General features: G+C 43.9%; 1 protein-coding gene across 1 annotated transcript; it reads right to left on the bottom strand.

The window, feature by feature from the left end:
• Positions 1-47,774: 47,774 nt before the first annotated feature.
• Positions 47,775-267,480, bottom strand: LOC140133228 (maternal DNA replication licensing factor mcm6). The gene is made up of 17 exons (XM_072153114.1): positions 267,292-267,480; positions 242,096-242,242; positions 241,304-241,414; positions 240,962-241,211; positions 206,834-206,999; positions 197,990-198,135; positions 197,771-197,921; positions 197,137-197,278; positions 131,115-131,256; positions 130,747-130,854; positions 125,683-125,838; positions 120,888-121,016; positions 103,822-103,983; positions 103,366-103,477; positions 76,751-76,915; positions 76,333-76,472; positions 47,775-47,982 (listed from the first exon to the last, which is right to left on the bottom strand). The coding sequence occupies exons 1-17, from the start codon at positions 267,396-267,398 to the stop codon at positions 47,863-47,865; spliced, it is 2,454 nt and encodes an 817-aa protein (XP_072009215.1). The 5' UTR covers positions 267,399-267,480; the 3' UTR covers positions 47,775-47,862.
• Positions 267,481-288,358: the final 20,878 nt, after the last annotated feature.

Here is a 288,358-nt window from a genome sequence, read left to right as displayed (position 1 = left end):
ATTTGCGACACATAAAAAAGTGAATTAAAAGTGATCAAATGTTTGTACAGTCTCCAAAAATTATAGCATTGAAAACATCTCATTCCGGAAAAAATTACACCTTACACAGTTCCACACATATAAGTATGGAACTGCCTGAGAATATGGCAAAAAACAAATTGTGTTTACTGCATTACATTTCAAGAAACATTTCACTATATCACAATCTATACAGGATTAATCTTTCTTCCAAGCCTTTCCACATACATTATTCGAGCTAATCACTGGAAATCCTAACAGGGTCACTCTTTTTAATCAGCCAACTGTTGATCTTCTACAAGTCGAAAAAGGGGAAAACTTTTTTTTTTTTACATAAACAGTGTTTTTTTGCTGGCGATTTTCCTACTATTCTACCAAAGAAATGATTTGATCAATTTGTGAAAGAAAACTGGTTTGATAATAAGTCAAACAAGGTTACAATAAAAAAAGATTCAAGGAGAACTTTACTTTCATCTTCCTGATAGGCCTAATATGTAATTGAAAATGAATCACTGATGAGCCCTTCTTCACCACTTTGAAGCATATAATACCCTGCTAATATTTGTTAATATCTTTCTAAATTGCAGTCATATGCCTCATGAGATACCATGCAGCATCAAGAATTTACATTTCACACAAGATACTTTCCACTTTCATGTAGATGAAGAGGCAAAATAAAACATGCAGATTAATTAATGTAATTTACTTTCAAACTGCATTAAATATCAACCACTTTCGAATCCAAATGTCATTCTTTTTTTCTTATTTTGTTTAGCTATGATACCATATGCCCATTAAGAGTAGGTGGCTAAGATTCATCCTTCGTTATATAATATGGAGCCCAGAAGGGAATGAAAATAACATTATAAATATTCAGCAATCTAAATCTAAAGCTGCCAGTTTGTTTCATTTCAATGTCATGCGTAATACATTTCATCCTCTTAACCTCATAAATACAGGAAGGAAAGGATATAATTGAAGCATGTTATATAAAATGTGGGTGATTTAACTTAAAAGTGAATATTAGTGGACTAAATCCAATATATAAAGCTGAGTATGTGTGTACGTACAACATCGCATTTATAATCACCTAATTTTGCACACCGGCTAGGTTTTGAACCAAATTTTTCACCCCGCGCTTTCCAAAATACACTTATATACAGTAGCCATTGTCTGCTGCTGCTGTGGCAGTTAGAAGCTGAGCTGTAATTGGTTGCTGTTTTGCCACAGCTCAGCTTTGATTGGTTACTATAGGCAATGAGTATAAGACAGCTTATGTGTGAGATAAGATGAATAGGGAGAGAGCCAGAGGCAAGGAGAGCGAGTGAGTGCATGCGTGAGTGCCAGGCAAGAAGAGTGAGTGAGAGTGCCAGGCAAGAAGAGTGAGTAATTGAGTGAGTGAGTGCCAGGCAAGGAGAGAGTCAGTGCAGGCAAGGAGAGAGTCAATGCCAGGCAAGGAGAGTGAGTGAGTGAGTGCCAGGCAAGGAGAGTGAGTGAGTGCCAGGCAAGAAGAGTGAGTGAGTGATAAGCGAGTGCCAGGCAAGGAGAGTGAGTGAGTGATAAGCGAGTGCCAGGCAAGGAGAGTGAGTGACAGGGAAGGCGAGAGAGAGTGACAGATAGGCAAGCAGAGTGAGTGAGTGACAAACAGGCAAGGAGAGATAGATACATAGATGATATAAAATATGCTACCCAATTCTACTTTGTTATAGCCAAGAACAGTTATTTACTATCCCAGGCAACGCCAGGATCTGCAACTAGTATGAGATAAAATTCTACTGTTTGAATCTATAGTCATGAGTACTGTACCAAATTTTGAAGGTGGTGTTATTTGCGGATTACCTTTTGCTTTATATTTCCCAACCAAGGATCTCGCTCCCATCCCTCGTCAAAGAATTTGAAACCTTTAAGATCAAATGTCAGCAAATCGAAGGCGCTGAAATGTCTCCCTACCAGCAGACAACATCCAGCTTGTAAAAGAACATTTTCCATTTCGCTGGCGCCCTATGTCAATTAAATATCTAGGAATCCAAGTCCCTACCGATGTCTAAAAAATATACTCCCTTATCGGTCACTATTAGAATGCACTCTGCAGGACTTGGCTATGTACAATCGGAAATGACTAACTTGGTTCAGGCAAATCAATTTGATAAAAATGGATATCCTGCCTCGTTTTCTCTATCCTTTTCAGGGATACCGATAACCCGGCCATCCTTGTTCTTTAAATCCATTCGGTCAGGAATCTTGCGCTTCATATGGAGCATCCAATTCCCTACGCATGATTGAATACCTGAGCATATATGAGAAACAGAACCTCTGTAGAATACAAGAGAAATTACAAAGGGACATTCAGGATATACAGAAATTCAGCCAACACCCTGAATTTTCATCGCTTGAAAATAAACTCCAAAAATACATAGATACACTCACAAGGGACATAAAGGATAAAAAACATCAAAAATACCTGCGTGACAGAAAGGACTTTGAATCAGGGCAGGTCTACCCTCAGAAAAGTAATCAAAAACGTAACAAAAGATACTCTACAAAACCAGTGTATACAGACATCTCGGAATCTGATCTCTCCAGTACAGAAGACTCTAGGTCTAACCATCCCAATCCACAGGGGGGTACAAAACGTAAAAATCTCAAGAGCCGTAAGTCACCGCATCATAAGAGAACAACGAATAACACTAGTTACTTAGACAGCCGCTCCTCAGGACCAGTATGTACAGTAGCCCACAATTCTTCCTCCACAGGACCACAACCATCTACCTCATCTTCATTCTCATCTGTAAACAACTCACTGTGTCCCCTCAACCCGATAATGACACCACTGCAGAGCACAGAACTAAGATCTACACAAGAAACACCACGTTCCACCATGACCACGATGCAATTACCTACCTTCAACACTCAAACCTCGATTATCCCACACCTTACAACCACATCCCTACCGTCACCTTTTTTAGGCACACAAGCCCTGTGTGCACCACAGAGAGATCGCGAGAAGTGGGGGCACAACATGAAATAATCCCCCCACCAATACATGATTCCACACAAAATCTAGTTATCAACCTGTCATCCAAAACACTTTCTCCACACACCTTGGCACTATTACAGAAGGGTCTCACTTTCACACCCACACCCCCCAGCGATAAGTTCTTGTGGATCAAGGACATTAATTTATTTGCACGAAAGTTGGCATTACACAAGTGGCACAAAGAGGCAGACACGGACAAAAAAAGACTTAGACAGAGGGAAACACAAGCCCTGGAAGCACTTCTCACCCTGGAAGAGGAAAACACTGTAGGCTCACTCAACATAAGAGCACCACTTACAGATATGCGACCAAAGTCTAAACATACCCCCCCTTTCTCTAAGTATAAAAATATAGAAACCTTTGTACAACTGGTTTCTAGAGACATTGAAGGATTGAAAATGGACAGGAAACACATTTTCAAGAATTTGAACACTGATGAGGTGAGGGCACTGGAGGAACTTCGAAATGACCATGATTTGACAGTGAAGCCGTCTGACAAGGGGGGCAACACAGTCGTCATGGACACCAAGGACTATATAAACATGGTCATGCGATTGTTATCGGATAGACACACCTATAAAGTCCTCCATAATGACCCCACATCAAAATATATCAGTGAATTGAATCTACTTCTCTCTGAAGCCAAAGATGCGAACCTGATTAGTGACGATGAATATAAAATTCTTTACAACAAACATCCTACCATAGCCACATTTTATGCGCTACCAAAAGTGCATAAATGTCGATCCCCTGTTCCAGGGAGACCGATTGTCTCTGGTTGCGATTGTCTCACACAATCCTGCAGCGTCTACATTGATAAGATGCTGCAGCCATTTGTTGTAGCCCTTCCCTCGTATCTACGTGATACGAAGGATATCATTGAGAAAATTCAGGAATTACCATTGACCCATACCACCATGATTGCTAGTCTAGATGTGGAGTCTTTGTATAGCAATATCGAGCACAAGCTGGGCCTGAAGGCAGTCGAACATTTTCTGACCACTAAGGCGATACAGTTCAGAGAACACAATCAGTTCATACTCCAACTGTTGTACTTCATTCTTACTCACAATTACTTCCTCTTTAATGGGTCCTTCTACCACCAAGTCAGGGGGACCGCGATGGGGGCGACTTGTGCGCCCTCATACACCAACCTCTTTCTTGGATGGTGGGAGGACACCATAGTGTTCTCCGAGGAATACACCAAGTACACCCAGTATATATCATACTGGGGCAGATTTATTGACGATATCCTTATCCTGTGGGAGGGAGGTAAGGATCTATTTAAGGAATTCGTCAACCAACTGAACTGTAATCAGATCGGGATGAAATTTACATCAGAGATCAATGAGAACGAGATCTGCTTCCTAGATCTAACAATCAGTATGGATTCACTAAGATGCCTCAAAACGGATATCTATCGGAAACCGACTTCCACCAACAGCTTTTTACAGTGGCAGAGTTGGCACCCACAACCACTCAAGTCAGGTATACCGATAGGACAATACCTGAGGGCACGAAGAAACTGTTCTGACGATGCCCTGTTTAAAAAGGAATGCGACAACCTCTACCGTAGGTTTAGGAGTCGGGGTTACCCGAAGAAATGCTTGTATAAAGCTTATGCGAGAGCCAAGAACACTGACAGAAACACACTGTTTGCCAAAAAAGACCAACAACCAACTGAACAAATTGTCAGATGCATCGGTACATATGATGCATACGCTGAGACCATTAGGAACATCATGTCTCGCTATTGGCCAATACTCACGGCTGACCCCGACCTAGCAGAAAAACTAACAGCAAAACCCACTATCACCTATCGGAGAGGCCTAAATCTACGCAATCTTTTAGTACACAGTCACTTTAGTGAATCATCTGAATCGGCCCAGAGACCAAGGAGCACTTTACAAGGTTCATATCCCTGCGGGTCCTGCTCGTTTTGCCCGTTGATGCTAAAAACGAAAACATACACTAACCCAGTAGATGGTTCTACCTACACGATTAAATACCATCTAAATTGTAAAAGCACAGCTGTGATATACGTGGCACAATGTACCTGCCCACGATGGTATGTGGGCAAGACGATCCAACAGCTCCGCAGGAGAATATCTAGTCACATCAGCTCCATCACGACAGGGAAGGATACCCCGATCTCCAGACATGTGAGACTGCATCATGAAGGAGATGCCAATGTCCTGCGTTTCTGGGCCATAGATCAGGTCCGATCGGGACCCCGACAGGGAAACATCGACCATAAGCTTCTACAGTTGGAAGCCAGATGGATCCACCGACTTAAATCCCTGAGCCCATCGGGCCTGAATGAAGGCTTTACCTTCGCAGCATTTCTCTAAGGGGCCACTTACGTGCATCTTTATCTTCTTCATTTTTTTCAAAGAAGGAAGGGAAAGGAGAGAAAAAAAAAAAAAAAAAAAAAGAATTTTTTTTTTTTTCTTTTTTTTTTTTTTTTTTTTGTCTTTATTAGAAGTGGTATTGTATACCTCATCACTTCTTAAAGGATGGATATTCATTACTTGGTGTGCCAACCAAGAATTCTATACCCATATACCCCTCCCCCTCTATGCACCACTTTACTGACCTAGGATATTATATGGGAAATGCTCAGAAGTATACCTACCTAACCTAGCGGATGGGTGCATTTTGCCTGATCTCCACCGTGGCGTTTGTGGACAGAGTGCCTGAGCGTGCGCAGTCAGCTCTATTGCTGACAGCATCTCTCCGCCGGCCGTACTCCGGAGGCAAAGTACCTGGGCATGCGCAGTCGTCTTCACCGCTGAATCAACACTGCCGAACCTGTCATGCGCACACTCGCTCGCAGGGATTGGTGAGTGTCATCGCCAGCTGTCTGAGGTAGCACCACCCCTGGCTCCGCTCCATTGGCACGGATTTCGGCTCCACCCACCTCTGTTACACTTCAATCACTTTAGAAAAGTAGGTGGCGGCGAGCAACCGCCTCACCCATAGGTCAAATACCCTCAGAGGGGAGGGGCTAAGATCTTTATATACCCGGCGAGACAGCGCCGCCGATTAGTATTAGCCCGACCCCTGATGAAGCCAGGTCACTGGCGAAACATGTCGGGGGGCTAATTTCTTTTCTTATTTTAAATTGCAGTGGTCCTATCTAGGGGTGGTACCTTGGTTTTGTAGGCTGGATAGACTTAGGGTCTTGTGGGCTGTGGATACCGCAATAGATTCCTGTATAAGTCTGGGATCTCACTGATCCCATACCACAGGAATCAACGCTTGGGTTTAAATGATAATAACCCATAGCGTTCAGGTTTGTATATCTGCCATACTAGCTATCACTACCCGAGTCCAGCCCACTCCGATGTTACTATATACACAGATCTACGATCCTATACCCTAAGGCCACCTCATTTAGGACACTTGTGCTTTTAAATCACGAATTCTGTTTTGAGCACCAAGTATCTATTCATACCCTATATTATATACTTTAGCTCATAAATAAAAGTTAAGTTTTAATCGCCACTCCTTATTGTCAGGATATGGGCTCCTTTGTGCCGCCCTAGGGCGGTTTTTGTATCTCTTTTCATATGGAGCATAGCTCGTCCCCAGATTGGATGGCGGACCCTGATCAGACAAAATCAGCGGGAGGGGCGGGTCTACCTGACTTCAAAACCTACAATCAGGGTTTCACTTTAGTGCAGTTGTTATATTGGTAATATAATTTGCATACCAAGCAATTGGTGCGATTGGAACAATATAGTTCCCCAATCCCTATGCGCGTGCTACTTTGGGTACACTTCCAACAAGTGGAGATCGAACTTCAAACCCTGTTTCTTGCTCAAACCTTGAAACTTTGGAGACTTTGTTCAGCGGAAGATCCTTTCCTGACCATTTAGCCCCCTTACATCACTATTTCATAATCCGGGCTTTCGACCGGCCTTTTCTAGAATCATGTTCCTGAGTTGCTCAAGCTATGAAGATCTACACATGCATGATATTCTAGGTGAAGCCCCAATCCCATTGCACACTGAGCTGCTAGACTTTGCTACATCTTCCAAACTTTTGTGGTTAGAAATGGCCCAGCTGGGAGCCTTTCTTAAGCAACCAGGGACAGCAGCTGCCTTCAACTCCCCACTCGGCCCCTTTGTGGCCATGTTCCGCACAGCATTCCCCTGGAACACTGCTTCTCACAGATATATGGCCTTCTCATAAAAGAAATCAGATGGTTAATCCCTGCCCTTTCTTGACAAATGGGCCAGGGACTTTAACATCTCTAGATCTCCTAGAGACTGGCATAAGGCATTCTTGTTCACACACAAACTCTCAATTGCCTGTTCTGCTCAAGAGAAACTATAAAATCCTCTTCAGAAGGTATAGGGCAGTGATGGCGAACCTATGGCATGGGTGCCAGAGGTGGCACTCAGAGCCATTTCTGTGGGCACTCAGGCCATCACCCCAGGACAGAGTTCCCCAAATAGGACCAAATCCACCAAATCTTCCTGCAGTCCCATGCAACTTAAGAGATGCTGCTCTCAGCGCTATTTTAAAGTGAGACTTTATTGGCTGTTTGGAACTGCAAGAAAAGTGAGAAGGTGTTGACAGAACTGCAATACCTTTTGAGGTCCTCATTCTGGACCCACCATTCCTCCTCTAGAGAGAGACCCTGGAGAGAAGCTACAACAAGAGTCTGAATTTGCCCTCCTTTCAATTGTATTGATGGCCTCAGGTGCTGATACGATTGAAAGATGTGGAAGAACAGGTAGCAATAAGTTACTGCTTAAAATGCCATGTTGGCACTTCACGGTAAATAAGTGGATTTTGTTTGTAGTTTGGGCACTTTGTCTCCAAAAGGTTCACCATCACTGGTATAGGGTCCCAACCCTGCTGCAATCGATCTCTCTCTCAATCTAGGGTACGTGTTGGAGATGCAGAATGGACAGAGATGACATGTTACACATTTGGTGGATGGAGCCATACCCCCTTCTATTTCAGATTGGGCCCAAGAATGGATGGACATCTATCAGATGGAAGAAATAATTTCCAATAGCCTGGGCAATACTGAGTAATTCATAAAGCTGTGGCAGCCCTGGATGATATTCCGGGAGTCCCAGAGATTCAGAGACCTCTTGAGCACAGATACTTAGACAGTAATGGATACATAGCCCCCACGTCTGACCTCATACCTTTCACTGCTCTTCCCTTCCCCCGCCTCCCTTCCACGCTGTACAGGTGTATATTGTTTTGTACCCCTCCTGTGTATTGTCCCAACTGTTTGTCTATGGGCTGGCCTTTCCCAGGTGGTTTTTCATTATGTCATTGATGAAGTAACAAGATCTAGGGAAAACGTTGGCATACCAGTCTTTCCGGGTTGCCCATTGAATGACATTTGTGCCTTTTCTCCCTGATAGGCTGGACTCAAACTGTACATGCATATGAAATATCTCATATTGCTCAAAAACCATGTGAGGCTGTAACATAATTGTTGTACAAGGTAGTGGTCTCCGTCAACCTCCCTCCCGATATTGGGGGTAACCTTGATCAGGTGGCTTTACACCTCCACCACTGATGGAATGAGAGGTATGGAGGAACATGCCTGCATGCCAGCCTTCTCCCTTCTATATCCCAAACGCATGAACTGGTCCTACTAGGTCCTTACATAAATTATGCTTACATAAATCCCTGTTGGGCAGAAAGTCCCAAGGTGCCTCTTACATGCTGTTCATGCCCCCTAGCAGGTTGGACATTGATACCATACTTATGTACAAAATATTTCTCAAAAAATATCACTCAAGGGCCAAATATTGCTATAATGGACTTGTTATACCCCTTCTTTTTCTTCCCTTATTTTCTTTCCCCTTTTACTGACATTTGATTGTTATATGTTAAGTTATGCTCTTACTGCATTTCAATAAAATGATTGAAATATAAAGTTTGACTTTTGAGTTGTGTTTATTCTTCACACAATCCCCTACCATGCTTTTTTCTTTTTTTTAAACGGGTACCGACCACAAGGTTCAAAGACTGCATGCAAAAAAGACAGATGGGCATAGGGCTCTAACAGCAAAGTAGCCTTTCACCCTTCTATCATTAACTCTTTCATTTTGGATTTTCAACAAGATCAAGGTTTTTAAACCAAAACAGACAAACAGTGGCATGTTCCCGATCTGACAGAATCTGTTGTTCTTCTAGCTTATGCGCTTTTTTTAAATGAAAAATGGGCTTTAAAAATTATGCAACTGTGCGTGAGGGGCTCCAGGCTCCATTAACACCTATGGCACCTGGAGCCACTCATGCTCATTTGCATAATTTAAAAAGCCCTTTTATCAGAAAAACTGATATAAGAATCTTAAAAAAAGAGCAGATCCTGCCAGAAGGGGCGCCCACCAGAATGTCAATGTGTTTGGAATACAATCATTGATTGGGTGATAGATTACCTTTAAACTATTGTTGATTATTACATCCAAATCCATATGCACACACTAGTATTCCCTTTTATAACCATACATCCAAGTTGTTACTAAACCTAATGTCTTGTAAAAAAAAAAATATATTTAAAAAAAAAAAAAAAAAAAAAGGAAATTAGGTCTTAGAAAAATGAGTCATGGGAGTAAACTATGTCAGCCAAAAAGCAACAATTCAGAAAAGGGTCAAAGAAGTAGTCCCTACAGTAAACTACAAAAACAATAAATGGTAAAAATAATAAAACACTAATCTAATAGTCCAGAGCCTCAATGACTACTAATAACATCCAACTGCCAGGGAACTGCTCCCTCTGAGGAAACAAAGTAGTTGGCAAACTGATCGCGAACCAACAGTCCAGGTGCTTTAGAGAATGTTGTCCAGGGGAATAGATGCTGTTGGATGTTGTCCCTCCAGTTAACCTTCTGAAGCACTATCATGGATCCCAGCGATGTTGTGAAGAATAACTCAGGCTTGCACTACCTTTTTAAAGTTGTCCGGGTCCATCTGAATAGAGCTAACAGAATCCACCACTTGCTGCTGAGAATCCAGAAGACACACTCCACATACCGTCTCGCTCAGGTGAAAATGCGCCTCCGTTCATCCAAACCACGCTGAGGGAATGGCCGCAACAGATGACGGGAGTCCAAAGCCTTCATCAGCAATAACAACAAATGGTGCAGGAGGTCCAGAAGTACCAGGTAGACATTTTGGCTCTGGCAGGGCGAGCTGGTTGCAGTGAAGCTATTCACCCATTCTGGAAGCCCTGAAGACCACTGCATCCGCAGAACTTACGTAGGCCCCAGGATCCACAATTATAAACTTGTAGTCACTGTCAGCCAAAGCCAACAAGACCACTGAAAAATATTGTTTATAATTGAAGAATTGACTTCTTCACATGTATGCGTTAACCATCCAGTGCCCTGATGCAATTTGGAAATTGTGCTGAGTCCAGGAAACCATCAGAAATCCGGATCCAGTCTTCAGCAGTTGGCACAGGCAGCACCCCAGCTCTCAGTCGCTCCTATATGACTTTGCTGGTCGCTCTCACCAATCATTGAAATGATGGAGACCCCCAGCAGGAACTCATAATGCAGTGAAGCAAACTAGTTCCCAGTGGCAAGACACCTAAAACAGACAAAAAAAAAAGGTTTAATATTTAAAGACACAGTAAAACTTAATGAAATGTATATACTTAAAAACACATACCACAGTGTCATGATGTCACAGACCACCTCATGTTGGTATCCTGAAAACGGAGCCCCGATCGCATGTCCTCCAAAAGATGGTGGACAAAAGAAGTGAAGTCACAGTCCGGACGTAGTTGTAAAACTTGTCCGGATGCTGACGCAGGTCAGCGTAGAAGTTCCTGTCAGCGTACAAGTTGGGGATGGGCAAGCTTTTGTCCCCATTTTCTCATCATTTGCCATTTGCAATACGTGCACATACGGCTGAAAAAAGTCACGTGTATACGGGCACATACGACACCGAAATACAGAACTGGAGAAATCACACGTTTGTGCGAATGCAGCCCTATTGTTCAAGAATCATGACATTTACTCAAAGATTAATTTCATTCCAACTCCTTGGGGTTTTTTTGCAAATGGGTGCTTCTGTAATCTATAGAGCATCCTCATTAACCCCTTAACGCTCTGCGCCGTAGCTCTACGGCGCAGAGGTAAAAGGGATGTATGAAGAGGGCTCACAGGCTGAGTCCTCTTCATACAGAGGTGGGGGTTTTTGCATATTGCATAAAACCCCCACCGCTAATAACCGCGGTGGGTGCATGCACCGATCGCGGCTATTAACCCCTCCGTACATTGTATACATTGTAATGTATAGTGTGCAAAAATGCCATATATTGCAATACTGTAGTATTGCAGTATATGGTAGGAGCGATCTGACCATCTAGGGTTAATGTACCCTAGATGGTCTAAAAAATAGTGAAAAAAAAAAAAAAAGTTAAAAAAATTAAAAAAATGTATAAAATATTAAAAGTTCAAATCACCCCCTTTTCCCTAGAACGGATATCAAACATAATAACCAGTAAAAATCACAAACATATTAGGTATCGCCGCGTCCCAAAATGCACGATCAAAATATAAAAACGGTTACGGCCGGCGGTGACCTCCGAGATGGGAAATGGCGCCCAAATGTCCGAAATGCGACTTTACACCTTTTTACATAACATAAAAAATGAAATAAAAAATGATCAAAATGTCGCACAGACCTCAAAATGGTAGCAATGAAAACGTCGCCTCATTTCGCAAAAAATGACTCCTAACACATCTCCGTGCGCCAAAGTATGAAAAAGTTATTAGCGTCAGAAGATGGCAAAATTTTTTTTTTCTTTTTTGTACACATTCGTTTAATTTTTGAAAATGTATTAAAACACAATAAAACCTATATAAATTTGGTATCACCGCGATAGCACCGAACCAAAGAATAAAGTAGGCGTGTTATTTGGAGCGAAGAGTGAAAGTCGTAAAAACTGAGCCCACAAGAACGTGAATTTTTCCACATTTGGAATTTTTTTTCAGCTTAGCAGTACACGGCATGTTAAAATAAATAACATTACGGGAAAGTAAAATTTGTTACGCACAAAATAAGCCCTCACACAGGTCTGTACACGTAAAAATTAAAAAGTTATGGATTTTTTTTTAAGTTGGAGAGCGAGAAATGAGCCGAAAAACCCTGCATCCTTAAGGGGTTAAAAAAAAAAATCTAGGCATTTGGAAGTTGACACAAATCTAGTTTTCAAAAGCCGGGTTTTGTTTAAATATTACATATTTTTCTACCTGTCCTTGAGTTACTTTTTCCATTGTAGTATAAAAATGAAAATGCACCTGCAGAATAATTTAGAAAGAACACAATGTACGTATGCAGGTTCAAGGTACTGGTGTGGGTTAATGCAGTTCGCTACTTGCATTCAAATATGCCTGATAAACTAATTTTCACCAAAGAACAGCAGATGTAGCCAAGCAATTTAAAATTCATCAACATTCTTTTATTCCACTTTGGTAGTTTTGTAGGTCAGACTTGCCCTAGAGACAATTTCACTGCACTAAGAGCTAGTTCAATCCCTTAACTAAACTAACATTTAAGCAATTATGCTAAAGTGCTTCCCAACAAGAGTAAAAATCGGTATTCCTACAATGTTCTGCAATAACAAAATATTAATAGCACAAAGTCCAGTGAAATTCACATGCAACATCTAATAAAGATATTTATAGAAATAAATTATAGTTAATTACAATTTTAAAAATAGTATGTGTGCAGGATTGGTGGATTGGAGGATTGGTGTTCCACAAAGACGTCATGGGGAGAGTGGATACCCAATTTAAATGCCGCCTGAAACTTTACTGAACTCAGCCAGACTAACTTGAAGGGGTATTCCCACAAAGACAGGTTTCTTATATGTACTCAGGATAACATAAAACATTCTCTTATTCACGGTTATAATAAAAATACATTTCACAGATACAAGTCCAATCTGTCTCGATCAGTCCTGGTGTACACAATTTCAGTTGCCCCTAGACATGACCCCGTAATTTCTGACTTGGGGTCAGACCGCCCTCTTGGATTTGTGTGTGACAGTGTGGAGTGGAGATGTCTTCTTGCTCTTAGCCTGTGTCCCCGCCCCCTGCACGGAGCTCACACGGATAACTTCCTGTGCATCCTGAGGGGAGAGAGGCTGCAAACTACAAGATGAAAGTGCATACACCCCTGTACCCTGATAATCTAACCACATTGTCACCCCACAGATTAGAGTATTAAACTATCTGTGCAGTCCCTGCCCTGACAAACCTCTCAGCTACTCCAGCCTTCTTCCTAGGTGACCCCTTTGAAGAAGGCTGGAGAAGCTGAAACATGCGTCGGAGCAGCCACTGCACAGATAGTTTACCTAATACTCTGATCTGACATGTTTGTTAGGATAACCCTGTATAACATTTTTACTATACATTTTTTGGCCACAAGCTTCTATTTTTTGTGTTTTTGGTTTGTCGAACTAAAGAGGGTTCACTCATCCCTATTCACAATATAAAGTCATAGCACATAAGAAACCCTACAAAAAAATTGCACTGCAGGTGCAAGGTGGTAATATAATATATACATGTGAACACCCATTCTAAAACACCAGTTGTACATCTTTTCCCTGCTTTACTTATATATAGATCACACATAATCTAATGGTAACAACCCATTGGATCAATGTGATCAGTGATCTGTATACAGAGACCTGTAGAGAAGATGCATATAGCATCTGCATGCCTTTCACTATATACATGGGCTACTTTGACAGGGGACTGAGAATTTGCCCCCTGTCACTGTAAAGGATTTGGCTGTCACATAGACAGCTCCATCCTGTTGTTGACCCTGAGTGCATACTGCCTTTGGGAGGAGCAGAGATCCTCATCGCTACAGCCCGCGGCTGCTGTACCATGTCATTTGCACCAGTCAAATGACCTTCTTTTGAAACCACAAGCTGGCCCAGTGGGGAGAGAAGAGGGCGGCTCTAAGGAAGTGGCTCAGAGTCTGGCAGCTTCAAGTGCAGGCTGCAGACTCTAATGTACTGTCCACCTTACACAACAGTGGGTAAGGAGCTTTGGTATTGGCTGTGTTGGCAATCCCACAGAGGATATTTTCCTCCTTTGCAGGATCGCGGCTAGCGATTGTACCTATTCTATTTAGAAGCGATTCAATTTAAAGTTTTCAACCTTATATTTTTTTTATCCTAGAATTTAAAATACACATTTGGCTAACTGTGAATGAAACCGTTGCTAGTGCTACGGCCAGCATGTGACTGCTGCAGTCAATAAGGGCCGAGCAGTCATATTCTTTATATAGGTTTAGCGGCTATATGCATCCTATGTATTGCACCTGGAGGCCAAACTGACACCTTGAGCTGTGTGCAGGTTTCAGTGCTGTAAATCCAAGGGGAAAAGAGCTCTATAATGTTACTAATAAGTTTCCAGGAGACAACCCAACCAATTTACCCATGGCGGCTTTGAACTCTGAAATTAACAGCTATGGAGCCTAAAGCCTCTCCAGCTCATTTGCATAATTTTTATTTATTTTTTAAAGAAATAAGGGCATAAGGAGCTAAAAGAGTCGATCCTGCCAGAGGGAGCACACCAGCATCCTTTAACCCCTTACCGACAGTAGTATTACATCACATGCCGGGTGCAGGTGCATGGAGAGGGCCCACGGGCTAAGCCCTCTCCATAGCTGGTAAGTCTTTGCTGCATATTGCAGCAGTTTTTACCCGCTGATCGCTGCCATCTTTCCGAGGATCGTCGCTCCCCGTGACGTCATCGGGGAGCGCGATCCGTTGCTATGGTAGACTCGGGTCTTCCGAAGACCAGAGGACACTTCAGATTAACCCATGCATTACAATGTGCTATCAGCACATTGTAATGTATGAGGAGTAAAATCTCCATATACTGCCATAATAGACTGCCCTAGTACCCTAGGGAGTCCGAAAAATAGTAAAAATAAAAAAGTTTAATAAAAAAAATTGTAATAAAAAAAACCTAAAAACTCAAATCACCCCCCTTTCCCTAGAACTGATATAAATATAAATAAACAGCAAAAATCATAAACATATTAGGTATCGCCGCATCCGAAAATGCCCGATCTATAAAAATATGATAACTTTTTCACTGCGTTTAACCCCGTAACGGAAAATTGCACCCAGAGTCGAAAATGGTACTTTTTGCCATTTTAAAAAAAATTTAAAATACTATAAAAGTGATCAAAATGTTGCACAGTCCTTAAAAATGATAACATTGTAAAACGTCATCAACATTTGCAAAAAATAAAAAAAATGTCCCAATGTTCCGTACACCAAAATATAAAAAAGTTGTTAGTGCCAGGAGACGGCAAAATCCTCCCCAAAATTTTTTTGTACAGGAGGTTTTAATTTTTTTTAAATGTATAAAAACATTACAAAACCTTTACAAATTTGGTATCCCCGTAATCGTACTGACCCAAAGAATAAAGTATACATGTCATTTGGGGCATACAGTGAAATCCGTAAAATCCAAGCCTACAAGAATACGGCACAAACGCGTTTTTTTACCAATTTCACTGCATTTGGAATTTTTTTCCCGCTTCCCAGTACACGGCATGGAATATTAAATACCACCATTTTGAAGTGTAATTAGTTACGCAGAAAATAAGCCATCACACAGCTCTTTACATGGAATTTTTAAGGTCTGCTGCCTTAAAAATTCAGTATTTCACAGATACAAGTCTAACCTGTCTATCAGTCCTGGTGTATACAATTCGAGTTGCCCTTAGACGCGACCCTGAAATTTCTGACTTGGGGTCGACCGCCATCTTAGACAGAAATCTCAATTTCATCCCATCCCTGCTGTGTGGCTGTAGCCACGTCCCATGCACGGAGCTCAGACACTCACTGATTCACATCCTGCCAGCACAATGAGATAAGTGATCCTGGGGAGGCATGCACATATCTGTGAGATGTAGCAGAAACCACAGTAAAGCAGTGTAATGGTCTATCAGCCTCTGTCTAATCATCTCATGCATTTCTAATCGGTCTCATCTCTCCTATGTGTCAGTGGGTTAGTTCAATGTCAGAAGCCAGATAAAAGTACACAAACACCAGTACCCTGGTAAAGTAACCACATTGTCACCCCACAGAACTAGATGGGTCATAATGTAAGAATTTTCTTTAATGGGAAAACCCCTTTAACCCCTTAGCGCTCTGCGCCGTAGCTGTACTGCGCTGAGTCCCGCGAATAGCGCTCAGCGCAGTACAGCTACTGCGCAGAGACGATGCCGGTTCAGCGCTGTATAGCAGCCGAACCGGCATCGTTAGCCGCGGGATTTCAACGGTAATCTACCGTTGACATCCCCGGCCAACACCCGCGGTCGGAGTGGGCTCCGATCGCGGGTGTTTAACCCGTTAAATGCCGCGGTCAACGCGACCGCGGCATTTAACATGCCTTCTGGGGGTCTTTACATCACAATCGGCCCCCCCGCACCGTTTTCGGGGGGGCCGATTGCTGTTTTGGCACCTCTGGGGTCCGATCGGGACCCCAGAGAAGCCTGGAGGGTTTACCTTTAAGATGGCGTCTGTGACGTCATCTTAAAGGCAAAGTGTCAGCCTATGCATCTGCATAGGCTGGCACTGATAATACCCTGCAATACATTAGTATTGCAGAGTATTATCAAGAACAAGCAATCAGATGATTGCTTGTTCATATCCCATGGTGGATCATGTAAAAAAATGTAAAAAAAAATGTTTTTCAATAAAAAATTACTTTAGAAATCACTAAAAATGCCCATAAGCCCCAAAACATATAAAGAGACATATAACACTCAAAAAAGTCTAAATCATAACACAAACCCCACATATATAGTATCACCGCGTCCGTAACAATCCGTAGAATAAAACTAAATAACTATTGAACCCATATGATGAACGCCGTAAAAAAAAACCGTTAAAAACCCGCCAAAAATTATGATTTTTACCTATTATATCCCACTAAAAATGCAATAAAAAGTGATCAACAAAACATATGTACTCCAGAATGATATTGTTGCAAAGAACAACATGTCCCGCAAAAAACAAGCCATCAACCAGCTCTGTAGCCAAAAACGTAACAATGTTATGCCACTTGGAAGCCGGCGATGCAAAAATGATAGATTTTTCCCCACATTAGGGTTTTATTTGGCAAATTTAGTAAAACATAAGAAAAAATATTCATGTCTGGTATCCCCGTAATCGTATCGACCCATAGAATAAAGATAACAGGATTATTAGGCTATACGGTGAACACAAAAAAAAAAAAAAAAGTAAAAAATCCAGTACAGAATTGATGCTTTTCTACTCATGACCTCAAAAAAAAAGTTCCAAAATTTTCAACAATAGGTGATACCAACCCCAAAATGGTAACACTGGAAAAAGCATCTCGTCCCGCAAAAAAAATGCTGTCACATGGCCCAAATAACGGAAAAGCGAAAATGTTATAGCCTTCAAAAGGGGGCAACCAGAAAACTAAAATCCTGGCAGCTGCAGGGTGCTCCTTCCCTTCTGCGCCTTGCTGTGCCCCCATAACACAAGTAATGTCCACATGTGGGGGGTCGCTGCACTCAGGAGAAATTGTAGAACAAATTTTATGGTGAGTTTTCTCTTTTTATCTTTTGGAAATGTGTAAATTTTAGGGCTAGATGAACGTATAACCGACAAAATTTGACCATTCTAAATTTCACCGCCATTTTGATTCAATTACTATGAAGATCTCAAGGGGTTAACAATCTTTGTAAATGCTGTTTCTGATAGTTTGAGGGGTGCAGATTTGAAAATGGGTTGGTTATATAGGTGGTTTTGTTGCTAAATATGTAAAATTTGATTTCAAACAGTATTTATCCCCAAAATAGTCAATTCCGAAAATACGGAAAATCGCTATTCGATTTGTAGGCCGCGTGACGTCAAAATAAATTATCCAAACATTTCAAAAATTATGAAAATGTAATGTAGACAAATGGGAAATGTTATTCTGCAAGTTATTTAGGTGTTAAATCTATCTGCCTGAAAACGCGGTGGTTTTGAATTTCGAAAATGGCAAATTTTTCTAAAAATTCATCACTTTTTTCTTTTTTTTGTAAATAAACGCAAAACGTATCAGCCAAAATTTACCACTAAAATGAAGTACAACATGTGGGGAAAAAACAATATCAGAATCGCTTTGATAAGTAACAGTGTTCAAAAGTTATAACCATATAAAGAGACGCAGGTCAAATTTCAAAAAAAAGTTGCGAGCCTTAACCTGCAAACAGGCTGCGTCCTTAAGGGGTTAAGTATATTTCACAGTTCAAGCACTTTTTGTCAAGACTAGGAGTCATCTCTTGCAAATGCTTCTGGCATCACAAATGTAGTTGTCCTGTTCCATTCGGTCTCTGAATTTGTTTTGTTTTGAGACAACAGTTCAGTTCAGACTGCTGTTGCTTTGACATTGACAGTCCTGAGAATAGTAATAATAACTTTAAGAGTACACATCATAATCCTCTAAATATATTTTTCAAAACAGTGCACATAAGGCACATTTTAAATGTATTAAGATATAATTATACTATATACACACACTGTATATATGTATTGAACTGTTGTATGATCAGTGCCAGAATTCAGATACATTTCACATATTGATCTCTTCTAGACTTTGCAGGTATAACCCAGGTGCTCCTATTAAAGCCATCATTACTACCTTACAAGATTTTATGTCATTTGTTGGGAGCACAGGTGTACACTACCACATGGACCTTTTAAAATAGACAAAAGTCTATGGAACATTTTAAATTCATAAAGGATACAGCTGATGCCAAACCTAGAAACATAACAGAACAAAAAGAAGTTGATTTACATAAAATACAATGTGAAATTAAAATGTTAAGACAGTATATTAATACAGATATAGTACCTCCAGTCCCCAGCATGCCTCCGTGCTTCCTTACCTTTTCACGCTTCTGCTTCGGATCCAACAGCCTGTGCCGCGTCCCCACCTCCTAGGGCATGCGCGTCGGCGCTCGAAGATTTAAAGGGCCTGCACACCGCTAATTGGTGCTAGCCATTTCTTGGAATTCAATAAAAGCCGGCCTCTCCCAGCATTTCCTGCCGGATCTTTGTGCTATATGCCCTTTATAGAAAGCTTGTTTTGTTGCCTAGTACCTGTGTTGATTTCCCATTGTGACCCCAGTTCCATTCCCAACGTTGATCCTGTGCTGCCTGTCCCCGACCACGATTCTGCCTCGCAACTTTGTACCAGGCCTTGGCCAGCACCGCGGGCAAAATCTTGCTTGTGGAGCGACCTGGTGGTACCCTGCCGCAGAAAGTCCATCCCGCTTTGTGGCGGCTCTGGTGAAAACCAGGTGCCACTTAGACTCTGCTCCCAGGTGTCTGCTTACGCCATCGCTTCCGGTGGTACAGAGGATCAACTACCTCAGATCCTGACAAATAGGAGAAGATTCCAACAATGACAAATGCCCCTACAAGAACAATCTAAAGCAGCAATTCAACAAATTATATACAGCAGTCAGTAAATTCTGAACAACATTGAAGAAAAAAAAACTAAACAAAATTAAGAATATAATAGATTACAAAAGAAGAATATGCTAATATCTAGAAAAATGTAAAAAATGAAAAATCAGAGTGGAAAAAATAGACCAATATAAAAATACTATAAAGAACAATGTAACAGACCAGGTTCACAACAGACAAGTTAAACAATGTATTTACCTACAGGATTTTTTTTCATTAAAAGAAGGGGTTTATAAAGGACAAAGAACACTGAGCAGCAGAATCACCACAAACACAAGACAGGACTAAGTTGGAATGTTACAGTCTTTTGATCATCACAATCACATGTTCCACATACAATCCACAGAGACTGCAAGCAATGGGACAGAGTGGAACAAGGATTGTAAGTCTGCTGCAAATACATAGTTTTGTAAAGAAATATAATTTCAGAAAAGAACTTACCCTGCTTAGTCCTTTTAGTGGAAGTACTATTATGGTATTGGTGTTGTATTTTTACAATCTGTGTTCATCATATGCAGGAGGTGAAAAACAAGGGCTTGTTCACCAATGTTAGAAGCTTTACAAACAATATGGAGGAACCAAAAGTTTTAATGTTGGAGGGAAAATATTGATATTGTGGGTATCATTGAGACATGGCTGAACAATAGCTAAGAATGAGATCTCAATATACATGGTCACTGTCTTTTTAGAGATCATAAAATTAAAAAAGGATGCAGAAGAACTGTTAAATAAAGATATGTCAAATAGTTGCAGCCTCAAAATACGGTGAAGTACTTATCATGGGGGTCTTTAACTACCCTGATATAGACTGGGGGCTGAAACTTGGAGGTCCTACAAAGTCAAAAGATTGTTGACATTAGCAAAAGACAATTATCTGTCACAACTGGCACAGGACCCAAAAAGATGGGACACTCCTGGACCCCATCCTGACCTATACACCCGAGTATAACGATCGACGGTTTGAGGTCACCTATGTAACTGTAATCCCACCATCATGAACTTTCAATTCTTCAAAATGGCTTTCAGAAGAGGGGCAACAGAAATTATGGACTTTAGAAGGGCAAATTTTCAACATCTAGGGGAGGACCTGAAGGGCATAAACTGGAACAAGGGGGCACATTTACTAAGGTCCTTGCATGTTCTTTCATGTGTAAAGTGCTTGCAAAGGTATCCAAGAAGTGTCTGCACCACATGTGAGACATGCAACAGTTTTGTGGTGCGGCTGCACTAGGCATCATGCAACACAAGGCGGTATACGGACTGTGCGCCAGATTTATCATGCAATGTCTGTTGCACACCCTATGTTAAAGGTGCACCACAGAAAAGTTGGTGTACTCTGTCGGAGCAGTGCAGGGGGCGCCAGATACATGAAGAATGAGTGCCTGAAATCCTGAATCTGGCGCACGCTGCACTACTACTGAAAATAAATGGGATGTTTTTAAAAATATTCTGAAAATGTCCTGTGAAAGACATATGCCATATGGCAGTGTTGGCGAACCTTAGAGGCTGAGTGCCCAAACTGCAACCCAAAACCCTGCTTATTTATCGCGAGGTGCTAACCAAAAAATAAAGCAGTAACTTATTGCTCCCTGTTCAAACTTTCAATATTGGCCTCCTGAGGACACCAACACAGTAGAAAGATGGAAAATTTTCATCATTTTAGCTTCTTTCCAGTTTCCATCTGTACACAGCAGGAAGAATTTTTGAGTCTTGTCTAGTGTGCTGGGGCGATGGCCTGGGTGCCGACAAAAAGGGCTCTGAGTGCCGTCTCTGGCACCCGTGCCATAGGTTCGCCACCACTGCCATATGGGAATAAGAAATATAAACAATACAAAACAAAAAAAAACAAAGTGGTTAACCAGTACTGTAAGGCGGGCAATAAGATAGATAAGGCATTTAAAACAAGGAGGCAATGAGGAGGCGTTACAAGATTAGAGAAAAAGTAAAATCCTATAAAAAAACCTAAAAAGGCAGCAAAAATTAAGACAAATTAATATCAACAAGGAAAGTAAAAATAATCCCAAATTACCTTACAAATATATACAATACACTGTTTATACTGTAGTATAAGCCAAGGCACCCAATTTTAACTAAAAAAACTGGGGAAACCTATTGATTCAAGTATAAGCCTAGGGTGGAAAATGCATTTGGCTATATACTGGCTGGAGGCTGTGACAACCAGCCCCCTATCCCCAGTATATAGTTAGCAAGCCCCTGCCCCCAGTATTTAGCCAGCCATCCCCTTGTCCTCAGTATAAAGCCAGTCAGCCCACCCTTGCCCGCTAATATTTAGCCCGACGGTCCCTGCCCCCATTATACAGCCAGCAGCCCCTTCCCCCAGTATATAGCCATTCAGCCCAAGTATATAGTCTGCAGCCCCCACTTTATAGCCATTCAACCCCGGTATATAGTCTGAAGCCCCTGCCCCCACTAAATAGCCATTCAGCCCCAGTAAATAGCATGCCAACTCCCTGGCCAAGGTATGCCCAGACAAAGAAAAAACAAAAAAACGCTCAACTTTCTGATGCCCTCCCCCTGCAGGTCTTCCGTCTCTGGAAATGCTCTGGCTTCTGTTCTGTGTCAGGGACACAGAGCCGGAGGAAGAAGACCTGCGGGAAATGACATGATCATGAATATTTTAAATCCATCAGTAAATGTCAGCTGCCTAACCCAGAATGAAATGTGGCACTGCCTTAAAACCACTAAAATAGACAAATAGCCAGGCGCAGATGGCATAATGATGACATTATGTACTGTGATAGACCATTATTTGTATAATTTAAGATTTCTTAAGAACAGTTTCTGTTCCACAGAAAGGGTCAAAAAGCAAACCTCGAAACGGCAGACCTGTGAATTTCAAATTGGTTGTTGGGAAAATATTTGAGGGGTTTGTTACAGATGATATTGTGGAGTTTCTTAATACAGACTGGGTTTATCAATCCTGTCAGACAAATCTGATTGGCTTCTATACATAGTTAAGTTATACACTAGAACTGGAGGCGGCTGTGGATGTTGTATATCTGGACTTTTAAATAAAATTTGATACCGTGCCACAAAAGGTTGGTTAATAAAATGAGTCTGCTGGGACTATGGGAAAATATGTGCATTTTGGTTAGTAAATGCCTTAGTGATAGAATATAGAGGGTCGTCATTAATGGCACTGTCACATTGGATTGAATTTACTAATGGAGTGTGTAAAGGGACGGGTAGTTCTATGAATTATTATGCAATATAACAATATCACTACCTTCCTTGTACTGTTTACAATATTCTGTATCTTATGTTTCTGTGTTGTACACTATAATTTACCACACTCAGGGTTAATACTAAAAATATTTATTAACACACATAGTATGCAATGTTAAACACAGTACCCACAAAACCCACAGAATCCACCCACAACAATGCATGTAAACACACACCCACACACATATAATAATCCTTACACCTAACTATCCCTACTATTACAGAAAATGGAGGGGAACAGGGAGATTTAGAGATCGGTTAGGGGAGGTTAACAGGAAAAGGGATACAGGTACTCAGTCAACTCTGGGAAGGCAGTATGGTGTCTTCTATGTGGTGATCCTCCTAGCTGGCAGTGAGGGCACATTCCTTCTCCCTTCCTAGCTGGTATCCAGGGAAGATTTCTTCCTTCCCTATGCTCCACACATGCCTTTATAAGCCTCTCCTTTTTATATATAGGCTGGTTGCCAGGACAAGGGGGCATCCTTTATGTCTAAAGTAGAGGTAGACACCGCTCTCTATTCCTCTGGTTCTCAACAATGCAGTAGAAGAAACATAAAAAGAAAAAAAATATGTATGTAAAATATGAATCAGTAAGTTAGATAGGATAAAAATAGTATTAAATCTGAAGGAAAACATGATGTTTTGATTCCCTGAAGGGTATGTAAGGTCACTTAATTATCCCTTTTAGACACTTCCAGAACGCACAGGCGCAGAAAGTGATTTAAAGTTGTCCACACAACTCCCGGATATGGCACAACAATAAATCCCAACCTTGAATGGCTATAAGTCCCCTTTCACTAGTCTCAATGAAACAGAGCCTTATCAATCCAATTAAGCTACCACCAGTTCTCTTTTAATAAAAGCCTGGTCCATAACGGGTTTATATGGGGGTGAGGAACCAACACAGGTTAAATTTTATATAAATTTTATATTTAATTGCCTTAAGGGCACACAAGACAAACAGTACACACAGATAAATATATATACAGTTAAAAAGGGTACAAAATACAAAGGCAGCATAATGGAACCTGATAGTCCACACCTTAAGATCTTCCTCTGCACTGGTAAATAGGTTCCCAGACAAAAGCATCAGGGGTTTTCTGATTATATTAGGGTGACACACCTCTGTCCATTCCCAGGAGGGGTCATGGGTCCCTCCTACCTGGTATTACCTCCAGAACCTTGGAGAAGTAATAGCTACTCAAGGGGAAGTCATAGGGTCAGGGTTCTGGTATCATTGGATCCGAGTGAATCCCTGGATCGCACCAATACCAAACCCGACCCATTTGCTATGTTCCCATCCCAAGATATTTATCTCTCTGGACCCAAGGGTACTAGAACCTAAATAGACATATTGATATGATACCCTGGGGATTCAGGTTCCAAAAATGTATTTGCCCATAGGCTGAGATGGACCATAACTGTCCATAATCAACGTATTGTTCTAAGAGTTTTAGAACTCATTGTCTCCTGTTTGAAAATGGGGGGAAAATCAGCTCAACATTCGGACATGCTGTGGCTGCACAATGTGTTAGTTAATAGCTACCCCCTGCACAGCCAGAGCTCTCAGCTCCATTAGGCTAATTGGAATTGGACTGGAGGTAAGTGGGGGGATTTTAGTATAAGGCCCCCTTCCCCCTGGCCATATTTATCACAAAATCCATCTACAATGCAAATATCAAAAAATTAGATGGTTAATGTCATTTAGTACCATACTAAATGTATTTGCTATTTTGAAATTGAGGCAGTTACTTTAAATATTACAATCATATAGTTACTATAAATCTTATAAAACTCAGTTATCACAGTGTTATTTATATATAGGATTCATATGAACAGATTTGTAGATAAAATTAAACTACCTAAAGTTATGCTAACATGTTCATTTTGTTATGAATTATTTACATAACAGTAACATGATCTGTTACAATGGTAGGTACCAATACATAGTCAATTTAGATTTCCAGATGTCGGGGACCTTTCCGCAGCAAAGCCTTTGACAGCTTCATGAAGTGGTTGGTTTAGTTCTGCCTTCTTTTCCCACTCCTCACTAAGACTCAATTTTTCACCGATGTCAGTGATTCTTCTAACTCCCGCCCAGATCTCCGTTGTGTTTTTCTTCCCAAATTCGTCCTTCAATTTTTTCCCATATTCTATCTTGCACTCGTGGATTTGAGTTCTGTTTGTATCGTTTTAATGGTTGTGCTGCATCTGTTGACTTGATGCATGTGATTGATGCGAGTGTTCTTTTGACAAGCTGCTGTTACACTGCTTTACCAATTGCCATATTATGATCTGACCTCCCCAGAGGTAGCCGGGTCTATATACTTCCTCTATGTTAACAAAAACAAAGTCAAGGGTTTTATCTCTAGTGGCAGTTTTCACATACTGGTGGAATTCAGGCAGGATATTTTTGGAGGATTTTTACTGTTTACGAATGGTTGCTACTAGAGATGAGCGAGCACTAAAATGCTCGGGTACTCGTTATTCGAGACAAACTTTTCCCGATGCTCGAGTGCTCGTCTCGAATAACGAGCCCCATTGAAGTCAATGGGAGACTCGAGCATTTTTCAAGGGGACCAAGGCTCTGCACAGGGAAGCTTGGCCAAACACCTGGAAACCTCAGAAAAGGATGGAAACACCACGGAAATGGACAGGAAACAGCAGGGGCAGCATGCATGGATGCCTCTGAGGCTGCTTAAACGCACCATTATGCCAAAATTATGGGCAACAGCATGGCCATGACAGAGTGACAGAATGAAGCTAGATAGCATCTAAAACATCCAATAATTGACCCTGACACTATAGGGGACGGCATGCAGAGGCAGCGGCAGGCTAGAGAGTGTCTTGGCAACATACCCCAAATGGACTCAGGCTTCAAACCAATGGGTGGCAGAGAGGAACCAAAGGAGGTGAGCAAGAAGCGCTCAAATAATATCGGTAAATGATAAAAGTTTGCCAGTATATTTTGTGGATTACACAGCAGGGTGGCGACAAAGTTAACAAGTTTGATGTGGAAGCCATGAAAACAACCCAAAATTCTGCCTGACACAGCTCGTTTGATAAGGGGACCATGTATGGAGGCAGTGAACTAGTAGTAGATTAAAGGTGCTGCAGTTAAAACTATGTTAGTTGGATCTTGGGATGGAGCTGGCGCTCCGCTGCCAGGCGAGCTTTCGCCAATCCAAGCCCCTGTCTCTAGGCTACTCCCCAAACAGCACTTCTAAGAACCTTTTGTATAAGATCAAGTGTAGTAGCGTTCTTATAAGTTTAGGATATGGCGGGTGAGGGGAATGTAAACAGATGCGCAAGAAGCGCTGAAATAATATCGGTACATGATAAAAGTTTGCCAGTATATTTTGTGGATTACACAGCAGAGTGCCGACAAAGTTAACAAGTTTGTTGTGGAAGCCATGAAAACAACCCAAAATTCTGCCTGACACAGCTCGTTTGATAAGGGGACCATGTATGCCTACAGTTCATGCCAGTCGCTGCACTGGCTGCCAGTTTCCTTTCGAATACAGTTTAAAATAATAACCCTCATCCATAAAGCTCTGTATAATGCTGCACCCCCCTACCTCTCCTCTCTTATCTCAGTCTATCGCCCAACCCGTGCTCTTAGATCCGCCAGTGATCTTAAATTAACCTCTACCCTAGTGCGGACCTCCCACTCGCGTCTCCAAGACTTATCTAGAGCTGCACCAATTCTATGGAATGCTCTGCCCCGGACTATCAGACTAATACCTAACCTCCAAAGTTTCAAACGTGCTCTTAAAACCCATTTCTTTAGGCAAGCCTATAACACTCATTAACTGCATGAAGTTTTAACTCTTCTACTAACCCGTCCTGTGTCGTCCTCCCATCTGTTATCCAGCAACCAACAGGCACCAGACTTCTCTGCAGTCCCATTCACCCTGGACGTGGTATATAAGATGACGGCTGAGTGGTTCAAGCGACAGCAATTCCATTTATTATATTTTGTTCTATTCCCTAAGAAGAATGGCTTGACCATTAAATATTCTTTTACCTCGTGTTACCCCATCATCTTCATAAACCGTAAGCTCTGGCGAGCAGGGACCTCACTCCTGTTGTTCCATACAAATGTTGTGCTCTGTTACATTACATTTGTATTTGTTTCCTATGATTTGTAAAGCGCTACGGAATATGATGGCACTATATAAATAAAGATTATTATTATTATTATGGAGGCAGTGAACTAGTAGTAGATTAAAGGTGCTGCAGTTAAAACTATGTTAGTTGGATCTTGGGATGGAGCTGGCGCTCCGCTTCCAGGCGAGCTTTCGCCAATCCAAGCCCCTGTCTCTAGGCTACTCCCCAAACAGCACTTCTAAGAACCTTTTGTATAAGATCAAGTGTAGTAGCGTTCTTATAAGTTTAGGATATGGCGGTCGAGGGGAATGTAAACAGATGCGCAAGAAGCGCTGAAATAATATCGGTAAATGATAAAAGTTTGCCAGTATATTTTGTGGATTACACAGCAGGGTGGCGACAAAGTTAACAAGTTTGATGTGGAATGCCCTGTAATAGCTCTTGGGCGGTGTGCCTTTTATCGCCTAGGCTCAGCAGTTTGAGCACCGCCTGCTGTCGCTTAGCGACGGCACTGCTGCTGTGCCTAGAGCTACCGACTGATGGCGCCATGCCCATGGATGGTAATTCGGAGGAGGAGGAGGTGGAGGAGGGGTGGGAGGAGGAGGAGGTATAGTAGGCCTTTGAGACCTGGACCGAGGTAGGCCCCGCAATCCTCTGCGTCGGCAGTATATGACCAGCCCCAGGGTCAGACTCGGTCCCAGCCTCCACCAAGTTAAGTGTAGTAGCGTTCTTATAAGTTTGGGATATGGCGGGTAAGGGGAATGTAAACAGATGCGCAAGAAGCGCTGAAATAATATCCCTAAATGGTAAAAGTTTGCCAGTATATTTTGTGGATAACACAGCAGGGTGGCGACAAAGTTAACAACTTTGATGTGGAATCCATGAAAACAACCCAAATTTCTGCCTGACACACCTCGTTTGATAAGGGGACGATGTATGGAGGCAGCTATATGGACGACTTTTGGAGGTAGCAATGGAGACAACGTGTGGAGGCTGCTATGGAGACAATTTAATTTGGATAGTGCCTGTATGTGGCACTCCCAAAAACTGTTTAAAACAGAGGACTGGGTAGGTGGCTGTTAAGGAGGTCGCACTGGTTTCAGACGCCATCTTGACTACTGTCCGCCATCTTAGATACAGCGGCCATGTTCCCTGACCATTGTCAAGTTAATGTCATGATTCAAACTTCATTTTATGTAACCTGTTTGCTTGCCTGTCAGCTAATACCCTTCGACATTTAATGAGAAGCCAGTCTGTCCTCGAAGCTGCATAATAATATGATTCTGGAGCCACTTATCATCTCCTTCACAGCATTAGTATAAACAATATCTGTGTACAAGGTCTCTGAGAACTGAACACAATTAATTAACTTTCTTTTCCCAGAATTTGCTGATGACCAATAGCTTTGCAGTATACTATTCACACCCCTTTGATGACTTTTCTGTCTCTTATATATTATGCATTTTTTATTATTAAAGGAGGAAGATCTTGACTAAGAGATTGACGTATGTCTTGGTCTCTATGTTCAATCAAGGGTTAATTAGGACTCACCTTACAAAAGTCAAGAGGGCTGTTGGGGCCCTGCATAAAAATCCCTAACAATATTTGGCGTCCATCTGGGTGGGTTTAGGAGTAAACAACAACAACACCGAGACAGCCTCCGTGAAGTGTCCCCGCCGGCTTGGTGAACAGAACTGACCAGAGAGCTCTCAGGGTAAGAGATTAATTTTTTATTGTCTACCTTGATATGTCACTTCTGGTTCACTGGTTGGACGGACCGGGTAAGACTGTCTCTGTGTTATGTATTTGCCACTGTTGTTCACTGTAACCTAAGCTCAGAGTTTTTGGCAAAGAACCACTTTGTAAGGTGATGGACAGAGACTAGACAGTGACGGATGGTCAGACAGTCTGTGATGTTAGCTGAAGCTGTGGGACAGGGAAGAGTAACCCTTAGGGGTCCGTAGTGCTAAAGTAGGAGAAATTCTGTTGTGATTGTCATACTGTCAATGATACAGTTTTGTCATTAAGGGTTGCCCACAGACTTTCTTTGGGAGTCTGAGCGGTCTCGTATGACTAAGAACTAGTCGAGTCTGAAGGAGAGCGACTTGGAGAGTCAGTCTGAGGACAGTGACCTGAGAGTCAGTCTAGTCAGGCAGTGATCTAGTGTAGAGTCCCTTGTGGACCTGCAGGGTCAGTCTGAGGGCAGTGACTTAGTTTAGCGCCAGTCCAGTCAGGCAGTGACTTAGTCTTGGGTCCTTTGTGGAAGACTCAGGTGTCTAGTTTCTTTGGGGTCAGTAAATCGAGGTGTCGGCATCCGTTGTGAGACCCTCTTGAGTCTGTGGGGACAGGTTCCTTTGACAGTATTGTGGTTATGGACGCTTATGATGAGTAGTGAAGAGGTATAGAGCTCAATTTGTGCACGTGCAGCGGAGACCCACTCTGATCAAGTGTGCGTTTAGCTTCATTTTGGAGTCTGAACGACTTTGTGGATGACTGTAAGAACTAGTAGTGACTTGGTAAAGAGGCAGTAAGAGAGTTGACTTGGTAAAGAGTCAAGGAGAGAGTAGTTCAGTAAAGAGAGTTGATTTGGTTAAGAGTCAATAAGGGAGACTTGGTAAAGAGTCCTCTGTGGAAGTCTGGTATCTAGTTTCTTTGGGGTCGGTCACACAAGGTGTCGGATTCGTTGTATCTGTGGGGGACAGGTTTGGCAGTGTTGCAGTTGTAGACATTTGTAATGGGAAGTAAGCAAAGTAAAGTAAGCCAAGGGTGCGGACCTAGAAAAGCTACTCAGATTGTGTCCCACATGAAGGGGTACGATGCACAGAGACAGAAGGTTGTTGAGTTAAGTAGGACTGATGGAAAAGTGCAAGTTGACATGATCGGACAAAAGGGCTGGTAGTTTTGTGTTGAAATGATAAGTAATAGTGAAGGTTTGAAGGTTTTGGGATGTGTCAGATGATCTGATGATTGTACAAGTGAGAAAACTTGATCAGATTTGCAAACAGACACTTAGAGCCTCTGACTTTGACGGACGGACGAGGACAGAGTGACAGGAATCCTTCAGAGTGCCCATTGAAGAAAGAGACAGGCGATAAGGGACATTTCAAAGTTTTTGATGTGGAAAGAAATTGAGGAAAAAAGAGATTTAATTATATTTTCCTTGGAGTGAAAAATGGCCCCTGTAATCCAGACTCCACCCCTGTATCTGGTGGTTAGAGAAGATGACACGCCCTACCATTCTTCAGTGGCGGCCATCTTAAGTCAGTTTATTTTTCAGTGGCGGCCATTTTAAGTTATATTCCCTTCAAGTCGATGAAAGTTGATTGCTGTTGGCAGCCATAAAAGCTGTTGTGGGGCTTTGTGGGATAACAGCTGACCATGCTTGGGGCGTCTGCTAGGGGTCTTGGAGTGTGGGAGGTTGTTTGAGTATTATTAAAATTTATTGATCCCGACAATTAGAGAAAATTTACTATAAAAAGTGTTACAATGTCTCCGGTACCTGCTTTCTGGCATTAAAGGGGTTAACAAAAGGGTGGGGGCTGTTGGAGCTGCGTTTTGTTTTGTGAAGACATGTACATGGCCTTGACGCTGAAGTTCTCCAAAAATCTAGGGCTCTGTCTGAGCGGTGTTATCACTTTGTGTTCTGTTCTGACCTTGACGCTACAGTAAGCTGAAGTTGTTTACAGAAGGGGGCAGATCGCTGCATTTAGACTTCTCCCTGACAATCTAAAAAAGACTTGAAGGAGTTTATTTGGTTGTGGAACAAGAATACAGTGTGATGTGATGTCCTCCTGTGTAACCCACGAACAGACTAAGCAAGAACAAGCCCCCCCACTGTATTACAGAGCCTATGACTGACTTTTGTTCCTTTTTGATTAAAAACCATCTTAAGTGTACCTGGATTTTATTGAGACGTTGGAGTCTGGCCAGAACTTTATAGGAAGCACAGAACACTGGGCTGGAGATGTGGTGGTGGAGGACTCTGACATTGACGTTCAGAGGGAATAGAGGATGTTTCACAGACCACGCCAAAGTGAGATTGACAACATCTCCGGAAGTCTCAACCGACCAACCCAAGTGGGCGTTGCGGGGAGGAGACATTACTTTAGTGAGTGGCGGAGACGGCCCCCACAGGGCAGGACAAGGGGTGGTTACGGACGGGGATGTCAGCGAGAACAGCCCCCCCAAACAGAGTTAGTGCCTTTCATTGTAGAACTGGTGTGTGACTCCCCTGCTAGCCCGATGATGATTTTAGCCCATTCCCGGTCAAGAAAAGACTCAGAAAGAACAGCCGGATACATGTAGCATGGTCCATGATCTCCAAGCTGCCAATGAGTGTACTGAAGCCCAGTGGTCCCTAGCCCAAACTGGCAGCAGGCCCCGGGAGTGACATATTATTCACTGTTGATTTGGCAAATGTTTTCCTCTCTGTGCCCCTACATGAGGATTGCCAGTACCTATCTGCCTTTAACAGTTCAGTATTCCAGTATACCTGATGTAGATTCCCACAAGGGGGTGAAACTCACCCAGCCAATACCCCACAGCCCTATAGGGAGTAGACTGGCAGACTAGCCCCTTACTGGATGTTCTCCTTTTCAGTATGCGGAAGATCTACTGTTTTTGTTTGCCAGGATGCATTTATTGACCTTATGTGTTTTCTGTTCCAGAAGGGTTGCAAAGTTTCCAAAGACAAGCTCCAGTACTACCAGGAGAAGGTGGTCTTCCTAGGCCACTGCTTCTCAGCCACAGGCAGATACCTGACAGAGGGAAGAAAGCTGGCAGTCCAGAATGTGCCCCTGCCCTGAGGCCCTAAGCCTCTTCACATGATTCTAGGACTGGCCAGCTCCTGCAGCCTGGGATAAGGTCTGCTGCCTCCAGCCCAATGCTGCCCCTTTCTGACTGAATTGCCTCTTCCCCATTTGCCCTTAGTCAGGAGGCAGTTGATGCATTCCATAGCCTTAAGCTGGCAAATCCTGTCTGCCCCGGTCCTAGGCACATGCCACGGAACCAGACCTTTTATTTTATTTTGCACGGAGTATATAAGCCACAGGTGCCCTAGCCCAGGAACGTGGTGGCCTCCCCAGTGGCCCACTATTAGGCCCGGTTAGACTCAGTCGTGAGGGGGGCCCCTCATGTGTCAGTAGCTGCAGTCAGCAATCTGCTCACCAGGGCCAGTGAGCTGATCCTAGACCCTAGATCATTCAGATGCAGTGCAAACCCCACATACCTTGCACAGTGTCCTCACCCAAGTACAGCCCAAGCATCTGAGCAAAGGCCAGACAGCTCAGACTCCAGTGTGCACTCCTGATGCCCCAGGATACACTGATAAGGTGCACAGCTCTGAATCCTTCATTCTATCGCCAGTCTTCCAGGATTCAGAGGGGGGAGAGAAGGGTGATTAACCCAGATGTTGAGTTTTTTCTCATAGATGGCTCCAGGTCTTCAGGAGAAGACAGACGGTTCTACAATGGATATACAGTGGTCAGTGGTGCACATGAGGTAGTACAAGCAGAACCACTCCCTCCACACAGATCAGCGCAGGAGGTCAAGTGATGGCACTCAGGGAAGCGCTACAGCTGGAAGGTAAAAGGGCAAATATCTATACTCAAGGTATAGTCCTGGGGTCTAAACACGACTATGAACCCTTATGGAAGGCTAGAGATTTCCTCACCTCTGCAGGGACCCCCGTTAAGCATGGCGAGCTGGTTAAAGAGCTCATGGATGCTCTCTTACTTCCACAAGAGGTGGGGATAGTAAAAGTTAAACCACACACAATTTGGTAACTCCACAAGCCAAGGGCTTGTATGTGGCTGACGGGATGCCGACGGCAGCTGCACAGATGGAACCCGGAGACTGTCCTGAAGTCTCAGCGGTGAGTTCTGAGCTAAAAGTTTGATCCACAGGTGTTCCAGTCCCTGGTGGCCCGAGTGTCATCAGAAGTGAAGGAAGAGTGGAGGAAAGCTGGAGCCCAGATGCCGATGAGACCTGGATGCTGGGAGAGGATACGCCTGCCCAGAGCCCTGCACCCGACAGTAAGTCAAGTAGCCCACGGACACACACACATATTCCAAATGGCCATGCAAGTGCACATAAACCACCAGTGGTTTGCCCGGGCATTACTACCCCTGTCACTAGAGTAGTGAAAGCCTGTATAGTCTGTGCCCGCCACAGCCAGGTAAGGTGGTAAAGACCCCACAGAAGGTGACACCCAAGCTGCTGTATCCCTTCCAGAGACTGCAGATGGATTTTATCCAGCTACCAAAAAGTGGTACGTAGGAGTACGTGCTTGTGTGCATTGATCTCTTTCCAGGGTGGCCAGAAGCTTCTCCCATGACCAAGGCTACTGCCAGAGCTGCAGCCAAGAAGTTGGTGAGTGAGATTTTTTCTGCAGGTTTGGACTTCCAGAGACCATAGAGTCCGGTCGCAGAACCCACTTCACTGGACAGGTAAAGACCTGAAACCTTGTCCCTCCTGGGTGTAGAACAGGCCCTGAACACCCCTCAGCATCCCCAAGTTAGTGGTGGGATTGAAAGACTAAACTGCACTCTTAAGTTAGAGAGCCAGGAGGCCATGGAAGAAACAGGGAAACCATGGTGCGAGGGCTTTCCTGCTGCCCACTACTCAGTTAGGACCACACCCAACAGAAAGATGGGATTGTCCCCTTTGAAGTACTTTTTGGCTGTGCACCCAGGCTAGGCCCCTACTTCCCACAGACCCTGCAGCTGATGGCAGGAAACCAGGTGGAACACGCCATACAGTTGAGCCAGGCCTTGAAAAAGGTCGGCAAAAGTGTTTCTGATTCCTTTTTCAGATCCAGACAGAGACCTCAGGACGCATAACCTGAAGCTTGGAGACAACGGGTGGTAAAGAGACCAGAGAGGGAGTCTGGAGCCTCGCTACGACGGTCCTTTCCAAGTCCTGCTGACCAGTGCCACGTCTGTGAAGCTAGAGGGAAGTCAGCACGCTTCCACGCTTTCTATTCCATGCTTACTTATTCTTCTTGCTAACTGGTCTCTTCTGACTGACTGTATGCTCAGGGACACCCCAACCATGACTATCACTGTATCTGTGGGGGTGACCAGGATGCCCCCAGGGTAGGAGACTTTACCTACGGTTGTTGCAACACGACAATGACCTTCTTTAACATTGACAGCACAGGTAACCCTGTATTAGCAGTGTCTGATGTACTGGATTTGTGGGGATAGGAGAGTCAGGTCAGGCCTAGAGGCTGGGAAGGTGAGTGTACGGTGAAAGTTTGTGTATTCCTTCCTCGTGTTCCCCAGGGATAAGATTGATCAGACACATAAGAAAAGGTAGAGAATCCCAAAGGATTCTGAAGGTCTGAGAGAGAAGCACCTAGATGACAACCTTTATATAGATACAGTGGGAGCACCAAGGGGGGTCCCAGATGAGTACAAGGCCCACAATCAGATATGGGCAGGTCTAGAGTCCATTATTCCCCAGAGAGCTATGAGCAAAGATGTTGGTTGGGTAACTGTTTTTATTGTAATCAACAGTGATTTGTGAATTATATTGGAGATGCTTCCCAGAACTGCACGGCTTTGGACATGATCCTTGCTGAGAAGGGAGGAGTCTGTAAGATGGTGGGAGTGGCTTGTTGCATGTACATCCCGGATGACATCGCCCCCTATTAATCGATTACCCATGCACTTGAAGAGATTGAAGGGCTGTCCAGGGAACCCAAGAGAAACTCTGGGGTGGACACTTTGTCCTTCATTTTGTGGTTGGGGGATTGGAAGGGTTTCCTGTAAGTGGGGGTGATATTGGGGATTGTGATTTTGCTCTTGTCACTTATTGCATGTTGTGTGGTCCCCCTCATCAAGTCCACCATGTCCCAGATGGCCGTCCAGGTGGTAAGAACCACGACAGGAGAAGTGCCCGGAGCGGAGGATGATGCTGCCTGTTTACAGACCTATGGACTATGGGGACTCAGTGATGTGATTTGAGTGTGCGGGCCTGTAACCCCTGAGTGACTGGCCTCCAGGGGATCTGGTGAAGAGTTAACAAGTCCAGCAGGTACGGGCTTAGCCTACCTGTGGGTACCTGGAGCTTGAGGAGGTCGCTCAGGATGGAGTTACAGGCCAGCAAAGCTCAAAAGGGGGGAATTGTTAAGGAGGTCGCACTGGTTTCGGACGCCATCTTGACTACTGTCCGCCATCTTAGATACAGCGGCCATGTTCCCTGACCATTGTCAAGTTAATGTCATGATTCAAACTTCATTTTATGTAACCTGTTTGCTTGCCTGTCAGCTAATACCCTTCGACATTTAATGAGAAGCCAGTCTGTCCTCGATGCTGCATAATAATATGATTCTGGAGCCACTTATCATCTCCTTCACAGCATTAGTATAAACAATATCTGTGTACAAGGTCTCTGAGAACTGAGAACAATTAATTAACTTTCTTTTCCCAGAATTTGCTGATGACCAATAGCTTTGCAGTATACTATTCACACCCCTTTGATGACTTTTCTGTCTCTTATATATTATGCATTTTTTATTATTAAAGGAGGAAGATCTTGACTAAGAGATTGACGTATGTCTTGGTCTCTATGTTCAATCAAGGGTTAATTAGGACTCACCTTACAAAAGTCAAGAGGGCTGTTGGGGCCCTGCATAAAAATCCCTAACAGTGGCCCTCCAGAAAAATTAAATGCATAAAGTACTATAGCTAGAGCCAGTGGGCCCTGTCAAAAAATAGCCAGTTTCCTCTGCTTTAGTGTACAAAGAGGAGGAGAAGGAGGAAAATGAGGAGGAGGAGTGCATAAATTATTCAGGTTGAGCTTCCTTCACCTGGTGGAGATTGGAAATTATGAGAAATCCAGGCTTTATTCATCTTAATAAGCGTCAGCCTGTCAGTCAACAGGCGTGTACGCTTATCGGTGATGATGCCACCAGCTGCACTGAAAACCCGCTCGGACAAGACGCTAGCGGCAGGGCAGGCAAGAACCTCCAAGGCGTACAGCGCCAGTTCGTGCCATGTCCAGCTTTGAAACCCAGTAGTTGTAGGGAGCTGTGTGATCATTTAGGACGATGGTATGGTCAGCTACGTACTCCCTCACCATCTTTCTGTAAAGGTCAGCCCTACTCTGCCGAGACTGGGGACAGGTGACAGTGTCTTGCTGGGGGTGACATAAAGCTGGCAAAAGCCTTGTACAGCGTACCCTTGCCAGTGCTGGACAAGCTGCCTGCTCGCCTACTCTCCCTCGCTACTTGTCCCGCAGAACTACGCACTCTGCCGCTAGCGCTGTCAGAAGGGAAATACTGTTTCAGCTTGTGCACCAGGGCCTGCTGGTATTCATGCATTCTCACACTCCTTTCCTCTCCAGGGATGAGAGTGGAAAGATTTTGCTTGTACCGTGGGTCCAGGAGAGTGAATACCCAGTGCTGGAATAAATTCTTTGAACGCGAGGGTCACGGGATAGGCAGCCTAGCATGAAATCTGCCATATGCGCCAGAGTCCCAACGCGCAAAAATTCACTCCCCTCACTGGCCTGACTGCCCATTTCCTCCTCCTCCAACTCCTTTTCTTCTGCCCATACACGCTGAACACTAAGGACTGAACAATGGTCCCCTCTTGTGTCAGGCCAAGCAGCGGGATGGTGAGGCTGATGATGGCGGCATCGCCACTGACCATCTGTGTTGACTCCTCGAAGTTACTCAGCACCTGACAGATATCAGACATCCACGTCCACTCCTCATTGTAGACTTGAGGAAGCTGACTGACCTGACTACCAGTTCTGGTGGAAGTTGACATCCGGCAGTCTACAATCGCTCTGCGCTGCTGGTAAACTCTGGATAACATGGTTAATGTTGAATTCCACCTCGTGGGCACGTCGCACAACAGTCGGTGAGCGGGCAGTTGGAGGCGGCGCTGCGCTGCCCTGAGAGTGGCAGCATCTGTGCTGGACTTCCTGAAATGCGCACAGATGCGGCGCACCTTCGTGAGCAAATCAGACAGATTGGGGTATGTCTTGAGGAAACGCTGAACTATCAGATTTAACACATGGGCCAGGCATGGCACATGTGTCAGTCTGCCGAGTTGCAGAGCCGCCACCAGGTTACGGCCGTTGTCACACACAACCATGCCTGGCTTCAGGTTCAGCGGTGCCAGCCACAGATTAGTCTGCGCCGTGATGCCCTGTAATAGTTCTTGGGCGGTGTGCCTTTTATCGCCTAGGCTCAGCAGTTTGAGCACCGCCTGCTGTCGCTTAGCGACGGCACTGCTGCTGTGCCTAGAGCTAGCGACTGATGGCGCCATGCCCACGGATGGTAGTTCGGTGGAGGAGGGGTGGGAGGAGGAGGAGGCATAGTAGGCCTGAAAGACCTGGACCGAGGTAGGCCCCGCAATCCTCGGCGTCGGCAGTATATGACCAGCCGCAGGGTCAGACTCGGTCCCAGCCTCCACCAAGTTAACCCAATGTGCCGTCAGTGATATATAGTGGCCCTGCCCGGCAGCACTTGTCCACGCGTCCGTGGTCAGGTGGACCTTGTCAGAAACGGCATTGGTCAGGGCACGGATGATGTTGTCTGACACGTGCTGGGACGGCACATCGGGAAAAGTAGTGGCGGCTGGGGACCGAATACCGAGGGGCGGCCGCCGCCATGAGGTTGCGAAAGGCCTCGGTCTCTACTAGCCTATAGGGCAGCATCTCCAGGCTAAGCAATCTGGAGATGTGGACATTAAGGGCTTGGGCGTGCGGGTGGGTTGCACTATATTTCCGTTTCCGCTCCAGCGTCTGGGGTATGGAGAGCTGAACGCTGGTGGATGCTGTGGAGGATCATGGAGGCGACGATGGGGTTTTTGTGCCAGGGTCCTGGGCAGGGGGCTGACTATCAGCTGACACAGGGGAAGGAGCAGTGGTGTGCACGGCCGGAGGTGAACGGGCTTGGTGCCACTGAGTGGGGTGTTTAGCATTCATATGCCTGCGCATACTGGTGGTAGTTAAGCTAGTAGTGGTGGAACCCCTGCTGATCCTGGTTTGGCAAAGGTTGCACACCACAGTCCGTCGGTCATCCGGTGTTTCCTTAAAGAACCTCCAGACTTCTGAAAATCTAGCCCTCGCCGCGGGAGCCCTCGCCACGGGAGCTTCACTACGCGACACATTTGGCGCTGATGCACCTGCTCTGGCCCTGCCTCTCCGTCTGGCCCCACCACTGCCTCTTCCAACCTGTTCTGGTCGAGGACTCTCCTCCGTCTCAGAAGCACTGTGTTCACCCGGCCTCTCAACCCAGCTTGGGTCTGTCACCTCATCATCCTCCGATCCCTCAGTCTGCTCCCCCCTCGGACTTCCTGCCCTGACAACAACTTCACCACTGTCTGACAACCGTGTCTCCTCATCGTCGGACACCTCTTTACACACTTCTTCCACTACGTCAAGAAGGTCATCATCACCCACAGACTGCGACTGGTGGAAAACCTGGGCATCGGAAAATTGCTCAGCAGCAACCGGACAAGTGGTTTGTGACTGTGGGAAGGGTCCAGAAAACAGTTCCTCAGAGTATGCCGGTTCAAATGCAAAATTTTCCTGGGAGAGGGCAGACTGGGGGGGAGGAGGCTGAGGTGCAGGAGCTGGAGGAGTGCCGATTTCGGTGACATGGGTGGACTGCGTGGAAGACTGACTGGTGGACAAATTGCTCGAAGCATTGTCGGCAATCCACGACATCACCTGTTCGCACTGTTCTGGCCTCAACAGTGCTCTACCACGAATCCCAGTAACTTCAGACATGAACCTAGGGAGTGTAGCTCTGCGGCGTTCCCCTGCTCCCTCATCAGCAGGTGGTGTCTCACCCCGCCCAGGACCACGGCCTCTGACCCCTGCAGTAGTTGGACGCCCACGTCCCCGTCCTCTACCCCTAGCCCTCGGGTTAAACATTTTGAAAATGAAAGTTATAACTTTAATTTTTTTTAACTTTTTTTTTGTGTTTTTTGTGTTTTTTTTTTGTTTGTGTTTTTTAGTTTTTAAAACCAAACGATGCTATCCTATTGCTATGGCTATTTTCTAGCCAAGTATGAAAGCACACTGCTATGCCAGATGAGATGACGCTGTTATTAAAAAAATAAACGTAAAATAAAAAGAAACTGGCAGGCTGTGCCTAATTGAAATCAAACCCCTAATAAATTTTCCCACTTCGGTCTTTGCGATGGATATGTGCGTCACTAAGCGCTAAACACAACGGTCGCAAGTCTCACTACAAATTCCTCACAATATGGTAGTAGATGCACTACAGCAAGGACAGCCACCAGCAGATCAACCAGAAATAAAATATATATAACGCTATTGTAGGCCTAAGTAAGCTGTTTGGATTCTCCTATGGCTATTTTCTAGCCAAGTATGAAAGCACACTGCTATGCCAGATGAGATGACGCTGAGTTATGAAAAAATAAACGTAAAATATAAAGTAAATGGCAGACTGTGCCTAATTGAAATCAAACCCCTAATAAATTTTCCCACTTTGGTGTTTGAGGTGGATATGTGTGTCACTAAGAGCTAAACACAACGGTAGCAAGTCCCCCTGCAAATTCCTCACAATATGGTACTAGCTGCAAATAAAAAAAAAAAAAAATGTATAACGTTATTGTAGCCCTAAGAAGGGCTGTTGGGTTCTTGTAGAATCACTCCTGCCTAACACTATTCTAATAGAACAGCCTAACGCTTTCCCTGACCAGCAGCAGCTCTCTCCCTAGCGGCATCCAGACAGAATGATCCGAGCAGCGCGGGCAGGGGCTAGTCTATTCCAGGGTCACCTGATCTGGCCAGCCAACCACTGCTATCGACGTGTAAGGGTACCACGTCATGCTGGGTGGAGTGCAGAGTCTCCTGGCTTGTGATTGGCTCTGTTTCTGGCCGCCAAAAAGCAAAACGGCGGGAGATGCCATTTTCTCGAGCGGGCGAAGTATTCGTCCGAGCAACGAGCAGTTTCGAGTACGCTAATGCTCGAACGGGCATCAAGCTCGGACGAGTATGTTCGCTGATCTCTAGTTGCTACGCCTCATTCTGGAGAGTGTGTGGCTCCAGCGCTATGGCTGGGTGAGCATATTGCATATATGTGAAATAGGCCTAAATAGCAGGGACGAATATCAACTCCTAGCACTTCAATGTTAGCAGAACAATTTTTTTTTTTTTTAATGGTCGTGTAAACGTTGCTCCATTTGTCTATTTTGTTATCAACAATTCCTTTGTACAACCAGGTGTCAGTAAATGCCAACAAGCTATACTTTTAGTTTTTCTATTTGCATAATGTTGTTAGTCTATCTTGTTTTATATAGTCCTGACATTCCCCACGACAAATGATGACACTGGTAGTTTGTGTGCTTCCCCCCCCCTTGTATTTTCTTCCCTGATCTCCTATCCCTTGGTTCTCCTTATGTTGTTTGGAACAAGCACCCTTATTACCAACTTTTTGTGCTGGTAAACTTTGAGTAATCAAACCCTAGAGTTTTGGAGCAGGCAGAGCCCGGTTGAATCATGCAGCCCTTTTCATCAGGTCCCGTCCCAGTTTATATCTGTGCAATCACCTGTGGACATTATTGTGTACAGTCTCTGGTGTTCTGCGGCTCAGGGCCGCTTCTGCCATGAGGCGAGGTGAAGTCCCCGCCTCAGGCGGCAAATAGCGGACCCCATTTAAAAGCTGCATTTTGCCGCTGGTAGCACAGACTTGCCAATGGCTAGCAGGTCCGTGCCACCTGTAAAATAAATTAAATCGCCGCCTTTAAGGCGGCGATGTAATTTATAGGCAGAGCGGTGCAGCACATCCCACCTGTGCGCACCCCTCTGCAGGACACAGGTCGGCGTGATGACGTCACCATGTGCTGACCCATGTCCCTTCACAGAGCGGCTGCTGGCTAGAGAAGACGAGGGAGCTGCGTGGGAGCACAGCACTGAATGGTGAGTGCAGTAGGGGGATCGCTAGAACATCCTCTCATCACTATGTGTATCCTCAGGACACAGATCGTGATGAGACCATGTCTAGTCACTGCTTTCCCCAGCAGTAGCAGTTCCCGGAGGCTGAAGGCTGAAGGACCTTTGGTGATGTCATGGTCACATGACCTGCCGGGGAAAGCAGTGACCACACAGCGAGAGCTGCATTTGTGAGGTGAGGGGGGAGACATGACAGAGGAAGGGGAGAACATGGGGGGCTGTGTGTGAGGCACATTACTTACCGGGGGGGGCTGTGTGTGAGGCACATTACTTACCGGGGGGGGCTGTGTGTGAGGCACATTACTTACCGGGGGGGCTGTGTGTGAGGCACAGTACTTACTGGGGGGGGGGCTGTGTGTGAGGCACAGTACTTACTGGGGGGGGGCTGTGTGTGAGGCACAGTACTTACTGGGGGGGGCTGTGTGTGAGGCACAGTACTTACTGGGGGGGGGCTGTGTGTGAGGCACAGTACTTACTGGGGGGGCTGTGTGTGAGGCACAGTACTTACTGGGGGGCTGTGTGTGAGGCACAGTACTTACCGGGGGGGCTGTGTGTGAGGCACAGTACTTACCGGGGGGGCTGTGTGTGAGGCACAGCACTTACCGGGGGGGGCTGTGTGTGAGGCACAGTACTTACCGGGGGGGGCTGTGTGTGAGGCACAGTACTTACCGGGGGGGGGGCTGTGTGTGAGGCACAGTACTTACCGGGGGGGGGGCTGTGTGTGAGGCACAGTACTTACCGGGGGGGGCTGTGTGTGAGGCACAGTACTTACCGGGGGGGCTGTGTGTGAGGCACAGTACTTACCGGGGGGGCCGTGTGTGAGGCACAGTACTTACCGGGGGGGCCGTGTGTGAGGCACAGTACTTACCGGGGGGGGCGTGTGTGAGGCACAGTACTTACCGCGGGGGCTGTGTGTGAGGCACAGTACTTACCGGGGGGGCTGTGTGAGGCACAGTACTTACCGGGGGGGCTGTGTGTGAGGCACAGTACTTACCGGGGGGGCTGTGTGTGAGGCTGTGTACACGGTGGGGTGTGGGGGTCACTGTTCAATATAGGGGGAACCTAAATTAGGGCACCTAATTTAATTACTATATATGCTCTAATTTGGGTGACTAAAGGATGTTGGGAATAGTTTGTTCAGTCATGTTGTGAGGATAATATATATTGGAATCACAATCTATTATACTGTAAGTGACTGTGGTATTTTTAGGGGCACCATGGGGAGTTGTGCTGCATGGAGTTGAAAACATTTCTTTGTGAATGCAGAGGAAAACTAAGGCCAGAAGAAAGCGTAAAGAAATACCCTTTCGGATGGAGTAGATGGTCACCTGTAAGGTACTAGAGGTCACTAATATCTGTGTCTAATGACTACTAGTGTGTAAGGTAGCATCACCAGGGGCACGCACGTGCACGTGTGCGGTGGGAGGGGGGGGCAGCATTTTCAAATTTCGCCTCAGGCAGCAAAAAGGCTAGAATCGGCCCTGGATAGGCTGTCCACAAAAAGAGGTAGGTGGAAAGTGGTAGTAGTGAGGGAGAGAGGTCTCTGGTGTGGCAGGTCTATACCCTGAAAAGGATTTGTGGAAGTGGTCCTGTAAGACGACCCCGTAAGGTTTACAACCTATTTGGAAGGCTTTAATTACAGTATACTGCAAAAGTAGAGATTATCTTGTGTTATTACTTTCGACTTGTGCACCATTGCTGGTGTTGCCACCTGGGTGCTGGTTTGGTGGTAAATGGTGGTGGTGGGGCTATCGATGCTGGCACAGTTTTTAGTGGTGGTGGTGGTGGTGATCATAGACACATTTGGTACAGCATAAAATGTACATGATAGTGATGAGATTACCAAGTTACATATACACAAATATACAGATTTAGTGGAGAGACTAAAATAGGGACTTGCCAATAATAGTCGGTCTGCGTTCACTGCTAGGTGAAAGCATGTGTTATTTAAAAGATAGGGGTTATACTCTCCTCCAATACCAGCTGGCAGAGTGAAATGCTGGGAGGTATGGTGCTGAGAGCTGAAAGTCTTAGAGGTGCATGCAGGTACAGAACTACAGCACTGGTTAAAATCAGGAAATCAACATGGGGAGAGAAAAAGAACTGGACCGCACATCCACACATCATACAATGATCTACTGCCGCTAGAGGTTCTTCGTTACATTTTGATCAAATTGTACAAGCCCACCAACCACTTCACAGTGACCTCTTTATTTATCAGACACTTTGGGGTACCGTATTTTCCGGGCCATTAGGCGCACCGGAATATAAGGCGCATCAGTCTGATGTGCCTTATATATGGAATTATTCCATATATAAGGCGCATCGGACTATAAGGCGCAGGGTGGCCAGGGCGTGGCGGAGTTCTGGGGGCGTGGCAGAGCGTGGCAGAGCGGAGACGGAGCGACTGGAGAGGTGAGCGGGGAAGGGGGGTCCTTTCAGGGGGGAGGATGGCAGCGGACCATACTTACATAGGTCCCCGCTACCGGAGACAGCAGATCTCCTGCGGGAACTGCAGACCGACGCGGCAGAAGTTGTTCGTGCCGCGTGGTCTGCAGTTCCCGCTGGAGATCTGCGGTCTCCGGTAGCGAGGACCTATGTAAGTAGGGTCCGCTGCCCTGCGCCATACATAGGGCGCACCGGACTATAAGGCGCACTTTGGATTTCAAGGAAATCCTAGGCTTTTATGTGCGCCTTATAGTCTGGAAAATACGGTATTTGTTTGATGGGGGTTACTTAAAGTTCTAACACTTTATGCTGTAAAGTGATATGCTTAGAAAAGGCATTGTTTTAAAAAGTCAATTTTAGTCCTAAATCGATGTCCATTCATCCTCATTCTTAAAGTCTGTATGGTATGACCAACAAAGGCTACAAAGGCAATCCACTATATATAAGACAATTGGATGAGCAAGAGTCTATTTTTAATTTGAAAAGTTTCTCCAGTACTATTAGAAGCAAATGTTTTCGTGCCATCATTGATCATTCTGCAGCACAAACATTGTTAACGCCTGCATTTCACCACCCCAGGGGAGGTCCTATGTTTGTTCTGTGTATTTTTAGATTTTAACCTGCTAGGTGCAAATCAAGTTTTTGATAGTAGTGGATCTTCTGAAGGTCATTATGGTTTGTTTCGATAGTACCCAAATGTTTTGATAGGATAAGTGGTAATGAAGTTTAGGGATTGTATTGGAGGTCGAGATATTTTTGGGGACTTCTATACTGATTTCAGGCAATCCTTACATTAGCATACTTCAGGTAAGCTTGTTTAATTTCCCTGGATATTTTTTTTCTCTTGGAATTTTTTTTCCCCAAAATTAAGGATTATTCCTTATAATCCTTAATATTCATGCAATTCGTTATAATCCAATGGAATTGACTGAAGGACACATTCTTAAGCCATTTTGGATAATGTGCACTTTTATATTCGAGAAAAATGTTGCTATCTGCTGTTTTGAAATGGGCGATCATATGTATTTTATTCTGTATATGTGTCAATTCTAGGTCCAAGACGACAATTTCTCTTTTCACAATCATTGTAAATTTAAGGCCCCAGTTGTTAGCATTTAACATTGACCAAGGTTTCTGATTCATCTGCACTCCTGCGCCATATTATGTACACTATGCCCTCACTGTTCCAGGCTCCTGGTCCCAGAGATAACGCTGATTTTTAGTATTGGCTGCTACACTTAGGACTCTTTTTAGAAATCTGCCCCAAGATTAGACAGTGCAGAGTTAGACTAGACAGTTTATTCTGCACTAGATTTATAAAAGGGTCTAATGCTGAATGATAAATTTGACTGTCTAGTTGTACCCTGTACCTCCTATTAGTCGGTTTACTTCACGACAGAAAATCAGAATACAATTCTGTTGGATCAGGAGTATTTCTGCTGCGAACCATTTTAGCACAAGACCACGCCCTTTTGTCGAACTAGTTGTAGGAGAGTCACAAAACTGTCTAAAAACCTTATAAAATGTGCTATAGACCGTTTTTTAGTACAAACTGACAGAATTCGGTCGTGGACAGATTAATAAATGTCCCCCATTTTCTTAATGCTGATAACCACCATTCTCCAGGTGAGGGTCCTGTCAACTTTAAGTATTATCTTCCTACTCACTTAAACTGAATTACACTAGGGTTGGCTTGGTTTCTTTTTGTGCCTTCCATCTTCCACTATTTTTTGTGGGGCAAACAGATTCTCCAATAGCCCCCGATCTCAGGTCTATTTGAACAATAAAGAATAGAGTAGATCCTGCAATATTCACTCTTGCCACTTGGTCTAATAGACTGATACTTTCTAATTCTTTATGGAGATCTATACAGCCCATATCATCTTTACATCAAATGGCATTTTTCATAGATGTGTTATCTTCTTATGATCCTACCTACAATATACATATTCAGTCAGTGAAACTGCAGGATATGATGATTAAATTTAGTGAAAGAAAAAATGTAGCTCTCATCTTTATAGTTAACTTATGTCAAAATCTTGATCAAAAGGTCATACATATGGCACACAAAAAGTGTATACATTTTATATTATGGAATGTGTAAAAATAAAAGCTGCCTTGTAAATAACTAAGAGTAAATTTTACTACAATGCAATTTTAGAGTTTTGTTGTTGCAAAATTGAAAGTGGGTTGTCAATCCGTATTTCATTCCTGGAATTAGAGCAACAGAAGGTTAAAGAGCTTAAAATAAGCCAGAAATAGAATGAGCTTTTCTATTAAAAAAAAACAAAAAAAAAAAACACAACAACACACACACACCACAAGGTTTCTCACTATATATAAACCTAGATATGAAGGATTTTCAATCCAAAACCATAACTTTTTCCCTTAAAATCTGGTCAGTTTATTTCTAGAGTAAACTACATTTTATTTTACTTGAATATTTTGGATAATTTTATTACAATTATTGGAACTTATTGTTAATTTCCATATGATTTTATGGTGAGAGAAGTAACTACCAATTACCAATTGGAGCTTTAAAAAAAAAAACAAACAAAAAAAAAACATAACACATCAATACACTACTATGGTGAGTTACTTTCCAGACAATCCTTACCCATTTTGTAAAATGTTTCATTAGGGTGCTGCCAAATCAGTTGGTGCGCCATTTACAGGAGCAGGGTGGCATGAAAAGCAACACATGTCTGTAAACATGCGTGAGAATGACAATGTTGAAACATTGCATGATTCTGTGAATTTAACCTACCCTTTTGCTTCACTGAACATCAAGGAGTGCTGCTGCTTCTCTTCACTGTGGGCAAAGCACACAGAATCACATATACACAAATTAATGTAAAAGACAAACATAAGGAGGAAGGTTTGCCTGGGAAATCTAATGTGTCCCCTACATAATGCTACTTTTGCTCTGTTATGTTATTTTGCAGCTGCAATACCAAACACTATTTGAAATATATGCCAGTGCAAGTTTCTTTCTCTAGATTCAAATGTGTTCCAACAAAAACCTTCACAAGCAGGTAAGAGCTCACTCAGATCATGGTTTCCTGTCCAATGCATCTGTTTGCATCAACTTGCATAAAATTTAACAAAAAAAGTATTAGACTTATTTTTCTAACTCTCGTAACTTTTTCTTAAAGAAGGAAAAAGAAGAAAAAAAAACAACAACAGTGATGTCGAAATGAGAAACAATTGAAATTACAGTAAATTACGTGTTCTTGCTTGGTAGACTTCATTAAAATCAAGCATGTATAAAGGGGCCCTTACACATATCCAGGCACAGTGGCTGTGGTAATTTTATATCTTCTATACATGCCCACCTCCCATAAGGGAAATCAACCACTGAACCACACACCTCTGGAGTGTTGTGATGTCTCCTCATTCTCCAATGCTCCCGGCATGGAAGAGGGAGGTAGCGTGCACCATTAGCAGCCCGGAGTGCTGGACATTATGAACCCGTGCTCTGTGCTGCTAATTCTAAATTTCTTAGGTTTTTGAAGTGGTTGATTTCCTTTGAATAAACTTAAAATTATGAATAAACCAGAAGGGTTCCCTCTGACCCCCTCTGCTTAGTTTAGACAAGCCGGTAGCAGCTCACCCTTCTCCTAAACTCTCAGCACTTCCCCCTCCCTTTTCTTGCTTTAATCTCTTGGTAGTAGCAGAGAAAATTTCTGCACACAGTGGGATGGGAAACCATGTAAACAGCTTGAGAAGACAGAGCACAGAAGGGCTAATGGGGAGTCCTTCAGGCTTTTTAGCATTAGTTTAAAAGTTGATTTTAGAAGGAAAAATTAATAAATACGACGATTACCACATTCATAGATCCGAGCGTAGTAATCCTCTTAGTCAAAGTGTCTATGGTAGAATATGTTAAAGGAAATCTTTTACCTATGCGTTAGTATAGCCAACCAATGGCTGCATTATCAATAAATTAGAGAAGACAGACTTTCAGGACAATGCAATCAAAGTTTTAAAATTTCAACAGCATTTCTCTTTTAGGATAGTATTGCACTCTAGTGGCCATGGTTAGCAACTGCTTACAAACACTAAAGCACTCCACAGGATATTATTGTAAGCGTAAATTGTAGAAAGTCAGCAACAACATCTTCTAAAATATTCCAACTTGCCCAAACTTGATGAAACTTCTCCGATAAATCAAATATTTAAGAAAACCCTCTTATTCAGACCAGATATCTGGGAAAATAATTTCTATTCCTCCGCAGTATGCAGTCTAAGCAGCTTGTTAATTGAGCCATCACTTTAAGGTGATCTCAATAAAAGGTTTCACTGTATTTGCTTTTTGTATATAACTGCTGAAAAAAAAAAACTAAAGAATGCTTCCCACCTTACAAATCACACTTGGATAGACTCTGCTGTGGGGTGGGGGAGTAACCACTACTTAGGTTTTCAAAAGGTGTAGAATATTAGCACCAATTATTAAAAAAACAGTGATCTAAACAATCCTTTATTTTAAATATTCATTTTACAAAATATGATAAAAATAGAATGGTATAATGTTATCATCTCAACAATAAGCTCAGTCTTCCAAAACATAATTTGGATTTACCACTAGAATATTTTGCTCTGAAGTTTCAATTCCATCTTTGTCATCTATTGATTTTAAATCCGATTTGCTGAGCTCTATCAAAATATGATCCTGTAAAAAGAGTAAATACAACTCAGAAATTGATACACAAGAGCAAACAGCCATTTATAGAGGTTTCATATTAAGTTAGGTTTAAATACTTTAACTTTTGTGTTTTTTAGCGATTAGGGAAACAAAATATGAAAGCTCTTGTTGATTTACCAATGAACATCTGCTGAATGCTCTACAATCAGCAACCTGTGACTATAGCCTTTTATCTCTGCACCTGTTTTTCAGGTCAATATCCAGACCCCTGTGCAGGAATTGCTGCAGACTCAGGACCCATGCCAACAGAGGTCTTTCATCAGTGGTCGGTGATGGAAGAGTTAAGGTAAACCCCAGAGGTTGCGATAACACCTGTACAAGTGTCTACGATGCATGTAGTCTCTAATTTACTCCCCCAAAACACACCAAGTGTATAATTATGATTGAGGATTTTCTTGTTTAGTCAATGGCTGATGGCTCCGTGCGGTGGCGGCGCTCACTGTGATCCTGATTGCACTCTATCACCAGGACATGTAATGCAGAGCCTCTCCTCCAGGCCAGCTTGCGGCTTTGATAAAAGGTCATGTGACTGGAGCCAGGGGCAGTGTGCGATCGTGTACACAAAACCATTAATCTACGTGACAGCCGATCCTTTGCGGTGACAAACGGCCAATATTATCAGTCCCCTGCCACACCTGCCCTTGTATACAGTGAGAGATATACAGGGAGGATGCGATGTGCATCCTCTCTGCATGTCTGTATACAGAGCACAGAGTGATTCAATGGACTGTTACTAGCATACTCGTCCAAGCTTGATGGTCGTTTGAGTATTAGAGTACTTGAAACGGCTCGTTGCTCGGACGAGTATTTCGCCTGCTCGAGAACTAGCTTTCACTTAAGGATCAACACAGTGGAGAACGCCGCGGAGAACACATTTCAGATGTTTCCATACATCTGCTAACTTATCAGAACAATATGTGTGAAGAACACATTGCAGATGTTTAACACGGCTCATTCTCCTTTTTGAAGTTCCACGAATATTCCATTGAATTAAAAAAAAAAAAAAACACGAAGAAACAGGACTGACTTCCTTATTTCTCAATAAAATGACACATTTTATTGGTCCCCTTGAAAAATGCTCGAGTCTCCCATTGACTTCAATTTTTCATTGAAAAAAGTTTGAATCGAGTAACGAGCACTCGAGCATTTTAGTGCTCGCTCATCTCTAGCGGTTACCATTAAATCACGGTTATCTGTGATCTATATAAAAGAAAATCGGGTAACATATATACAGTGTTCTGCTATTTTTGTTTTCATCGTCGCTCCCCATGACATCATCGGGAAGTGGCGATCAGTTGCCTCAGGTCATTGCAATGAGTACAGTGTAAAAATTTCATACACTGCAATATTACAGTTTATGGTATAAATGGTCAGAGCATCTAGGGTTAAACTACCCTAGAGGGTCTAAAAACAACAGTAAAATTCTTTTTTTTTTTTTTTTTAAAGTTGAAAAATAAAAAAAACCCCGAAAAATTAAAATCACCCCCCTAGAACTGATATATACTTAAACAGTAAAAATCAAACATGCTAGGTATTGCTGCGTCCTAAAATGCCTAAACTATTAAAATATAAAAACAGGTATACCAAGCGGTGAACTGAAAAAAGCGCACAAAATGTCCAAAATGCCACTTTTACACCATTTTACATCAAATTTTTTTTTATAAAGATTCATTGAAAGGTCGCACAGTCCTCAAAATGGTAGCAACAAAAAAAAAAAAAAAAAAAAAAAAAGAAAAGTCAGCTTAATTTGCAAAAAACGACAACACAGCTCCATACACCCACCGAAGTATGAAATAGTTATTAGCGTCAGAAGATGGCGAAATTAATTTTTGAAAATGTATTAAAACACAATAAAACCTATATAAATTTGATATTGCTGTGATCTTACTGAACCAAAGAATAAAGTAGATGTATCATTTGAAGCTCACAGTGATAGTTGGAAAAGAGCATTTGTGTGGGCTCAGTTTTTACAATTTCACCACATTTGGATTTTTTTCCAGCTTCCCAGTACATGGTATGGAACGCCACAGAAGTAAAATTTGTTACACAGAAAATAATTTCTCAGTATAAGTGGTCAGTAAAATCCCCATGTACTGTAGTGTGGCAGTATATGGTATGATCTAGGGGGTCTGGAAAAAAAAAAAAAAAAAAGAACCAAATATTCAAATAAACCCCCTCTTTAACCCCTTAGCGCTCCGCACCGTAGCTGTACTGCGCAGCTTCCCACTATTGGCGCACAGCGCAGTACAGCTACTGCGCGAGCGCATACTATTTTAGAATTGTCACCACGTCGCGAGACGTGGTGACATCGGGATGAGACTTGGGTGACAGAGGCAGGAGGAGTTCCTGTCTCCGTCACCCGACCAATCAAATCGGTCCCGCCCGCCGATCGCCGTGATTGGCCAGTCAAACCTGACTGGCCAATTACAGCGATTTTAGGCTAAAAAACGTGCTTTTAGCACTTTCTTCTTCCTCCAGCGGCACCATTTTGGTTTGGTATCGCTGGAGAGAGGAAAGAGCGTTACTGTGTGCACCAAAATACACTTTTACACTATAAATAGTGTTCTGATCCTTATCTGATCCCTATTGTTCCCTACAATTTCCCATCCCTATCTGTTTTTTCCTGTGTCCTGTGTGTTCCCTGTGTGATCGCCTTGTGTGATCCCACGTGTCTTCCGTTTTTCCCTGTCTGTCCCTTCTGAACCCAAACGCACTTTTCAGTGCGCTGTGTTAGCGTTGTTCTGCACTGGACGCACTTTTCAGTGCGCCGTGTGAATAGCGCTGCACAGAATCTTTAGCAGTCTTAGCGGTAGTTAGTTTGTCTTAGGGCAAGCTAGGTGCATTTGTAGCGCCTTTTTGCGCGGTGCACATAGGTTTTTTTTGTGTGCCATCTGTGCGGCTTGTCCGTGTAGTTTATTGCGCATGGTTTTTTGTGTGTGCCATCTGTGCGGCTTGTCCGTGTAGTTTATTGCGCATGGTTTTTTGTGTGTGCCATCTGTGCGGCTTGTCCGTGTAGTTTATTGCGTATGGTTTTTTTTGTGTGCCATCTGTGCGGCTTGTCCGTGTAGTTTATTGCGCATGGTTTTTTTTGTGTGCTATTTGTGCGGCTTGTCCGTGTAGTTTGGTGTGCAATATTTTTTTTTTTTTGTGTGCCTGCTAGACGGTTTATCCGTGTAGTTTGGTGCACATTATCTAATTTTTCTTGTTCTCTATTTTTTTTGTGTGCAATGTCTCAGAAGACGTACACCGTGTTGGAGGCATATAACATGCTTGCCTCTGACACAGAGTCAGCTAGTGGGGATGATGGTCCCTTTTACCTATCATCATCCTCCTGCTCATCTTCCAGTGACCTGGAAGGACCCCCAAGAAGGCGCCGTAGGGCGCCTGGGACTTCTGCAGGAGAAGCGCCTGGGACTTCTGCAGGAGAAGCGCCTGGGACTTCTGCAGGAGAAGCGCCTGGGACTTCTGCAGGAGAAGCGCCTGGGACTTCTGCAGGAGAAGCGCCTGGGACTTCTGCAGGAGAAGCGCCTGGGACTTCTGCAGGAGAAGCGCCTGGGACTTCTGCAGGAGAAGCGCCTGGGACTTCTGCAGGAGAAGCGCCTGGGACTTCTGCAGGAGAAGCGCCTGGGACTTCTGCAGGAGAAGCGCCTGGGACTTCTGCAGGAGAAGCGCCTGGGACTTCTGCAGGAGAAGCGCCTGGGACTTCTGCAGGAGAAGCGCCTGGGACTTCTGCAGGAGAAGCGTCTGGGGCTTCCACTGACCCCACATGGGTAGCCCCAGATAATTATACCCCTCAGGTCCCTGCCTTTTGGGCCATCCTGGCATTAACTTTGACACGACAGGGCTCAGAGCTGTAGACTTTTTTAAGTTTTTTTTTGATGAGGAGCTGCTAAATATTATTATATTTCAGACAAATCTCTACGCTGCACAACATATTGCCCAAAACCCCACGTCCTTTTATGCACAACCCTACAGGTGGACCCCTGTCACTGCAGCAGAGATGCACAAGTATTGGGGCATAATACTCCTTATGGGGATAGTAAAGAAGCCTTCAATCAGGGACTACTGGAGCACAGATATACTGTACCACACCCCCATGTTCCGCATGGCAATGAGCAGGATGCGCTTTGAAGCCATCCATAAGTTTTTGCACTACACTGACAACACACAGTGCCCACCCAGAGGTGACCCCAGTTATGATCGGTTATTTAAGGTCAGGCACATATTAGATCATTTTAGTGCCAAGTTTGCCCAGGCATATACTCCCGCCAAACATGTGAGCATAGACGAGGCCCTGGTACAATTCAAAGGGAGACTTCAATTCCGCCAGTACCTGCCCAATAAGAGGGCAAGATATGGTGTGAAAATGTATAAGCTGTGCGAAAGTTCATCAGGGTACACATACAAGTTCAGGGTATATGAAGGGAAGGACTCCACTATAGTGCCCCCAGAATGCCCCCCCTTCCTGGGTGTTACAGGGAAGATAGTGTGGGATTTAGTGCACCCACTGCTGGACCAGGGCTACCACCTCTACCTGGACAATTTCTACACCAGCACCACCCTGTTCAAGTGCCTCACTTCCAGAAATACTGCGGCATGCGGCACTGTACGCAGAAATCAGAGAGGTCTCCCTAAGTCGCTGCTTGGGCAAAAACTTAAAAGGCACGAAAGCAGGGCACTATGCAGCGACTCTGTATTGTGTGTTAAGTACAAGGACAAGAGAGAGGTCCTTGTATTAACCACAATACATGAGCACACCACCACCCCTGTCCCAGTACGAGGTGCCAGTACAGAAACCCCCAAGCCAGACTGTATTTTAGATTATAACAAATACATGGGAGGGGTGGACTTGTCTGACCAGGTGCTTCAGCCGTACAATGCCATGCGGAAGTCGAGGGTGTGGTACAAGAAGCTGGCCGTGCACATCATGCAGATGGCATTGTATAATGCTTATGTGCTGCATCGATATGCCGGCCAGAGGGGAACTTTCCTGGAATTTCAAGAGATGGTAATAAAGTACTTTCTTTTTGGAGACCAGGAAGGGGGGAGTGCTAGCACATCTGGAAGTGAGGCCCCATCACGTATTGTACCAGGGCAGCACTTTCCAGTAGTAGTTCCCCAAACAGCCAGCAAGGGAAGGTCACAAAAGAGGTGCAGGGAGTGCTCCAAAAATGGCATTCGGAAGGACACCATTCATCACTGTGAGACATTCCCAGAAAAACCAGGGTTATGTATGAAAGATTGCTTCCGAATTTATCATACATCCCTGGATTTTTAGAGTACCCTGTTGTTACCCTGACGCACAGCTTATACATCATGCCGCACCTTCCCTTCTAAGCCCTGCCATGTGCCCAGCCTGTAGATTACTGTCCCGTATGCTTTACCCGGGAAAACATGCATCATGATTTTTAGGGTGTTTGTCTCCCATGGCAGCAGCTGGGCACAAAATGACATAATAGATATTTTTTACTATGCACTATCCATTTTGCACTTTTTCAGGGGTCCACCTGTGGGGTTAAAATGCTAACTATACCCCTAGATTAATTCATGGAGGGGTGTAGTTTCCAAAATAGGGTCAGTTCTTAGGGGTTTCTACTGTACTGGCCCCTATTGGCATCTACAAATCTTTCATGATGCCAAAAAGAAAAAAAAAAAGTACAATGTCTGTGCTCCAACAAGTTATTCCCTTTTGAGCCCTGCCGTGTCACCATCCTACAGATTATTGCCTCCTATGGGGTATTGCCCTAACCGGGGTAACCCGCTGAATGATTTTTGATGTGTTTTTCCCCAGTGGCATGAGTTGGGCAAAATACTTTTGTCACTTCAATGGCATATTTGATAAATTGCAATACAATTGTTTCTCTGCACTACTCACTTTGTATTACATTTGAGCCAGCACCTTAGGGGTTAAAATGCTCATACAAGCCTACATACATTCTTTGAGGAGTGCCCTTTCCAAAATGGGTTCACTACTTGGGGGTTTCTATTGTACTGGTACCTCGGGGGTACCCCCCATTACCAATCTAGTGAAAACGAAGCTTGAAAACCTAAATTGTGCTTCTTTCTTCCTGATCCCTGCCGTGTGCCCAGCCTGTAAATTATTGGCACATGTGTGGTATTGCCGTACTCGGGACAACCCGCAGAATGATTTTTGGGGTGTTTGTCTGAAGTGGCATGGGTTGGGCACAGTATATGAGGCACTAAAATGACATTTTTGAGATAAAAACGCAATTTTTACTCTGCACCATTTACTTTGCATTCAATTTTGACCAGCGTGTCGGGGGTTAAAATGCTCACCACAACCACCGATAAATTCTTTGAGGGGTCTAGTTTCCGTAATGATATCATTTATTGGGGGTTTCTATTGCACTGGCACCTCACGGGCCCTGCCAACATGACATGGCACTCCAAATCCAAACGTGTGAAAACGGAGCTGGAAAATCAAAATTTCACTCCTTCCATTCTCATCCCTTCTGTGTGTCCATCCTGTAAATTATTGGCACATGTGTGGTATTGCCGTACTCGGGACAACCCGCAGAATGATTTTTGGGGTGTTTGTCTGAAGTGGCATGGGTTGGGCACAGTATATGAGGCACTAAAATGACATTTTTGAGATAAAAACGCAATTTTTACTCTGCACCATTTACTTTGCATTCAATTTTGACCAGCGTGTCGGGGGTTAAAATGCTCACCACAACCACCGATAAATTCTTTGAGGGGTCTAGTTTCCGAAATGGTGACATTTTGGGGGGTTTTCTATTGTACTTTTACTTCAGGGGCTCTTTAATTACACTGTGGCACCACAAAATATTTGCAGCCAAATTGGCTTTCCAAATTCCCAGTATCGCTAACTCTGTTCTGGACATCGCTGTGGCAATACCACATGTCTGGTATTGCCGTACTCGGAAGAAGCAGGGCAAGAAATTAGGAATATATATTTACCTCAAATTCCTTCTGAATGTATCCATTTTAGGGCTAAATTGGAAAGATTGAAATCCAAAATTGAAATTTCAAAATTTCCACTCCATTTTCATATGCTTCCGGAAAAATAATTAAAGGGTTAACAGACTTCAATGCTGATTTGAATAGGTTGAGATGTTAGGTTCATAAAATGGTGTTACTTGTGGGGGTATATAGTACATAAGCCTTTATAGAGCACTTCCAAACTGAATTGATCACCAAAAAGTTCGCATTTTTCAAATTTCAAGAAAATCTGAGAAGTTGCTACTAAAACTTCAAACCTTCTCACATGCATAAAAAAAATGGAAACTGAAAACAAATAATGGATATAAAAAGAAGACCAATGGCAAAAGGTTTCTATCAAAAAAAATTTGTGGTATCACTTTTTTTCTAAAAAGTATAACATTTGAAACTTTGAAAATAGTCATTTTTTTCAAATTTTTCCTAAATTTTTGAATTTTTACCCCCCAAAAAAGGAACGGATCACCAAAATGACACTACTAACATAAACTACAATGTCTCACGAGAAAACCATCTCAAAATCACACAGATATCTTAAAGCGTTGAAAAGTTATTACCACAGGAAGAGACATTGGTCAAATTTCAAAAAAAAGTTGCGAGCCTTAACCTGCAAACAGGCTGCGTCCTTAAGGGGTTAACTAGAACGAATGTAAAAACAAAACAAAATCATTGTACCCAAAGAATTACACATTTGGGCCGCACAGTGAAAGTCATAAAAACCAAGTCCACAAGAAAATGGCGCGAATGCATTTATTTACCATGTTCACTGTATTTGGAATATTTTCCCAATAGACAGCCATTTACTTTGAAAAATTTAAAAGTTAGATTTTTGGAGGTGGGGAGGGAACAATGGAAATGTAAAAACAAAAAAGGGTCTGGTCATTAAGGGATTAAAAAAGTGATTGTTACCATTAAAGAAAGCATAAGACATACACACTCTTCAAAGAAATTGGTCAGAAAAAAAAGCAGCCTGTAAAGAACGAAGAAATAAAAGCATCTTTGGGAGACAAGCACTTAGATTTACCTCAATCTTCTCAACGGAAGAAGTGGGAAAACCCAGTGCCATTGAGAAGGTTACAGAAAATCCAATTACATGAAAGAGTAATTTTCATCTTTTCCCCTCATCTTCTCAATGGCACCGCCAGGAGGAAACTACAGAATAATCATATTGTTAGGGTGGGACAAGTGCAGACCATACTTTCCTACCTAGATATGGTGGTTTACAGGAGGTGGTCTGTAATTCCTCTACCCTCCTAGCTGTGGTTATTTTCAGGAAAAAGGCTCTAGTAGAAGTTACATTTTTCAAGGGAATTTCCTCAATAGGCCCAAAGGGATGCTTTTGAAGGGCAGATAAAAGTACAGTTAAGTCCAAAGGAGGAGTTGATTAATAATCTCAACCTGAGCCCTTGATAAACCACAGACATCTGCACCTTTAACCCCTTATCGCTCTGCGCCGTACTAGTACAGCGCTGGCTCCTGCGATTAGTGCTCAGTGTAGTTCTAGTACGGAGCGAGGGCATCCGGGCTCTTCTGTGCCACCACGTCACGTGACATGGTAACATTGCGGTGGGACGCACGTGACTGAGGCAGGAGAACCTCCTGCTGATGTTACTCAACCAATCGATCAGTCCCGCCCACCAATCGCTGTGATTGGCTAGTCAATCCTGACTGGCTAATTGCAATGTTTATGGGCTTGTTTTTAGCTCCCTTCCTCCAGCGGCTCCATTTTGGTTTGGTATCGCTGGAGAGGAGCAGAGCGTTAATGTTTGCACCAAAACACTATTTTCCCATCTGATCCTTATTGTTCCCTACTAGAGATGAGCGAGCACTAAAATGCTCGGGTACTCGTTATTCGAGACGAACTTTTCCCGATGCTCGAGTGCTCGTCTCGAATAACGAGCCCCATTGAAGTCAATGGGAGACTCGAGCATTTTTCAAGGGGACCAAGGCTCTGCACAGGGAAGCTTGGCCAAACACCTGGGAACCTCAGAAAAGGATGGAAACGCCACGGAAATGGACAGGAAACAGCAGGGGCAGCATGCATGGATGCCTCTGAGGCTGCTTAATCGCACCATTATGCCAAAATTATGGGCAACAGCATGGCCATGACAGAGTGACAGAATGAAGCTAGATAGCATCTAAAACTTCCAATAATTGACCCTGACACTATAGGGGACGGCATGCAGAGGCAGCGGCAGCAGCGGCAGGCTAGAGATTGGCATGGCGACATACCCTAAATGGACTCAGGCTTCAAACCAATGGGTGGCAGAGAGGAACCAAAGGAGATGAGCAAGAAGCGCTCAAATAATATCGGTACATGATAAAAGTTTGCCAGTATATTTTGTGGATTACACAGCAGGGTGGCGACAAAGTTAACATGGAAGCCATGAAAACAACCCAAAATTCTGCCTGACACAGCTCGTTTGATAAGGGGACCATGTATGGAGGCAGTGAACTAGTAGTAGATTAAAGGTGCTGCAGTTAAAACTATGTTAGTTGGATCTTGGCATGGAGCTGGCGCTCCGCTGCCAGGCGAGCTTTCGCCAATCCAAGCCCCTGTCTCTAGGCTACTCCCCAAACAGCACTTCTAAGAACCTTTTGTATAAGATCAAGTGTAGTAGCGTTCTTATAAGTTTGGGATATGGCGGGTGAGGGGAATGTAAACAGATGCGCAAGAAGCGCATGATGCGCATGGAGCTGGCGCTCCGCTGCCAGGTGAGCTTTCGCCAATCCAAGCCCCTGTCTCTAGGCTACTCCCCAAACAGCACTTCTAAGAACCTTTTGTATAAGATCAAGTGTAGTAGCGTTCTTATAAGTTTGGGATATGGCGGGTGAGGGGAATGTAAACAGATGCGCAAGAAGCGCTGAAATAATATTGGTAAATGATAAAAGTTTGCCAGTATATTTTGTGGATTACACAGCAGGGTGGCGACAAAGTTAACAAGTTTGATGTGGAATGCCCTGTAATAGCTCTTGGGCGGTGTGCCTTTTATCGCCTAGGCTCAGCAGTTTGAGCACCGCCTGCTGTCGCTTAGCGACGGCACTGCTGCTGTGCCTAGAGCTACCGACTGATGGCGCCATGGCCACGGATGGTAATTCGGAGGAGGAGGAGGTATACTAGGCCTTTGAGACCTGGACCGAGGTAGGCCCCGCAATTCTTTGCGTCGGCAGTATATGACTAGCCCCCGGGTCAGACTCGGCCCCAGCCTGCACCAAGTTAAGTGTAGTGGCGTTCTTATAAGTTTGGGATATGGCGGGTGAGGGGAATGTAAACAGATGCGCAAAAAGCGCTGAAATAATATTGGTAAATGATAAAAGTTTGCCAGTATATTTTGTGGATAACACAGCAGGGTGGCGACAAAGTTAACAACTTTGATGTGGAATCCATGAAAACAACCCAAATTTCTGCCTGACACACCTCGTTTGATAAGGGGACGATGTATGGAGGCAGCTATATGGACGACTTTTGGAGGTAGCAATGGAGACAACGTGTGGAGGCTGCTATGGAGACAATTTAATTTGGATAGTGCCTGTATGTGGCAGTCCAAAAAAGTTTTCAAACCAGAGGAGCAGGTAGGTGGCCCTCCAGAAAAATTGAATAGATTGAGTGCCTGTATGTGGCACTCCCAAAAATTGTTTAAAACAGAGGACCGGGTCGGTGGCCCTCCAGAAAAATTAAATGCATAAAGTACTATAGCTAGAGCCAGTGGGCCCTGTCAAAAAATAGCCAGTTTCCTCTGCTTTACTCTACAAAGAGGAGGAGAAGGAGGAAAATGAGGAGGAGGAGGAGTGGATAAATTATTCAGGTTGAGCTTCCTTCACCTGGTGGAGATTGGAAATTATGAGAAATCCAGGCTTTATTCATCTTAATAAGCGTCAGCCTGTCAGCGCTGTCAGTCGACAGGCGTGTACGCTTATCGGTGATGATGCCACCAGCTGCACTGAAAACCCGCTCGGACAAGACGCTAGCGGCAGGGCAGGCAAGAACCTCCAAGGCGTACAGCGCCAGTTCGTGCCACATGTCCAGCTTTGAAACCCAGTAGTTGTAGGGAGCTGTGTGATCATTTAGGACGATGGTATGGTCACCTACGTACTCCCTCACCATCTTTCTGTAAAGATCAGCCCTACTCTGCCGAGACTGGGGACAGGTGACAGTGTCTTGCTGGGGTGACATAAAGCTGGCAAAAGCCTTGTAAAGCGTACCCTTGCCAGTGCTGGACAAGCTGCCTGCTCGCCTACTCTCCCTCGCTACTTGTCCCGCAGAACTACGCACTCTGCCGCTAGCGCTGTCAGAAGGGAAATACGGTTTCAGCTTGTGCACCAGGGCCTGCTGGTATTCATGCATTCTCACACTCCTTTCCTCTCCAGGGATGAGAGTGGAAAGATTTTGCTTGTACCGTGGGTCCAGGAGAGTGAACACCCAGTAATCGGTGCTGGAATAAATTCTTTGAACGCGAGGGTCACGGGATAGGCAGCCTAGCATGAAATCTGCCATATGCGCCAGAGTACCAACGCGTAAGAATTCACTCCCCTCACTGGCCTGACTGTCCATTTCCTCCTCCTCCAACTCCTCTTCTTCTGCCCATACACGCTGAACAGTGAAGGACTCAACAATGGTCCCCTCTTGTGTCTCGCAAACATTCTCCTCCCTCTTCCTCCTCATCCTCCTCCACCTCCACCTCCACCGATATGCGCTGAGAAACAGACCTAAGGGTGCTTTGGCTATCAACAAGGGAATCTTCTTCCCCCGTCTCTTGTGACGAGCGCAAAGCTTCCGACTTCATGCTGATCAGAGAGTTTTTCAACAGGCCAAGCAGCGGGATGGGGAGGCTGATGATGGCGGCATCGCCACTGACCATCTGTGTTGACTCCTCAAAGTTACTCAGCACCTGACAGATATCAGACATCCACGTCCACTCCTCATTGTAGACTTGAGGAAGCTGACTGACCTGACTACCAGTTCTGGTGGAAGTTGACATCTGGCAGTCTACAATCGCTCGGCGCTGCTGGTAAACTCTGGATAACATGGTCAGTGTTGAATTCCACCTCGTGGGCACGTCGCACAACAGTCGGAGAGCGGGCAGTTGGAGGCGGCGCTGTGCTGCCCTGAGAGTGGCAGCATCTGTGCTGGACTTCCTGAAATGCGCACAGATGCGGCGCACCTTCGTGAGCAAATCAGACAGATTGGGGTATGTCTTGAGGAAACGCTGAACTATCAGATTTAACACATGGGCCAGGCATGGCACATGTGTCAGTCTGCCGAGTTGCAGAGCCGCCACCAGGTTACGGCCGTTGTCACACACAACCATGCCTGGCTTCAGGTTCAGCGGTGCCAGCCACAGATCAGTCTGCGCCGTGATGCCCTGTAATAGTTCTTGGGCGGTGTGCCTTTTATCGCCTAGGCTCAGCAGTTTGAGCACTGCCTGCTGTCGCTTAGCGACGGCACTGCTGCTGTGCCTAGAGCTAGCGACTGATGGCGCCATGCCCACGGATGGTAGTTCGGTGGAGGAGGGGTGGGAGGAGGAGGAGGCATAGTAGGCCTGAAAGACCTGGACCGAGGTAGGCCCCGCAATCCTCAGCGTCGGCAGTATATGACCAGCCGCAGGGTCAGACTCGGTCCCAGCCTCCACCAAGTTAACCCAATGTGCCGTCAGCGATATATAGTGGCCCTGCCTGGCAGCACTCGTCCACGTGTCCGTGGTCAGGTGGACCTTGTCAGAAACGGCGTTGGTCAGGGCACGGATGATGTTGTCTGACACGTGCTGGTGCAGGGCTGGGACGGCACATCGGGAAAAGTAGTGGCGGCTGGGGACCGAATACCGAGGGGCGGCCGCCGCCATGAGGTTGCGAAAGGCCTCGGTCTCTACTAGCCTATAGGGCAGCATCTCCAGGCTGAGCAATCTGGAGATGTGGACATTAAGGGCTTGGGCGTGCGGGTGGGTTGCACTATATTTGCGTTTCTGCTCCAGCGTCTGGGGTATGGAGAGCTGAACGCTGATGGATGCTGTGGAGGATCGTGGAGGCGACGATGGGGTTTTTGTGCCAGGGTCCTGGGCAGGGGGCTGACTATCAGCTGAAACAGGGGAAGGAGCAGTGGTGTGCACGGCCGGAGGTGAACGGGCTTGGTGCCACTGAGTGGGGTGTTTAGCATTCATATGCCTGCGCATACTGGTGGTAGTTAAGCTAGTAGTGGTGGAACCCCTGCTGATTCTGGTTTGGCAAAGGTTGCACACCACAGTCCGTCGGTCATCCGGTGTTTCCTTAAAGAACCTCCAGACTTCTGAAAATCTAGCCCTCGCCGCGGGAGCCCTTGCCACGGGAGCTTCACTACGTGACACATTTGGCGCTGATGCACCTGCTCTGGCCCTGCCTCTCCGTCTGGCCCCACCACTGCCTCTTCCAACCTGTTCTGGTCGAGGACTCTCCTCCGTCTCAGAAGCACTGTGTTCACCCGGCCTATCAACCCAGCTTGGGTCTGTCACCTCATCATCCTCCGATCCCTCAGTCTGCTCCCCCCTCGGACTTCCTGCCCTGACAACAACTTCCCCACTGTCTGACAACCGTGTCTCCTCATCGTCGGACACCTCTTTACACACTTCTTCCACTACGTCAACAAGGTCATCATCATCCACAGACTGCGACTGGTGGAAAACCTGGGCATCGGAAAATTGCTCAGCAGCAACCGGACAAGTGGTTTGTGACTGTGGGAAGGGTCCAGAAAACAGTTCCTCAGAGTATGCCGGTTCAAATGCCAAATTTTCCTGGGAGGGGGCAGACTGGGGGGGAGGAGGCTGAGGTGCAGGAGCTGGAGGAGTGCCGATTTCGGTGACATGGGTGGACTGCGTGGAAGACTGACTGGTGGACAAATTGCTCGAAGCATTGTCGGCAATCCACGACATCACCTGTTCGCACTGTTCTGGCCTCAACAGTGCTCTACCACGAGTCCCAGTAACTTCAGACATGAACCTAGGGAGTGTAGCTCTGCGGCGTTCCCCTGCTCCCTCATAAGCAGGTGGTGTCTCACCCCGCCCAGGACCACGGCCTCTGACCCCTGCAGTAGTTGGACGCCCACGTCCCCGCCCTCATCCTCTACCCCTAACCCTCGGGTTAAACATTTTGAAAATGAGAGTTATAACTTGAATTTTTTTTTTAACTTTTTTTTTTTTTTTTTTGTGTTTTTTAGTTTTTAAAACCAAACGATGCTATCCTATTACTATGGCTATTTTCTAGCCAAGTATGAAAGCACACTGCTATGCCAGATGAGATGACGCTGAGTTATGAAAAAAATAAACGTAAAATAAAAAAGGAAATGGCAGACTGTGCCTAATTGAAATACAACCCCGGGCCCTAATAAATTTTCCCACTTCGGTCTTTGCAATGGATATGTGCGTCACTAAGCGCAAAACACAGCGGTCGCAAGTCTCACTCCAAATTGCTCACAATTTGCTAGTAGATGCACTGCAGCAAGGACAGCCACCAGCAGATCAACCAGAAATCAAATATATATAACGCTACTGTAGGCGTAAGTAAGCCGTTTGGATTCTCCTATGGCTATTTTCTAGCCAAGTATGAAAGCACACTACTATGCAAGATGAGATGACACTGAGTTATTAAAAAAATAAACGTAAAATAAAAAGAAACTGGCAGACTGTGCCTAATTGAAATCAAACCCCTAATAAATTTTCCCACTTTGGTGTTTGAGGTGGATATGTGTGTCACTAAGAGCTAAACACAACGGTAGCAAGTCCCCCTGCAAATTCCTCACAATATGGTACTAGCTGCACTACTAGTGCCAGCAAGCCCAGCCACAAGCAGATAAAAAAAAAAGTATAACGTTATTGTAGCCCTAAGAAGGGCTGTTGGGTTCTTGTTGAATCACTCCTGCCTAACACTATTCTAATAGAACACCCTAACGCTTTCCCTGACCAGCAGCAGCTCTCTCCCTAGCGGCATCCAGACACAGAATGATCCGAGCAGCGCAGGCAGGGGCTAGTCTATTCCAGGGTCACCTGATCTGGCCAGCCAACCACTGCTATCGACGTGTAAGGGTACCACGTCATGCTGGGTGGAGTGCAGAGTCTCCTGGCTTGTGATTGGCTCTGTTTCTGGCCGCCAAAAAGCAAAACGGCGGGAGCTGCCATTTTCTCGAGCGGGCGAAGTATTCATCCGAGCAACGAGCAGTTACGAGTACGCTAATGCTCGATCGTGCATCAAGCTCGGACGAGTATGTTCGCTCATCTCTATTCCCTACCGATCCCCATCTTTTTCCCCATCTGTTCCCTTGTCTTCTGTTTTTCCCCATCTCCTGTCCCTTCTGAACCTAAACACACTTTTCAGTGCGCTGTGTTAGCGTTGTTTTGCACTGGACGCACTTTTCAGTGTGCCGTGTGAATAACGCTGCACAGTATCTTTAGCAGTAGTTAGGTTGGCTTAGGGCTAGCTAGGTGCATTTGTGCAGTGCACATAGGATTTGTTTTGGTGCCGGTTCTTTTTCCGGAGTGCTGTAGGTGTACCCGTAGTTGGGTGCACTTATCTAATTTTTGTGTGTGCCATTTGTGTGGCTTGTCCGTGTGGTTTGGTGCACATTATTTCATTCTTTTTTTGGTGTGTCCCGGCTAGACGGTAGTTGGGTGCACATTTAATTTTTTCTGGTACACATTTTTTTTTTGTGTGCAATGTACACCATGTTGGAGGCATATAACGTGCTTGCCTCTGACACTTAGGTAAAAGGGGACATCATCCCCACTATCTGACTATCATCATCCAAGAGGATGACTATAGGTAAAAGGGGACATCATCCCCACTAGCTGACTCAGTGTCAGAGGCAAGCACGTTATATGCCTCCAACAAGAGCTCATCTTCCAGTGACCTGGAAGGACCCTGAGAAGGCACCGTAGGGTGCCAGGGGCTTCTGCGCCATAGGGTGCCAGGGGCTTCCACTGACCCCACATGGGTAGCCTCAGATAATTATACCCCTCAGGTCCCCGACTTTGTTGGCCAACCTGGAATTAAATTTGACTTGGCAGGGCTCAGAACTGTTGACTTTAGGGTTTTTTTTTATGAAGAGCTGTTGAATTTAATTTTAGTCCAGACCAATCTCTACGCTGCACAGCATATTGCCCAAAACCCCTCTTCATTTTATGCACAACCCTACAGGTGGACCCCTGTCACTGGATCAGAGATGGAGAAGTATTGGGGCATAATACTTCTTATGGGGATTGTAAAGAAGCCCGCAATCAGGGACTACTGGAGCACAGACATTCTCTACCACACCCAGAGGTTCCGCATGGCGATGAGCAGGATGCGCTTTGAAGCCATCCATAAGTTTTTGCACTACACTGACAACACATTGCCCACCCAGAGATCATTTATTTAAGATCAGGCCCAAATAAGATCATTTTAGTGCTGAGTTTTCCCAGGCATTTAACCCCAAACATGTGAGCATAGACTATTCCCTGGTACAATTTAAAGGGAGACTTCAATTCCGCCAGTAACTGCACAATAAGAGGGCAAGGTATGGCGTGGAGATGTATAAGCTGTGCGAAAGTCCATGAGGGTATACCTACAAGTTCAGGGTATATGAAGGGAAGGACTCCACTATAGTGCCCCCAGAATGCCCCCCTTTCTGGGTGTTACAGGGAAGATAGTGTGGGATTTGGTGCACCCACTGCTGGACCAGGGATACCACCTCTACCTGGACAGTTTCTACACCAGCACTAACTTGTTCAAGTGCCTCGCTTTCAGAAATACTGTGGCATGCGGCACTGTATGCAGAAATCAGAAAGGTCTTCTTAAGTTGCTGCTTGTCCAAAAACTTAAAAAGGCACAGTGCAGGGCACTATACAATGACTATTGTGTTTTAAGTACAAGGACAAGAGAGAGGTTCTTGTATTAGCTACAATACATGGGCGCACCACCACCCCTGTCCCAGTATGAGGTACCAGCACAGAAACCCCAAAGCTGGACTGTATTTTAGATTATAACGAGTACATGGGAGGGGTGGACTTGTCAGACCAGGTGATTCAGCCATACAACACCATGCGGAAGTCGAGGGTGTGGTATAAGACGCTGGTCGTGCACATCATGGAGATAGCACTATACAATGCTTATGTGCTACATCGATGTGCAGGCCAGAGGGGAACTTTCCTGGAATTTCAAGAGGTGGTAATAAAGTATTTTCATTTTGGAGACCAAGAAGGAGGGAGTGCCAGCACTTTCCAGGAGTAGTTCCCCAAACTGCCAAGAAGGGAAGGACACAGAGGAGGTGCAGGGTGTGCACCAAAAAAGGGATTCGGAAGGACAAAATTTATCATTGTGAGACATGCCCAGAAAAACTAGGACCATTTATGAAAGATTGCTTCCGAATTTCTCATACATCCCTGGATTTTTAGCCATGTCGTTACCCTGATATGCTATGCACAGCTTATACATCATGCCGCACCTTCCCTTCTAAGTCCTGCCATCTGCCCAGCCTGTAGATTACTGCCCTATATGAAGTATTGCTGTACCCAGGAAAACATGCATCATGATTTTTGGAGTGTTTGTCTCCCATGGCAGGAGCTAGGCACAAGATGACATAATGGATATTTTTAACTATGCACTATCCATTATGTATTTTTGGGGGTCCACATGTGGGGTTAAATTCTAACTATACCCCTAGATTAATTCATGGAGGGGGGCAGTTTACAAAATAGGGTCAGTTCTTAGGGATTTCTACTGGCATCTACAAATGCTTCATGATGCCAAAAAGAAAAAAAAAAAAAAAAAAAGAATAGTACAATGCCTGTGATCCAAATGCAAGTTATTCCCTTTTGACCCCTGCCATGTCTCCACCCTGCAGATTATTGCGACTATGGGGTATTACCCTAAACAAGGTAACCCACAGAAGTTGCTACTAAAACTTGAAACCTTCTCACATCCTAAAACAGAAAAAAGGAGAGCGCATGCGCGCGGGCTTTATGGCGGACGCTGCTCACTGAGCTCCGCAGCCTCCGATAGCCCGCGGCGTACAAGAGCCATCAGAAGCGCTGAACAGACACCGGAGGCGCCCATACTGGGGTAGGAACAGCACGGGCACACGGGCCTGGGGGAGGCAGAAAGAAGGATCAAGGAGCCGGGACAGTACCTCCGACTCCAGCACGGGAAGAGTCACAGCGTGCCCGCCGAAGCGGGAAGACAGGGCAGCCGCAGCCTCCACAGTGTGATGCAGACCAGGCAGCCTCGGCACATCAGGAGGAGGAACAACTAGCAGGGACCGGAGGAACCCCGGACCCTCAAGGTATTTTGAGTACCCCAGAATTATTCATAGCCTCCCCGGCCTCCACAACCTCCTCACTGGACCAGGCAATGGCAACAGCCATTTTTAGTCAGCAGTCCTCAGAAGCCGTGGGGGACAGTCAGCAGGCCTCAGCAGGCATGCAAGCTAATTTATATTCTGCAGACAGCGTGCTACTGGCTCATTTCTCACATATGCTACAAAGTGAACTTGCAAAAGCCTGTGTGCAAATAACTTCTGATCTTAAAGGGGATTTTCAGTCCATTGGATCCAGAATAGAGGCAATTGAAAGTAAAGTTGATGAAACTGGAACAAAAGGTGAACCAGAATAGCGATCGTATCACTGATATATATGCCCAATTGGAAGAAGCACAACTTAAAATAGAGGATCTTGAAAATAGATCTAGAAGGGGCAATTTTCGTATTAGGGGAGTCCCCGAAACCTACACAGATTCATCCAAGGTGGTCCAGGATTTATTTCAACTGCTAATTCCGGACTTAACGGACTCTTATTACGAAGTAGACAGAGCGCACAGAGCTCTGACAGCGCCAAGGGCAGATGGCCTCCCAAGAGACATTGTAGTGAAACCCCACTTTCTCAATAAAAGAAAAAGTAATGCTTGCAGCTCGAGATGTAGAATCTCTACAGTTGTATGACTCGGATATTCAAGTCTTTTCTGATATAGCACCGCACACTATCCAGAGGCGCAGATCACTTAAACCTCTGTTGAGGGTACTACAAGAAAAAGATGTGAAATATAGATGGGCATTCCCTTTTCGTTTGATCTTCCACCACCAAAATAAGTCCTATGGCTTCGCCACCTTCCCGGAAGGAGAATCCCTTTTAACAAACTTGGGCCTACTTGTGAAAGACCATCAGAAGTAATCTTCACCTTTGTCGATCGACAAAGAATCTGACCCACCTCTTCAACAGCTATGGCGGCCGAGGGCCAAGAAGAAGTGACAGTATATTATGATAAATTAGTTAAACTACTCAGTATTTAACGTGTTTTTTTTCCAAACAGGTGGTTCTGTATTGTATCAGGAAGAACCGGTAATGTTTCCGGTATTGTTTTATGGAAATAGTAATGTTTAAAATAACTTAGAGAGGTTACTACCCTACCCTTGGGGAAACAAGGGCTTTAACTTTAAGTCAAATTGATGTGTTATTTGGTGTTGAATAGAAATTTCTGCCACTGGGCATCAGAGGGTCGCATGCTCTATCTTAAGATGTCAGAAGGGACTCTAAGCTTTAAGCTGGTTCTGGGCTTTGATTCCCCTGACCTCAAAAAGTTCCAGATTTTTATTCGAAATTAAACTAATAGCCTGAAAGGGCATTTATTATTAGCAAATGCTAGCAGTGTTTGTCTTTTTCCTTTCCCTTGTTCCTTTTCTTCCTACCTCTCCCCACTACCCACAAATAGAGGGTCCCTGAGATATCTGGTTCAGCTTTATCCACCTTGAGAGGAAATGGTTAGAGAGTTATTTACTATTCATCAGATCCAAAATACATTGCGGCTAATTATCCTTTTACGTTTTTAGCATTGGCCAAGGAAAAAAAAGAGGAGTGGGAATCTTCATGTCAAAAACGGTGCCCTTTACCCATATAACGATAGCAGACTCTGAAGGTCGATATATATTGGTTGCAGGTACCATTCATGAGCAAAAGGTATCCTTTCTTAACTATTATGCCCCTAACGTAGATCAAGTGCGATTTTTCCGGGACATGTTTCAAAAACTGTAGGCTCACCTACAGGGAGCCGTGTTTGTGGGAGGAGACTCTAATTTGGCATTAGACGAAGTCCTGGATAGATCTACTCCTAGGTCTACATTTCGGGCTCCCTCTCAGCATAGCACTGACTTTGCCACCCTACTACATTCTTACAATTTAATAGACTCATGGAGATCTAGCCACCCAAACGAGCGTGACAATACGTACTTCTCGGCATCCCATGGTACCTATTCTAGAATAGACCATCTATTTCTTGGTCCTCATCTAACTCCTAAAATTAGAAAGGCAAACATCTCCCCCACAGCATGTTCTGACCACGACCCGGTGGTAGTATCAATGGACCCTATTTGGTTTAGATCTCCCCCTTTTATATGGCGGTTGAATGAATACATGTTGACTGATCCCTCCATGAGTGCTGAGTTAACAGAAGTGGTTAATACATACTTTAATGGAAAAGCAACAGACGAGACGTCCCGGGTGTCCTTTTGGGAATCTCATAAAATAGTAGTTCGAGGGAAACTAAGAGATGACTGCGAGATTTAAAAAACAAAAAGATGCCCTATTGAGAGAAAAAGAAAAAACGTATATAGATTTAATTCAAAGAAGTAAAGCGGACCCTAATACGGATATTAATAAGGAAATAGAAATAGCAAGAACTGAACTGAACCTTTGTCTTACTGCTTCAGCGGAAAGGAGCCTGAGATGGTCTCAATTTCATTTCTTTTCTCAAGGTAATAAACCAGGGACGCTCTTGGCCAGAAACCTTAACCCTATACCTCGAACATATACAGTATCGAGCCTACGCCTTGCGTCGGGAGAAATGTCCCAGCTTCCAAAAATAGTGAAAACAGAATTTGCAAAAGTTTTACTTTAAACTTTATGATAAAAGTAGAAAATGTGATGTCCTCAAAGCTGAGGAAATGTTTAGAAGTATCTTGATCCCTTCCTTGTCAGAAGCCCATAGGAATAAAAAAGATACCCCGATCACATCGCAGGAAGTGGAAGACGCAATCAAACTCAGGCCCAGATGGATTCTCGGGGTTGTATTTCAAAAAAATTGGGACAATTCTGAACCCTCACATGGGGAGATACTATAATCAATTGTTTGAAGGCCGGCTGCCGTTGCCAGAATCTTTACAAGCGACAATTTCTGTAATACGCAAACCCGACAGGGATCATTCCTTATGCCCAAATTTTAGACCCATATCATTAATTAATGTTGGTATCAAAATACTGACAAAGATTATGGCCACCAGGATTAATTCATTTATAGCACATTATATTCATTTAGACCAAGTGGGCTTTATCCCTGGGAGGCAGACTGGCGATCAAACACGTAGAATAGTCGATCTTATATCCTTGGAAAAATAATACCATGTGCCTTTCACTGGATCTACATAAGGCCTTTGATTCTATAGATTGGGACTACTTACAGTTTACGCTAGGAAAATGGGGGTTTGGCGATAAGTTTTTAGGTTTACTTGATGTCCTATATTCCTCTCCATCCGCAAGGGTCAATGTGGCGGGATATCTTTCATCTCCTTTCCCGATATTGAGAGGTACACGGCAGGGATGCCCCTTATCCCCCATACTCTTTATTCTTGCAATAGAACCTCTAGCTCTCTTGATTAGATCAAATGGGGATGTGAAGGGGATAGTGGTTGATGGTGTGTCACATAAATGTGCGCTCTTCGCAGACTATATCCTGTTGACGTTATCTTCGCCACTCACCTCTCTTCCTAACTTATTTCAGATACTAAATAAGTTCTCGGATATGTCAGGTTTGAAAGTCAATCATGATAAATCTATGGCTCTAAATATTTCTGTTCCCCCTCCAATAGCTAAATTTTTGCAGACAAATTTCAAGTTTCAATTGAGATTTGATAAGCTTCCATATTTAGGCATGTTTTTGACCACTTCAATTGATACTTTATTTTCAGCCAACTTTAAGCCACTGTTCCATATGTTGAGAAGAGACATGAATAGGTGGGCAAATTTGAATCTTTCATGGCTAGGTCGTATTTCAGCCATAAAGATGACTCTTACCGAAAATGCTTTACTGTTTTCAGATGGTCCCGATAGATATACCTATTGCTAGTCTAAAAGCATTACAAAGAGATATAAACAAGTTTATATGGGGACCAAGGAGAAGTAGAATATCGGCAAACACATTCTATACCTCCAAGACACAAGGAGGTCTAGGGGCAGTTAACATAATGAAATATTATTATGCGTCTAGATTATCTTCCTTGGTGACCTTACACAAGAAAGAAAGTTTACCTCACTGGACACAAATTGAACAGTCCGCTTGCCCGCAGTTGTTAAAAGATGCCTTACCTTGGCTGAGACCCAAGGAGAGACCTTTGATCATGAGCCCACTCCTCTCTTCTATGCTATCACTATGGGATAGAGTCAAACGTAGTTTTAGATTACAATCACCTCACAGCCCGGCTGCTAGATTATTAAATAACCCTAGATTTATCCCCGACCAACAACCCCGTCAATTCAAATGGTGGACGGATAAAGGTTTATATCGCATAGGGGACTTTTATGATAGACTAGGCCTTAGATCCCTGGAGTATTACAAGTCTAACTGACTTGCCAGAAATAGAAGTGTTTAGGTATCAACCGATACATCACTTCCTTCTGAAGCTGAAAGACTCATGTCCTGATATCACAATACACACGGTGTTTGAAGGTCTATGTTTGTCAAAAGCTGGAACTCTTCATACCCTTTCTGCCATCTATCAAATTCTTAATAACCAATCTGAGAAATTGGGATATATGTTAGCATGGGAAAAAGACTTAAATGTGACTTTTTCTCTAAGAGAGTGGCAAGACATGGCGGAAAACACGGCATTTCTATCAATATGACATTAGTAGAAGCTAACTATAAAGTACTACTCCACTGGTATATGGTCCCAGCTCGTATAGCGCAAGCAGTTCCTACCTATTCTCCATTGTGTTTTAGAGGCTGTGGTAGTAGGGGTACTCACTTTCATATATGGTGGGAATGCCCCAAAATTCTGAGATATTGGAGGAGACTTTATAATATGTTATATTCTATTACAATGATAAATCTGACATTATCCCCTAGCCAAGCATTATTGAATGAAAAAATGCCGGGAATTCCAGCTTCGGCAAGGAGGCTTATATCATTTTTTTTCTAGCAGTGAAAATTGCAATTGCTACCTCTTGGAAGAAAACCATGGTCCCCATGGACTTGATTAAACACAAACTACTGTGGACAATGGTAAATGAGAAGCTTTATTGTTCAGTACAAGACACAATGACATTATTTAATGAAACATGGCAGATGTGGATTGCATACCAATCAAGAGTTTGACCCCAATAAGGATATCTCTGTTCTCGATAGGACCCCCCTTCCCTCCCCACTTTCCCTAGTGTTCTCTCCCCTTCCCTTCTGTCTTATAATGAAAATAGCTGTTTACATAGAGTTATAATGGATCCAGCAGGTCTTTATGTTTTTACATGGCAACCTTGTGGAGGAAAAAAGAAAAAAAAGACGGGGTTGAATAGTGAGACGCGCTACATCCAAAGTGATATTAATAGTTTTATTGGAAATATGACTACACGATTCAACACCGTAATGGCGTCTTCAACAGGTCAAACGCTGCAGGCGGTCCTGCCGTTTCTGTGGCAGGATCTATGCTGCCTAGGTGTCCGAACTGCGGTGTTCAGTGCAGCAGGGAGAAGGCTGCATGCTGTCACTGGCGCGGGATGAACAGATTGATGACCTCCTGCAGTGTTTGACCTGATGAAGACGCCATTACAGTGTTGAAACGCGTAGTCATATTTCCAATAAAACGATTAATATCACTTTGGATGTAGCGCGTCTCACTATTCAACCGAGTCTTTTTTTCTTTTTTCCTCGCACACTTTATCTGGATCCATATTCCAGCTCCGGGGCCTGACGCTGCAACTCCAACCCAATACCCCCCTCCCCTATTTTTGTGCACACATCATTTGGCATCTGGCTCTAAACAAATCCCCCACAATTTTTCTTCCTCCTCACTACATGGCAACCTTGTCAGACTAGCTGTGGTGTGACTATTGAAATGTACAATGTTTGCATAAGATATCCCCCTCCCCTTCCTTTTTTAGTTTCTGTACCCCTTCCAGAAATATATGAAATTTTTTCACATTTTTCCTAGCTTACTGAATTTTTGCCCCCCCCCCCCCAAAAGAAACTGATCACCGAAATGACACTACTAACAAACTACAATGTCTAACGAGAAAACAGTCTCAAAATCACAGGGATATCATAAAGGACTGAGCCTTAACTTATAAACAGGCTGTGTCCTTAAGGGGCTCAAGTGGTGTTCTTTATGCCGCTGTCCAGGCCCCTCTAGAACTCTATTAATCCCAATATTGTGATAATTCTGGATTTCTTTCATTTTCTTTACCCAAGAAAGGCACTTCTGGTATATATCTTGGATGTCACTTTTCCCCTGCTTGACAGTAGTGCAAAGATGACAAAGCCTTTCCCACTTTTATAGTTTCCATTAATATTCAAGCCGTCAACTGTAGCTGATGAAGGGATGTATGGAGAATCAGATCCTATTAAAGAAGATTCAGCACCTCTAGAAAGATTCCAATATTCTCTTTCTGACATGATGAGCAGAAGGGAAATGCAAGATTTTCTCAACCAGAATGGGGTTATTAGGATCATAGAGGTTTTCATCTGAAGTATCTTCAGAAGAGTCTTTGGGATAAGCGAAAAAAGTGGAAAGAAAGTAAATAAGGTGCAGAGCTGAAATAGAATGGATATTTAATTCATCCCATCAAAAAATACCTTGTATAGTTTGGAACTCCTGGTACCTCCTTGTTTGTTCAGATCGGCCACCATTGTAGGATTGTTTGTCAATATATAAAAAAGGTTTGTGTTGTATCGGAGGTCTGAAGAACTTCATGGCCTCCCACATGGCTGATAGGTCTCTTGATTCAGAGATGATCCCAAATATTCTGTTTGAAAGTAGATTTGTTTTCATTGGTTGTTATAAAATTATAATCTGGTCTTCAATGAATCCCTTAAATTTTTCTTTTGAAACAACCAATTTAGTGACACTTTTCATGATCTGGTATGAAGACTGTGGTTCACTGAATAATGCAACCCAAAGAAGCTGGAATGAATGGGAATAATAGTATGTAGTATGCATCTTCCAGATCAACCATAATGTGTGCATTTTGACTCTGAAGCAGTCTTTATAGTCTCAATCTTGAATCTCTCATATATGAGAAAAAAGTTTCACTACTTTAGATTTATAATTGCAAAGCAAGAGCCATTTGGTTTACTCACTAGAAACATGGGGGAGTAGAACCCCATCTGTTGGTGATCCTGAGGTACCTGAATTAGCATGTTCTTGTTGAATAGTGATAGAATTTCTTCTTCCAGAAACAGTTCTTGATGTAGATGTAAAATACAAAAAATTATCTGTTGGGGGAGCAGACTTGCACTCTAGTCGATACCACTGGAGCTCCTCCAAGGACCCACGAGAAAGATGGTTTCTGGTTTCTAAAATGTAGCTTTCTGAGGTAATCTTTTTCTTGGAAACTTTCTCCAAAATATAACAGTTCTGAACAGAATAATCTAATCTCCTTAATAGGGAACAGCAGTTTATTCCTAGAACCTATGTCTCCAGACCAAGTCATCATCCAAACACACCTTACTCTGTTTGATATGGCAAAATATTTGATCACACATCTGCAGCGGAGTAAGCAACATAGTCCATAGCCCTTTCAAAAATTAAGGAAGCCAAAATCTCTTCTTTAGGGGATACTGAATATATTGTGTTCTTCCAATTGTACAGCTAGGTGCATGAATATGCAATACTAGGTCTGAACATGACTGTAGTCTCCCAGGATCTCCAGAAATGCATGCAACTGTGGTTCTAACCACTCTTAAGACATCATGAGGCTTTGTGTCTGACACGAAGCCTCATATATCCTGTTCCCAGCTACATCCCTCTATCTCCTGTCTCCCCCCCTCGCTTGGAATCCTGGTAGGCTTGGTGTCTAAACTCCCTTGCACTGAAAGGAGCTGGTTCCTAGGACAGGGAAAAAAAACCCCCAGAGGTATGGAAGGGGAGGGAAGCTTTTTTAAGGTTGGATCAGAGGGATTAAATAATTTCTCCCTGCATCCTGTAGTGCGATCATACCATGACTTCTGTAATGCATGACAACTGGGGCGTAGTGAAGGCCCCTAGGTCTTAAGAAATGTGTTTTATTTTAGGGAAGCAAAGCAAATTCTGAACTTATCAAACAGAGCCCCGTAGGTGGATACATTAAATAAAAACACTGGGGAAGAATATCTTCACGTTAGCAATACAGGATGAGGAACACCATAAATTACATTAAAAAATTTTTTTTAAAAATCAGCCCTTCCCCTAGTTTATTAATTTTATAAACCTGAGTAAAAAAAATTTAACTGAACTAGCAAAAGACAAGCCTTTATGTGACGGAGTTGACTGAACGTTTTGTGGGGGATTTGGCCTAGTAGAGTCTGACGTAGCTGATATTTGTGGCGCAATTTAAGACTGACACCAAAGCACAGTCCAAAACCGGTCTCGTCTGCATTTATTCAAGTAGCAGGTATTAAACAAAACCATTGACATACAGGAATCACACAAACAAAATCCTACTCATCTGAGTGCTAGCTACAGAGTTCCCCTAACTCACCATTAAAACGTAACGTCACCTGCAAGGACATCACTGTTCCAGGCATGGAAGTCAGAGCTGTAGTGCGCTCTGCCAGACTTTTTTCAGAGAGAACTCAGTCATCTCTGCTCAGCAGCTTCATGCAGCCTGATTAGGCTGCTTCCACCACTTGTGTCCAAGGTGCTGAACACCACAAAACCTGACCTCGCCTAACAGGGAGGTGGAATGGTCCCGCCCCACTACCAGCATGAAAATCCATTCCAACCTTTGACATAATAGCACATCATCGGCTGCGGGTGCATGGAGAGGGCTCATGGGCTGAGCTCTCTCCATAGCCGGTAAGTCTTTTCTGCATATCACAGCAAAGACTTACAACGGCGCCAGCAAAGCCGCCTATAGCTTCAAAACGTTGGAGATCGTTGCTCCCTGTGACGTAATGGGAGAGTAGCGATTGGTTGCCAGATCTTCTGAAGAGCCGAGTGTCTGGACTTAACCCATTCAATACTTTGTGCTAATTGCACATTGTAATGTATGAGGATGATAGCAGTAATATGGCAGTATATGGTAGGATCAATCAGACAATCAAGGGTAAGTACCCTAGTAAAAATTAAAAAAAAATATATAAAAAAGTTCAATAAAAAGTAATCAGAAGGTCATACAGCCCTAAAAATGGTAGCATTGAAAACTTCATCAAAAAGTCACAAAATGTCAGCACCCACAGCTCCATACACCAAAGTATGAAAAAGTTGTTAGCGCCAGAAATGGCATAATCTAAAAGAAAATTTTGTACAGGTTTTAATTTTTTAAATGTATTAAAACTATACAAATTTGGTATGCCCATGATCGAATCGACCGAAAGAATAAAAGGTAGACCTCTCATTTGGGATGCACAGTGAAAGCTGTAAAAACCAAGCCCACAAGAAAATGGCGCAAATGCATTTTTTTTCACCAATTTCACTGCATTTATAATTTTTTCCCAGTACACAGCATGTAAGGATAAATACCGTCACTATAAAGAGCAATTTGTTACACAGAAAACAAGCCGTTACAGAGCTCTTTATGTGTAATTAAGAGTAAAGTTCAAGTTCGCGCAGCTTTGTGAAACCCCTAAGGGAGAGGGTGCAAGGCCCGCCAAGGTCCTGGCTTGGTCCTTGCGCAGATACAAATTGGAAAAAGTGAGCAGCACTACTAAGGTGGAATTCAAAAGTTGGTGATCTTTATTGAGGCAAGTGGCTACGTTTCGGTCTTATTCAAGGCTTGAAAAAACCTTGCCACTTTTTTTTTTTCTTTTTTTTTTGATTGTGTGGAGTGAGAAATGGAAAAAAAAAAAACTTGTTCAAGCCATACTTCCCGGATTTACAGTGTTTCACAGTTTTTAAAAAGGTTGCAGAATTTTAAACACGTAGGTGGACAAAAATAACAGAACTGCTGCAACATCTTGGCTGAAAAATGTTAGTTCCCCAAGAGGTTAAATAAATGGCATGAATATAATTTCAGTGTCTTTCAGACATTGAGTTTCTGCTAGCAACTGGTACCCAATATTGAAATTCTTGGGTTGGACAACACAATTTCTAATATCTCGACACATAGAAATAAAAATACATTTACGTAAAGACATTTTTGTTTATAAACATAACCGGAACATACTTACATAATGAATTAGCCTGTGAATTACTTTTTCAATTAAACTCTTTCGCAGAATTAGTTCAGTTTCAGTTTCAATGTCACTTTCAATTTCCTTTAGATACCAATTAACCAGGTCACCTTTTGTCAGTTGGCAGTCATCTTCCGCTGTAAAAATAAACCATATAATCATATAAGAAGATGAGTCCACACACAGCTGCTGCTACCTGGCACAAAAACCATTCCAACATGCAATATTTTATTTTCATTTTACAATCTGCTATTGGAAAATGAAAGCCGAACTCTGATTAGTTGCCTTTAGCAACTAGAACAATTTTGCTCTGACACTAGTTAAATGAGGACCTTTGGTTCAATACATCTTCTACATGTAAATCTACATGTCCCCATTGTTAGATTTCCCCCATTGCCAATTAAAAAACACTTACACTCTTCCATCCTTTGCATGTAAAAAACAAGCAAGTTAGAGATTTGTTTATACTCTGAAAAAGACATTTTTAATGGAACACTTTGATCCAATTTTTCTTTTGTGTCCTCAGGTTGATTTGTTTCCATAGCTTCTTTGTTATGAACACCGAGGTTGTCGTCTTCCCCTATGGTAGATAATATTGAATAAAAGATGACAAATAAGTAATGACAAACGACTAATGAGTTGTAAAAGCTAGTTGGGCTTAGAAAGATAGTCAACCTTGGGGATGAGCTACATTACAAGAGACTTTATAACTTAAAGGGCATCTACCACCAGGATGAAGGACTGTATGCAAATTAACACCTATGGAGCCAGGAGGGCCTCAGGGACATTTGCATACAGTCCTTCAACCCGGTGGCAGATGCCCTTTAAGATCAGGTCGACTATAAATGTCAGTGAAACTATTTAGCATAAAACATTTAAGTTATTTGTGTATGAGCATATGTTACATTCTCAACACACGTAATGTGATGTGAGGAAGCAACTTTAAATCACTCCAAAAATAAATGTAACATGATGCAGAAAATAAGGTCAATTTATAGTTCAAGTTATTAAATTGTGGTGCAGTTTTTAACCAGAAAATGGGGGTTTAGAACTTAGATTATTTACCCATTTCTGATAAGCCACATCCCTTATGTAAAAAAGCACAGAAATGCTCAGTAGAGAAGGGGTAAGAAACTAATAAATTGTGTATACACAAATTGTCCATATAAATACATGGGAAGAGTAGACAGCCACTGACAAACGTCTAAAAACATTTGTGAGCATGGGCCCCAATAGTGTTCCAGATTTATTTGACTGTAATGCGGTTACCAACAATTCACTTGTCGTAAACAAAGCTTGAAGATAAGTGGAGGTTCTATTCACTTTTAGTCCATATTAAAATGATACACTATACATCAATACAATATAAAAGGAGTTAGCAAAGTCCAGTTTTGCGAGTTGCTCAAACTCTTTCAGAGCGTGAATCTCTTGCCAATTATTTAAAAGTTTAAAAATAAATTTGGCTCAATTTGTCTAGACAAACGAACAAGAAGCAATACAAATAAGAACTATACTGTATTGTATATAGCAATGTATCATTCATCTTTACTTTCAATCGAGGATTATAGGCACCTTTGATGAAAAACACCAAGAAGTGCAAAAAAAATTGTGGTTAAGTATTGGAATATACTCCTCCAAATGCAGATTTGAAAACTCTTAGGAGCTGATCACTTTCTGCAAAGGGAGAAGTTTACGGGACTGCCTAGTGAGAAGTCACTCCACAAGACCACGCAAGAAGGATAATTGGCTCACTAGGAAATCCGAGAGGGACCTCTAGATGTGGTTTATGATGACAGCGGTGTCAATAGGGTTAAACAAGCGGGATCGCAATCATCACAGTGCGGGAACTACCCGCATCCTATGACGTAGAATCACGTCTGGAAGTGTAAAGTTAATTGTTTTAACCTCCACCTCTAGAAAGTAACTAGTTTCCCACAGACTCCTATGTCCCCCAAATAATTTACTTTACCACTGTTCCAGGAGCCCAAGTACAAACAGCAGGGTTATCTGAAATTGGCCATTTCAAGATTTTTTTTTTTTTTTTTTTTTTTACAGATAACCTGCTGGACTTGATTGTTGAGTAAACAAACTTATATGCCCAGCAATTTTTAGAAACCAACCCCAATTCCTTTTATGCCAGGCCATAGAGATGGTATCCAACTACTAGAGAAGAAATTTAAAAAATTGTGGGATTGATACTGAATATGGGCCTTGCAAAACAACAAAAAAAAAATCATCTGTTGGGACTATTGGTCTAAAGATCTCTTACATCATACCCCCTTGTACTGATCAACTATTCCCAGGGCTCGCTTTGAGGCCATGCAAAAATGTCTCAATTTTTCTGACAATTCCCAATACCCCCCCTTCCCCAAAATGACCCCAGTTTTGACAGACTCTGTAAGATTCGGCCCCTGATTAAATTTAAGCCCAAAATACTCTTCCCTATACATAACAAAAAGAGATATTGCGGTGGATGAGTCCCTGATGCATTTCAGGGGGAGAGTAAAGTTTAGGCAATATTTGCCTAACAAACGTGCCAGATATGGCATAAAGATTTACAAAATGTGTGAGTCAGAAACAGGTTACACTCACACATTTCATATCTATGAGGGAAGGGACAGTCAAATTCAGCCCCCTGATTGTCCTCCATCCCTCACAATAACTGGGAAGATTGTCTGGGACCCTCCTGGATTCAGAGTTTGACCAGGGGTACCACCTGTACCTTGATAATTGGTACACAAGTGCCTTGTTTCAGTGCCTAGCGAAGAAAAAAAACCCACTGGCATATGGGACGGTGTGCAGGAATCAGAGACACCTTCCCAAAACCCTAATAGGCCAAACCCTGGAGGTTAGGGAAAGTGATGGGGCCCTCTTTAAAAAGTTTAGGGACAAAAAAAAAAAAAACAAGTGTTTATGCTATCAAGCATCCATGATGCCAGCAGCTCCCTTGTTCCTGTCCGCGGAACAGCAGCCCCTATTTCATGTCCACTATGCATTCAGCATTATAATAAATTTATGGGGAGAGTGAATCCAAATGTCATTGTGCAACTCTTAGGTGTTCTTCAAGAGAACTTGTCACCAGGAATCATACCTGGAATACCAGGAAAACAATTAAATGTCTTCTCTTTGATGACTATGACACAGATCGAGGAGAAAGTTCTACCTCTGCGACCACTGACTGTGCCCTCCACCGCAAAAAAAAAAAAAAAAAAAAAAAAAGTCACCCCCAGAAGAAATGTTTTATCTGCTTCAAAAATGGCAAATGCAAAGACACAACATATCAGTGCGACATGTCCCTCCCACCCTGGTCTTTATTTTATAAATGCAGAAGCAGTTTTTTATACAAATTTCTTTTTACCTGTTTTTTTTAATTAATTTGAATACTCTGAACCATTAATCTCCTCCACTTCCATAATTCCCATTATACCCTAGATGAATACCAAGGAAATGAAGGCCTCAGAATCCTTATAGCATTCTATTACTTCCAGGACCTGCCATGTGTCCAGGCAGTATATAAGGGCCATGTAGTTTTTTTTTTTTTTTTTTTTTTTAAATGAAAGCAGGAGAAATAACCTTATAAATGTCAGAGTCTATTTTTCCACATTTATGCAGTTGCATGAAAATTATGTCCCAACTGGACCTTTTAGATAAAAAAAAAATGTGTTTCAATATTTCAGATATTCAGCACATTTGTTCCAAAAAAACCCAAAAAACAAGAGGATACAAGCATACATACAAAACCCTTTTAAAAATATTTAGTGTCTTTGATTTACATTGGTCCTTATAGCCAGAAGTACTTCTGTTTTATAAAACTGGAACCTGCAAAACCTATAGGTAAAAGCTTCAAAATCCTTGCATTGTCCTATCACTTGCAGGCCCTGCCATAAGTCCAGTGAACATATTTAAGTCACTTTGTGGAATTTCTGAACTCCGGAGAAACAGCACTAGAAAAATGAAGCATATTTGCCTCACTTTCCTGCTCTGCATTCGAAAATTCTGTCCTATAAATGATGAATTTGTGAAAAATTTCCCAATTTTATTTTTGACACTACATTTCAACAAAAGAAACCCAGTCAAAAGGCTTGTCATAACCATCAATACATTTTTTCAGGGGTGTAGTTTTAAAAATGGTGTAATGTCTGGGGGGGGTTCACCCCTCTGGAAACCTCAGGAACTCTTAAAATGCATCCTGGCACTTGAAAAACAATTTTGCCTAATCTGCCCTCCAAAAGTTCAATGGCGTTCCTTCTATTCTTTACCCGGTTGTGGGCTCATACAGTGGTTTACATCCACATAGGGATTATTGCCATAGTAAGAAGAAACTGCACTAACAAAATCTGAGAAGTTTTTACTTTTTATCCTGTGTGAACATATGTATTTTAGGGCCAAATAATAACCATTGTAAAAATTTTAAAATTCCAAATGGAACCTCCATCTTATTCCAATTCACATGAGACACTGAAAGGGTTAAACTTATTAAAGGCTGTTTGAGGGGAGCAGTTTTAAAACTGGGATGATTTGTGGGGAGTTCCACAAAATATAATTTAAAAACCTTTTCAATATGAAATCATTGAATCTTACATTTTCTTGAAAATTTAAAAAATTTTGACCTAATGGGCAAATAAAATATTATAACATTTAAAAAACGATGCCAACATAAAAGTAGATTTATGGTAAATGTTAATTAGTAACCAATTTGGACTTGCTGTACAAGGGGAATAACAAAAAAAAAAAAAAAATTTTTTCCTAAAATGTTTCACCAAATTTCCCACTTTTAATAAATGCAAAACTTAAAACAAAATATACCACCAGCTTGAAGTACAACAAGTCACAAAAAAAACCCACACAATCTCAAAATCACCTGGGTACGATAAACCTTTCTAAATTTATAACTGCAAATAGTGACAACAGATTTTAAATATTGTGCTTGGTCCAGAAGCTATATAATGGCTTAGACACAAAGGGTTTAAGGGGTAAAAATACAAGGGCTTAGTGATTATTAACCCCTTAGTGACCACCCATACATATCTCTGTCAGTCTGGGGTCTTAGGGTAGGCTGACCGGTTTCTCCTGTGCAGAGAAGAATAGTGCCTCAGCTGTCTTAACAGTTGGGATGCTGCTCCAACAGTCCGGAACAGAACTCCATTCCGATTCGGCCGTTAACCCTTTAGATCCCACGGTCAATGTTGTGACTGCGGGATCTACGTACCTATAGAGAGAGGGGGCTCCCTCCCACTCCTCCCAGCAGCCTGCGGGTTGCTGTCTTCATTGCCGGGCAGCCAAGGACCCAATGAAGGTCCCTGGGTCTGCCATAGGCATCTGCATGCTTGGTTCAGCCTATACCTATAGTTGACCACTGGATAGAGGTGGAACTGGTTGCAAAATGTATACCTTAGTTAATACAACATAATAAACTCTAAAGTCATGTACACCACCAAAGCCTAAGAATGTTACATATAAGCCTATTTTGTCCACCCAAAGAAGGGACAGGCCCAGGATATAAAACACATAATTCTGATATATTAAAGTAGTACTTTAAATTCAACATACAAAAACCATAAAAGAAGAATTAATTGATATTAAAAGTGTACAGCCACAGATGGTGGTACGCAGACAAGGGAGCAACACCACTTAGACACAAAGGGAAAGGTCATGCATTATATATTATCTAAGACTCGGGTAAATTTGAGAGATGTGCAGATATAGACGTATTGTAGTGTTAATGCATATATAAAGTCATATTGCACTTGTGCCGAGGATTTTAAAGTAAACGGGTTTTCTTACCCATAATCAGATTGCAGGTTCCCAGGTCCAGGGTGACTCCAGCCCCGACGAGCGTTTCGGCTCAAATGTGCCTTCGTCTAGACCTATGGCTTATTTTCCGTAACAAATTGCACTTCGTAGTGACGGTATTTAATATTCCATGGCGCGTACTGGGAAGCGGGATAAAAATTCCAAATGCAGTGAAAATGGTGAAAAAAAACACATTTGCGACATTTTCTTGTGGGCTTGGATTTTACAGCTTTTACTGTGTGCCACAAATGACATGTCTACTTTATTCTTTGGGTTGCTACAATTACGTGGATACCAAATTTGTATAAGTTTTATAATGTTTTCATACATTTAAAAAAAAATTAAAACCTCCTGTACAAAACTTTTTTTTTTGATTTTGCCATCTTCTGGCGGCAATAACTTTTTCATACTTTGGTGTACGGAGCTGTGGGTGGTGTCATTTTTTGTGACTTTTGATGGCGTTTTCATTGCTATCATTTTTAGGACTGTGCAACCTTTTGATCACTTTTTATTAATTTTTTTTATATTTTCCAAAATGGCAAAAAAATGTCATTTTTGACATTGGACGCTATTTTCCGGGTTTAAACGCAGTGAAAAACCGTTTTTATATTTTGATAGATCGAACATTTTCGGGCGCTTCGATACCTAATGTGTTTATGATTTTTACTGTTTATTAATATTAATATCAGTTCTAGGGAAAGGGGGGTGATTTGAATTTTTAGTTTTTTTTATTATAATTTTTTTTTTAAAACTTTTTTTTACTTTTACTATTTTTCAGACTCCCTAGGGTACTTTAACCCTAGGTTGTCTGATCGATCCTACCATAGACTGCCATACTGCAATATGGCAGTATATGGGGATTTTACTCCTCACTCATTACAATGTGCTGATAGCACATTGTAATGAATGGGTTAAAACGAGACAGCTTCGGGCCTTCGTGAGACCCGAAGCTGTCATGGCAACGGATCACCGCTACCCATGACGTCATCGGGGAGCGAAGATCCGCGGCAAGATGGCGGCGCCCATGCGGCACCATCTTTTTGAAGCCTCCGGCTGCATTGCCACCGGCGATCGCCGTGAAAGCACCCGCCATCGGTGCTAGCACCAATCGCGGGTGTTACCGGTAAGCCTTTGCTGCAATATGCAGCAAAGACTTACCAGCTATGGAGAGGGCTCGGCTCGGGAAGGGGTTAAAATCCTCGGCACAAATGCAATATGACTTTATATATGCATTAACACTACAATATGTCTATATCGGCACATCTCTCGAATTTACCCGAGTCTTAGATAATACATAATGCATGGCTTTTCCCTCTGTGTCTAAGTGGTGTTACTCCCTTGTCTGCGTACCACCATCTGTGGCTGTACACTTTTAATTAATATCAATTAAAATTCTTTTATGTTTTTTGTATGTTGAATTTAATAAAGTACTACTTTACTATATCAGAATTATGTGTTTTATATCCTGGGCCGTCCCCTCTTTGGGTGGACAAAATAGGCTTATATGCTTGGTTCAGCTAGGAGTTGGACCGAATAAATGCCTATACATACATGGTAATTGCAGTGCATTCGTATGAACTAGTGATCACTAGTTCATATGATCGTAGTGTGAAAATAAAGTACAAGAAAAAATAAAATTCATAAAATTGAAAGCCCCTAACACAAAAACAAAACAAAAAAAATAGGTCCCAAAATGCCCAATCTATAAAAAGATATAAAAACGGTTATTCCTTGCGGTGAAAATTGTAATGGAAAAATTCGATCAAAATGTCTGAAGAATCAAAAGTTAAAAATTTAAAAGTTATTGCAGTCAGAATATGGTAAAGGTAATTTTTTTGGGGTACTTAAGTTTTTAATTTTTGGTAAAGTCTATTCACACTTAATAAAACCTTTAGAAATGAGGTAGCCCTGTGATCATACCAAACCAAAGAATATATTAGAGATGCCGTTTGGAATCTACAGAAAACAGAGCCTACCATCAAAAGGCGCAAAAGCGGCTTCTTGTCAATTTTAGCGCATTTTGAATTGTATTTCCACTGACCAGTACAAGGGATGGAATATAAAATAATGTCACTAGGAAGTACAATTTGTAATGCAGAAAATAAGCCCTCATACAGATCTGTACAAGTTATTGATTTTTGGAAGTAGGGAGCAATAAAGTAAAATGGAAAAAGCCCATCAGTACCACGATTAAAAGTTTACAAGTTCTCTGGGATAAAGGTTGTGGTACCTGAGGCCATGTTCACACGTGGCATTTTAGTTACACTTGGAAACACAGCCAAAGGCTCCACTAGTGATAACATATTTTGGTAACATTGCGTTTTCAACATGTTAACTAAACGCAAAGTAAGTGCAATCTTACCTCAACCGGCAATCACCTGGAGCCTTTGGATTTTGTTTCAAAACGCAAATAAAATGCCACGAGTGAACGTGGCCCAGGGACTACAAACATGTCACGGCACCTGAAAACTATTCTGCCCTACAAAAGGTTCAATGGCTCCTTCTCTCCCACACTTTGCCATGTGCCCTGACAGTGAGTTACATCCACATATGGGGTATCCTTTTACTTGAAAAAAAAACAATCTATTCTTAGCATTTTCTACTTTTATTCAGTTTGTATGGGTAAATTTTGCAGCTAAATGAATGTACTAATGATAAATATTAAGGAATTCTAAATCAAACCTTCAATTCAATCAATACCTGCTGTTTTGAATAGTTTGAGGGGTGAAGTTAATAGAACGGGGTGATATGTGGGGGATTTCTATTAACAGAACTTCCAAACCCCCTATAGAAATGAAAGGGTCCCGAAAATAAAGGATTCTAAAATTTTGAAAATTTTAGAGAATGCTGTTCGATTTGTGATCTATGCAGCGTTGTAATAAAACAGGACACTTCTAAAATGACGCCAACACAAAGCTGAGAAATTGTAAATGTTAGTAACCAATTTGGGTTGTAAAACTACCGTATATTCCGGCGTATAAGACGACTTTTGAGGACTGAAAAATCTTCTGTCTGGTCTGGGGTCATCTTATACGCCGGTAATGTTTCTCACCTTTCCCGCGATCCACCGAAGCTCCGCTGCTACACTCCGGCCGCCGGTGACAGCTCCGTGGGTGCCGGCGTCGCAGAGAATATGACGTCGGCACGTGGCTGACGTCATATTCTGAGCTGCCAGCGCTCAATGAGCTGTCACCGCCGGTCGGAGTGTAGCAGCGGAGCTTCGGTGGATCGTGGGAAAGGTGAGAAGCTCTAGAGAAAAATTAGAGAGGAAAGAGTGGGGGGGAACATTATTATAAATATTAAAAAAAAAAAATCCCTGGATGACAATTCAGATGTTTGGAATGTGCTGTATACTAGGGGGGACGGCAGTTTGGCTATATACAGGGGGCTGGCTGTATACTGGGGGGACTGGCTGGCAAAATACAGGGGGAGCTGGCTGTATACTGGGGGGACTGGCTGGCAATATATAGGGGGGGGCTGACTGTATACTGGGGTGGTTGTTTGGCTATATACAGAGGAGGGCTAGATATATACTGGGGGGGCTGGCAGTGGTATATGGCATAGTAGTTATATTCCTGTACATAAGGGGCAGTATTATAGTACAGTATGGTAACATTTACAGTAAAATGGACGATGGTAATGTTGTTGTATGCCTTATGTTTATGAGCGACAGTTTTCCTGCTATATACCTGCATGTCATAAGAATTTAAATTAAAAAAGGACCATGTTAAATTCAAAGCTGTTTTTTTTTTTTTTTTTTTTTAATTTTACCGGTGTTTTGTATGCGTTGGAAAAGGGGTAGTCTTATGCGGCGAATATATCTTAAACTCTATATTTTAACAGGAAAGTAGGGGGGTCATGTTATACACCAGGTCGTCTTATACGCCGGAATATACGGTAACTATCAGTTTGGTAAACATTTAGCAAAATTAGCCATTTTCAAACTTCTAAATGTTCTTCAAAGTCACCTTTTTTCATAAATGTTAAATATATCAACCAAAATAAATTTTTTTTTTTTTTTAATAATTGTATTTTTATTATTATTTTTCAAAAAAGACATAACAGGAAATTGTCAGGTACATATTATGCAGTAAAATTTTCAGGAATAATACAACCAAGTCAAGGTTTGGCCCGTAGGGTATTAACAGATTAAACTTTCCATTAGCGTACCAGGAGGCCAGGCCTGACAGTATGATGTATACATAATATTAAAACAATAAACAAGGGAGGCATCAGTATGCCTACTCGGTCCAGGGGAGTGGGGGGGGGGGGGTATAGACAAAAGACACCCAAACGTACTCACCATGACAACAATTAACACTTAGGTAAAAACAAAAGGGGGTAACCAGATCATTCTCCCTCTCCTGCCCGCTCTTCTATCCAGAAGCGATCCCATCGTTCCCAGGTTTTATCAAATAATGGGATACGATTATTCAAGGAGGCAGTCAAATATTCCATACTGCGGGTCTCCCTTACCCTAGAGAGAAGGTCCATTCAGGAAGGGGGGGCTTGCCTTTTCCAGAATTGCGCTATCAAGCACCTCGCAGCTGTGAGGATGTGCAAGCTCAGTTTAGTAGCTGTCTTCGCCATGGGCTGAGGAGAGACATTCAATAGATAAAACAGTGGAGAGAGTGGAATATCCACCGCTACGACCTCCCGAAGGAGAGTCTTCACCTCCTGCCAAAAGGGCTGCACAAGTGGACATGTCCAAAAGATGTGTTGAAGAGTTCCCCCAGCTGAGCCACATCGCCAGCATATGTCCGGCGTCTCTGGAAATAACCTGTGCAGCAAGGATGGGGTATGGTACCACTGCAACATCAGCTTGTACTGATTCTCCTTATGTGTAGCACATAAGGAGGTTTTCGCCGCCCTATGCCAGATCAATTGCCATGTGTCCTGTGTTATTGGTCCCCCCACTATGCTCTCCCACTTAGCCATGTATGGGTGTGCGATAGGCTCATCTGAGCTTGGGTGCAATAGTATCATATAGATATCTGAAATAAGGCCAGAAGTGTGGGTGGCGGTTTTACATATATGCTCAAACATGGTGGGCACAGAGACCATTTCAGTACTATCCAGGGATTGTAAGAAGTGTCTAATCCGGATAAAGTGGAGATTGGCCGTATGCGGGAGGTGAAATTTATCTTGTAAAGCGGCAAAGGGCAACATTTTCCTATCCCGGTAGTCTACGATATCTGCAAACCTAAATAATCCCTTTTCATGCCAGGGCTTGATTTCCTGTCCAACTCCAGCCTGCTGCATATATGGGGTGTGTAAGAAAGATTGCAGAGGAGAACACAGATACCAGTGGGAACCTGGCCAAACAGGCCCTCCATACTTTTATCGTGAAAGAAATTGGGCCCAGTTGAGGGTTGGGCAACGCAGGCGCCTCTTTAGGCCAGAGATCGGCGTTAGGGAGAAAAGGGGCCAACCACAGCTTCTCTATCTCCATTCACTTAGAAAATGCCAGCAAGGTGGACCATGCTGGAATACACCATAAATGCGTTGCCCAGTAGTACCTGGTTATATCTGGCACCAAAAGTCCACCCTTAAGATTTGTGGGATATTAAGTCCGTCTTAGAGATCCTGTGCCTCTTTTTTGCCCAAATAAAATGCAGTATGGATGCTTGTAGGGACTTCAAAGCACCCAGCGGCACCGGCACTGGTAGCGTTTCAAAAAGGTATAGCAGCTTAGGCAGGATGGTCATTTTAACCGCTGCTATCCTTCCAAAAAGGGAGAGGGGGAGACTATTCCAGTTATTGAGTAGAGTCCTTATTTCCCGAAAGCTACTAGGGAAGTTCTGCCCATACAGTGTATTGTATGAGGGGGTTAGGAGTATCCCTAGATACTTAATGGCATCGGCTTTCCCTTTGTATTTGAAGGTGGCTTTTAATTGGTCTACCAGTGGTTGTGCAAGGTTAAGAGGCAGGGCCTCAGTCTTTGAAGTGTTCACCTTGTATCCAGAAAGGCGGCCATACTGTTACTGCACCTGTAGATTGGGTAGAGAGGTTAGGGGCTGAGTTATAGTGAGTAGGATATCATCTGCGAATAAAGACAATTTAAATTCCTTATCTCTAACCATAATACCCCGAATATTAGGGTCCTGCCGGATGATGGAGGCCAAAGGTTCAATACAAAGTATAAACAGGAGAGGAGAGAATGGGCAGCCCTGGCGCGTACCGTTCCTTATCCGCAAAGGTGGGGAAGACGCATGTGGGAGCTTAATTTTAGCTGTGGGGTTTGAATATAACCCCCTCAAATCCTGGAGAAAGGGACCCTTTATTCCTATATGTTCCAACACCTGAAACATGAAAGGCCAGCTGAGGCGGTCAAACCCCTTTTCAGCATCTAAACTGAGGATCAGGGCCTGGTCACTTTGTTTGTTAACTACGTCTATAAGATCAATTGTTCTCCTTGTGTTGTTGCCACCTTGTCGACCTGGTACAAAGCCCACCTGGTCCTTATGGATTACCTGAGTGATCCACTGGATCAGGCGGTTGGCCAACAGTTTTGTAAATATCTTTAAGTCCGCGTTCAAAAGTGCAATCGGCCGATAGTTGGCACAATCAGTTGCATCTTTCCCAGGCTTGGGGATAAGAGTGATATAAGAGTGGGTAAAAGTGGTAGGGATAGGTTCGCCTTGCAAGAACGCATTAAACACTTTTGTCATGTAGGGCAACAACACTGGGGAGAAGGTTTGATAGTATAGATATGTTAGCCCATCTGGGCCCGGGGATTTCCCATTAGGCATCCCTTTTATCACTTCCTCTCTCTCTTCCGGCGTTAATTCTGAGCCAAGTGACTCAATAGCTTCTGAAGGGAGTCCGGGAAGTGAGCAGGAGTTCAAAAAATCTACTAGCAATGTTTTTCTAAGATCCTCATCCAAAGGTAGGGTGCTTGGTAGAGAATACAATATGGAGTAGAAATCTTGGAAGCATGAGGCGATTTCCCTTGGGTCATGAAGCATGTTTCCCCCAGAATCCCGTATAATATGGGGGGTTTGGTGGTCCCTCTTCTCGCTCAGTTGTTTCGCTAGAAGGGAATGGTGTTTGTTTGCTTGCTCGTAATATCTTTGCCTAGTAAACAGCAATAGCTTCTCTACCATTTGGGTTTGGACCTTTCGCAACTGTTCCCTAGTCTCAATTAGCTGTTGGAGTCTCCTCCTAGTTGGCTTAGCTAACAAAGCTGCCTCTTGCTTACCTATCTCCTTTCTCAATTCCTTTTCCAAGTGGGTCCTATTCCTTTTTAATCTAGTTCCCTGCTCTATGCAATGACCTCGAAAGACCGCCTTATGCGCCTCCCACATTATAGGGATAGAGGGAATGGAGTCCGCGTTTAGCTGAAAATATTCCTTTAATGCCCCATTCAGCTCTTCCTTGATCAAGGGCTTTTTAAGTAGGGATTCATTCAGGTGCCAGTGACATACCCTAGTTGTAGAGGGGCCCTCTCTAAGCTTCAAAAAACTGGTGCATGGTCTGACCACGATATGTCCCGCACCTCTGCGGCATGCATCATTCGCAAAAATTGTATGTCTCCAAACCAGTAGTCAATACGGGTATGGGTGCCATGTGGGGCAGAGTAAAAGGTAAACGAGCGGTCACCCGGGTTACCCACTCTCCATAAGTCGTACAAAGCAAATCTCCTTATGACTCTACGAAAAGCCGCTGAAATCGTGTTCTGTGATCTAGTGGTGGGGTTAGAGCCAATTGCTAGCCGGTCCATGTTTTCTGAAAAAATAACATTGAAGTCCCCTCCCATCAGTAAGGGTGCTGGTGGAAATTTAGCTAATTTATTCAGGACTTGTGTCAAAGCGAACCTGGGAAGTGGTAGGGGCGTAGATGTTGCATAAGAGTACAGGTGAGCCGAACATTTTACCCATGGGGTCTGATGTTACAGAGTCAGGCACAATGGGGTACGAGGTTGAGAACAGGATCGCCACACCCGCTTTCTTATTATCCATGGATGCCATGAAAGAAACCGGATAAAGGGGTCTAGCAAAATTAAAATTCCCTGTAGCGTCATAATGTGTCTCCTGCAAAAACACCACATCTGCCCTACTTCTCTTCAGTTCGTTAAGCGTAAGTCGCCGCTTACGAGCTGAATTAAGCCCCTTCACCTTCAATGTTAGGAGCGGAACCATGATGAGCTAACTAACTGATATCCTTGGGTAGGATGTGCTGTGCGCTCCTGCGTGATGCGCGCCCAAGTAGCCTCTAATCTGGGGGGGGGGGGGGAGGTGAGAGGGGGAGAACTGTATGCAGTTTTTGCGACCAAGCTCTGGTGTGGGGAGGAGGGAACGTATGTGGCCCAAAGGCGACAGGGACAGTAGGGATAAAGGACAAGGAGTATGACAAAAAGGGGGGGACAAGACTCGCACACAACAAGACAAACAGTCAAAAGAAAAAAACAAGAAAGTAAGAAGAAAACAAGGATAAAATCCTAATACTATAACCAGGGAAAGGAGAAACCTCCTGACCCTAGTGCGGGTCTGCTCAGCCGGTCTAGTCGGTATAGTCGGCTGACCTGAATTCACCACCTCCTTTAGAAACCCTAGGCCAGGGTCAGAGGGCGGGATCCAGAAAGACCCACCTAGTGGGGATACTGTGGCAATGGAGCCTTTTTTTAAAACAGAAAAAAAATTACTTCCAATTTAATACTACACAAGGTAGAGTACTTTTAATATATCACAATCTATCAAGAAATTAACCCCGGTGCCATAGTGCATATTACTATCTAGTTTACGAAGGAGGGGAAGGAAACCCTGAATACGTGCACACATAAGACTCCCTTCAAACAAGCAAATACAGTAACTGTAAAGGATATACATCCGGCGGGCGTTCTCCACTAATCATATGAGTCCCGGGATGGGGCTCTACTTCGTGGTCTTCACCTTTTTTGCTGCTGTTGGCTCCTATTCTGCAGCTGGCGCAACAGAGGGGGAGAACCTTCCCAATCGTCCAGTCGTGGAGTCGGGATGTTCCAGATCTCACAGAATTCCTGCAGCTCCTCAATCACAGAAAGCATTGCCGTTATTCCATCCTTAGTAGCAGACAGGGCAAAGGGAAAATTCCAGCGGTAGGAGATGTCGTTTTCACATAGAACATCCAGCAACAGTCGTAATATCCGCCTCTTCTGCAGAGTGATCCCAGAGAGATCCTGGTAGAGCTGTATGGCATCACCATTGAAGTTAAAATTCTTGTTTTTCCTCGCAGCAGACATGAGGCGTTCTTTTAACTCAAAGTCATGCACACAACAGATAACGTCCCGTGGGTTTCCTCCCGATGCCTTGGGTTTCAAAGCTCTATGAGCTCTATCAAGCTTCACCTGAGTATCCGGCTCCCCAAGTAGCGTTGAGAAAAGTGCTTGTAGTGTAGCCCGAACATCTTCCGTACCCTCCACCTCAGATATGCCTTTCACCCGAATATTGTTACGTCTTCCTCTGTTATCAAGGTCTTCCAGGTGCCTGGCCATTTCTCGTAGCGTAACAGATTGAGAATGTAAGGCATGTTGCGTTTGCGATATCTGACGCCTTGAGTCTGCCTGCTCCGCTTCTAGGTTATCAATTTTCTGCATCATACACTGAATATCACGTCGTACCTCTGAAATTTCAGATTTGAAAGTCTCTGACTTCAGTGATTAAAGACTTAAAGTCCTCCTTAGTAGGCAGGTTCTGGAGATGGGCACGCCAGTACGATTCTGATGTCGGTGGTCTCTTATCTGCTACAGTGTCCATGCTGTATTGCTCAGGTGATGATATCCACTCTGGGGAGGGCGCTGCATAGCGGGTGAAGGTGGGGGTAGCACTCAGCTCATCCTTAGGTAGCTGTGACCTGGGGATATATGGGACCCCAGGGACAAATTCCCCTGGCTGTGATAGTTGGGGGGATCTTAGGGGGAGAACCCTAGAACAGGGGTAGGGAACCTATGGCTCGGGAGCCAGATATGGCTCTTCTGTTGGCTGCATCTGGCTCTCAGACAGACATGTAATAAATAGTGATGGCTGCTGTGTGTGTCTTAGACTGATCACTGGACACAGGCAGCAATGTTACCGTTGGCTACGTCCTTTGTACGACCCAGACGCCATCGCTGCCATCATCTAAGCCTGGGTCAAAGAGAAGAGCGTGGGAGTGATGAGGAGCTGGCTGCAGGGAGCGCTGGTAAGTGAATATTCTTTTTTTTCTGTGACTATCTACTGGGGGTCATGTTCTGGGACTACCTATCTACTGGGGGTCATGTGCTGGGACTACCTATCTACTGGGGTTCATGTGCTGGGACTACCTATCTACTGGGGGTCATGTGCTGGGACTACCTATCTACTGGGGGTCATGTGCTGGGACTACCTATCTACTGGGGGTCATGTGCTGGGACTACCTATCTACTGGGGGTCATGTGCTGGGACTACCTATCTACTGGGGGTAAGTGGTTGGTGTCAGGATTTGGAGTAGTGAACCCTCTGGACCACCGCGGACAATGATGTAAGGAGACACCTGGGACCGGAATCTAAGTTGCACCCGGTCTTCACCAGAGCCTGCCGCAAAGCAGGATGTTCTTGCTACAGTGTGGTACAACCAGGTCATTCCACAGTCAAGGTGCTTCCAAGGTCGAGGCACAGGATCACTGGGCAGTCTCGTGCTCAGAACAGGCAGATCGTCAAGGCAGGCGGCAATGATGCAAGGTCGGGGCCGGAGCAAGAGATCAGAGCTGGCAGCAAAGGAGCAGAATCAGGAACAGGTCCGGGGTCACAATGGGAAGTCAACACTGTGGAAAGCTTCCTCATGGGCATGAAGCACTAAGATCCGACGGGGAATGCTGGGAGCCGCCTGTCTTCATAGGAACCGAGGAAGTGGGCAGCGCCAATCAGCGGCGCACTGAGCCTTTAAATCCGCGAGTGCCGACGTGTGCACGCTGGCCAGCCGGGACAGGGGCAAGAAAGTGGTAAGTTGAGTGAGCTCGGAAAGGGGCACCACCACGGAGAGGGGCATGGGTGTGCCTGCGATCCGAGACCTAGATAGCAGGGGCACCCGTGACACTGGGGCTACCTATCTACTGGGGAGCAAGTGCATATGGTTTGAGGTTATGATTAAGACGGTGTCCGTCGAAACGCATCAACCTATCTTCTTCCCGTGTTTTGTGACATTTTAACAATAAAGAAGGATTTGTTTTTCATCGTACTCAAGTGGTGGTCTCCGTGTTGTGCCGGTTTACTACCATTTCTCTTCCAGCAAGTGCATATGGTACGGCTCTTACAGAATAACATTTTAAAATATGTGGCGTTCATGGCTCTCTCAGCCAAAAAGGTTCCTGACCCCTGCCCTAGAACGTTGCCCCTGCCCTCCGTTTTCTTCCTGCCCCATTTCTATAGGGCTTGGCTCTTTCTCTGGGGGCTGTGGTTGGGGTGAGACGCCACTGAGTATTCTCACCAACATTGTGGCGCTGCTGGAGTCCCTGGTCTGGGTTCTGTGGGGAGGCTGCTTTAGTTTGGCGCTGCTGCGCCAAAGGGGAGCCTCGCTGTTTGCTAGGCTGAGCGCCAAGATGGCGTCCAGGCGCAGCCTGCAGTGTGGTGGCGGGATCGTGGCACCCGGCATGCGGTGCGGCGGTGGCCGGAGGACCGCGCTTACCCGCTGCTGGTTTGGGAGCCATGGTGAGCGTCTGAGTTCCGTGTCAGGGTCTTCGTCGGGCCGCCGGCTTTCCTGCTGGATCGCGCGACTGTGACTGTGGAGCTGAGGAAGCGGGTGAGTGAAGTTTCGCCCGCCCGGGCGATATTCTAGGATCCTGGGGTCTTCGTTCCCCTTCTGGGGGTCTTTTTAACTTTGGGGGCCAGGGTAGCTCCCCTCCTTCTTAGCGAAACGGGCACCGGGATTGCGGAGCTCTTCTAGCGTGTGGCCATTAGCTCCAGTGTCCAGCCACGCCCCCCCTAAAATTAAATTTTAAAGTACAAAATGTAACGGAAAAACAAACTGAAAAACACTTGGTTAGTTAAAGCCTTCGTAAGTTATAATCGGATAAAGTGATACAGGCTGGTTTTGAAAAGCAGGCGTTGGTCATCAAGGTGAAAATGAGCTTGGTCACTAAGAGGTTCAAGAGACGACTTAATCATCTGTATAACTGAATAAGAATGCGCACGCAACCATCTCCAATTTGTATAAGACTATATCTAGACCGTAGTCAATGAAGTAACTTTTAGAGAGATACAATACCATACCTTCCAACATTTGTGAAACGGAAAGAGGGACAAAATGGCTAGGCGTGCCGCGGCGATCCCCCTAAGCCACACCCTTGATAACTCCCTGGCCACGCCCCAAATTTTAACCATACTATAATAATAAAAATCATTTTCTCATTAATACATTTTTTTTAACCCGATTGAGAATTGAACCCAGAACCTGCAGAGTCCATGTGCCATAATATCACAGTGCCTCTATCCTCTGAGAAGATCTCTCTCTATATATCAGGGTATTAAGTCTGTAACAGTGTAACAGTAGCAGATAACAGTCCTTGGTTACTAAAAATCCTCAGCTAGATAATCACTAGGCTCATAGCCCAAAACTTTAAATAAAGAGCTTGTGTCTGGAGAAGCCCTAGGAAACCATATATGGACAGATGCTGATCTGTACTTGATGACTGTTACAGGGGAACATTCATAACTGGACCCTCTGCTCTATTATTATATATATTACATATAGTGTAAATGGATACAGTATATACTGATAGCAGCCACTGATATTCTGTGGTGAGATGTGTGTGTACTGAAGCCATTGGGTCATTAACATATCAAAAGGCTTTGAACAGTAAGAAGCCACCATGAACCAGGTGTGAGATTCCCTGCACACTACTGGGGTCTATCCTGAGAGGGTCTTAGGGTGGAGTTGTAAGGGGGTGGGCAGGGACTACACAAAGGGATATTTAAGGTGGAAGAAACAGAAATCAAGCTCTCTTGCTTCCTGGCCGCCCACTTGGATGAATAGCACTTACCTAAGGAACCAGGTCATATATTGTGTGTGCTTTCTGTGTATGTATATAACTTTATAAGAGTAATTATAACATAGTACTTATTATAATATAGTAGACTTTATACGTGTACCTATAGATATTCCAGGTGTTATGTGTTTTACCATATATATACATAGCTAAGTGTTTACAGTGAGTGTGTATATATTAGTGTAACTACATGTACATCCTGTACCCCATTCACACATGGATCTCTGCCCTGCACGTGTAATGGAGGAGTAGATATATAGATGCTATTGTGCATCAGTCTCTATACGTACATGTATATGGTCAGGTATTGGATGTGACTCCTGCTTCAGGGTATATCAAGGAGCGGCTGTAGTGTTAGAATATATTGTATATACATACACATTACTGTGGTCCAGAAGCGGCCAGGAAATGAGGTTTGTGTGTAGTTGTGTTCTCTATGTATCTTGTATTGTATTTTATGTAGTTACTTTGTCACATGTATGTTGTTAGTAAAGTCTTTTTGTATATAAGTTTCTGCGAGGGTTGTATGTTATTCCTGTGATATATGAAGGACTGGAGTGGGTGCTTATAGTACATAGCACAGACTAAGGGGCTGGACAGAACCACTGAAGCCTAGAGGAACTGAATAGAAACCCAATCCCAAAACCCCCCTTTATCAATGACGGTCCCTGCTCATTGCAAACTCGACACTTCTCTCAAAAGGATTCCCTGCCTGATGTCTTCTCTGGGGAACTTTGGAGATATTACCATATATGGATAGAGATCTGAACCTGATGAGGTGGTCCCTGCTCTCCACTAAACGACACTTCTCTCAAAAGGATTCCCTGCCAGATGTCTGTAGAAGCCATTCAGTACTATGAGTTCTGACTTTGAAGGTATTTACTATGCGGGCCACCGAGCCAGGACAACCCCGGCGAGTGCGGAACCTGGAGGGAATATCCGGGACAATCTGACAGCTGCCCATGAGTGTGACATCTGTGTGCGCAGGGGATGGTTCTATGCACAGATGTAGCTTGCTGACAATATAGAAAATGTAAAGACAATATGGATGGAGAACACCTAACAAAATGGATTCTGTTCTCTCACAGACAAAGTAGTGGTGATACACAATTTTAATGTTTACCTAATAAATTACCAAGTTTAAATCACTCATAATTACTCTATCTTTCACTGTATCTTTATTTCATGTTTGCAAGTTCAATAGGACGACATACAAAGTAAATACATAGTGTGAAAGGCTGGTTAATAAATCAAAATTTAGTCTGTAGAAGAGAAAGCAGGACAGGGTTATAGTAGTATAGTAGAAAAGGTTTGAAAAAGATGCAGCTCTATCAAGTCCATGAGGTCCGAGTGCTGAATGAATTCATCGCCCCCATAACAGGTGATATTTTTTTCTTAAAGGAAACCTACCACTTGTAGTGGCAGGTTTCTGATGGAAATACCGGGCACCAGCTCAGGGTGAGCTGGTGCCGGAGCTTATTTTCGTTAGTGTTTTAAACCGCGGTATCGCGGTTCAAAACACTTTTTAAACTTTATAGCCGGCGCAGGCAGGTACGCGCTCGGCGCTTACCGTGCGCGCGGCTACATAGGAAGTGAATGAGAGGCGCGCGCATGGTAAGCGCCGAACGCGTACCTGCCTGCGCCGGCTATAAAGTTTAAAAAGTGTTTTAAACCGCGATACCGCGGTTTAACACACTAACGAAAATAAGTATTCCATCAGAAACCTGCCACTACAAGTGGTAGGTTTCCTTTAAGAAAGGAATCCAGGCCTCTCGAACATGTGCAAAGTAACTGCCATTACATGCTGTCTTGGTCACACGCCTAAGTGAAAAATCTTTGGAGAGATATTCTTATTTTATTCCAAGCATGTTAAAAAAATAAACACGTCGATATTGCCATCCATAGTAGTTGATGCTTTTTGTGCCAATAAAAGAATTTCTTAGATGCCATAAGTCATGGCATTAAGGGCATCTAAAAAGTCTGTTGAAAAACCATCAGCTACTATGGATGGCAATATCGAATTGTCTGTATTTTAACATGCATTAAATACACATAATTTTAAAGTTTTTTTTATCCAAGGTCTTCCAAGTCTTCCTTCAATTTTTACATGAATGCCATAATTTGCCATATTAGTGCTATATATGTCTTGCACTGGTCAATGGATTTCCAGCCACCATTACCCCAACATCTTTCTGCTATAGCTTCACCAGTTGACGGTTTAGAACATACCGTATTTTTCAGACTATAAGGCGCGCAAAAAATCCTTTTCATTTTCTCAGAAATCAAAAAGGTGCGCCTTCTAGTCCAGTGCACCTTATATACGAACCGTACTGACAGACAACATGAACTATGCACATGTCTGCCACCTGCTGGTCATTCATCCTTATAATCAGGTGCGCCTTATACTCCGGCGCGCCTTATACTCCGAAAAATACTGCAATTGAACTTTGTTTTCATGGCTTATCATTACATTTAACCACGATAAACTTTAGTCATTTCTCAGCCCATTTCTCCTGGTTCCCCAAATCCCTCTGTAATATTACACTATCTGCCTCTGCATACCAAGTTGTGTCAATTTATTAATACAAATTTGAAATGCTTCTCTGTAAATCCTCTATGATATCATTAATAAAATATTTAAAAAGGTGGCCATGATGCTGTGGCAATCAAATGCAAAACATCAAATCTGAGAATGATATGATTAGTTATATTCTTTAAAGGGGTATTCCCAGTTCAGCAAATTACTGCTATGGTTTGTATGTTGAAACGTTATACAAGTTTCCAATATACTTAATTTATCAATTTCTCAAGTTTTTTGTAGATCTCTGCTTGCTTTCATTCCATAGGAAACTTCTGTGTTTACTTCCAGTGGATAGAAAGCTGACCATGGTCACACAGGTGCACGACTCATTAGTAACACAGAGGGTAATCAGAGCTTGTGTTGAAATGAGCTGTGCACCAGTGTGCAAATTAAACATTTGTTCAGTAAGTTGAAATGGAAAATATTAGAGGGATATTCCCACGGAAACGAGATTCTTAAATATACTCAGAATAAGAAAATAATAACGGTGAATTAGAGAATGTGTCAACAAAAATACAACTGTCTATAAGTCCTGGTCTTCTTACAATATTGGTCTTCTGACTATGATTGGGAAGAACAGATTCTTCTCATGACCATCTTCTGTCTGCATGATGCAGTGTGCTCTATCCCTCCAGCCGCTCCCCACTGCATTACAAGACCAGCTCCGATACAGACATTGGCTGCATTCACACTACAGTATGAGGGACGTATATGCGTCCCCCATACACTTCTATGGGCTCGCGCCATAACTTGCCATGTGCCAGCCGTGCTACGGTGCGGCGGGCTCATGGCAGTGTGAATGTAGCCATTCACAGACACTTCCTTCCAGCAAGCAGTGTGCAAAAACTTACTGTACAAACTACATATAAGAGAAGATCTTAATAGCAGGGAAAGGATATATAGCAGAGCTGACTATGTTGTAGCTGAGCGTCATTTTGTTTTATATCCAACTCATATCTCATCTCTGATCTGTCTCATCTCTTTCTAGATGTCGGAGAGAGAGAGTTGTAGTGGAATATTCTGGTGGAATATTGTAGTACATTCTGGTCAGGCAGGGATGTTTCTGGAATCCATATTCCAGCCATTTGGGAGGAATCTTCCAGACACTTCCATTGATAGGATAATGGAGTGAAGGAGCCATGAACACAGCTGCAGACAATGGTAAGGGGAGGTGAACAGGTGTTGTAATGTCAAGGTAACAACTGGTGTGATGTAAGAGTATTGTGTATATAAATTGTGTTGTGTCCTTAGTCTCTGTAACAGTTTCCACCCTGCTGTCACCCTGTGAACATCACAGTAATAAAACTACAACTGAGCAGCCTACTTGGATCCTTATAGTCGAACCTTGAGAATCTACAACTGTAGACATAATCCCTAGCGGGTGAGCAGGGCCGGCTCCAGGTTTTAGTGGGCCCTGGGCGACAGAACCCTAGTGGGCACTCCAGTAGTCACACTGCCCCCCCCCATCCCTGTATACACATTCCTCGCCGCCCTCCAGTAGTCACACTGCGCGCCCCCCCCATCCCTGTATACACACTGCGCGCCCCCCCCATCCCTGTATACACACTGCGCGCCCCCCCCATCCCTGTATACACACTGCGCGCGCCCCCCCATCCCTGTATACACACTGCGCGCGCCCCCCCCATCCCTGTATACACACTGCGCGCGCCCCCCCTCATCCCTGTATACACACTGCGCGCGCCCCCCCTCATCCCTGTATACACACTGCGCGCGCCCCCCATCCCTGTATACACACTGCGCGCGCCCCCCCCATCCCTGTATACACACTGCGCGCGCCCCCCCATCCCTGTATACACACTGCGCGCGCCCCCCCATCCCTGTATACACACTGCGCGCGCCCCCCCATCCCTGTATACACACTGCGCGCCCCCCCCATCCAGGGCCGGCTCCAGGTTTCAGTGGGCCCCTGGGCGATAGAGCCTCAGTGGGCCCCTTAACAGTGAACTCTACACATCCAATATATACACACAGCACATACGCACAGATATACACATGCATCCAGTATATACAACACATACGCACAAACATACAGCATATATACACACATGCATCCAGTATATACAACACATACGCACAAACATACAGCATATATACACACACATCCAGTATATACAACACATACGCACAGACATACAGCATATATACACACGCATCCAGTATATACAACACATACGAACAGACATACAGCATATATACACATGCATACAGTATATACAACACATACGCACAGATATACACACGCATCCAGTATATACAATACATAAGCACAGACATACAGCATATATACACACGCATCCAGGATATACAACACATACAGCATATATACACACGCATCCAGTATATACAATACATACGCACAGATATACAGCATATATACACACACACACACATCCAGTATAAAGAACATACACACAAATATACAGCATATATACACACCTAAGCACAAATATACAGCATATATATACACACCTAAGCACAAATATACAGCATATATACACAAAAAAACACATATACAGCACATTTACACACAAACACATATACATGCATTTACATATGTTGCAATTATACTCACCCCGGTAGGAACGTGGTGGGAAGCTCAGGAAGGAGACTGCACAGGAGAAGGTGGACAGCACGCCAGGCCGGACATGAGGCACACAGGCTGGCCAGGCACGAGTTGTGCAGGCCGGACGCAAGGTGTGCAGGCCGGGAGGACTCGGAGCGCGAAGGCCGGGCCTGACGCGAGGCGCGGCACGCGCCGCTTCACAGGAGAGGTGGGTAGCTTGGGGCAGGTCACATGTGAGGTGGGTAGGGCAGGGGGCCCGTCCCACTACCTCTCCGCCCAGCTCCTATGCGGCCTACATTCAGGGGAGGTAGTGGGACCGGCCCGCGGTAAAGTAATAGATCGTGGTGGGTGGGCCCCTCTGAAGCTCTGGGGCCCCGGCACGTGCCCGGGTCAGCCGGGTGCTGACGCCGGGCCTGCCCCCATCCCTGTATACACACTGCGCGCCCCCCCCATCCCTGTATACACACTGCGCCCCCCCCCATCCCTGTATACACACTGACCCCCATCCTGTATACACACTGACCCCCTCCCTGGCCCCTGTCATGTCTCCCCCTCACCTGATGCAGCTCTCTCCGTGTTGTTACTGCTTTCCCCGGAATGTCATGTGACCATGACATCAAAGGTCCTTCAGCCTTCAGCCTCTGGGGAAAGCAGTGACTGCAAATGCTCTCACAGATCGCGATGAGAGAGGAAAGGAATCTCCCAGGCAGCGGGGCAGATGTCCTGCTGACCCGGGGAGATCCGTGGGTCCAGGTGGGCCCCTCCAGTACCCCGGGTTTGCCGGGTCCTGGCGCCGGGCCTGCGGGTGAGCAAGACGGCACTCTTTTATTAATTTCATATATAAACCATCTCAACTCTGACATCAGATACTAGTGAATTTTCAAAAGACAAATAAAAGTACAGATATGATCTAAGCCCATTGTTGGCACTCAGCAACTCATAGCACTAGAGGGATCATGAAGTTTCTGCTTAGAGAGTCCCTATCCACATTTTACTACAGCAAGCTGCTGCCGCACTATGTCTAGACACATGCGGCGCGGCGCATCGATACCAGCAAGGAATCTGACACAGCGCGGCACTGTGTCTTGATTCACACAGAAGCATTGTGCACTCAGGCGGCCTGCAGAATATTAGCACCTGCCGCTAGATGATGCAAACGATATACCACTGTCTCCTCTTGTCCTCTTATAAAAATTATTAAGAGGACGTGACATTGGATTTCAGGAGGACTGTTCAAACTAAGGGGACCTCCTCCTGTATTACTGTCCCAGGCTTACAGTATATAGCCACGGTGACATTGATTAAGTGTGGTTTGCATTACCACATTGGAACCTCATGGTGTATGTAGACACACACGAGTCTTGTAACTTTTATTTGTTCTTATATTAAAATAACCATTTTAAAGTGATGCAACTTTTCCCTCTTCCCCAAAAACCCCCCTTCATATATACTTTAATTCTTTGGTGGTGCACATCGTGGGTGTTTGGGTAGAAGCGTGTTCACACTATACAGAGCATTCTGGAATTTGACACTGACCATCACTGAGCGATAGGAGCTAATACAGCAATAACACTGTAAAATTGTAAAGGGGTGAAAATGATCTTCTTGTGTAAGCTTCACTAGTGGATTAAAATATGAGAAGTTTTTTTCATTGGCAAACCACTTAAACTGTGGGCTGGGTAGACAACCACCATTTTTGCAACTTCAATGTTCTCAATCAAGCATAGTGGAGTTTGTGATATTTGTGCAGGGAATAATGTGTTTACAATTAGGGAGCAATTTCCTTTATCCTGAGGTCTTCAAACCATCCACTTTAAATATATGCAAGTTATTATGTCTGAGTTATTATAAACTCCCAGGATATTTTGGCCTAAAAGGGATCTATAGATGTGGAAATAAAAGGCGTATTTTTGCCATGACACCATCACATATGGCCTTACATCACTTACAGCTTTTTCACTACATAATTCATATATATTACAGGCGGTCACCTACTTAAGAACACCCAACTTTCAGATGACCCCTAGTTACAAACAGACCTCTGGATGTGGCTAATTTACAGTAGTTTAGTCCAAGCCTATAATAAACAGATGTAACCGTTATCAAAAACATCTGCAAGTAAGGTTTTGTTAATCCTGGTTTTTATGAAAATCCAACATTTAAAAAAAAACAAGTAAAGCAAAAGAAAACAAATTAAACAGATCCGTTTTAAATCCCATTGAAATCAATTTAAAATTTTTATGTCATCTGTTATCATCAACATCATTTTATGTCATCAATGTTGTACAGTGACCTGTTATTCATTTTTTTTTTTCATGGAACATGACGGAGCTTGCAGTACTTTTCTTGGCTAGAGCAGATGTCCACTTTCTGGACTCTCCTCCATCTTACCCAACCAAGCCTGAAGTTATAATCAGGGTGTAAGCAACCCTTCCTGCAAACCAGCAATCTCCTACTAGCTTTCCAGCCTGCTAAACCTGCTGTTGATGTTAGGCCATTGCCTGTCTTTGACATTCAAAGAACTATCAGTTGATTTACACAACGTGCCTCTGTGTGATCCATGGATCAGGCCGCTTCACCATCCCGGGTGCCCCATCCTACATCACCCATGGATGCCTATATACCCATCAGGGTTGCCCCAGGAAGAAACCTTTAAGCCTCTCCTTCCATTAGGTTTGCTCGCACCACCTGCTGGAGACCTGCCAGGCTGTACCTCCGGTCCCAACACCAAGCACCATGACGATAGCGATGCATAAGCCAGCCACTCCAGTACACTGGGCCCCGACTATCTACTGTCTCCCAGAGAAAAGCTAGGCCCCGGTGGGGGGATGTTGTATATGCAAGTAGCACAATAACTTCATGACTTCAGTGTCAGTGTGCAATTTAGATTCTAAGAAACTCAATGAAGGCAGTTTTTAAATGTCCAAACTTAATGGAATAAAGTTACACTTTAATCGGAGGAGTTCTGCCGTGATTTATTTTGGATTTCCTGAAGCAGCTTGGTAAGCCTCTTGAAAGCTTACACACAATGCCTCATTTACAATTTCTACTCAGAGATTCCCTTTAACCATTGATATATTAAATAAACATTACCTTCAACAATCTTCTCCTCTTCACCTGGATCAAAACTAACATCAGGTGTATCCACACGAATAATTGATTTGTTCAGCAGTCTAAAAGCTTCTTTCACATGCTTTGGTTGAACCTGAGGAGTAAAAGAAACTTTTTTGAGCAGTTAATGAAAAAAGTCATGGGCGTATTGACTTAAGGTGCATGAAACACTTCTAATTTAGCTAACATTTACGATATCGTAAATGCTGCACCATTTTCATGTGTAAAAGCTAAGAGAAGTATTAAATATTGCTGCACAAGCATTTTTGTATTTGATTGAGCTATAGCATAAACTACTTTCTCAAATGCCAATACATTTACATCTTAAATTCACCCAGTAGATCAATTGTTGATACATTTCTGAGAAATGTATTTCTTTGTAATTTTAGATTTAGCAGTAACAAATGGACAAACAAAAAAATGTAACCCCTTACATACCTCATCAGAGCAGTGCATGCGAGCCATACTTTCAGATAATCTGATCAAACTTTCAAGCTGTCTAACTGTAATACGCCATGCAGATTTTGTGACTCCACTACCATCACGCTGTCTGAGACGACGGTATTGTTCAACAATGAACTCTTCTGCTTCCTTTGTGATCTTTACATTGCAACAAAAAAATAAATTGTTCCAAAAACATTTTATTCATATAGCATATTACACAGAACTATAGAAATCAACCAAATAAATATTTGTATATATTCGTTATTACAAAAGTTTTAAGGAAGTTTTTTATTGCAAAAGTTTTCACACATTTTAAAGATTACAAATATTTTATTCACATATGGCATGCATATGTATGCCTCTGTAATTCTGTATTATGATAAATCTAAATAAAATCCATCGTGTCCAACTACCTTAAAGCTGGTTGTCCAAGAGCGTATTTTCAGACAAACTTGCGACAAACTCTTGTGGGTTATGGATTTCAGGTAATCTAGTCCACAACCAATGCTCAACTCCCTTTCTCACAAGTAAAAGCTACCCAGTTTCATGCAAAAGAAAACCATACTTTTTAGTTGAAAATCAAGGTTGTTGCTCCACCTTGTGCCGAAATGGATGACCCTCCTGTTTTAAGGTTGGCACTCACATCCAAGCGTAGTTTATGCAGTCGGCATCAATCCATTCTGTTAGATCCTGCCATAGAGCCTACGAAATGGGAGACAAGCCAATCGTGCAGATTACCAAGGTTTAAAGAAGAAAAGTATTTATTGCTGAAATGCTCAATCGTTTTGAAACGTGCATGTAATGTAAAAAATTCTAAAAGAACGCCAAAGCACCTTGCCAGGGCATTCTTTGGAACTTTTTAACATTATATGCGCATTTTAAAACCATGTTTGTGAGTATTTTGAAAAATACTTTTCTTCTTTAAACCTTGGTGTTGTGCAAAATTGGCTTGTCTCATTTTCGTAGGATCGATAGCTGGTATTGGATTGATGCCGAGAGCATAAACTATGTTTGGGAGTGACTGCCAACCTTGAAACATGAAGGGTCTTCACTTTCGGCACTTTCGGTTGACCGACATCCTTGATTTTCAACTGAAAATTATGTATTTTTTTCTTTTGCCCGAGACTGGGTAACTTAATTGTGAGAAAGGGCGTTGAGCATTAGTTGTGGACTAGATTATGTGTATTCAGCATTTGTTAGAGTGTGCTTTTCACCAATTGTTCCTCTCAGACATACTTTTACCTCCAGGAAATAAATCTATTTGTGGTTTTACTAATGGATTTCAGGGCCTATTCACGATTTTTGTCATTTTCAAGCATAATGACCATTTATTTTCAAAGCAATTGTTCATATTTATTTGTTTTGCATTGATATGTAATACAAAACTGACACAAAACTCACTGCCCCAAAAGGGTCAATATGCTGTTCTTAAAAATCATGTATAGAAAACTAAAAATAAAGAAACTGGTATGTGAATAAGCTCTTAAAATTTATCTAATTAGTAAAACAGGAATTACTTACTGGTAATGAGGTTTCCTCAGCACCACCAGAGAGGGAGCTCAGCCCCCAGGGACAGTAAATCTGAGCATGAAAGGACATGCCTCTCTCCAATCCTCAGTTGTTTACAAAGAACTGAAGGAGACCTTTAACCCCTTCCCACTCTGTGTCCGATATAGTGCAGTGACTTAGCGCTCAGGGTCCGATAAATCGGACGCAGAGCCGATGCCGGTTCAGCTCAAGATCTGAGCCGAACTGGCATTGGGAAACATGAGGTGCGGGCTGTAACATATAGCCGGCACCACAGTGTAACACCCACAGTTGGAGTGGGCTCAGAGCGTGCATGTTTAACTCGTTAAATGCTGCGGTCAGTGTGACCGCTGCATTTAACTTGGCTTTGGGGAGTCTTTTTCCCATGATCAAGCCCCCCCCCCCCCCCCGAGCAGTTTTTGGAAGGTGCCGATCATTGCTATAGCAACTCTGGGGTCCGATCCACATATATAGTATCACGCCATCCATAACAACCCCTGGAATAAAAAGAAATAATTGAACCCGCATGATGAACGCTGTTAAAAAAAAAAAAAAAATGTTATAAACCCTCCAAAAATTATGATTTTTACTTATTCAATCCCGCAAAAAATGATAGAAAAAAAAAAAAAAAGTGATCAAAAAAACATTTGTGCTCCAGAATGATACTGGTGCAAAGTACAACTAGCCCCGCAAAAAAAAAAAAAAAAAAAGGAAAAATCCAGCATGGATTTGATGCTTTTCTACTCCTGCCCTCAAAAAAAAAAAGTTCCTAAATTTTCAATAATAGGGGATACCAACCCCAAAATGGTAACACTGGAAAAAGCATCTTATCCCGCAAAAAAGCCGTCACATGGCCCAATAACGCAAAAGCTAAAATTTTATAGCCTGCAAAAGGGGCCAATGACGAAACTAAAATCCTGGCAGCTCCAGGGCGCTCCTTCCCTTCTGTGCCTTGCTGCAAGTAACGGCCACATGAGGTGTCTCTGTACTCGGGAGAAATTGTAGAACAAATTCTATGGTTGGTTCTCTCTTTATCATTTGGAAATGTGTAAATTTTAGGGCTAAATGAACGTATAACCGGCACAATTTGACCATTCTAAATTTCACCTCCATTTTGATTCAATTACTATGAAGATCTCAAGGGGTTAACAATCTTCCTAAAAGCTGTTTCTGATAGCTTGAGGGGTGCAGATTTGAAAATGAGTTGATTTTATAGGGGGTTTTGATGCTAAATATGTAAAATTTCATTCAAAACTGTTTCCCCAAAATAGTCAATTCAGAAAATCCGGAAAAGAGATATTTGATTTGTAAGCCGCGTGACGTCAAAATAAATTATCCAGACATTTAAAAAATTATGAAAACGTAAAGTAGACACATGGGAAATGTTAATCAGCAATTTAAGTGGCAAATCTATCTGCCTGAAAACGCAAGGAATTCAAATTTCAAAAATGGCTAATTTAAAAAAAAAAAAGGAATTAGTCCTTACCGGTAATTCAATTTCCATAAGTCCACCATGACGGCCCCACTGGAGGTTGCTTCCCCTTCCTCTGTAGGGACAGGAAATTGAGAGCATTAAATAGCCCCTCCCTCAACCTCCCACCAGTGTTTATCAAATAACTACACCAGTATAGGTTGCAACATAATTTTATTTTAGTATGTTAAATTTCACATACATAGGCAAAGATCCAAAAAAACTTTTATATACATGGGTGGGAAATATCAGGGCCGTCATGGTGGACTTATGGAAATTGAATTACCGGTAAGGACTAATTCCTTTATTCCATTTCGTCACCATGACGGCCCCACTGGAGACATACCAAATTTATGCCCAGTTTAGGGAGGGACTACAGCCTGAAGCACTTTTCGGACAAAAGCCAGATCTTTGGCAGCTAAGACATTTAGCCTATAGTGCTTTGCAAATGTGACATTTGTACTCCACGTAGCGGCTTTGCAGATTTCTTCAATGGATGCACCTCCTCTCTCAACCCAAGATGTAGACATGGCCCTAGTGGAATGGGCTTTGACAGAGAGAGGTAGTGGAACACCTTTGATTTTATAACATTCTTTAATGGTATCTGTAATCCAGCGTCCAATAGTGGCTTTTGAAGCTTTCTTGCCTTTATTTCTTCCTGCAAATTGAACAAATAAATTTAAATCTTTTCTCCAAGGATTGGATGCTTCGAGATATTTAAGAACAGTACGTCTTACATCCAGTAGATGCCATTTCTCTTCCACAGGAGTTTTTGGATGATGGCAAAACGTGGGTAAGATTATCTCCTGGTTCCTATGGAAATTTGAGACAATTTTTGGTAAAAAATTTCTGTCAAGTCTGAGCGTGATCCTATCTTCTGACACAGATAAATAGGGTTCACAAATGGACAAGGCCTGTAACTCGCCCAGTCTTCTAGCAGAAGTAATGGCGATTAAAAAGGCAGTTTTTTGTGTCAAAAAACGCATATGACTAGGGTCGATCGGCTCGAAGGGCCCCATAGTTAAAGCATCTAGAACTAGAGATAGATCCCACTGAGGGGATGAATCTTTAACAGTAGGACGTAAGCGTGAGCAGGCTTGAAAGAACCTCTTTACCCACCTGTGTTCTGTCAGCGCTGTATCAAAGTAGGCGCTCAAGGCCGAGACCTGGACTCTCAAGGTGCTAGGTCGTAGTCCCTTCTCTAACCCCTCCTGCAGAAAATCAAGAATCTGACAGATATTTGGGGAACCCTGGTTAGGCATATCTTTTGACCAGGAACAAAACTTTTTCCATATTTTAAAGTATATGGCATGGTTTACAGGTTTTCTACTATTCTTTAAGGTTTTTATTACCTTATATGATAAACCTTTTGATCTTAAGAAGGTGCTTTCAGGATCCAGGCTGCTAGGTTTAGGAACCCTGGGTTCTGATGAAGGACTGGTCCCTGATGTAGAAGGTCCGGCCTCCTGGGTAGGATAAACGAAAGGTCCATCGCCAACTTTTGTAGACTTGGGAACCAATTTTTCTTTGGCCAAAAGGGTGCTACTAAGATGAGCTTGGTTGGACTGACTAGTAGTTTTTGCAACACCTTGCTTATCAATGGAATCGGAGGGAAAGCATACACTAGGTCCTGGTTCCAGGTCTGTGAAAAAGCGTCTAGTCCCCAGGGGACTTCTTTTGGGTTCAAGGAAAAGAACTTTTTCACTTTGGAATTCTTTCTGGAGGCAAACAAGTCGATGTCCGGCAGTCCCCACCTTAGAACAATCTCTTGGAAGACTTCCTCGTTCAAGCTCCATTCGTGGGGAAGAATTTGGGACCGGCTGAGGTAATCTGCTACTACATTTTCTGAACCCCTCAGATGGATGGCCGAGATCGACTGGATATTTTCTTCTGCCCAGGAAAATATTTGTTGTGATATTTTCAGTAGCCTTTTTGATCTGGTACCTCCTTGTCTTCTTAGATAGGCAACCGTGGTAGTGTTGTCCGACATAATTTTCACATGGTGACCCTTCAGCTCGCTGGTACAGGATTTTAGAGTGTTCAGGACCGCTTTTAGCTCTCTCTCGTTTGAAGAGGTATGTACTGTTTCCTGGGTCCAGCAACCCTGGATATATTTGCCCGGAAGGAGAACCCCCCATCCGGAGCTGCTGGCGTCTGTTTGGATCTGGGTCAATGGCCATTGGACCCAATTTACGCCTTTCCGTAGATTCCCGGGATTTTTCCACCATCTTAGTGATTCCTTCACTTTTGAGGGGATTATCAATGGGAAATGAAGATGATGATGATTTTTGTCCCATTTTGTAAGAATCCATGACTGTAGTGTTCTTGAGTGATTTTGGCACCAGGCCACACTCTGGATGCATGATGTCATGGTCCCCAGAAGACTCATAGCTGTCCTTACTGAGACAGACTTCCTCTTCTCGAATTTCTTGACTTTCCCAAGAAGATTTTTCATCTTTTCCTGTGGAAGATACGAGGTCTGGGTTAGAGAATTTAAAGACACTCCTAAAAATTCTTTTATGTGACTCGGAATTAAGTCTGATTTGTCTAAATTTATGATCCATCCCAGAGATTGTAAAACTTCTATTGTTGTCTCCTTTTGGCTTTCTAAATGACTTACTGAATCTCCTATTATTAGGAAGTCGTCTAAGTATGGAATCACGCTGATTTCTTCCGTTCGGAGATATTTTACTGCTTCTGCCATGACCTTGGTAAAAACCCGGGGGTCTGAGGAGAGACCAAAGGGTAATGCAGTAAATTGAAAATGAAATTCTTCCCCAGAGGGAGATAATACGGCAAATCTTAAGTATTTTTGTGATTTCGTATGGATAGGTACGTGATAATAGGCATCCTTGAGATCCAAGGTACATAAACAAGCTTTGTAAGGTATCAAAGGCGTAGTGGATTTGATTGATTCCATTTTGAATTTTACATAGGTTACCCATTTGTTCAAATATTTCAAGTTTGTAATTAATCTGAAAGTCCCATTTGGTTTTTTTTTTATCAAAAACAAAGGTGAGTAATGACCCGTACCTCTTTCTTCTGGATGGACTGGGCAGATGACATTCAATTTTAGCAGGTCGGAAACTTCCTTCCAAAGGTGACATGTTAGTCTGTCCGATGGTTGCCTGGATAGGATAAACCGGTGAGGAGGAGGTGACACAAAATCTATAAAATAGCCATCTTCTATTATAGAGAGTACCCACCTGTTGGATGTTATATTTTTCCAATGGGGGAGAAAATTTTTCAATCTTCCCCCCACTCTGGCGTCATTGTTTCTTCTCTTGTTTACTTGAGGCACCAAAAAGAAAGGATTTGTTCTTTCCTCCTTTGGCTGTATTCCAGTACCCCTGTTTCCAGGTCTGCTTGCTCCTGAATCTTGGCTGTTCTTTAGTGGGGCGAAAGCTCCGAAAAACTTGCTTCTTGGGTTGTTGTTTGGCCTCTGGAAACCCCTTCTTTTTATCCGCTGCTTTAGCTAGGATTTCATCCAATTCTGGTCCAAATAAAAAATCACCCGAAAAAGGCAGGCTACACAGTTTTGCTTTTGAGCGCACGTCTCCAGACCATTGCCTTAACCAAAGGGCTCTTCTGGTCGCATTAGATAATGCAGCTTCTCTTGCTGAAAACCGGATGGTTTCTGCTGAGGCATCTGCCAGAAAGGCTGCTGCTGATCTTAATAACGGAATGGAGTCAAGCATTTCTTCTCTGGACGTGCCTTCTCTAAGATGATCCTCCAGCTGTCCTAGCCAAAAAAACAGAGTACGTGATACAGAGGTAGTGGTAATATTTGTTTTTAGGATTGCCATGGAAGCTTCCCAAGCTTTTTTGAGCAAACAATCTGATTTACGGTCCATGGCATCTTTTAGTTGGGTGGAATCTTCAAAGGGTAGATCTGTTTTTTTAACTACTTTAGCTATAGGGATGTCAACTTTAGGAACACTATCCCAGACTTTTGTTTCTTCTGGATCAAATAACATACGGTTTTTAAATTCCTTAGGCATTGTTATACGCTTCTCTGGTTCTTTCCATTCATCCTGGATAAGATCCTTCAAGTTTTCAATAATGGGAAAAACTCTAGCCTTCTTCCTTCTTAATCCACCAAATAATTCATCTACTACCGACCTTTCTTCTATGGTGTCTTCAATATTTAAGGTATCCCTTAATGCTTTTATTAGCCCATCCAAATCCTCATTAGGAAATAAATATTTGGGGTCATTTGGTATTGATTGATGCGTCACCATATCCTGTTCCTCCATGTCTAGCTCATAAGAACAAGAGGGCTGCTCGTCATCTGAATCCAAACATACAGGGTTCTGCCTGACTTTTTTATGTGGTGGGCTCTTTGATGCCCTAATTTCTTCACGCATAACAACACGCAATTCGTCCAAGAATGATGACTTTTCCTCTTTTAGCACTTTATCCAAACAATCTTTGCATAAACTTTTCTTATAATTAATATCCAATTTTGTATTACAAATGTGGCAACGTTTGGATGGTGCCTTCTTAGGTTTTTCTTTATCACACACTTTGGTTTTTTCTTTTTCTTTTACAGGGATATCCTTCTCCTGTTGTTTTTAGAAAAAGAAAAAGGAGTATTGCTTAGTAGAAGCCGACTCCCCACAGCATATAGTGCCAAAACCTATTGGCGTTCAGCTAATGTCCTACTTACAGAGCCCAGGGTTAAGGAACCGAATTCAGCCTCCTCCATGCTGGATATTCGCTGCTCCACATAGACCTCAGCAGACCTGCAGACTTGGTGGAAGCTTCTCCTTGCTTACCTTCCGGCGTCTGACGTCATCTTTAATGGCCTGTCTCCTAGGCCGAGACGCTGAGGTCTCTGACGTCACTTCCGGTTCGCGCTCCGTAACCCGGAAGTGACCATGCGCCAGAACGTGCGCGTGCGCCAGAACATGCGCCAGAACATGCGCTTTATGTGCCGGCAGCCGCGGACCCCCGAGAGGGCCGTAAAAAGCTGCCGGTACTGCCCGATGTCTCCTGCATGCCGCAGGAGATCCAATTTTGGCAATCCGGGACCTGGAGACCCCAAGTAGGACTCACGAGGAGGCCGGACGAGGGAAGCCCCGGGGAAACAAGCACCCACGAGAGGTACGAGGTTCTACCTCCCCCCCCCCCCCCCCGAGAGGAGAGAGAGGTTTACTCTCAACCTTTCCCTGTAGGGACAGGAAAAACACTGGTGGGAGGTTGAGGGAGGGGCTATTTAATGCTCTCAATTTCCTGTCCCTACAGAGGAAGGGGAAGCAACCTCCAGTGGGGCCGTCATGGTGACGAAATGGAAAATTCATCATTTTTTCTTTTTTTTGTAAATAAAGGCAAAACTTATCAGCCAAAATTGAAGTGAAGTACTAAAATGAAGTACAACATGTGAGGAAAAAAATCTCAGAATCTCAGAAAAAGTTATAACCATATAAAGCGACGCAAGTCAGAATCCAAAAAAATGGGTCTGAGCCTTAAAGTTTAACCGTCATTTCAAAAATCTTTTGGTATGTTGTAGGGCAGGTAATTTTAAGCCCTTTTGCAATTGGATTAGTTACCCGAATCTTGCTCCTTCCTCTTGTATTCTGCAGACTTCCCCTAGATGGCAGTGACTGCTCAGATAGCTGTTACTATGGACATTCCATCTTCATAAAGAAGACTATGGAACAGGAGACACGCCCCCCTCCCCTTGAAATCAGCTGATAACCTCATGTCTCACTGCCCCAGCATTCAGCCATGTGCAGGGAGAAGCCCAAACTAATGTAATAACCAAGCACCTTCATCTTCTCTCTCCTCAGCTTTTCCTACACTTGTGTTTAAACACATTATCCACACAGACAAACTGCAGCCCCTCCTCCCCCCATCACCTCACACAAGGAAGTGGCAGGAGACCATCTCCAAGTCTACAAGCTGTCCTGTCATGTGCTGTGCTGGAGTGTTACTTAGGTAGATAGATAGTAGAGATGAGCGAGCACTAAAATGCTCGGGTGCTCGTTATTCGAGACAAACTTTTCCCGATGCTCGAGTGCTCGTCTCGAATAACGAGCCCCAAAGGGGACCAAGGGTCTGCACAGGGAAGCTTGGCCAAACACCTGGAAACCTCAGAAAATGATGTAAACACCACGGAAATGGACAGGGAACAGCAGGGGTAGCATGCATGGATGCCTCTGAGGCTGCTTAATCGCACCATTATGCCAAAATTATGGGCAACAGCATGGCCATGACAGAGTGACCGAATGAGGCTAGATAGCATCTAAAACATCCAATAATTGACCCTGACACTATAAGGGACGGCATGCAGAGGCAGCAGCAGCGGCAGGCTAGAATGTCATGGCGACATACCCTAAATGGACTCAAACCAATGGGTGGCAGAGAGGAACCAAAGGAGGTGAGCAAGAAGCGCTGAAATGATTTCCTATGTCACCAAAAGGTTGACGGTATATTTAGTCGATAACACAGCATGGTGGAGACATAGTGACCAAGTTCCATAACGTATCTGGTGAAACACCCAAAAAATTAGCCTGACACAGCTCGTTTGCTAAGGGGACGACGACATGTGGAGGCAGCCATGGAGACGACTTCCATGATTAAGAGTGACAGTATGGGGCATCCATATTGCTTCTATGATTGAAACTTCAGGTCTCCAGCATGGCGGCAACAGATGGGCCGAGTTCCATTATGTATCTGGTGAAACACCTGAAAATTCTGCCCGACACAGCTCTTTTGATAAGGGGATGATGTGCTGTATATCCTCTCGTGCTCCAGCGTCTGGGGTATAGAGAGCTGAAAGTTGCGCATGGAGACATTGGTGGACACTGTGGAGGATTGTGGAGGCAAAATGGACAGGAAACAGCAGGGGCAGTATGCATGGATGCCTCTGAGGCTGCCTAATCTTGGGATGGAGCTGGCGGTCTGCTGCCAGGCGAGCTTTCACCTGTCCAAGCCCCTGTCTCTCGGCTCATCCCCACCCAAAATGGGCCTGGAGGCCAGAAGCATTTACTTTGAAAAAAATTATAATTTTCAAAGCAGGCGGGGTCGTTTGAATATTTCACCTAGGAATAATGGAATAGCATAGCGGTTCTATTTTTAATTGTTTTTTCGTAAATGGTTCCATGATTAAGAGTGACAGTATGGGGCATCCATATTGCACTGCTATAATTGCAACTTCAGGTCTCCAGCATGGCGGCGACAGATGGGCCAAGTTCCATTATGTATCTGGGGAAACACCCGAAAATTCTACCTGACACAGCTCGTTTGATAAGGGGACCATGTATGGAGGCAGTAAGGTAGTTGTAGTAGATTATAAGGTGCTGCAGTTAAAACTATGTTAGTTGGATCTTGGGATGGAGCTGGCGCTCCGCTGCCAGGCGAGCTTTCGCCTTTCCAAGCCCCTGTCTCTCGGCTCCCCCCCAAACAGCACTTCCAAGAACCTTTTGTATAAGAGCAAGTGTAGTAGTGTTCTTATAAGTTTGGGTTATGGCGGGTGAGGGGAATGTAAACAGATGTGAAAGAAGCGCTGAAATAATATTGGTAAGTGATAAAAGTTTGCCAGTATATTTTGTGGATAACACAGCAGGGTGGCGACAAAGTTAACAAGGTTGATGTGGAAGCCATGAAAACAACCCAAAATTCTGCCTGACACAGCTCGTTTGATAAGGGGACGATGTATGGAGGCAGCAATATGGACGACTTTTGGAGGCAGCTATGGAGATGATGTGTGGAGGTAGCAATGGAGACGACGTGTGGAGGTAGCAATGGAGACAATTTAATTTGGACAGTGCCTGTATATGGCAGTCCAAAAAAGTTTTCAAACCAGAGGAGCAGGTAGGTGGTCCTCCAGAAAAATTAAATAGATTGAGTGCCTGTATGTGGCAGTCCCAAAAATTGTTTAAAACAGAGGACCAGGTAGGTGGCCCAGAAAAATTAAATACATAGAGTACTATAGCTAGAGCCAGTTGGCCCTGGCAAAAAATAGCCAGTTTCCTCTGCTTTAGTGTACAAAGAGGAGGAGAAGGAGGAAAATGAGGAGGAGGAGTGCATACATTATTCAGGTTGAGCTTCCTTCACCTGGTGGGGAATGGAAATCCTGAGAAATCCAGGCTTTATTCATCTTGATAAGCGTCAGCCTGTCAGTCGACAGGCGTGTACACTTATCGGTGATGATGCCACCAGCTGCACTGAAAACCCGCTCGGACAACACGCTAGCGGCAGGGCAGGCAAGAACATCCAAGGCGTACAGCACCAGTTCGTGCCACATGTCCAGCTTTGAAACCCAGTAGTTGTAGGGAGCTGTGTGATCATTTAGGACGATGGTATGGTCAGCTACGTACTCCCTCACCATCTTTCTGTAAAGGTCAGCCCTACTCTGCCGAGACTGGGGACAGGTGAGAGTCTTGCTGGGGTGACATAAAACTGGCAAAGGCCTTGCAAAGCGTAACCCTGCCAGTGCTGGACAAGCTGCCTACTCGCCTACTGTCACTCGCTACTTGTCCCACAGAAGTACGCCCTTCTGCCACTAGCGCTGTCAGAAAGGAAATAAATACTGTTTCAGCTTGTGCACCAGGGCCTGCTGGTATTCATGCATTCTCACACTCCTTTCCTCCCTAAGGATGAGAGTGGAAAGATTTTGCTTGTACCTTGGGTCCAGGAGAGTGAAAACACAGTAATCGGTGCTGGAATAAATTATTTGAACACGAGGGTCACGGGATAGGCAGCCTAGCATGAAATCTGCCATATGCGCCAGAGTACCAACGCGCAAGAATTTACTCCCCTCACTGGCCTGACTTTCCATTTCCTCCTCCTCCAACTCCTCTTCTTCTGCCCATACACGCTGAACAGTGAAGGACTTAGCAATGCTCCCTTCTTCTATCTCGCCAATATTCTCCTCTTCCTCCTCATCCTCCTCCACCTCCTCCGATATGCGCTGAGAAACAGACTTGAGGGTGCTTTGGCTATCAACAAGGGAATCTTCTTCCCCAGTCTCTTGTGACGAGCGCAAAGCTTCCGACTTCATGCTGACCAGAGAGTTTTTCAACAGGCCAAGCAGCGGGATGGGGAGGCTGATGATGGCGGCATCGCCACTGACCATCTGTGTTGACTCCTCAAAGTTACTCAGCACCTGACAGATATCAGACATCCACGTCCACTCCTCATTGTAGACTTGAGGAAGCTGACTGACCTGACTACCAGTTCTGGTGGAAGTTGACATCTGGCAGTCTACAATCGCTCTGCGCTGCTGGTAAACTCTGGATAACATGGTTAATGTTGAATTCCACCTCGTGGGCACGTCGCACAACAGTCGGTGAGCGGGCAGTTGGAGGCGGCTCTGCGCTGCCCTGAGAGTGGCAGCATCTGTGCTGGACTTCCTGAAATGCGCACAGATGCGATGAACCTTCGTGAGCAAATCAGACAGATTGGGGTATGTCTTGAGGAAACGCTGAACTAAGAGATTTAACACATGGGCCAGGCATGGCACATGTGTCAGTCTGCCGAGTTGCAGAGCCGCCACCAGGTTACGGCCGTTGTCACACACAACCATGCCTGGCTTCAGGTTCAGCGGTGCCAGCCACAGATCAGTCTGCGCCGTGATGCCCTGTAATAGCTCTTGGGCGGTGTGCCTTTTATCGCCTAGGCTCAGCAGTTTGAGCACCTCCTGCTGTCGCTTAGCGACAGCACTGCTGCTGTGCCTAGAGCTACCGACTGATGGCGCCATGCCCACGGATGGTAATTCGGAGGAGGAGGTGGAGGAGTGGTGGGAGGAGGAGGAGGCGGCATAGTAGGCCTGAGAGACCTGGACCGAGGTAGGCCCCGAAATCCTCGGCGTCGGCAGTATATGACCAGCCCCAGGGTCAGACTCAGTCCCAGCCTCCACCAGGTTAACCCAATGAGCAGTCAGCGATATATAGTGGCCCTGCCCGGCAGCACTCGTCCACGTGTCCGTGGTCAGGTGGACCTTGTCAGAAACGGCGTTGGTCAGGGCACGGATTATGTTGTCTGACACGTGCTGGTGCAGGGATGGGACGGCACATCGGGAAAAGTAGTGGCGGCTGGGGACCGAATACCGAGGGGCGGCCGCCGCCATGAGGTTGCGAAAGGCCTCGGTCTCTACCAGCCTATAGGGCAGCATCTCCAGGCTACGTAATCTGGAGATGTGGACGTTGAGGGCTTGGGCGTGTGGGTGGGTTGCACTATACTTTCTTTTGCGCTCCAGCGTCTGGGGTATGGAGAGCTGAACGCTGCGCATGGAGACATTGGTGGATGCTGTGGAGGATCGTGGAGGCGAAGATGTGGTTTTCGCATGGGAGGTGTTTGGGCCGGGGTCCTGGACAGGGGGCTGACTAGCAGAGGCAGCAGATGACACAGGGGAAGGAGCAGTGGTGTGCCCGGCCGGAGGTTAACGGGCTTGGTGCCATTGAGTGGGGTGTTTAGCATTCAAATGCCTGCGCATACTGGTGGTGGTTAAGCTAGTAGTGGTGGAACCCCTGCTGATCCTGGTGTGGCACAGGTTGCACACCACAGTCCGTTGGTCATCCGGTGTTTCTTTAAAGAACCTCCAGACTTTTGAAAATCTAGCCCTCGCCACGGGAGCTTGACTACGTGAAACATTTGGCGCTGATGCACCAGCTCTGGCCCTGCCTCCTCGTCTGGCCCCACCACTGCCTCTTCCAACCTGTTCTCGTCGAGGACTCGCCTCCGTCTCAGAAGCACTGTGTTCACCCGGCCTATCAACCCAGCTTGGGTCTGTCACCTCATCATCCTCCGATCCCTCAGTCTGCTCCCCCCTCGGACTTCCTGCCCTGACAACAACTTCACCACTGTCTGACAACCGTGTCTCCTCATCATCTGACACCTCTTTACACACTTCTTCCACTACGTCAATGTCATCATCACCCACAGACTGCGACCGGTGGAAAACCTGGGCATCGGAAAAGAGCTTAGAAGCAACCGGACAAGTGGTTTGAGACTCTGGGAAGGGTCCAGAAAACAGTTCCGCAGAGTACGCCGGTTCAAATGCCAAATTTTCCTGGGAGGGGGCAGACTGGGGGGGAGGAGGCTGAGGAGGCGCTGATTTCGGTGACATGGGTGGACTGCGTGGAAGACTGACTGGTGGACAAATGGCTAGAAGCATTGTCCGCAATCCACGACATCACTTGTTCGCATTGTTCTGGCCTCAACAGTGCTCTACCACGAGTCCCAGTAACTTGAGACATGATGAACCTAGGGAGTGTAGCTCTGCGGCGTTCCCCTGCTCAGCAGGTGGTGTCTCACCCCGCCCAGGACCACGGCCTCTGACCCCTGCAGTAGTTGGACGCCCACGTCCACGCCCTCGTCCTCTACCCCTAGCCTTCGGGTTCAACATTTTCAAAATTAAAGTGTAAACTAAATTTTTTTTCGATTTTTTTTTTTGTTTTATTTGTGTTTTTTTTTTACCAAACGATGCTATCTTATTGCTATGGCTAGTTTCTAACCTACACTGACAGCACACAACTGGATTTTGTGCTGTGCCTGATGACTGAGTTATAAAAAAAAATAAAAAAAAAAATCGTCAGACTGTGCCTAATTCAATCAAACCCCTGATAAATTGTCCCATTTAGGTGTTTGAGATGGATATGTGTGTCACTAAGAGCTAAATAGAACGTTCCCAAGTGTCCCTGCAAATTCCTCACAATATGGTACTAGCTGCACTACTAGTGCCAGCAAGCCCAGCCACAAGCAAACAAAAAAAAATATTTATATATAACGCTATTCTAGCCCTAACAAGGGCTGTTGGGTTCTTGTGGTTTGTGGTTTGTATGGGGTTTTGGGGGCATTACTGTGGGGTGGGAGCTATCCATGAGTTAGGGAGAAGGCTATAAAAGAATTATGTGCTATTCCTGAATATGGGGACTATAAGTGAATGTCAGGGCTTGTACTAAATATGGGGGCTAATGGTGAGAGTGGGGGTTGGGGCTATTATAAATTGTGGAGGCTATTACTGAATTTGTCTGGGGCTATGAGTGAGTGGATGGTTATTACTGTGTGTGGGGACTATTAGTAAATTTAGGGGGCTAGTAGTAAGTGTGCAGGGGCCATTACAAAATATTGGGGCTATTAGTGAGTGTGGGGAGCTAATAGCAAGTGTATAGGGCTAAAAACGAGTGTGGGAGGGCTATTACTAAATGTGGGGGCTATAAGTGATGGGGCTATTACTGAATGGGTGGAGGGCTAATAGTTAGTATGGATGGCTGTTACTGAGTGTGGGGGCTTATTTCAAAATGTGGGGGCTATTAGTGAGTGGGGCTATTACTGAATTTCAGGGGCTAATACTGAGTGTGGGGCTTTTTACCAACTGTTGGGGCTATTAGTGAATGTGAGGTTAATGTAAGGTGGTAATTAGTAAATGAGAGGGGGGTTAAAAGTGAGTGTCGGGGGGAGGGGGGCTATTACTGAGCATCTTGGGATATTGTGTGGGGGGAATCTATTTCTGAGGGGCATTGTTACATGTCAGGCCACATTACTAAGTGTCAGAGCCACAAGAGAGTGGTGTGATGTAAAGTGTCATTCTCAACACTGAGTGGGGCCATAATTGGGAAATATTAACCAGAGTCTGGGGTATAATGCTCTGTGGGGGGAGATTATAAAGTGAGGGTATATGTATTGGGGCCCGTGCCCCAGATCTTTTGTGACCTTAGCAACGCCCCTGAAAGGATGTATAGTTGATGGTTAAGTTCTTCGGCACTTTTGCCGACAGCTTTTGACAGACTCATGCCTTGTCTGCCTTGTATTGCACTGGTAGATTTAGTATTTTTGATACGTTGTGCTTTCTTGAGCACCTGCACTATGTGAATAGTTTACTATCCCATAAATACTGCGACATAATGTGCGCAAATGTTTATTCATCAACTGCTCCTATGGTCATTGTCCAGGGGTGGGGTGGGGGAGAGGTTAGCTGGACTGCTGGGTCTGCGCACACACACTATCACAGGTCGTCACACTCAGGTTCCCTTCAGGGACAGGAATCCACATTGAGGCCTTGAGAGGGGTTTGCTCTGGTTTCCTGTCCCTGGGGGTGGATCTCCCGCTCTCTCAGGTGCTGCTGTTGTGGTGAAGGAGAAATAGAGTATGCAATTTATTTTCACTATTATACAAGCAGTTTTATGAATGTATATGATGTGGTTTGTTCAGTAATTGCCTCAGACGTTTGTTAAAGACTTAGGATGCTTTCACATTGGTGATTTTTTCACATCAGTGATTTCTCACTAAAACCATTTGGGCTTGTGGACACATACAGAATGTTTCTCTCTTTCTGGGGTCACTGATTTTTCACTGAAAGCTTATAGAACCATTGTTTTGAATGGGCTTTTTCACACCAGTTTTTATTTGCACGATCAGTTTAGAATTTGTGAAAAAGCCCATTGAAAACGCGTCAGCATCAGTGAAAAATCACTCAAACCAAGAGTAGAAAACCAAATCTGTATGTGTCCATAAGGCAAAATGGGTTCAGTGAAAAATCACTGATGTGAAAAAAACCCACCAATGGATGAATCAATTGTCTGCACAGTCACATTTGGCACATATCAGTCACATATGCATCCATGGTGAACAAATGCACCATGTAAAGCTGACATGGCATACATTTTTGTTTATTATAATACATTATTTGAATCAGATTTCAGGTAGCATCTCAGATTAGCAATGTGGCCATTATTGTGTCACAGTGCTTATTGTAGTTTTTATTTATTCTTGGATACATCGTTTTAGATATTATGCATTGCTTTCTCACTTCCTAAATTCACAATTGAGCAGGAAAACTTATTTTTCAAATCAATGCACTATACAAAATTAAATGGTGTCATGACAATATACAATGTATGCCTCAAAAAAGCACTATATGCTATGTTTATAAAATTACAAATCTAGAGGGAAAGATGCACAATATATGAAATAAGACCACAAATAATTTGAAGTTGTATTTGAAACTAATGTAAATGGATCAGTAATTTTAAGCAATCCAAAAGAAAAAAAAAAAGTTAAAGCTGCCAAAATGTGCAGAGGCAGACGGAAAGGTAAATAAACTCCAGAAACTCACCTTTGGCTGGAATTGACGGGCAAACAGCAGGTACCTCTGAATGTCTTCAATTGAATAAACTCTCTCTATAGACTCCTCATTTCTAGCATGTAAATCCACAATTCTTCGTGCAATTGCATAGTCAGTTACCTACAAAAAGAAAAATACCGGTAGTTACTCTTACCAGTAAGGTTTCCCATTAGAGACAACAGCATCCCAAAAAAGGACGCATCCATTCCAGGCCCAAGATGTTTACAGAGACTTTAAACCCTTCGGGACTTAGCCTATTTTGGCCTCTGGGACACGGCCCCATTTTTCAAATCTGCCCTGTCTCACTAAGTGCTTATAGCTTTGGAACACTACAATATATCCAGGGGATTTTGCAATTGTTTTCTCGTGACACATTGTACTTCAAATTACTTAAAAAATTTGGATGATATCTTTTGTATTTAGTTATAAACCCCCCCCCCCCCCCCGAAATTTGACAAAAATTTGGAAAAATTATTTTTTTCAAAGTGCTTAATTCTCTACTTTGGATTCAGATAGTCATAGCACCCAAATAAATTCATAACTTACATTTTCTAAATGTCTGCTTTATGTTGCCATGGTTTTTTTAAGATTCCACGTATTTTACTAGAATGTTATGAGGCTCAGAATTTGGGTGCCATTTTTCAAATTCTTAGGAAAATCACCAAAACATGTATTTAGATGGACCTGCTCAACTTTTAATTGACTGTGAGAGGCCTAAATAATAGACAGACTCGTATATTACCCCATTATGGGCTTTTTTTTGCCACATGAGATGCACTTTTCTGGTACATTATTTTGGGGCATCTATAGCTAATTGGTGAGATTTAATTGACTATGTTGGTGGAGGAAATGAAAATCAATTTTTTGTAAGATGTGGGTTTTTTTGGCCCGTTTACCATACCATAAAAATACTATATTTTTATTCTATTGGTTGCCACAATTACAAAGTTCTGTTGCTTGGAAGATCAATGGTCATAGGCGTTTCCACAGCCTTAATGCAGTCTGAGATGGCCAAGAACACGAAACCTACATACAGAGACCTTAGGTCGAACAAGTACCCCACAAGATGATTTAAATACCATAATTGGATATCCCCTTTGCAGGTGGCTCAGATCATCGTGACATCAATTTCGGATGCGGCCCAAAGTCATCATCGATGTGCAAAGGTCGCTGGGAAATGTAGTCCCGTTTGTGCTATGCACCTGTGCTACAGCCATAGACTGCAGGAATGGGTGGTATCTGGACCACCCAGGGAGCAGGGAGGGCCGGAGCTAACCGAGGACCAAGTCCGGTGGGGAATTTTACTTGCAGCAGACGCCCTGACCACTGGTGAATTGCAAAAATCGCCCCCCCCCCTCCTGGAGGAGAGAGGAACCTTTTTTTTTTAACCTGACCACCGTAGGGTATGTATGTGTGTATTGTGTGGGATGCCAGCATTGGTCAAACATCCCTCCTTCCCAGAAGCAAATAGCAAGATGCATGTGGGACAAGCAGAGTCACTGCACACATGTAACTCAGCCTCGCTATGTTAGAGACCCTTGATGCCCACACTAATCTCCCAGCACCTCTCCAACCACCACTCCAGCTGGCATTGCACTACAGCTACGACTAGCTTGCTACCTATATACCTGGGGGTGGGCAGGGGCTGACTGGCTATATGCCTGGGGCTGGGCAGGAGCTGACTGGCTATATACCTGGGGCTGGGCAGGGGCTGGCTGGCTATATACCTGGGGGTGGGCAGGGGCTGGCTGGCTATATACCTGGGGGTGGGCAGGGGCTGGCTGGCTATATACCTGGGGGTGGGCAGGGGCTACATTGCTGTATACTTGGGGGCATGGGCGGACAGGCTGTCTAGCTAGACACTGGGGTGGAGGCTATGACCAATGCATTTCCCACCCTAGGCTTATACTAGAGTATAGGTTTTCTGAGTTTTTGTGTGTTAAAATTGAGCACCTTGATGCAAACATTGTCCTGCACTATATTAGAAGAAATTGTGGGCTAGTTACCTACATCTTAAAATCAGTGTAAGGCCCCAAGTCAACCAGATTAGTTTGAGGTTTGTATTAAGGTTAACACATTCATACATTATGAGTTGACTATGTCTAAAGATTATACACATTTATTCTCTTCGACAAAGGAGAAAAGAGATGGAATCTCTGGGAGAAAACCTCTGTAGAAATACCTCTGAAAAGGTTATAACCCTTTACTCCACTCACCTTCCCACACCGGGTGCTCAGTAGCTGCTATTAGGTTTTGGTGTTAAAGTTCATCAATAAAATAAATAACAGCATCATCACAATTTACACAGACAAGTTCCAATATTTGCAGAAGATACTAAGCTCTGTAAAGTAATTAATACTGAGGTCGATAGTTTAGCATTACAGAGGGATTTGTGGAAGCTTCAGGAGTGGGCAGAAAAATGGTTGATGAGGTTTAATGTAGATAAATGTAAAGTTATGCACTTGGGTATAATTATATATTAAAACAGTCAATTACTCGGTAAAACTTAAGATGAAAAATACTTGGGGGGTATTGGTGGATGATAAACTTAAATTTTAGTGACCTGAGCCAGGCAGATGCTGCTAAAGCAAATAAAATCATTAGATGTATCAAGAGATGAATAGATTCTAATGAAAAGGACATAGTTTTGCCCTTCTAAAAATCACATAGTTTTGCCCTTCTAAAAATCACATAGTTTTGCCCTTCTAAAAATCACATAGTTTTGCCCTTCTAAAAATCACATAGTTTTGCCCTTCTAAAAATCACATAGTTTTGCCCTTCTAAAAATCACATAGTTTTGCCCTTCTAAAAATCACATAGTTTTGCCCTTCTAAAAATCACATAGTTTTGCCCTTCTAAAAATCACATAGTTTTGCCCTTCTAAAAATCACATAGTTTTGCCCTTCTAAAAATCACATAGTTTTGCCCTTCTAAAAATCACATAGTTTTGCCCTTCTAAAAATCACATAGTTTTGCCCTTCTAAAAATCACATAGTTTTGCCCTTCTAAAAATCACATAGTTTTGCCCTTCTAAAAATCACATAGTTTTGCCCTTCTAAAAATCACATAGTTTTGCCCTTCTAAAAATCACATAGTTTTGCCCTTCTAAAAATCACATAGTTTTGCCCTTCTAAAAATCACATAGTTTTGCCCTTCTAAAAATCACATAGTTTTGCCCTTCTAAAAATCACATAGTTTTGCCCTTCTAAAAATCACATAGTTTTGCCCTTCTAAAAATCACATAGTTTTGCCCTTCTAAAAATCACATAGTTTTGCCCTTCTAAAAATCACATAGTTTTGCCCTTCTAAAAATCACATAGTTTTGCCCTTCTAAAAATCACATAGTTTTGCCCTTCTAAAAATCACATAGTTTTGCCCTTCTAAAAATCACATAGTTTTGCCCTTCTAAAAATCACATAGTTTTGCCCTTCTAAAAATCACATAGTTTTGCCCTTCTAAAAATCACATAGTTTTGCCCTTCTAAAAATCACATAGTTTTGCCCTTCTAAAAATCACATAGTTTTGCCCTTCTAAAAATCACATAGTTTTGCCCTTCTAAAAATCACATAGTTTTGCCCTTCTAAAAATCACATAGTTTTGCCCTTCTAAAAATCACATAGTTTTGCCCTTCTAAAAATCACATAGTTTTGCCCTTCTAAAAATCACATAGTTTTGCCCTTCTAAAAATAACTGGTCAGACCACACATGGAATATTGTATGTAGGTTTGGGCACCAGTGTATATAAAAGGACATACTAGAACTGGAATGGGTACAAAGGAGAGCAACTAAGATTACTAGATGAATGGAGAGACTAGAATACAATAACAATTTACAAAATTTGGGATTATTCAGTTTAGAAAAATTATGGCTGAGGGGAGACCTCATTACAATGTACAAATACCTGAACGGACAGTACAAGGATAACACCAGAGATCTTTTTATACCTAGGCCAGTGACCAGGACAATGGGTATCCTCTACACCGAGAGGAGAGGCGATTCTACCATTGCCATAGACAGAGGTTCTTTACTGTTATGGTGAACTCTAGAGAGTTACTCTATAGAGAACAGAAATATCACTCGTTTTGGGGAAAAACATTTGTTTGAATTCTTAAAAGGTTGGCCTTGCATCTTTTTCCAGCCTTATTTACTATGATACAGTTGAACAGCATATGTCAAGGTTTGTTTTCGCAGTACGCAAACTAAACCTAAAATTTGAAGGATCAAATAATTTTTTTTTTTTGAGATTGAGCTAATTTTGAGATTATACCCTTCAGCATATTGTAATTTATCAGAGACATGATTAACATTTCCTATACAAGTGTAGTCTATAGAAATGCCTTCGATTGGATATAATTGTATTCATGCCTGTAAAATATGTTATTCATATACACTATTCAATTTCTTTTTTCTTATTGTTTTCTCTACCTCATGTTTTAGATATGAGAGGAAAGAACTTTTTTCATGATACAAACTAAAAACATACTGAAAAGTGACAGTTGGATACTTGACTTCTGTCTTTGGTGAGCAGTAAAAGCTCTCCTTATGGAGACTGACAATCAAAGCCGCAGTTCCTTCTGGAACAGCTTGGGCTTCCTGAAATCATGCTTGATTTTAAAAGGAGGCTGCCTTACAAGGTAGCTAAATAGTTTTCCTTATCCCATCCTGGAAAACATATTTGCATATTTCCCTGACAACTTTTGTGAGATACAACATGTATCCTGGTAATGGTAGTTTTTCAATATTATTTTCAACTATAACAGAATACTAAAAGATGTCAAAATTCTACCTCATTGCACTCATCCACCAGAATGAAGAAAAGGTCAAATCTGGACATTATAGGAGCTGAAAGATTTACATTGTGCTTGAGTGACTTTGATCGCTCATATCTGCCACCAACAGGATTCGCTGCTGCCAGGATGGATGTTCGGGCATTTAAAGTGGCCTTTAAAAAAAATAAAAATAAAATAAATTTGTAGTTCATTAACTTACAGTACATACTTACTAGTTTAATCAAAATACTACATAGTGTGTAGTATGAATTATTAAAAATGACAGCAGAAAATACAGTTTGAATAAAGGTAAAGAAAAATATAATGATCACATAAGAAAAGCAAGGTACATGTATATTTTCTTAAAAGCTTTGTCTACATTGGATCGACAGATATTCAAATAATACAAGAAATAGCCAAAACAGAACATTAAATGTACAGTATATGTGTTTTTCTATGTATATGAACAAACATCCTAAATCTACCTTAAAGTACCGTAGATTTGCTGCCCTCCTTGACACCAGGCCTTTCCCCAAGAGTCTCCACCTCACAGTGCGTGCAGATGCACTCACACCTGCCTGCTGCCATTCCTGTCAAGCTCTGCACTGCTGGTAGCCCGATCCCGAAGCTGGTCCTTCTTGGGCGCCCTGGAGCCTTTTTGGCAACAATGGACCCTCTCTCGTTGATGACTGAGGTGCAATCTTTCTAGCTGCGATACTCTTCCCTGTTAGGCCAGTTTTATGCAGTGGAATAATATGACTGATAATAGACACTGAATGCAACAGAGTAAAATCTATTTTTTTTCATTAAAATGGCAGAGATTTTGTTTTTAACTGGCCTGCACTGGTAACGGAACACTGTAAAACCTCTTTAAATGATGAATGGTCTCAGCAGGCACCCCATTTTATTATTCCAACCACTCAGCGCATTCAGTTAAATAGCTTTAGGCCTGTATATGTCGGCGATTTCTGTTTGCATGGCTGGCTCTGGCAGCAGAACACTGAAAATGTAAAGCATGAACAGCAGGCACTCTTCGTCAATGTGCCCCAAACAGATTTTGGCGCAATCGCACCGACTTTCATGCGACACAAATCGGGGGCATGGACATCTGACAACCCAACTGATTTGGACTAAGCGTGGGATTTCGCATTCAAAATTGTGTCGCAAGCCATGCACTTAAATGTACCGGGAAGATTAACGCCGGTGCACCTGAGCGGGGAAGTGACACATGCAGGAAATTGGACACACGATCTTAGTGAATCGCGGCAGCTCTGAATCCTCGGACAACGCACTTCGGGGATTGCGACAGGACGGGTAAGTCAATATGCCCAATGTGTAAAAAAAAAAAATTTCCCTGGCTTTAAATTGCAATCAATTTGCTCTTGCTTGCTAACCCATCTGTATGGGTTCTGATAGACACTACAATTTTAGGATGGGATACAGGTCTTCCTGAGGGTGCAGTCACACATTGCAGTTAAAACTGCACAGCTTTGAGGTGGTTTTAGGTGCAGTTTTGTCAATTTACTGTAACACCTTGCCGACCGAAGACGAACTATATCGTCCACGTGCCGCAAAGGGTGCATGGAGAGAGCTCACAAGCTGAGCTCTCTTCATACACACAGGGTAGTGGCTGTATAAATCAGCCAACACCCGCCTGTCACTGCCACAGGTTACAGATTTTTGAAGGTGGGGAGTGAAAAATTACAATGCAAAAACAAAAAGGGCCACGTCCCTAAGGGGTTAATAGGTGAAAGACAGTTAATGTCTTTCACCTGTGAAATTGACAGAACTGCATCTAAAACCCCCTCAAAGCTGCGGCGCAGTTTTAACTGCAACATGTGACTGCACCCTGATAATATACCTTCCCTACAATGACACTGACACTACCCATTTCTTCTCATAACTAGACCTAAATCTCTCCCAATAGCTGAATCCAAGCACAACTGTTATGTAGGACCAGGGCCGGCGCTAGGTAAAGTGGATAATTGCTCAGGGCCTCATGAAAGGGGAGAATCTCTTCTTTCAAATTAATTTTGAATTTTTTTTCTAGGTGCCATGGATCCAAAGATATTCAGGTTTAAAGTAAGAATATCAGGTGCCATTTTTATATATAAAAATCACTCCCAACGGCAGTTTAATAATTATCTCCATTTTCCTAATACTTTCCTACTACAAATTCATAGATTTATATAAAAAGAGGAGACTCTTCTTTCTTAGGAAAAAAGAAGTGAGGTTCTATGTGTCACAGAGCCAGAGATACAGCCCCCTGAAGTGCCCCCCCCCCTCAAGATTCTTGGCCGGCAGCTACAGGGAGAATTTGGAGGTGCTGCACCTCACAGATGGAAATATTCACTTGATATTATCCCTTCTCAAAATGGAGTAATATATAAACTAACATTTATATTTTTAACCCTTCTCTATGCAGAACTATCTAAGAACACACTTTCTCTCTTATTGCCTTTTATTTTGTGATCAATTTTTTTTTGCGAAAATTGATGAACATTCGATCCTCTTCGCCTAATGTTTATTATTAACACCGCGACCCAGAACATTTCCATAAAGTTATATGTAACACCAAACACACACATGTTCTGGAATAAAGTTTTTATTTTTCACCATCCTCCATTATTTACACCCATGTTATGACGTTCTCACTCAAATCTTATGAAGCGAGGAGGGTTCTGTTATTGTGCGGATAATACAATGGCGCACATCTAATAGTGACTTTTACTATCTCATTAGAGAGGTTTATGGATACTGTGGGGAATTTCTCAGGTAGATGCCTGGTAGTAGTAGTGCAGGAAGCAAGGACACATGCAGGGTTAAAGTCCAAATAAAGTGTTTTATTCAAACTTCAGCCTTGGTTTTGGCACATATAAAGCAACACAAAAATAAATCCTGCACGGCTAGGCACTGCCTAATACAATATCAGGTCCTAGCTATACAGGTACCAGGCTGCCTGGCACACGCTCTTGGCCAGCAGAATATCAGGAGGCACTCAGTTACCTTTGCTGTGGGAACTCACCCTTAGCCTTCTGCTCTCCAGGTAGTCACTCTCCTACTGCTTCTGGCCTGCAGACTAAATCAGGCTCTAACGAGGCCTGTGACCCGCGCCTGTGGGCTATACAAAAGCCCAGGACCGAAGCCTGGGTGGAGTAGGAGTCCCACTACCAGCCTACCCCATATTAAGCAGGCCCAGTACGGACATTACCAATGTAATGTCATGTTACATGTTAGCTCGGCCAACATGAACCAAACAGACTATTCCTGCTTACTATAAGTCTGCATTAACCCTTGGGTTACTGCAGACAAATCCAGGGCTTTTACCACCTGCATTTTATCTGCCTTTCTCACAATACATAGTTATATATTTGGGTTACCATTGTGTAAGGAGCATACAATGATAGATCTGTGTAATGCTCCATGCAATTTTCTGCAAAAATTGTTTGGTGTCCCCTGTGGCTTTAACGTTCCCTTTGCTGCATATTTTGGTGAATATACACGTGTGGGGTCTGTATGATCTCCTCACATCTTACTGTTTTAGGAAAGTATATTTTCTTTATATAAGTATTCTGGATTTGTACATATTTTAGAGAAAATTTTGAATGTTAATTGCCAAATGCATCGCCTGGTTGTCTGCTTGAAAATTATAAAAGTTTTATGGTGCCTTTTCTGTTTATTCTGTTTTATTGCTATATTGTGCAGGTTGTGACTGTCTAAAAATGTCTAGCTGAAAAGCAGATATTTGGTTATTACAGTTTTAGTGATATTATGTGGATTTATTTATGTGACCATATCAATATGGGACATTTGTCAACTCTACACATGTCCATCTATTACATTTTGGAGATGTGAAGGTAAATATTTTCTGTTTGGAACAAATTTTTTGTTATCGAAGTCAAATTTTAAGTATTTTTTATAAAATGTTTCAGTTTGAATCTAAATTGCATGAAGGCGCCTTTGTCTATAAACTCTTTAATGCAATTTTGAAAATGGGGCAAGTGTCTGCATTCAGGAAATATGTGGTTTGTTGGGTTTACTTTTTTTCTTTTTGATGTAATTTTGATTTTATTTTTAAATGTCAAAATTGTAAAGATTGCAACAAAATATCTAGAAATGCTGGGTGTGTGTGTGTGAGAAAGGGTTAATACCCGTTTGTTTAATTCCCGGGTGAAGATGCTTATCATCTATCTCCTGTCTATATATCCATCTGTCTAGCTATCTATCTCATATAATCTGACCATTTATATATCTTGCTTTTTCTCTATTTATCGATTTTCTATTTCTCTTCTACTGTATTTATCTCTCATATCCATCTACTGCATCTTGAAATCTCTATCACATTTATCTTCTATCACTATCACAATAATAATTAATAATTTCTTTATTTATATAGCGCAAACAGATTACGCAGCGCTGCGCAGAGCTTGTCACATCAGTCCCTTTCCCCATAGGGCTCACAGTCTAATCAACCTACCAGTAATTTTGGAGTATGGGATGAAACCGGAGGTCCCGGAGGAAACCCACGCAAACAGAGAGAACATACAAACTCTTTGCAGATGTTGACCAGCGTTGCAAGGCTGTAGTGCTAACCACTGAGCCACCATGCTGCCCATCAATCTCCCTATCATCTATAAAATATCCAATATTACAGTTTGTTTTACCAGACTAAAGGGAGCCTCTTGCTGACTGACTGGTCATAAAATATTTTTATTTCGGGGCCCCACTTTTAGTTTTGCCTAGGGCCCCACTTTGTCTAGAAACGTCCCTGTGTAGGACATATGGCCAAGATGGCTAAGCAAACAAACAACAGCAACAACCACCTGCTCCACAAAACAGTGACTGGGCAGAACTTCCTATTGTCAAGCTATTGTCTATAGCCAGGTAATTAGGCATGTGTGGACGCACGTTGCTTTTAGGTGCGTTTCAAACCTCCATAACAAAAAGCACTAGCCACCATTTCGAAAGATTCAATTCGGTGTTAGGAAAATGGCAGATTCATACCAAAAAAACAAATAGATTTTCTCAGCTCAGAATTTACCTTCGATCATACATTTCGTATACATATATACATATCCTACCTTCACCCCAGCTTTTGTGATTGATATGGTCTGTTGTTCCATGGCTTCATGAATAGCCACTTGATCTTTCAGATCCATTTTATCAAACTCATCAATGCAACAAACACCCTAAAATGAATAAATTAAAAGTTAGGCAAGTAACACAGTTTTAGAACTAGATCGCACATCTAGTATTTATAGTGTATATAGAACAGTGCAAATCATTAGACCATTTTTACAATACAAGTCCTATAGAGAAGCGAGAGAAAATTTTATACAAATGTTTACAAGGCCAAGCAAAATTAATTAATGTCTTTTTGGTTACAGGTACCATCATTCATTGCAATTTTTTTAAATTTGGAATACATTAAATTCTTAAAAGCACCTACATTATCTGCAAGCATTAGTGCTCCAGCTTCAATCACAAACTCATGAGATTCTTCATCCTTCACAACTGCAGCAGTCAAACCTGCAGCACTGCTAGCTTTACCACTAGTGTACACAGCTCGAGGACTGAATTCTTCCACATGCCTTCAAAAATAAAGCAAATAAACTTATAAATAAACCCATTGCACCATAAAAATGTATACCGTATATACTCGTGTACAAGCCGAGTTTTTCAGCACAAAAAATGTGCTGAAAAACGTCCCCTCGGCTTATACACGAGTCAATACTTACTAAAATTGACTAAAAAAATAATAAACTTATATACTCACCCTCCGGTGGCCCCGATGCGCAGCGCTGCTCCCCCGATGTCATCGCGGCTCCTCTTCTGGCTTCCCGGCTGTTGTTCTTCCTTCAGCGTGCTGGGCGCCACCATGCTCTTCTCGCGGGCGGCGTCTAGTATGACGTCAGCAGCGGCGCGTCATACTAGGCGCCGCCCGCGAGAAGAACAAGACGGCGCCCAGCAAGCTGAAGCAAGAATAGGAGCCGCGATGACATCGGGGGAGCAGCGCTGCGCATCGGGACGCACGGTGAGTATATAACTTTATTTTTTTATTCTGCTGGGGGCACGGCTGGGCTGTATACTGCTGGGGGCACGGCTGGGCTGTATACTGCTGGGGGCACGGCTGGGCTGTATACTGCTGGGGGCACGGCTGGGCTGTATACTGCTGGGGGCACGGCTGGGCTGTATACTGCTGGGGGCACGGCTGGGCTGTATACTGCTGGGGGCACGGCTGGGCTGTATACTGCTGGGGGCACGGCTGGGCTGTATACTGCTGGGGGCACGGCTGGGCTGTATACTGCTGGGGGCACGGCTGGGCTGTATACTGCTGGGGGCACGGCTGGGCTGTATACTGCTGGGGGCACGGCTGGGCTGTATACTGCTGGGGGCACGGCTGGGCTGTATACTGCTGGGGGCACGGCTGGGCTGTATACTGCTGGGGGCACGGCTGGGCTGTATACTGCTGGGGGCACGGCTGGGCTGTATACTGCTGGGGGCACGGCTGGGCTGTATACTGCTGGGGGCACGGCTGGGCTGTATACTGCTGGGGGCACGGCTGGGCTGTATACTGCTGGGGGCACGGCTGGGCTGTATACTGCTGGGGGCACGGCTGGGCTGTATACTGCTGGGGGCACGGCTGGGCTGTATACTGCTGGGGGCACGGCTGGGCTGTATACTGCTGGGGGCACGGCTGGGCTGTATACTGCTGGGGGCACGGCTGGGCTGTATACGGCTGGGGGCACGGCTGGGCTGTATACGGCTGGGGGCACGGCTGGGCTGTATACGGCTGGGGGCACGGCTGGGCTGTATACGGCTGGGGGCACGGCTGGGCTGTATACGGCTGGGGGCACGGCTGGGCTGTATACGGCTGGGGGCACGGCTGGGCTGTATACGGCTGGGGGCACGGCTGGGCTGTATACTGCTGGGGGCACGGCTGGGCTGTATACGGCTGGGGGCACGGCTGGGCTGTATACTGCTGGGGGCACGGCTGGGCTGTATACTGCTGGGGGCACGGCTGGGCTGTATACTGCTGGGGGCACGGCTGGGCTGTATACTGCTGGGGGCACGGCTGGGCTGTATACTGCTGGGGGCACGGCTGGGCTGTATACTGCTGGGGGCACGGCTGGGCTGTATACTGCTGGGGGCACGGCTGGGCTGTATACTGCTGGGGGCACGGCTGGGCTGTATACTGCTGGGGGCACGGCTGGGCTGTATACTGCTGGGGGCACGGCTGGGCTGTATACTGCTGGGGGCACGGCTGGGCTGTATACTGCTGGGGGCACGGCTGGGCTGTATACTGCTGGGGGCACGGCTGGGCTGTATACTGCTGGGGGCACGGCTGGGCTGTATACTGCTGGGGGCACGGCTGGGCTGTATACTGCTGGGGGCACGGCTGGGCTGTATACTGCTGGGGGCACGGCTGGGCTGTATACTGCTGGGGGCACGGCTGGGCTGTATACTGCTGGGGGCACGGCTGGGCTGTATACTGCTGGGGGCACGGCTGGGCTGTATACTGCTGGGGGCACGGCTGGGCTGTATACTGCTGGGGGCACGGCTGGGCTGTATACTGCTGGGGGCACGGCTGGGCTGTATACTGCTGGGGGCACGGCTGGGCTGTATACTGCTGGGGGCACGGCTGGGCTGTATACTGCTGGGGGCACGGCTGGGCTGTATACTGCTGGGGGCACGGCTGGGCTGTATACTGCTGGGGGCACGGCTGGGCTGTATACTACTGGGGGCACGGCTGGGCTGTATACTACTGGGGGCACGGCTGGGCTGTATACTACTGGGGGCACGGCTGGGCTGTATACTACTGGGGGCACGGCTGGGCTGTATACTACTGGGGGCACGGCTGGGCTGTATACTACTGGGGGCACGGCTGGGCTGTATACTACTGGGGGCACGGCTGGGCTGTATACTACTGGGGGCACGGCTGGGCTGTATACTACTGGGAGCAGGCTGGGCTGTATACTACTGGGAGCAGGCTGGGCTGTATACTACTGGGAGCAGGCTGGGCTGTATACTACTGGGGGCAGGCTGGGCTGTATACGGCTGGGGGCACGGCTGGGCTGTATACTACTGGGGGCAGGCTGGGCTGTATACTACTGGGGGCAGGCTGGCTATATACTGGGGGGTCTGTGACCAATGCATTTCCCACCCTCGGCTTATACTCGAGTCAATAGGTTTTCCCAGTTTTTTGTGGTAAAATTATGGGTCTCTGCTTATACTCGGGTCGGCTTATACTCGAGTATATACGGTATTTGATTATTTTTTAAGGGTTTTTATCAGGAATGCAAGTTTCATCTAATGATACCTCCCAATGTTGATTGTACTAAACGAAACAAAAAACAAACAAGCAAACTTAACTTAGCCAACACTCAAAGTAATTTTTCAGAATAAAACATGCACCTTACTATGAAGACACACCCCAGATTTGAACACACAAAAAAAAAAAATTAATAAAATTTATAATACATTTTACACCAATTAAAATACTTTGGTTGTCACAGAAACCGCTCCAATAAAAACAGCTCTGTAATATGCACAGATAGCTCTGCTACATCCACGCACACACAGCTCTGCTCTTCTACAGCTCCCCAGCTGCTCAGAATCTGTTTCTGCAGAGCACAGGTAGCTGGTAACATGTAATTAGAGCCCAGCAACCCAGGCATGTGACTTGAAACTGTCACATGACTCAACAACATCACCACAGGTCCTGGTTTCTTACAAGTCAGGGCGACAGGGAGAGAGAAGTGCAAAAGCTTTGTTAATGCTTAACCCAATCTCCAGGACAGTAATTAGGAGTTTCTGGAAGTGCTGGATCCTCCTGATCTTTGGAATATAAGATGCAGGGACTTTTTAGAAGGATTTTTTTCTGGCTAAAAACGGTGTCCGATAGTCCAAAAAATTACAGCATGTGTAATGGCTTGCAGGACAGGGAATTACAAACCAATTCACTTCAGTTGGCTACCTGGTGAGCTACTGAAGTCTGCCCAACCCAGCTGATGTGTGATATGCATGTTAGAATGGTTAATGTTCTTATTGTTTACAATTAATTGTTGCACCATTTTATTCTTCCCTGCAGCCCAAGGGCAGTGGAAGTCGATATATATTTTCCCTCTGGCTGAATTTCTGGGGGTCTCCAGGCTTTTCTCTTAGCTCCTGGCTGGATACAAGAGTCTGAGCTTTTCACTTCAGCCTGCATCAGAGAGTCAGCCAGCCAACTAAACTTTGGTTTGAACTTTGACCCCCACCATGAACCCCTTTGCAGTCAATGAGAACCCAGATTTTAACACAAAAATGGTGATAAAATGGGCTAGTAAGGGGCAGAGGGTGAAAAATTATGGAAATAACAGGACAGTTGCCCAACCTACAAAGACCTAGGGGAAGTATTTTAAATAGAAAGAGAAACAAATTAAAGGAAAAAAAAACTAAACAAAAAAATAGATATTAAAAGTTCAGAACCAGTTAGTCACTATCAAAGCAGTAAAAGAAGCAATTGAAAAAGCCACAAACACTTCCTCTCAATATGGTTAAAGGTTCTCTAGGTGTTCAGACCCAGTTAGTCGACAAACAATATTGGCTATAAAAGGACCCCCATGTCCTCAGGTAAGGATAGTCCATAATAAAACTATTTTAAACTTTATCATGTAAGTAATGGTCACAATTACAAATGCTTAAATTTTCCAAAATTACATATACACCATCTGCACACACATACATATATACATATAAAATTCTTCAAAGAAACAGAAGCGTGTTTTATACAACATATTGTCTTTGTGTTGTGATATATATTTTTTCCAATAAAACATTCTTTATTAACTTGACCTTTTGTCTGAGTGCTTCTGTTTCTTTTCATAATATTATTCTGTAAGTTTTTTCATGCCGCTGTCTTTAGGTTGTTTATTGGGCAGTGCTGGTACAACCCGTGTGTGTAATATAATATATACAGTACATACGCATGTATATATATATATACTTATACTCAATCTGCTAAATATACAGGCGGTCCCCTACTACTCGACTTACATACGACCTCTAGTTACAAACGGACCTCTGGATACCGGTAATTACTCACCGGTAATTGTGTTTCCTTGAACCACGACAGCACCCAACCAGAGAGAGGGATCCGCCCCCAGGGACAGGAAACCCAGATCTTTTTAGGCGCGGCCCGTCCTTCCTCCTTCAGTGGATTACAGAGACTGTATGGGACTCAATGTTTGATTATTTCCGACCATCGGACACCTCCATACGTATATATATGTGAACCCCCCACCAAGGTTATGTTAAGCACCCTGTGCCACATACACCCACCGAAACAAAGATGTGAAGGGAAATTAAAATAAAGGGTGGGAATACCCTGGGTGCTGTCGTGGTTCAAGGAAACACAATTACCGGTGAGTAATTACCGGTTTCCCCCTCTCACCACGACAGCACCCAACCAGAGAGAATAACATAGAAAGCTAGGGAGGGATCACCGAAGATAACACTCTTCGCCCAAATGTCAATTCATGTGCACCCGCCACATCCAGTCTATAGTGCTTATAAAAAGTGTGCGGAGAAGACCAGGTGGCAGCCTGGCAGATCTGACCTACTGACACCTCCTTAAACTCTGCCCAAGAGGAGGAAACTGCCCTGGTGGAGTGTGCCTTCAACCCTTCTGGTACAGGTAGCATTGCTGCCTCGTAAGCTGAACTAATGGCAAGCTTAATCCATCTAGAAATAGTTTTAGCTGAGGCCTTCTTAGAAATAGTTTTAGCTGAGGCCTTCTTCCCCTTGTTCCTTCCTCCAAAAAGAACAAATAGGCTATCTGCTTTCCTCCATTCTTCAGCCCTGGCTAAGTAAATCTCGATAGCTCTTCTGACATCTAATTTACTAAACTCTCTTTCCTTATCCGTAGAGGGATTATTACAAAAGGAAGGAAGCCTGATTTCTTGTGACCTGTGAAATCTTGAAGCTACTTTAGGCAAAAAGGCCGGGTCTGTTGTAAGAACAACCCTATCCTCAAAAAACCTTGTAAAAGGAGCTCTACAGGATAGTGCAGAAATTTCTCCTACCCTACGGGCTGAAGTAATTGCCACTAGGAAAACTACCTTCAATGTTAACCATTTTGGGGGGCAGGATTCTAATGGCTCAAATGGTTCCTTAAGCAAATAATTCAGGACCAAAGTGAGGTCCCAAGGAGGAACTGTAGTATGCTTAAAGGGAATCATCCGAGATGCAGCTTTTATAAATCTGGCTATCCAAGGATGAGAAGCTAAGGAAGAGTCAAACAGGGCGCTAAGGGCTGACACCTGGACTTTAAGGGTAGCTGGCTTCAACCCCTTGTCTAACCCAGCCTGTAAAAAATCTAGAATTCTGGCTATGTTCGGGCGATCTAGATTTATCTGATTCGGACTACAGAAATCCGAAAAGACCCTCCAAATCTTAAAATAAATCCTAGAGGTAACTACTTTCCTGCTTCCCTGTAAGGTTGTAATTACCTTATCAGATAGGCCTTTTTTCCTCAGGATGCACCTTTCAAATTCCAGGCCGTCAGATGGAGGTTTGCCATTTGTGGGTGGAATACTGGACCCTGGGAGAGAAGATCCTGCCTCTCCGGGAGGATCCAAGGATCTGACACTGAGAGTTCCCTCAGTATTGAGAACCAAGCTCTCTTGGGCCAGAAGGGTGCTATCAGGATAACCCTGGCCTGATCTTCCCTTATCTTCTTCAGGACTTTCGGAAGGATAGCCAGGGGAGGAAAGGCATAAGAGAGGTTTAAATTCCATGTTGTTGAAAAGGCGTCCAGGGTTACGGGATAATCTTTCGGGTTTAGAGAACAGAAACGATTGACCCGCTTGTTCTTCCTGGTGGCAAATAGGTCTATCTGCGGCCGACCCCACAGTCTCGATATCATGTGGAAGACATCCTGGTGGAGGGACCATTCTCCTTGTCTCAGGTGATGACGGCTCAGAAAATCTGCTTCTAGATTTTCTTTCCCCTTTATGTGTACTGCCGAGAGTGATCTTAAGTTGATCTCTGCTAAGCTGAAGATCTGGTTCGCCACATCTATCAGAAATTTGCTCCTGGTTCCTCCTTGGCGATTTAAAAAAGCCACTGCTGTCATGTTGTCTGACATAATCTTCAAGTCCTTCCCCTGAATCTCCGGCAAGGATTGCTTCATCGCCTCTAAGACAGCTCTCAACTCTCTGTAGTTGGAGGACATTCCCTGAGCCTCTTTTGCCCAGGTTCCCTGGAACAGGAGGTCTTTTACTTGGGCACCCCATCCCCAGGTACTTGCGTCCGTTATCAAGGACAGTGGTCTCTCCTCCTTCCAAGATCTTCCTCTCTGGAAGGTTTCCCCCTTTCTCCACCACTCCAAGGAATTCAATACCTCCTGTGAAAGAGGAATTTTTTGGTCTAAGGTGGCCTGATCCCCATCCCAGGCATTCAGCATGTATAGCTGCAGAGGTCGTGCATGGAACATTGCCCAAGGCACCGCCGGTATGGCTGCTGTGAGGAGACCCAGAACCTTCATTACTTCCCTTATTGAAGGAGAACTGTTCCTGCATAAGCTCTCTACTGAAGCTGTTAATTTCTGTATCCTTTCGGGGGGAAGGAAAGATCTTTGGATCATGGAATCTAACTGAATCCCCAGGAATATTTTTACTCTGGAAGGTGTAAGGGAAGATTTCTTCCAATTCACCAACCATCCCAGACGGTGAAGGGTCTCCAGAACCATCTTTATCTGATCTGCTAGATCCTCTGATGATCTTCCTACCAGCAGGAAATCGTCGAGATATGGTACAAAAATCCCCTGATGTTTCCTGATGTACGCTGCCACCTCTGATATCAACTTTGTGAATACCCTTGGAGCTATAGCTATTCCAAAGGGCATGGCCGTGAACTGGAGGTGAGAGAGGATGCCATCCAGTACCACTGCCACTCTCAGATATTTTTGGTGATCCGGATGAATGGGGACGTGGTAATATGCGTCCGCCAAGTCTATAGAGGCCATGTAGCAGTTGTGAAAAAGCAAATTTATCATTGACTTTATGGACTCCATCTTGAATCTTTCTACTTGTAGATATTGATTCAGAGGTTTTAGGTTTATTATAGTCCGAAGGGAACCATCCGGCTTTTTTACGAAGAATAGGGTTGAGTAGAACCCTTCCCCCTGTTCCTGAAGTGGAACTCTTCTGAGTACTTTCTTCTGAAGTAAGGACTTTACTTCTGATACTAAAGCTTGTTGGGTCTCCAGACCCGCCACAGATGTTATCCTGAAGCGCTGTGGGGGAAAATACAGAAAAGGTAATTTTAGGCCGTCCTGGATGATTCCCAGGATCCAGCGACTCCCTGAGATCTTCTCCCATTCCTCCCTGAACAGGGAGAGTCTTCCCCCCACAGGTCCTCTGGCGTCATTGTTGATTAGGACGTTTGTTGGGGTCTGAAGGGCGCGAGAACATGAAACCCTTATTTCTTCTGGAAGGTCTCCATGTATCCTTCTTGTCTCCAGATCTTTGAGGTGACTTGAATCTTCTTGGGGGACGAAAAAAACTTCCCTGGCGGTTTTGTATTAGGAAAACCTTTTCTCCCATCCGCCGCTTTCTCCAGGATCTTATCCAATGTGGATCCAAAAAGGAATTCTCCTTCACAAGGAATATTACATAGGTGACTTTTTGATGACAAGTCTCCTGACCAGTTCTTGAGCCACAGGGCTCTCCTGGCTGAATTAGACAATGCTGCTGACCTTGCTGATAATCTAAGAGCATCTACCGATGCGTCCGCTAGGAAGGCTGAGGCCTTTTGTGCCGTAGTGACCTCCGTAACCAGCTGTGATCTTGGAACACCCGACTTGATCTTCTCTTCCAGCTGGGTAAGCCACATAAACAGTGATCTAGACACACAAGTAGCCGCGATGTTTGGCTTGAATGTTCCTGCTGACGCTTTCCAGGAACGTCTCAGAAAAGTGTCAGCTTTCTTATCCATAGGGTCTTTTAAAACCCCAGAATCCTCCACTGGAAGAGCCACTTTCCTAGAGACTTTGGATATAGCCACATCCACCTTGGGCGCTCTGTCCCAAGTCTCCGTATCTTTCCCTGCGAAGGGATATTTTCTCTTCATGGCTCTTGGGAAAAAAAACTTTTCCGATTTCTTCCATTCTGCTCTGATAAGGGAGGAAATCTTATTATGGATGGGAAAGATATGGAATTTTTCAAGATGAAAATTTCTCATAAGAATGCATAGAAGGAAATCCCTTCATTAACCCCTAGGCGCACCAGGACGTTATAGTACGTCCCCGGGGCTAGATGCTTAGCGCACGGGGACGATCTATAACGTCCTGCTTCTGGCACCGGCTCACGAACGGAGCCGGTACCAGAAGCAGCGGCTGTCAGCTGTCTAGTACATTATAAATAAAAAATAAATACATAAAAATATAAGCCCCTAAAATGTCACTTTCCCATAAAAACACTTAATAAAGTATAAAAAACACAAAACACAAAAAACCCCGCATATTTGGTATTGCCGCGTCCGTAACAATCTGTATAATAAAACAGAATCATTACTGGACCTGCACGGTACACGCCGTAGAAAAAAAAACACAAAAACGTTCCGAAAAAAGATAATTTTTAATTAATACCCTATAAAAATGCTCTAAAAAGTAATTTAAAAAATGTTATGCACTCCAAAATAAACCCACTAAAAAGAACAACTCTTCTCGCAAAAAATAAGCCCCTAACTAGATTTGTCAGCCGAAAAATAAAAAAGTTATGCATATGAAAAGATGATGATGCTAAAATGAACAAGATTTTCTCCAAATTGGTTTTTATTCAGTACAATTGAATAAAATACACAAAACCCCCACATATTTGGTATCCCTGCGTCCGTAACAATCTGCATAATAAAACAGAATCGTTATTAGATCCGCAAAGTTAACCCCGTAAAAAACAAAACAAAAAAAAGCTCCAGAAAAAAGATCATTTTCAATTAATACCCTATAAAAATGCTCTAAAAATGGATTTAAAAAATGTTATGCACTATAAAATAAGACCACTAAAAAGAACAATCCTTCTCGCAAAAAATAAGCCCTTAGATTTGTGAGGCGAAAAATAAAAAAGTTATGCATATGAAAGACGGTGATGCTAAAAGTAACAACATTTTTGCCAAATTTCTTTTTATGCACTAAAAATGGGAAAAAAATAAAAAATCGTGGCGACCCATAGAATAAAAATAACATACTATTTTTATGGTATGGTAAACAGCCAAAAAAAACCCCCATAAAAATCTTCCTGAAAAGTGATGATTTTCATTTCCTCCACCAACAAAGAGTTAATAAAATCTCACCAATTAGCCTATAGATTCCCCCAAATTACGTACCAGAAAAGTGCATCTCATGTGGCAAAAGAAATAAGCCCCTATAGGTCCACATTAAAAAAAGAAAAAAATTATAGCCTGTACAATGTGACATAGAAAATCTGATCTGGATGGCGCCTCCTTCCCTTCTATGCCCGGCCGTGCGCCCATACAGCAGGTTACCACCACATATAGAGTATCCGTGTACTCGGGAGAAATTGGGTAACTTTGTGGAGCCTTTATTCATTTAATCCATTGTAAATGTTTAATTTTCCACCCAAAATGAGTGTATTGTGAAAAAATATTACAATTTGCAGACTGCACCTCCATTTTGTTTTAACCCCTATAAAACACGTAAAGCGTTAACAAACTTCTTAAAAGTGGTTTTTCATACGTTGAGGTGTGTAGTTTCCACAATGGGGTATTTTACGAGTCCCACTATTATTTAGGCCTCTCAGTGTCAATTAGAAGTTGAGCAGGTCCATCTAAATACAGGTTTTGGTGATTTTACAAAAAATTTGAAAAATGATACCTAAATTCTGAGCCTCATAACATTCTAGTAAAATATGTGGAATCTTAAAAAACCATGTCAACATAAAGCAGACATTTGGGAAATGTAAGTTATGAATTTATTTGGGAGCTATGACTATCTGCATCAAAAGTAGAGAATTTAGAACGTTGAAAATAAAGAATTTTTCCAAATTTTTGCCAAATTTATTTTTTTTTCATAACTAAACAAAAAAGATATCATCCAAATTTTTAAACTAATTTGAAGTACAATGTGTCACGAGAAAACAATCTCAAAATCCCCTGGATATCTCATAGCATTCCAAAACTATAACCACTTATAGTGACACAGGTCAGATTTGAAGAATGGGGCCGCGTCCTTAAGGCCAAAATAGGCTGTGTCCCCTAGGAGTTAATACAATTGAAATTCAGTGAGCCCAATTAGTATATCCATTTTGCTTTGACCTGTAATTTTCTATCAATATTGCCTCCTCTAGGGCCAAGCTTAACCTGACATATTCCCCAAAATTTTAACTAAATTCAGGATTTCCCCATGTTCGTCTCATACGTCTGCAAGTTACAGTACCAGCCCAATTCTGAACTGTACTCAAATGTTGAGATATCCGCTGTCTAAATTCTTGTATGGATTTACACACACAATTTGGGACAAGGAGCCACAAATTATGTTATTACTTCTACAGTTAAAATATTGTCTAATCTCATACGGTCTGCAATCTACCAGATTCAAAAAATTCATGGCATATTGCACATGTGGACAAAACAAGCAATTTCCATGCAGATATAAGTCCTGCACCTTCCATTTCAGCTAAGCAGAACCTGATTCAGGGACAGGTAGGAGACTTTGGACTTAATGGTATGATGGATATCAGATTTTTATCCCTGCACTATTTTGTTCACTGTCATCCATTTCGAGTTCAGCAATCATCTTGGGTAATCTCCCCAGTGATAACATGTTTTTGGACCTTCTGATTTTCTGGTCTTTAGCTTCTGAGGAAATTTCACAGTACATTTGTGGGAAGGATAGAGATAAGCTTAAGAAGGACATTTCGGAGAAAACAATACTTGGAACCGGTCAGCATTATTTCAGGGAAAATGGCTTAAAGGAAACCTACAATTTGATTTGATGCATTATGAAACAAACATACCTTGAGAATGCTGTAGCTATAGTGATGCAGGATCAAATCTTGGTTAATCCCTGTGCCGAGTGGTTTTGCTGATAAAACAATTATACCATTCAGGAACTTGGGAAAGCTGGGACAGGTTTGAAATCAAAAATGGAGGTTAGTCGCGGGGGAGGAGGAGCATGTGAGCGGACATGACGTCACGCCGCCCCGCTACCTACGCTCCACCCGGAACCTTGCCGGCAAGACTGAGTGCAGACACCCCCTGGCCGGAGTAGGAAAGCTGAGCGGAGAGCGTCCTTGCGAGTCAGCCGGTCAGCAGGTTTCTGCCTTGGTCGATGTACTGCCCCTGCTGTTCCTGGAAGAGGACTCCAGTTTGTTTGCCAGTTAGTTAATGGTGATGCCACAATAAGGTCTGATCCGTCCGTCCAACGCCATCCAAGGTTCGTTTGCTTTACCCCGAGTCACCATCTTGGCAGCGTAAAGGGGTTCCGTTGGTCTCTGGTCAGTGAGCTACAGTGGTCGTCTGCGTCATGAAGAGGAGGTTCGTGGACCGCCAGTGGGCTCGTGAGCCGGTTTGCGTGGGACCCTCGAAGCTGTGGGGAATTACTACTCAACTCAGACATTCTAAAGAACTGTTTGGTCTTTCTTCAGCAATAACCATCTCAGCCTCATGTGTGTCTTGGCATGCTAACACCCTATGCGGGCTACGCTACTAACAGACTTTTTTCACCGACTCTTAATCCTTGGCTTGGAGTCCGGTCTTTAGCAGCAGACTTTCTTGCTCTCATCAGCACTTTACTCTGCAAACTAATGATTGTTTGGTGTTATTAAGCTGCGGTGTTGCTATCGTTCGTGTGTTGTTTAAGTTAACCCCTTTTTACGGCGGCGCGTCAGAAGAAGATTTCGGGACACTGGGTCTCGCTGGTGCCGGTATCAGGCTGTGATCTTACAGCCCAGACCCGGCACTAACACCCGGGATCGGAAAAACTCAGATCCCGGGTGTTTAACCCCGGTGTGTAATCGTGTCCCGCGTGGATCGGACCCCCCCCGTGTGTGCTAATCGGGGGATCCGATCCCTCCTGCCGCAGCCCCGGGCTCCGACGAGCGACCCGGGGCTTCCAGCTCATCTACCCACCGGGTTCTACCTGCCTGTGTAGAAAATGTTAAAAAGTAGAAAGTAGAAAATGTTAAAAAGTAAAAAAGATGAAATCATTTTATTATATAATTAAATAAATAAAATAAAAGTCCCATAATCTCCCCAGTTACACATAAAATGCAAATAAAGTATATAAAAACACGTACATATTTGGTATCACCACGTCCGTATAAATCTGTACAATAAATCTAAATCAATATTGAACCCGCTCTGTGAACGACGTAAAAATAAAAAAAAAAACTCGAAAAACTTCCCGTAATATAAAATTTATCATCAAACACCATCACAAAAAATGTTCTAAAAAGTGATTAAAAAAAAGTTACATTCCCTTATATGATACGACTGAAAAGAACAACTCTTTTCGCAAAAATTAAGCCTTCAACGAGGTCTGACAACAGAAAAATACAGAAGTTATGGCCCTAAAAAGTTGTCAATAGTAAAAACAATGCGATTTTCTCCAATACAGGCGGTCCCCTACTTAACACTCGACTTACATACGACCCATAGTTACAAACGGACCTCTGGATATTGGTAATTTCTTGTACTTTAGTCCTAGGCTACAATAAACAGCTGAAACAGTTGTCTGTAAATGTGTCTGTAATGAAGCTTTAGTGTTAATATTGATTCTTATGACAACCCAACATTTTTAAAATCCAAATTGTCAAAGAGACCAAAAAGTTCTTGCTGGGATTACAATGATAAACTATACAGTTCCGGCTTACATACAAACTCAACTTAAGAACAAACCTGCAGACCCCATCTTGTATGTAACCCGGGGACTGCCTGTATTGGTTTTGCTCAGGAAAATTGAGCAAAGATAAGAAAAACTATATAAATGAGGTATCACCGCAATCGTAGTGAACCAGAGAATAAATATAAAATATTATTTTTATGTTACAGTGAGCAGGGGGAAAAAAAAGTGCTAAAAATCCAAAATAAAAATTGATGATTTTGTTTGTGTCCCCCTTGAAATAGTTAATGAAATCTCATGAATAAGCTTTAGACTCCCAAAATAAATTATCTATACATTGTATCTCATCCAGTACATAATAAGCCCTCATATGTTTGCATTACCAAAAAAAAAAAAAAAAATGGCGCCTCCAATCATTCTATACTCGCCCATATGTTACCACCACATATGGGGTATCAGTACACTCGGGAGGAATTGGGCATCAAACGTTGTGTTTCATCATTTAATTTATTCTGAAACTGTCAGTTTGGCCTAAATGAATGTATTTTCCAAAAAAATTCCATAGTTTCTAAATCGGAGGTCCATATTGTTTTAACCCATGTGAAACACTTAATAGAAGTCGTTTTACATACATTGAGGGGTAACGTTTTTGTAGTGGGGTCATTTATGGGGTTTTACTATTATTTAAATCAAAGTCACTTGAAAGCTGAGTTGTCCCTCAAAATGTGAGTTTTGGCAATTTTCATGAAAATGAGAAAAATCGCACCTAAAGTTCTGCGCCTCATAACATCCTAGAAAAATGACAGGACGCATAAAATATCATCCCAACATAAAGCAGACATTCCGTAAATGTTAATTATCAAGCTTTTTGGGTAGTTTTACTTCCTGTCTGGAAAGCAGAACATTTCAAACTTGGAAAATGAAGAATTTTTACAAACTTTTGCCAAAATTTTCACTTTTTTTCAGAACGAAACGCAAAACTTATCACTTAAACTAACATGAAGTACAATGTTTCACGAGAAAACATTCTCAAAATCACCAGGATATGTTAAAGCGTTCCGAAGTTATAACCAATTACCGTGAGACATGTCAGATTTGAAAAATCGAGTCTGGTCATTGAGCTGAAAACTAGAGTCGGTGATAAGGGGTTAAGAACGGTCTAGATCAATTGGATGTATAACCATCTTTGTTTGTACTAATATCTATTCAGACAGCTTACTGCGAGTTACTCTACTAACATCAGATTTTTGTTGCTATCATTGATTTCAATCCCCGGGTTGAAGTTTGTCCACTAACAACAGTCTTTCCCCCTATAACCAGCACTGCACCCTGTAAATTTAACTGTCAGCTGTTATCAAGGTGGTTTGTTGCTATAGTGACGTCTGCTGTATAATTTAGCAACGGTTTAGTTCCAATTGATGCATAATCACTTTCTTGTGTACTGATATTTATCCCGACAGTTGGGGGTAGTGCTATATTGTATTCCTGGCTTTTCTAGTCCTCCGGGTACTAGTATAGTAAGGGTGGAAGATCAGCCCCAGTAGCGCCTGGCACACAGAGATGACACGTCCAGGAACGAAATTACCGATATTACTTAATTCTATTATCAAACTACACTTTAATTTATGAAAATTCTGTCATGGAATGTTAGGGGACTGGGAACCCCGCAAAAGCGAGTAGCAGTTTGGGATTTAATAAATTGTCATCGCCATGGGAAACGCATTTAGTACAGGATAAGGTGGATGTATTAAAAAAATATAAAAAAATTGGTTAGGGAAGGGATACCACTCCTCTTGCTCCTCATATTCTAGAGGGGTCTCACTTATGTTTCATAGGGATTAGAGATGAGCGAGCACTAAAATGCTCGGGTACTCGTTATTCGAGACGAACTTTTCCCGATGCTCGAGTGCTCGTTTCGAGTAACGAGCCCCATTGAAGTCAATGGGAGACTCGAGCATTTTTCAAGGGGACCAAGGCTCTGCACAGGGAAGCTTGGCCAAACACCTGGGAACCTCAGAAAAGGATGGAAACACCACGGAAATGGACAGGAAACAGCAGGGGCAGCATGCATGGATGCCTCTGAGGCTGCTTAATCGCACCATTATGCCAAAATTATGGGCAACAGCATGGCCATGACAGAGTGACAGAATGAAGCTAGATAGCATCTAAAACATCCAATAATTGACCCTGACACTATAGGGGACGGCATGCAGAGGCAGCGGCAGCAGCGGAAGGCTAGAGAGTGGCATGGCGACATACCCTAAATGGACTCAGGCTTCAAACCAATGGGTAGCAGAGAGGAACCAAAGAAGGTGAGCAAGAAGCGCTCAAATAATATTGGTACATGATAAAAGTTTGCCAGTATATTTTGTGGATTACACAGCAGGGTGGCGACAAAGTTAACATGGAAGCCATGAAAACAATCCAAAATTCTGCCTGACACCTCGTTTGATAAGGGGACGATGTATGGAGGCAGTGAACTAGTAGTAGATTAAAGGTACTGCAGTTAAAACTATGTTAGTTGGTTCTTGGCATGGAGCTGGCGCTCCGCTGCCAGGCGAGCTTTCGCCAATCCAAGCCCCTGTCTCTAGGCTACTCCCCAAACAGCACTTCTAAGAACCTTTCGGATAAGATCAAGTGTAGTAGCGTTCTTATAAGTTTGGGATATGGCGGGTGAGGGGAATGTAAACATCTGCGCAAGAAGCGCTGAAATAATATCCGTAAATGAAAAAAGTTTTCCAGTATATTTTGTGGCTTACACAGCAGGGTGGCGACAAAGTTAACAAGTTTGATGTGGAATGCCCTGCAATAGCTCTTGGGCGGTGTGCCTTTTATCACCTAGGCTCAGCAGTTTGAGCACCGCCTGCTGTCGCTTAGCAACGGCACTGCTGCTGTGCCTAGAGCTACCGACTGATGGCGCCATGCCCACGGATGGTAATTCGGAGGAGGAGGAGGTGGAGGAGGGGTGGGAGGATTTGGAGGTATAGTAGGCCTTTGAGACCTGGACCGAGGTAGGCCCCGCAATCCTCTGCGTCGGCAGTATATGACCAGCCCCAGGGTCAGACTCGGTCCCAGCCTGCACCAAGTTAAGTGTGGTAGCGTTCTTATAAGTTTGGGATATGGCGGGTGAGGGGAATGTAAACAGATGCGCAAGAAGCGCATGATGCGCATGGAGCTGGCGCTCCGCTGCTAGGCGAGCTTTCGCCAATCCAAGCCCCTGTCTCTAGGCTACTCCCCAAACAGCACTTCTAAGAACCTTTTGTATAAGATCAAGTGTAGTAGCGTTCTTATAAGTTTAGGATATGGCGGGTGAGGGGAATGTAAACAGATGCGCAAGAAGCGCATGATGCGCATGGAGCTGGCGCTCCGCTGCTAGGCGAGCTTTCGCCAATCCAAGCCCCTGTCTCTAGGCTACTCCCCAAACAGCACTTCTAAGAACCTTTTGTATAAGATCAAGTGTAGTAGCGTTCTTATAAGTTTAGGATATGGCGGGTGAGGGGAATGTAAACAGATGCGCAAGAAGCGCTGAAATAATATCCGTAAATGGTAAAAGTTTGCCAGTGTATTTTGTGGATAACACAGCAGGGTGGCGACAAAGTTAACAACTTTGATGTGGAATCCATGAAAACAACCCAAATTTCGGCCTGACAAACCTCGTTTGATAAAGGGACGATGTATGGAGGCAGCTATATGGACGACTTTTGGAGGTAGCAATGGAGACAACATGTGGAGGCTGCTATGGAGACAATTCAATTTGGATAGTGCCTGTATGTGGCAGTCCAAAAAATTTTTCAAACCAGAGGAGCAGGTAGGTGGCCCTCCAGAAAAATGGAATAGATTGAGTGCCTGTATGTGGCAGTCCAAAAAATTTTTCAAACCAGAGGAGCAGGTAGGTGGCCCTCCAGAAAAATTGAATAGATTGAGTGCCTGTATGTGTCAGTCCCAAAAATTGTTTAAAACAGAGGACCGTGTCGGTGGCCCTCCAGAAAAATTAAATGCATAAAGTACTATACCTAGAGCCAGTGGGCCCTGTCAAAAAACAGCCAGTTTCCTCTGCTTTACTGTAGAAAGAGGAGGAGAAGGAGGAAAATGAGGAGGAGGAGGAGTGGATAAATTATTCAGGTTGAGCTTCCTTCACCTGCTGGAGATTTGAAATTAGGAGAAATCCATGCTTTATTCATCTTGATAAGCGTCAGCCTGTCAGCGCTGTCAGTCGACAGGCGTGTACGCTTATCGGTGATGATGCCACCAGCTGCACTGAAAACCCGCTCTGACAAGACGCTAGCGGCAGGGCAGGCAAGAACCTCCAAGGCGTAGAGCGCCAGTTCGTGCCACATGTCCAGCTTTGAAACCCAGTAGTTGTAGGGAGCTGTGTGATCATTTAGGACGATGGTATGGTCAGCTACGTACTCCCTCACCATCTTTCTGTAAAGATCAGCCCTACTCTGCCGAGACTGGGGACAGGTGACAGTGTCTTGCTGGGGTGACATAAAGCTGGCAAAAGCCTTGTAAAGCGTACCCTTGCCAGTGCTGGACAAGCTGCCTGCTCGCCTACTCTCCCTCGCTACTTGTCCCGCAGAACTACGCACTCTGCCGCTAGCGCTGTCAGAAGGGAAATACGGTTTCAGCTTGTGCACCAGGGCCTGCTGGTATTCATGCATTCTCACACTCCTTTCCTCTCCAGGGATGAGAGTGGAAAGATTTTGCTTGTACCGTGGGTCCAGGAGAGTGAACACCCAGTAATCGGTGCTGGAATAAATTCTTTGAACGCGAGGGTCACGGGATAGGCAGCCTAGCATGAAATCTGCCATATGCGCCAGAGTACCAACGCGTAAGAATTCACTCCCCTCACTGGCCTGACTGTCCATTTCCTCCTCCTCCAACTCCTCCAACTCCTCTTCTTCTGCCCATACACGCTCAACAGTGTAGGACTCAACAATGGTCCCCTCTTGTGTCTCGCCAACATTCTCCTCCTCTTCCTCCTCATCCTCCTCCACCTCCACCTCCTCCGATATGCGCTGAGAAACAGACCTAAGGGTGCTTTGGCTATCAACAAGGGAATCTTCTTCCCCTGTCTCTTGTGAGGAGCGCAAAGCTTCCGACTTCATGCTGACCAGAGTTTTTCAACAGGCCAAGCAGCGGGATGGTGAGGCTGATGATGGCGGCATCGCCACTGACCATCTGTGTTGACTCCTCAAAGTTACTCAGCACCTGACAGATATCAGACATCCACGTCCACTCCTCATTGTAGACTTGAGGAAGCTGACTGACCTGACTACCAGTTCTGGTGGAAGTTGACATCTGGCAGTCTACAATCGCTCGGCGCTGCTGGTAAACTCTGGATAACATGGTCAGTGTTGAATTCCACCTCGTGGGCACGTCGCACAACAGTCGGTGAGCGGGCAGTTGGAGGCGGCGCTGCGCTGCCCTGAGAGTGGCAGCATCTGTGCTGGACTTCCTGAAATGCGCACAGATGCGGCGCACCTTCGTGAGCAAATCAGACAGATTGGGGTATGTCTTGAGGAAACGCTGAACTATCAGATTTAACACATGGGCCAGGCATGGCACATGTGTCAGTCTGCCGAGTTGCAGAGCCGCCACCAGGTTACGGCCGTTGTCACACACAACCATGCCTGGCTTCAGGTTCAGCGGTGCCAGCCACAGATCAGTCTGCGCCGTGATGCCCTGTAATAGTTCTTGGGCGGTGTGCCTTTTATCGCCTAGGCTCAGCAGTTTGAGCACCGCCTGCTGTCGCTTAGCGACGGCACTGCTGCTGTGCCTAGAGCTACCGACTGATGGCGCCATGCCCACGGATGGTCGTTCGGAGGAGGAGGTGGAGGAGGGGTGGGAGGAGGAGGAGGCATAGTAGGCCTCAAACACCTGGACCGAGGTAGGCCCCGCAATCCTCGGCGTCGGCAGTATATGACCAGCCGCAGGGTCACACTCGGTCCCAGCCTCCACCAAGTTAACCCAATGTGCCGTCAGAGATATATAGTGGCCCTGCCCGGCAGCACTTGTCCACGTGTCCGTGGTCAGGTGGACCTTGTCAGAAACGGCGTTGGTCAGGGCACGGATTATGTTGTCTGACACGTGCTGGTGCAGGGCTGGGACGGCACATCGGGAAAAGTAGTGGCGGCTGGGGACCGAATACCGAGGGGCGGCCGCCGCCATGAGGCTGCGAAAGGCCTCGGTCTCTGCTAAGCCTGGAGATGCTGCCCTATAGGCTAGTAATCTGGAGATGTGCACATTAAGGGCTTGGGCGTGCGGGTGGGTTGCACTATATTTGCGTTTCCGCTCCAGCGTCTGGGGTATGGAGAGCTGAACGCTGGTGGATGCTGTGGAGGATCGTGGAGGTGACGATGGGGTTTTTGTGGCAGGGTCCTGGGCAGGGGGCTGACTATCAGCTGACACAGGGGAAGGAGCAGTGGTGTGCACGGCCGGAGGTGAACGCGCTTGTTGCCACTGAGTGGGGTGTTTAGCATTCATATGCCTGCGCATACTGGTGGTAGTTAAGCTAGTAGTGGTGGAACCCCTGCTGATCCTGGTTTGGCAAATGTGGCACACCACAGTCCGTCGGTCATCCGGTGTTTCCTTAAAGAACCTCCAGACTTCTGAAAATCTAGCCCTCGCCGCAGGAGCCCTCGCCACGGGAGCTTCACTAGTTGACACATTTGGCGCTGATGCACCAGCTCTGGCCCTGCCTCTCCGTCTGGCCCCACCACTGCCTCTTCCAACCTGTTCTGGTCGAGGACTCTCCTCCGTCTCAGAAGCACTGTGTTCACCCGGCCTCTCAACCCAGCTTGGGTCTGTCACCTCATCATCCTCCGATCCCTCAGTCTGCTCCCCCCTCGGACTTCCTGCCCTGACAACAACTTCCCCACTGTCTGACAACCGTGTCTCCTCATCGTCGGACACCTCTTTACACACTTCTTCCACTACGTCAACAAGGTCATCATCACCCACAGACTGCGACTGGTGGAAAACCTGGGCATCGGAAAATTGCTCATCAGCAACCGGACAAGTGGTTTGTGACTGTGGGAAGGGTCCAGAAAACAGTTCCTCAGAGTATGCCGGTTCAAATGGCAAATTTTGCTGGGAGGGGGCAGACTGGGGGGGAGGAGGCTGAGGTGCAGGAGCTGGAGGAGTGCCGATTTCGGTGACATGGGTGGACTGCGTGGAAGACTGACTGGTGGACAAATTGCTCGAAGCATTGTCGGCAATCCACGACATCACCTGTTCGCACTGTTCTGGCCTCAACAGTGCTCTACCACGAGTCCCAGTAACTTCAGACATGAACCTAGGGAGTGTAGCTCTGCGGCGTTCCCCTGCTCCCTCATAAGCAGGTGGTGTCTCACCCCGCCCAGGACCACGGCCTCTGACCCCTGCAGTAGTTGGACGCCCACGTCCCCGCCCTCGTCCTCTACCCCTAGCCCTCGGGTTAAACATTTTGAAAATGAGAGTTATAACTTGTATTTTTTTTTTAACTTTTTTTTTTTTTTGTTTTTTTTGTGTTTTTTAGTTTTTAAAACCAAACGATGCTATCCTATTGCTATGGCTATTTTCTAGCCAAGTATTACAGCACACTACTATGCCAGATGAGATGACGCTGAGTTATGAAAAAAATAAACGTAAAATAAAAAAGGAAATGGCAGACTGTGCCTAATTGAAATACAACCCCGGGCCCTAATAAATTTTCCCACTTCGGTCTTTGCGATGGATATGTGCGTCACTAAAACACAGTGGTCGCAAGTCTGACTCCAAATTGCTCCCAATTTGATAGTAGATGCACTGCAGCAAGTACAGCCACCAGCAGATCAACCAGAAATCAAATATATATAACGCTACTGTAGGCGTAAGTAAGCCGTTTGTATTCTCCTATGGCTATTTTCTAGCCAAGTATTACAACACACTACTATGCCAGATGAGATGACGCTGAGTTATGAAAAAAATAAACGTAAAATAAAAAGAAACTGGCAGACTGTGCCTAATTCTACTCAAACCCCTAATAAATTTTCCCACTTTGGTGTTTGAGGTGGATATGTGTGTCACTAAGAGCTAAACACAACGGTAGCAAGTCCCCCTGCTAATTCCTCACAATATGGTACTAGCTGCAAATAAAAAAAAAAAAAAAATATAACGTTATTGTAGCCCTAAGAAGGGCTGTTGGGTTCTTTTAGAATCACTCCTGCCTAACAGTAAGCTAATAGAACACCCTAACGCTTTCCCTGAGCAGCAGCAGCTCTCTCCCTAGCGGCATCCAGACAGAGAATGATCCGAGCAGCGCGGGCAGCGGCTAGTCTATCCCAGGGTCACCTGATCTGGCCAGCCAACCACTGCTATCTACGTGTAAGGGTACCACGTCATGCTGGGTGGAGTGCAGAGTCTCCTGGCTTGTGATTGGCTCTGTTTCTGGCCGCCAAAAAGCAAAACGGCGGGAGCTGCCATTTTCTCGAGCGGGCGAAATACTCGTCCGAGCAACGAGCAGTTACGAGTACGCTAATGCTCGATCGAGCATCAAGCTCGGACGAGTATGTTCGCTCATCTCTAATAGGGATCTTCAAGTGCAAGAAGAAAAAGTTATAAAATTGACACGGATGGGAGATACATATTTTGGTATGGAACACTAGAAGGAAATAAATGGGCTAGAGCAAATTTGTATATCCCCCCACCTTTATCCCCCCACCTTATTCCCCATGGATAACAACACAATTTTACACTTTCACTTCGACATGGGGGAACCCTTACATTATGATGATAGGGGATTTTAACACTGTCTTGAACCCTCACCTAGACACATTTCAGGTTGCACAGGGTAATATTTCTACACATTGGAATTCAACACTAGAGGGTATGTTGCAAAATTTTAAATGGCTGGATGTATGGAGGGTGTTTAACCCTAATAAACGTGTATATTCTTGTCTTTCAAAGTCACATATGGTATTTTCACTTTTAGATATGGCCGTTTTGAATAATAAGGCAATTCACTTTGTTAGGAAGGTGGTATATGGGAAGAGAGGGGTATCTGATCACTCCCCATTAGTGTTAACATTGGAAAGGAAAAACCTAGATGCACTAGATCTATTAGGATAGCACCTTTTTTGGTTAAATTTGTTAGGGAAACAGGAACGTTTTGTTAATGAAATAAATACATTTTTTAGTAGTAATAAAAAGTGAGGAGGTGGTTTGGGATGCGGCTAAAGCGTTTATAAGAGGGGAATATAAATCTCAATTATAAAAAAAGGAGGACAAAGTTATGCAGGAGTTGGAAGCCCAGGTTGAGGCGTTAGAAGATATTTTTATCAAGTCCCCCACAGAAGTTACCAGTCGGGCTTGGGAGGAAGCCCAGACGTGTTATGTGGATCTGACTAAATTACAGGCGGATCGGAGGGTTTCTGCACAGGCCAGAAGAGGGTATATGGCAGCTAATGTATCAGGCAAAATGCTTGCAAAATTAGTTAAGGCGTATAAGGAAAAATAGCATATTTGTACCATTGAGAGACCGGAAGGAGGGAAGACTGACAATCCTGCCGAGATCTTGGAGATCTTTACTAAATATTATGAGGACCTCTATACATCCAAAAGTACTAAATCCCAGGAAGAATTCCATGAGTATTTTCGAGCTACTTTAATCACTTTAATCTCAGAAATGGGGAAAGAGATTCTTGACCAGGATATAACAAGGTCGGAGGTTCTGGAGGTGTTATCCCGGTCGGCCGGAGGAAGTGTACCAGGGTTGGATGGCATTCCATTTGAGTTCTATACGCTCTATAAGGATGAGATTATAGATCATCTAATAAATATATGGAATCACTCATATCAAAGAGGAATCCTCCTGCCATCAATGAGGGAATAATAGTCTTAATTCACAAGAGCGGGAAAGATAAGAAAAAAGTAGATGCATATCGCCCGATTTCTGTAATTAATGTAGATAATAAATTATTAGCCAAGGTATTGGCAGAAAGACTAATTAGGGAAATCGTCCATATGGACCAAAAGGGTTTCATGCCCGGAGGTTGAACATCTGATAATCTACGTAGACTGTTTTTAAATATGCAACTCAAGCCATCCAGTCCTGGTCAATGTTCCTGGACGCCTCCCGAGCCTTCAATACCCTAGAATGGTCCTTCCTGTGGTTTACATTGGAGAAAATGGGGTGTGGCCCTAGATTTATCACATGGGTGAAGCTTCTAAATGCTGATCCAATGGCAAGAATCCTAGTTAATGGGGAAATGTCAAGGCCAATTAAGCTTGGCAGAGGTTCCAGACAGGGATGCCCACTTTCCCCTCTACTATTTGCCATCGCTATGGAATCTTTGGCCTGTAAAATTCGTCTGAGGGAGACGTTACTAGCAGCTGTTCTGTGGCCGCCAACTGATTCATCACTGAGGTTAATTTTGCTTCTCTGTCCCTCCGATATCTTGCTGATTGTTTCTTCATAAATGCGCATATATTTAATTTATGAAGTGACCATAAAGAGAATATGTCAACATCTGATGTGTCGTTATGTTTAAAATATTCTTCTAACTCTATTTTAATCTGCTCTTTCTGGGTTGGAAGGGACATCAAAAAGGTGTTGTTGCGCCATGGTCTAGGGTGCGTGGGTGAAGGGAAAGGTAATAGGTCCACTGTTATTGGAGAATGATCGGACCAAGTTGCTGTGTGTATTTCTGACCCTTTAACTAGTGTTAGAGTTGGTCTGTCTGCTAGGAAGAGGTCTATTCTAGAGAAAGACTGGTGTCTCGGGGAATAGAAAGTGAATTCTTTGGAGGCTGCATGCATACATCTGAAAGTGTCATAAAGCTCATGAGAGTGCATCCATGGGCCTAATGTTTGAGCTGTACGGTGTCTGGCGGCAGTGGTGTCCAGTGTGTTGTGGGGTATAAATAATCAATAAATTACCCTTCTGCATTCGTCTAGCTTTCTTTAGTGTCTTATTCAGGAATCTCACCTGTGAGGTATTAGGTGCATATGCATTCACTAGCGTAAAGATAGAGGCATTAATTTCGCACACTAGGATGGCATATCTGCCGTTCGGATCTAGATAGATATCTAGTTCTTTAAATGCTACTGTATCTTTAAACAGCTATAAGGACCCCTGCTGCCTTTTTTGGTCCGTTTGCTGTGTATATGTGTGGGAAATTCTTATGCATCATTTTAGGAGCTTTTTGGCTTTTAAAATGGGTTTCCTGGGCAAACAGGACATCCGCGTGTGCTGATATTGCATCTTTCCAGAACGCATGCCTCTTGTAAGGTATATTCAGACCCTTAACATTTATGGATCGTATTTTAAGTGACATAGGTTTGTTGTAAAGCTAGCTGAGGACATGTCCTCTCAACACAGCATATGTTATTAAATCTTATCAACAAAAACTTAACATGGAGTGAAATTTCACTCATCATAAAACAAGTTACCACTTGTTGATTCCTTCTATCGTCAAATCGAGACGTGGAAGTTTTCCTGGAGAGATTCTCCTGGGGAGAATTCAGGTTATCAGACAGGGTTTCTGGAACCACTTCCTGCCTGTTTCTCTAGGAGATATAAAAGTTCGCCTGCTATCGTGACCAACCTTCATAGTCCCGATTCATTTTCCTCGCCGCACCTCCTGCCATTCTTGCTGAACCATACTTGGTCCTTTCTTTGTTGCTGCATCTTTCACTATGGGTAGCTTTAGGCCCAGGGTGTTAAGAATATTTGTTCCTTCTTCTGGGTTTCAGATTACCAGTAGTCTGCCCTCTTTGTAGACTAGAAGCTTTGTGGGGAATCCCCACCGGTATTGCACCCCTGCTTCATGTAGGGTCGATGTGATCGTATGAAACTGCCTCCTCATCTGGAGAGTTGCCTGCGATAAGTCAGCATAAAGGTGTATATCTTCGTAGGGTGCTGGTAGACTTTTTAGTTTACGAGCTGTTGTCATGAGAGCTTCTTTTGCATGGTAGAAATGCATTCTTATTATAGAGTCCCTTGGTGAATCCTCCGGGATGTTTTTAGGCCTCGGCAGCCTATGGGCCCTATCAATTATTATATCTTGATCCGGTATATCAGGTAGCAAGTCTCCGATTAGTTTAGTTATATAGCCTTTCAGCTCTTTTTGGGGTACATTTTCAGGGATCCCCCTGAACTTAACATTGTTCCGCCTGTTGCGGTCTTCCAGGTCTGAGAGTTTGCTTCTGAGCATCTGCACCTCTTCCTCAAGTTGGTAGTGGCCGTCCACAAGTTCATTATGGGACCCTATCAGTTCTCCCATTTTGTTTTCAACGTAATCCACTCTTCCCCCCAGATCATCCATGGAGGAATCCAGCTTTTGTGCTAATGCAGCTATATCAGCTTGAAAGGAGCCCCACAGCCGTACCATCATTTCTTTCATGAAGGACTCTGACGCTGCTTGGCCTGTGGGTTTAATATTTGCAAAGGGGTCTACCATTTCTCCTCTAACATCTGAGGTAAATGTGGATTCGCTTACCCCTTGTAGCTCCAGTCTAGGTCTCTGTTTTGCTGGGCTGTTAGCTGGGGATCTGTGAGGGCTGCTTACTACCGCGCTGTTGCTTGCGGCCGGCGCCATCTTGGATTGGGCCTGCAGACCCCGGTCGTCGGATTCAGATGCCGGTCAGGAGAAATCGGATCCCACACCGCTCTTATTCTCTCCTCTGCGTCTTTGCAGCCAGTGTGCGGAGAGCTGTGGTCACCTCCCGAGTCGGAGATGTTGGATCCCGATGGGGATGAGCCGCCGGAATGGCGGGAAGAGCCGCTGCCTCGTGCGCTTCCGCCCGGGAAGAAATCTGTCAGCTTCCTCGGACCCGGCCTGGATGCTTTTCGTCTTGTTACCATCTCCGATCGGTAAGTAAAGTTTTTTGGCAGAGAATATCGGCGAGGGTGCTTAAAATCAGTCGCTTATGAAGGTGTTGAGACGGAGCTCAGGAAGATGCGTCCGTCTCGCTGCTCAGTCAGGCCACGCCCCCCCTTTGGCCTGTAAAATTCGACAGGATAGGGACATCATGGAGGGAAAGGCTTACGAGAAAATTTCTCTCTATGCAGATGACGTTCTCCTCTACTTAGGCTCTCATGGTTCAATTGATAAAGTATTCAGGGCATTTGAGAACTTTGGCCAGTTTTCTGGCCTGTGCATAAATTGACACAAATCCGCCTGGCTGCTGTTAGAGAAGGCGGGTACCTATACCCCTCAAAAAGTGGTTTTTATTGGTAATGGGGAAAGTACCAAATATCTTGGGATACATATTTCAGAAGATATCTTGGAATGTACAGAAAGAAATGTCATACCGATTTTGGGTGAGTTGAGGAAAAAGGTCCAACTGTGGAAAAAGCTTCCGATTAACATGTTAGGCAGAGTCGCCCTTATTAATATGATATTGCTCCCTAAGTTACTTTATGTGTTATCTGCAACCCCGATAATTATACCAGAAAAGATTTTTAAGATCATAGAGAGTTTGTTTACGGATCTGGTTTGTAGAGGTAAACATCCCCGCTTAAAGATGGAAAGATTAATGCTCCCTACTGCGAAAGGGGGTTTTGGAGTTCCAGATGTCCGGACTCATTATATGATTGCACAACTTAAATATCTCGTTCTCTGGGATTCTAATCATCTTAATATGTTTCCTAAAATAGGACAACTGTGTTTAGGGTATGACGCTTGGGAATCATTAGAAGTTGAACTTTGGATGCCTGCTAAAGTGAGTTGGGCAAACCACACATTCAAATTAATGCGCCATAACTGGAGGGAACTCCAGAAGTTAACAGAGTTGACGGTATATACCCAATTTACCCCCTTCTGGGAAAATAGGAAATGGGGAGTCCCAGTGATTAACTATACAAGATGGATAGAGAAAGATTAAATATATGCATCAGATTTTGGATAAAGGTGTACTTAGAAGCTTCAGTGATTTACAGGAGAAGTACGGTTTGGATAATACATGTGTTTATACTTATTTGCAGATTGTGGAAGATTCACAAAAGAGAATGTCCCCACTTCCCTCTATGTTAAAGGCTTTGAAAGCCACGATTGGGACTAGGCTTAAAAGTAAAAATCTGTACAGATTGTGGCCAGTCCCGATAATAAAAATAATAAAATAAGAATTATGGATAAATGGGTAGAGGTGGTAGGGGTTTTGGACGAATCTAAGTGGACTTAAGTAAGATACCTGCACAACGGTTGTTATGCCTATTCAATTTACATAGAATATATTATACACCCAAACAGTTGTCCAGATTCGGCTCAAAGAGATTTAGCTGCAAAAAATGTGGCTTGCCGGAAACGGATGATATTCATATTCTATGGTTCTGCAAACAAACGAATAGGTTCTGGGGATTGGTAGTCGTTGAGATTAAAAAAAAAAAATGTCGGAGTTGTCATACACATTCCACAAGTGTGTCCTCGGTCTTGTGGAGAATGTATCTGTACACAATAGGGGCTTTGTTATAAAAAAAAAATTACCATCTTTGGCAAGATTCTGTATAGTTAAAAAGTGGATGGCAAAAGACCCCCCTGGTGTTATGATATGGAAAAGAGTGGTTAACAACACTATTTTGGCCGAAGCGTCAATGAAGGAAAAGGGTAGCAAAATAAGTTACGACAGATTTAGGCACACTTGGCAATTCTGGATAAAAAAAAAAACTTCAGTAGGGAATAAGTTGCTGTCTTAGGATAAGAGGTAGTGGACAGTTAATGGGGAGATGGGATACTAGGGGGGCGGGTGGAGGAGAGGAGAGGGCGTGATTTACTTACTCATTACTTTTTTTTTGTCTCGTCAGGGAGGGGGGGTTGGGAAAAAGATAAAAGGTTGAAAGTATGTATCGCACAGAAGGATAAGGGGTTCATGCGGGAAAGGCATAATATGATAAGTTAAGAAGGTTTTTTTGTATAAGAATAATTAATTATTGGAAAATGTTGTATTATGTCCCTATGTGTGCTTAATGGTTATGATTTTAAAATAATAAGATGACGGTAATAATTGTTTTTTTTATCAATAAAAAATTTATATTAAAAAAAAAAAATGTAGGCAAGCACTAATTAACCTGACCTGGATCACTCATACATAGCAGCTGGGGGATGGTGCAGCAATTGATTATTCTGCCTCCAGCAGTGACGTGCTAGACAAGCGCTGAAGGAACCACTGAAGTGAGAGAGCTTCATTATCAAAATGTTATTTCTGTTTTATCAGCAAAACCACTCAGCACAGGGATTAACCAAGATATGATCCTGCATCAGTGTTGCTACAGCATTCTCAAGGTAGGTTTGCTTCATAATGCATGAAATCAAATGGTAGGTTTTCTTTAAGGGAATTTCTGGGAGGCGCTCAAAGTATATTTAAGCTTACCTATAACATTTCAAGGTTTTGGCCCCCTTATGCCCCATGGAAAGTATCTCTGCTTGCTATACAAAATGCTGTGCGTCTAAGAAAAAAGTGAGTGCAGTTACGACCTTGAGAGTCTTCTGTTATACTCCATCAGTACTCTAACTAATTTGGAGATCACCTTACAACTGTGGTGGGAGTTGGAGTCCCGCAACCCAAAGAGACCAGGTGGTTGCTATTTTTGACAATGGTCACAAAAGGTTTTTACCGAGTCTAAGCGCGATGCTATGGCAATGATGGTGAACCTTTTGGAAACCAAGTGCCCAAACTGCAAACCAAAGTCCATGTAATTATTGCAAAGTGCCAACCTGACCAATTAGCCTAATATTACCAACATTACCATTCTAAAAGGTACATATAATACTGCCACATGATGACCGTTACAAGATAAATACCACTGATAAACAGATAACTATAGAAATACCAACATCACCAATAATATCACTAGGCAGTAGCAAATGCAGTGAGGAATATTACCATCGCACAGTGACATTACTGCCATGCAGTGAAAAATACTACTGCCATACAGTGGCTATATAGTAATTATTACCGCCATATCCTGGATTAATCTTACACCAAGTCCAGAGCAGGGGTGGGGAGCCATGATGCTTTAGCTGCTCATGGAACAAATATTGTCAGTAGCAGGTCCAATAAAAAGGATTGGGGAATCCAATTTGGCAGGGGGTGTGTAGGGCAAAGTGTGTATTGTAGGGTGGAGGGTGTGGAAACAGGCAGGTGAATTTTTTTAATCAAATCACCACATATGAAAACCATCTATATGGCCACATTTATACACTTCTGGGCACCTGCTGTCAGTGTGGGCAGCGTGGGTACCCTAGCTTTACTGGCAGCATAGCACAGAGATCAGAGATCTGCACCAAGGGCATGAAAAGCGGTTGTACAGGACAATTTGGGTCACTAAACAATAAGGACCTATAGTTGTTCAGTGTCCCAAAGCTGCCTGACAGGTTCAACTTTAAACACCCAGCTGCTGCCTGTGAAAAACACACAGCAGCTCCTATCCTCCTCCCTCCCCCTCCACTGCAGCTATAACTTACCTGTACTCAGTTGCAGCTGTAGTCATTCTGCCTCACTCTCCTCATGTTCCAGGCTGCAGGGGAGGAAGGGGATGGAGTGGAGGGGCTGGCACTGACCTGCTGCTTTGTTTCTAAGGCAGCACTGGTGAGCACAGAGCAGCCTAAAGGGAGATAGATCAATGGAGCTCACAACGCTCAGCAGCTTCTCCTGCCTGGCCGAAGCTTCACTGATCAATAAAGACAAGACAGGGGTGATGGTGCGCGTGCATGCAGGCAGTATGGGTTTTAACGCTAGTGTTTACGCAAGATATGTGTTACTTCAGAGAAATATGCATCATAGGTGCCAATATAGCATATTATTTTGGAAGAGGTGTTTTTAGAGTGAGGCTCCCTCAACAAAATGTTATTGGAATATGAAAAGGATATTTTGAGGTGGTCATTCAACCTCAAAACCTGAGTGGGAAGCCAGGCTTAACATGTGACGTAATAGTCATTGGTCGGCTGCAGGTGTTCTGAGAGGGCTCACGGGCATATTGCAGCAAACGCCCACCAGTAACACTCGCGTCACCATTTTGGCTTTGATCATTGCTCCCCGTGATGCCACCAGGGAGCAGTGATCTGTTACCATCACAGCCTACGGTCAAAGACCCGAGGCTCTCTGGATTTAACCTTTCTATTACAATGTGTGATTTGCACTTTGTTATAGATGTGGAAAGTTCTCATGTATGGTAGGCTCAGACAACCCAGGGTTAAATTACCCGGAAATATAGGAGTGGGGGGTCTGAAAAATAACCCCCTTTCCCTAAAAACTGTAAAAATCCTAAAACATATTTGGTTTCACCACATCCCAAAATGTCTGATCTATCAAAATATAGTAAGAGTGTTTAATCCTGTGACAGAAAATAGCAGGCAAATTTTATAGCGGTCAAATTATTTCTACTCAGCAAATTGGCAAAAAAGTGTGTTTGTGATCAAAAGGCCTCAAAATCGTAGCATTGAAAAACATAAAACCCATATAAATTTGGTGTCCCTGTAATCAAACCAACCCAAAGAATAAAAAGTAGACTTGTCATTTGGGGAGCATAGTTCAAGCCGTAAAATCCAAGCCCACAAGAAAATGGCACAAATGTATGTTTTTTTTCAAAAATTTCACTGCATTTGTATTCTTTATGCCTCCCAGTACATGGAATATATTAAATACTGCTACTATGAAGTGCATTTTGTTACGCAGAAAACAAACCCTCACAAAGCTCTTTAAAATGGAAAAATGTACAAAAATTATAGATTTTTGAAGGTGAGGAATGAAAAATGAAAAGGCAAAAAATGAAAAAAAATATAAAGGCCTTGGTTGTTAAGGAGTTTAAGATTATGGATTCTTTAGCTAGAGAAATTAAGGAAAAGAAACCAAGAAATATAACACAAACAAGAAAAAAATCTTGTATAATCAGCTCACCAGCTCTGTTCAAGCAGTCCACATGGTTTTTGACTCTGGACACTCCAGCACAGACAACCTCGGTCACAGGTGCATGCATAGATAATGTGAAGAAACTGTTTCCAGCTGGACATCAGGAGTCGGTTTGTAGATAAAATGTAGCAAATTTTATTTTGTTTCCATTAAAAATGACAAAAGTTACAAATGACAGCACATGGAGAAAAAAATAGCATCAAAGCTTACACGTTTCGGTAGTTATACCTAGAGATGAGCGAACATACATACATAGTATTTCGCCCGCTCGAGAAAATGGCAGCTCCCGCCGTTTTGCTTTTTGGCGGCCAGAAACAGAGCCAATCACAAGCCAGGAGACTCTGCACTCCACCCAGCATGACGTGGTACCCTTACACGTCGATAGCAGTGGTTGGCTGGCCAGATCAGGTGACCCTGGGATAGACTAGCCGCTGCCCGCGCTGCTCGGATCATTCTGTGTCTGGATGCCGCTAGGGAGAGAGCTGCTGCTGGTCAGGGAAAGCGTTAGGGTGTTCTATTAGCTTACTGTTAGGCAGGAGTGATTCTACAACAACCCAACAGCCCTTCTTAGGGCTACAATAACGTTATACTTTTTTTTTTTATTTGCTTGTGGCTGGGCTTGCTGGCACTAGTAGTGCAGCTAGTACCATATTGTGAGGAATTAGCAGGGGGACTTGCTACCGTTGTGTTTAGCTCTTAGTGACACACATATCCACCTCAAACACCAAAGTGGGAAAAATTATTAGGGGTTTGATTTCAATTAGGCACAGTCTGCCAGTTTCTTTTTATTTTACGTTTATTTTTTTCATAACTCAGTGTCATCTCATCTTGCATAGTAGTGTGCTTTAATACTTGGCTAGAAAATAGCCATAGGAGAATCCAAACGGCTTACTTACGCCTACAGTAGCGTTATATATATTTGATTTCTGGTTGATCTGCTGGTGGCTGTCCTTGCTGCAGTGCATCTACTAGCAAATTGTGAGCAATTTGGAGTGAGACTTGCGACCACTGTGTTTTGCGCTTAGTGACGCACATATCCATCGCAAAGACCGAAGTGGGAAAATTTATTAGGGCCCGGGGTTGGATTTCAATTAGGCACAGTCTGCCATTTCCTTTTTTATTTTACGTTTATTTTTTTCATAACTCAGCGTCATCTCATCTGGCATAGCAGTGTGCTTTCATACTTGGCTAGAAAATAGCCATAGCAATAGGATAGCATCGTTTGGTTTTAAAAACTAAAAAACACACAAAAAAAAACACAAAAAAAAGGTAAAAAAAAAATTAAAGTTATAACTCTCATTTTCAAAATGTTTAACCCGAGGGCTAGGGGTAGAGGACGAGGGCGGGGACGTGGGCGTCCAACTACTGCAGGGGTCAGAGGCCGTGGTCCTGGGCGGGGTGAGACACCATCTGCTGATGAGGGAGCAGGGGAACGCCGCAGAGCTACACTCCCTAGGTTCATGTCTGAAGTTACTGGGACTCGTGGTAGAGCACTGTTGAGGCCAGAACAGTGCGAACAGGTGATGTCGTGGATTGCCGACAATGCTTCGAGCAATTTGTCCACCAGTCAGTCTTCCACGCAGTCCACCCATGTCACCGAAATCGGCACTCCTCCAGCTCCTGCACCTCAGCCTCCTCCCCCCCAGTCTGCCCCCTCCCAGCAAAATTTGCCATTTGAACCGGCATACTCTGAGGAACTGTTTTCTGGACCCTTCCCACAGTCACAAACCACTTGTCCGGTTGCTGATGAGCAATTTTCCGATGCCCAGGTTTTCCACCAGTCGCAGTCTGTGGGTGATGATGACCTTGTTGACGTAGTGGAAGAAGTGTGTAAAGAGGTGTCCGACGATGAGGAGACACGGTTGTCAGACAGTGGGGAAGTTGTTGTCAGGGCAGGAAGTCCGAGGGGGGAGCAGACTAAGGGATCGGAGGATGATGAGGTGACAGACCCAAGCTGGGTTGAGAGGCCGGGTGAACACAGTGCTTCTGAGACGGAGGAGAGTCCTCGACCAGAACAGGTTGGAAGAGGCAGTGGTGGGGCCAGACGGAGAGGCAGGGCCAGAGCTGGTGCATCAGCGCCAAATGTGTCAACTAGTGAAGCTCCCGTGGCGAGGGCTCCTGCGGCGAGGGCTAGATTTTCAGAAGTCTGGAGGTTCTTTAAGGAAACACCAGATGACCGACGGACTGTGGTGTGCCACATTTGCCAAACCAGGATCAGCAGGGGTTCCACCACTACTAGCTTAACTACCACCAGTATGCGCAGGCATATGAATGCTAAACACCCCACTCAGTGGCAACAAGCGCGTTCACCTCCGGCCGTGCACACCACTGCTCCTTCCCCTGTGTCAGCTGATAGTCAGCCCCCTGCCCAGGACCCTGCCACAAAAACCCCATCGTCGCCTCCACGATCCTCCACAGCATCCACCAGTGTTCAGCTTTCCATACCCCAGACGCTGGAGCGGAAACGCAAATATAGTGCAACCCACCCGCACGCCCAAGCCCTTAATGTGCACATCTCCAGATTGCTAAGCCTGGAGATGCTGCCCTATAGGCTAGTAGAGGCCGAGGCCTTTCGCAGCCTCATGGCGGCGGCCGCCCCTCGGTATTCGGTCCCCAGCCGCCACTACTTTTCCCGATGTGCCGCCCCAGCCCTGCACCAGCACGTGTCAGACAACATAATCCGTGCCCTGACCAACGCCGTTTCTGACAAGGTCCACCTGACCACGGACACGTGGACGAGTGCTGCCGGGCAGGGCCACTATATATCGCTGACGGCACATTGGGTTAACTTGGTGGAGGCTGGGACCGAGTCTGACCCTGCGGCTGGTCATATACTGCCGACGCCGAGGATTGCGGGGCCTACCTTGGTCCAGGTTTTTCAGGCCTACTATGCCTCCTCCTCCTCCCACCCCTCCTCCAAACGACCATCGTGGGCATGGCGCCATCAGTCGGTAGCTCTAGGCACAGCAGCAGTGCCGTCGCTAAGCGACAGCAGGCGGTGCTCAAACTGCTGAGCCTAGGCGATAAAAGGCACACCGCCCAAGAACTATTACAGGGCATCACGGCGCAGAATGATCTGTGGCTGGCACCGCTGAACCTGAAGCCAGGCATGGTTGTGTGTGACAACGGCCGTAACCTGGTGGCGGCTCTGCAACTCGGCAGACTGACACATGTGCCATGCCTGGCCCATGTGTTAAATCTGATAGTTCAGCGTTTCCTCAAGACATACCCCAATCTGTCTGATTTGCTCATGAAGGTGTGCCGCATCTGTGCGCATTTCAGGAAGTCCAGCACAGATGCTGCCACTCTCAGGGCAGCGCAGCGCCGCCTCCAACTGCCCGCTCACCGACTGTTGTGCGACGTGCCCACGAGGTGGAATTCAACACTGACCATGTTATCCAGAGTTTACCAGCAGTGCCGAGCGATTGTAGACTGCCAGATGTCAACTTCCACCAGAACTGGTAGTCAGGTCAGTCAGCTTCCTCAAGTCTACAATGAGGAGTGGACGTGGATGTCTGATATCTGTCAGGTGCTGAGTAACTTTGAGGAGTCAACACAGATGGTCAGTGGCGATGCCGCCATCATCAGCCTCACCATCCCGCTGCTTGGCCTGTTGAAAAACTCTGGTCAGCATGAAGTCGGAAGCTTTGCGCTCCTCACAAGAGACGGGGGAAGAAGATTCCCTTGTTGATAGCCAAAGCACCCTTAGGTCTGTTTCTCAGCGCATATCGGAGGAGGTGGAGGAGGATGAGGAGGAAGAGGAGGAGAATGTTGGCGAGACACAAGAGGGGACCATTGTTGAGTCCTTCACTGTTGAGCGTGTATGGGCAGAAGAAGAGGAGTTGGAGGAGGAGGAAATGGACAGTCAGGCCAGTGAGGGGAGTGAATTCTTACGCGTTGGTACTCTGGCGCATATGGCAGATTTCATGCTAGGCTGCCTATCCCGTGACCCTCGCGTTCAAAGAATTTATTCCAGCACCGATTACTGGGTGTTCACTCTCCTGGACCCACGGTACAAGCAAAATCTTTCCACTCTCATCCCTGGAGAGGAAAGGAGTGTGAGAATGCATGAATACCAGCAGGCCCTGGTGCACAAGCTGAAACCGTATTTCCCTTCTGACAGCGCTAGCGGCAGAGTGCGTAGTTCTGCAGGACAAGTAGCGAGGGAGAGTAGGCGAGCAGGCAGCTTGTCCAGCACTGGCAAGGGTACGCTTTACAAGGCTTTTGCCAGCTTTATGTCACCCCAGCAAGACACTGTCCCCAGTCTCGGCAGAGTAGGGCTGATCTTTACAGAAAGATGGTGAGGGAGTACGTAGCTGACCATACCATCATCCTAAATGATCACACAGCTCCCTACAACTACTGGGTTTCAAAGCTGGACATGTGGCACGAACTGGCGCTGTACGCTTTGGAGGTTCTTGCCTGCCCTGCCGCTAGCGTCTTGTCCGAGCTGGTTTTCAGTGCAGCTGGTGGCATCATCACCGATAAGCGTACACGCCTGTCGACTGACAGCACTGACAGGCTGACGCTTATCAAGATGAATAAAGCCTGGATTTCTCCTAATTTCCAATCTCCACCAGGTGAAGGAAGCTCAACCTGAATAATTTATCCACTCCTCCTCCTCATTTTCCTCCTTCTCCTCCTCTTTGTACAGTAAAGCAGAGGAAACTGGCTATTTTTTTTACAGGGCCCACTGGCTCTAGCTATAGTACTTTATGCATTTAATTTTTATGGAGGGCCACCGACCCGGTCCTCTGTTTTAAACAATTTTTGGGAGTGCCACATACAGGCACTCAATCTATTCCATTTTTATGGAGGGCCACCTACCTGCTCCTCTGGTTTGAAAACTTTTTTGGACTGCCACATACAGGCACTATCCAAATTGAATTGTCTCCATAGCAGCCTCCACACGTTGTCTCCATTGCTACCTCCAAAAGTCGTCCATATAGCTGCCTCCATACATCGTCCCTTTATCAAACGAGGTGTGTCAGGCCGAAATTTGGGTTGTTTTCATGGATTCCACATCAAAGTTGTTAACTTTGTCGCCACCCTGCTGTGTTATCCACAAAATACACTGGCAAACTTTTACCATTTACGGATATTATTTCAGCGCTTCTTGCGCATCTGTTTACATTCCCCTCACCCGCCATATCCTAAACTTATAAGAACGCTACTACACTTGATCTTATACAAAAGGTTCTTAGAAGTGCTGTTTGGGGAGTAGCCTAGAGACAGGGGCTTGGATTGGCGAAAGCTAGTCTGGCAGCGGAGCGCCAGCTCCATGCCAAGAACCAACTAACATAGTTTTAACTGCAGTACCTTTAATCTACTACTAGTTCACTGCCTCCATACATGGCCGCCTTATCAAACGAGCTGTGTCAGGCAGAATTTTGGATTGTTTTCATGGCTTCCATGTTAACTTTGTCGCCACCCTGCTGTGTAATCCACAAAATATACTGGCAAACTTTTATCATGTACCGATATTATTTGAGCGCTTCTTGCTCACCTCCTTTGGTTCCTCTCTGCCACCCATTGGTTTGAAGCCTGAGTCCATTTAGGGTATGTTGCCATGCCACTCTCTAGCCTGCCGCTGCTGCCGCTGCCTCTGCATGCCGTCCCCTATAGTGTCAGGGTCAATTATTGGATGTTTTAGATGCTATCTAGCCTCATTCGGTCACTCTGTCATGGCCATGCTGTTGCCCATAATTTTGGCATAATGGTGCGATTAAGCAGCCTCAGAGGCATCCATGCATGCTGCCCCTGCTGTTTCCTGTCCATTTCCGTGGTGTTTCCATCCTTTTCTGAGGTTCCCAGGTGTTTGGCCAAGCTTCCCTGTGCAGAGCCTTGGTCCCCTTGAAAAATGCTCGAGTCTCCCATTGACTTCAATGGGGCTCGTTACTCGAAACGAGCACTCGAGCATCGGGAAAAGTTCGTCTCGAATAACGAGTACCCGAGCATTTTAGTGCTCGCTAATCTCTAGTTATACCTTATTCATAGGTAAAATGACAAGTGTTTATTTTAGCCAAAAGGTTATACCTTGGATTAACGCAAGAAAACTTTGCACATGAACTTTAACTTTCCATTTGTATTGATGTATAAAGAATATCCAGGCACACAAAGTTTCTTTTTCAAATACTTGTGAATCCTGTATTCAGTCAGTCTTGTTTTTCTCCAAGTTGATCACAAGCAGCAAAAGCCCACAATACAGGCAGTAATGCAATTTTTTCAGACACAAACACTTAAGGTTTTAGCTTCACCTTTTACAGTGTTGCAGGGCCCAGTATCTTGATACCTACAAATAACCATGTGAGGATGTTTAATCCCCTATCCAGTCGTTGATTCAAATTTACAATTTAGAAATGGTGAATGTCGGATTATCAACTGACAGAATCCCAAAACCAACTCTTGCAGAGAGACCTTTCCTTTACACCAGTTATTTCCTTTTGACCCATTTGTATGGGTCAAAGATGGGAATTTGTGTGCAAAGAAGTTAGCCCTACATAAAAGTCATCTTAAGATGGAGAATGTTCTTAAACCAGAGGGGGGCAAATTGGTTGCAATTCAGTTTGACGCAAATCTAATCGTGACAGATCACGTAAAAAAACAAAAAAAAAACAAACAGGTACTTCCTGGCTGCAGAGAGCCTGTAGGGTGTTTTAGAACATTGTGCCATGCTCAAATATGCATAGGGAGCGTGGTGTGGTCTTCAAACAATGCTGTGTTTTAGTATGACACGCACATGACAGCCACTGCTCTTAGAATCGCTTCACTCTTCAAATCCATGTGCACTTACAGAGGCCAACTTCTCCAATTAAGCTGGAACGCAGCCTGACCAGGTAACATCTGTGCCAGCTCAAAAAGGACTGTTCTGAGTGCCAAGATCCCACTATAACATCAAAGAATGCACTCTTTTTACACTGACATCAGATGATTCCATAGATTACGACAGAACCTGTTCTGTTAAATGCAGATACATGTAGAAACCCCCCTAAAAGAGTGGAGAGGGTGTCGGCAGTCATTTTTCATTGACTTCATTGATCATTTCGCCCTTCATTTCATCAGTCAGTGTCCGCTTTCAAATCGGTCAATTTAGACTAAATTTCACTTTGTTCGAATCCTTTCGCCAATCTTTATTTTAAACAAAACAAAACAGAAAAAAAACACCAGGAAGAAACTGAGAGTTTGAGGATCTACTTTTGGAAAATAAAGAAATCTGTTTACCACTTTCAGCTATTTACCACACTGAAGCCTAAATCAAAAAGCACATTTGTCCAGTTTGCAGCTATTGAGATCTTTGTTAAGATGGTAACTAGGGATATACAGAAAATATGCCCCTCTAGGAGCAGTGTACATTCTAACCTCAGGAATATGGTGTTGCTTTGGAGGTATTGACAATAAGACAACCATTCAGACAAGGGTGGCAACATAGCTACAATGCACCTCCAGGATTACATTTTGATTGTAATAATTCAACACACCAGTACATTGGCGAATTGACTAATATACTTACTGAGGCAAAATACAGAACAAAAGTTTCAGAGGATGGGTACAAGTTTGTGTTCAACACTACACCAACAGTGACAATGCGGTATGTGCTAACCAAAAGAGTTAACATCCCTATAAAAGTAATTTCTAATGGGGAATGACAACTTGACTCAAAATTTGAGTATTTTTGATTGTACGTTAGTCCCATTTGCAGAAGTCCTTCATTCCTTTAAGATATGAAAGAGTCAGCAGTGTCCAAAGTAGGATTTTTTTGTGGTACACTTTCTCTGTGAATTTTGCTTTTCTTCCAAATTTTCTATTGTATTCGTCATTAGTGCAATGGACTCCATAAGTGGCAATGACACACAGTGTACATCCTGTGCCATGTATGCTTTCCTTGAACAACCGTTTGAGAGGGCTTATTGCTGTGTGTGTTGTGAGAAAATTGCTCATCTGGATTCCCACATTCTGGATCTAAATGAGCAAGTTTCAAGACTGCGGACAATTGAAAATATGGAGCGAAGTTTGCTGCTCCTGGAGCACAAATTCACTGGGGTGTAGGGATGTTAGTATGGAGGTTCAGAGTGAGGGGGGGGGGGATAACATGTAGAAAGCGGGTTAGAGGTAAGAGTTGCAGGGAGTCTAGCCCTCTAGCAATCAGGGGACTGTCTGCTCCAGTAGGGGAAGCACAGGCAAAATCAGACAGGTGCTGGTAGTGGGAGATTCCATTATTAGGGGAACAGACAGGGCAAAATGTGACAAACATTGTGCATACCATACTGTTTGCCAGGTGCTTGGGTTCAGCATGCCGCGGAGCCGGTTAACCAATTACTATGAGGGGCCGGAGAGGATGCAGCGGTCATGGTGGGCATTGGCACCGATGACAGAGGTAGGTGGAAGGTCCTTAAAAATTATTTCAGGGACTTTTGCCATAAGCTCAGGGCAATGACCTCAAAAGTAGTTTTGTCTGAAATACCACCCACCACACCAGAAAGGCAGCTGGACAATAGGGAGGTAAATAAGTGGCTCAAAAGTTGGTGTAGAAAGGAGGGGTTTAGGTTCATGGAGAACTGGGCTGACTTTGCTGTTGGCTACAGGCTCTGTGGCAGGGATGGCCTGCATCTTAATGGGGAGAGGGCAGCTGTTTTGGGGGCAAAAATGGCTAGAAGGTATTAGAGACCTGAGGGAGGTCAACTATACTTGATAGGGAACCGGGAAGAGTCATGGTACATGGGAGAGGAAGGGGGGCTGGTATAAGATAAGGGAAAAGGAAGCAAAAGAATAAGGAAAACCATATATTACTTGTACACTAATGCCAGAAGCTTCAAACTAAACTGGAACTCTTCATGTTAGAGGGCAAATATGATATTGTGGGTATCGGTGAGACATGGCTGGAAAAAGTTCTGAGCGTTATAGTCTTTTTAGAAATCATATAAAATAAAATAAAAAAGGGGGAGGTATTTGTATAATGTGAATTCTTGCCTTAAACACACCCTGCGAGATGACATCTGGAATGAAAATCAAAATGTGGAGTCCCTATGGGTTGAGATAAGGGGAGCGAAAAAGAATCAAATACTACTAAGAGTTTGTGATAAGGCTCCAAATATAATGGAGGCAGCAGAGGAAAAGGCTCATAAGTCAAATGGATGCAACTTCAATGCATGGCGAGCAGATAGCAGGTTTTTGTCAACATAAGAATTACCAGCTGTTACTAGTACTGGAGCCAGCAAGGGGGGAGGCTGGAGCTTATCCTAACTAACAGACATGACAGGGTATCAAAATTACAGGTTGGGGGGAACCTGGGTAATAGTGACCACAATATCATTGTTTCTATATTATGCTTTACTAAGATGGTCAGTAGAGGAGCAACAAACACAAAGCTTCACCAAGGCAAATTTTCAGCAGCTGAAGGGGGGGGGGGACCTTATAGACATAAGCTGTAATAATGTTCTCAAAAACAAAAGCACATAAAAAAGCAGACATTTTAAAGAGGGCCTTTGAGAAATAAATGTATGGGAAAAAGCATAAGAGAAACAAGAAAAAGCCAATGTGGTTAACTAGTACTGTAAGGTGAGCAATAAGCAAGAAAGATGAGACATTTAAGGTGCTAAAACGTGAAGATGGCGATAAGGCGTTACAGGATTATAGAGAAAAATAATTTGTTAAAAAAAAAAAGACTGAAAAAAAAAATAGTCAAGGATTGTAAAATTATTTTTCCAAGTATATGGCCCTCTGATGAATAACCTGGGGGTCATGGTGGAGGGAAATGAGGAAAAGGGAAAATCTATTGAATGTTGCCTCTATGGAATCTATTTAAAGTAAATAAAATTACGGGATATATGGAAAAATAGATTCTCCTGGTAAGGAAATAGTTCTACATAATAATAATAATTATTAGGGAAATGGGGGGGGGGGGACTAGAATACCATGATGATTACAAACAGTTAGGGTTATTCAGTTTGCAATATTTAAAAAACAAAATAAAATCAACAACAAGAAAACAACTAATGGGAGACCTCATTGCAAGTTCCAAATACCTGAACGGGATCTCTGCAAAGATCTTTTTATACATAGTCCTGTGACTAGAACAAGGGGACATCTTCTACACCTAGAGGAGAGGCGGTTCTACCATTGCCATAGACAGGGATTCTTTACTAAGAGAAGCAAGACTATGGAACTCTGCCGCAGGAGGTTATGGCATAATCTAAGTTTGATTCTTAAAGGTTGGACATTAAAGAGTTGTGTTTTTTTCCAGCCTTATACATGATGATTCAGGAGATTTTTTGCTTTTCTGAAAGAGATATTGATGGCTATCTTCCATGTAGAGGCACTATAAACCAAAATAGAACATAAATTTGTGTACCTTTTTGGTGTTCGAAAAATCTTTCTGCCTGTAACCCCGTTTCATGCCCATCATGAGTTTGTTTTGACACACTTGCGATTTATCTCAACACACAATTACTTTTTGTTTAATTGCACTTATTTGGAGGTCACCCTTCCGGAAATGGGCACCTCATGTGCACCCAATTATACTATTTTTCACAGATAAGTTTCACACATACACAAAACACATTTTGTTTTGGGGAAGATACACAGGATGTACTGATATTTTGGGATGTATTACACTTTTTGAACAATTTCTCACCTTAATCACAATACTATAGGGATGAAGTTCACTCAAAATTCATTCACAAGGCTTCAACTTTTAGGTCCTGACTATAACCCTTCAATCTGCTAGCAGTGTCAATACCGACATCTATCGTAAACCAACCTTGCCAAATAGCTTGCTGCATTGGTAGACTTTGCAAGACAGGTGCAAGTGGTTGGCTATAGATTCCAAGCTAGTCAAGTCATCATGCAGCACGACTGACTACTCCATAACTTGTTGCTAAAATGGCTTTGCTACTTTGTAGGGCTCTGTATTTCCAACCAAGGATGAGCATGGTGAAGATAATTCCACATTCCCAAGTTGATTAAGAGTCTGGTCATGTAATTGACCAATGCCTCAAATTTGTGTGGCCTATTGGGGCCCATCAGTACACACTGCACACCCTGGCGCCTACTTTCACCAAAGGAACTTCAAGCATGCAGAAACGGAACACATCCTCTCCCTGCAGCACCATAGCAACATTCCTGTACCGTAATTCCTGCATTTTTTTTTTTTTAAATTCCTTCAGTACCAAATAATACTGTAACATCTTTACAAGGTATTACAGTAGGCTTTTCACAGACAGAACTTTTCTGATTTACCCATTACTGTGCAACTTTTCATGTATTACAGCCATTTATGATCCACTTAATACTGCTTACTAAATCAGGACTAACATTGCAATCAAAATATTATCGATAGCTATTTTTATCTGGAGTCGAATACTATACAGAGACAAGACCTTCAAGATCTTGTTGGAAGATGCAGTTGTCTGGTCTTTGTAAGTATAATAGCAACGAGGGGGAACTATACTAGTAGTGAAGAGTTGGGCACATGCAGATACAAATCAAGCAAAACAACGATGGAGCCATGTGCTATGCCAAAAACAACAATTTTTATTCAACATGAATGAAACAAATAACATATACACCAGACCAACAATAAAAACAATTAAAAAGGAACAAATCCTAAAAACTTAGACCCAGGGGAGGTTTGGGCACATGATAATGCCCCTCAAAACAAATACCTCCCCACCCAGCCCTACACCCAAAGCCTGTCCAGCAAGTAGAGTCAAGTGACAAAGACCATGATACAATAACATGGCAAGTGCAACCTTGCAGCAAAGCAATAATGATAGAATAACATATAATAGTTACCAAACAGGCCAGACAGCTAGGGGAGGGACTGGGAGAGCCCCACGCGTATCGCCACTCACAGTGGCTTCCTCAGGGGTAACTCATTACTGGTCTTTGTAAGTATAGTCAGTAAGAATATCCATATAGTAGTATGATACAATTCTTCAGATTTGCACCTCTCCCCAATAGGAGCTGCTTCTTCATACCCGACAAGGGCAATTGCTGGTTTTTCAGAAGTCCATGGCTAGTTGACTGACCCTATGACTAGCAGCAAGCATTTTCTAAGTTGTATCTGGACATGTGACCCTGCTCTTATATAATACAGAGTCATATGTCCATCCTGGCCAAGCACAGGCACGTCTACAGTGGACATGCTTGTGGTGGATAAGTGGCTTCAAGTTGCTTCAGCAGTCAAGAAACTTGGCACTTTTTCTATTATTTTTACTGCATTTCTATAGGGGATTGGGAAGTCCTATTAGTAACCCAACCTCACAAATCACCCCATTTTAAAAACAGCACATATGAAGCTTGGTAACAAAAATTAAAACAAAATGGAGGTTCTATTTCAAATTTTTATAATTTTGTCTTTAATACGTTTAATTACTCAGAATGCCAGAGATCAATAATATCACATCACATGGAAATAAAACTAAGTTTCAAAGAAGTTTCTGTTGAACCAGGGAGTTTTTCTGTCCTCCATATTAGGGGGTCAGAAATTGTTCCCTGTTTTGGGCCAATTGACATCAGCCTTGCAGGGTTTTTTCCTTATTCTGGATTAACATTATATAATTTAATAGGTTAGACCAATTTCTTTTTCTGCTGTTTGGCACACTGCTGGACACAGAAGGCATATATAGGACAGATTTTGATGGAATGGTTTATGTGCCATGACTAGAGATGAGCGAACATACTCGTCCGAGCTTGATGCTCATTCGAGCATTAGCGTACTCGAAACTGCTCGTTGCTCGGACGAATACTTTGCCCGCTCGAGAAAATGGCATCTCCCGCCGTTTTGCTTTTTGGCGGCCAGAAACAGAGCCAATCACAAGCCAGGAGACTCTGCACTCAACCCAGCATGACGTGGTACCCTTACACGTCGATAGCAGTGGTTGGCTGGCCAGATCAGGTGACCCTGGAATAGACTAGCCGCTGCCCGCGCTGCTCGGATCATTCTGTGTCTGGATGCCGCTAGGGAGAGAGCTGCTGCTGGTCAGGGAAAGCGTTAGGCTGTTCTATTAGAATAGTGTTAGGCAGGAGTGATTCAACAAGAACCCAACAGCCCTTCTTAGGGCTACAATAACGTTATACTTTTTTTTTTTTATTTGCAGCTAGTACCATATTGTGAGGAATTTGCAGGGGGACTTGCTACCGTTGTGTTTAGCTCTTAGTGACACACATATCCACCTCAAACACCAAAGTGGGACAATTTATTAGGGGTTTGATTTCAATTAGGCACAGTCTGCCATTTCCTTTTTATTTTACGATTATTTTTTCATAACTCAGCGTCATCTCATCTGGCATAGCAGTGTGCTTTCATACTTGGCTAGAAAATAGCCATAGCAATAGGATAGCATCGTTTGGTTTTAAAAACTAAAAAACACACAAAAAAAAAACACAAAAAAAAGGTAAAAAAAAAATTAAAGTTATAACTCTCATTTTCAAAATGTTTAACCCGAGGGCTAGGGGTAGAGGACGAGGGCGGGGACGTGGGCGTCCAACTACTGCAGGGGTCAGAGGCCGTGGTCCTGGGCGGGGTGAGACACCATCTGCTGATGAGGGAGCAGGGGAACGCCGCAGAGCTACACTCCCTAGGTTCATGTCTGAAGTTACTGGGACTCGTGGTAGAGCACTGTTGAGGCCAGAACAGTGCGAACAGGTGATGTCGTTGATTGCCGACAATGCTTCGAGCAAGCAATTTGTCCACCAGTCAGTCTTCCACGCAGTCCACCCATGTCACCGAAATCGGCACTCCTCCAGCTCCTGCACCTCAGCCTCCTCCCCCCCAGTCTGCCCCCTCCCAGGAAAATTTGGCATTTGAACCGGCATACTCTGAGGAACTGTTTTCTGGACCCTTCCCACAGTCACAAACCACTTGTCCGGTTGCTGCTGAGCAATTTTCCGATGCCCAGGTTTTCCACCAGTCGCAGTCTGTGGGTGATGATGACCTTCTTGACGTAGTGGAAGAAGTGTGTAAAGAGGTGTCCGACGATGAGGAGACACGGTTGTCAGACAGTGGTGAAGTTGTTTTCAGGGCAGGAAGTCCGAGGGAGGAGAAGACTGAGGGATCGGAGGATGATGAGGTGACAGACCCAAGCTGGGTTGAGAGGCCGGGTGAACACAGTGCTTCTGAGACGGAGGAGAGTCCTCGACCAGAACAGGTTGGAAGAGGCAGTGGTGGGGCCAGACGGAGAGGCAGGGCCAGAGCAGGTGCATCAGCACCAAATGTGTCACGTAGTGAAGCTCCCGTGGCGAGGGCTCCCGCGGCGAGGGCTAGATTTTCAGAAGTCTGGAGGTTCTTTAAGGAAACACCGGATGACCGACGGACTGTGGTGTGCAACCTTTGCCAAACCAGGATCAGCAGGGGTTCCACCACTACTAGCTTAACTACCACCAGTATGCGCAGGCATATGAATGCTAAACACCCCACTCAGTGGCACCAAGCCCGTTCACCTCCGGCCGTGCACACCACTGCTCCTTCCCCTGTGTCAGCTGATAGTCAGCCCCCTGCCCAGGACCCTGGCACAAAAACCCCATCGTCGCCTCCACGATCCTCCACAGCATCCACCAGCGTTCAGCTCTCCATACCCCAGACGCTAGAGCGGAAAAGGAAATATAGTGCAACCCACCCGCACGCCCAAGCCCTTAATGTCCACATCTCCAGATTGCTTAGCCTGGAGATGCTGCCCTATAGGCTAGTAGAGACCGAGGCCTTTCGCAACCTCATGGCGGTGGCCGCCCCTCGGTATTCGGTCCCCAGCCGCCACTACTTTTCCCGATGTGCCGTCCCAGCCCTGCACCAACACGTGTCAGACAACATCATCCGTGCCCTGACCAACGCCGTTTCTGACAAGGTCCACCTGACCACGGACACGTGGACGAGTGCTGCCGGGCAGGGCCACTATATATCACTGACGGCACATTGGGTTAACTTGGTGGAGGCTGGGACCGAGTCTGACCCTGCGGCTGGTCATATACTGCCGACGCCGAGGATTGCGGGGCCTACCTCGGTCCAGGTCTTTCAGGCCTACTATGCCTCCTCCTCCTCCCACCCCTCCTCCACCTCCGAACTACCATCCATGGGCATGGCGCCATCAGTCGCTAGCTCTAGGCACAGCAGCAGTGCCGTCGCTAAGCGACAGCAGGCGGTGCTCAAACTGCTGAGCTTAGGCGATAAAAGGCACACCGCCCAAGAACTATTACAGGGCATCACGGCGCAGACTGATCTGTGGCTGGCACCGCTGAACCTGAAGCCAGGCATGGTTGTGTGTGACAACGGCCGTAACCTGGTGGCGGCTCTGCAACTCGGCAGACTGACACATGTGCCATGCCTGGCCCATGTGTTAAATCTGATAGTTCAGCGTTTCCTCAAGACATACCCCAATCTGTCTGATTTGCTCACGAAGGTGCGCCGCATCTGTGCGCATTTCAGGAAGTCCAGCACAGATGCTGCCACTCTCAGGGCAGCGCAGCGCCGCCTCCAACTGCCCGCTCACCGACTGTTGTGCGACGTGCCCACGAGGTGGAATTCAACATTAACCATGTTATCCAGAGTTTACCAGCAGCGCAGAGCGATTGTAGACTGCCAGATGTCAACTTCCACCAGAACTGGTAGTCAGGTCAAGTCTACAAGGCTTCCTCAAGTCTACAATGAGGAGTGGACGTGGATGTCTGATATCTGTCAGGTGCTGAGTAACTTTGAGGAGTCAACACAGATGGTCAGTGGCAATGCCGCCATCATCAGCCTCACCATCCCGCTGCTTGGCCTGTTGAAAAACTCTCTGGTCAGCATGAAGTCGGAAGCTTTGCGCTCGTCACAAGAGACGGGGGAAGAAGATTCCCTTGTTGATAGCCAAAGCACCCTTAGGTCTGTTTCTCAGCGCATATCGGAGGAGGTGTAGGAGGTTGAGGAGGAAGAGGAGGAGAATCTTGGAGAGACAAGAGGGGACCATTGTTCAGTCCTTCACTGTTCAGCGTGTATGGGCAGAAGAAGAGGAGTTGGAGGAGGAGGAGGAAATGGACAGTCAGGCCAGAGAGGGGAGTGAATTCTTGCGCGTTGGTACTCTGGCGCATATGGCAGATTTCATGCTAGGCTGCCTATCCCGTGACCCTCGCATTCAAAGAATTTATTCCAGCACCGATTACTGGGTGTTCACTCTCCTGGACCCACGGTACAAGCAAAATCTTTCCACTCTCATCCCTGGAGAGGAAAGGAGTGTGAGAATGCATGAATACCAGCAGGCCCTGGTGCACAAGCTGAAACACTATTTCCCTTCTGACAGCGCTAGCGGCAGAGTGCGTATTTCTGCGGGACAAGTAGCGAGGGAGAGAAGGCGAGCAGGCAGCTTGTCCAGCACTGGCAAGGGTACGCTTTACAAGGCTTTTGCCAGCTTTATGTCACCCCAGCAAGACACTGTGACCTGTCCCCAGCCTCGGCAGAGTAGGGCTGATCTTTACAGAAAGATGGTGAGGGAGTACGTAGCTGACCATACCATCGTCCTAAATGATCACACAGCTCCCTACAACTACTGGGTTTCAAAGCTGGACATGTGGCACGAACTGGCGCTGTACGCCTTGGAGGTTCTTGCCTGCCCTGCCGCTAGCGTGTTGTCCGAGCGGGTTTTCAGTGCAGCTGGTGGCATCATCACCGATAAGTGTACACGCCTGTCGACTGACAGCGCTGACAGGCTGACGCTTATTAAGATGAATAAAGCCTGGATTTCTCATCATTTCCAATCTCCACCAGGTGAACGAAGCTCAACCTGAATAATTTATGCACTCCTCCTCCTCATTTTCCTCCTTCTCCTCCTCTTTGTACACTAAAGCAGAGGAAACTGGCTATTTTTTTGACTAGCTATAGTACTTTATGCATTTAATTTTTCTGGAGGGCCACCTACCCGGTCCTCTGTTTTAAACAATTTTTGGGACTGCCACATACAGGCACTATCCAAATTAAATTGTCTCCATAGCAGCCTCCACACGTTGTCTCCATTGCTACCTCCAAAAGTCGTCCATTTAGCTGCCTCCATACATCGTCCCCTTATCAAACGAGGTGTGTCAGGCAGAAATTTGGGTTGTTTTCATGGATTCCACATCAAAGTTGTTAACTTTGTCGCCACCCTGCTGTGTTATCCACAAAATATACTGGCAAACTTTTACCATTTACCGATATTATTTCAGCGCTTCTTGCGCATCTGTTTACATTCCCCTCACCCGCCATATCCCAAACTTATAAGAACGCTACTACACTTGATCTTATACAAAAGGTTCTTAGAAGTGCTGTTTGGGGAGTAGCCTAGAGACAGGGGCTTGGATTGGCGAAAGCTCGCCTGGAAGCGGAGCGCCAGCTCCATCCCAAGATCCAACTAACATAGTTTTAACTGCAGCACCTTTAATCTACTACTAGTTCACTGCCTCCATAATAATAATAATAATAATAATCTTTATTTATATAGCACCATCATATTCCGTAGCACTTTACAAATCATAGGAAACAAATACAAATGTAATGTAACAGAGCACAACATTTGTATGGAACAACAGGAGTGAGGTCCCTGCTCGCCAGAGCTTACGGTTTATGAAGATGATGGGGTAACACGAGGTAAAAGAATATTTAATGGTCAAGCCATTCTTCTTAGGGAATAGAACAAAATATAATAAATGGAATTGCTGTCGCTTGAACCACTCAGCCGTCATCTTATATACCAGGTCCAGGGTGAATGGGACTGCAGAGAAGTCTGGTGCCTGTTGGTTGCTGGATAACAGATGGGAGGGCGACACAGGACGGGTTAGTAGAAGAGTTAAAACTTCATGCAGTTAATGAGTGTTATAGGCTTGCCTAAAGAAATGGGTTTTAAGAGCACGTTTGAAACTTTGGAGGTTAGGTATTAGTCTGATAGTCCGGGGCAGAGCATTCCATAGAATTGGTGCAGCTCTAGAGAAGTCTTGGAGACGCGAGTGGGAGGTCCGCACTAGGGTAGAGGTTAATCTAAGATCACTGGCGGATCTAAGAGCACGGGTTGGGCGATAGACTGAGATGAGAGGAGAGGTAGGGGGGTGCAGCATTATACAGAGCTTTATGGATGAGGGTTATTATTTTAAACTGTATTCGAAAGGAAACTGGCAGCCAGTGCAGCGACTGGCACGAACTGTAGGCATACATGGTCCCCTTATCAAACGAGCTGTGTCAGGCAGAATTTTGGGTTGTTTTCATGGCTTCCACAACAAACTTGTTAACTTTGTCGCCACCCTGCTGTGTAATCCACAAAATATACTGGCAAACTTTTATCATTTACCGATATTATTTCATCGCTTCTTGCGCATCTGTTTACATTCCCCTCACCCGCCAGATCCTAAACTTCTAAGAACCTTTTGTATAAGATCAAGTGTAGTAGCGTTCTTATAAGTGCTGTTTGGGGAGTAGCCTAGAGACAGGGGCTTGGATTGGCGAAAGCTCGCCTGGCAGCGGAGCGCCAGCTCCATGCCAAGATCCAACTAACATAGTTTTAACTGCAGCACCTTTAATCTACTACTAGTTCACTGCCTCCATACATGGTCCCCTTATCAAACGAGCTGTGTCAGGCAGAATTTTGGATTGTTTTCATGGCTTCCATGTTAACTTTGTCGCCACCCTGCTGTGTAATCCACAAAATATACTGGCAAACTTTTATCATGTACAGATATTATTTGAGCGCTTCTTGCTCACCTCCTTTGGTTCCTCTCTGCCACCCATTGGTTTGAAGCCTGAGTCCATTTAGGGTATGTCGCCATGCCACTCTCTAGCCTGCCGCTGCCTCTGCATGCCGTCCCCTATAGTGTCAGGGTCAATTATTGCATGTTTTAGATGCTAACTAGCCTCATTCGGTCACTCTGTCATGGCCATGCTGTTGCCCATAATTTTGGCATAATGGTGCGTTTAAGCAGCCTCAGAGGCATCCATGCATGCTGCCCCTGCTGTTTCCTGTCCATTTCCGTGGTGTTTCCATCCTTTTCTGAGGTTTCCAGGTGTTTGGCCAAGCTTCCCTGTGCAGAGCCTTGGTCCCCTTGAAAAATGCTCGAGTCTCCCATTGACTTCAATGGGGCTCGTTATTCGAGACGAGCACTCGAACATCGGGAAAAGTTTGTCTCGAATAACGAGTACCCGAGCATTTTAGTGCTCGCTCATCTCTAGCCATGACATATTTGAGTCTCTGAGATACCAGAATAGAAACCACCAAGTAACCCCACTTTAGAAACTATACCCCTCAAAAAAGAAATCAATGGGTGATACTTCTTGCACAAGTGCTGAGGAAGAAGGGGGAGGGCGAGTTGAACAGCCTGTAAAGCCAGATTAGAGGGCCTAGGGGAGCTTAAATAGCATCATTTTAGGTTTTATAAACAAGGAAGCCTCGGATAACAAATAAGAATATTACTACAGCAACTGTGCCTGGATCAATGAGTAATTGTCTTATGCCTCTCACAATTCCCTCTCCGTGCTGAAAGAGGTGAGGTCAGGGAGGAGGCGTGAACAATTAGCAGCCCGGAGCACCAGATTTCTTGTCCCCGTGCTACAGCCTGCTAATTATAAGACTTTTTACCAGGTGATCTTGGTGTGTCAATATTAAAGACAACCACCACCAGGATCAGGATTCAGAGAAGTGTAGGCAAATATTTTTAGTTTGTATTTTGTGAAACTTACTGGTAGGTTTTACTTTAAGCAAAAGTAGCCTCAATGAAATTTCCTGAATCTGTTGAAATGGTGCTTTGGTAAGACTTTGGGAGGACTAGGTACAGATCCCAAGGAGAAAATACAGTGGATAAAGGGCCAAATCAGAGGCTTTCAAAAAACCTTTTAATGCAACCATCCTCTGTGAGTCTTAAAAAAAATCCTCTGATTTTCTCCAAAACAGGTTAGAGATATTCGGACATCTATAGGAAATCCCCGCTCTTTAAAGAACTCCCAGATAGGTCGTCCAGACACCTTTACTTTTTAGGAAATTTCTTTCAGCATCAATGCTGTCAATTGCCACAGAGTAATGTCTGGATAACAAATTGGACCCTGAAGAAAGATCTTTATTTGGAGAAAGAACCGAAAAGTACCCTGCTGACAATTGCAGGAGGAGGGAAAACCAAGCTATTTTCTTTCAAAAGGGGCTTATAAAGATTACCTTGAACCTTGAGTCCAATTTTCTCAATTACCTTTGAGATGAGAGCAAAAGGAGGAAATGCATACACGATGCCCTGATGTCATGATTAGGAGTGTGCATCTATTCCATGACGCGGTGAGGTCGCAGAGGTCGCATGAGGTCATAGTGTATGTGCCGCAGGTAAGAGTTTTTTTCCAAAAGTGCCCTGCTGTGGACATTTCTGTAATGGGTGGGGTTAATCGCAGTGGACATTTCTGTAACGGGGCCCCTCAGCTGTGGGCATTCGATTAATGAGGTGTGGATGCTGCTGGACATTTTATCAGAGTAGCGACTGCATTTCCTACTCTAGGGCTTATACACCAGTCAATAACTTTTCCCAATTTTTTTGTGGTAAAATTGGGAGCTTCTACTTGTATGCAAGTATTTACAGTATGAGGGGGAGTTCAGCTGCAGAGCGCAGAGAGGCTGGGCCAACCAGGTATCCACATCTCCAACTATGTCTGGCAGATGTGATCTGGACAGTAGTCTGGGTGGATGGTTTCAGCAGTTAGAGAATGTGATTGGCTTTCCTAAATGGATGTGTTATAAGAGCACATTTGGAGCATATTGCAGAAAATACCCACCACTACCTCAGATCACGGGTGTTAACCCTTTGAATAACATGGGCGAAGCCAGTGGCATTTAAAAGGTGGCGCATTGGTACTGCAATCTTTGTTGTAATTGTTGTGTGTCGCTCCACGCAATGTTATCAGGGAACATCCATTTGTTGCCATGACAGCATTTTGCACATTATAATATATGATTTTGAAAATTCTCATATAATGCCATACTGTAGTATGGCAGTATATGGTAGGATCAGAATACCTAGGGATAAAGTACCCTAGCGTGTGAAAAATAAAAATAAATCTAAAACCTACCATAGCATAAATAGGTATCACCACATCCCAAAATGTCTGGTCTATCAAAACACAATAACAGTTCTCTGCGTTTAAACCCTTAACAGAAAATAACAACCAAATGTCAGAAATGTCACTTTTGCACAACCTTGCTACACATAAAAAAAAAAAATAAATAAATACATAAAGTGATCAAAAAGGTTGTACATTCCTCAAAATGGAAGCAATGAAAAAGTCAGCTCATCATGCAAAGAACAACACCTTACAAAACTCTGTACACAGAAGTATGGAAAAGTTATTTGCGCCAGCAGAAGATGGCAAAACGAAAAAAACCAAGGCCACAAGAAGATTTCTAGGCATTTGGAATTTTTTTCCCCCCCGCTTTCCAGTACAAGGCATACAATAATAAATATCACAACTGCAATGTGCAATCTGATGCGCAGAAATAAGCCCTCATACAACTCTGTACAAGAAAAAATTAAAGTTAAATTTTTGAATGTAGGGAGCGAAAAATGAACCAAAAAAAGGATGCTCCCCTAAGGGGTTAAGAAACCCTCAAAAAGGTTTTCCAGATATGCAGGTAGATTTTTGATGTAACCTTTTTTCTGTTCTGCAGTAGTGTGGAGATGACAGATTCGGATAGCCCTTTACCAGGGCCTGATTAAGGTTGGTGGGGGCCCCTGGGCGCAAAGTCTAGTGGAGGCCCCCACTGAAAGGGCATACATACACATCCTCATGCTCACCATCTACTATCCCCAATAACTACATCTACATACAGCCGCCAACCTGTCAATAATACGTCTATATACAACAGCCTCACCCCCAGTAATACCTCTACATACAGCTGACTCACCCCAAGTAACAAATCTGCATACAGCCGCCTCACGCCCAGTAATAGATCTGCATACTGCAACCAAACCCCCAGTAATACATCTACATACACCTCACTACCCACCAAACAAGCAGCCCCATGTAACATACACCTCAGCCCTCACCAGTCACGCAGCCCCATGACATATACAGATCTTGATCCAGCTCCGCTCCCCCGACACTAAGCAATCATTATATTAGTAGTAAATAGAAAAGAAATGTTCAGCGGCTCACCTGCATCCCAGCTCGTGCTCTGGAGTTGGTCTGGACTCAATATAAGAAGAAAAGCGTTTCACTCCGGCACTGAGAAACTTTTTCCATTTCCAATCACTTTTTTTTTTTTCGACATTTTGTCAGAAGTTAAAAAGGTATAAAATTCACAGCATCACCTTACTAACCAGTAGGGTATTTGCCTATGCGTTTCAGGTGTTGAAACCACCCTTAGTCATTATATTACCCTGTCCTGTCAGGCCCTCACCTCCATACACATGAATAACACTGCTCCTGTGAGGTTTCTTTTCTCTACCTGTAGTCACACATGGCATCTTCTTTACCTCTGGCTTCTCCTGCGAGGCTCCGTCCCCTCACTTGACATCACGGAATCACCCTACCCCCTCAGAACGATGTGCTGCGGCACAGCCCCACTATCCCCGATCCCCAACAGTGCACCAGGTGCTTTAAGCATACAAATGTCTGACTGTATAGTGTTAGACATTGCCATCTGCTGGGGGCCCCTCTGGGAGCTCCTGCCCTTTATTACTCAAGAGGTTTCTTTCAGCATCCACGCCAATCAGTTGTAGCCGATTGAGGTTTGGGTGGAAAATCAGCCCTGAAGACAGAAAGTCATGAACCAAAAGAAGAGTCCAAAATCCCCTTCTGACATTTGCAAGAGGAGGAAAAAAACAGGTTCACATCTTCCAAAAATTAGGTACAAAAGTAACGAAAGTAATCCAAAAAATTTGATACTCAAGCGAAGGTCAAGATCACCAAATTTTTTGGATTACTTTTATTACTCTTGGGCACGATTTTTGCTTCCAGGAAAAATAAAGGTCCAGCATCGGACATGGACATGGCTCAGAAAATTGGGTTTGGAGCACTTCCTTTAGGTGAACTGCTGATGTGGACAGTGAGGGGGTACTTATCCGGGCTTCTGGACCACACCATTGGCGTTGGAGCCCTGAAATACCTGCAAATGCTAGCTTACTGCTAGTACTCATGGTTATTTGTGGAGGGGTGTGAAGGGGGGGCCTGGCTGGTAGGAAGTGCGCCGTCACAGGGCATTACTGTCCCCGCACCCTCACTGTAGCCGGCAAATTTTTACATGTGAAAATCCGTCGGCTGGATTTCTACTCCAGACAGGGTCTTACAGCCGGGACCAATGCAGTTGCCCCTGCGGTAACCCCCAACCCCATACTGAACAAGGGACGCTGGGATCCAGGCAAGGTTGCCGTGACAGACTGCTCCTTCCACAACGGGACTGCAGAAGCTTGATTCCCAGGAACAGGAAATTGTGGAACAAGGAGGAGGGACCCCTATAAATCGATTCCAAATTGTTTGGGGAGGTGGTGAATCCCTCCTGTCAAATGCAGTTATGGAGGTGCTAGGAAAATTTGTTTTTCTTCAGGATATAAGGTCATTTGCTTGCAAGTGTCCTATAAGGAACCATTTTTTACCAGCCAACATAGTGAGGAAACGGTTCTCATTTGAATGTCTGTCAGTAGAAGAAAATCTCACTTCAGCCTTTCTGCAGCCCCAAGGCTATTTACCAAAGTGATGGCAGAAAGGTAGTGCTCTGAACTGAAAATGCTGGAGAAATCCCCTCATGTGGCCCACAAATCTCAGGAAACTTTGTGAGCTCTTGTGAATTTAAATATGGTAATAGCAATATCTTAGATGCACGGTTACCATGAAGGAGTCTTTGTTCAGAAGCCAAGTTGGAGACCTTATGGATGCAACGTGCATCTACACTGTCTGTGCAAAGTGGTATTTATTTTCAAAAAGGCCTGAACACGGCCTCACTGAAAACTATTTGTCAAATCACATTTTTTCTGATATCTAAAACAGATCTTTATTTAATCTTATTAAAAACTGACAAACCGTTAATAACGCTGCAAAGATTTCCTATAAATTAAATATCTACAACCTCTGACTAGATGTGGATTATTCAATATTTGTAGGTGCTTGTTTATTGCATGTGGCATACGTTGGTATGTAGTGAGATGTTTTACAATATAGTCCTACTTCGTATCCATGTGAGGGTAATTTTCCTGTGACAATGACTATTCTATAAAATAGGGTGTCACTAAAGGCAGAGTAATGGGTGAATTACTCTATTAAGACACCAGATGTCAGTATTGTTCCGAATTCTGAGTTAAAAATATCTATCTGATCCAATACATTAACTCCTTTCGGATAACATGAACATGCCCTGGTGTTACAATGCACTCTCCATATTTGGATTTATCCTAGTCTAAATCTTAGGCGAATGTTCAACATGTACTGGAAAGGATATTTGTTAGTGATAATTTATGTTTAATCCACATTTATTGAAAGTAAAAACATATACAAGAACAAAATAGATTCCAGATTCCGTTATAGTACGTCCCCGCGGCTAGATGCCAAGCGCACGGGGATGTGCTATAACGTCCTGCTTCTGGCGCCGGCTCATGAACGGAGCCGGCACCAGAAGCAGCGGCTGGTTCAAGTTCAAGTAAGTATGAGTAAAAACATGTAAAAACACTGAACACTACACATTATAAAATTAAATACATAAAAATATAAGCCACTAAAAATGTCACTTTCCCATAAAAGTCTAAAAAAACACACACAAAAAACCCAGCATATTTGATATTGACGCATCCCTAAAAATCTCTATAGTGAAACAGAATCATTACTGGACCCGCACGGTAAACACCGGAGGAAAAAAAACGCAAAAAACATTCCGAAAAAGGATAATTATTAATTAATATCCTATAAAAATGCTCTAAAAAGGGGTTTAAAAAATGTTATGTACCACTAAAAAGAACAATCCTTATGCATATGAAAGACCGTGGTGCTAAAATTAACAACATTTTAGCCAAATTACTTTTTATTCAGTAAAAATGGGAAAAAATAAATCTATATAAATGAGGTATTTTTGTAATAGTGGGGACCCATAGAATAAAAATGATATACTATTTTTATGGTATGGTTAACAAGCAAAAACAAAAATTTTTCGTAAAATTGATGATTTTCATTTCCTCCACCAACAAAGAGTTAATAAAAATCACACCAATTAGCTATAGATGCCCCAAAATTACATACCAGAAAAGTGCAGGGGTCAATTTATGTTCTTCCATGGGAGCCCAGACCATGTTTGCTGGATCTGGGGAGCGCTCAGCCAACAGCTCCTCTATTCTACATATATTTCGGAGCTCAAGTATCCACTCCGTCGGTGGTCGGTGGGGGCTCTTTCAAGGAATCACGGACCTTGCTGCTGCAAGGAAGTGGCGAATGAGGCCTTTTTAGATGGAGATGGTGTCCGGCAACACTGGGAGGAGAGCGACCTGTGGGCTGAACTGTACAGTCTTACCAAAAACCCTGCTGTAAGTGTCAAACACCATTTGCCAGAAGACCCGAATCACCGAGCAGCTCCCCCAGATGTGCAAGATGGATCCCACCTCCGCACTGCACCTCCAAAAAACCTCAGACTCCTGGATAGTGCGAGGGGACACCTGTACCATCGCATAAGAATCTTGCAATTTTTCTCTTGTGCACTGCAAAGTAGAGGTAGTTTGTGGGAGAATAGAAAGGGTCCCATTCTGCTTCAGCGAGGGTAGACAATAGCTGTCTCCCAGGCCGCCACGAACCCTGCAGTTTTAGGTCTGGCCAGAGTAGTACAGCTGATCTGGCTTGTCAGGAATTGGAACGTCAGGCGAGATGTCTCTGCATCGGGGAGAGACACTTTTAGGGACTTTGATTTGTCTAGGTTAACTTTAAAGTTACTACGGATGCCAAATTGGGGGAATAACACAAGGATGGAAGGGAAGGAGACCTGGGGCTGTGACACGTACAAGAGCAGGTCGTCTGCATAGATGGCAGCCTTGTATTGTTTAGACCCTCACCTGGAGGCTGTGTACACTGGGGTTTCCATGCAGGGCTACAGCTAGGTGTGCCATCACAATAATGTAGAGGCAACCCTGACTGGTTCCATTTTTAAATCTGAATGGTGTGCCGGACATCCTATTAGTTCTGCCTTGGGCCATAGGGTCTGAGTAGAGAGCTTTAATCATTCCACGGAATCGGGGCTCAAGTCCCAATTGGTTCAAGGCTGCCCAGAGGAGCCCCCAGTATACACAGTCAAAGGCCTTTTCTGCGTCCACTGAAAGCAGGCAGAGTGGCTGTGTTGTGGTCTTGGTCTCAGAGATGAATAGCATAGTCTTGTTAGTGTTGTCCATCCACAGAGAAATTGGGCGATAATTGGCACACACCGTGTGATCTTTCCATTGTTTTGGGATAACTGATATGGAGGCCTTAAGGGACTGGCATGTGAAGAGAGCCCATTAAAAACCCTGGTGAGAAAGCGGACTAGTTCCTGCTGGAGAGTTATGAAAAAAGTGGTGTAAACCTGTCCGCTCCAGGGAATTTGCCTGCCGGAGTTATTATTATCACCTCGGAGCTCTTGTTCAGCAAGGTTCTCCTCAAGGGACCCTCTATTCTACCCACCCAAACAATGTAGAGCGGTTTCTGCTATATATGCATTAATTTTTGCCTGTAGTTGCTCTGGGGGTTATGTCTGTGTATTGGCCCTGAATGTTAGAGTTCCTGATAACAAGAGCAGAAAATGTCAGATTTTAATCGTGAACCACCTGTATTTTCGGGATGTAGGTGGCAGTCGACCTTTGGTGGAAGAGCCTCTCTAGGGACCCTCCACATTTGTCGGAGTTTTAAAAAAAGAACCGCTTGTTCCTGTCCCGATATCTGAGGCATTTCTGATCTAATATATTCCTCAATTCCTCTCTGGTGTTGAGATCATTCAGAACCGCTTGTGACCCTCCCGCTTTGTGGGCCGTCTCTAAGGTCTGTATTTTATTGAGCATGTCCTGGACTTTGAAGCAGGAAAAGGCTGCCAGACTTCGCCCATGTTTAATGAATTCTCCCCGAATCGCGCCCTTCAATATTTCCCACCGTATTAGGAGTGGTGCCCCTGTGAGTCCTTTAATAAATGGTCATTCATGTGCAAGGCCCAGGGAGTAGCAAATGGAATGGATTCAGAGATACCGAGATCAGGGCATGGTCGGACCATAATGCCGGCAGTGGGCTGCCAGACCAGGGCATGATGGCTCAGCCAGTTAGTGATAATTTAAATTACCACCCTATTACACCTCTAGTTATGATAGCTTAGGTGCCAATGCATGCGCCTCATAACGAGAGGTTAATAGTGACCATTTCAAATACCACCACAACAAAAATCCTTTCCAGCACATGTTGAACATTCGCCTAAGGGTTCATTCACACGCGGTATGTCTGCCGTGTGCTGGAGGTGGTGATCCCTCCTCCCTCCTTAGGAAACAGCAGGAAGGGAAGAAAGGAAGAAAGTGCATGCTCTATGTTTTTGTGGTGTGCGGCGCAGATCGGTGCCACACACCATACCGATGTCGGGCCGCCATTGCCATCTTTGAGGACGTATATGTGCCTGCAAATTTGCGGCCGCATGTACATCCCCATGAACGGGTGTGTGAATGAGCCTTAAGACTTAAACTAGGATCAAGCCATATATGGAGAGTATTTTAACACCAGGGCGTGTTAATACTAACACAATGTGTTATTAGAAAGGAGTTACAATGTATTGGATCAGATCGATATATTTAACTCTCAGAATTCGGAACGATACTGACATCTGGTGTCTTAATAGAGTAATTCACCCATTACTCTGCCTTTAGTGACACCCTATTTTATAGAATAGTCATTGTCACAGGAAAATTACCCTCACATGGATACGAAGTAGGACTATATTGTAAAACATCTCACTACATACCAACGTATGCCACATGCAATAAACAAGCACCTACAAATATTGAATAATCCACATCTAGTCAGAGAGGTTGTAGATATTTAATTTATAGGAAATCTTTGCAGTGTTATTAACGGTTTGTCAGTTTTTAATAAGATTAAATAAAGATCTGTTTTAGATATCAGAAATTTTTTTATTTTACAAAAGGGTTTCAGTGAGGCCTTGTTCAGGCCTTTTTTGTAAAACAAATAATTTGTTGAGTATGGACCCAGTCAAAAATAGATCCACATCTGTTTAAAGAGATTACTAATAACAGTGATCACATGTTTCCATTAGTCCACCGTTATACAGTAGGTGATCTGTATAAAAGAACTGCAGGTACACAAAATTTTCTCCCTTCTAACAGGTGCTCCTTAAATTTAAAAGTAAACAAAACACAACTATTATCCCCAATTATCTTTCTGAGCAGTTTTGCGCAAGCCTTAGTCTGGTGTGGGGTTTGAAGTAGTTAAATTTCGGGCCGATGTCCAGACACCGAAAACACAAAAGCTTATACAGCCCTTAGGGAATTCAAGGTTAATACAATTGACTAAATTGGCTATATATAGTATACATTGCTTTAATTTTTATCTTTTGGTCACTCTTCTGGTATACGGTTTAAAGGTTTGGTTTTACTTTTCTATGAATGCAATACCTCTGGTAAGATTATATATGCAAAACAATTACACTGGCTATGGAACAAACATTTACGTGGGAGGCGGTTTAGTCTTGTCCGCCTAGGGCACCAAAATGCCTTGTCCCAGTGCGGAATATGTAACGTCCAATAAATATGTGCAATATGTATATGCATAAAAGATATGAATTCATAAAAAATACATATATGTTAATATAGCTATACATGTAGGACAATCAATGTCATAAGAAAAAGACTATACTGAACCACATTTGTAAATTTGAAATGGGCATACAGCTTGATCACCACAAGGTGGCAGTATAATACAAATATAAAGTGCTTGAATGGAATGTGGAATTTTTATTCTTCGTGCATAAGGTAAAGATAGAACAGAGCGGTTTGTAACATTGTGAAAGAAAGAAATGCGCACTATTGGTCTATGCCCAAGTTCAGACTGGTTTCCGAACTGCAGCAGAAGTTTAACAGAGGTTAGGTTTATAAGTGTCAAATATCAAAGCATTACCCCTATACACCTTTTCACCATCTAGTAGAGAAAATATATAAGGAGCAAGATGGATTACATAATAAAATGTAACTTTTACTGATTCATATAAAATATCCTGAATAGGAAAAGTTAGATTTATTAAAATCAATCATCCGCTGAATTCTAATATTAACATTTTGTAGGAGAGCAAGGGGACTATGGAAGGGATGAAGTAACTGCAAGTCAAGACGGATCAAAGTAACTGATAAGAACAGATCTCCAGTCCTTACTGTGAGGGTGAAGACCCTGGAAGAAGCTGGCTGGAGGACAAAAAGATGAGCTGGTAAGAATAAAGGCTGGGCTTTAATTACTTTAGGCAGCAAGTGTAATGTTTTTTTTCCACAAAAAGGTGGCCAGAGGAGAGCTGTGTGATGTGCCTAGCCTTTTCGCTGGCTGTGGGGAGCTGAAGTCCTAGGTACCCGAGTAGCTAGCCGAGCGCACAGCCTTGCCCTCAATGGTGGTCACGGTGCTTGGAACCAGGATATGGAGGCCTCATTCATAGCCTGGCAGGTGGAATGTACAAGAAAATGGAGGGAGAGACTGATGGTTTAGATTTCTCCCTGGGGCAACCCCGATGTAGGTATGGAATCCCTGGTGTTGGCGAATGGGGCACCCTTGGTGGTAAACAGCCTTGCATGGGGATCAGTCAGGCAACATTGGTAAAGTTGGCAACAGCCACAACAGTAAATTCATCTGGATATAGATGGCTGCGTGGCCTTTGTTCTACAGGAAAGCTCTCAGCCTTGTAGCTTCAGGCTGGAGGGAATAGTTGGATGCTACAGCAGCAGGGTAAGACAGACTAACAAGGGTGGAGGTCTGCTTAGGAGGCCAAGTTTGTCAGGGCAGAATGCCACAGACACCTGTGCTCTTTGGAACATCCTGAGCAGTAAACCCTTAGAGAGAACCTTCCACCCCAAAGGTTTATATATCCTTTGGGAGTCTCCAGCTCATGTGGATCATCTAACCAGTACCTCTGTACAATTTAACAATAAAATATGCAATTGGTCATCATAAATACACATTCCTTCTCTTGCAGATATTGGGCACCTGTATATAGTGCCAGTAGATGGCGGCATTGCCATCGGAAGGACATTAACGCCTTAAAGGGAACCTACCACCACGAAACTACCTATAAAAGGTAGATCGGGTGGTAGGTGGATCAATAGGACATGAGGATAGCCGTTTTGAGGGCTAATCCTCACGTCCCCGCAATGTTTTGAAAACTTTTATTGCCCCAATATTCAGATTTTCTTATGTGGCTACTGCGCAGAACAGCAGGCCCGCGCTGTCACTGCTCCGGAGTCGGAGCTGCAAAGGCGCGGGCCTGCTGTTCTGCGCATGCGCAGACAGCTGATGCGTCGGACGAGGGCGCACAGCTCCTCGTAGCTGCGCGCCGTAGATTTTTGGTAGGAGGAGAAAAGAGGCTACCGGGGCATGGAGTAGCCACCCCGTGTAACCTCAGATGCGGCTACTCCACGCCCCAGTAGCCGCATAAGAAAATTTTAATATTGGGGCAATAAAAGTTTTCAAAACATTGCGGGGACGTGAGGATTAGGCCTTAAAAGGGCTATCCTCACGTCCTATTGATCCACCTACCACCCGATCTACCTTTATAGGTAGATTTGTGGTGGTAGGTGCCCTTTAAGGACACAGCCATTTTGTAGCTTAAGGCTCAGTCCTATTTTTTGTATTCTGACTAGCGTTGCTTTATATGGTTATAACTGTTGAATACTGTTACTTATCTTGGGTGATAAGTTTTGCGTTTATTTACAAAAAAATTGCCATTTTCGAAATTCGATATCATCGCGTTTTCAGGCAGATAGATTTACCACCTAAGAAATGAAATTTTACATATTTAGCATTAAAACCTCCTATATAATCAACCCATTTTCAAATCTGCACCCCTCAAACTATCAGAAACAGCTTTTAGGAAGATTGTTAACCCCTTCAGATCTTCATAGTAATTACATCAAAATGGAGGGGAAAATTTAGAATGGTCAAATTTTGTCGGTTATACGTTCATTTAGCCCTAAAATTTACACATTTCCAAAAGATAAAAAGAAAACCCACCATACAATTTGTTAAAAATTTCTCCCGATTTCAGAGACCCCTCACATGTGGCCTTTACTTTTTTTATGGGCGCACAGCGAGGCACAGAAAGGAAGGCGGGACCTGCAGCTGTCAGGTTTTTAGTTCCTCATTGGCCCCTTTTGTAGGCTATAAAATTTCCGCTATTGGGGCCATATGATGGCATTTTTTTTTTTTGCGGGACGAGAAGCTTTTTCCATTTTTACGATTTTGGGGTTGGTATCCAGTATTGTTGAAAATTTAGGAACTTTTTTTGAGGTCACGAGAAGAAAAGCATCAATTCGTTTTTTCGTTCTCACCGTATAGCCTAATAATCATTGTATCTTTATTCTATGGGTCGATATGATTACGAGGATACCAGACCTGAATATTTTCTTAATGTGGGGAAAGATCTTTCATTTTTGCATTGCTGTCTTCCAAGTGGCATAACATTTTTACTATTTTGGCTACAGAGCTGGTTGATGGCTTGTTTTTTTGCAGTACATATGTTTTGTTGATCACTTTTTATTGTATTTTTTGTGGGATTCAATAGATAAAAATCATCATTTTTGGCGGGTTTTTAAAGTTTTTTTTTATGGCGTTCATCGTACAGGTTCAATAGTTATTTAATTTTATTCTACGGGTGAGACTTTAAAATCATAAATGAGAGCCTCTTTATTGCAGATTCAGATTTACGCAGGAAAAATTACAAGACCTAGGTGAAATCAATCTACAAAAATGCTGAAAAAGAGCATATCAATAAATACACATTAGGGCCAAAATCTAAAAATTTAAGTTTGCAAGCTATCCATTGTTACCAAATCCGAAAACTCAATTTAGATTGTTCGATATTTGTAAACTATGTAACCAAGAAAAGGCCCCAGCTTCTGAGGGGAGGAGACTTAAAAGGACATCTACCACCAGGATCAAGGATTGTAAACCAATCACACCGACATGCTGGTGTGTGGCCCCTGTGGCAGTATCCCCTCTTCCCATCTTCATTTTCCCTGGTTTTAACAAAAAAAAGGCCTTTAAAATTTACGTATATGAGCCTGAGGGGCTCTGAGGCTCATAGGTGTTAATGATCCCGAGGAGCACCAGGATCCATTGGAATAAAAAAAAAAAATTCTTCAAAACGAGGGCATAGGAAGCTAAAAGGAGCAGATCGTGCCAGAGGGTGCACACACCAGTATGTCAGGAGGCTTACTTTGCAATCCTTGATCCTGGGGGTTGATGTCCTTTAACCCCTTCCCGGGTCCCGGTGCATGGAGAGGGCTCGCGGCCCGAGCCCTCTCCATAGCCGGTAAGTCTTTGCTGCATATTGCAGCAAAGGCTTACCGGTAACACCCGCGATCGGTGCTAGCACCAATTGCGGGTGCTTTCACGGCGATTGCCGCCGGCAATGCTGCCGGAGGCTTCAAAAAGATGGCGCCGCATCTCGCCATCTTGCCGTGGATCGCCGCTCCCCGATGATGTCACGGGGAGCGGTGATCCGTTGCCATGACAGCATCGGGTCTCACGAAGGCCCGATGCCGTCTCGTTTTAACCCATTCATTACAATGTGCTATCAGCACATTGTAATGAATGAGGAGTAAAATCCCCATATACTGCCATATTGCAGTATGTCAGTATATGGTAGGATCGATCAGACAACCTAGGGTTAAAGTACCCTAGGGAGTCTGAAAAATAGTTAAAGTAAAAAAAAAAAAAAATTATATTAAAAAAACCTAAAAATTCAAATCACCCTTTCCCTAGAACTGATATTAATATTAATAAACAGTAAACAGTAATCATAAACACATTAGGTACCGCCGCGTCCGAAAATGTCCAATCAAAATATAATAACGGTTTTTCACTGCGTTTAACCCCGTAACTGAAAATAGCGTCCAAAGTCAAAAATGACATTTTTTTGCCTTTTTGGAAAATCTAAAAAAATTAATAAAAAGTGATCAAAAGGTCGTACAGTCCTAACAATGATAGCAATGAAAACGCCATCAAAAGTCGCAAAAAAATGACACCACCCACAGCTCTGTACACTAAAGTATGAAAAAGTTATTAGCGCCAGAAGATGGCAAAATAAAAAAAAAAAAAAAATTTGTACAGGAGGTTTTAATTTTTTTAAATGTATGAAAACATTATAAAACCTGTACAAATGTGGTATCCCTGTGATCGTAGCAACCCAAAGAATAAAATAGACCTGTCATTTGGGGCACACAGTGAAAGCTGTAAAATCCAAGCCCACAAGAAAATGTTGCAAATGTGTTTTTTCACCATTTTCACTGCATTTGGAATTTTTTTCCCGCTTCCCAGTACGCGCCATGGAATATTAAATACCGCCACTACGAAGTGCAATTTGTTATGCAGAAAATAAGCCATAACAGAGCTCTTTATGTGGAAAAATAAAAAAGTTATAGATTTTTGAAGGTGGGGAGTGAAAAATGGAAGTGAAAAAACTAAAAAAGGCCAAGTCGTTAAGGGGTTAAAGGAAACCTACCACTGCTTATGGTAGGTATTAGATGTAAATACCGGGCACCAGCTCAGCTAGTGCTTACCTTTGCTAGTGTTTGAAACGGCTTTATCGCGGTTTAAAAACATTTTGATTAACAGCCCCGAGGTAGCTTCGGCCGTGTGCGCGTGACGCCTCCGGCACTTCCTATGGAGGCGCGCAGCGCCCAAGCTACCTCGGGGCTGTTCATTAAAATGTGTTTAAACCGTGATATAGCGGTTTAAAACACTAGCAAAGGTAAGTTCCGGCACCAGCTCAGCCTGAGCTGGTGCCCGGTATTTACATCTAATATCTACCATCAGCTCTACTAATTAAGCTCTACTACGCCTACGTCATTGTTCCTAGGTTACGCTGGTTGTAGTTTGTACATAAGAATGTACTCCCCAGGTGGTGAAAATACAGGGTCAACTTTAGCATCATTGAATAGATTTTTAAGAATTTTTTGTCATATGGTTTCATTGATCCAATGTGTATCTCTCATAGCGCTACTTCACTGCTATGCAAAGAATAAAGGAGAACGTAGAAGTGGTAATGAACCACTTCTACCCTCTCCCTGGGTCTGTGTCCGACAGCCGGAGATCTAGTTCGCCTCCTGCAATAAGCACATAAGCAGGGGAAACAGCAGCAAAATTGGAATCTTTCAGAGGGTGATCAGGATAGAGTTAAAAAAAAAAAAAAATCTGTTAAACTGACAGTATATTGCCATTATACACATGAGCCATTCCAAAGACAGTGTGGCCGCTTCATTCCTTTTCTTTACCTGCAATGTTCACCATTGATTGGGGTACTTTAACCTCATAGCACCCACAAACAGATTTCTACATTCAGGGCAGATGCAGCAGGAACCAGGCTGTGTATTACAGATGGGCTCATACAACCATTTAGGCTGGAACACTCACAATAACAATTTGATCTGCAAGAACGAGCATGCATTGCCTTATGCCCACTGATCAGGTTGAGTGTTCCTGCATCCCCAAAAAGGTATCATGTTCTCCGCCATATATTTTATACATTTTATACATTGGGGAATGGAAGGACCCCAACATTTATTGTCAGCAGTTAACCTTACATTCACTTTAAAATAGAAAAGTCATACTTACTTCAGAAATTGGCTTTTAGATGTACTTGGGTCTCCAATAATGCACACATTGATATCGCCTCTTAGGGAAGTACCTTCCATTGTTGTTTTAGGCACACCCCCAAACAACATTAGAAGCACACCTCTCTTTATTTCATCATTACCTAGAAAATCAGAGCATGCATAATTAAAAGCAATGTAATTAACTAAATTAGACATGGTTGTGTAGGAAACTGAAGTCAATTGTACAAGAAAATTATAACAGTTAGAAGCCAACATGCGCAGTCTATAGCTATGAATTTCCAAGCAAAGGCAAAGTTAGTTAAAGTATGTTCACACATTGTAGAAATGATGGAAACTGTCAGGGACTGAGGGCAAGTCAGTTTCTATGTAGAATCTTCCAATATTTTCTAATCTCACTGATTACAAAGTTATTGTAATATGAAGCAGAATTTCACAAAGAAAACCTGCTGCATGTTCTAAAAGTGTCCATTTACAACTACAAAAAAAACAAAAAACAAACAACAACAACCACACGACTAGTGATTGCAGATCATAAAACACTCTTCCCTTATCCATGATCTGCTGCCAACTTTAAGCTAGGGTAGAAACCATTTGCCAAGTAAACACTAGCATTCAGAAAATAGAGCGCATACCATGTATTGTGGGAAACAGGCTTGTGCATAAGTTGTGGTATAAATTTTTGTCTTGGCTCATCTCAAATACTTTTTCCCACTCTTGAACAGTCATTTGATTCTTTATGCTTTCTGCAGTTTGGTCTTCTTCCCTCAAATCTTTTCCCCCAAACTGTAAAAAGACATTTAATGAGCATTATATGCAAACATAAATCACATTTTGTGTTATAAACCGCTTACCCGAGGATTGGTAGCCCCCACATGACATGCCAAAAAGGCCAGTCTGTAAGACAAGTCTCTGACTCCTAGAGCTTTAAGACCCTGTACTCCTTCAGCATTAAAACCTTCACCACCTGTGACTTTGGCTCCAGTCTCCATCCGTGCATCTTAAAAAAAAAAAAAAAATGTATATGTTAATACAATATATAAATTAATCTAAAAACAGGCCATTACAATAAAAAAAATAAAACAATAATTGTGACAAGACGCTGCAACTCCTAACGGAAACCTACTACCACGGTGGTTCTACCTATTGAGTTAGTCAAGGTGTTCAAATCTTATTTAAGGCCCAGAATATACAAATTTTCTAAAGAGCCCACAGAGGCATGGAGTAGCCGGAGCTGAGGCTACATGATGTGGCTACCAATAGCCTCTTGTGTTCTACCTACCAATCCAGGTTCAGCTGCGAGGAGCTGTGCACACTCGTTCGCAAAGCCAGGTTCTACACATGTGCAGAGCGCAGGTCAGAAGCTGCGCTGTCTTGGCACCAGGGTTACTGTGCATGTGTAGAACTCGCATTTGCAGACGAGCGAAGCTGGATTGGTAGGCGGAATGCAAGAGGCTACTGGGGTGTGGACTAGCTGTGCCGTATAGCCTCAGCTCCAGCTACTCTACATTAATTTGCATATAAGAGGCATTAAAAATAATAAAAAGATTTTGGCAGCTAAACGATTGGCCCTGAAAAGGGATATACTACTATAAATTAGAGGACTCTGCCACCGGATATACCTTAATAGGTAGAGCCGTGGTGGTAGGTTTCCTTTAAGCCTCATACACACCACTGTGTAAGCATGCAAGCCACAGACTATGGGTCTTGTGCCGTTGCTTGCGGTCTGGCTGACATGGGCCCTGTGAGCACTGCTTTGACCTGCTCTATAAATTTATGGAGTGGTCAGTCTGCACATTCACAGTGCAGTGAGGCATGATGCACACACTGCACCATGAACACATCAAATGGAAGACTATAGGGCCCATGAACTAGTTTCAATTTATGCAGCCAACTTTTACTCATGGGTTGTTTGCACAAGGACTTAGAGTGAAAGCAGGAAGAGGGAGCAGCTGCATAACCAGTAATTTGAAACAAGTTTCCCGGGAGTTGCAGGAATACCAGCTGCCCGTCACATAGGCTCATTATGGAATTTACATGATGCCAAGCTAAATACATGTCTACATATTTTATGCACAATTCCAAAACATGACCCTCAAGTACTAGGCTGGCTTCTTGCAGTTTTTAGCTTTACCATGCTTAAACATGAGTGTTTCAGGAAATGGTTGAGAATAGCAGCTTGCAGATGCAACACTTCAGTTATGGCTTCAGGTTATCAGAAACAAATGGAACACTCCCACCAGAGACTAACAGCATATGGTGCAGCTCGATGTTAGGAATGGTGTGATTGGCTTAGTTGCAGCCTAGCCATGGATTTCCAGAGGCAAGAGGCAGCATGATTAAGGTTCCCTCGGGACAGTCCCTGTGTCTGTGAAAGGTCCCGGCAGATAGTTAGGGGTGGGCTGATTTTAGCAGCCTAGCCAAGGACTAACACTGAAAACAAAGATGGTGCAAATACTAATGGTTCCTTTTATCAGCAGGTCATGCAAGCAGAACAGCATAAGTAGAACAGGCTGAACATTTCAGTTAGTTGGCATGCTGAGGTGTCCACACTTAGTTGCAGGTGTAGAATTTAAAAAGAGTACATCAGCCTTGAACCAAATAGTTTGCTTGGCTGGATCAATCTTCTGGAAGCCAAATTCTGGGATCAGAGTGGAAAGTCTGTATTTAGTAGATGAAGGCAAAGGATAACCACACCCAGAAACCCAGACCTCAATCTATATTTATAGACCTTTGGTCTCAGAATTCTGGAAAGTATGTAGAATAGAGATGAGCGAACATACTCGTTCGAGCATTCGTGTACTCGAAACTGCTCATTGCTTGGACGAGTATTTTGCCAGCTCGAGAAAATGGCATCTCCCACCGTTGTGATTTTAGGCGGTCAGAAACAGAGCCAATCAAAAGCCAGGAGACTCTGCACTCCACCCAGCATGGTACCCTTACACGTCGATAGCAGTGGTTGGCTGGCCTGATCAGGTGACCCTGAAATAGACCAGCCCCTGCTGCTCGGATCCTTCTTTGTCTGGATGCCACTAGGGAGAGAGCGGCTGCTGGTCAGGGAAAGCGTTAGGGTGTTCTATTAGAATAGTGTTAGGCAGGAGTGATTCTACAAGAACCCAACAGCCCTTCTTAGGGCTACAATAACGTTATATATTTACTTTTTTTTGGTTTGCTTGTGGCTGGGCTTGCTGCCACTAGTAGTGCAGCTAGTACCATATTGTGAGGAATTTGCTGGGAGACTTGCGACCGTTGTGTTTAGCTCTTAGTGACACACATATCCACCTCAAACACCGAAGTGGGACAATTTATTAGGGGTTTGATTTGAATTAGGCACAGTCTGCTGATTTATTTTTTTTTTACCTTTATTTCTTTTTATAACTCAAAGTCATCAGGCACAGCACAAAATCCAGTTGTGTGCTGTCAGTGTAGGTTAGAAACTAGCCATAGCAATAGGATAGCATTGTTTTGTTTAAAAAAAAAAAATTAAGTTTACACTTTAATTTTGAAAATGTTTAACCCGAGGGCTAGGGGTAGAGGACGAGGGCGTGGGCGTCCAACTACTGCAGGGGTCAGAGGCCGTGGTCCTGGGCGGGGTGAGACACCACCTGCTGATGATGGAGCAGGGGAACGCCGCAGAGCTACACTCCCTAGGTTCATCATGTCTCAAGTTACTGGGACTCGTGGTAGAGCACTGTTGAGGCCTGAACAGTGCGAAGAGGTGATATCGTGCATTGTGGTCAATGCTTCTAGCCATTTGTCCACCAGTCAGTCTTCCACGCAGTCCACCCATGTCACCGAAATCAGCACTCCTCCAGCTCCTCCTCCTCAACCTCCTTCCCCCCCCAGTCTGCCCCCTCCCAGCAAAATTTGGCATTTGAACCGGCATACTCTGAGGAACTGTTTTCTGGACCCTTCCCAGAGTCACAAACCACTTGTCCGGTTGCTGCTGAGCTATTTTCCGATGCCCAGGTTTTCCACCAGTCGCAGTCTGTGGGTGATGATGACGTTATTGACGTAGTGGAAGAAGCGTGTAAAGAGGTGTCGGGCGATGAGGAGACACAGGTGTCAGACAGACATGAAGATGTTGTCAGGGCAGGAAGTCCGAGGGGGGAGCAGACTGAGGGATCGGAGGATGATGAGGTGACAGACCCAAGCTGGGTTGATAGGCCGGGTGAACACAGTGCTTCTGAGACGGAGGCGAGTCCTATAGCAGAACAGGTTGGAAGAGGCAGTGGTGGGGCCAGACGGAGAGGCAGGGCCAGAGCTGGTGCATCAGCGCCAAATGTTTCACTTAGTGAAGCTCCCGTGGCGAGGGCTAGATTTTCAGAAGTCTGGAGGTTCTTTAAAGAAACACCGGATAACCGACGGACTGTGGTGTGCAACCTGTGCCAAACCAGGATCAGCAGGGGTTCCACCACTACTAGCTTAACTACCACCAGTATGCGCAGGCATATGAATGCTAAACACCCCACTCAATGGCACCAAGCCCGTTCACCTCCGGGAGGGCACACCACTGCTCCTTCCCCCGTGTCATCTGCTAGTCAGCCCCCTGCCCAGGACCCCGGTCCAAACACCTCCCGTGCGAAAACCACACCTTCACCTCCACGATCCTCCACAGCATCCACCAGCGTTCAGCTCTCCATACCCCAGACACTGGAGCGCAAAAGTTAGTATAGTGCAACCCACCCACACGCCCAAGCCCTCAACGTCCACATCTCAAAACTGCTTAGCCTGGAGATGCTGCCCTATAGGCCGATAGAGACCGAGGCCTTTCGAAACCTCATGGCGGTGGCCGCCCCTCGGTATTCAGTCCCCAGCCGCCACTACTTTGGTCCCCTTATCAAACGAGCTGTGTCAGGCAGAATTTTGGGTTGTTTTCATGGCTTCCACATCAAACTTGTTAACTTTGTTGCCACCCTGCTGTGTTATCCACAAAATATACTGGCAAACTTTTACCATTTACGGATATTATTTCAGCGCTTCTTGCGCATCTGTTTACATTCCCCTCACCCGCCATAACCCACTACTACAACACTACTACACTTGATCTTATACAAAAGGTTCTTAGAAGTGCTGTTTGGGGAGTAGCCGAGAGACAGGGGCTTGGATTGGCGAAAGCTCGCCTGGCAGCGGAGCGCCAGCTCCATCCCAAGATCCAACTAACATAGTTTTAACTGCAGCACCTTTAACCGGGCCGCGGTCCTTAAAGTCCGGCGCATAGCCGATTCACGGCGGCACTTTAATCACTGCACAGGCGCAGTGTATAACTTTTTTTTCTAGTGCCAAGGCTGTTACCAGCAGCCTTGGTCACTAGGCAGAGTTTGGGGGACCAATCCTGTCCTCCCTGCACACGTGATCGCTGTGAGAACAAATCACAGCGGTCACATCAAAGTTTATTATTGTTATCTGACACTGAATCTTCTGCTTCTTTTCTTCTCCTCACACTTTGTTTCTTTGTGAGGAGAAGAGAAGAAGAAAGATTCATTGTCAGATCCATTCATTGTATTCTACAGTTTCAAGCAGCACATTAGTTCCCTGTACTGATTAACCCTTTATATACCGGTTATTTAACCCTTTCTTTACACAGTTCTCTACCAAGAAAAAAAAAGTTTTTTCCCCATATACCTGTGTAATATACCTGTGTAATAGATTACTTATAGGCAGGTAGGACCTACGGGCGCATTGGTGCGGTAATTTTTACCGTTGCCTATTACTGTGGGTGATTAACCCTTCATTTTTTTACAATTTATTTTTTTTGTTGGCACGCTTAGTGCTTTCACTTACAAAGCGTACGTAAAGTTTGCTAGTTTCGTTACTGCTACCGTTTGTAAGGTTATATAAAAAAAAAAACTATAAAAAGTATTAAAAATTTTTTAAAAAAACTAGAAAAATACAAAAAATATATATAAAACAAAAAAGCATAAAAAAAATTAGTGTTAGTTAGTGTTATTTAGTTAGTGTTATTATGGCGAGAAAGAAATATACTGCTGAGGAGGCCTACGCCTTGCTTCAGTCCGATTCTGAATTTGAGACCGCGTCAGATATGGACTACATTGAAGGCAGTGACAATGCCAGCGTCACTTCAGAATCATCCACAGGGGGTGTCTCTGGTGATGTTGACGCAGCAGATCAGGAGGTTGCAGGACCTAGCAGCGTTGTAGCCTCTATAATTGAGGCACGCACTCTCCCATGGGAACCAGCTCCATCTTTTACACCCAGAGTTAATGCGTTCACTGTCACCCCTGGCATAACAGTGGACGATTCCAGTTTTGCAGAAATAGACTTTTTTCTTTTATTTCTAAGCGACACTCTGCTAGATCATATTGTCCACCAAACCAATTTATATGCCACCCAGTACATAAGACAGAACCCATTATCTGTCCATGCAAGAGAATGGACACCAACTAATATTCATGAAATAAAACAATTTTTGGGACTAACCCTAAATATGGGTATTGTAAAAAAGCCCAAAATTAGATCATACTGGTCTACAAATCCCATCCAAGTGACACCTGTATATTCCGCAGTCATGTCCAGGTCACGTTATGAACACATAATGCGGTTCCTGCACTTCAGTGAGTTTCATTGAAAAATATTTGCCAGAGCAGAATGTGGTTGTGGATGAGTCCCTCCTGAGTTTTCATGGCAGACTCAGCTTCCGCCAATATCTCCCTTCCAAACGGGCACGTTATGGAATAAAGTTATATAAGCTTTGTGAAAGCGAGTCCGGATATACCACAGCCTTTCGGATTTATGAAGGACGTGACCGGACTATTACTGCTCCTGGGTGCTATCCTGATCTCTCCACTAGCAGCAAGATCGTGTGGGAGATAATGCAGCCTCTGCTACATAAAGGGTACCACTTGTACTGTGATAATTTTTATACAAGTGTGGCCCTATTCAGACATTTGCATGCTGCAAACACTGGGGCGTGTGGAACGATGCGCAAAAACAGAAAAGGTTTTTCGCAGCAGTTAGTGGGGAAAGCCTTGAAAAAGGGGGAGTCCTGTGCGTACGCTTGTGACGAATTGTTAGCGGTCAAATACCGAGACCACAAAGATGTATATTTATTGAGCACCATCCATTCTGCGGAATGCGTATCAGTGCGGGAAAGAGGGGCACCAGCAGACAGGCAAAAGCCAGTTAGTGTGGCTGAGTACAATAAGTACATGGGGGGGGGGGGGGTGGATTTAAGCGACCAGGTGTTACAACCCTATTTAGTCAAAAGAAAAACAAAAACCTGGTACAAAAAATTTGCAATTTACCGAATTCAAATTGGAATACACAATGCCTTTGTTCTTTATAAAAAGAAGGGGGGCAGGAACACATACCTTGATTTTCAGGAGAAAATCATTGAAGGCCTCATATTTGAACCTCAGGACACCAGACAAAGCCTTGAGTGTGAAAATGTCAAAAGACTAACAGAAAGACATTTTATCAGTCCCATTCCAGCAACGGAAACCCGCAACTACCCCCAGAAAAGGTGTCGTGTCTGCAGTAAAAATGGACAGCGCAGAGATTCCCGTTACTTCTGTGCCTCATGTCCCTCACAGCCCGGCCTGTGCATTCATCCCTGCTTTAAGAAGTACTACACCGTTCTAAATTATTATTAATTAATTTCGAAATATAGCCAAATGTGATTTTTTTTTTTCCCAGAATTTTTCTTTATTTTGCAAAAGGGAAACAGTATAGGGGGGGGGGGTGTAAAGTTTGTCTCCCATTAACTGAATGATGCAGATACCTTTATCTGCATGCACATTATATTTTTCTCTTTTTTTTCTCTAAAAATTTCCTTATACCCCTAGATGAATACTTTGTAGATCTGCTTTTTATGAGTAGTTATTAGCAAAGAGTTTTATTGGCCCACAAAATACAAAATTGCCTCCTTTTGTGCCAGGCAGTGGCACGTGCCCATTTAGCAACTCACACACACATATTGGGTATCCTCATGCACGGGAGAAATAGCAGAATGTGAAATGAGGTCACTATTACCCACTTCCTGAACTGTGTGTGAAAAATGGGCGCTTAAATTGACCCATTTGCTAAAAAAACATGAAAATTTCATTTTTCTGTCTTTTTCAAGAAAAAGTCTGAAAAAACCCAGAGCTGTTAAACCACTTAATAAATAGCTTGAGGGGTCTACTTTAGGAGGTGACATGATTTATGGGGAGATTGCAATACCCCTGCGGTCAAGGATGTCCAAAACGCTGTATATGCCTCGAAAATTATCTGAGGGATTTATAGAACAAAAAAGTCCAAACTGCCTCCTTTTGTGCCAGGCCATGGCACGTGCCCATACTGCAATTAACACACACACATTGGGTATCCTCATGCACGGGAGAAATAGCAGAATATAAAATTAGGTTAATTTAGCTAGAATCCCATACTATGTATGAATACTGTGTACATAAAATGATAAATTTGCCATTTTTTAAAATTTTTTGGCCATTTTTCATACTTTAGAAAAAAAAACTAAAAATAATTGAAATGAACAGCCAATCACAAAATGTAGCCCTATTTGTTAACTAAAAATGACATGAATATAAGAGACATATGGCAATTAACTGCTGAGAAATTTTCACCTTAAACAGCATATAGCAAAATTGTGAAATTTTTCCTGGTCATTAAGGTGTATAATGGCTTAGTCCTTAACCGGTTAATCTACTACTACTTCACTGCCTCCATACATCGTCCCCTTATCAAACAAGCTGCGTCAGGCTCATTTTTCAGGTGTTTCACCAGATACGTTATGGAACTTGGTCACTATGTCGCCACCATGCTGTGTTATCGACTAAATATACCATCAACCTTTTGTTCACATAGGAAATCATTTCAGCGCTTCTTGCTCACCTCCTTTGGTGAGTCCATTTAGGGTATGTCGCCATGACACTCTCTAGCCTGCCGCTGCCTCTGCATGCTGTCCCCTATAGTGTCAGGGTCAGTTATTGCATGATTTAGATGCTATCTAGCCTCATTCGGTCACTCTGTCATGGCCATGCTGTTGCCCATAATTTTGGCATAATGGTGCGATTAAGCAGCCTCAGAGGCATCCATGCATGCTGCCCCTGCTGTTTCCTGTCCATTTTCGTGGTGTTTCCATCCTTTTCTGAGGTTCCCAGGTGTTTGGCCAAGCTTCCCTGTGCAGAGCCTTGGTCCCCTTGAAAAATGCTCGAGTCTCCCATTGACTTCAATGGGGCTCGTTATTTGAGACGAGCACTCGAGCATCGGGAAAAGTTTGTCTCGAATAACGAGTACCCGAGCATTTTAGTGCTCGCTCATCTCTAATGTAGAAGCTAGCCAATGGACAGCCTGCATTACCTAAGGTGAAGATACATTAATATAATAAAAACCCCAGAATACATAATATAACTTCTTGCACTAGGCAGTCCTGCTGTTACATAATACTTTGCAAAGCAGTCTAGTTGGGAATGTTTGTAGTGGATCTGAACCTAGGATAGTAAAGTTGTATTCTGTAGATAGCTGGATCTATGAGTTAGATCCTAGTAGGGTGATCAGTCCTACTGGGTCCACTTTTATTTTCATAATGACCCATCTCTGAGATTACATGAGACCAACCAACTTCTTCAACCAATTGATTTCCTTCCTCTGCTGTCCACATTGAAAGAACAATTGTGGTACAGTTTTTGTTCATAGACTTTCCATTTATTTTAGGCATAAAAATACAGTAGAATACATACCTCCTGCCGATAGTGCAGAAACATCAGGTATGACAATTAATGTGCCTGTAAAATCACATCTGTCGCCTGCCATTGCAGTTTCCACAGCTTCTGCACGAAGAATAACTTCCACACTACGTGGAATAGCTCCACGGGGTAATTCTGCTTGAGTTTCTTGAATTCTCACCTGAGGAAACAAGACCACTTTCATAAAGCAAGGGTAGAAGTACATATATTACATATAGTTGCAAAAAAAAAAAAAAAAAAAGTCTATTCATTTGGAACCTTTTGTAGATATATCCTTCATATATTTATCAGAGTCATAAGATTCTTTTTGAAAATGTAAAAAGCAGAAGGGGAACAAGCCATTTTTTGGCATATCACTCACTGAATCTATATTTCCAGTCATTATTTCTGGCCAATTCACAAACATTGTGCTGCCTAAGGGATCTTTGTTTTTATCAGGAATTTTAACTGAAACAACTAAACCACAGATGCCAAAGTCATTCTTTTCAATGGGGGTTTTCACATTTGCTTATATTTTCACTGATCCATTGTCCGTGGAGAAAATGATTAAACCTGTCCTATTTTTTCACTGTTGCAGATCACAGAAGGCAATAGAAGTCTATGGGTTGATGGAGCACAAACACCAATGTGAAAGAGCCCTTAACAGCCATTCTGTTAATTTTCCCTTACTTTAATTAACTGCTAATCTTGGATACTGGTCTATATATTGTCTATGTTCAATATCATTGTCAATGTTAATTGTAACCATCTGCTGTTGTAGATATCAATATATATCATAAAATTCCTGTGTGAAGACTAATCTTTTCTTGCATTTCTAAAGTAACCTGAACTACAACTCTCAGGTGAACCTTTGTCTACAACTCTGTTGCCAGGTTCGGAGTTGACAGGGTGCTAGAAAATGCAAAGGAGTGGGATACAAATTCTACTTTCTATTCACGCTGAATTTTTCCTGAGAATTCAGATTTTTTTTTGTAAATCGACCTCCAACTACAGTCTCCCGCTACCTGCAAGTCATTGTTCAGTTTACGGTTTGTTGGCACTAGGGTTAAATGAGAACACTGCCACCTTTGGGATCGTCAGGACTTTCCTTTTGATCTGTATGAAGGTACTTGAAGTGATGAAAAGGAGTTTACTTTTATCTGAAATATCTGGAAAGTTTTTTTTATCAGCGCTTTCCTAGTGGTGTTGACTCCTTTAGCAGAGAACCATGAAGCACCAACTAAGCCACCTGTGGCTCACTTGAACTGTATTTTGACAAACAGTCTTTAAAAGCACCAAGTAGGTGTGTATTAAGCTCACCCAGATAGTGATCGTTCAAAGTCCACTGGTATTAGCCTCTGTGCACATAGTTGAATAGACAGCCATGAAATCCAAAGGAAGCAAGTAGATTATATTCGGCACTTTCGAGAAGCCACCAGGGCAAGTATAAAAGCAGGCATTTATTAGCAACTCAGGAACAAATTACAACTTTGTGTGCAAACATTCAATGCGTCTTAGGATCTGAAGAAAAGGCTTGTTGCAACACTTAAAACCACCTGAATTGATGACGAAAACAGGACACCAACCCAAGAGGGAAACAAGCCCTTCTGATTACCCACCATGAATGTCATCAAGACAGGCGATACAAATTAATTATAAAAACTATATACACAAACTTGTATTTAAAAAAAATTGCACATTGGGACATATTGCAAGAAATGCAAATAGTGTTCTGTCATAGGCAAATATACAGTTTACATATCTGTATCTTTATTACATATCTAAAGTCTATGTTACCACGTTAACACATGTATTCACAGTGCGCTATGGTATTCCACACAAAACAATTTCAATCGTGAAAAGGCAAATATACAGTTTACAATCTAGTGTGCACTTAAATATCCAAGATACATATTACATTTTTATTTGCATTTACATTTAGCCATGATTTTCAATGCAAAACAGACCTGTTGTAAGGCCGATTTGTATTTCCATTTAGAAATACTGTAATCAAATTGTGTTATTACGATCTTTCCGCTAAAATATCTAATACATTATAGTGATCTTGTATAACAGGATCATATGTAATCAAATAGTTTTATATAAATATGACACCAAGTTCATCTTACACCAACACCAAAAATATAAAGAAATTATAGCCATGAATATAATATACTGTGGTGGTAAATTCTGATACTCTTCAATAAGTAAGAATCATATCCATTCTTTTGTTCAGCCCCTTAGAGACATGATTTCCTAGGATAAAAATCCAATAGGACTCCTGGTTAAGGAGTTTCCTTTTGATGTCACCACCGGGAATTGGAGGAGTCACCTTTTCTATTGCCATTCCCTGAAGCCTATTGATTTTATGATGACCGCCACAAAAGTGTTTAGAAGCAGCAGACACATTAACAGTTTCCTACCTATATCTGACAGGAGTCTCCTGCTATATTTGTCCATGTGTTTTTGTAGGAAATGCAACCCTAATGTATGTGGGATGGAAGAATATAGAGCGATGACATGACACATCGCAACACCTAAACTTCTCCATAATTTGTAGCAAGTGTTTGTTGTCCTGTAGGAATGTTGGTGTCACCCTGTTTATAGGCTGAAGGTAGTGGTCGATCCATTCCCCCAAGCTACTGATCTGTTCGAAACGGCGGTAGGTGGGGTTAAACGCCGTTTGAAACGCAGTGTTCAAACTTTTGTACAAGGAGGCATCCAGGACCACCACCAAACCACCCTTGTCTGCAGGTCTCACAACCACATTTGTGTTTTTACACAACTGTTTCAATGCAGCTTTTTCTTGTGTTAGATTATGACTAATATGTGATGTTGGATTATCATAGTGAGAAAGATTGTTTTCTAGAGACCTTAGTTTCTTAAAGCAAACAAGTCCCTCTCCACCAACACCTGGAATCTGTCCAGTATGAAAAGGCTGTGAGGCTACTGGATAGAATTCAGGGTTGCGTGTGGAGAACGGCTTACTAACATTGTTATTAATTGGTGCCTGTTAATACAAAAGTTCCCGTAACAAAAACTCTGACAAACATTCCCTCTAGGTGACATCAATTCATTAATATAATCATTATTGAAAGAAAACACTGACATGCTGACATGTTTAGAACATTCTGGGTTACTTTTTTCCCTTCTGATTGCGCAGTTATATTCCAGTATCACTTAAGTTTCTTGCCTGCCCTCCTGTTGCAAAGAGTGAATATCAGTTAAGTGATCCGATGATAAGCTGGCAATTTCTATTAGTGTATTTTTATGTCCTCTCTTCTTTTTCAGGATTGATCTTTAAGTGCTTTCTTTGTCACACAGTATATCATATTTGTGGCTGTAATTTCTTCATAATTATTTGGTGTCAGTGTAAGACAAATTTGATCTCATTTATATACAATTTCATTACATACAATTCCTGTTATACAAGACCTCTAATAATTATGTATTAGATATTTTAGATCATAACATTTCATTTGATTACAGTATTGCTAAATGGAAATATAAATGGGTCTTACAACAGGTTCGTTTTGCATTGAATTTCATGGCAGACTGTAAATACAAACAACGTGGTAATATAGAGCTTGGATATTTAATTAAGTGAACACTAGATTGTAAGTTGTATATTTGCCTTTCCACGATTGAAATAGTTTTGAATTGAAAACCATAGCACACTGAATACAATGTGATAACGTGGTAACAGACCTTAGATATGCAATCAAGGAGTCGCTAAATTGTAAACTGTATATTTGCCTCTCTTAAAACTATTTCCATTTCACGCAATATGTCCCAATGTACAATTGTTTTGAAATACAAGTTTGTGTATATAGTTTTTCTAATTAATTTGTGCATCACCTGTCTTGATGACGTTTATGGTGGGTAATCAGGAGGGCTTGTTTCTCTTGGGTTGCTGCCCATTTTTCATCATCAAATCAGGCGGTTTTAGGTGTTGCAACAAGACTTGTTTTATCAGATCATGACCAAGATGTGCTGCGTTGAAACGCGTTGATTGTTTGCACACAAAATTTTATTGTTCCGGAGATGCCAAGAAAGAAGACTGCTTTTATACTTACCCTGGTGGACCCTCATAAAAGGCGAGTATTGTCTACTTGCTTTGCCATTAAGAATCTCGTCTTTGTTTCCTGCATATACCCCTTTTAAATATACTCAGGACAACAAAATAACATTCTCTAATTCATGGTTAACAAAGATATAGAATATCACACAATTCCAACCTGGTCTATACAAATTCGGTTGCCCCAGGATGCGACTGTAAATCATTAGTCTAGCGTCGGGCATGATAGATTGTTCTGTCTAATGATGCAGGGAGCTCCTCCCCTTCCAAGACTAGCCCAGACACACAGGGTGCGTTCACGCGTTGCAGTTAAAACTGCATCCCAATCAGCTTTGAGGTGGTTTTAGGTGCAGTTTTATCAATTTAACATTTGAATAACATGAACTGAACAGGTGAATTTGATTTTGAAGGGGAAACCTGCTCCACAAATGTCAGGCACCCGTTCAGTTCATGTCCTTCACCTGTTCAATTGACAAAACTGCACCTAAAACCACCTCAAAGCTGATTGCGATGCAGTTTTAACTGCAACGTGTGAACACACCCACTCTGCCACCAAAACAGCCATATGAGGAGAGTAAATCTACAAGCTACAAACAGATAGCCAGGGGAGGGAGGCCCAGCAGAGCTGACAGTGTATATTATAGCTGAGATGGCAGAACTGAGAATGTTATTGTGTGTTATATGCAAGTCATAGATCTCATCATCTAATCTCTGATCTGTCTAATTTTTCTATAGGTCACATACTAGTAGAATGTTCAGAAGCTAAATTAGAAGTGTATATAAACCTGGACCCTGGTAATCTATCCACATTGTCAGCACACAGCATCTCATACGGTGTCTGTTTAGAGAGGCCCCGCCCACACTCTGGAATGTTACACTGACCAGCTTAGGGAGTAATAGGAGCTAAGACAGCAATAAAACTAAAGTAAAATTGTGAAGAGGTTAAAATGTATTGTGTGTAACGTAATAATACACACACACACACACTTCTCTCTCCTTTCTCAACTTTTGCAATACTATCCTGAATTTTACATTCTTGCTCATAAAACTAAAGTGGATTTGTAACCAAATGCCTTAGATATTTAATATAAAACTTAACGTTTAATAATACTAGATAAAAATTGTCTCAGCTCTGTAATGAAAAACAAACAAATACACAAGTATTGTCAGACCTAGTCGGGGACAATCACCAAAGTCCAGGGCTAGTGGCCCTGGGCAACAAGACATCCACAGAGTTTCAGGGCATAAAAATGCCTCAGGTATGCAGTATAATGAAATAACAAAGAGGTGGGGAAAATTATATAAGACTTGTGTAAAGAAAGAGGCTTGGTCTCACCAGTCTTCATTCCAGGTACTGCAAGCATATGGTTAAGCTCTCACCTGTCTTCATCCAAGGAACGGGAGTAGGGAAGTGTGCTGCAGCACTGTCCTAGTACGCCCTACTTAATCTTCACCCTGATCCCTTGGAATAGCTCCCAGCCCTTACAAGGGCGGTCCCCAGTTTGCCCCTGAATGTGGCTATTATGCCCTAAAAACTAGAGGATGCATTACAAATTCACTTCCCTACGTGTTTCATGTACCAGTTAGGGTACACTCCTCAGGGGAATAGTGTGTAGAATTAGATTGAAGTAATCAACTTTTGAAAAGATAATGGACGTTGGCACATCATCGTCACGGGAGACGGGCAGTGGCTTGTCCTCCCTGTGTAAGCATAGGCCCAAACGCTAGGTTCAGGACGGCGTCTGCGCCAGAGTCACTGCCCATGAGCCTAAAATAGGCTGAGATAGGCCTTCCCATATCACGCCTCCGGCACATGACCGGAGTCGTGCGTCATAGTTCTGGGAGGAGTCAGAAAACGGAGTTGCTGAGTGACGAGTCCAGCTAGCCCGCCCTGTTCATAACATCACCAACCCTTATCACGCCCATCGATCGCAGCGGGTAAGTATCATTTACTTGTAAGGGGGAATGTAAGCCTCAAATCATGCGGGGACTCAACTGAGGGGTCCATATTCGCAGGATAATAGTGGGAGTTACCTGGATGGGGGGGCGAAGTTACCCTGTAATTACACCTGGCCAGGTAAACTCCCTCAGATGAAAACACCGTTCGAGGCTTCAAGTGGGGGTCAATAATTGGTTCTGGTTTATTTTTGTTCTGTACTTACTGTACCGAACTATGGCTTATAGTGTTCAAGAAAGTTTTTAAACAAAAACCCTTCAAACTTGGGGAAACCAAGAGGAGGTAGGTGGATAATGACTACAGAGATAGGAATTACTCAGAGCCACGGTGCTTAGTAAAAAAAGCTACGAGGGAAGAGATTCCGCTTCAAAGATGACCATTAATTAATTTGCATGACTCTACTACCTTGGATTAATGGAATATACAGAATAAGTGTTATTGTTTTTATTAGTGCCTTGCAGAATAAGTAGGATAAAAAGGAACTAGATATAGATGTTAATTAAATATTAAAAATCTAATTAATCGATAAGCTCAAAAACACAGGGGGGGGGGGGACGTATGTACCGAAGAAAAATGGTTAGAGAAGTTTAGGGTCTCATTTAGACCTTTTGGAGCAACCGTATCTAGGAGAAAAATCCATCTCGTCTCTTTTTGCAAGATGGTTTTGTCCCAATCACCTCCCCGTGGGGGTCTGGGGACTGCCTCGATACCGTGAAACCGTATCGATGCCAAGCCCCCATTGTGGACTAGATTGACATGGCGGGCCAATGGCGTATCCCTCTTATGGGTTATGTCACCTAGGTGGGCTCCTATTCTTCGTCTAAATTCACATTTCGTCTTCCCCACATACTCGATTTTGCATGTACAAACTGCTCTATACACCACTCCCTCTGTCCTGCAGTTAATAAATTGTTTGATCTTATAAGTTACTCCTGTCACTGAAGATGCAAAAGACTTGCATCTCAGGATATGAGGACAGGCGATGCAGCCACTGCATCCAAAATTACCTGTAATGGTCGATCTTCCTAACCATGTAGTTTCATGTTCCTCACTGAAGTGACTGCGGACCAGGCGGTCTTTTAGGGAACGACCTTTCCTGTAGGTAACTGTAGGTCTTGAACTGATCACGTCCCCAATGTCGGGGTCCATCAAAAGGATGTCCCAATATTTTTCCAGTACTTGTCTAGCGTCATTTGCCCCATTATTGAAGGTGGTAATAAGTCTGATGATCTTATCGTCATCCTTTTTACTCTGTTTCCTCAGAAGGTCACCCCTCTCTCTATGGAGAGCATCTTGAAAGGCTGTCCTGAGGATTTTGTCAGGGTAGCCTTTATCCCTGAATCTCTGGCGTAAGTCACCTGCTTGTTTTAAGAAAGTTCTGGTGTCTTAACTGTTCCTCCTAAGTCGGAGGTACTGCCCTTTAGGGATACCCCGTTTAAGGGGGACCGGGTGGCTGCTTTCCCACCTTAACAATGAATTTGTGGAGGTGGCCTTTCTATAGACTTTTGTTGCTAACGTCCCTCCAATTTCTCGGGTAATGGATACATCCAAAAATGGAAGATTATGTGCGGAGCTTTCGTGTGTGAAACGTAGCCCTATTGGGTTATTATTCAGTTGTTGCACAAACCCCGCAAAATCAAGACGGGAGCCTTTCCAGATCACCAGTACATTATCAATGTACCTATACCAGGCTTCAACCCTCATGGTATCCAGGCCCAATTCCTCATTGAACACCAGTGTCTCCTCCCACCAGCCCAGGAGCAAGTTGGCGTACACGGCCAACCCATCGCCGTGCCCCTGAGCTGGTCGTAGAAATGACCGTTGAAAAGAAAGAAGTTCCTGGTGAGGCAGAACTCCGGAGAATTACCCGAGAAATTGGAGGGACATTAGCAACAAAAGTCTATAGAAAGGCCACCTCCACAAATTCATTGTTAAGGTGGGAAAGCAGCCACCCGGTCCCCCTTAAACGGGGTATCCCTAAAGGGCAGTACCTCCGACTTAGGAGGAACTGTTAAGACACCAGAACTTTCTTAAAACAAGCAGATGACTTACGCCAGAGATTCAGGGATAAAGGCTACCCTGACAAAATCCTCAGGACAGCCTTTCAAGATGCTCTCCATAGAGAGAGGGGTGACCTTCTGAGGAAACAGAGTAAAAAGGATGACGATAAGATCATCAGACTTATTACCACCTTCAATAATGGGGCAAATGACGCTAGACAAGTACTGGAGAAATATTGGGACATCCTTTTGATGGACCCCGACATTGAGGACGTGATCAGTTCAAGACCTACAGTTACCTACAGGAAAGGTCGTTCCCTAAAAGACCGCCTGGTCCGCAGTCACTTCAGTGAGGAACATGAACCTACATGGTTAGGAAGATCGACCATTACAGGTAATTTTGGATGCAGTGGCTGCATCGCCTGTCCTCATATCCTGAGATGCATGTCTTTTGCATCTTCAGTGACAGGAGTAACTTATAAGATCAAACAATTTATTAACTGCAGGACAGAGGGAGTGGTGTATAGAGCAGTTTGTACATGCAAAATCGAGTATGTGGGGAAGACGAAATGTGAATTTAGATGAAGAATAGGAGCCCACCTAGGTGACATAACCCATAAGAGGTATACGCCATTGGCCCGCCATGTCAATCTAGTCCACAATGGGGGCTTGGCATCGATACGGTTTCACGGTATCGAGGCAGTCCCCAGACCCCCACGGGGAGGTGATTGGGACAAAACCATCTTGCAAAAAGAGACAAGATGGATTTTTCTCCTAGATACGGTTGCTCCAAAAGGTCTAAATGAGACCCTAAACTTCGCAAGCTTCCTCTAACCATCTTTCTTCGGTACATACGTCCCTCCTCCTGTGTTTTTGAGCTTATCGATTAATTAGATTTTTAATATTTAACATCTATATCTAGTTCCTTTTTATCCTACTTATTCTGCAAGGCACTAATAAAAACAATAACACTTATTCTGTATATTCCATTAATCCAAGGTAGTAGAGTCATGCAAATTAATTAATGGTCATCTTTGAAGCGGAATCTCTTCCCTCGTAGCTTTTTTTACTAAGCACCGTGGCTCTGAGTAATTCCTATCTCTGTAGTCATTATCCACCTACCTCCTCTTGGTTTCCCCAAGTTTGAAGGGTTTTTGTTTAAAAACTTTCTTGAACACTATAAGCCATAGTTCGGTACAGTAAGTACAGAACAAAAATAAACCAGAACCAATTATTGACCCCCACTTGAAGCCTCAAACGGTGTTTTCATCTGAGGGAGTTTACCTGGCCAGGTGTAATTACAGGGTAACCTCGCCCCCCCATCCAGGTAACTCCCACTATTATCCTGCGAATATGGACCCCTCAGTTGAGTCCCCGCATGATTTGAGGCTTACATTCCCCCTTACAAGTAAATGATACTTACCCGCTGCGATCGATGGGCGTGATAAGGGTTGGTGATGTTATGAACAGGGCGGGCTAGCTGGACTCGTCACTCAGCAACTCCGTTTTCTGACTCCTCCCAGAACTATGACGCACGACTCCGGTCATGTGCCGGAGGCGTGATATGGGAAGGCCTATCTCAGCCTATTTTAGGCTCATGGGCAGTGACTCTGGCGCCGACGCCGTCCTGAACCTAGCGTTTGGGCCTATGCTTACACAGGGAGGACAAGCCACTGCCCGTCTCCCGTGACGATGATGTGCCAACGTCCATTATCTTTTCAAAAGTTGATTACTTCAATCTAATTCTACACACTATTCCCCTGAGGAGTGTACCCTAACTGGTACATGAAACACGTAGGGAAGTGAATTTGTAATGCATCCTCTAGTTTTTAGGGCATAATAGCCACATTCAGGGGCAAACTGGGGACCGCCCTTGTAAGGGCTGGGAGCTATTCCAAGGGATCAGGGTGAAGATTAAGTAGGGCGTACTAGGACAGTGCTGCAGCACACTTCCCTACTCCCGTTCCTTGGATGAAGACAGGTGAGAGCTTAACCATATGCTTGCAGTACCTGGAATGAAGACTGGTGAGACCAAGCCTCTTTCTTTACACAAGTCTTATATAATTTTCCCCACCTCTTTGTTATTTCATTATACTGCATACCTGAGGCATTTTTATGCCCTGAAACTCTGTGGATGTCTTGTTGCCCAGGGCCACTAGCCCTGGACTTTGGTGATTGTCCCCGACTAGGTCTGACAATACTTGTGTATTTGTTTGTTTTTCATTACAGAGCTGAGACAATTTTTATCTAGTATTATTAAACGTTAAGTTTTATATTAAATATCTAAGGCATTTGCTTACAAATTGATATTTCTTCTGTGCCTGGTCAATAAACTATTTTCCTGTGAAGAGATCAGGACTATCTACTGCTGTATATTTAAAAACTAAAGTGGATTTCAAAAATCTTTAAAAAATGGTCCAGGATTGTTTTATCCTGAAAGGAGAATTTTTTGTTTTTAAAGTTTCATTTATTGGAAATACATGTTTCTTTTTGGCTTTTAAGCAAAACATTTAATCTTGAATGGATTTTGGCGTAGCTACATGGTCAATAAAATACTGAATAGGAGCAAGCAATTTTTCCATTTCAACAAAAGAGAAAAAAAAACTATACATGTAAAGAGGGAAATTAAGGTTGCAATTCTCTAGGTTCTCTAGGGTAGTCAACAAGACCCTTAAACTCAGTCATTTCCGGAACCAGATAAAACAATTGTTTTTAGGCAATGGTCCAAGACACTTTTAGAATACAATATCGTCTCCAATGAAAGAATGAAGCTGACCCATTAAAAGGAGTTTCATCTTTTAACAGTTTTCCCTATACAATCCTTGCAGGCCTGTTGCTTATAGTATTCAAATACCACATTTTTGGAAAAATTGCTGGGTTTTTATTCTATCATTTTCTTAAGGCTTGACTTAACTCCTTTTCTCCCTAAATGGATGGAGAGGGAGAGGGGTCAGCTAGTAACTAGTTATACCAGGGTTAAAAAAAAAAAAAAGATCAAGAAAGAGCAAAGTATATGTACAATTTAATATGCACAGGGGCGTAACTACAGCGTTAGACGCTATGGGGCCCAGTGTCAGGGGGCCCCGTTATCCGACCGGACACAAAGAATTGAGGATGTACACATATCTATATTGTACTACACATGTCCAGCATAATATGTATATAACATACTGTGGTGTACATATGCAGTATCTGTGATGTGTATATGGTACTGTATGTATGTGTATATGCACATGAGTATTTATATGTGATTGTAACTTGCATGTGTGAGTATATTATGTATATTTTTTAAGTGGGAAGGGGGGCCCCTTGCAGTAGCCTGCTAGGGGGCCCTGTCTATCCTAGTTACGCCACTGTATATGCATACATATTTATAGCCACCCCAAGCACTTCTTACAAACAAAGTCGAGGGGGGAGGCATCATCACCATTAGTGCACCAAATGAGCAAACAACCACGTACTGGAGTAGAAGAGCGCAGTTCATGACTGGCGGACTTGCCTGACGTCATCTCCAGCAGCACCCCTGGCTCTGCTAGGATCCGAAAACCAGTAGTACCCATCTCACGATGTGTGCTCAGCACACACATCCTGCAGAAGGTATACTTAATCAAAAAGTTACAGTTCTATACTGCCAACTCATACCATGTGTCCGACTACCTCAGTCACTCGGACAGCCTGCCGTGCTGCCAAGGGTGTAGTTCCCATCTGACATTAAAGGCTAGTGGTTAGAGAACTATGCTTCTTTTCTGGACATTACAACCATCCAGGGGTACACCTACGATTAGGAGAGTTGAGAATCGAGCCTCAGGAGCACGCTCCCTGCTGGTCGTTGTGGAGGCGGCATTTTCAGGACTGAACTTTAAGCAGCCAGGAGGTGTCATTATAAAATGTGCCTGAACCTCCTGGCTGCAGGAGGAGGGGTATGGAAAGGAGGCCTTCACCACCTGCCTCCCTCCCCCCATAAACCTAGCAGGTTCCATTGTGCCACAGAAAGGACACGCTACTAGAGGGTGGGGGAGGAGCATGGCTGTGTCACTGGCCTTTTCCAGTGCTGTTTTTAAGGAAGAAACACTTCAGCTATTTGAAGATGTGCAGACGTCATCCTCAGGTAACAGCAGACACTGCAGAGGTCACTGGTGTCCGTGCGATCCATGCCTCAGATCGCAGGCACAACTGTGCCCTCCACCATGGCAGCACTGCCCCCTTCACCGGCCCACACTTACTGCTCCCGTCCCGGGCAGGTTGAGCGCGCACCAGCTCCTATAGATTTAAAGGGTTAATTCAACGCTAATTGGCGCTGGCACTTCCAGGCTTCTTATTTAAACCAGCCCCCATGACTCCCAGTTGGATCTTTGAGCTACCTAGCCATTGTGAAAGTCTCCCTGCATTATTCCTGTGTTCAGCTTCCTGCGTTTCTGTTCCGTGTTCCCGTTCCCTTCTGCTCTGATCTCCCGTTGCTGTCCCCGGATTTGGGCTCTGACCTCTGCATCTCTGCCACCAGACCTGACTTCGGGCCCGTGCCTGACCTCAAGCCTGGACTCTGATTCCGTACCGCTACCTTGGCTGCCACAGCGGGCTAGTCGCACCTGTGGAACGACCTGGTGGCACCTGGTCTTCACCAGAGCAAAGCGGGATGGTCTTTTTGCGACGGGCTCTGCTGAAGACAAGGTGCCACTTAGATTCTGGTCCCAGGTGTCGGCTTGTACCATCTCCCGTGTTTGGTGGTCCAGAGGGTCCACTGACCTCGAATCCTGACAGCAGAAAGCACAAGATAAGATGAAGCGTGTTCTCCCCTCCCCTCAGTATCTACAATAACCACTCACTGCCCTGAGTGTAGGAGTTTTCATGTAAAGGTGGACGGTTTTTGATGTTCCAGACAGCTCTTTACAGCATTGAAGTCCAAACCATTTGGGTATTGTATGATCAGGCTCACGGACGTTATAATCAACTTTTGCACAGGTCACTTTTTTGTACTATCCTACCTCTGCATTTGTTATATGTGGATTTATAGGTTACCTGTATGTAGATACTTTGAACCACTAGATTATTGTTATTATTGTCTAATCCTGTATATGCATCCACCTTTTTTTCTTTGTGGTTTCTTAAAATCACATATAAATACATTCATGTGCATATACACATACATACAGTGCGATATGCAACATATTCGCATACAGTGTATACTGACACTATATACACATCACAGATACTGAATATATAAATCACAGTATATGTTATATACACATTATGCTGGACAATGTGCAGTACAATATAGATAGAATGGTGCATATCCTCAATTCTTTATTGTGTCACATCGTATGACGCCTCTGGTGAAAAGGAGAATTATTCTCACCGTTAATTCGGTTTCCATTAGTCCACCATGACGGCCCCAACTGGAGGATGGCCCTTGACCTCTGTAGGAACAGGAAGCAGAGAGGTTAAATGCCCCTCCCCCGCACCCACACTCCAGTGGCTACCAAATAACTACACCGGCTGTGGATGCAACCCATTTATTGTATGTTATAGTCACACACAGTTATATTATTATTTAACCTGTTGTATCTAAGACTACTCTGTCTTATAAAAATAAAAGGGGACGGGAAAATATATGGGCCGTCATGGTGGACTAATGGAAACCGAATTAACGGTGAGAATAATTCTCCTTTTCCACGGCGTCCCCCATGACGACCCCAACTGTAGATGTAACAGATTACCAGTACCTCTAGGGTGGGACAACTGCCTGCAAGACTTTCCTACCGAAGGCCTGGTCCCTGGCGCTTTGGATATCTAATCTGTAGTGTCTAGCGAATGTTAACTGGCTAGACCAGGTAGCTGCTTTACAGATATCGACTAGAGGGGCTCCACGTTTTTCAGCTCATGAGGCTGCCACCCCCCTGGTTGAGTGGGCCCTGACAGTCCCAGGAATGTCCATATTTTTGGCATCATATGCCTCTTTGATGGTAGTCCGGATCCAACGGGCAATAGATGCTTTGGAAGCTTTCTTCCCCTTGTTCTTCCCTGTGTACTGCAGCAGGATGTTGTCGTCCTTTCTCCAAGGTCTAGAGATGTCCAGGTAGTGGAGAAGACATCTCCTCACATCCAGAGTATGCCATGCTGACTCCTTACTGTTCTTAGGGTTCTGGCAAAAAGAAGGTAACACAATTTCTTGATTGCGATGAAAACTGGAAGACACTTTGGGTGCGAAGGTCTTATCTAGAGTTAGAATTACTCTATCTTCCAGAACTCTAAGGTAAGGTTCTCTAAGGGAGAGAGCCTGGATTTCTCCTAACCGTCTAGCTGAGGTTATGGCTATAAGGAAGGTCAGCTTGAGGGTTAGGCTTCTAAGGTCCGTAGTCTCTAAGGGCTCAAATGGAGGTGATTCAACACCAGAGACAAATCCCAGTTTGGGCTATTTTGTTAGTGAGGTCTCAATCTGGAGGTAGCTTTTACGAACCTCTGGATCCACTTGTGCTCCACCAAGGAAGTATCAAAGAAGGCACTAAGGGCTGATACTTGGACCTTGAGTGTACTCGTCTTCAGCCCTTTATCAAAACCTGCTTGCAGGAAATCCAGTATCTGCGAGATGTTGGGAGACAACTGGTTAGGAGGGACTGAGCCACAAAGACAAATTTCTTCCATATTCTGGAGTAAATTCTGTGGGTGAGCACCTTACGACTAGCCTTCATCGTGGAGATTACTTTGTCGGATAGCCCCTGGGCTGTCAGTATCTTCCTTTCAGGATCCATGCAGCGAGCTGGAGAGCCTGCGGATTGGGATGAAGGACTGGACCCTGGAACAGGAGATCTGGACGAGGTGGTAACAGGAATGGATCCGCCATTGCCATCTTTTTCAGCCAAGGAAACCAGTTCCTTTTTGGCCACCAAGGCACTACAAGTATAACTTCTGCCTGGTCTTCCCTGATCTTTTGTATGACCCGGGACACGAGAGGTATCGGAGGAATGGCATACAGTAACAGCCCCCCCCAGGACTGGCTGAATGCGTCCCTTTGGTTGAAGGGAACTGTAGGTTCCAGGGAAAAGAAATGCGGGAGCTTCGCGTTCTTGCTGGAGGCAAACAGGTCTATTGACGGATGTCCCCACCTCCTTGTTAACTGAAGGAAGACATCTTCGTGAAGACACCACTCGTTTTGATCCATCTTCCTCCGACTGAGGAAGTCTGCTGCCTGATTTTCTTCCCCCTTGAGGTGGATGGAGGAGAGGGATTGAAGGTTGTCTTCTGCCCAGGTGAAGATTTTGTTTGAGAGTGCCAGGAGACTCTGGTTTTTGGTTCCCCCTTGGTGACGTAGATAGGCCACCGTAGTGACGTTGTCCGAGAATATTTCTTACATGCTTTCCTCTCAGCATTTGTGTGCTGGATCTCAGGGTTTCCAGTACGGCTCTTAACTCCCGATGATTTGAGGAACGGGTTTTCACTGAATCCGACCACAGGCCCTGGACAGGATGACCTGCGACAATCGCTCCCCAACCTGACTGACTTGCGTCGGTCTGTATAGGTGTCATTGGCCAAGGATGCCAGGGTACTCCTTTTTCCAGGTTTGCTGGATCTGTCCACCAGTCTACAGATCGCAAGACTGAGAGGGGAATTTCCACCTTTTGGTTTAGGTGAAGAGGATCGTTGTCCCAAGAGGACAGCACCCAATTCTGTAGTGTCCTTGTATGACTTGGGCTCATGACTGCATGCATCCAGTGCGTGCAATGAAGCCAAAGGATCCTCATTGCTTCTCTTATGGAGCAGCACTTCTTCTTGAACGTGTTTACCTGGAGAATTAAGTTCTCTCTTTGCTGGTGGAAGAAAAGACATCTGTTGTGTGGAGTCTATTAGAACTCCCAGGAATACCACGTTCATGCTCGGTTCTAGGTTGGATTTTTCTGTATTGATGATCCAGCCTAGCCGTTGAAGAGTCTGAAATGGTGATATCCCTGTGAAGAATCAGCTCCTGACTTGAGGCACTTACTACCAGAAGGTCGTCTAGGTACGGAATGATGGATATTCCTTCTTTTCTCAGAAACGCTACTACCTCGACCATAATTTTTGAAAAGGTTCTCGGTGCAGAAGATATCCCGAAGGGAAGGGCTTTGTATTGAAAGTGAGCTTCCTTGCCTTCTGGTGACAGGACAGCGAACCTGAGAAACTTCTGCGAGTTGGGGTATATTGGGACATGGTAGTAGGCATCCTTCAGGTCTATTGTACACATGAACGCCTGACGATGGATTAGAGCTGAAGCGGAAGAGACGGTCTCCATCTTGAATTTTCTGTAGAGGACGAACCTGTTAAGCCCTTTCAGGTTGCAGATCATCCTGGACTTCCCGTTTGGTTTCTTTATGAGGAACAATGGAGAGTAATGTCCTCTTCTCTGATGTTCCTGGGGTACTGGGATAATCACATCCAGCTCTATTAACTTCTGCACTTCTGTCCAGAGTTGAAGCGACAGCTCCCGAGAGGGTTGCCTGGTAAGGACGAAATTTGTGGGAGGAAGAGCGGTCAATTCTATCTTGTAGCCGTCCTGGAGGATGGACAGAATCCAGGGGTTTGATGTTATCGGGCTCCATTGCTGATGAAAATTCAACAGTCTTCCTCCCACCTTGGCGTCATTGTTTCCTGAAACTTGTAGCGGAGTTACTGGGGTTGAGCAGAAACCTCCTGCCTCTTCCACCTTTAGGGTAGCTCCACCTTCCTTGTTTACCCTTGCCCCTAAAGGATGGTCTCCTGTCTTTGGGGTCACGAAAGGAAGGTTTCCTCAGACTGGTCCTGGAATCTGGGAAGCCCTTTTTCTTATCCGCCGCCCTCTCCAGGATGGTGTCCAATTCGGGCCCAAACACATACTCCCCCTCGAACGGGATGCCGCACAATTTAGACTTCGACCTGAAGTCTCCGCTCCACTGGCGCAACCAGAGGGATCTTCTTACGGAGTTGGAAAGAGCCCCTTCTTTAGCACTAATCCTCACTCCTTCCGCCGAGGCGTCTGCAATGAAAGCTGTGGCTGCTTTCAGGGTCGGGAAGGTATTTAGTAACAGCTCCCTTGGGGTTCCATCCCTTACGTGTTTTTCCAACTCCATTACTTAGTGGAACAGTGTGCGAGCTACGCACGTTGTAGCAATGTTGGATTTAAGGGTCAGCATGGAACATTCCCAGCTCTTTTTTTAATAAGCTGTCTGCCTTTCTATCCAGCGGATCTTTCAACTGGGTAACATCCTCAAAAGGCAAGTCAGTCTTCTTGGTCATTTTAGTGACCAGGATGTCCATCTTAGGAGCCGAGTTCCATAGCCTGGCTTCTTCATCAAAAGAAAGGCGATTTCTGAATTCTTTTGAAAGAGAAATTTTGTTTTCCGGATCCCTCCATTCTTCCAGAATCAGATCCCTGAGAGTATTATTGACTGGGAACACGCGCCGCTTCTTGACTTTGAGCAGACCAAAGAGTTCATCCTGAATGGACTGCGTCTCTTCTACCTCCTCCATCTTCAGGGTATCTCGTACCGCCTTTAAGAGGGGCTCCAGGTCCTCAGAGGCCAACAGATATCTTGATTCCATCCTGTTTGCAGAGGTGGAAGGGGACGTATCAGGCTCCAAAGAATCCTTGACCGTAGCACCTTCAGAGTCTGAAGCTGGGTCAGAAGATGAATCCACTACTCTCTGGCGCTTTTGAGGTGGTTCCTGGGGGGCAAAGGCAGCCAAAGATGAAGACACAGATGATCGGACTTCCTCCTGGATAAAGCTGCGCATCTCATCCATAAATGAGGTCCTTTCGTCACAAATCAAATTATCCAGGCATTTTTTGCACACGGGTTTTTTATATGCACTAGGTAATTTTTCAAAGCATATGTTGCACTTTTTATGAGCTGTTTTCTTCCTCTCAGAGGAGGATTGCTCCTTAGCCTGGCCTTTTTCCTTTTCCTTGGGATCCTATCAAGGAAAGGAGAGCCCAGATAAGGAACTGCTATAAACGGGACGTGCGGGTGACCCACCAACCTATCCCTTTAACCCCTACTCACAGGAGGGGGGATATGAGGTCCAGACCTGAGGCCTCCAAATTGCAGGGTTCCATGCTCCTAGAGGAACTACAGTAACCAGCCAGCCTAGAATGTAATAACAATTGAAGGCCTGTAAACCAGCACTGCAATGGTTAAAGGGTAGGATTTTACCTGGTACTGGTAAGCCAGGAGAGATCCACCAGGGTCTATAAAGGAAAACGAGGCCCATGTGAGAATATAGTGCAATAAAACATAGTATGTGCCAACATAATACACAGGTGTACATATTAGGGTGTTTGAAGCCAAAACCTGACCTGAAAATCGCCAAAGGGAACCTTTAACTCGTAAGCCGCAGATTAGAGGTGTGCTCCGGAATGACGATTAGACCTCAGATCAACGCGATTACAACGCTAGAGCAATTTAAACTTACCGCCCCGCGATCCTGCTTTCGGGTCGCGCGGCTTTGACGTCACTTCCCCTGGAAGTCGACGTCGGGGTCGACTGGAAGTGCGCGGGAGCGCAAAGATCAAGTGTTCCGGGTGTCCTAGACTCCAGGAGCTGCGGGCAGAGCCGGAAAATAACACAGTTCCCCGCGGGCAGAGGAAAGGGCCGCAACCCGATCGAGGCCCAGAACTGCTGGGTAAGGGATAGGTCCCGCGCCATGGTGTCCCCCCTCACTGTCCCAACTAATGGGAAGCGAGGAGAGAAACTTCTCTCTACTCCCTGCCCTGTGTAGGGACAGGAAGCCACTGGAGTGGGTGCGGGGGAGGGGCATTTAACCTCTGCTTCGTGTCTCTACAGAGGTCAAGGGCCATCCTCCAGTTGGGGCCGTCATGGGGGACGGCATGGAAAACAGCATTACGAAAATCACAGGGTGTTCCAGGGAGACAGCGGTCAGTTGGCAGCAGCATGAGTAGGCCACAGAGTGGCACAATGACAGAGGTGGCAGCAGGAGCAGGAGGCCACAAAGTGGCAAAATGATAGAGTGAGGAAGGAGCTGCAGCAGCCCACAGCAGAGGAGGCCACATTGTGGCACAATGACGAAGTTTGAAATGAATTCAAAGTTGATTAGATTGGAGACGCCACATGCATAATACATTACCATTTTCCTGGGAAAACTTGCCAAAAAAAGAACTGCAAAGGTGGCACCAGTAGCATGAGGTCAGAGGTGTGGAGGTGGCAGCAACATGGTAGGCCACAGAGTGGCACAATGATAGTGTGGAGGTTGCAGTCAATTCCAGTTCCTGGTAAAGATGGTAGAACGCAGAAGGAGCAACTAGCAGCAGGTGTGTGGCATCAGAATAGTGGCTGAGGCAGGTAGATGGAACCCAGACTCATTTGTCCACATTTGGGGGAGGTTTCATTGCTGATCTAATAGGATGCATAAGGCATTGGCATGGAAATCCTAGCCGATCCAAGCCAGATTCATCTTGACAAAGGTCAGTCTCTCCACATTATGGGTGGGGTTAATGACTGACCACCCGCTTTGATGCCATACTACTGGCCGGGTAGGACTGCTTTTCTACTGCCAACTCCGCAAGTTGCGAACATGCACCAAGTTTGGCTGCCAAGTAGTCTATGGGATCCTCTACCTGAGGTGGTAAAGTGCTGTCCAGTAGGCCATGCAGGGTCAGTTCCATGTCCTGCTGCTGCTGCTGGTGGCAGCTACCCTCACTAGGCAGGTGAAGGAAGGTGCTCATTAAGGACTCCAGACTTAAGCTGCTGATGGAGCTGCAACTGCTCTTACCCCCCCAGCTCCCCACAGCAGCCGTGGCAGTAGTACTTGAGCGATGACTGTCAGGAATCCCCAGGTCAGACCTGACAGGGGATGGACAATGGCACACATAGGCAGCAGCCAACTGTGCACAGTATTTCTGTATAGTATGCCAGTTGTTCCTCCCTCAGCAACTGGAAAAAAAGTCACTCATTGTTGACCGGTAGCGAGGGTCCAAGAGGGTGGAGAGCCAAAAGTCATCCCTATGCCAGATGTTGACAATTGGGCTGTCACTAGTTAGGCAAAACAGCATGCTGCAGGCCATCTATACAAGTGACTGAGGGACTCCCGGCCTCCATCTCCACAGCATACTGCCAAGGTGCTTCTGGGTCATCTGGCTCGTCTTCTACCTCCTCCGGATGCTCTTGCTCCTCCTCTCCTGTCACCAGAGTAGAAAAACCACAAATTGCACCAGACTCTGCTTGTGCTCCAATGTCCTCCTCCAGTTCAGCCCCCACCGGACTCATGTGCCCATGAGATGTAGTCTCCACTTCTCCAGTGCCCTGACCAGACGGATTTTGCAGCATGAGTTCCAGGACATGAAGCAGTGGAATGACATTCATCCCGCAGTTCTGGTGACTGACAAATAATGTGGTCTCCTCAAAGGGCCTGAGCAAACGGCAGGTGGCACGCATGAGCTGACAGTGGCTGACAACAAAGTTACACTGGGGAGTACTCTGGTCCATTTGCATCATAAAAAAATTAAATGGCTTTTCTCTGTTCATATAGACTGTCTAACATATGGAGGCTAGAATTCCAACAGGTGGAAACATCACATTTCAGACTATGTTGGGGGATGCCGTTCTGCAGCTGCAACTCAAGGAGGGTGTGCTTGGCTTTGTGTATGCACTTCAGCCATTCTTACAGTTTCCTGGCCATTTTTACAATGCTTAAGTCTTCCACCCACCTGCAAGACAATCTGTTGACATCCAGATTGAACACGTGCGCCATCCCCTGTTCCAGCGTTGCTCCCATTGTCAGTCACCATGGTTCCAATTTTTAGTTATTGCGGAGAAAGCCACACAATGATTTCTTGTTGCATGATGCAGAGCAATTCCTCCCCTGTGTGATTTTGTTTTCCCAGGCAAACCAGATGTAGAACTGCGTGACACCACTGTGCCCTGCACATGTGGTATGATGGAGAAGCACGTGGAGGCTGAGGTGGTGGTGGAGAAGGAGGCGGACATTGGCGCAGGAGCAGCAGTTTGACAACGTGGAGGAGAAAGCGGCATCTCTTGTAGAAGTTGTTGGTGTGCCTGGGCGGGAAGCACATTCACCCAGTGGGCTGTAAAGGACATGTACTGGCCCTGACCAAAGTTACAGCTCCACACGGCTGTGCACCTTGGAAGAAACTGATAAGCTTAAAGGACTGGCCCACCTTCTGTTGCATGTATTGGTGAAGGGCTAGCAGTGCCTTTTTGGAACAAAATTGCGGCTTGGAAATCCCCACCTCGGTTCGGCACAAGCCATTAGTCCACGACTTGGAAAGGGAGGGACTGCAGTACCAAAAACTTGGACAAGAGCACAGTCACTTGGACGCATAAAGTTGTCTTTTTAATCGCCTCTTTCAACAACTGCTGGTGGCATGCGTAGCGAAGAGCAGGAGCATCTGGACCGGGAGATGTCAAAGACAAACAACTCCCTTCGGCAGAGGTGCTGGAGCCTTGACTGGCTGAAATGGCAAGTGTGCCACTAGGTTCTGCTGCTGCAGCAGGATGGACCTCCACATCTGTTCCACATTTCTCCCAGGCCATTGGATGGTGACGCTGCATGTGTTGACGCAGGGCCGTGGCTCCCTGGCCATGCTTCACTTTCTGGTGTCTTAAACAAAAAAGTGCCATACTGCCGAGGTGGTGATTTTACTGCCAACACTCTGCACTGAGTGACTAATCCCACTAGCTTGCTGAGCCCCTGTACCAATGCTTACTTGGACCTCTGAGGTGGGGTTTCTACCAAGCGTTTGGCTCCCGTGCTCACAATGCTGCCACTCTGCTGACTCACGGCCACAGTAGCGACTTGCTGCCTGCTCAGATGCCTGATGTGCAAGCTGTCAATTTGCGTTTCCTTTTCACTGCTACTCTCCTCAATGGTGTCAGTATGCACAGTCTGCCTACTGCACAAAGCAGAGGATGTCTGCCCCATCTCTTCACTGCCAAGCAGCTGCCGACTGTCCTCAAAACACTTCATCCTCGCTGAAAAGTGGCCAGGCCACCTAGTAGCTCTCAGGCCAAGGGAAATGAACAGGACAGAGGCTGGTTGAGGACAGGTGAAGGCCGCTGATCTGCTCCTGGGCCATGCCAACTAATTGTTGTATCTGAGGAACCCACAGACTCTTGGCTGGGGTTGTCAGATGTTATATTTGAGGATTTGGGTGACATAGTCAACCAATCAACAACCTTTGGGTTTTTGATCAACACACTGCCGTTTGAGGACAACGACAGTTCTGGCCTCACAGAGTCACCCCTGCTGCGACGTCCCCTTACTGTGCCGAGATCTCTGCCTGCTCCACCTGCCACCTTTCTGTCTGACGGTGGTTAATTAACTACATGGATTTGACAAGTAAATCTTTCTCTGAACTTTAGCAACAAAAAGTATTGGAATTTGAGTTAGATTTCCCAAAACGGACATCCTGGGATTGGAGCAGAAATCACTACAGAAAGAATGTTGATTTCACACAGATTTTTTTTCTCTTCAGAAACAAAAAAAAACTGCTATTTGGGGTATACAGATCCCCAAAATTGAAACCCTTTGAGCAAAAAAAAATAAATAAAATCACTACAGCACAGTACAGTAGAAGCAGCTGGACGCTACAGGCAGCACATGCAAGTGGCGAAATTTGAAAAAAGCTGCCTCTTGTCTATGTGATATCATATAAGCCTTCTGGTCACTGATAGGGTTACAGGTCTGCACATGTGATAGAGGGTGTTCCTTTCTCATTCCTAGAGTTCTCTGCCCCATGTAACACATTGTACTTGCGCCTATTTTGGTAATAAAGGAGGGGAAAAACAAAACTTCGGTTAGAATTTCAGGGAAAATTCGATTCGTCACGAAGCCGAATTGAGAGAATCGATTCACTGATCTCTATTAGCCAACGCAATCTTCCCAAGATTTCCTGTACTCTCAACAACTGATCCTCTACCACTTCCATTGAATTCCCTACTGGTAGAAAGTAGTCTAGCTGGGAACAAAAAAGCCCTGCCCTAGACGAATATAAATGCCATCTTGACGATCAGTTTTGTGAAAACCCTTGGGGCAAATGCTACCCCAAAGGGAATTACTCTTAATTGCAGACATAATATAGACCCTTCCAAAGACACAGCTACCCTCAGAAACATTTGGTAAGCCGGTTGGATAGCAGGCATCTGATAAATCTATTGATGCCATGAAACCATCCTGAAAAAGCAAATTTACTTTTGATTTTAGAGTTTCCATCTAGAAACTTGCTACCAACAGATATCGGTTTAACAGGCTTAAATTGATTATTTTTCACAGGGATCCATCCAGTTTCCTCCAGAGCGGACGCTTCCGCCATTTCTCCTCCAGCGCCATAGCGCCGCAAGTCTATCCACTTTATGCTCATTTATACCATGCAATCCGTGCCTGACGAAGGTCTATGTATAGACCGAAACGTTGCATATTTAATTGGATTGCCACAATAATTTTCTTGTGAAATAAAACTCACTTTTTCAAAATGCAACAAATGAGTGCCAAGTCTTCTTGATATTTATGAACCGCAATATCCAGGGATGAGAAGCTAAGGGAGACTCGAACAGAGATCCAACGGCAGAAATCTGCACTTTAAGTGTGGCCGGTTTTAAGCCCTTTTCTAATCCTGCTTGCAGAAAATCTAGTATTTTAGCTATATTTGGATGAGCCAAATCAATCTTCTCGGGATCACAGAAATCTGAAAATACTCTCCAGACCCTGAAATAAATCTTAGAGGCAACTACTTTCCTACTCTTTTGCAGGGTTGTAATTACCTTATCTGAGAGGCCTTTCTCCCTCAAGATGCGCCTCTCAAATTCCAGGCCATCAGATGGAGATTCGCAATCTGTCTGTTCCTTCTTGTGGCAAATAGATCTATATCTGGTTGACCCCAGAGTATTATCTTGGAGAACAGTTTCCGATTCAGGGACCATTCCCCTTGTCGCAAGAGATGACGGCTCAGGAAGTCCGCTTCCAGATTGTCCCTGCCTCTTATATGTATTGCCGATACCAATCTTAAATTGGTCTCTGCTAGCATGAAGATCTGATCCGAGAGATTCATTAGAGACTCGCTTCTGGTACCTCCCTGGCGATTCACAAATGCTACTGCCGTAACATTGTCTGAAACAATCTTCAGGTCTGTCCCCTGAATTACCGGTAAAGCTTGTCTGACCGCCTCTAGGATGGCTTCTAATTCTCTGTGATTTGAGGACATCCTTCTGGACTTTGTTCCATGTCTCCTGGAACTTGCATCTGTGATCATAGATAGGCAAACCATGGAGAGAGGAGAATCCCCTATCTGGAGGTTCTCTTCTCTTAACCACCATCCCAGGGAATCTAGGATCTTCTGGGGAAGCGTAATCCTGTGGTCTAGAGTGGACTGGTCTCCCTTCCAGTTCTTCAACATGAAGAGTTGTAAAGGTCTTGCATGATACATCGCCCAAGGTACTGCTGGGATTGCTGCCGCAAAGAGACCTAGAATCCTCATAACCTCCCTTATGGTAGGAGATGGTTGTCCGTACAACTTTTCCACTGAGGTTACTACCTTCACCACTTTGTCCTGCGGAAGGAAGGATCTCTGTTGAATGGAATCCAATCTGATGCCTAAAAAGATCTTTGATCTGGCAGGTGTAAGCGATGTAGAATCTTCAGCACCACCTTTATCTGAATCTCCAATCTTTCCGCTGAACTTGCTATCAGCAGGAAGTCGTCGAGGTATGGCACAAATGATGCTTCCGTATTAGGCTCCCACCTCGGATATTAATTTCGTGAAAACTCTGAGCTATAGCCACTCCGAAGGGTAATGCTCTGAATTGGAGGTGTTCTATCTTTCCATTCACTACTACTGCCACTCTCAGGAACTTCTGACTGTCTGGATGAATAGGGACATGGTAATATGCATCCGCTAGTTCTATGGAAGCCATGTAAAAATCCTGAAAGAGCAGGTTTATAGTTGACTTTATGGACTCCATCTTGAACTTGTCCACCCGCAGGTAGCAATTCAGTGGTTTTAGATTAAAGATGGTACGGAGGGAGCCATCTGGCTTTTTTTTTTTTTACGAAGAACAGGGTTCAGTAGAATCCAGTTCCCCGTTCCTGAAGTGGCACTTGTCTGAGCACTTCCTTTCCTAATAAGGATTTCACCTCGGCCAGAGCCCGTTCCGCTATTCTTCCGGGCACAGATGTTATCCTGAAGCGCTGTGGGGGGGGGGATAGGAAAGAACTTTAGGCCATCCTGTATGATCCCCATGATCCATTCACTCCCTGCAATCTTCCTCCACTTCTCCTTGAACAGGGAGAGTCTTCCGCCCCCCCCCCTTCCCCGCCCCACAGGACCTCTGGCGTCATTGCTGACCGGGGTGTTTACTGGAGTCCTGAGGTTGAGAGAACATGAAGCCTCTAGATTTTCTAGAGGATCATCATCCTTCCTTTGTCTCCGGATCTCTGGGGAGATCTAAACCGCCTTGAGGAATAAAAAAAAAATTCTTTACTGAGGTCTTGTACTGGGAAATCCCTTTTTCCTGTCTGCCGCCTTCTCCAAGATGTTATCTAGAGCAGATCCTGATAGGAACTCCCCCTCACAAGGGATACCACATAAGTGGCTTTTTGAAGGCAGGTCACCTGCCCAGTTCTTCAGCCATAAGGCCCTTCTGGCTGAATTGGATAAAGCCGCTGACCTTGCTGACAACCGTAGGGCGCGGTGGTAACCTCTGAGATAAGGTGCGATCTTGAAGCACCCGTCTTAATTTTCTCCTCCAGCTGGGAATGCCAAACAAATAAAGATCTAGAGACGCACGTAGCAGCAATATTAGGTTTAAGTACACCTGAATCCTCCACCGGAAGAGTGCTTTTCCCTGAAACTTAAAACAGCAACATCCCTTTTGGTGCCTTGTCCCAGATCTGTCTCATTTTCTGGAAAAGGATATTTCCTTTTCATTGCCCTGGGGACAAAAACTTTTTTGTCCGTTTTTCTCCACTCCGCCTGGATAAGGGAGGAAATATTTTCATGGATAGGAAAAAACCCTTTCTTCCTTTCTCCTAGGCCCTGCAACATGATGTCCGTTACTGAGCGTACCTCTTTTTCTTCCTCCAACTCCATAGTCGCTCTTACTAGTTTAATAAGATGATCAATATCTTCAATAGGGAACAAAGGCCTGCCTGACCTGTCCTCCTCTTCTGACTGACGACTGTTCCGGACTAGGGTCTGAATCTTCAAAACACCTAGAGGTGCCTGGGGAATTTTCTGTCCTGAGGGATCTTCTCATTTCCTGCATGGAACTACGCACCTCCTGCTGGATTAGCACGCGCATATATTCAAATAAGGCTGACGGATCCTGCGCTAACAGGTGCTGAACACACTGGTCACAATTAGGTTTTAAGCATGAGTCAGGCATATTATCTCCACAGATTCTACATACACGATTCTTAAACTTTACAGTGGCTTTCCCCCTATGTGATTCTTCCTTCTAAACAAGAGATCACATAAGACATCATCAGAACCAGTTTAAAGGCATGGTAAGGCCACACTCACCAACCAGCGGACTATCCCTCTACCAAATTTACTGATTCTCTACCACCTTCATTAGAACTCATCTTATCTGGTGGAAAGTGTTCAACTCAGACTCTTCCACAATAACTGGAGTGGCTCCTGTGGCTGGCTATGGGTGCAGAACAACACACAGGACTCCTGTGTGGGATCTCCTTTTAAATTTCCCGCCCGTGACATCATCTCCCACGTGGGACGCTGAACGGCGTGTCATTTCCGGTCCCCGCCGGAAGTGGAGCTGGCACCATTTTCCTGAAGACTGCTGCAGGGAAAGAGCGAGACCGTGCGCTCAGCCGCCTCAACTCCGGGATCGGAGACGGGCCGGAGTCAGTCTGCCACCACAGTCATTGCTGCACCTTGCAGCCTTCACCAATTTACACCCCGCCGAACGTCCACCCTCCGGTAAGCCTCGTCGGGGGATCTGTGCAGCCACCTCGGGGTACCTGGGACTCCCATTCCCCCTCTCACTGCGATGCCGAGCCTCACCGAGACTCTCTGGATCCCCTGTCAGGGACAGGAAACCACTGAAGGAGATGGGGCGTACTGCACATTTTAAAGTCTGGATTTCCTGTCCCTGGAGGCGGATCCCTCTCTGGTTGGGTGCGGTCGCGGTGAGGGGGAAATCCTTTTTTCTGTCAGAAGTCTTTTCCAATATTTTGTGTAGCGTAGTGCTGAACAAATATTCCCCTTCACACAGGAAGGCACACAGTCTACTTTTGGAAGCCACTTCTCCATTCCAGCTTAAGCCATATGGCTCTTCCGTGAATTAGATAAGGCTGAAGATCTTGCCGAGAGTCTTAAAGCATCCATGAAAGCATCTGTTAGGAAGGCCGAAGCCTTCTGAGCTGTCATATTTGACAGAAAAGCTTCCCCCGGGGCACCTTCCTTCAATTTCCCTTCCAACCGAGGTAACATGAGGAGAGATCTAGCCACACAGGTAGCTGCAATATTAGGTTTGAATGCCGCCGCCAAAGCCGCCCACGATTTTTTAAAGAGACCATCCGCCTTTTGTACATCTGTTTTTAATGATGGTAATGCAGATTTCTTAGATATTTTTGAAATAGCCACATCAATTTTTGATAACTTGTGCCAAAAGTCATTTTTTTCCTAAAATATATTCCTCAGATATTTTCTCTTGATAGCTTTTTGAATAAACCCTCTTTCATATTTAAATTCCCTTTGATTAGAGAGGAAATGTTCTTATGCAAAGGAAAAACCAGTCTGCTTCTCACCCAGACCCTGGAATCTCACATCCTAGACTAAACAATAGGCATCAGGAGGAACCACATTTGAAAGCTCCTTTCAAGGTCAAGAAGGTGTTTGACTGGGTCTTATTTTCTGCTTTAAGTTTACTGGGGGGAGAGTATATTCCGGAGGGTTCTGGCCCTTCTGAAGATAACCGATGGTCGGTTTGGCAGAGAGTTTGAGGTGTGGATCACTGAGTAAAATGGACCAATGTTTTGTGAGAATTAGCTTTATGTTGCTGTGTCTTGTATGTAGTAATGAAGTTGAGTGGGGTGGTTTGAGGCAGGTGCGTTGTTTGTTTGGGTGAAGACATTGATTCTGGCTGAGGGATAATGTTTTGGTGAAGGCGTCGTGTACCGACTTGTTTGGGTAATGTTTGTCCTTAAAGCATTGTTTTAGGACTTTTGCTTGGGTAATGAAGGTGGTGGTATCTGACCATTTTTTTCTGATTCGTTTGAATTGTCCATAGGGAATATTGCGAAGCCAAGGGGTATGATGTGTACTGTGGAAATCTAAATAACTGTTTACATCCACAGATTTGAAATGGGTGCTAGTAGAGAGAGTGCCTGTATTACTAAGCTGGATAGAATGATCTAGAAAGTCAATTTGTGTGGATTTGTGTAAATTCAATCTATTTTACTTCATTTTATTCTGTCCGTGTTTCACCACATCATTTTATACACGTATATATGAATTCATGTTAAGCTTATTCCTGCTTGTATCTTTTTTTGCATAATTTGTGTCATGCATGTGTTTTTATATATCTAGCCTTCTCTATATCTATATTTACATTGATTTTATTCATATGTATTTGTGTATCTATATTTGATCTATATCCTATGTAGGTTTATATTAATCCACATGTTTTGTAAATTTCTTTTTAATTCCCCAATGCATATGCCTAACCTTCGCCAACCTACTAATTTACTCTATATGCCTCTTTTGTTTGTTTCATCTTATTCTATTATATTCTTATATGGTGTTGAAACGAGTCAAAAATATCAATAAAATTTCCATTACCTTACATTGGATGTATGGCGTCAATCTATTCAACCCCATACTTTTTGTTCTCATTTACCCATTGTTCCTTCTGGACCACTATCCAGCTCCGGGGCTAGATGCTGCAACTCTGCTGCGACCTGAAAAAAAAAACTGCCCCCCCCTCCCTCTCTCCCCCTGTTCGTGCACATACATTAAGGCGTCTGGCTCAAAAAATCCAATACTATTTTTTTGACAACAATCTCTCATTCTACACTGAATGGTGTTCTTTGCTCCTGAATCTCCATCATTTATCTGACTAGTTTAACTCTTCCTGCGTCCTCTTGTTCTGAACCTGATAAAAAACTACCGAGATACATTGAAGTCATTCTCTGAATCTGACAGATACACCTAAGAAAAACCAGGAGAGGAAAAAAACTAGATGGTTTCCTTGACGCCTTTTTCATAGAGCTACGGGCCTAATCTCTTATAAAGGTACGCATCGCTGAAGATTCTCATGCAATCAAATCCTAAACACCTGACTCGCATGTCAAAAAAAAAAAAAAATGTTTTTAGTTCAGCCCACCTCCATAGTGATAAACTGTACGATTATGCACGGACCTCTGGATTGGGGAACCAACTTCAAATTGTACCAGGAAATGAGGATTAAAAATACATTAAGAAAAAATTAGATTCAAAAAACATTACTAGAAGTCCATTATAATATCAAAATCAGGCATATTTTGCATCAGCAGTTTCTTAGTCATAGCACTAAGACCAAGAAACTGCTGGTTCAGAAAAACTTAAGATTTTGACATTATAATGGACTTCTTGTAATGTTTTCTGAATCTTATTTTTTCTTAAATAAAGTGGATTTTTTATCATTATTTCCTGGTACGATTTGAAGCTGTTTACAAGAGTCACATGTAGACATTTCGTATGCGGGATGTACAGTAATCCCACAAATTCTACTGGTTTTATTTTTAGACTTTCTAGTAGCTTTTTTAGCAGTAGCTTTTCTCTGAAATTACATAAACAGAAGCCTTATTAACAGAAAACACCCATTATAAAGACCAGGAAAGGCCGTACTCCCAGCTACCATAAATTACCCTGTTTGTCATACCATATGTTCATTGCCAGAATCCACCAGATTTCTCCGATTCTGAACTCCTCTTGCAGAAAAGTTGGATAACTCAGCAACACTAACGTTTCACCAAGGAGCAGTCCAATATACAGCAGACATATCAGCACTAGCACATACATGCATATGAGCATACACAGGATGATAACCAGCACAAGTATACAAAAAAGGATACATACAAGCTGAGGCAGCAGGAGTAATAATCCTGAGGTTGGCTGGGAGCATGCACTGCTCGCAAACTTGTGAGCTAGATTCCAAATGAAAAATTTCCTGCCCTGCGACTTCAGTCACGCGATACTCCGCAAGGCTGCCCCACTTCCGGTTTCTGCTGTGGGGCTCCGTACAGCACCTAAGCCATAAAACCCAGTGGAAGAGTGCAGTGCAGCCTAGAAGAGGTTCTCCCCAGCTCCCAGTCTGGCACGCATTGAGCAGCCATCCAATCCCGGTTCTGCACCAGCCCCCCCCACTGGATAAGGCACGCCGACTGAGGGGACACACAACCAGGAAGAGACAGGGAACTCCCAGTCTCCCCCCCGAGCAACGTATAGCCCACCGGAGAAATCTTCAGGGATCCTAACTAAGGACCCTACTGGTTCTCCCACAGAGACAGGATCATAGTATCATAGTATATAAGGCTGGAAGAAGACGCAAGTCCATCAAGTCCAACCTTCAAGAATTAAATAAGTGTTATATCCCCATAACCCGTGATATTTTTTCTCTTCAGAAAGTCATCCAGGCCTCTCTTGAACATGTACATAGAGCCGGCCATAACAACCTCCTGCGGCAGAGAGTTCCATAGTCTCACTGCTCTTACAGTAAAGAACCTTTGTCTATGGTGATGGTAGAATAGCCTCTCCTCTAGGCGTAGAGGATGCCCCCTTGTCCTGGTCACAGGCCTAGGTATAAAAAGATCTTTGGAGAGATCCTTGTACTGTCCGTTCAGGTATTTGTACATTGTAATGAGGTCTCCCCTCAGTCGTCTTTTTTCTAAACTGAATAATCCCAAATTTTGTAATCTGTCAGTGTATTCTAGTCCCCCCATTCCCCTAATAATCCTGGTTGCTCTCCTCTGCACCCGTTCCAGCTCTACTATATCCTTCTTATACACTGGTGCCCAAAACTGTACACAATATTCCATGTGTGGTCTGACCAGGGATTTGTATAAGGGCAAAACTATGTCTTTATCATGAGAATCTATTCCTCTCTTGATACATCCCATTATTTTATTTGCTTTAGCAGCAGTCGCCTGGCTCTGGTCACTAAAATTAAGTTTACCATCCACCAATACGCCCAAGTCCTTTTCAGCTTCAGTTTTACTAAGTAATTGACCGTTTAGAACATAATTATACTTTTTGTTTCCATGGCCCAAGTGCATAACTTTACATTTATCTACATTAAACCTCATCAACCATTTCTCTGCCCATCCCTCAAGCTTCCACAAATCCCTCTGTAATGCTAAACTATCGACCTCAGTATTTATTACTTTACACAGTTTAGTATCTGCAAATATTGAAACTTGACTGTGTAAACCCACTACAAGGTCATTAATAAAAATATTAAAAAGAAGTGGCCCCAATACTGACCCCTGTGGCACTCCACTGGTAACATCAACCCAATCTGAGAATGTGCCATTAATGACCACCCTCTGTTTTCTATCACTAAGCCAATTACTTACCCAGATTTTCTCCTATTCCCAGCAGTCTCATTTTATATACCAACCTTTTAAGTGGCACGGTGTCAAATGCCTTTGAAAAGTCCAGATATACAACATCCACAGAGTCCCCCAGACCCGGTCTTGAACTTACCTCCTCATAGAAACCAATCAGATTAGTCTGACAGGACCGATCTCTCATAAACCCATGCTGACGCTGGGTTATAAGGTTGTGCACAGTGAGATACTCCAGGATAGCATCTCTAATAAACCCCTCAAATATTTTCCCCACCACAGAAGTTAGACTCATGGGTCTGTAGTTTCCAGGATTGCTATTTGATCCTTTTTTGTATATTGGTACCACATTTGCTATGCGCCATTCCTGTGGAAAATAACCAGTCCTCAGTGAATCTTCAAATATTAAAAATAACGGTCTGTCTATCACCGTACATAATTCATGCAGAACCCGGGGGTGTATGCCATCTGGCCCAGGTGATTTATCTATCTTAGTGGTTGCGAGGCGGCGCCGTACCTCTTCCTGGGTTTAACTGTTGACATTATAAAAAGAATTTACATTATTCCTCATTGTGTCTTCCACCAGGGGATTTTCCTGGGTAAAGACAGTTGAGAAGGCGACATTCAGTAGATTGGCCCTTTCCTCATCTCCTTCCACCATGACCCCCATGTTATTTCTAAGGGGACCCACACTCTCCGTTTTTAGTTTCTTATCATTTACATACTTGAAAAATAATTTGGGATTATTTTTGCTCTCCCTGGCAATATTTCTCTCAGGCTCTATTTTTGCGGCCTTTATCTGCTTTTTACAGGATTTATTTTTCTCTCTATAATCCTGTAATGCCTCATCGCTACCTTCACGTTTTAGCACCTTAAGCGCTTTATCTTTCTCGCTTATTGCTTTCCTTACAAGACTAGTTAGCCACATAGGCTTTTTCTTGTTCCTTTTATGCTGGATACCATGCTGCAGTGAACCGGAGGTAGAAAATTTATTGGCTGGGTTTCCTGTCCCTGGGGGCAGACCCCTATCTCTGGTGGTGCCGTCGTGGTGAGGGGGTAATTTATAAAAAAAAAAGTTGGGCACATTTTTTTGCAGCGTTCACTGTGCAAGTCCAATAATGTTTCAGATTGTTCAGATTGTTACAGAAGTAGTGATACAACTTTATTAGGAATATCTATGGTGGAGAGGTTTTAGGGATTTTGTAACATTGTTATCTCTAATTTGGGATGTTACAGCTTAAGCCCAGAGATACTAGTACCAGCTCTGCTAGAGAAGATGGATGTAGTAGTACTGCAATTTGCAGGAAGTCACTTCCTGCAGTGTAGTGCCATCATTTCCACTTGCAGCAAGAGGTTATAAATTACAGACAGTCTCTGGGTTATGTACAAGATAAGTACCAACCCAAGTAACACAAGTTGAATTTTTATGCAAGTTGGAATTGGTATATTTTCACATTTTATTTCCAGATAAATTGTTCATTACAGCCTTGGACTTATATAAAGCATGGAGAGAGCTTCATCAGGTCACACTGGGTAAAGAGGTCCATCTGTAATTAAGGGACTGCTTGTATCTAAAATAAAAATGTCCACAACAGATCAATTGACGAGCAACACTAAATAATGTTTTGATTTCATCTTGCAATGAAATTACACACATGCTGTAGATCCCGACATTGCCCACGATTGGAAATTGCTATCTAAGGGCAGGGTACAGAGGCTTAGGAGAGATTTTTTTCATTTTTGTATATTTAACTGCGTTCTGAGAGCTAAAGCAAAGCAGGAAAGTGTTCTGTCGGTACAGAAAGAGCTCCACAAGGACCAGCATTACAGCCAATTAACTTTGAGTGAGTGTCAAGGAGTTAAAGGAAATCTACCATCAAAATCAACATAATTCCTATAATATATATATACACATTCATATATACACACACACGACTAAGCAGAGGTACCTAGTTTTAACACAAAAAGCTGCAAAAACCTATTGACTTGCGTATAAGCCTAGTGTGAGAAGTGGAAAAAAAAGATGAATATAACGCAAGGCAGCCAAGAGCTTACAGGGTTTAGAGTGTCAATTAGTACCCGATTAATGGGATTTTCAAGTTTTTAACTTTCACACCAAATGTACTGTATTAGATTTTTTTTTTTTTTTTTTTTTATCAAAAGCTCTACATTTTTCTCTTATGGGAAAATATTTTTATAAAGTTCCATAATCATGATTTTTGTGTTTGGTAGATAAATATAAAATCACGCTGGAAATTAAAGGCCATGTTCACATACTTGACTTTGGATCCATTAGAATTATTCCACCTAAAAATCTGTCTAGTGCAAAATACTACAAAATCCTGTTGAGGGTTTGCAGGCACATTAGCTTCACCCACTGCAGTTTAAGCAGCGATTCCACCTCAAACTACTGGGATTTTTGGGAAATAACAGGAGTAAGTGGTGCTTTTAGGAGAAGATTTTAATCTGGAGAACCAAAACAAAATTTGCTCCATAATTCTTTCTGTGAAGGGTCCTTAAAGAAAAGCAAAAAAAAAAAAAAAAAAAAAAATTATGTAAAATACCTTCTGAAAGTCAACAAATCGTGACTTGTTTGTGTCCAGTGTAAATCTTCGCCGGTTGGCACAAACTGGATTTTTACATATTGTTGGCTGAGTATATTTGAACTGTTGTTCAACATCTTTAATTACAGACTGGCAGTCCATACATAGAAAAGTTCCGCTGACAAGTTCTGGATGAACGGGATGAGTCCTTACAACTTGACCGCTAATACGAAGCAAAGTTCCAATTTTTAAAGAGCTAAGTTCTCGTATCCTATTGACAATAGAATGAAAATTAAAATTTATCAAATTTATGGTTGGGTACATTTTTAGCTACTAAACAGACAAAAATGAAGAAAATCTTACTTTTGACGAGCAGGAAAGTCAGAAAAGGCAACATAGAACTCTTTATTGATTGGGACATTTCCAATCTGTCTGACAAAGTTTCGAACAGCCCGGCACAGATGGGGATGCACTCTGTTAAATAACACCATAGTGTGTTACACTTGAAAAAATTATTTGCACTGTTATATATTGCAGGGGAATGCTTTGTATGTAAAGAGCCAAAACGTACGGCCCTCAGTAACTAGCTATTCAGCCTGACATACATCATACCTACCCCATAATATAATTTATTTCACAATAATTTGATTATAATTAACACAATTCTTATACATGTCCAACATGAGCAAGGGATGAGAGGAGGAGCTGTGCGTAGTGGGCCCACTTATTTGCAGTTAAGCCACTGCACTCCCCTCTACCCGGCGTCATTTTGAATAGTGCATCTTTCAACTTGCCGTGTAAACAATTTGGCAATTTTCATATAGCCTTATTAGTGGATTTTAATTGATGAAGCTGATTCTGGGCAAGCTGTGGGAGATATTCTAAGATGCATAACTTTTTTGAGCACATGAAAGCTCTTGTGAGCATTAGAGACTGTCAAATGCCTGAAACAATCTACTCCAGTGTTACTGAGCTTTTAGCTTGTTGCTGACACCAGGTTATGCATGAGACATGCAGAGATCAACATTGAGGACCTCGGACTGCCCTCCAATTGCAGGTGCCACAATTGGGTCCCCTACAGCACAACCCAAGATGGAAGCTAGTTAGTGCTTTAAATGTACATAGTGCTATAGTACATTAGTTATAGAAACATACCTGTAATATTCTTCTTGTATTGTGGTTGCTAGCTGCTGATTGTAATATTCAATATCAGTAAAATTCACCACTAAAGTATTTCTTTCTGGTCGAATTAACTCTTCAGCTGCAGACACATACAAGTTTCCTCCATCTTTACCTTTGCATCTGCAATTCCATATGAAATTTTGTAAGTGAGCTGTAAAGTTTAAACATTTAATATTTGAACCACATCGTTCAAGTAAGAATAGATAGTTTAATGAAAGTTTCTGCTGGCGTCTTATTCTATTAAAAAAGAAAGTTTTTAAACACTAATGGTCATTTCCGATTTTTGATTTTGTGTGGGAGGAAGAGTTGAACATTTTTCTAAATATACATCATTAGGACAATTTCAAAAAAAGAATCTATCTTCCAGATGAAAGACATCACATAGCTCTTTAGCCTTCATAGACACACGCTATACAAGCTAGACTACACATTGTAGTGAATTGTAGTTTGATTTTTTTTTTTAAACAAACTAAGCAGAACGTATTAATGTGAAGTATATTAGAAAAATGTTCAACACTACAAATAGTAAAATCAGCTCTAATCAAGTGTCAAATGCCCTGCACCAACCATGCAAACAGAACAAACGCTACTAGATATCCTACTAGAGGGGATTTAGTCCAGAAAGTCTGAAGTGATTACTGTAGTATTCCGCATGCAAGCAATGGTATAGACAAAGGGGAAAGGGAATTCATGTCATTAGGAGAAGACTCCGTGGGGTTCCAAAACAGGCATGGCTCAATATTTTATTCCACTATTCAGGTGGTATATCTACCTAGCTTCACTTTAAAGTATGGTACAGTTCCTGCCCCCCCCCCCTCACATTAGGGTTATTTTGACGACGCTGTGTAATCTAATAATCTTGGTTGAGCCTCTTACATTGTATAACATGTTTGGCGAGTGGGGCATTGTTGATATCCAATATCCCATAAGTGATCCCCTAGCAGACACCCAGGTTCCCTTTGGTCTTCCCAATGTATTCAATCACACAGGCACATATGGCTCTATAGATGACCCCCCCCCTTAATCAGCTCTACAGTTCACATGTTTATCCTGAAGGTTTCCTTTCTAACAATAGATGGGAACTGCTTTGTGACCAGGATTTGGGAACTACCACTCCACTTGAATGGGTCTTTAAAGGGGCATTTCCATGAAGACAAGATTCATAAATATACTCAGGATAGCAAAACAACACACATTCTCTAATTCACCGTTATTAACAAAAATACAGAATTTCACGGACATCATTCCAACCTGTCCATCAGTCCTGGCGTACACAAGATACAGGCAAGATAAGATCTTTATATCAGTGGTAGGAGGCACAGCAGAGCTTACTGTGTGATATAGTAGAGTCAGCAGAGCAGAGAGAGTCATTGTGTTTTGTATCCATCTGATGCATCTCATCTGTCTCAGGCTCCCAGGTCTGCATGCTCACAACATTACAGGGGCCTATACTTAGGCAATGCACTGTAATGGACAATGCTCAGCTCACCCAATGCTATTACCCAATCCCCACTGACCCCGCCCCCCTCCACTGTGAAGAGGTGGTACAGGTATTCTTTAGTACATTTATGCTCCCAGGGGCCTATCCTTCACTATGTCCCTGCCCCTGGGATATACCAGGCCTCCCCACCTCACTTCTGGTGCATGTGCCCTGACGCCATTTGTGAGTGGAGGGAGATAAATCTGATTTTTGGGTGTTGATTAGCCACCCCAGATCTGAGAGTTTCCTCATGGTAAAATCTCTTGCTGTAATGAGATCTGATTAGAGATAAACGAACATACTCGTCCGAGCTTGATGCTCGATCGAGCATTAGCGTACTCGTAACTGCTCGTTGCTCGGACGAGTATTTCGCCCGCTCGAGAAAATGGCAGCTCCCGCCGTTTTACTTTTTGGCGGCCAGAAACAGAGCCAATCACAAGCCAGGAGACTCTGCACTCCACCCAGCATGACGTGGTACCCTTACACGTAGATAGCAGTGGTTGGCTGGCCAGATCAGGTGACCCTGGGATAGACTAGCCGCTGCCCGCGCTGCTCGGATCATTCTCTGTCTGGATGCCGCTAGGGAGAGAGCTGCTGCTGGTCAGGGAAAGCGTTAGGGTGTTCTATTAGAATAGTGTTAGGCAGGAGTGATTCTAAAAGAACCCAACAGCCCTTCTTAGGGCTACAATAACGTTATAATTTTTTTTTTTATTTGCAGCTAGTACCATATTGTGAGGAATTTGCAGGGGGACTTGCTACCGTTGTGTTTAGCTCTTAGTGACACACATATCCACCTCAAACACCAAAGTGGGAAAATTTATTAGGGGTTTGAGTAGAATTAGGCACAGTCTGCCAGTTTCTTTTTATTTTACGTTTATTGTTTTAATAACTCGGTGTCATCTCATCTGGCATAGTAGTGTGCTGTAATACTTGGCTAGAAAATAGCCATAGGAGAATACAAATGGCTTAATTACGCCTACAGTAGCGTTATATATATTTGATTTCTGGTTGATCTGCTGGTGGCTGTAGTTGTTGCAGTGCATCTACTAGTAAATTGTGAGCAATTTGGAGTCAGACTTGCGACCACTGTGTTTTAGTGACGCACATATCCATCGCAAAGACCGAAGTGGGAAAATTTATTAGGGCCCGGGGTTGTATTTCAATTAGGCACAGTCTGCCATTTCCTTTTTTATTTTACGTTTATTTTTTTCATAACTCAGCGTCATCTCATCTGGCATAGCAGTGTGCTTTCATACTTGGCTATAAAATAGCCATAGCAATAGGATAGCATCGTTTGGTTTTAAAAACTAAAAAACACAAAAAAAAAACAAAAAAAAAAAAGTTAAAAAAAAAATTCAAGTTATAACTCTCATTTTCAAAATGTTTAACCCGAGGGCTAGGGGTAGAGGACGAGGGCGGGGACGTGGGCGTCCAACTACTGCAGGGGTCAGAGGCCGTGGTCCTGGGCGGGGTGAGACACCACCTGCTTATGAGGGAGCAGGGGAACGCCGCAGAGCTACACTCCCTAGGTTCATGTCTGAAGTTACTGGGACTCGTGGTAGAGCACTGTTGAGGCCAGAACAGTGCGAACAGGTGATGTCGTGGATTGCCGACAATGCTTTGAGCAATTTGTCCACCAATCAGTCTTCCACGCAGTCCACCCATGTCACCGAAATCGGCACTCCTCCAGCTCCTGCACCTCAGGCCTCCTCCCCCCCAGTCTGCCCCCTCCCAGCAAAATTTGCCATTTGAACCGGCATACTCTGAGGAACTGTTTTCTGGACCCTTCCCACAGTCACAAACCACTTGTCCGGTTGCTGATGAGCAATTTTCCGATGCCCAGGTTTTCCACCAGTCGCAGTCTGTGGGTGATGATGACCTTGTTGACGTAGTGGAAGAAGTGTGTAAAGAGGTGTCCGACGATGAGGAGACACGGTTGTCAGACAGTGGGGAAGTTGTTGTCAGGGCAGGAAGTCCGAGGGGGGAACAGACTGAGGGATCGGAGGATGATGAGGTGACAGACCCAAGCTGGGTTGAGAGGCCGGGTGAACACAGTGCTTCTGAGACGGAGGAGAGTCCTCGACCAGAACAGGTTGGAAGAGGCAGTGGTGGGGCCAGACGGAGAGGCAGGGCCAGAGCTGGTGCATCAGCGCCAAATGTGTCAACTAGTGAATCTCCCGTGGCGAGGGCTCCTGCGGCGAGGGCTAGATTTTCAGAAGTCTGGAGGTTCTTTAACCCCTTAAGGACGCAGGGTTTTTCGCCTCATTTCTCGCTCTCCAACTTCAAAAATCCATAACTTTTTCATTTTTCCGTGTACAGACCTGTGTGAGGGCTTATTTTGTGCGTAACAAATTTTACTTTCCCGTAATGTTATTTATTTTAACATGCCGTGTACTGCGAAGCTGAAAAAAAATTCCAAATGTGGAAAAATTGAAAAAAAAACGCACGTGCGTCACGTTCTTGTGGGCTCAGTTTTTACGACTTTCACTCTTCGCTCCAAATAACACGCCTACTTTATTCTTTGGTTCGGTGCGATCGCGGTGATACCAAATTTATACAGGTTTTATTGTGTTTTAATACATTTTCAAAAATTAAACGAATGTGTACAAAAAAGAAAAAAAATTTTTTGCCATCTTCTGACGCTAATAACTTTTTCATACTTTGGCGCACGGAAATGTGTGAGGGGTCATTTTTTGCGAAATGAGGCGACGTTTTCATTGCTACCGTTTTGAGGTCTGTGCGACATTTTGATCATTTTTTATTTCATTTTTTATGTTATGTAAAAAGGTGTAAAAGTCGCATTTCGGACATTTGGGCGCCATTTCCCGCCTCGGAGGTCACCGCCGGCCGTAACCGTTTTTATATTTTGATAGATCGGGCATTTTGGGACGCGGCGATACCTAATATGTCTGTGATTTTTACTGTTTGTTATGTTTTATATCCGTTCTAGGGAAAGGGGGGTGATTTGAACTTTTAATATTTTATTAATTTTTTTTATTTTTTAAACTTTTTTTTTTCTTTTTTTTTTCACTATCTTTTAGACCATCTAGGGTACATTAACCCTAGATGGTCAGATCGCTGCTACCATATACTGCAATACTTCTGTATTGCAATATATGGCATTTTTGCAGCACATTCATTACAATGAGCCACTGGCTCATTGTAACGAATATGCAGCTGCCAGATAGCCTCGTGTCAAGAGAAGACACGAGGCTACCATGGCAACTGATCGCCACCCCCCGATGACGTTCGGGGGCGTGGCGATCAAAAAAAAGATGGCGGCGCCCACGCGCCGCCGTCTTTTAAACGCCGCCTGCGACTTTGCAGGCGGCGTTTAGGGGGTTAATAGCCGCGATCGGTGCAAGCACCGACCGCGGTTATTAGCGGTGGGGGTTTTATGCATTTTGCAAAAACCCCCACCTTTGTATGAAGAGGACTCAGCCCGTGAGCCCTCTTCATACATCCCTTATACCTCTGCGCCGTAGAGCTACGGCGCAGAGCGTTAAGGAGTTAAGGAAACACCGGATGACCGACGGACTGTGGTGTGCCACATTTGCCAAACCAGGATCAGCAGGGGTTCCACCACTACTAGCTTAACTAGCAACAAGCGCGTTCACCTCCGGCCGTGCACACCACTGCTCCTTCCCCTGTGTCAGCTGATAGTCAGCCCCCTGCCCAGGACCCTGCCACAAAAACCCCATCGTCGCCTCCACGATCCTCCACAGCATCCACCAGCGTTCAGCTCTCCATACCCCAGACGCTGGAGCGGAAACGCAAATATAGTGCAACCCACCCGCACGCCCAAGCCCTTAATGTGCACATCTCCAGATTACTAGCCTATAGGGCAGCATCTCCAGGCTTAGCAGAGACCGAGGCCTTTCGCAGCCTCATGGCGGCGGCCGCCCCTCGGTATTCGGTCCCCAGCCGCCACTACTTTTCCCGATGTGCCGTCCCAGCCCTGCACCAGCACGTGTCAGACAACATAATCCGTGCCCTGACCAACGCCGTTTCTGACAAGGTCCACCTGACCACGGACACGTGGACGAGTGCTGCCGGGCAGGGCCACTATATATCTCTGACGGCACATTGGGTTAACTTGGTGGAGGCTGGGACCGAGTGTGACCCTGCGGCTGGTCATATACTGCCGACGCCGAGGATTGCGGGGCCTACCTCGGTCCAGGTGTTTGAGGCCTACTATGCCTCCTCCTCCTCCCACCCCTCCTCCACCTCCTCCTCCGAACGACCATCGTGGGCATGGCGCCATCAGTCAGTAGCTCTAGGCACAGCAGCAGTGCCGTCGCTAAGCGACAGCAGGCGGTGCTCAAACTGCTGAGCCTAGGCGATAAAAGGCACACCGCCCAAGAACTATTACAGGGCATCACGGCGCAGACTGATCTGTGGCTGGCACCGCTGAACCTGAAGCCAGTCATGGTTGTGTGTGACAACGGCTGTAACCTGGTGGCGGCTCTGCAACTCGGCAGACTGACACATGTGCCATGCCTGGCCCATGTGTTAAATCTGATAGTTCAGCGTTTCCTCAAGACATACCCCAATCTGTCTGATTTGCTCACGAAGGTGCGCCGCATCTGTGTGCATTTCAGGAAGTCCAGCACAGATGCTGCCACTCTCAGGGCAGCGCAGCGCCGCCTCCAACTGCCCACTCACCGACTGTTGTGCGACGTGCCCACGAGGTGGAATTCAACACTGACCATGTTATCCAGAGTTTACCAGCAGCGCCGAGCGATTGTAGACTGCCAGATGTCAACTTCCACCAGAACTGGTAGTCAGGTCAGTCAGCTTCCTCAAGTCTACAATGAGGAGTGGACGTGGATGTCTGATATCTGTCAGGTGCTGAGTAACTTTGAGGAGTCAACACAGATGGTCAGTGGCGATGCCGCCATCATCAGCCTCACCATCCCGCTGCTTGGCCTGTTGAAAAACTCTGGTCAGCATGAAGTCGGAAGCTTTGCGCTCCTCACAAGAGACGGGGGAAGAAGATTCCCTTGTTGATAGCCAAAGCACCCTTAAGTCTGTTTCTCAGCGCATATCGGAGGAGGTGGAGGAGGAAGAGGAGGAGAATGTTGGCGAGACACAAGAGGGGACCATTGTTGAGTCCTTCACTGTTGAGCGTGTATGGGCAGAAGAAGAGGAATTGGAGGAGTTGGAGGAGGAGGAAATGGACAGTCAGGCCAGTGAGGGGAGTGAATTCTTACACGTTGGTACTCTGGCGCATATGGCAGATTTCATGCTAGGCTGCCTATCCCGTGACCCTCGCGTTCAAAGAATTTATTCCAGCACCGATTACTGGGTATTCACTCTCCTGGACCCACGGTACAAGCAAAATCTTTCCACTCTCATCCCTGGAGAGGAAAGGAGTGTGAGAATGCATGAATACCAGCAGGCCCTGGTGCACAAGCTGAAACAGTATTTCCCTTCTGACAGCGCTAGCGGCAGAGTGCGTAGTTCTGCGGGACAAGTAGCGAGGGAGAGTAGGCGAGCAGGCAGCTTGTCCAGCACTGGCAAGGGTACGCTTTACAAGGCTTTTGCCAGCTTTATGTCACCCCAGCAAGACACTGTCACCTGTCCCCAGTCTCGGCAGAGTAGGGGTGATCTTTACAGAAAGATGGTGAGGGAGTACGTAGCTGACCATACCATCGTCCTAAATGATCACACAGCTCCCTACAACTACTGGGTTTCAAAGCTGGACATGTGGCACGAACTGGCGCTGTACGACTTGGAGGTTCTTGCCTGCCCTGCCGCTAGCGTCTTGTCCGAGCGGGTTTTCAGTGCAGCTGGTGGCATCATCACCGATAAGCGTACACGCCTGTCGACTGACAGCGCTGACAGGCTGACGCTTATCAAGATGAATAAAGCATGGATTTCTCCTAATTTCCAATCTCCAGCAGGTGAAGGAAGCTCAACCTGAATAATTTATCCACTCCTCCTCCTCCTCCTCATTTTCCTCCTTCTCCTGCTCTTTGTACAGTAAAGCAGAGGAAACTGGCTATTTTTTGACAGGGCCCACTGGCTCTACCTATAGTACTTTATGCATTTAATTTTTCTGGAGGGCCACCGACCCGGTCCTCTGTTTTAAACAATTTTTGGGAGTGCCACATACAGGCACTCAATCTATTTCATTTTTCTGGAGGGCCACCTACCTGCTCCTCTGGTTTGAAAACTTTTTTGGACTGCCACATACAGGCACTATCCAAATTAAATTGTCTCCATAGCAGCCTCCACACGTTGTCTCCATTGCTTCCTCCAAAAGTCGTCCATATAGCTGCCTCCATACATCGTCCCTTTATCAAACGAGGTGCGTCAGGCAGAAATTTGGGTTGTTTTCATGGATTCCACATCAAAGTTGTTAACTTTGTCGCCACCCAGCTGTGTTATCCACAAAATATACTGGCAAACTTTTATCATTTACCAATATTATTTCAGCGCTTCTTGCGCATCTGTTTCCATTCCCCTCACCCGCCATATCCTAAACTTATAAGAACGCTATTACACTTGATCTTATACAAAAGGTTCTTAGAAGTGCTGTTTGGGGAGTAGCCTAGAGACAGGGGCTTGGATTGGCGAAAGCTCGCCTGGCAGCGGAGCGCCAGCTCCATGCCAAGATCCAACTAACATAGTTTTAACTGCAGCACCTTTAATCTACTACTAGTTCACTGCCTCCATACATGGTCCCCTTATCAAACGAGCTGTGTCAGGCAGAATTTTGGGTTGTTTTCATGGCTTCCATGTTAACTTTGTCGCCACCCTGCTGTGTAATCCACAAAATATACTGGCAAACTTTTATCATGTACCGATATTATTTGAGCGCTTCTTGCTCACCTCCTTTGGTTCCTCTCTGCCACCCATTGGTTTGAAGCCTGAGTCCATTTAGGGTATGTCGCCATGCCACTCTCTAGCCTGCCGCTGCTGCCTCTGCATGCCGTCCCCTATAGTGTCAGGGTCAATTATTGGATGTTTTAGATGCTATCTAGCTTCATTCTGTCACTCTGTCATGGCCATGCTGTTGCCCATAATTTTGGCATAATGGTGCGATTAAGCAGCCTCAGAGGCATCCATGCATGCTGCCCCTGCTGTTTCCTGTCCATTTCCGTGGTGTTTCCATCCTTTTCTGAGGTTCCCAGGTGTTTGGCCAAGCTTCCCTGTGCAGAGCCTTGGTCCCCTTGAAAAATGCTCGAGTCTCCCATTGACTTCAATGGGGCTCGTTATTCGAGACGAGCACTCGAGCATCGGGAAAAGTTCGTCTCGAATAACGAGTACCCGAGCATTTTAGTGCTCGCTCATCTCTAGATCTGATCTGTTTTTCCCCATAATCAGAAGGTCTTCTAAATATGGAACGATAGATACATACTGCAGTCTCAGGAAGGCAACGACTTCCACCATGATCTTTGTAAAACTCTCAGAGCTGAGGAAATACCGAAAGGAAGAGTCCGAAACTGAAAGTGGATGATACAACCCTCTGGAGAAAAAACTGAAAATCTGAGGAACCTTTGAGAAGAGTTATGAGTAGGAACGTGGTAATAGGCGCCCCGAAGGTCTATGGTGCACATATAGTAATCGGTGTAAATAAGCTAGGTAGCAGATCTTACCGATTCCATGTGAAACCTCCTGTAGGTGATGAAGCTGTTTAGAGATTTCAAATTTCTTATCAGCCGATTTGATCCATTGGGTTTCTTGATCAGGAACAGTGGAGAATAGAAGCCCGTCTTTTCTTGGTCTGGAGGAACCGGAATGACCACTCCCGAATGAATGAGGGATGAAACTTCCTGCCAGATGAGAGAATGAGTAGAAGAATAGGTAGAGGATGAGGGAGAAATAAATCTTGAAGGAGGGGGGGCACTGAATTCTATTCCGTAGCCCGAACTGATAATGTTCAAGACCCAAGGGTTTGAGGTAATATGTGTCCATTGAGTAGTAAATTCTAGAAGACGCCCCCCATTCTGGTGTCACTGCTTCTTTCCCCTGGAGTTGTCCGGAGGATTGGAGAACAGAAAACCCATGCCTCTACCTCCCTTGGGGTAGCTCCAGCTCCCCTGTTTACCTATCCCATGAAAGGAATCCTTAGGGTTCTTGAAGGGGCGAAATGAAGGCTTCTTGGAGGGTGATCGATTTTCAGGAAATCCTTTCCCCTTGTCCGAGGCTCTCACTAAAATAGCGTCCAACTCTGGACCAAAAACAAAATCACCTGTGAAGGGTATGCTGCAGAGTTTAGACTTCGAGCGTATTTCGCTGCCCCACTACTTTAACCATAATGCTCTTGTTGAGTTTGTTAACGCACACTCCATAGCTGCAAAACGGACACCCTCCGCAGAGGTGTCTGCCAAGGCGGCCGTGGCAGCTTTTAAAAGTGGAATGCTTTCCGGTAGGGACGCTCTGGGAGTACCTTCTCTAGTGTGAAATTCCAGTTCATTTAGCCAAAAATAAAGGGTCCTTGCAACTGAGGTAGCGGATAGGTTGGATTTTAAACTAAACATGGACGTCTCCCAGGCTTTTTTAAGAAGAGCGTCGGACTTTCAGTCCATAGGGTCCCTGAGCTGCGCTGAATCCTCAAAGGGGAGGTCTGTCTTTTTGACCACCTTCATCACTTGCACATCTACTTTCGGGACACAGTCCCAAACTTTTAAAAGAAGTCTCGTCTTCGATCAGGAAGTCTCTAAACTTTTAGAAATTTGGATCTTCTTTTCTGGGTCCTTCCATTCTTCCGTGATTAACCCCATCAAAGTATCATTAATAGGAAAGATGCGTTGTTTCTTGGCCCTTAAGCCCCCGAACAGTTCGTCCTCCCGAGACGTACAGGGAACTTCCTCCTCAATATTTAGGGTTTCACGGATCGCCTTTAAGAGGTTATCTAGATCATCTACCTGAAATAGGTGTCAGGAATCCAGTTTCTGGCTGATATCTTGGGAATCTTGTTCCTCTGTATCCGCTAGAGAACAGGACAGACCCTCAGAATCATAAATTTCTTCCTCAGAAGGAGATATCCATCAATCTAGGTTTTTTAGGAGGAGGATCTTTCTGTGTCGCCGAAGCGACTGATGCTACCACCTTCTCTTCAATAAAGGACTTTAACTCATCCATGAATGAAGTTTTTTCTTCCCGCATAAAACCTTCAATACAGCGTCTTCATATGGGTTTTGCGTACGATTCGGGCAAGACCTGGAGCCACATATTACACTTCCTAGCAGAGGTCCTACTCTTCATGGAACGATCGGACTTGCTGGATTTTTCAGACCTTTCAGATCTGTCCTCTTTGTCTCCCCCCCCCACCCCCCCGTATGATAAGGATCAAGGGTCTAAGGGGAAAGTAACTAACTTGGATTTCTAATATGTATCGCAGATACTATAAGAACATGCCATACAGCACCACTTACGTGACCAGGAGAGTGGAGTAGGCCCAAGTCTGCCTCATCAGCCATAACAAAAGTCTGGGATGGCAACCAAACAGCACACTATCTGTACCGAACATCAACGGACACCGATACACAGAAGCCCGATGTTTAAATACCTTATCGGGGAGCCCATCCCCCATGCAGGTGGCAGTGGAGCTGATTGGCGGTGCTCTGTGACTCTGCGGCCTCACTTCCGGTTGCGGCCGGAAGTCGTCACTGAGCGCAAAGGACGCCTGGGAATGGAACCTCCCCCAGGCGCCCGCGCATCCTCGCGTGAGCCCGATTCGGCTGCTGGAGAGAGCGAGATTCCAGACCAGCAGGGACCAGGGAGGAGAGAACCAGCCGCGGGCCCGGTCCGGAGGGGAACTACAGCCTGCAATAGGCCGGCGTAACCCCGGTAAGTATGAATTTGAAAAACGTCCCTCCCCCCACTTGGAGGAGAGAGAGAGAGAGACCCTCTCTTAACCTGCCCTCTGTAGGGACAGGAAGACACTGGCGGGAGGTCAAGGGGCATCCTTCAAGTGGGCCGTCATGGAGGACGTTTTGGAAAAAAGTGTTTAAACGGCGATATAGCGGTTTAGGACACTAGCGAAAGTAGGCACCGGCACCAGCTCACCCTGGGCTGGTGCTCAGTGTATGCATCTTACAACTACCACGTCAAGTGGTAGGTTTCCTTTAAGTATATATACATACATTTATATACAAGTGTATAAATGTGTGTGATTGTATGAACATGTATGTACAAATATGCCTTTTCAAATGGAAGGGGGCCCCATGCAGATGTCTGCTATGGGACCCAGTCTATCCTAGTTACACCACTGCTGTTTTACTAGTAAAATGTTCAGAAGCTAAATCAAAGTGTAGATATACCTGTACCCTGATCTAAGCAAATTGTCAGCTCACAGCATTTCATAGAACATAGAGATCATGAGTTGCCTGCTTAAAAAGTTCCCGTCCACACTCTGTAATTTTACACTGACCACCACTGAGTTATAAGAGCTAAAACGGCAATAAAACTGAGTAAAATTGTGAAGTAAGGGGGTTAAAAATTATGTTTATTGTGTAAACACTAGGAGGTTAAAATTTGAGAATTTTCTTTCAAGGCCAAACCCCTTTAAGATTACTTTTGTAATAGCCAGGAGCTCCGTTTATGGGGTATATAGAAGCGACCCCTTTAAATCCAGATCCATTAATAGGGTATCACAGTGTTTACAGACTTTAGCAGCAGCTAAACCATCCCTTTACCATTATCGAAGGTTGTAATAAATCTAATACCATCCAGTTACTGCTGTTTTCTTTCCACCAACAGATGTCCACAATCTATTTGGAAAGCATCCCTCAATACTTTATCCGGGTATCAGATGTGTCTAAACCAGTGATGGCTAACCTTTTAGAGACCGAGTGCCCAAACTACAACAATGACCCGCTTATTTATCGCAAAGTGCCAACACAGAAATTTAATTTGTGATTTATACTCCCTTCTCTGTCACAGGTTTCATTGATACCAGCACCCTGAGGACACCAATAAAGCAGAAAATAGTCCCAGGTAGAGCTGTCACTTTAAAATAGCTCTGTGCACAGCAAGTCCTGGGCTGTCTGGGACTGCAGGAAGATACCGGGAGTCATCTCTGGTGATGGCCTGAGTGCCCACAGAAAGGGCTCCGAGTGCCACCTCTGGCACCAGTGCCGTAGGTTAGCCATCACTGGTCTAAACCATCTGCAGAGGGCATGGGCCTGCATTAAAAAGGGGTCTGTATCCGAATAATTCCTACATAACCTAAAATATTGGCCACACAGGATTCCTTTTTTCAGGGAAGTAGGGTGACAAATATCCCACCTCAGCAACAAATTTGTTGCAGTTGCCTTTCTAAAGACTTCCATTTGTATGGTTTCCCCAGGGCCTTTTGAGATCACAACAAGCAGGAAGGCAAGTTCATCCTCATGGACCAGATACGTGCATTTAAGACACATCTCATTCTGGTTTAGATGCTCAAACTTCATAAAATTACCCTTTTGTGTTCTTCTACATCAATTGGAAATTGTCAATGTATCTGAGCCATAAATCAAATTGTTCAGTAAATTCATTGGTTTTATCTAAGAAAAAAAAAATCCTCCCACCAGCCCAGGAGCAAATTTGCATTGGTTTCTGCACATTGAAGCTATTGCAGTGCCCCACAGCTGGAGGTTATACCAGTTTCCTCTTCAAAAAAATTCCAGCTGACAGAGGAGACTATTCGGGCTTGATACATGCATAGTAGGGAGTCTGAGACACTTCAGAAGGTGTGAAGAAAGCGTGTGCAGAGGCCCCTGTGTGATCTGGAACACGTCAAAGGAACACTGGCAGAGACATAAATTATAGATGTTCATCTGAAAAGCAACTAGGTAAGATCCAACCATATATTTTTAGAAGCTGCATACAAATGTTAAAGATGGACATAAGTATGGACAACCCATTGGCATAATCAATCCAATACTGGGTATAAGGACATCACTGTTTCACTGTTGTCTGATATCTAGATCTACATCTACATCTACATCCACCACAGAGGAAAGTCAAGAGTATATACCAATAATGAAAGCTATTGGTGACTATTCTGGCACCAATCAGTGGTGTTAAACTGTTGCTTGTGGTGCCTCCATCTTGGATGGATCGTCTCCAGTGGTACATTGTAAGAGATCATCAACAAAAACACCATACACTGCAATACAGCTGTATTGCAGTATATGGTAGGAACAAATGGTACTATAACCTTAGGGGATCTACAGTTAAAAAAAATTTAATAAACCTAATTACTCCCTTCTTTAGAACTGATAAATAATTACAAATAAGGATGGTAGTGTTTTTGTATCCTTAAAGTCACAATTTATCAAGAAAAATGGTTATTTCTGCCAGTGAACTGTAACAGAAAATAGTTCCCAAATGTCCAAATTGCCACTTCATTGCCATTTTGCAACTCACACTTGATCAATTTTTAATTTCAATTTATATAACAGTCAAAGCTTTTAGAAAGATAATCCAGTCTGGAAAAAACACACCTTACACCAGGTCAATATACCAAAAATTGTGAAAAATCCATTAGCATCAGAAAAAGGCAAAACAAAGAACTGCAGCAATTTGTGTACCCGTGTCCCAATATGGATTATTCTTCTCCATACTATACCTCTCCCTCCCCTGCTGCTCAATGCACATGACAGGAGGTGGAAGCTGTGTGGAGGCGACAGACAGGCACGCACAGGCTGCAGCTCCCCAGGACTCACCACACACAAAACTGACATTCTTGGTGAGGTTCTCCAACTGCTTATACCTCTGGTTCTACAGCTCACAGAATTACAATACTCATGACATCTGAAGAGACTCTAATAAGCAAACAACAGCAAGTTTCTAGGTACTATAGAACCAGAGACCGAGGTATATCAAGTAATCCCACTGAAGCCTCTAAACTTTAACTTAAACTTAAAATCTGTTGACAGGTGCACTCCAAATGTGGTAAGGAACAGAAAAACAAGGTCTAAAGCTGAGGAACACAATATTATACAAATTCTATCCACATGCTTTGAAAAAGAAACTCAGATTTTAGACGTGTTATAATAAGGGTTTAAGGTCTGCATCATGTTAAGTTGTTTAAATTCATGGTATGGAATAAAATATGGTACAAAAGAAAATTACAGTTCAGGAAACACAGCACACCATTTAATTTTTTTTTGTAACATTTTGAGCAATTTATTCCTTAACAGTCTCCTAGCTGTCATTGAGTCATGTTGGTGCCAGCCAGCATTTAAATATACAGTAGCATAGCCTACAGGCAGACCTGTTAGGTGCTGTGGTCAGGTCGGAGTGCGGCGTCTAACAGGTTAACTGGTGCAAGCAGATGTGTAAAACAACTGACACTCCCCCAGCCCCCCCCCCCACCTGTTGCTTACAGAGAGGGCTTTCCTGGGTTCTTTTTATACACCCCTTCAAGACAATTCAACTTCTATTTGTATTTACAGGTCATGAAGGGCTAAACATGTTAAAGTGAAATATCACCAGGAAAGTAATTTTTAGCTGGTTACAGTTTCCAGTAGCTTATGCAGATTTTAAAAATGCCTGTCAGCAATCTGAATACTGCCACTGCATTGTATTTCACATTACCTAGCTCCATAGTCTGAGACACAGGCACATTGGCTGCTTCAGCTGCCTCCTCCTGGACTCATACTGGCAGGTAATGTGAAATAAAGATTTACATTTTCAGAAAGGCATTTTTAAAGTCAGCATAGCATAGGCTGAACCTTTGTCAGTATTCTGACTACTATTACAGCTTTATAAAAAACTATTTCACATTACATACTGCTGACAAGGAGCCAGGTAGAGTACTCAAGGGAGAAGCTGCAGCAGCCTGTGTAGCAAATTCCTATCCCCAGAAAATTATGTCATCCTCTGCTAGGCCAAAGGGAGGGGGGGGGGAATTGGGGACATGACAGACATGAGCTCAGAGACACACTGCCTTGCATGAATAACACATCCTTCAGACTTGCTGCTCCTTCTAGCAGGATGCCAGGTAGGGTTACAGAGTTCATTTTCTGGAGATAGGAACGATGCATTTTTAGCTAAGACTCAGTGTGGTAAAGAGTTAGAATAGTTCTATGGGAACCTGTGAGTTTTATTCGTGAAAATCTGGTGAATGAAATCTACAAAATTTAATTGAATGCAACCAAAGTGTTCTATTAACAAATCTAGTATTAAATGATATTTTGAGGAAAGGTTTAGTTACACTTAAAATGACAAGATAAAATGTATAATGTGGGTTTTAAGCCTAGTCTTCCTTTTACTTCTACTGCTAGATATGGTCTGAGCAGATTAAAAGGATACCACCCAACGGAGTGTAAACCATACACACACGGACAAAGGTGCCAATCCGATAGTAGGACAAAAGGTTTACTGGTACAAATAAAGGGTATCAATAAAAGTCAAAGGGTAACACATTGAGGGAGGGCCTCCCTCTTCAGACCCTGAAATTCATTTATCACATAAAAATTTACAAGACTATACAGAATCTAAAAAAACAACCAGAGAATTTAAATAACACCATCATGTGTCAAATATAAAAATATGAGGTACAGAACATATTTGAGTAGATATTTATATATAGATAATATAAATATAATGTATAAAAGTATCTAACTTTTTTTTTTTTTAAATATAAAATGTGGAAAACAGCATGCATTTGGTAGGTAGAATACATATGTGGGAAAGAGGGGATAGAGCGTACACCTGTTTTCTAAATTTTTTATTAGGGCCTGATTAAAAGGGAGGCTCTCCTTTGAATATGTGTTAGCCTTTGACTTTCATTGATACCCCTCGTTTGTAGCAATAAACCTGTTGTACTACCAGATTGGCGCCTCATAATCTAGGACGCTGTGCTGCCTCTATTACAGGCTTAATAAAAACCTGCAACAGGTAACCTCCTTCCCACAGGGGCCATTTACCTTCACTGTGCAACTACTACTCTATGGGAGCAGAATCTCATTTTTATTCTCTCTCTACATGCAAGTTGGGCAAGGCTTTATATTAATGTCCAATGGATTTAATGATGGAAGGATTCATAGTTTATACGGTTGAAAAAAAAAGACACTTGTCCATCAAGTTCAACCAAGATTGTAATAAAATGTGCAATAATTTCCTCTTCCCACAGCCGAGGCCTCACCTTTCCGATTTCAATTTAAGGTGTTGATCAGAGAGAATGAAAAAAAGCGAGCATTAGACTCAACGGCAATTCATTTTCCATTTAGTCCACCATGTGGGCCCACCTGGAGGATTACCCCTAGACCTCTGCAGGGACAGGTAGAAGAGGTTAAATATCCCTCCCACTGCATCCCTCTCCAGTGTATCAAATAACTACACCAAGAAAGGATGCAAGAGGTTTATTAGCATGTTACTGCACACAAACAAAACCATACAGTAACATTCTAAGGGTTGAGAAAAAATTCCAGGCCATCATGGTGGACTAAATGGAAAACGAATTACTAGTCTAATTCGCGCTTTCCATAACGTCCCCATGACGGCCCCCCCTGGAGATGTACCAGATGACTAAGGAACTTTAGGTAGTGTTTGACATAAGTTCCAGCGGTGAACCAGGTTGCAGCATAACAGTTCTGATCCAGAGATACTCCTGCTCTTTATGACCAGGAAGTGGCTATGACTCCGGTAGAACGGGCTTTAAGATTCATAGGAGCTTCTAGGCTTTGGTTGGTATAACAGTCCAAATAGTCTGTTTAATCCAGCAGGCGATGCTAATCTTTGACGCTTTTCTTCCCTTATTCTTGCCCTGGAACTGAAGAAATAAGTTTGAATCTTTCTGCCAACTATTTGTCATTTGTAGTGCAGTACTACTCTCCTCAAAGTATGCCAGTTGGCTTCTCCTGGAGATTTTGGATTCTGGTAAAAGGAGGGGAGAACAATTTCCTGACTATGAAGAAAGTCTTGTCACCTTGGGAAGAAAACTGGGATCAAGCATTAGAGAGATCCCATCAGAAATTTTGATGTAAGGTTCGTTTACGGAAAGCGCTTGAAATTCACCTAATCTCCTAGCTGTTATAGCAACAAGGAAGGCAGTGTTTAATGTAATGTTTTTAAAGCTTGCGTTCCTAGGGGTGCAAAGGGATTTTGTGCAAGACCGTTCAGGACTATTGATAGTTCCCAAGGAGGAGTCTTGACTGGAATGTTAGGTCTAAGTCTAGCAGATGCCTTAATGAACCTTTTTACCAACCTATGATCACCCAGAGAGAGGTCAAAAGAAGACACTGAGGGCTGAGCCTTGGTGCTGGTTTAATGTGCTGGTCTTTGGCCTTTGGACAGACCTGCTTGTAGAAATTTCAGGATCTGCTGTATGTTGGGAGAAGACTGATTAGGAATTTCATGATGGAAAAAGGAAGCAAATCTTGTCCAGATTTTTAAGTAGATAGCCGAGATAACTGGTTTCCTACTTGCCTGTAATGTAGTAATGACTTTCTCTGAGAGGCCTTTAGCTCTTAACATATGTTTCCAGGATCCAGGCTGATAGCTGGAATGATTTTAGGTTGGGATGATCTACTGCCCCCTGAAACAGGAGATCCCTCCTCTGAGGGAGAAAAATTGGCTCTTCCAACGCCGTGCTCCTTAATGCGGAAAACCAGCTCTTTGGCCAGAGGGGCACTATTTGAATGATCTGTCCTTGAGATCAACGGAAATGGAGGGAAGGCACAAGTTAGCTTTACATGCCAATTGTGACTGAAGGCATCTAGAAGATAATCGGGAGTGGTCTTCTGCAAAGAAAAGTAGTGGTCCACTTTCCTGTTTTCTCTGGTGGCAAATAGGTCTATCAGCGGGGCTCCCCATCTCTGAGTTAGATGGAAGAACACCTTGTTTAGGCACTAATCGTGAGGGTCCAGAGCGTGTCTTCTTAAAAGTCTGCTTTGCTGTTCTCTAATCCTTTTAGGTGCATTGCAGTCAGGGAGAGTATTTTTTATTCTGCCCATAATAAGATATTTCTTAAGTTTGAGAAGGGATATAGAGCGTGTGCCCCTTTGGCGTCTGAGTTAGGCCACTGTGGTTGGGTTGTTCGATAATATTTTGAGGTTTTGGCCTTGTAGTTGGTTTGAGCAGGTCTTCAGGGTTTCCCAGACCCCATTCAATTCTTTGTAGTTTGAGGAGCTGTCCTTTTCTGACCAAGACCATTGGCCTTGAACCAGTTTTCCTGGAAGTTTTTCTCCCCAACCTGTCTTGCTTGCATCTGTCAAGATAGTTGCAACTGTTCCATTTCAAGCCTTTGGCTAGATTCTCCGCCGTGCTCCACCAGTTAAGGGAATTCTTCACATATAGGGGATCTTTATTTCTTCTCTGGCTGGTTTTGTCCCAATTTCTGTCCCAAGACATAATGATCCAATTCTGTAGGTTTCTTGTGTGGTTTTGAGACCAAGGAACATATGCTATACAGACTGTGAGAAGTCCCAGGAGTTTCATGGTTTCTCTGACAAAACAATTCTGCCTGCTTTGGAAACTCGATAACTGGAGTTTGGGCTCTCTTCTGGGAGAAGTGAGCACTGATGCACGGAGTCCAGTAAAATCCCCAGTAATTTGAATTTGGTGCTTGGTTGAAGCGTTGATTTATTCAACCTAGGATATTCTAGGACAGCTTTAGTTGCGTCCCTCTGAAATATAAGAATTTCCTCTGAGCTGGAGATTAGGTCATCTAAATAAGGGATTAATAGTATATCCTTTAGTCTCAAAGCCGCTACCACCTCTGCCATTACCTTGGTGAATAGCCTGGGCACTGAGGAGATCCTGAACTGTAGATCTCTGAAATGAAAGTGCATAATTGGTTTTCTGGAGATAGGACTGCGAATCACAGGTACTTTTGAGAGATGGAGTGGATTGGGACATGGTAGTATGCATCTTCCAGGTCTATGGTGGAGGGAGCTGCACCTTTTGGGATTAATGGTGTTGTAGACTTTAGGGACTCCATCTTGAATTGTTTTGTATTTTATATGAGCGTTTAGGTTTTTTAGATTAATAATCATCCTGTAAGCTCCGCTCAGCTTCTGAATTAAGAAGGAGGGGAGAGTACAATCCTTTCCTTGGTTGATGGGATGGCACAGGAGATATTACATTTTTGTTTAGTCGGGATTGTACTTCTTCCCACATGATGCATCTGTGGAGAAGACACTTGTTGTCTCGAATGTCTGAGGAGGTAGAGTGCTTAGTTCGATCTTGTAGCCCTCCTGTACAACATCTAGGATCCATGCATTCTTTATGCTTTGTTTCCACTGGGAGGGGAAAAGCGTAAGTCTCCCCCCACCATGGAGTCATTGTTTTCTGGCAGGGTTGGGCTGGTTACTTTGGGAGGAACTGTATCCCTTACCCCCTTTGGGGTAGCTCCACCGGCCTTGTTTGCCTTTCCCTCGGGAATCACGAAGGGAATGCTCCTTCTGTTTTGGTTCTAGGAAGCCCTTTTTCTTGTCCGCTGCTTTCTCCAGGATAGTGTCCAGCTCTGGACCAAATAGGAATTCGGCTGTAAAAGGTATGCCACATAGATTTGACTTGATCTGAAGTCTCCTGACCACTGTTTGAGCCAGAGAGCTCTGTGGGCAACATTAGAAAGGGCTCCTTAGAACCTGACACATTCTGCCGAATCGTCTGCAATAAAGGTGGTGGCAGATTTCAGAAGCAGAAGAGTTTCCAAAAGTTTTCCTTTTGAGGCTCTACTGATAATTAGGTTTTCTAAGCAATTTAGCCAGCAGGTCAGTTATGGCGACAAAAGCGGTTGCAACATTTGATTTTAAAGTTTAACACCGCTGACTCCCATGTCTTTAAGATGCTATCCGATTTTCGGTCCTTAGGGTCTTTAACCCTTAGCGCTCTGTGCCGTAGCTGTACTGCGCCGAGTCCCGCGAATAGCGCTCAGCGCTGTACAGAAACTGCGCAGACACTTTACCGGTTCAGCGCTGCATAGCAGCCGAACCAGCATCGGGAATCGCAGGATTTCAGCGGTAATCTACCGCTGACACCCCCGGCTAACACCAGCGGTCAGAGTGGGCTCCGATCGCGGGTGTTCAACTCGACCGCGGCATTTAACATGCCTTCCGGGGGTCTTTACCGCACAATCGGTGCCCTCGTGCCGTTTTCGGGGGCGCCGGTCGCTGCTATGGCACCTCTGGGGTCCGGTCGGGACCCCAGAGAAACCTGAAGGCAGTGCCTTTAAGATAGCGTCTGTGCATCTGCATAGGCTGACACTGCTAAAAACCCCCCAAAAATTATGATTTTTACCTATTATATCCCACTAAAAATGCAATAAAAAGTGAACAAAACATATGTATTCCAGAATGATACTGTTGCAAAGTACAACAAGTACATCAACCAGCTCTGTAGCCAAAAACGTAACAATGTTATGCCACTTGGAAGACGGCGATGCAAAAATGATAGATTTTTCCCCACATTAGGGTTTTATTTGGCAAATTTAGTAAAACATAAGAAAAAATATTCATGTCTGGTATCCCCGTAATCGTATCGACCCATAGAATAAAGATAACATGATTAAAAAAAAGTAAAAAATGCAGTACAGAATTGATGCTTTTCTACTCAAAAAAAGTTCCTAAATTTTCAACAATAGGTGATACCAACCCCAAAATGGTAACACTGGAAAAAGCATCTCATCCCGCAAAAAAAATGCCATCACATGTCCCAAATAACGGAAACTAAAATCCTGGCAGCTGCAGGGCTCCTTCCCTTCTGCGCCTCCATAAAACAAGTCATGGCCACATGTGTGTGTGTGTGGGGGGGGGGGGGGGTCTCTGTAATTTGGAGAACAAATTTTATGGTGGGTTTTCTCTTTATCTTTTGGAAATGTGTAAATTTTAGGGCTAAATGCACATATAACCGACAAAATTCGACCATTCTAAATTTCACCCCCATTTTGATTCAATTACTATGAAGATCTCAAGGGGTTAACAATCTTCGTAAATGCTGTTTCTGATAGCTTGAAGGGTGCAGATGTGAAAATGGGTTGATTTTAATGGGTGGTTTTAATGCTAAATATGTAAAATTTAATTTCAAAACAGTATTCATCCCCAAAATAGTCAATTCTGAAAATACGGAAAATCGCTATTCGATTTGTAAGCCGCTTAATGTCAAAATAAATTATCCAGACATTTCAAAAATTATTAAAAAGTAAAGTAGACATATGGGAAATGTTATTCGGCAAGTTATTTAGGTGGTAAATCTATCTGCCTGAAAACGCTGTGATTTAGAATTACGAAAATGGCAAATTTTTCTAAAAATTCATAATTTTTTAATTTTTTTGTAAATAAACGCAAAACTTATCAGCCAAAATTTACCACTAAAATGAAGTACAACATGTGGGGAAAAAAAAAACAATCTCAGAATCCCTTTGATAAGTAAAAGTGTTCAAAAGTTATAACCATATAAAGAGACGCAGGTCAGAATCCAAAAAATGGGACTGAGCCTTAAAGGGGTATTCCAGGAATCAGCATAATTCATATACAAGTGGGCACTCAAAATATAAGCTAATGTGTAATTAGTTATTTAAAATTTTGCTCCCCTTACCAGAAAAATGCTGGTGACAGACTGTAATGAAGAATTAAAATGCTACTGGCCCTTTAATCAGTCCGTTAATTTCCTCCGCGCGGTCCGTCGCTGAAAAGAACATGGCCGCTGGTCACATGTCCACATCACATGTCCTGCAGCTGCCTGGGCAGGGTCATGTGATCACCACTACGTTTGGCTGTAGTCGGTTGGTTGCAGTGCATCCAGTATGGTCAGTGTTGTGGTGATGGCAGTTACACATCATTATTATGGTAACAGAGCAAGAAAACCTGTTACATCATCACTGTTAGCAGAGCATAAGTGGTAGGAGGAGTTACTGAGAACTAAAGGATCATGGAACTTGTAGTTTCCAGTGGCGGCCATCTTAGTGATATCTCCACCTACTTTAGAGAGGCCATAAATTTTGTAAATCATAAAATCATATTATTTTAGCTCCGTTTTATGACTAATGACATTGAGTATTGTTGTATTCATTTATTTATATCATTAAGGGTTTTTGTGTCAGACGTTCATATTCCCGGAATACCCCTTTAAGCTACAAATTGGCTGTGTCCTTAAGGGGTTAAGTTGAGTTGCGTCCTCGAAGGGGAGGTCAGTCTTCTTGACTACCTTCGTGACTTGGATGTCCACTTTTGGAAGTAATTCCAAGATTTTTTTGTCAAAGAGCAACCCATTTCTTAAATACTTTGGAAAGAGACAGGAAAAAAGGCTCTCAGTAGCCACTCTTCCCAGATAAGGTCTTCCAGCACATTGTTGACTGGAAAAACCCTCTGTTTCGGTCTCAGAAATCCAAAGAGCTCATCTTGTACTGACATTGTTTCCACAGGATCTTCAATGTGTAGTGTTTGTCTGACCACCTTTAATAAGGTGTCCAGATTTTCCAGAGAGAAGAGAAACCTAGATTCAATTTTTTTTCTCCTAAATATCAAGGATCTTCTCTTCAACCCCCTGGTAGGAACAGGAAGCAACATCGTGATCTGTGTGCCTCTTGAATGGGTTCTGAGGCTTTAAATCTTTTTGGAGGAGGTCCTTCTGGAAAGAGGGATGCAACTGTTTTTTACTTCCGACTGAAACATGGATCTTATTTTATCTAGAAGAGAAGTTTTTCCTTCACGCATGATATTATTCACACAGTCCTTACACACTGGTTTCTTGTAAGAATCCGGAAGTTTGTTAAAACACATGTTGCATCTATGAAATTGAAAAGTCTTGGTCTTATACTTATCATCCTTTCCTTTTTCTTTTCCTCTTATTTCTCTTTTTCTTAGGAGTAGAAGAATTATCGTATAGGAGAAGGGCATGTATGTAATACAGGGTCCCCTCTCACGCCTCCCTCCCCTGGCCCCCACTGGACTTACAGAAGTCTGAGTAAGGGGGATTGGATCCATTCTTGCCTCCACTACCTGTGGACAAGGGAGGAGGGTGAGGTGCAAGCGGTGCAGGATAAGTCTTGAGACACAGTGGATATTACTAACCTGCGCCATGCGACAATTAGAATAAGACAGAAATCCTGAGACAATTTTGGTATAAGGCAAAAAGACCTCTAGCAGACACTCTCCGCTTTCTTAAACTTACCGCTCCTCGTTCCTGACTCCCGAACGCCAATGAGTAGGAGGCAGAGATCACTTCCAGTGTGACGCGCCAAACCGGAAGTCGGCATCGTGGCCTGTGGAACGCAAGATGCGTTCCATCATTGGGAGCCAGAACACAGTGCCGCCGTAGATGGCCGCGGGACCACAGGATCTGCACCATACCCCTCTCCTTGATGGCGGCCAGGAAGGGAACTGATTGAGGCCAGGAGAGGAGACGATCTTGGTACCAGGTACTGCGCCTCCATGGTGTCCCACTTCACTCCTACCCCGAAGGTGATGATAAATGAGAGAGACCCTCTCTTCCCCCTGAACTGTGTAGTAACAGGTTGGATTGCGATACTCACGATCCCAGCTGTTTAACCCCATAAACGGCATGGTCATATTGACCGCAGCATCTATGGAGAAGAGACAGGTACTCACCCGCGGGATGGCATCTTCCGTGCAAGGCACGGAGGTGCCGATTGCTTCCATGGCAGCCCTGGGGTCCTATAAAGGTCCCCAGGGCTGTTGGAAGTAGAGGCCTGTGAGTTCGTGCTTTCAGCTTTCAACAGTGTCTATCAGCCTATGCATTCTGCATAGACTGACTATGTAATATGCTGCAATACATTAGTATTGCAGTATATTACATTGAACAAATAATCACTTGTTCATGCCCCACCATGAGAAAAAATAAATAAAAAAAATAAAAATAAAATTTTACAGAAGAAAGGGTAAATCACCACAGAACACTACATATTGGATATTACCACGTCCGTAACAACCCATAGAAATAAAATTGTTACTGAACCCGTACGGTGAACGCAGTAAAAAAAAAATAAAAATAAAAATAAAAATTCTCTACAAATGAGTTCTATTGTGGGGAACTGCTCCTTTCCAGCCCCTCCCAATTGGCAACTGCCTAGTCACAAAGCAGATGCTAATGAAAGGTACAATATAGCATGTTTTTTTTTCTGTAAAACCTATTTTTTTTTATACAAAAACACTTTGGCAGTGTATGTACTATGCTCTGGGGGGACTGGGGGAGTGCTAAAAATGGGTCTCCTGGTGACAGGTTCCCTTTAGTCACTGGCCTCCGGGGTACAGTATATAGCAATGTGGCTGCTTTAAACCTCCAGAAATGCACTGAAATCCCATGTGTCTTTAAACACATGTGTCTTTGCATGCTTACCTTGCTGGTTTCAAAGCTACTTACACTTCCAGAAATGAAAAAAAAAAACAAAAGAAAAAAAAAAAAAAAAAAAAAAAAACGCAGCCAAAACACATAGTAAACGTTTAAACCGCACCAAGAAATGTGCAAGAACACACCACATAACAGCTCCCCAAATCTTTCGATATATATCGGTCGTCTCCGTATAGGATTTTGGCTCAAAATCACAAATGCAAAACAGACGTTGGTTACACTGATTAGCAATAAAACTTTATGCTTCTGCAGTCCTTTTTGGCTTTATTTTGCCAACAATATGGGCCAGTCAGGTGTACATGAATGTAATTGGTTGAATATAAATATTTATATTACTTTATCGATGTAGTTTAATCCTTTAAACCTCTCCTGACCATAGCTGAAAAAATTGCCACATTGCACTTAAAAAAAAAAAACCTCTTAAAAAGGAACTTACTCCTCCAGAAACTCCAGGAACAGTTTCTGGCACTTGTCAGACAACTCATCTTTGACTTGCTGCCCTGTAGTTTCAGCTGCAACTGCTGCTGGGTCACCTAACTCCATTTTCACAAGAGGGAAGCAGAGCACCAAATGCGACCTACAACCACTGGTAGTGTTTGCTTCTTTGTAACCTCTGCCCCTCCCCACAGCACCTGCCAATATCAAGAAGTAATCATGTGAGGGAGCGGTCAAACATGGGTTTTGCATTGTGTTTACAAACGCAATGCAAATACCTGTGGGTGGGGTTTGGCCCGATCGCATATGTGGCGTTTTTTTAATTGCGTTTTTGCATCCTTGAAAAACGCATTATATTTGCACATTTGCATTTTCAATGGGCATAAGGTTAAAGTGTTTTAACTTGGCGGTTTCTCCCCTGCATTTTTTTCTCTGCATTTCCATAGCATTTTTCAAAATGGTTGTGCTTTTGAAAAACAAAGTGTTAAAAATGCAAATGAAAATGCATTGTTAATGCATGTGTTAACATCGTGTTTACACAGTGTTTTGTAAACACAAATGTTAACAGTAATGTAATTAGGCAAATCACCTCAACTCAGCTGTTGTAATGAGTTTCAAAATACAATAAGGGTGCGGTCACATGTCGCGTTTACTGCATGCGTTTCAAAAACCGGTTTTAAAAAACGGATGCGTTTTTTAACGCATGCTGTAAAAACGCATGCGTTAAAAACGCATCTGTTTTTTAAAAACGCATCCGTTTTTTGAAAACGCATGCATTTTTGTCCGTTTTTCATTGCGCAATTTCAGAAAAAACGGACAAAACCGCATGCGTTTTCAAAAAACGCATGCGTTTTTAAAAAACGGATGCGTTTTTTAACGCATGCGTTTTTAACGATCTGAAAACGGCCCAAAAACCCAATGTGTGTCTTCACCCTTAGGGCGCGGTCACACGTTCCGCTATCGTCACGTTCATAACGCGACGCTAGCGCACAGTGGGCGGGGCTCGGGACGATCGCATATGCGTTTCCCGGGAAACGCATGCGATTAATAACCCGATCGCATGCGTTTCTCTGGAAAGGCATATGCGATCGCCCCAAACTCCACCCCCTGTGCGCTAGCGCCGCGTTATGAACGCGGTGCTAGCAGAACGTGTGAACGCGCCCTGAGGGCACGTTCACACGTTGCGTTTTGTTAGCGTTTTCATTGCGTTTGAAACGCATATACAACAGCTGATGAGAGGTAATTTGCCTAATTACAATTCTGTTCATGTTTGTAAACGCAATGTTAAAGCATGCGTTAACAAAACGTTTATGATGCGTTTTGTAAACGGAAATGTTAACAGTGATGTAATTAGGCAAATCACCTCTCCTCAGCTGTTGTTTATGCGTTTCAAACGCAATGAAAACGCAGGTCAAAACGCAACGTGTGAACGCGCCCTGAGGCCTCGGTCACCCGTTCCCCTAGCGTCGTTTTTTTTTAAACGTATCCGTTTTGACTGTTTTTCCCAATTGTCTTAACTGTCCCAACTGTCAAAAAACGCATATGTTTTTTAAGGAACTGCTTAAAAATGGCCTAAAAATGGGTTCAAAATGCCACGTGTGCCACCACCCTGAGGGCACGTTCACACGTTGCGTGTAGGCGTGTGTTTTCATTGCGTTTGAAACGCCTTACAACAGCTGCGGAGAGGTGATTTGCTTTATTAGATTACTGTTAATATTACAGTTTACAAAACACATCGTAAACATGATGTAAACACATGTGTTAACAACACGTTAACATGTAAACAAATGTAAACAGTAATGTAATTAGGCAAATCAACTCTCATCAGCTGTTGTAATACGTTTCAAACGCAATGAAAACGTGACCCAAACGCAACGTTTGAACGCGGCCTGACAAAACACATGTTATTTTGCATTGTTTAAGGCCGCTGTCACACGTACCGCTAGACGTCCGTTCATAACGCGACACTAGCGCACAGAGAAACACATCCGATCGACTGATCCCTGGCATCAAAAACTGCCTCTGAAAAACTGAACGTCTGACATCACCCTAAGGGTGAAGACACACATGGCGTTTTTGGGCCGTTTTTACTAAGTGCGTTTTCAGATCGTTAAAAACGCATGCGTTAAAAAACGCATCCGTTGTTTAAAAACGCATGCGTTTTTTGAAAACGCATGCGTTTTTGTCCGTTTTTCCGAAATTGCGCAATGAAAAACGCATGCGTTTTAAAGAAACTGATGCGTTTTTTAACGCATGCGTTTTTAACGATCTTAAAAAACGCACTTAGTAAAAACGGCCCAAAAACGGCCCAAAAACGCCATGTGTGTCTTCACCCTAAGGGCGCGTTCACACATTGCGTTTTGGTCGCGTTACAACCGCTGATGAGAGGTAATTTGCCTAATTATATTACCGTTTATGTTTGTTAACACAATGTTAACATATGCATTAACATTGCGTTTAAAATTAGTTTTTTAAACGGAAATGTTAACAGTGATATAATTAGGCAAATCACCTCTTCTCAGCTATTGTATATGCATTTCAAACGCGGTCAAAACTGCATGAAAACGCAGGTCAAAACTCAACGTGTGAACGCGCCCTAAGGGGGATGCCACACATGGCATTTTTGGTCCATTTTTAAGCATGCATTTTCAGTCAGTTTAAAAACACATACGTTTTTAAAAATGCATCATTTTTTGAGGGCGCATTCACACGTTGCGTTTTGACCCGATTTCATTGCGTTTAAAATGCATGTACAACAACTGAGGAGAGGTGATTTGCCTAATTACATCACTGTTAACAAAACGCATCGTAAACGCGATGTTAACACATGTGTTAACAACACATTGACGCATGCATTTTGTTAACACATGCGTTAACATTGTGTAAACAGGGAAACGCATGCGATTGGTAACCAGCCCCTGTTGTCTTGCATTGTTTAACGCAATGCTAGCGGTACGCGTGATCACGACCTGAGGCCGGTGACACACGTGCCATTTTTTGGCGTTTTTTCTGATTTGTTGCCTTATTTATTGTTTTTTCAGTCCACCTGTATTATTTGCATTGCATGCACACTGTTTTAACCTGGCTCATCTTGTTTTTTAATTGTCGTTCATGTTCTTTTTTTAAATTATTGTAAATTTTTTAAGCAATTTATTAATTAGCATGTTTTATTAATTTTTTTGGATTTAATTTTTAAAAATGTATTAATTTTTCCTTTTGTTATTTGTATTTTTAAGGTCTCGAATGAAAATGTTTCATGTTTTTTAAAAATGTGTCATAAAACCAATATTGAAACATTTAAAAAATAACCCCAAAACTAACATAAAAAGTGATAAAAGAATTTAATCAAAAAACAAAAAGAATAATCATATCAAAGTTTTTTTTATTTATCTATTCAGAAACAATTAGGAAACAAAATGAAAGAATGCAAAACTACCGTATATACTCGGGTATAAGCCGACCCAAGTATAAGCCGAGGCCCCTAATTTTACCACAAAAACCTGAGAAAACCTATTGACTCGAGTATAAACCGAGGGTGGGAAATGCATTGGTCACAGCCTCCCCATTATATAGCCTGCTGGACCCTGACCCATAGTATATAGCCAGCAGCTGCCCCCCAGAATATAGCCTGCCAGCCCATATCCCCCAGTCAGGGCCGCATCTGCCATGAGGCGAGATGAAAATCTCGCTTCAGACGGCAGATTGCGGGTCCCTAAAAAAGGGCGGCGATATTCGCCGCTGTAATGTGGGTGATCCGGGCGCCCTCTTTAAGAGACAGGCGCGATTTATTAGCGGAGCGACGCAGCGCCTATCTTGCTACTGGCGTCGCTCCGTTCTAAGCAGAGACACAGGCGGCGGATGATGACATCACCCGCCTGTGTCTCTGATCAGAGCCGAGGCTGACAGGAGAGCCGCGAGAAGATGGGAGCTGCGCTCCGTGGAAGCACCCGGAGGTAAGTATAAGTTTTATTATTTTTGATGTCCCGCTACTAATTAAATGTGGCCAATAAGGGGGGATATAGGATTATATAGTTAATATAACTGTGTAGGGGTGGGGAGGTTTTTCTATATTTTATATATATCGGCCAATATTCCTTTTATCTGGGGGGGGGGGCTGTTCATTTTATATGGGGCCATAATCCTTTTATCTGGGGGGGGGGGGAGCTGTTCATTTTATATGGGGCCATAATCCTTTTATCTGGGGGGGGAGCTGTTCATTTTATATGGGGCCATAATCCTTTTATTTGGGGGGGGGAGCTGTTCATTTTATATGGAGTCATAATCCTTTTATCTGGGGGGGGGGGAGCTGTTCATTTTATATGGGGCCATAATCCTTTTATCTTTGGAGCTGTTCATTTTATATGGGGCCATAATCCTTTTATCTGGGGGGGGATGCTATTAATATTTTTTTGGGCCAAAATCATTTTATCTGGGGGGGGGGGTGCTGTGCATTTTATATGGGGCCATAATCCTTTTATCTGGGGGGGGGGGGGGTGCTGTGCATTTTATATGGGGCCATAATCCTTTTATCCGGTGGAGGGGCGTGCTGTGCATTTTAAATGGGGCCATAATCCTTTTATCTGGGAAGGGGGGGTGCTGTGCATTAAAATATATATAAAATCTTATGTAAAAGGGTGGGATATATTAGTTATAGGATACAATAGGATACAACTTTGCATCATGTAAACCAAATGTTGGGGGGGGGTCTGTATTAATAAATTGTGGGTGTTGTATATTGATTGCTGCTGTGCATGCTATAATTCCAGTAGAATATATATATTATAGTGAAGGGATGTTTTATATGTGGGGAGAGTGACGTCCATTGCGTTGTGAGGGGTATATATTATTTAGGAGCGCAGTGTTGTTATCCAGGAGACTTTATACTGTAAGTGACTGTGGTATTTTTAGGGACGCCGGGTGGAGATGCTGCGCGGAGCTGAAGATATCTGGCAGTGAATTCAGCAGTGATACGTCATGGATTGTAGAACCTGGAATAAAGTCCTCCTGATGGAAGAGATTGTCATCTATAAGGTACTAGATGCCACTAATGACTCCCAGAACCTGTAGTCAGTCACACAGTGTCAGGGAGCTGTCTGTAGGGTTGTTAATTGTTAGTAAAGTTTTCAGTATTTACTGAACAGGGACCAGCGGGGGGGGGGGCAGCATTTTAATATTCGCCTCAGGCAGCAAATATGCTAGAATCGGCCCTGCCCCCAGTACATAGCCAGCCCCCTGTCCCCGTATTTAGCCAGCAGCGGGGGAAGCCAGGAAGGTGAGTTTTGTTCTTTTTTACTCAAGTATAAGCCGAGTTTGGGGTTTCAGCACATTTTTTGTGCTGAAAAACTAGGCTTATACTCAAGTATATATGGTAGTTTACATTACAAATTAAAGCATTTTCAACAGGTCCATAAAATAAATAAAAAAAAAAACAATAAACAAAAATGAATCCACAACTTGCCAAGGTATATAGCCATCAACAGAGTCAAAATAATTGGCAAAACTATCTCTTACGCGCCACCCAGACACCACAGAACAATTACAGTCATCTGTATTTTGATCCAAAAATCGGAGTTCAGAAAACGTGCTTCCTCAGTAGTTATATTTTTATTACAAAAATTGTGTAGCATGCAACACACATCATCAACAGTACATTGCAGTGCATAGTACACGCCACTGATTTGTCGAAAGGCCAAATGCGCATTCCACAACACACTTTGCTCGAGATAAGCGTGTATTAAAAATTATTTTCTGTTCACTTAAACCACACTTACAAAAGGGCCAAAGCAAATGTGATTTGATACCAAATGCTTCATCAGCAATAAAAACAAAAGGTAGGTGTATTTGGGGAAAGGGGTTGTGGTTTTAGTATTTATTTATGACCATGAAGAACCCATGTGGCTGCATTCCAGAATTCGGGCATCATTGGTGCTGCCGTAAGACCCCATTTCAATACAAATGGAATGGTTATCAGCAATGGCAATTAAAACAAGGGAAAATATTTTTTTACAATTATAGAATTGTGAGCCGGAATTTGGAGGCTGTATTAACCTAACATGATTGCCATCCACTTCACCTATACAATTGGAAAATTTAGTCACCAACTCAAAATTATGTGCTGTTTGCAAAAAAAGATCATGTGTAGGAATGGGCATAACAATGGGTTGCAGAATTTTCCACAAAACAACACTGGTTTCCTTTACAATTTTACAAATTGTGTTTTTTCGAACTAAAAAATTTAAATTAAGAGAGGAAAAACTTTCCCCAGTTGCAAGAAATCTGAAAGATAAAAAACAAAAAAAAATCCAAAATAATCATGAAATGAAAAAGTAGGCGTTCCTCAGGGGAAATGGCTCTTCGCATCATGGTATCTTGTCGGGTTAGAGATGCACGACATATTTCTAAAATGAAATCAAACTTTTCCACTGAAAGACCGGTGCCACAAATTTCAAAGGGTAACTGAAATTAAAAAAACAAAAAAAAGCACACATTGGGGCAGATTTACTAACCTGCTCCTGTCGCAATCCCACGGTGCGTTGTCCGAAGTGGATTTGGGTCTGCCGCAATTCACTAAGCCCGTGCGCCCGAGTTCCTGCATCTATCGCTTCTGGAGTTCACCTGTTTCTTCCTGGTGTATGTCAGTGCGTGTCTTGTGACACAATTCCGTTTTTGCAATTTGTCCGAATCCGTAGGGTTGTCCGATGGCCACCCCCCCCCTGATTTCTGTCGCATGCAAGCCGATGCACCACAATCTGATCACGTGTGCCAAAAACGCGTGGCAATTCGCCACACAATGGAAATGTTCGGGAAGCCCGACCGAATCGCGGTCCTGTGGACCCTTAGTAAATGAGCCCCATTATGTTTAAAAAAGACACTGAAAATCCAATAAAATAATGCATTACATAAAAAAGCAAAAACAGAAATAATTACTCAAGCAGTGTAGCGAAGATTTTAATAAAATGCCCATGTATGTCATGAAGATGAATGAGGGAATGAATCCAGTACCTTCTTTGGCCTAGATGCTGATTTCCCTGATTCCCAAACAAAAAAAAGAATATAAATAGAGATGAGCGAACATACTCGTCCGAGCTTGATGCTCGTTCGAGCATTAGCGTACTCGAAACTGCTCGTTGCTCGGACGAATACTTCGCCCGCTCGAGAAAATGGCAGCTCCCGCCGTTTTGCTTTTTGGCGGCCAGAAACAGAGCCAATCACAAGCCAGGAGACTCTGCACTCCACCCAGCATGACGTGGTACCATTACACGTCGATAGCAGTGGTTGGCTGGCCAGATCAGGTGACCCTGGAATAGACTAGCCCCTGCCTGCGCTGCTCGGATCATTCTGTGTCTGGATGCCGCTAGGGAGAGAGCTGCTGCTGGTCAGGGAAAGCGTTAGGGTGTTCTATTAGAATAGTGTTAGGCAGGAGTGATTCAACAAGAACCCAACAGCCCTTCTTAGGGCTACAATAACGTTATACTTTTTTTTTTTGTTTGCTTGTGGCTGGGCTTGCTGGCACTAGTAGTGCAGCTAGTACCATATTGTGAGGAATTTGCAGGGGGACTTGCTACCGTTGTGTTTAGCTCTTAGTGACACACATATCCACCTCAAACACCAAAGTGGGAAAATTTATTAGGGGCTTGATTTCAATTAGGCACAGTCTGGCAGTTTCTTTTTATTTTACGTTTATTTTTTCATAACTCAGCGTCATCTCATCAGTGTGCTTTCATACTTGGCTAGAAAATAGCCAAAGGAGAATCCAAACGGCTTACTTAGGCCTACAATAGCGTTATATATATTTTATTTCTGGTTGATCTGCTGGTGGCTGTCCTTGCTGCAGTGCATCTACTAGCCAATTGTCAGGAATTTGTAGTGAGACTTGCGACCGCCGTGTTTAGCGCTTAGTGACGCACATATCCATCGCAAAGACCGAAGTGGGAAAATTTATTAGGGGATGGATTTCAATTAGGCACAGTCTGCCATTTCCTTTTTATTTTACGTTTATTTTTTCATAACTCAGCGTCATCTCATCTGGCATAGCAGTGTGCTTTCATACTTGGCTAGAAAATAGCCATAGCAATAGGATAGCATTGTTTGGTTTTAAAAACTAAAAAACACAAAAAAAAACTAAAAAACACAAAAAAACACAAAAAAAGTTAAAAAAAAATTAAAGTTATAACTTTCATTCTCAAAATGTTTAACCCGAGGGCTAGGGGTAGAGGACGAGGGCGGGGACGTGGGCGTCCAACTACTGCAGGGGTCAGAGGCCGTGGTCCTGGGCGGGGTGAGACACCACCTGCTGATGAGGGAGCAGGGGAACGCCGCAGAGCTACACTCCCTAGGTTCATGTCTGAAGTTACTGGGACTCGTGGTAGAGCACTGTTGAGGCCAGAACAGTGCGAACAGGTGATGTCGTGGATTGCCGACAATGCTTCGAGCAATTTGTCCACCAGTCAGTCTTCCACGCAGTCCACCCATGTCACCGAAATCGGCACTCCTCCAGCTCCTGCACCTCAGCCTCCTCCCCCCCAGTCTGCCCCCTCCCAGGAAAATTTGGCATTTGAACTGGCATACTCTGAGGAACTGTTTTCTGGACCCTTCCCACAGTCACAAACCACTTGTCCGGTTGCTGCTGAGCAATTTTCCGATGCCCAGGTTTTCCACCAGTCGCAGTCTGTGGGTGATGATGACCTTCTTGACGTAGTGGAAGAAGTGTGTAAAGAGGTGTCCGACGATGAGGAGACACGGTAGTCAGACAGTGGTGAAGTTGTTGTCAGGGCAGGAAGTCCGAGGGGGGAGCAGACTGAGGGATCGGAGGATGATGAGGTGACAGACCCAAGCTGGGTTGAGAGGCCGGGTGAACACAGTGCTTCTTAGACGGAGGAGAGTCCTCGACCAGAACAGGTTGGAAGAGGCAGTGGTGGGGCCAGACGGAGAGGCAGGGCCAGAGCAGCGCCAAATGTGTCACGTAGTGAAGCTCCCGTGGCGAGGGCTCCCGCGGCGAGGGCTAGATTTTCAGAAGTCTGGAGGTTCTTTAAGGAAACACCGGATGACCGACGGACTGTGGTGTGCACCTTTGCCAAACCAGGATCAGCAGGGGTTCCACCACTACTAGCTTAACTACCACCAGTATGCGCAGGCATATGAATGCTAAACACCCCACTCAGTGGCAACAAGCGCGTTCACCTCCGGCCGTGCACACCACTGCTCCTTCCCCTGTTTCAGCTAATAGTCAGCCCCCTGCCCAGGACCCTGGCACAAAAACCCCATCGTCGCCTCCACGATCCTCCACAGCATCCACCAGCGTTCAGCTCTCCATACCCCAGACGCTGGAGCGGAAACGGAAATATAGTGCAACCCACCCGCACGCCCAAGCCCTTAATGTCCACATCTCCAGATTGCTTAGCCTGGAGATGCTGCCCTATAGGCTAGTAGAGACCGAGGCCTTTCGCAACCTCATGGCGGTGGCCGCCCCTCGGTATTCGGTCCCCAGCCGCCACTACTTTTCCCGATGTGCCGTCCCAGCCCTGCACCAGCACGTGTCAGACAACATCATCCGTGCCCTGACCAACGCCGTTTCTGACAAGGTCCACCTGACCACAGACACGTGGACGAGTGCTGCCGGGCAGGGCCACTATATATCGCTGACGGCACATTGGGTTAACTTGGTGGAGGCTGGGACCGAGTCTGACCCTGCGGCTGGTCATATACTGCCGACGCCGAGGATTGCGGGGCCTACCTCGGTCCAGGTCTTTCAGGCCTACTATGCCTCCTCCTCCTCCCACCCCTCCTCCACCTCCTCCTCCGAACTACCATCCGTGGGCATGCCGCCATCAGTCGGTAGCTCCAGGCACAGCAGCAGTGCCGTCGCTAAGCGACAGCAGGCGGTGCTCAAACTGCTGAGCCTAGGCGATAAAAGGCACACCGCCCAAGAGCTATTACAGGACATCACGGCGCAGACTGATCTGTGGCTGGCACCGCTGAACCTGAAGCCAGGCATGGTTGTGTGTGACAACGGCCGTAACCTGGTGGCGGCTCTGCAACTCGGCAGACTGACACATGTGCCATGCCTGGCCCATGTGTTAAATCTGATAGTTCAGCGTTTCCTCAAGACATACCCCAATCTGTATGATTTGCTCACGAAGGTGCGCCGCATCTGTGCGCATTTCAGGAAGTCCAGCACAGATGCTGCCACTTTCAGGGCAGCGCAGCGCCGCCTCCAACTGCCCGCTCACCGACTGTTGTGCGACGTGCCCACGAGGTGGAATTCAACATTAACCATGTTATCCAGAGTTTACCAGCAGCGCAGAGCGATTGTAGACTGCCAGATGTCAACTTCCACCAGAACTGGTAGTCAGGTCAGTCAGCTTCCTCAAGTCTACAATGAGGAGTGGACGTGGATGTCTGATATCTGTCAGGTGCTGAGTAACTTCGAGGAGTCAACACAGATGGTCAGTGGCGATGCCGCCATCATCAGCCTCACCATCCCGCTGCTTGGCCTGTTGAAAAACTCTCTGATCAGCATGAAGTCGGAAGCTTTGCGCTCGTCACAAGAGACGGGGGAAGAAGATTCCCTTGTTGATAGCCAAAGCACCCTTAGGTCTGTTTCTCAGCGCATATCGGAGGAGGTGGAGGTGGAGGAGGATGAGGAGGAAGAGGAGGAGAATGTTGGCGAGACACAAGAGGGGACCATTGTTGAGTCCTTCACTGTTCAGCGTGTATGGGCAGAAGAAGAGGAGTTGGAGGAGTTGGAGGAGGAGGAAATGGACAGTCAGGCCAGTGAGGGGAGTGAATTCTTACGCGTTGGTACTCTGGCGCATATGGCAGATTTCATGCTAGGCTGCCTATCCCGTGACCCTCGCGTTCAAAGAATTTATTCCAGCACCGATTACTGGGTATTCACTCTCCTGGACCCACGGTACAAGCAAAATCTTTCCACTCTCATCCCTGGAGAGGAAAGGAGTGTGAGAATGCATGAATACCAGTAGGCCCTGGTGCACAAGCTGAAACAGTATTTCCCTTCTGACAGCGCTAGCGGCAGAGTGCGTAGTTCTGCGGGACAAGTAGCGAGGGAGAGTAGGCGAGCAGGCAGCTTGTCCAGCACTGGCAAGGGTACGCTTTACAAGGCTTTTGCCAGCTTTATGTCACCCCAGCAAGACACTGTCACCTGTCCCCAGTCTCGGCAGAGTAGGGCTGATCTTTACAGAAAGATGGTGAGGGAGTACGTAGCTGACCATACCATCGTCCTAAATGATCACACAGCTCCCTACAACTACTGGGTTTCAAAGCTGGACATGTGGCACGAACTGGCGCTGTACGCCTTGGAGGTTCTTGCCTGCCCTGCCGCTAGCGTCTTGTCCGAGCGGGTTTTCAGTGCAGCTGGTGGCATCATCACCGATAAGCGTACACGCCTGTCGACTGACAGCGCTGACAGGCTGACGCTTATTAAGATGAATAAAGCCTGGATTTCTCATAATTTCCAATCTCCACCAGGTGAAGGAAGCTCAACCTGAATAATTTATCCACTCCTCCTAATCCTCATTTTCCTCCTTCTCCTCCTCTTTGTACACTAAAGCAGAGGAAACTGGCTATTTCTTGACAGGGCCCACTGGCTCTCGCTATAGTACTTTATGCATTTAATTTTTCTGGAGGGCCACCTACCCGGTCCTCTGTTTTAAACAATTTTTGGGAGTGCCACATACAGGCACTCAATCTATTAAATTTTTCTGGAGGGCCACCTACCTGCTCCTCTGGTTTGAAAACTTTTTTGGACTGCCACATACAGGCACTCAATCTATTTCATTTTTCTGGAGGGCCACCTACCTGCTCCTCTGGTTTGAAAACTTTTTTGGACTGCCACATACAGGCACTCAATCTATTTCATTTTTCTGGAGGGCCACCTACCTGCTCCTCTGGTTTGAAAACTTTTTTGTACTGCCACATACAGGCACTATCCAAATTAAATTGTCTCCATAGCAGCCTCCACACGTTGTCTCCATTGCTACCTCCAAAAGTCGTCCATATAGCTGCCTCCATACATCGTCCCCTTATCAAACGAGGTGTGTCAGGCAGAAATTTGGGTTGTTTTCATGGATTCCACATTAAAGTTGTTAACTTTGTCGCCACCCTGCTGTGTTATCCACAAAATATACTGGCAAACTTTTATAATTTACCAATATTATTTCAGCGCTTCTTGCGCATCTGTTTACATTCCCCTCACCCGCCATATCCTAAACTTATAAGAACGCTACTACACTTGATCTTATACAAAAGGTTCTTAGAAGTGCTGTTTGGGGAGTAGCCTAGAGAGGGGCTTGGATTGGCGAAAGCTCGCCTGGCAGCGGAGCGCCAGCTCCATGCGCATCATGCGCTTCTTGCGCAACTGTTTACATTCCCCTCACCCGCCATATCCCAAACTTATAAGAACGCTACTACACTTAACTTGGTGCAGGCTGGGACCGAGTCTGACCCTGGGGCTGGTCATATACTGCCGATGCAGAGGATTGCGGGGCCTACCTCGGTCCAGGTCTCAAAGGCCTAGTATACCTCCTCCTCCTCCCACCCCTCCTCCACCTCCTCCTCCTCCAAATTACCATCCGTGGCCATGGCGCCATCAGTCGGTAGCTCTAGGCACAGCAGCAATGCCGTCGCTAAGCGACAGCAGGCGGTGCTCAAACTGCTGAGCCTAGGCGATAAAAGGCACACCGCCCAAGAGCTATTACAGGGCATTCCACATCAAACTTGTTAACTTTGTCGCCACCCTGCTGTGTAATCCACAAAATATACTGGCAAACTTTTATCATTTACCAATATTATTTCAGCGCTTCTTGCGCATCTGTTTACATTCCCCTCACCCGCCATATCCCAAACTTATAAGAACGCTACTACACTTGATCTTATACAAAAGGTTCTTAGAAGTGCTGTTTGGGGAGTAGCCTAGAGACAGGGGCTTGGATTGGCGAAAGCTCGCCTGGCAGCGGAGCGCCAGCTCCATGCCAAGATCCAACTAACATAGTTTTAACTGCAGCACCTTTAATCTACTACTAGTTCACTGCCTCCATACATGGTCCCCTTATCAAACGAGCTGTGTCAGGCAGAATTTTGGGTTGTTTTCATGGCTTCCATGTTAACTTTGTCGCCACCCTGCTGTGTAATCCACAAAATATACTGGCAAACTTTTATCATGTACCGATATTATTTGAGCGCTTCTTGCTCACCTCCTTTGGTTCCTCTCTGCCACCCATTGGTTTGAAGCCTGAGTCCATTTAGGGTATGTCGCCATGCCACTCTGTAGCCTGCCGCTGCTGCCGCTGCCTCTGCATGCCGTCCCCTATAGTGTCAGGGTCAATTATTGGATGTTTTAGATGCTATCTAGCTTCATTCTGTCACTCTGTCATGGCCATGCTGTTGCCCATAATTTTGGCATAATGGTGCGATTAAGCAGCCTCAGAGGCATCCATGCATGCTGCCCCTGCTGTTTCCTGTCCATTTCCGTGGTGTTTCCATCCTTTTCTGAGGTTCCCAGGTGTTTGGCCAAGCTTCCCTGTGCAGAGCCTTGGTCCCCTTGAAAAATGCTCGAGTCTCCCATTGACTTCAATGGGGCTCGTTATTCGAGACGAGCACTCGAGCATCGGGAAAAGTTCGTCTCGAATGACGAGTACCAGAGCATTTTAGTGCTCGCTCATCTCTAAATATAAATAAAAATACACACACCAAAAAAAAAATAATAATAATAAAAAAAATAATATATGTATATATATATATATATATATATATATATATATATATATATATATATATATATATATATATACAGTGCCTACAAGTAGTATTCAACCCTCTGCAGATTTAGCAGGTTTGATAAGAAGCAAATAAGTTAGAGCCTTCAAACTTCAAACAAGAGCAGGATTTATTAACAGATGCATAAATCTTACAAACCAAAAAGATATGTTGCTCTGTTAAATTTTAATAAATTTTAAACATAAAAGTATAGGTCAAATATTATTCAACCCCTAGGTTTAATATTTTGTGGAATAACCCTTGTTTGCAATTATAGCTAATAATCGTCTTTTATAAGACCTGATCAGGCCGGCACAGGTCTCTGGAGTTATCTTGGCCCACTCCTCCATGCAGATCTTCTCCAAGTTATCTAGGTTCTTTAGGTGTCTCATGTGGACTTTAATCTTGAGCTCCTTCCACAAGTTTTCAATTGGGTTAAGGTCAGGAGACTGACTAGGCCACTGCAACACCTTGATTTTTCCCTCTTGAACCAGGCCTTGGTTTTCTTGGCTGTGTGCACTAAGTCCTGCTCTTGTTTGAAGTTTGAAGGCTCTAACTTATTTGCTTCTTATCAAACCTGCTAAATTTGCAGTGGGTTGAATACTACTTGTAGGCACTGTATATATATATATATATATATATATATATATATATATATATACACCTGGCGCCTTTGACGACTTTAATGGCAAACCAAATAGCAACAAAAACACCCAGAGATTGGTGGGATAAATGTGGCATATCATCCATGAGGTGTTTAAAGAGAACCCGTCAGGCAAAATAACCCCCCTAAACTAAATATATTTTCATAAACTGCCATTAGAGAGCATTGCCTCTATCCCTTCATTGTCCCTCTACATGCCTGTAAACTTAAGCAATGAGGTCCTAAAGCTGTATGCAAATGACCTGTTAGATGTCCAATGAGTCATTAGCATATTGAAGCTGTCCAGCTTATTCATGAGGGGTAGGCACACCCCCCAGTGCTTCACTGACAGCCTGTATAATGATGTGAGGCTGTATAATGATGTGGCTGGTGGGGGCTGGTGCCCCCTGCAGCCTGTGTGTGTATAGGAGAGATACAACAGCTCCAGGATGCAGCCATGTTATAGCAGAACATGTCAGGTACTTGTGTAGCTGATGTCTGTGTCTCACACATGTCAGCAGATGCAGCATGTCAGCAGATGCAGCACAGACACTAGCAATGCTTTACTGTACATTACACACAGACATGAGCAGGGGGAGGAGAGGGGAGGGGTAACAGCGGTGACATCACTGCCTCTGACCATGTGACCAGCCTCATTTACATAAGAAGAGGCTGATTTTGCAATGATTAATGCACTGACTTTGCACTGAAAAGTATAAGAAAACCGTATGTTTTTTGACTTATAGATGCTGCATCGTGGATAGTGAAAACTGTATTAAAATATAAAAATGTATTGGCAGGTGGGGGGTCATCAATGTTTTCACTAATGGTTGTAGTCAAATTTGTTGATTGTTTTTGTTGCTTAGTTTTTGTCTTTGCTGGTAACTGTGTGTTGACTGCAATTTGTATGCTAGCGGTGTTATGTTGTATGCTGATGGTTTTGTGTTGTGTATTCTGATAGCTATTAGATTTTTTGGACTTGACAAATGTTCTGCCAGGGTATATATTTGTGTGAGACCAGGTTATTGTAATTGCATTGCAGAGATGTAGAAAAAACGGTGAGGAATTTATATAAAAAGTATATTGGAAATCTGTATAACATTTCCTTACACAAACCATATCAAATATTTGCTGAAAGTCGACAACCCCTTTAAGTCTTGTTTGCCAGAACAATCAAATACTTATTTAATGATTTTGTTAGTGGGAAACTTACAAAATCTGCCAAGATCCAATAATCATTTCCTTCACTATAAGTGATTTGGGGCAAAGCGGCAATCAAAAAAGATATGTAATATTTTTCTTGGTGACAGCTCCTGAGCTATATCACTAGACACATAGTCAAGTAGTGATGGCAGACAAAATGATCAGGCATGAATGGCTTATGTTGATCATCAATTTTCATTTCCTGGAGACTTCCTTATTTGTTCCAATTTATCATTGTAAGCATGCATTAGAGTGAAGATTTCACCAGCAGTCAGTAGGCAACTTGTTATAGAATAGAAGGGTCTGTTGTAATAGTCATTGTAATAGTCAATAGCCATTCATGTTTGACTCTGTATAAAGAGAAAGCTGGCAATCTCTAATAGGATCACTCTCTTGAGGTAATAATATTTATCATTAGGCCAGCTCCTTATGATAGTTCTGTGTCTGCTTTTTGAGCTCCACTCCCCATCAGATTCCTTAAAGTGACTTCGACCCTTTAATTAATTAATATACTTACTCTAATTGCTTTAATTGCTGTGTGGGATTTTTTTTGTAAAAGTCCCCAAAAAGTTGCAAAATGCATAAAAATTTGCATTTGTAAGTGTCATGTACCAGGTTTTGAATGGCTTTGTACTAGCAGTAGTTCTATGTTTAAACCAGATTAGTGCAGTCCTGTGCAACTTTTTAGCATTAAAATGTCCCAAAGAATCTCAATGCAACCTTTTTTAGACTTTTTTTTTCCTGACAAAACCAATGTTAAAAGGGTATGCCCATGAAAGAAAGTTCCCAAATTTTAACCACTCAGTGATTTTTGCACAAAAAAGCTAATTTTTAATCTCCATAATTTACAATGTTACAGTTTTACTGCTGTTTTAGCTTCTATCGTCCAGTTAACGTCAGTGTAAAATTGGGTAGAGACTTTCTAAGCAGACATTTTACGATGAGACAGATCAGACTCATGAGATGATTATGCGACACAATGAAACACTGAGCCCTGCTCCCTCACCTAATTAATTAAGCAGAGTCAGCACTGCTATGCCTCCCACTACCCTAGAATAAAGACCTTATCGTGTCTGTAGTTTGTAGAGTAAACTCTGCCTGTGTTTGAGTTAGTCTTGTAATGCAGGGGGAGGGGCAGGAGGCAGAGAGCACGGAAGGGTTCAGACAGGAGAAGCTATTCATGAGAAGAATCCGACCATATTCAGAAGATTTATGGTCAGCTCCAGGAAGAACCAAATTGTAAACACCAGGGCTGATAGAGGCATGTCTGAAATATATCTAGGAAAGCCTCTACTTTTGTTAATAACATTGAATTAGAAATGGTTATATTGTTGATAGTGTTATTTTGTTATCCTGAGTATATTTTAAATCTTGTCTTTGTGGGAATACCCCTTTAAATAGTCCTCACTGACTATTTTTAAGAATAAAATAAGCAAACTAAAATAAATACAAATAAAATACATCTATAAATCTTTTCCCCTGAAAAATTATGTATCAAAATGCTGAAATCCTATTGTTTTATGACATGCTTCCTTCAGTTTGCACTTCATTTTCATGGTGACTCTGGATTATTATCAGTAGCTTCAGGTCAAATATACTAAACACTTCTAATTTTTGACCTTCACATTCTGTTTAACTTTTCATAAAGCTGTTAAATAAAACATAAATCTGTACACATTAAAATATTATTTTCATTGTGTGGTTGTCTAGAAAATGCAATAAGGAAACCATTAATCGCCTTTAGTGTTTTGCCAACAGCAATTTTATACTGCTGAGACCATAAATATAACAAAGCCACGGGAACATAAAGATAATTTGCTTACTTAAGTCTAGAATTATACCATAGTGGATAGTGTAGGTTGAAAATGGAAGTCTCATGGCCTGGAGGAAAGCAGTGAACCATTTCAGTAGCTATTGTTTGTAATTGATGAGTATCAATTCCACCAGTCAAACTGAAATACCAATTGCATCAAGATATATCTGCATGGCTGGGAGCAAAATGCTTATTCCACAAAATTATAAAAAAAACCATGCTGAACTGTAGACTACAATAAAAATGTAAGAATCTTTTAGTTTTTAAATATTAATGTGTTTCATCCACTATTTTTCCGAATAGAAGAAATACCAGAACCAAATTAATGTGTGAAACTATTTGACATTTAGATTAAAATTATATTAAAAAATACAACCATACTAACCATAAAAAAAAATCAATAATTTGATTGGTCATGGAGCTTAGGTTCGTGCATCATAAGTAATGGATGCAGCCACTGCACTTATAGATGGCAATTTCTGCTGCTACTCTACTTTATTACTTTTCTATGAATGAGGCTAGGTTCACATGTATATGAGAGTAAAGAGAGCTTTAAAAAAGAAATCAGTAACGCCAATACCCAATGAAAAGGTGTTTTTTTTTTTTGACTGTTTAGATTTCCCTTAGATAATGGAGCTTAGATTAGTGTTTTGGCACTGTCATTGGGTACAGATTGTCTACAATAAGTTTTTTTTCTGATTTGGGGCACAATTGTTGCAGATTTATAGGTGCAGGGACTTGGCACACTGGCATCCATTGGCGCGGAGCTGCTAATGCAGTATGATGAGGGCCTATAAGGCGAGTCGTTGTCATAGAGATGTTCAGTTTGCTGCATATTGCAGCAAACACCCATCTCTAGCATCTGTGATTGATGCTAGCATTGATTGCGGGTGTTAACCATCTAATTACTGACTGCTGAGCTGTCCGAAAAGACGGCGAAGCATGAAAAAAGTTAATGGCATCAGAAGATGCACAATATTACATTTAAAAAAAAAAATCTACTGTAACACAAAAAATAAAGTACCGGTAGATGTATAATTTGAAGCACAGTAAAAGTCAATCAGCAAGTGATTGATTTCCTTTCAACAATGATTACACACTAGCAAGTTATGACAGATAAGAAAAGGAGTACATCTGTTGCTGTTAGTTGGGTTTACAGGAGAAAAAAACAGTTTACCCAGAGATAAAAACTCTCCCACATATTTATGAGCCAGATGCATCTGTGAAAAGTTTCCCCTGATGCTCTTGCAATCTATTTCAAAGGTCAATCCAAATGTATTGTGTGAATGCTGCCTTATATTTGATGTCAAAAACTGATACTATGAACATAATGATAGACAGCTGTACTACTAAGAACTACTTACAAGTATCTCCAATGTATGCTCCAACATATGGGTAGATTGATGGTTGTTTACATCCTAAGCCCTAATCTATCTTTACCTAATCCTATAATGCTTTCTAAACTAAGCTAAACTTTATCCTTGTAATATGTAAATTTTCCAAAAAGGCTACTAGGACATGGATGGGCGGTGGGAGCAAAGGCCCCACAGCTGAGCTAAGCCCCCAGTAGCCTCTGCGATCCTTCCCACCTGCACGTTCATGGCATGATCTTCAAACTGCTCCATCTGTTCACTGTTCCAGAGCTCTGGGATCAGTGCCAACACGTAGAGAAGTAGTATGTACAGAGTTCCGTTGCAGACAGCCAGCTGTCTGAGCATAGTGGAACGGGAAAGACAATTGCATATTGAGTGGTCGGGGTATGAATAATTAGTGAATGGTGGAGCTGTAAGGCGATCAGGTGATGTGAGCCTGAGTGCCTCAAGCTCATTTACAGATTTTTTAAAAGTTGTTTTCTGTGTATTTCGGTAGCCCTGGAACTAAAAAAAAACATGGCCATCATCTGCTGAAGGTAACAAGCATGCTTAATAGGACATTCTACCATCAGTAGTCTGTTGGTATGGCATCTGTTGTCCTGCCTACCTGCTCGTCCCCTGGGATGCTGCCTCCCTTATTGCATGCCCTCGGTGCCACCATGTGTGTGCACTATGCATAGACTCATATCTATGCAGAGCGCATACACAATAGCACTGGCTTTGGAGCCGATGGGGTGCCGTTCTACATAGATATGAGTCTGTGCACATGCATAGAGCCGCCAGTGGTGCGCAATGAGGGAAGCAGCATGCTGAAAGATGAACAGATGGGCAGGGATAGCAGGACAGCAGATGCTACTGAGGCATGGAGTAGCCTTTGCTCCCACTTCACAAGGAGGCTAAGCCATGTCTCAGTAGCCTTCCAGAAATTAGCATATGAGTTAGATAAGCTGTAGTTTAGTGTAGATAGTAGTCTAATATTAGCTAAAGATAGATAAGGGTTTATAATGTAGGTGGCAACCTACCATCAGATCTATCATAATAGGCAGATATATGATGGTAGATTTCTTTTAAATAACTTATTCTGTTAAAAAACTATGCAAACATTAATCTTACAGACAAGACCCAAAAAATTAGAAAAAAAGGTCCTTGTAAAAAGATATAATTTTATTAATTCTTATTAAAAGCCACATATGAAAATTACAAAAAACCATTAGATATGTGACTCCAGCAAATTGTTACATGATTAATTACTACTGCATAATCCAGATACAGAGAAGAATTCAGGTATGCCAATTATCAAGTATCACTGTCACAGGTGCTCCCGCAACCCATATCTCGGGTCGCAGGCTCACCCGTGCCCCTCTCTGTGCCCTAGCACCCTGCAGCTCTAACTCACCCGTCCTCACATATGATTTAAAGGGACAGTGCACCAATAATTGGCGCTGGCCATTCCCAGAATTCCTTATAGTCTAGCCTCTCCCTGCACGCCCCACCGTATCTTTGTGCTTTGTGTCGAAGTGAAAAGCTTCTCCCCATGCTCTGTGATTGGTGAATTCCCGTTGTGACCCCGGTTTCATCCCTGGCTACGTTCCTTAGCTGCCTGCCCTGACCTGTTGCCAGGTCCCTGACTCTGATCCTGTGCTCCCCATCCTGACCCTGTGACCTTGATTCCGTTCCTGACCTTGCTTCTGTGCTGCCTGTCCTGACCTTCTGCCTGTCCCCGACTACGATTCTGCTCAACATCTCTGTACCTTGCCTTGGCTGCCATCGCAGACAAAGTCACGCCTGTGGAACGACCTGGTGGTATCATGCCGCAGCAAGTCCAACCGGCTTTGCGGCAGGCTCTGGTGAAAACCGGTTACCACTTAGACTCCGATCCCAGGTGTCAGCTTACGTTATGGTCTGCGGTGGTCCAGTGGGTTAACTACCCCTGGAGCCTGACAATCACATTTGCATCAAAAGTGGAGAACATATTGGGGCTTATTTACTTTTGTCAGACTGTGCATTGTTTTCAGGATTTGCATGGCTTTGACAGGTCAGGTGGGCGTGCCATCCGACTAATTCGAACTGAGCGCGGGATTTAACTTTCAATTTGTGTCGCATGACAATGCACTTACATACGCCAGGAAGAAGAAGGTGAACTCCGGCGGACCTGAGCGGAGAAGCCACACATGCAGGATATCGGCGCATGATCTTAGTGAATCGCAGCACAGTGCATTATCATCGGACAATGCACTTTCGGTGAACTCAGTCGAACGGGTAA

The sequence above is a fragment of the Engystomops pustulosus genome, chromosome 5, assembly GCF_040894005.1.
Source record: "Engystomops pustulosus chromosome 5, aEngPut4.maternal, whole genome shotgun sequence".
NCBI lineage: Eukaryota > Metazoa > Chordata > Amphibia > Anura > Leptodactylidae > Engystomops > Engystomops pustulosus.
This window is presented reverse-complemented; position numbering and strand designations above follow the sequence as displayed.

Bases quoted from the DNA above. Each gene is read 5' to 3' on its own strand.
- LOC140133228 (XM_072153114.1), bottom strand. From the start codon at position 267,398: ATGGAGTTAGGTGACCCAGCAGCAGTTGCAGCTGAAACTACAGGGCAG. The intron at 198,136-206,833 runs GTATGTATTCTA...TTTTTTTTTAAG, and splicing joins TTCTGCACTATCGGCAGGAG to ATGCACGGATGGAGACTGGA. The intron at 103,478-103,821 runs GTATGTAAGGGG...TTTACTCCTCAG, and splicing joins GCATGCACTGCTCTGATGAG to GTTCAACCAAAGCATGTGAA.